The following is a 288,358-nucleotide window of genomic DNA, read 5'->3' on the forward strand; positions in this document are numbered from 1 at the left end:
AGCAGGGACCAGAGTCTGAGGATATAAACTGTTAAATTTACTTTCAGAATAATTCCTTCAATATCTGACAAGTTAATAACTTTGAACAACCTGTCAAACAGCTCAAAACAACATGTGATTACCAACATTCAGAGCTAACACAGTCTCATCCTAGAGCTGCAAGATTGGACTGTGATCTGTTTATTGTTCATCTTTATTTCAACACGGTTTCTAAATGATATAAATTTAAAATGAGGTTTGCAGACATGACGATCTATTGTTTGAGAGATGCGGTGGGGTACATGCTCAGTCTAACATGGGTAACTGACATTAGAGATCAGCTTCAACTGTCAGAATGAACATGTTTCAGTCCTGGATGGGATTAACAGCACCAATACCTGCAAAATATAACTTCTGTAATCACTGTGAACTCGCTGCTGTGTCACCAGATGGGGTAGGTGAGAGAATCCACTTCCACACTGGGAACAGGTGAATGGTCTCTCCCCAGTGTGAATTTATTGGTGGGTCAGCAGGTTGGAGGATCGAGTGAATCTCTTCCCCCACTCGGAGCAGCTGAACGGTCTCTCCCGAGTGTGAACTCGCTGGTGTCCAGTGAGATGAGATGATCGCTTGAATCCAGTCTTACTGTGAGAGCACCTGAATGGTCTCTCCTCAGTGTGAACACGTTGATGTTACTGCAGTTCCCCAGAACTTTTAAAGCACTTCCCACACTCTGGACGTTTAAAAGGTCTCTCGTCAGTGTGAACACGCTGGTGTTTTTTAAAATTCATTTATTAGTCACAAGTAAGGCTTACATTAACACTGCAATGAAGTTACTGTGTAATTCCCCTAGTCGCAACAGTCCAGCGCCTGTTCGGGTCAATGCACCTAAACAGCGCATCTTTCAGAATGTGGGAGGAAACTGGAGCACCCAGAGGAAACTCACGCAGACACGGGGAGAACATGCAAACTCCACACAGACAATGACCCAAGCCGGGAATCGAACCTGGGTCCCTGGCGTTGTGAGGCAGCAGTGTTAACCTACTGTGCCACTGTGCCATCCCCGTGTCTGAAGGTGGGGTTATGTCCTGAAACTCTTCCCACACTGTGAGCAGCTGAACGGTGATCTGCTGCTTCCGGCTTCTTCCCACAATCTCCAACAAAGAAAGCAGCTCCCTCCGCCAGCCACCCACACAACCCGCCCAGATAGATAAAAGCAAAATACTGCGGATGCTGGAATTTCAAACAAAAACAGAAAATGCTGGAAAATCTCAGCAGGTCTGACAGCATCTGTGGCAAGCCAACGTTTTGAGTCTAGATGACCCTTCCTCAGAGCCGATTGACTGCAGGTTCAGAGATGTGGATTCAGGGTTAGGGAAACTGGGAACTTGATCCAGTGGTCTAGCGGAAGGGAGGGAAACAGCAGAGGAATCTGATCAGATTGTCTCAATCTTAGTAACGAAGAAGCTCCATGAGCTCCTCACACTTGTTGGAGGTGAGGATGGAGGAGACAGGGGCGAGGGAGAGCCCTTCAAAAGAAACTAACTTGTTTCAGAGATATTGAAGAGTTGGCATTGTATTTAATACATAGTTGATTTATTTGACATTTATTTTCAATTTCCTAAACCTAGTCTGAGAAGTCTCTCATTGGTCAGAATACGTCGCTTGTAGATCATTTCAAAGGTTTCTCCAGTGGGAACTCAGTGTCCTTTCTGCTGAAATGACACTAAGTGAATCCCATCTGTCATTCGGGGCAGCTGAATGGTCTCTCCCCAGTGAGAAGCTGCTGTTTTGTCGGGGTGGCACGATAGCACAGTGGTTAGCACTGCTGCCTCAAAACGCCAGGGACCTGGGTTCAATTCCTGGTTTGGGTCACTGTCTGTGTGGCGTTTGCACGTTCTCCCCGTGTCTGCGTGGGTTTCCTCCGGGTGCTCTGGTTTCCTCCCACATTCTGAAAGACGTGCTGGTTAGGTGCATTGACCCGAGCAGGCACCGGAGTGTGGCAACTAGGGGATTTTCACAATAACTTCATTGCAGTGTTAATGTAAGCTAACTTGTGACGAATAAACTTTACTTTTTTCTACTTTAGGAGGGTGGCTGTTGAGTGAATCCGTTCCCAAACATGGACAAAGTGAATGGTCTCTCCCCAGTGTGAGCTCGTTGGTGTCTCAACAGGTTGGATGACTGAGTGAATCTCTTCCCACACTTGGAGCAGGTGAACGGCCTTTCCCCAGTGTGACTGCGCTGGTGTGTAATGAGGTCAGATGATCGCCTGAACCCAGTCCCGCAGTGAGAGCATCTGAACGGTCTCTCGTCAGTGTGAGTACGGCGATGGGACCCCAGGTCCCAGGAACTTTTAAAGCACTGCCCACAGTCCGAGCATTTAAAAGGTCTCTCATCAGTGTGAACTTGCTGGTGCCTCTGTAGGTGGGATGACCGAGTGAATCCCTTCCCGCACATGGAGCAGGTAAAAGGCCTCTCCCCAGTGTGAATTCGCTGGTGTGTCAATAGGTCAGATGACAGAGTGAATCCCTTCCGACAATCAGAGCAGATGAACGGCCTCTCCCCAGTGTGAATTCGCTGGTGTGTTAGCAGGTCGGATGACCGAGTGAATCCCTTCCCACACACAGAGCAGGTGAAGATCCACTCCCCAGTGTGAAATCGCCGATGTGTCAACAGATTGGTAGAATTAATGAATGCTTTTCCACACTGAGAGCAGGTGAACGGTCTCTCCCCAGTGTGAACTCGCTGGTGTGTCCGCAGCGTTGATGACTGAGTGAATCCTTTCCCACACACACGGCAGGTGAATGGCCTCTCCCGAGTGTGAATGCGTCGATGAGTCTCCAGCTTAGATTGGTAATTGAATCCCTTCTCACAGTCCCCACATTTCCATGATTTTTCCTTGTTGTGACTGCATTTATGTTCTAACAGGTCAGATGATTGGTTGAAGCCTCGTCCACACACAGAACATATGCACAGATTCTCCCCACTGTGAATGGTGCTTTTTCCTTCCAACTTCAAAATCCAATGATATTCTGGTTAAAATGAGCGACTGTCAGATCTTGATGTAATGCTCACAGTGAGCTTCGTGACTGCAAATCCTCCTGTTCTAATCCCCTGTGAAATTGATTTAAAATAGAAAAAAAAGGGAATGAGAGAGAATCCACAAAAACACAAACACAGGTCATGAAATTGAGGCCAGCACTAGGAAACAGTGACCATTAAAACTGGTGCGTTGTCATAACCCAACTGATTCACTCATGTCCTTCACGGAAGGAAACCCGCCACTTGGTCTAAAGTTTTAAAGTTTATTCATTTGTGTCACAAGTAGGCTTACATTAACACTGCAATGAAGTTACTGTGAAAATCCCCTAGTTGCCACACCCGGCGCCTGTTCAGGTACACTGAAGGAAAATTTAGCATGGCCAATGCACCTAACCAGCATGTCTTTCGGACTGTGGGAGGAAACCAGAGAACCCAGAGGAAACCCACGCAGACATGGGGAGAATGTGCAGACTCCATGCAGAAAGTGACCAAAGCCAGGATTCAAACCCAGGTCCCTAGCGCTGTGAGGCAGCAGTGCTAACCACTGTGCCACCCGATCTAGAATGTAACCTCAATGGGAGGAGGAGAGTTGGGGTGGGGGAGAGGGCCTGGGTAAGACACTCTGTCACAAAGTCGGTGCAGACTTGATGGGCTGAATAGCCTCCTTCTGCACTGTAGGGATTCTATGAATGGACTCAAGGCTGGGTGAAGCATATTTTTAACCCACACGGGAGCCAAGGGTTACCAGTGGTGTGGGTATGCAGGGCAGGGTCAGGAAAGTTGTGTGCACACAAGCCATGATCTTGTTGAATTGAAAGTATTATTGATGGACCAAATGGCCTCTTCCTGATCCTAATTCTGATGTTCCTCTGATGGAGGGATACGTGGCCATGAGCAGATGGTGACCCTGAGCCCAGACCCGTCGCCACGTCCTGAGCCCGGGCCCGTCGCCGTGCCCTGAACCCGGGCCTGTCACCGCACCCTGAACCCAGGCCCCGAACCCAGGCCCATTACTGTGCCCTGAACCCGAGCCTGTCGCCGCGCCCTGAACCCAAGCCTGTCGCCGCGCCCTGAACCCGGGCCTGTCACCGCGCCCTGAACCTGGGCCTGTCACCGCGCCCTGAACCCAGGCCCCGAACCCGGGCCCATCACCGCGCCCTGAACCTGAGCCTGTTGCCGCGCCCTGAACCCAGGCCCATCACTGCGCCCTGAACCCGAGCCTGTCACCGTGCCCCGAACCCGGGCCTGTCGCCGCGCCCTGAACCCGAGCCTGTCACCGCGCCCTGAACCCGAGCCTGTCACCGTGCCCCGAACCCGGGCCTGTCGCCGCGCCCTGAACCCGGGCCTGTCGCCGCGCCCTGAACCCAGGCCTGTCACCGCGCCCTGAACCCGGGCCTGTCGCCGCGCCCTGAACCCAGGCCTGTCACCGTGCCCCGAACCCGGGCCTGTCGCCGCGCCCTGAACCCGGGCCTGTCACCGTGCCCCGAACCCGGGCCTGTCGCCGCGCCCTGAACCCGGGCCTGTCGCCGCGCCCTGAACCCGGGCCTGTCACCGCGCCCTGAACCCGGGCCCATCACCGCGCCCTGAACCCGGGCCCATCACCGCGCCCTGAACCTGAGCCTGTCGCCGCGCCCTGAACCTGGGCCTGTTACCGCGCCCTGAACCTGAGCCTTTCGCCGCGCCCTGAACCCGGGCCTGTTACCGCGCCCTGAACCCGAGCCCCGAACCTGGGCCCATCACCGTGCCCTGAACCCGAGCCTGTCGTCGCGCCCTGAACCCGAGCCTGTCGCCGCGTCCTGAACCCGAGCCTGTCGCCGCGTCCTGAACCCGAGCCTGTCACCGTGCCCTGAACCCGAGCCTGTCGTCGCGCCCTGAACCCGAGCCTGTCGCCGTGCCCTGAACCCGAGCCTGTCGCCACGTCCTGAACCCGAGCCTGTCGCCGCGTCCTGAACCCGAGCCTGTCGCTGCGCCCTGAACCCGAGCCTGTCGCCGTGCCCTGAACCCGGGCCTGTCACCGCACCCTGAACCCGGGCCTGTCACCGCGCCCTGAACCCGAGCCTGTCGCTGCGCCCTGAACCCGAGCCTGTCGCCGTGCCCTGAACCCGGGCCTGTCACCGCACCCTGAACCCGAGCCTGTCACCGCGCCCTGAACCCGAGCCTGTCGCCGCGCCCTGAACCCGAGCCTGTCACCGCGTCCTGAACCCGGGCCTGTCACCGCGTCCTGAACCCGGGCCTGTCACCGCGCCCTGAACCTGAGCCTGTCGCCGCGCCCTGAACCTGAGCCTGTCACCGCGCCCTGAACCCGGGCCCGTCACCGTGCCCTGAACCCGGGCCTGTCACCGCGCCCTGAACCTGAGCCTGTCGCCGCGCCCTGAACCTGAGCCTGTCGCCGCGCCCTGAACCCGAGCCTGTCGCCGTGCCCTGAACCCGAGCCTGTCGCCGCGCCCTGAACCCGAGCCTGTCGCCGCGCCCTGAACCCGAGCCTGTCGCCGTGCCCTGAACCCGAGCCTGTCGCCGCGCCCTGAACCCGAGCCTGTCGCCGCGCCCTGAACCCGAGCCTGTCGCCGCGTCCTGAACCCGAGCCTGTCGCCGTGCCCTGAACCCGAGCCTGTCGCCGCGCCCTGAACCCGAGCCTGTCGCCCTGCCCTGAACCCGAGCCTGTCGCCGCGCCCTGAACCCGAGCCTGTCGCCGCGCCCTGAACCCGAGCCTGTCGCCGCGTCCTGAACCCGAGCCTGTCGCCGCGTCCTGAACCCGAGCCTGTCGCCGCGCCCTGAACCCGAGCCTGTCGCCGCGTCCTGAACCCGGGCCTGTCACCGCGCCCTGAACCTGGGCCCCGAACCCGGGTCCTGAACCCGGGCCCGTCACCGTGCCCTGAACCCGAGCCTGTCACCGTGCCCTGAACCCGAGCCTGTCACCGCGCCCTGAACCCGGGCCCGTCACCGTGCCCTGAACCTGAGCCTGTCACCGCGCCCTGAACCCGGGCCCGTCACCGTGCCCTGAACCCGGGCCTGTCACCGCGCCCTGAACCCGAGCCTGTCACCGTGCCCTGAACCCGAGCCTGTCACCGCGCCCTGAACCCGGGCCCGTCACCGTGCCCTGAACCTGAGCCTGTCACCGCGCCCTGAACCCGAGCCTGTCACCGTGCCCTGAACCCGAGCCTGTCACCGCGCCCTGAACCCGGGCCCGTCACCGTGCCCTGAACCCGAGCCTGTCGCCGCGTCCTGAACCCGAGCCTGTCGCCGCGTCCTGAACCCGAGCCTGTCGCCGTGCCCTGAACCCGGGCCCGTCACCGCGCCCTGAACCTGGGCCCCGAACCCGGGTCCTGAACCCGGGCCCGTCACCGTGCCCTGAACCCGAGCCTGTCGCCGCGTCCCGAACCCGGGCCTTTCACCGCGCCCTGAACCCGGGCCCCGAACCCGGGCCCGTCACCGTGCCCTGAACCTGGGCCCCGAACCCGGGTCCTGAACCCGGGCCTGTCACCGTGCCCTGAACCCGAGCCTGTCACCGCGCCCTGAACCCGGGCCCGTCACCGTGCCCTGAACCCGAGCCTGTCACCGCGCCCTGAACCCGGGCCCGTCACCGTGCCCTGAACCTGAGCCTGTCACCGCGCCCTGAACCCGGGCCCGTCACCGTGCCCTGAACCCGAGCCTGTCACCGCGCCCTGAACCCGGGCCCGTCACCGTGCCCTGAACCTGAGCCTGTCACCGCGCCCTGAACCCGGGCCCGTCACCGTGCCCTGAACCTGAGCCTGTCACCGCGCCCTGAACCCGGGCCCGTCACCGTGCCCTGAACCCGAGCCTGTCACCGCGCCCTGAACCCGGGCCCGTCACCGTGCCCTGAACCCGAGCCTGTCGCCGCGCCCTGAACCCGAGCCTGTCGCCGCGTCCTGAACCCGAGCCTGTCGCCGTGCCCTGAACCCGGGCCTGTCACCGCGCCCTGAACCTGGGCCCCGAACCCGGGTCCTGAACCCGGGCCCGTCACCGTGCCCTGAACCCGAGCCTGTCGCCGCGTCCTGAACCCGGGCCCGTCACCGCGCCCTGAACCTGGGCCCCGAACCCGGGTCCTGAACCCGGGCCCGTCACCGTGCCCTGAACCCGAGCCTGTCGCCGCGTCCCGAACCCGGGCCTTTCACCGCGCCCTGAACCCGGGCCCCGAACCCGGGCCTGTCACCGTGCCCTGAACCTGGGCCCCGAACCCGGGTCCTGAACCCGGGCCCGTCACCGTGCCCTGAACCTGGGCCCCGAACCCGGGTCCTGAACCCGGGCCTGTCACCGTGCCCTGAACCCGAGCCTGTCACCGCGCCCTGAACCCGGGCCCGTCACCGTGCCCTGAACCTGAGCCTGTCACCGCGCCCTGAACCCGGGCCCGTCACCGTGCCCTGAACCCGAGCCTGTCACCGCGCCCTGAACCCGGGCCCGTCACCGTGCCCTGAACCTGAGCCTGTCACCGCGCCCTGAACCCGGGCCCGTCACCGTGCCCTGAACCCGAGCCTGTCACCGCGCCCTGAACCCGGGCCCGTCACCGTGCCCTGAACCTGAGCCTGTCACCGCGCCCTGAACCCGGGCCCGTCACCGTGCCCTGAACCTGAGCCTGTCACCGCGCCCTGAACCCGGGCCCGTCACCGTGCCCTGAACCTGAGCCTGTCACCGCGCCCTGAACCCGGGCCCGTCACCGTGCCCTGAACCTGAGCCTGTCACCGCGCCCTGAACCCGGGCCCGTCACCGTGCCCTGAACCTGAGCCTGTCACCGCGCCCTGAACCCGGGCCCGTCACCGTGCCCTGAACCTGAGCCTGTCACCGCGCCCTGAACCCGGGCCCGTCACCGTGCCCTGAACCTGAGCCTGTCACCGCGCCCTGAACCCGGGCCCGTCACCGTGCCCTGAACCTGAGCCTGTCACCGCGCCCTGAACCCGGGCCCGTCACCGTGCCCTGAACCTGAGCCTGTCACCGCGCCCTGAACCCGGGCCCGTCACCGTGCCCTGAACCTGAGCCTGTCACCGCGCCCTGAACCCGGGCCCGTCACCGTGCCCTGAACCTGAGCCTGTCACCGCGCCCTGAACCCGGGCCCGTCACCGTGCCCTGAACCTGAGCCTGTCACCGCGCCCTGAACCCGGGCCCGTCACCGTGCCCTGAACCTGAGCCTGTCACCGCGCCCTGTGCTCAGACTGAGGAGACAATCAATGATTTTCTCACCTGGTCACTGGGACCCTGAAACCCCGCCCACTATCTATTGCGTCACGGGGATAGCCACGCATGCGCTCTGCTCCCTGCTGAACAAAGATGGCGGCGGCGGCACTGGGCCTGATCCCGGGAAAATCACCTCTGCTAAACACCCGAGACCCGCAGGCTCTTATTCCAGCCTTGCGGCCTACAGTGGGTGTTTGTGAAGCCTCCGCTCCCTCCCCACCCCGAATCCCGGCTCCATTCCTCCCTCCGCCCCACCGACTCTCACCACCTGAAAAAACGCGTCTCATACACTCGGAGCAAAATGATACCGCGCATGCGTCCGAAAAGAGCACCACGCCTGCGCACTGGACTCCTGTGGAATGAATAGGGCACTTTCACATCCGCAACGAATGTTGGGTAATAGCAGCGCCATTGAATAATGAACTTGAGGATCAAAATAACGTCACCCAATTAAGAAAAATTACTTTTTAAAAACTCACACATTTCGGCAATTAAGGACCCCACGCACCCCAGACATTCTCTCTTCCACCTTCTTCCGTCGGGAAAAGATACAAAAGTCTGAGGTCACGTACCATCCGACTCAAGAACAGCTTCTTCCCTGCTGCTGTCAGACTTTTGCATGGACCTACCTCGCATTAAGTTGATCTTTCTCTACACCCGAGCTATGACTGTAATACTAGAGTCTGCACTCTCTCCTTTCCTTCTCTATGAACGGTATGCTTTGTCTGTATAGCCGCACAAGAAGCAATACTTTTCACTGTATCCCAATACATGTGACAATCAAATCAAATCACCCACTGCTTCCTCACGGCAGAAAGGAAACCACTCGCTCACTAATTCAAACTCTAAGTGATTATAGGTATTGCCAGTAAGAGTCCAGGATAAATTGTTATTTGTAAAGTGAAAATACATGAGCAGCAGGAGTTAGTGAGGAGGGTGATGGTAATAACCAGGAAAAAGTGTTTCAGAGGGGATTCCTTGGTATCCACCCAAAACAGTCATTGTCACAGTTAAACCTTATTTAAACACTTGTCAGGCCATGGACCCTGGTGTGACTGTGGTCAAAGAGACTGTATACCATTGGAAAGACTTTCCCTCATCGTTCACAGCAAATAAGGACTTACCCGTCCTGCCCGATGAGAGTTTCTATCACAAAGCTATCTCTAATTTGACTTGGGCCACACCTTAGAAAATAATTAATTTTGTTTATGCATCAAATTGAACAGATTTCTCTTTCCAGTCTTCAATATGTTAGTTGATTATTGTTGTAGATAAAGATACCTCTGTCTATTCGTAGGTCAAAATACATTGGTTTATTTTCACAATTGTGGGAGACCGTCCGATGCCTAACACGGCCGCAGACCTCTCAGCAAATACAGGTTAAGAACATACATTTATACCCTTCCTTGCACGTCCGCAGTTTCCCAGGCCTCACAGGTTCCCAGGCTGTTGCTTGTGAACCTTGCTGCCTTGGGGTTTTCTTCACGGTTATCCCAAGGCCGTGAGTGTTGTTGTTCTCTGTGAGCACAGGTGGGGTATCTTACTAACATACAAGGTTCCAGTCTTCGTACAAACAAGTTAATTGGCATACAACAATTTATATACATTCGTAGGTACTTGTATAATGTATATCGGTACAGGCTATGAATATATATGAAGATATCATTATACGTCACAGAAGGCCGACATGTAGGTTTCCACTGTTACACAGCAATACGTAATTAAAGAATACAAAATGGTGGGTTAGCCACATTCTTGAACAGAAAAACTTACAACAGCTGTGCTCTTATCTGTTCTTGGATACATGTGCATGAAAACACCCGAACGTAAACATGAGTTTGACAGTATTTCTCACAATCCCTAAATATCACAGAATTCACTTTGACACTGTAGGTATTAGAGTTCATTAACCCATTCCCGACTTCACTCCCCCCTTTTGGTCGGGTGCCAGGTGGTCCACACATGGCCCCATGACCAATTCAGAACCACATGTTATCGGCGAATCGGCCTAGCTCCAGCTCCTTTGTCGGGGGGCCTGCCCCCTCTGCCTGTACACTGGTGCCCGCTGTTACTGTTTTGCAACAGGCGTTCAATAATGCCATACAAACACAGCAAGTAATTACAAATACAATTAATACAATCAATCCATGCACCAGGTACGCACCCCATGACCCGAACCATTGCCCCAGCCATCCCAGAAGGTTATAATTGTGATATTGGTTCCCCTCAGCCTGTATTGTTTTCGCCACGTGTTTAATATAAGAACATAAGAAATAGGAGCAGGAGTAGGCCATCTAGCCCCTCGAGCCTGCCCCGCCATTCAATAAGATCATGGCTGATCTGACGTGGATCAGTACCACTTACCCGCCTGATCCCCATAACCCTTAATTCCCTTACCGCTCAGGAATCCATCCGCGCTTTAAACATATTCAGCGAGGTAGCCTCCACCACCTCAGTGGGCAGAGAATTCCAGAGATTCACCACCCTCTGGGAGAAGAAGTTCCTCCTCAACTCTGTCTTAAACCGACCCCCCTTTATTTTGAGGCTGTGTCCTCTAGTTTTAACTTCCTTACTAAGTGGAAAGAATCTCTCCGCCTCCACCCTATCCAGCCCCCGCATTATCTTATAAGTCTCCATAAGATCCCCCCTCATCCTTCTAAACTCCAACGAGTACAAACCCAATCTCCTCAGCCTCTCCTCATAATCCAAACCCCTCATCTCCGGTATCAACCTGGTGAACCTTCTCTGTACTCCCTCCAATGCCAATATATCCTTCCTCATATAAGGGGACCAATACTGCACACAGTATTCCAGCTGCGGCCTCACCAATGCCCTGTACAGGTGCATCAAGACATCCCTGCTTTTATATTATATATTTATTATATATTATATATTTATGATCTGCTAAGTGAGTTATATTCTGCGAAGCATCGGGAATATACGTACACCATTCCGAGCCAACTATATTCCACCTCGGGAGGCGAGCACATAATCGAGTGCCAATCGGTTCTGTAACGCCACAGTCTGAATAGCTACGACCACTGCTGATGTTTCAGAGACGGCCGTGCTCACCTCCTCCAACTCGTCCTTAGTCGCATTAGCAATTCTCTCTAGGGTCGAGGCCATCCGTATAAGTTCTTGTGCTGCCTTTGCTGTCCCACAAAGTGGGTAGGCTATCATGATGAACTGTTCTGTCTCACAAATGGCTCGCTTAGCCCCAAGGGTGTTGGGGCCTCCAGAGGGTGTTTGTGAATCCTCCCCGCCCACCTCCCAGGGTTTCCTTCCTTCCCAGAGATCAGAATCCTCATTGATTTGAGGCCAAAGTGTAACCTCTTATTTATTGTCCCCCTCCCCCATCCTCTGATGTGAACCATCCTCCAGTGGCTGAGCCAGGATGGGGCCGTTAACCTGGGCCTGTTCCCGGGAGGGAGGGAGGGAGGGAGGGAGAAGCCCCGCAGCTGCAAACCAGGGAGCTGACAATGATTCTGAAGGGTTTGCGGATCCACAAAGTGTTTCCAAATCCTCCCAGCCACCGCCTAACGCTGACTCCGCTTCTCCGGGACAAACAAGCGCCAAGGCCAGCAATGACACTGCGCATGCTCCACATCACAATGCCCACGGACTGATTGACGGCAGCTCCAGACCAATAGGAAAAGGGGGCGGGGGTGGAGAACCAAGCGGGAGTGGCTGGTCCTCCAACCAATCAGAGTGAATGAGGGGCGGGACCTGAAGCATGCGCAGTGCGGGTAATGGCGCGGACGGTCGGTTTTAATTTGGAAGCGAGATCAATACGAGGTAGAGGGCGGCGTGCAGGGAATGATAAATGTGGCGGGTGGGTGGAGAGGCTTTGTAAACATGTTGTTCAAACCCAAACCCCGGAAATGAACTTCCCGGTCCCCCCCTTTGTACCAAATGGAGTGGTGGCTTGTCGTGTTAGACCCGGGCTGACTGCCGCCATAGAGGCTGCATGTGGGAGGCCGGCAGGGATTGTGATCGGAGAGTGAAGCCCTGACGTCACAATGGAATGGGTGGGGGTGTGATGTCACAATGGAATGGGTGAGGGTGTGATGTCACAATGGAATGGGTGAGGGTGTGACGTCACAATGGAATGGGCGATAGTGTGACGTCAATGGAATGGGCGATAGTGTGACGTCACAATGGAATGGGCGATAGTGTGACGTCACAATGGAATGGGTGAGGGTGGGACGTCACAATGGAATGGGCGAGGGTGGGACGTCACAATGGAATGGGCGAGGGTGGGACGTCACAATGGAATGGGCGAGAGTGGGACGTCACAATGGAATGGGCGAGGGTGGGACGTCACAATGGAATGGGCGAGGGTGGGACGTCACAATGGAATGGGCGAGGGTGGGACGTCACAATGGAATGGGCGAGGGTGGGACGTCACAATGGAATGGGCGAGGGTGGGACGTCACAATGGAATGGGTGAGGGTGGGACGTCACAATGGAATGGGTGAGGGTGGGACGTCACAATGGAATGGGAGAGGGTGTGACGTCACAATGGAAATGGGAGAGGGTGTGACGTCACAATGGAAATGGGAGAGGGTGTGACGTCACAATGGAATGGGCGATAGTGTGACGTCACAATGGAATGGGTGAGAGTTCCAGATGAGCTGAGACTGGGCTGGAGTCGGGTGATGACACTGACATGTGGCCCGGTGGCACAGTGGTTAGTGCAGCTGCCTAACAGGGCCAGGGACCCGGGTTCAATTCCAGCCTTGGGTCGCTGTCTGTGCAGAGTTTCTACATTCTCCCCTTGTCTGTGTGGGTTTCCTCCGGGTGTTCCGGTTTCCTTCCACAGTCTAAAGATGTGCCGGTTAGACGGATTGGCCATGATAAATTGCCACTTGGTATCAGAGGGATTAACAGGGTAAATACGTGGATAGGGCCTGGATGGGATTGTTGTCGGTGCAGGTTCGATGGGCTGAATGGCCTCCTTCTACCTGTATTTTATTATTCATTATTATTAATTAATTACTATTAATGCTTCTGTGAATGAAGGTGGTCTTGATGATGTGGACATGTGGCTGGAAGCTCATGTTGGGATGAACTATTTCACCCTGGTTGTGAACAGCCTGGTTCAGCCCAGACAGTTGCCAGGTGGAGAGATAAAGTTGTTGGCGAGGGAGTGGAGTTTGTAGTGGGGACTGAACACAATGGGTTCAGTCTTCCCAGTATTTATATGAAATAAATTTCTGTTCTTTCAGTACTGGATGTCAGACAAGTCAGGGTGGTGTGTGAGTTGGAGAGGAACTTGGAGCTGATGATGTTCACAGGGTTTGGAAATTCTGTCAAAGTTCCTGTTGAGTTGTAGATGTATAAAATCTCTCTCCTCACCTCCGGCCTCTCCTACTTCTCTCTGTTTCCACTCAGGGTGGAGATGCCAGCATTGGACTGGGGTAAGCACAGTAAGAAGTCTCACAACACCAGGTTAAAATCCAACAGGTTAATTTGGTAGAATAAGCCACAGGCTTTCGGAGCGCTGCCCCTTCATCAGGTGAGTGAGAGTTCTGTTCACAAACAGGGCATATAAAGACACAAACTCAATTTACAAGATAAGATAATGGTTGCAATGTGAGTCTTTACAGGTAATTAAGTCTTAAACGTACTGACAATGTGAGTGGAGAGAGGGTTAAGCACAGGTTAAAGAGATGTGTATTGTCTCCAGCCAGGACAGTTAGTGAGATTTTGCAAGCCCAGGCAAGTCGTGGGGGTTACAGATAGTGTGACATGAACTCAAGATCCCGGTTGAGGCCGTCCTCATGTGTGATTGACAGATCCATGCTCACTGCTTCCTGCCCTGGACGCAGAGAGCTGAAAATTTCCATGCAGGCTGCCAGACAGATAGATGTCCACATTACTGGAGTAAAAATGTGTGGAATATACAGACCAAATTCACTTCATTCCCTACAGTTGCTGCAAGTCCCCAATTTCCCCCAGAATGAGAAAAGAAATGGAAAGGGGGAAACATTGATTTCCTCCCAGATGTTGTCCAGAGGAGGAAGTTTCACTCTGAAGCTCATTGGACAACATCTGCATTGTGACGGCACAATGGAGTCCTGCCTGAATCAGCCAATAGGAATCACTCTGCTCCGCGGTGATGTCTCCGGGTTCCAGTCCGCAGGCCTGGGCGCGTGGACCCGGGAGCCCCGCCCCCACCCATTGTTCCCCTCCCCCTGCACCTCCTCGAGCCAAGATTTCCAGGCAACCGGCTGACGGCTCCGGACAGAGCGAGAAGCCGCTCGGTGATCTCCCCCTCCCCCCGGCCCGGGACTGTAAATGTGCGGGGGAAGGGAAGCTGCGCATGTGCGGGGGAGAGAGGAAGCTGTGCATGTGCAGGGGAGAGCCCACCCTCTGATCTTCATGCTGAGGTGTTGACCAATGGGAAGAGTTGGAGGACCGGAAGGACTCTGGTCCTCCAGCCAATCAGAGCGTGGGCTTTGTGTGAATGAAGATTGATCTTCAGACAGACTCAAACCTCCTCCTGTCTCAAACATCGGAGTTTGTTTCTGTAGTGAAGTGGCTTCACGTTCGCCTGAAACGCAGAAGTCCCCGGGTCAGAACCGGGCAGAAACTTGGACTTGTTTCTCTGATACATCTGTGAGTAACACACTTTCTTTTTCCACCACAGTTTGTTCACAGGTTTTTGGCTTCCTGCAGGGAGGAAGGGAAGGGGGAAGGAAGGTGGGAGGTGAACGGTTGCCTGCCTGCCTGCCGCCTGGCCTGCCTGCCTCTGGAGGGTGTGCTCTCCCCGGAGGGAGGGAGGAAGAGAGGACGAGGAGTGACTGGAGAGGAGGGGGGGGCAAAGTCATTTCAGACTGTCTAATTTTTCCATCTGCAGTGGGGGGGGGGGGGGGGGGGGGCGGCGGGGGTGAAGATAACACAGACTTGAACTGTTTGCGCCCAACAGCGCCCCAAGACCCAAGTCCCCCACCCACTGCTGCTGACCCCAACACCGGCACCCCCTCCCCTCCTGACTGGGGCACCGGCCCCCCTCCGTGCCTTGTTGCTAGTCTTCCTCCTGCTCCTCTGACCTCCTCTCACTCCAGGGAGAGAGCACCTAGACCCCCATCCACCTACCCCACCCTCCCTTATTTTTCCCTCCTCTTATACACCCTGCCGTACATCTGGGCAGTCTCGGGGTGGGTGTAGCACTCCCTTGAAAGGATGGCGACATCGCCAGCGTCGCCGGTGGCAGAGCCTTCTCGGCCCACCTATGCAGGCGTGGCGGCTGCCAGAGCCCCCGCCGCTCCCAAGGCCCTGCCGCCATTCTCTCTGATAACGAGACAGCTCGGGGTTAAGTGCTACGCCCACCCCGACATGTCTATCGAGGCCTGCGTCAAGGCAATGGCTGGGGTTGTCGGCCCCTCAGCCATTGTCGCGGCCTCAAAGATGTACGGCCGGGCCGTATTCTTTTTGAAGGCCGAGCAGGCGGTTCGCCTCGCCCTGGAGAGGGGGCTCACGGTGGGCGGGACGTTCCTGGCAGTGGACCCTTTGGAGGCCACCGCCCATAATATCATGATATCAAACGTCCCGCCCTTCCTACCGAGTGAGCTCCTCCTCCCCCACCTCCATCTACTGGGGGAGGTCAGGTCCGGGGTGCAGCCGATCCCGCTCGGCCTTAGGGACCCCTCCCTGCGCCACATATACTCCTTCCGGCGCCAGGTCTTTGTCCGCCTGGCCCGGGAGGAGGAACTGGAGGGAGGTTTCAGTATCCCCCATGAGGGGACCACGTATCGGGTCTTTTGGTCCGCGGACGGTGTGCGGTGCCATGCCTGTAAGGAGGCGGGGCACGTGCGGAAAAACTGCCCCGTCTCCAAGGCCGCCGACCGCCAACCCAAGGCAGCCGCAGCTGGCACCACAGCCCCCTCTCCCCCCAAACCAGTACCATCTGCCCCCCGCGAGGGGAGGCCACGCCGGCAGCAGCTGCCACCTCAGCTGCCGGCAGGGGGGGAGCGGAGCCTCCGCGTGGCCAAAAGGCCCAGAAGGGCGCAATAAAAAAGAAGGGGGGTACCGGGACCCCGGCCCCCAAGAAAGACACCCCAACCACCCCGGCAGCCGGCTCGGGGACTGCCTCAGTCTCCACCTGCGCCCCCCCCCCCCCACCACCATCTGCCGGGCCCGTGGGCTCTCCGGGGCCAAGTGCTGGGTCCGGCGCTGCGGATGCCCAGGATCATGGGCCCGAGCATGGGGGGGGTTAGCGACCCCGAGCCGGCAAAACTGGCGACACCGCCACCTCGGGGGGACGTGATGGGGGGTCAGGGGGGGTGCGGCAAGGCGAAGAGGGGCCTCACTTGCCCGAGAGCAGGTTAACAAAAAGAGGCGAGGCCCCTCGGGCACCGTAGAGTTCGAGGTCTGCGTGCCCCTCCCCCCTTGTGAGTCATCTCCTGCCGTGCCCCCACCTGTCTTTGTGCCTTGTCCCCAGAAAAAAGGGGGCAAGGCACCCTGTAAATCCAAGCATGTGCTGCCTCAGTCCCCCGGCGAGGAGTCTCCGGGGCCGGGTGGCAGCGGGGCCCCCACGGTTCCGTTCCACCCGGCCGGTTACAACCCAGAGTTCTTCTTTAGCATGTCAGGGGACTGGGGCAACACCCCAATGTTCGTGTCCCTATCATCAGGTGGTCCACGGGAGGAGGCCAAGTGGGTGACGGCCAGGAAGGGTAAAGCTCGGGTGATTGAGAGCACCCCGGTGGATGTGCCCCTACACAACAAGTACTCCTGCCTGAGTACTGTTGGGAGGGACAGCCCACCTGGGGGAAGCAGCAGTGGCCGTGTCTCCGGGGTGGAGTCCGGCCCTGTAACTCAGAGGGCTAAAGAAAAGAGGGGAAGGCAGTATTAATCGGGGACTCGGCAGTCAGGGGGACGGACAGGCGATTTTGCGGAGGCAGGCGGGAGTCTCGCATGGTGGTCTGCCTCCCTGGGGCTGGGATTCAGGATGTCGCTGGGCGAGTCCCAGAAATCCTGAGGGGGGAGGGAGAGGAGCCGGAGGTAGCGGTACATATTGGTACCGCTGATGTGGGAAGGAAGGGGGAAGGGGTCATGAAAAAAGAGTATAGGGAATTAGGGAGACAGCTGAGGAGGAGGAAAGCAAAGGTAGTAATCTCAGGATTGCTGCCTGTGCCACGGGAAGGCGAGGACAGGAATGGAATGAGGTGGAGGATGAATATGTGGCTGAGGGGCTGGTGCAGGGATTCAGGTTCCTGGACCATTGGGACCTCTTCAGGGGCAGGTGTGGCCTGCACACAAAAAATGGGTGGCACTTGAATCCCAGGGGAACCAATATCCTGGCAGGAAGGTTGGCTAAGGCTACTGGGGAGAGTTTAAACTCAATAGGTTGGGGGGAGGGGATCAGAGTGAGGAAGTTAGCTCACAAACAGAGAAGGGTTATAGGCAGTGCAAGAGGATGGATGGACAGGGAATAGAGAAGGGGAGAGCTCAGACCAAAGGATTGAGATGTGTTTACTTCAATGCCAGGAGTATAGTGAATAAAGGGGATGAGCTCAGAGAGTGGATCGATGCCTGGAAGTATGATGTGGTGGCCATTACGGAGACTTGGATGTCTCAGGGACAGGACTGAATACTCCAGGTGCCGGGATTCAGATGTTTCAGGAAGGACAGGGAGGGAGGCAAGAGAGGGGGTGGAGTGGCACTGCTGATCAGGGATAGTGTCACAGCTTTAGAGAAGGTGTATGCTGTGGAGGGATTGTCCACCGAGTCTCTGTGGGTGGAGGTACAGAGTGCAAAGGGGCCGGTCACTTTGCTGGGAGTTTTCTATAGGCCGCCTAATAGTAACAGGGAGGTGGAGGAGCAGATAGGGTAACAGATCCTGGAGAGATGCAGTAATAGCAGAGTTGTTGTGATGGGAGACTTTAATTTCCCAAACATAGATTGGAATATCCCGAGGGTAAGGGGATTGGATGGGGAAGAGTTCATTAGGTGTTCAGGAGGGTTTCCTGACACAGCATGTGGACAAGCCTACTAGAGGAGAGGCTGTACTTGATCTGATACTGACCAATGAACCTGGACAGGTGTCAGATCTCTGTGGGAGAGCATCTTGGGGATAGCGATCATAACTCTATCTCCTTTAGGCTTGCATTAGAAAAAGAGGGGATCAGGCAAGCCAGGAAAGTGTTTATATGGAGTAAGGGGAAATATGAAGACATTAGACAGCAAATTAGAGGAGTAAATTGGAAGGAGGTATTCTCGGGGAAATGTACTGAAGAGAGGTGGCAGTTTTTCAAGGAATGTCTGTCTAGAGTTCTACAGAACAACGTTCCGAGCAGACAGGGAGGTGTTGGTCGGTTAAAGGAACCATGGTGCACGAAAGCTGTGCGGGACCTAGTCGAGAAGAAAAGGAAAGCGTACAAAAGACTCAGAGCTTGGCGAAGATAGGGATTTAGAAGAGTATACGACTTGTAGGAAGGGACTAAAGAAGGAAATTAGGAGAGCCAGAAGGGGTCACGAGAAGGCCCTGGCAGGTAGGATTAAGGAGAACCCTAAGGCGTTCTATAAATATGTGAAGAGTAAAAGGATGAGACGTGATGGAATAGGGCCTATTAAAGGTGAAGGCGGGAAAATCTGTACAGAACCAGTAGAAATGGCAGAGGTGCTCAATGAGTATTTTGCCTCGGTTTTCAGAGAAGGACCTGGGTGGATGTACTGCGGGCTTGTGGTGGACTGAAAAGATTGAGTATGTGGGCTTTAAGAAAGAGGTTGTGCTGGAATCTTTGAATGGCATCAAGACAGATAAGTCGCTGGGTCCGGATGGGATGTACCCCAGGTTCCTCGGCCTGGGGAGGTTTGTTGCTGGCTTTAAAAAGGGATTGCCTTGGAGGTTTCAGCCTCTGTTCCACAGAGAGAGCTGAGGGTAAGAGAGAGTGTTTTTTAGTGGAGATTTATTTATTTTTCAGTTAATTTTGTGCGTAAAATCGGAGGTTTTTTTTTTCAAAACCGGAAGTAGGCCTGGGGAGGTTTGTTGCTGGCTTTAAAAGGCAGGCAGCACTTACGAGCGGGCAGTGGAGCAAGTGAAGTAGAGTGGCAGCTGTCAGGGCTTTGGCTCACAGGGCTTGTGGGAAGCAGAGTGAGAGCTGTCAGGGCTTTGGCTCAGAGGGCTTAGGCGGTAAGGGCGAGGCAGGGCAAGTTATTTTTATCCAAACCTATATAGGAAAAGGGTAACTATGAATGATAGGCCAGTTCTGTGCTTCCAGTGTGGGATGTGGGAGTTCCTGGAAACACCTAGCCTCCCGGGAGGACCACATTTGCGCCAGGTGCGTGGAACTGCAGCTCCTGAGGGACCGTGTCACAGAACTGGAGCTGCAGATTGCTGACCTTGGTCAAGTCAGGGAGAATGAGAATAATTGACACGAGTTATAGGGAACTAGTTACACCGGGGCATCGGGAGGAAGACACGTGGGTCACAGTTAGGAGGAGTAAAGGTCAGAAGGGTAATGTACCAGAGAGTATTCCAGTGGCTGTCTCTCATAATAGGAAGGGCTCGGCGACAGGTGTGAGAGGGGAGGGGAGTGAGCAATTAGTGGAGGGGTCACCTGTGGTTGTCCCACTCCAAAACAAGTATATTGTTTTGGATAGTGTGGAGGAGGATGACTCTCCAGGGGTAAGCCACAGTGACCAGGTCACTGGCACAGAGTCAGGCTCTGTGGCCCGGAAAGGAAAGAGAGGGGTTAGGAGACAAATAGTGGTGGGGGATGCGTCGGTTAGAGGCACGGACAGGCGATTCTGTGGGTGCAAACGGGACTCCAGGATGGTAGTCTGCCTACCTGGTGCTGGGGTACTGGATGTCTCCAAGCGGATAGGAGGCATCTTAAAAAGCGGAAGATAAAGAAACGGATGTCATTGTACACATTGGTGCAAATGACGTAGAAAGGAAGAGCAGGGGGATCCTACGAGAGCAATTCAGGGAGTTGGGAAATAGACTAAAAAGTAGGGCCTCCAGGGTGGCCATCTCTGGGCTGCTCCCAATGCCTCGTGCCAGTGAGGCTAAGAATAGGGAGTTAGTACAATTGAATGCTTGGCTAAAGGACTGGTCCAGGAGGGAGGGCTTCATTTTCCTAGTTCAATGGGAAGTTTTCAGGAGAGGATGGCACCTGTACAAGGAGGACGGGTCACAACTAAGTTGGAAGGGCACGAATATCCTGGCTGGGAGTTTTGCTAGTGCAGTTCGGGGGGGTTTAAACTAGTATGGCAGGGGGGTGGGGATCAAAATATTAGGTCTACAAGTGTAGAGACTGGGGACGAGATTGGGGCTGGGACAAGGCTGGCAAAGAAGAAGTGCACTCTGGGGGAGGATGACCTCACTGGGCCTGGAGGTCTGGAGTGCTTATACTTCAATGCAAGGAGCGTAGCAGGTAAGACAGACGAACTGAGGGCCTTAATGCTCACGAGGAATTTGGATGTGGTTGCAGTGACAGAGACTTGGTTGAAAGAGGGACAGGACTGGCAGCTGAACATTCCAGGGTACAAGTGTTTTAGGTGAGACAGAGGAGGGGCCAAAAGAGGTGGGGGAGTAGCAGTATTAGTTGGAGAGCATATTACAGCGGTGCAGAGGGAGGACAATTCAGAGGGGTTGTGTAACAAGTCACTCTGGGTGGAGCTTAGAAACAGGAAGGGTGCAGTCACTATGTTGGGAGTATACTACAGGCCCCCCAACAGCCCAAGGGAAGTGGAAGAACGGATATGTCAGGAGATACTGGATAGGTGCAGGAAAAATAGGGTGGTTGTAGTGGGAGACTTCAATTTCCCTGGTATAAACTGGAAATCGCTGAGAGCAGGGATTCTGAATGGGGAGGAATTTGTGAAATGCGTACAGGAGAGTTCTTTGGAACAATATGGCAGGGGGGTGGGGATCGACCTCTTTGTTTGACTGGAGTGAGACTGGGGGAGAGAGTCTTAGCAGGAGTGCTGAGAGTAAGCAAAGAAGTGATTTAATTATTCATTTATGGGTATTCCTAGTATATTTTGCAGGCTTTTTTCAGGGTTTTGAATTGAGGAAGTGAGGTCAGCTGAAAGGGATTCTGGGAGGTTGAGTCTTAGTATAAAAGGCAGTTACCTGGGGGGTTCGCCGGGAGCATAAAAAGCCGGCTGCACTATACAGCGGGCAGCATCGGGAGCGGGCAGTGGAGTGAGTGGGTAGCAGAGTGTGAACTATAAGGGTTTTGGCTCACAGGGCTTAGGCTGAAAGGGCGAGGCAAGGCTAGTTATTTTTTACCCAACCCTATAAAGGATAAGGGCAGGTATGAGTGATCGGCCAGTTCAGTGCTTCCGATGTGGGATGTGGGAGTTCCTGCAAACACCTAGCTTCCCAGAGGTTCACATATGTGCCAGGTGCGTGGAACTGCAGCTCTTGAGGGACCGTGTCATGGAACTGGAGCTGCAGATCGCTGACCTTAGTCTAGTCAGGGAAAATGGGAGAAAAATTGACAGGAGTTATAGGCAACTAGTTACACCGGGGCATCGGGAGAATGACACGTGGGTCACAGTTAGGAGGAGTAAAGGACAGAAGGGTAAAGTACAAGGGAGGACTCCAGTGGTGGTCTCTCAAAATAGGAAGGGCTTGGTGACAGGTGTGAGAGGGGAGGGGAGTGAACAGTTAGAGGAGGGGTCACCTGTGGTTGTCCCACTCCAAAACAGGTACATTGTTTTAGATAGTGTGGAGGAGTGTGCCTCTCCAGGGGTAAGACACAGTGACCAGGTCACTGGCACACAGTCAGGCTCTGTGGCCCGGAAAGGGAAGAGAGGGGTTAGGAGAGCGATAGTGGTGGGGGATGCATCAGTTAGAGGCAGACAGGCGATTCTGTGGGGGCGAACGGGACTCCAGGATGGTAGTCTGCCTACCTGGTGCTGGGGTCACGGATGTCTCCGAGCGGATAGCAGGCATATTAAAAGGGGAAGATAAAGAAACAGATGTCATTATACACATTGGTGGAAATGACGTAGATAGGAAGAGTCGGGGGGTCCTAAGAGAGCAATTCAGGGAGTTGGGAAATAGGTTAAAAAGTAGGGTCACTAGGGTGGCAATCTCTGGGCTGCTCCCAATGCCTCGTGCCAGTGAGGCGAAGAATAGGGAGTTGGTACAAATGAATGCCTGGCTAAAGGACTGGTCCAGGAGGGAGGGCTTCATTTTCCTAGATCAATGGGAGGTTTTCAGGAGAGGATGGCACCTGTACAAGAGGGAGGGGTCACAACTAAGTTGGAAGGGCACAAATATCCTGGCTGGGAGCTTTGCTAGTGCAGTTCGGGGGGGTTTAAACTAGTATGGCAGGGGGGTGGGGATCAAACTATTAGGTCTATAAGTGTGGAGGCTGGGGACGAGCTTGGGGCTGGGACAAGGCTGGCAAAGAAGAAGAGCACTCTGGGGGAGGACGACCTCACTGAGCCTGGAGGTCTGGAGTGCTTATACTTCAATGCAAGGAGCGTAGCAGGTAAGACAGACGAACTTGGGGCCTTAATGCGCACGAGGAATTTGGATGTGGTTGCGGTGACAGAGACTTGGTTGAAAGAGGGACAGGACTGGCAGCTGAATATTCCAGGGTACAAGTGTTTTAGGCGAGACAGAGGAGGGGCCAAAAGAGGTGGGGGAGTAGCGGTATTAGTTGGAGAGCATATTACAGCGGTGCAGAGGGAGGACAATTCAGAGGGGTCGTGTAACGAGTCACTCTGGGTGGAGCTTAGAAACAGGAAAGGCGCAGTCACTATGTTGGGGGTGTACTACAGGCCCCCCAACAGCCCAAGGGAAGTGGAAGAATGGATATGTCAGGAGATACTGGATAGGTGCAGGAAAAATAGGGTTGTTGTAGTGGGAGACTTCAATTTCCCTGGTATAGACTGGAAATCGCTGAGGGCAGGTACTCTGGATGGGGAGGAATTTGTAAAATGTGTACTGGAGGGTTCGTTGGAACAATATGTAGACAGCCCGACTAGAGAGGGGGCTATACTGGACCTGGTACTGGGGAATGAGCCCGGTCAGGTCTTCAAAGTTTTGGTAGGGGAACATGTGACAAATAGGGACCACAATTCTGTTAGCTTTAGGATAGTGATGGAAAAGGATGAGTGGTGTCCCAAGGGTAAGGTGTTGGATTGGAGGAAGGCTAACTTTAGTGGGATTATGCAGAAATTGGCAGCTGTTGATTGGGAGAGGCTGTTTGAGGATAAATCCACATCTGGCATGTGGGAGTCTTTTAAGGAACAGTTGTTAGGGCCACAGGACAGGCATGTGCCTGTAAAAAAGGATTGGATTCGAGAACTGTGGATAACCAGGGAAATTGAGGGACTGGTCAAAAAGAAAAAGAGGCGCATGTTAGATCCAGGCAGCTAAAAACAGAGGGAGCTCTGGAGGAATACAAAGAAAATAGGAAAGAACTCAAACGGGGAATTAGAAGGGCAAAAAGGGGTCACGAAATGTCCTTGGCAGACAGGATTAAGGAGAATCCAAAGGCATTTTATTCATACGTTAGGAACAAAAGGGTTGTCAGGGGGAAAAAAAAAAATCAGACCTCAGGGACAAAAGTGGGGAATTATGCTTGGAGCCCAAAGAAGTAGGGGAGATCCTAAATGAATACTTTGCGTCGGTATTCACAATGGAGAGGGATGTGTTGACTGGGAGTGTCTCAGAGGGGAGTGTTGAACCGTTGGAGAAAATCTCCATTACAAGGGAGGAAGTGTTAGGTTTGTTAGAGAATATAAAGACTGACAAATCCCCAGGGCCTGATGGAATCTATCCAAGGCTGCTCAGGGAGACGAGAGATGAAATCGCTGGGCCTCTGACGCAAATCTTTGTCTCGTCACTGGGCACAGGCGAGGTCCCAGAGGATTGGAGGATAGCTAATGTGGTCCTGTTAGTTAACCCGGGTAATTATAGGCCGGTGAGCTTGACGTCCGTGGTGGGGAAGTTGTTGGAGAAGATTCTTAGAGATAGGATGTATGTGCATTTAGAAAGGAATAAACTCATTAACGATAGTCAGCATGGTTTTGAGAGAAGGAGGTCATGCCTCACTAACCTGGTGGAGTTTTTTGAAGAAGTGACCAGAATGGTTGACGAGGGAAGGGCCGTGGATGCCATCTATATGGACTTTAATAAAGCATTTGACAAAGTCCCTCATGGTAGGTTGGTGAAAAAGGTTGGATCTCATGGGATAAAGGGGGAGGTGGCTAGATGGGTGGAGAACTGGCTTGGTCACAGAAGACAGAGGGTGGTAGTGGAAGGGTCTTTTTCCGGCTGGAGGCCTGTGACTAGTGGTGTTCCGCAGGGCTCTGTATTGGGACCTCTGCTGTTTGTGATTTATATAAACGATCTGGAAGAAGGTGTAACTAGGGTGATCAGTAAGTTTGTGGACGACACAAAATTGGCAGGACTTGCAGATAGTGAGGAGCATTGTCAGAGGCTACAGAAGGATATAGATAGGCTGGAAATTTGGGCAAAGAAATGGCAGATGGAGTTCAATCCTGATGAATGCGAAGTGATCCATTTTGGTAGAAATAATGTAAGGAGGAACCATAATGGGTGTAGATATGCAGAGGGACCTGGGTGTGCAAGTCCACAGATCCTTGAAGGTGACGTCACTGGTGGAGAAGGTGGTGAAGGCGGCATATGGCAAGTTGGGGTCTGATGTTGCAGATGTATAGAACGTTGGTTCGGCTGCATTTGGAATAATGTGTCCAGTTCTGGTTGCCACACTACCAGAAGGACATGGAGGCTTTGGAGAGAGCACAGAGGAGGTTTACCAGGATGTTGCTTGGTATGGAGGGGGGCTTAGTTATGAGGAGAGATTGGGTAAACTGGGGTTGTTCTCCCTGGAAAGATGGAGGATGAGGGGAGACTTAATAGAGGTGTATAACATTATGAAAAGGCATAGATAGGGTAAACGCTGGGAAGCTTTTCCCCAGGTCGGTGGTGACGTTCACGAGGGGTCATAGGTTCAAGGTGAAGGGGGGGGGCGGTTTAACACAGATATCAGAAGGACATATTTTACAGAGGGTGGTGGGGGCCTGGAATGCACTGCTAGGCAAGGTGGTGGAGGCAGACACACTGGTAACGTTTAAGACTTATCTAGATAGCCACATGAACGGAGTGGGAATGGAGGGATACAAAAGAATGGTCTAGTTTGGACCAGGGAGCGGCACGGGCTTGGGGGGCCGAAGGGCCTGTTCTTGTGCTGTATTGTTCTTTGTTCTGTGGGAGACGAGGGAAGAAATTGCAGAGCCTCTGGCGATGATCTTTGCGTCGTCGATGGAGACGGGAGAGGTGCCGGAGGATTGCAGATGTGGTTCCTATTTTCAAGGGGAATAGGGATAGCCCAGCTAATTACCGACCGGTGAGTCTAACCTGGCTGTTCACTGGAAAACTCATTCGGTTGTGTGTGTGTCTGTGCTTTTCCACGGGGCCGGCCATCCGGCACACGGCCAAAGCCATCCCAGACCTTAGGACGGTCGTGCTCGGCCCCGAAACTGCACGCAAACTCGAGGCGGCGCAGGCGTGCGGTGGGATCCCGCCCGAGCGTTGGCCGGCCTTTTTGCCGCCGGGTGGCGGAGGTCCCCGCTGGAGGTCCCTCTACGGAGGGATCTCCCCCAATTACGTCGGGGACCTGGGGTGGAGGGTGATGCATGCAGCAGTTCCGCACAACCGTAGGATTCACTGGTTCACGGGCTCCGAAGACTGCCCTTTCTGTGGCCTTGTGGAGTCCGTGGACCATGTCTATGTTTTGTGTCTTCGGCTGCACTCCCTTTATGTTTTCCTGAAGAACCTTTTATTGATGTTCTGTTTGCACTTCAGTCCCACGCTCCTGATCTACGGACACCCGGTGCGGAGAGGGGAGGGTCAGGATGGCGACCTCCTCGTGAACCTGCTCCTGGGCCTGGCGAAACGTGCCATTTACCGGTCCAGGCAGCGGGCGATCGAGGGGGCCGTCCATCCTGACTGTCTGCCCCTCTACCGCAGCTATGTTCGCAGCCAGGTGTCCCTGGAGAGGGAGCATGCGGTGTCCACGGGCAAGGTTGACACCTTCCGCGTCCGTTGGGCACCGCAGGGGTTGGGGTGCATTATTGACCCTAATAATCACATTTTAATTTGATGTTTAAGTTTCCTTTGTACTTTGATTTCTGTTCGGGCTGTTCCCCCTCCTTCTGGGGAGCTGCCCCTTTTACTTTGTCCTGATTTAACCCGAGTTTGTTTATTTGGTTTGACCTAAAAAGAGCCCAACATCTGTGAGTAACACACTTTAGAGCTTGCTTGCTGGAGACGCCCGTTTTCTATCGTTTCTGCCGATTTGTTGGCTTCCTGCAAGGAGGGAGGAAGGGGGAGGAAGGTGAGCTATCGCCTGCCTGCCTGCCGTCTGCTGGAGGGTGCTCTCTCCCTGGAGGGAGAGAGGGAAAGAGGACACGGAGACACTTTCTTTGTTTACTTTTTTCCACCGACGGGAGGGAAGACTGCACAGCCTCCTCGTATCAACATCAGGGGACTGAGTGGGGCTGATGCCCTCATCAGAAGGTCGGTGCCTGAAAGGGAGGTTTGCGGGGGGGAGAAAATTTAGACTGTTTTCCATCTGCAGTGGGTGGGTGGGGGGGGGGGGGGGGGGGGGGGGGGGGGGTGAAGACACCCTGGACTTAGTTTGCGCCCAAGAGAGCTGGAAGAGTAAAGTCCCCCCACCCACTGCTGCTGCCCCCAACACCGACACCCACCCCCCCTCCCCCCTCCTTCCTCCTGACTGGGGCACCGGCCCTCCTCAGTGCCCTGTCCCTTGGGTGCGATCTACACCTGCGTCCTTGCAGATTGCCACTTTACTGAAACCCGGGAATGGCGGTGATCCGCTTCGCTCCCAAAACAGGTGCAATGGCGATTTAAATTGAATTAATGAACTGCCCGCCCAACTTTCAGCATTTCCCCCTTTACCACCCCGTTTGCCAATCCGGAACCGCGCCGTAATGGACCTGCTCAATAAAAGTCTGAATCGGGGCTCCAGCTTCTGAAGAGTGCGTTCAGTGTTTCCAACGGCTCTCTGACTCAGATCAGTGGTGTGGGGGGGGGGGGGGGCGGGGGAGGAGGGTCAGATCATTCTCTGGTTGTGGGGGGGGGGGGTGGAGGGTCAGATCATTCTCTGGTTGGGGGGGGGTGGAGGAGGAGGACGATCGGTCTGGGTAACGGGGTGGTGGGGGGGAGGGTGTTTGATTCTTTACTCAGGAGAGTGGTTGGGGTGTGGAATGGACTACCTGCTGTGCTAGTGGAGTTGGACACTTTAGGAACTTTCAAGCGGTTATTGGATAGGCTCATGGAGCACAGCAGGATGACAGAGTGAGATAGCTTGATTTTGGTTTTGGACAAAGCTCAGCACAACATCGAGGGCCGAAGGGCCTGTACTGTACTATGTTCTATATAATCCAAGGTTGTCCTCCTCGCTATTTACCACACCACCAATGACAATTTGTTCAATTATATCACACACCCGTCCCTGCTTTCTGTACCTACATTGTCCTTCCACACAGTGAACACAGATGCAAAATACTAATTTAGTACCTCAAATACATCTTCGATTTTTTCTTTAGTTCTAACCTTCTGTGGCAACGCACTGCCTCAATCAGACATTGGGATTCAGAGTTGATGCAGTTTGATGGACAAGTTGTCTTCATTCTGAACAATGGGGAACAAGCTCCTCCCATTCACTGACAATTTGCCCCTTACAAAGATGGTGATCGCCCATCCACACATCACCATCTTTATTGGGGGCAGTCATTAAGATCTCAGGGATCTTTGACCTGCTTGATGCAAATGAGGGAACTGGTGAATTTTCTTTCTGCACTGTGAAGAAGCTGTGATGTGAGTTCCTGACTGATGGGGAATGATCACAGACAGCAGTTCTTAAAGGGAAATGGCAACCCTGAAAACACAATCAGCTCTAGATCCAGAATATTAAACTCCAGCCCAGTTACAGGGGTTGTTAACATCAGCAGAAACAAACCTCAGATGTCAGAATGAATGTGGCTCACTCCTGGATGTGATTAACAGCAGCAGCTACAGCAGAATCCACTCCCTGCACTCACTCGTGAAGTCGCTGGTGTGTCACCAGGTGGGAGGAGGTAGTGAATCCCTTCCCACACTCTGAGCAGGTGAATGGTCTCTCCCCAGTGTGAGGTCGCTGATGTGCTTTGAGGCTGGATCAATGTCTGAAGCTCTTTCCACAGTTAATGCAGCTGAACGGCCTCTCCTCAGTGTGAACTCTCTGGTGTGTCACTCGGTTGGATGAATTAATGAATCGCTTCCCACACACTGAGCAGGTGAATGGCCGCTCCCCGGTATGAACTCTCCGGTGTAGTTGTAGGTTACACATCTGGACGAATCCCTTCCCACACACAGCAGGTGTACGGTCTCTCAGTGTGAACTCGCTGGTGTAATGTTCGGCAGGATGATGGAGTACATTCCTTCCAACACAGGGCAGTTGAAGGGTCTCTCCCCAGTGTGGGTGCGTCGATGAGTTTCCAGTTTGGATGGGCAAGTGAATGCTTTCCCACAGTCCCCATATATCCACAGTTTCTCTATGGTGTCAGTATCATCATGTCTCTCCATATTGAGTGATTAGTTGAAGCCTCGTCCACACACACAACACATGCACAGATTCACATTGCTGTGAATGGTGTGATCTTTTTACAGGCTGTTGACTGGAAAACTAATTTGGTTGTGTGCGCGTCTCGGTGCTTTTCCAGTCACGCTGAGTCCAGTCATCTTTTCCCACACTCCACATTCAAAGGCTGATGGTGTTCAGGTGCTGCTGAATTGAGCGACTGTTAAATCTTGGTGTGAAACTTGATTCCATTTTGCTGACTGTAAATCTTCCCCTTCAAATATCCTGCAAAAGGAGTTTACAAAACTACTGTCAGTCCAGGATTGAAATTCTGATCAGACAAGTCTAATTTCAAAAAGGAACAACTTTTCTGTTCCTGTTGCCCAAAACAGTAAATCTATGTCCCACTCACTCTCCCTCCTCCGAGTTGAGGGCAGCACGGTGGCAGTGGTTAGCACTGCTGCCTCACAGCACCACAGACCCAAGTTTGATTCCCAGCTTGGGTCACTGTCTGTTTGCACAGTCTCCCCGTGTCTGCATGGGTTTTCTCCAAGTGCTCTGGTTTCCTCCCACAGTCCAAACAGGTGCAGGTTAGGTGGATTGGCTATGCTAAATTACCCTTGGTGTCAGGGGGACTAGCTAGGGTAAATGCATGGGGTAATGGGGATAGGGCGTGGACGGGATTGTGGTCAGTGCAGACTCGATGGGCTGAATGGCCCCCTTCTGCACTGTCAGATTCTATGAGATCTAAATGAAATGTTGCATATTTTTCATGCATCCCAACTACTAATTTTTCCAAATCACTCCAAGGCCTGTTCTTCCCCATCTCTGGAATCGCCTCTAGCATTGCTCCAATTCTGGCTTCCTGCACATTCCCTATTTTAATCACTCCACCATTAGTGACTAGACCTTCAGTGCACAGGGATGACTTCTCAAAGAATTCCTACAGTGCAGAAGGAAAGCATTTGGCCCATCAAGTCTGCACCAACTCTGAATATTTTACCCCTGATCTACACTTGTAACCCACATTTTTAACCCCACTAATCCACCTTACCTGTACATCTTTGTACACGAAGGGGCAATATAGCATGGCCAATCCCCCCAAGCATCACATCTTTGGACAGTGGGAGGCAACTGGAGCATCCAGAGGAAACCCACAGTCACAGGGATAACGTGCAAACTCCACACAGACAGTGACCCAGGGCTGGAATCGAACCTGGGTCCCTGGAGCTGTGAGGCAGCAGTGTTAACCACCCTGATATTAATGGTGTTTTATCAATAGAAGTTGTTGGCTGTAACCCTAAATTCCAGTTTTACACACAGTTTGTTATTAAATCAATCTGTTTTTTTTGTCCCCTGTGGGTTATTCATTTGGTTTCACCCCCAAGAAATACAGTGGCTGTGCATGCGTTGTTCCAAATTACCCTCAATAAAGATGGCGGATGCGCATGCGCTTTGCAGTACGTGGATTCCTATAAAGATGGCGGATATTAACTCGGTCCTGAAGCCTTCGGAAGGCCCAAGGAATTTGCTTTGCTAATTGAGGCCAACACCGGGTGTTTATAAAGCCTCACCATCCACCCACCAACTCCATTTATGTTTCCAGTTTTATTTCGGGCTCTGCATCCGCACTCAGTCTTTGTAAACACATTCCTCTTAGAGTGAAGGGCAAGGCTGGCAGAAGTCAGGAACCCTGGATGACTCGGGTTATTGAGGCCCTGGTCAAGAAGAAGAAAGAGGCACATGACATGCATAGGGAGCTGGGATCAAGTGAATCCCTTGGCGTATAGGGGATGTAGGAGTAGAGTTAAGCGATAAATCAGGAGGGCAAAAAGGGGACACAAGATTGTTTTGGCAGATAAGGCAAAGGAGAATCCAAAGAGCTTCTACAAATACATAAAGGGCAAAAGAGTAACAAGGGAGAGAGTAGGGCCTCTTCAGGATCAACAAGGTCACCTATGTGAGGATCCACAAGAGATGGGTGAGATCCTATATGAATATTTCTCATCAGTATTTACTGTTGAGAAAAGCATGGAACTTGGGGAAATAGTGATGTCTTGAGGAGTGTACATATTACAGAGAAGGAGGTGCTCGAAGTCTTAAAGTGCATCAAGGAGATAAATCCCCAGGACCTGATGAAGTGTATCCCAGAACATTGTGCAAGGCTAGGGAGGAAATTGCAGTTCCCCTAGCTGAGATATTTGAATCATCGATAGTCACGGGTGAGGTGCCTGAAGATTGGAGTGTGGCAAATGTTGTGCCTTTGTTTAAAAAGGGCTGCAGGGAAAAGCCTGGGAACTACAGGCCAGTGAGCCTCACATCTGTGGTGGGTAAATTGTTGGAAGGTATTTTGATCCACAGGCATTTAGAGACGCAAGGACTGATTCGGGACAGTTCCGCATAGCTTTGAGTGGAAAATCATGTCTCACAAACTTGACTGAGTTTTTTTGAAGGGGTAACCAAGAAGGTAGATGAGGGGAGTGCAGTTGATGTTATCGACAAAGACTTTAAGCAAGGCCTTTGACAAGGTACCACACGGTAGGTTGTTACACAAGGTTAAATCTCACGGGATCCAGGGTGAGGTGTCTAAATGGATACAAAATTGGCTTCTTGACAGAATAAGAAGTCTCACAACACCAGGTTAAAGTCCAACAGGTTTATTTGGTAGCCAATACCATAAGCTTTCGGAGCACTGCTCCTTCGTGGAGCAGTGCTCCGAAAGCTTATGGTATTTGCTACCAAATAAACCTGTTGGACTTTAACCTGGTGTTGTGAGACTTCTTATTGTGTTCACCCCAGTCCAACGCCAGCATCTCCACATCATGACTTCTTGACAGAAGCCAGAGGATGGGTTGTAGTGAATTGTTTTTCAAACGGGAGGACTGTGACCAGCGGTGTGCCTCAGGGATCAGTGCTGGGTCCACTGTTATTTGTCATTTATATTCATGATTTGGATGAGAATATGGGCGGCGTGGTTAGTAAGTTTGCAGATGACACTAAGATTAGTGGCATAATGGACAGTGAAGAGAGTTATCTTGATCAATTGGACCAGTGGGCTGACGAATGGCAGATGGAGTTTAATTTGGAGAAATGCGAGGTGATGCATCTTGGTAGATCGAACCAGGGCAGGACTTACTCAGTTCAGGAGAGTTATAGAACAAAGATCATGGGGTACAGGTTCATAGCTCCTCGAAAGTGGAGTCACAGATGGACAGAGTGGTGAAGAAGGCATTTGGCATGCTTGGTTTCATCGGTCAGAACATTGAATGCAGAGGTTGGCACAATTTGTTGAAGTTGTACAAGACATTGGTAAGACCACATTTGGAATACTGTGTACAGTTCTGGTCACCCTATTATAGGAAGGATAATATTAAACTAGAAAGTGTGCAGAGAAGTTTTACGAGGATGCTACCAGGACTTGGTGTGAATGACAAGGAGGCGCTGGATAGAGGGAGGGGAGAGGAGGGTAGGGAAGGCAGGCCCCAGCTCCCCCACTCTCAGCGCACTGAGCTGCGCCTGCCTCCCCACAGGCAGCACTAACTCCAGGCCCAAGTGGGCAGGAGGCGGTGAAGCGGATCCTTACCTGGGAGGCACTGACACATTTCCCCCAGGGCTGTGCAGGGCAGGATATCTCAGTGCAGGGGGCCCCACTCTCTGAGCCACAGCCCAAGGCACTGACCAGTCCTTCCACACCAACCTAACCTGCTGGCACCAGAGGACCTGCAATTTTCTCCCGAGCCTCCCACTCCATCAAGTCCTGGGGATTTATCTACCTTGATGTACTTTAAGACTTCCAGCACCTCCTTCTCTGCAGCACTATTTTAACCTCAATGAATATAAAATAACATTGTTAGCTATTGAGATAAATTAATTTTTAAAAAAACACAAATTGCAAATTGATGATCTGCTATGTTAAATTCTCCTGTGGGACTAGAGATTTAGAAACTTTTACTTTATCTCCTCTCTCTCCCCTCGACTCTGGCTGGATTCAATCACAGTCACTGGTTCCTCTCGTTCTGTCTCTTCCTGATTCTGAATATTCATTGTTTTACAGAATGATACAGCACAGATGGAAACCATTCAGCTCAGTATGCCTGGAAGATCTATCCAATAAATTCAATAGCCCTGTTGGCAAAGTCAGAACAATAAGGCCACACTTGGAATACTGTGTGCAGTTCTGGTCACCCTATTATAGAAAGGGTATTATTAAACTAGAAAGAGTGCAGAAGAGATTGACTGGGATGCTACCGGACTTGATGGTTTGCGTTATAAGGAGAGGCTGGGACTTTTTTCCTCTGGAGCGCAGGAGGCTGAGGGGTGACCTTATAGAGGTCTATAAAATAATGAGGGGCACAGATCAGCGAGATAGTCAATATCTTTTCCCAAAAGTAGGGGAGTCTAAAACTAGAGGGCAGAGGTTTAAGGTGAGAGGGGAGAGATACAGAAGTGTCCAGAGGGGCAATTTTTTCACACACAGGGTGGTGAGTGTCTGGAACGAGCTGCCAGAGGTAGTAGTAGAGGCGGGTACAATTTTGTCTTTTAAAAAGCATTTAGACAGTTACATGGGTAAGATGGGTATAGAGGGATATGGGCCAAATGCGGGCAATTGGGACTAGCTTAGGGGTTTTAAAAAGTGCAGCATGGACAAGTTGGGCCGAAGGGCCTGTTTCCAGGCTGTAAACCTCTGACTCTATAAAAATCCCCATTTAAAACCCGCTCGCTCGAGCTCCTTACCGTCTGCCGCAGGCACTGCGCATGCTCCAGCTCCCAAAACAGGATGTGGCCGTTAACCTGGGCCTGTTCCCGGGAGGGAGGGAGAAGCCCCGCAGCTGCAAACCAGGGAGCTGACAATGATTCTGAACGGTTTGCGGATCCTCCCCAATCTCCAACCGCCGGCTCCGCCGCTGCGATATTGACTCCGCCCCCACCAGATTTTATCAGAGTGCTGGTCCTCCAGCCCCGCCCCTCATTCACTCTGATTGGTTGGAGGACCAGCCACTCCCGCTCGGTCCTCCAGCCCCGCCCCTCATTCACTCCGATTGGTTGGAGGACCAGCCGCTCCCGCTCGGTCCTCCAGCCCCGCCCCCTCTTCCTATTGGTCCGGAGTTGCCGTCAATCAGTCCCCGGGCATTGTGATGTGGAGCATGCGCAGTGTCATTGCTGGCCTTGGCGCTTGTTTGTCCCGGAGAAGCGGAGTCAGCGTTAGGCGGTGGCTGCGAGGATTTGGAAACACTTTGTGGATCCGCAAACCCTTCAGAATCATTGTCAGCTCCCTGGTTTGCAGCTGCGGGGCTTCTCCCTCCCTCCCTCCCGGGAACAGGCCCAGGTTAACGGCCCCATCCTGGCTCAGCCACTGGAGGATGGTTCACATCAGAGGATGGGGGAGGGGGACAATAAATAAGAGGTTACACTTTGGCCTCAAATCAATGAGGACTCTGATCTCTGGGAAGGAAGGAAACCCTGGGAGGTGGGCGGGGAGGATTCACAAACACCCGCTGGAGGCCCCAACACCCCCAATAAGACCCATTGGTTTTATTGTCAGTCTGCAGACAGGAGCTGGAGAACTGAACACAGACAGAGGAGAGGGAGGGAGAAAACTGGGAGTGGAGGAAAAGAAATGGTGAGATGGGTTTGGATTTCAGCCCAGGGAGGAGGGAGAGTGTGTGGGACAGGGAATTACAGATTTGGGGGAACAAGGGAGGAAAAAATGATCCAGAGAAACAAGAATTGTCTGTTTTGATTTGTTTTCCTACACTGACAGTGATTTTGTAAACTTCTTTTGCAGAATATTTGAAGTGGAAGTTTTACAGACAGGAAACTCAACTCAAAATTCTTACTAATATTTCACAGTTGCTCGATTTATCAGCACATGAACACCGTCAACCTTTGAATGTGGGAGGACAAATGTTTCTCTGTTCTGTCTGTGGGAAAAGATTTCAAACATCAGTGTGACTGGAAAAGCACCGAGACACATGCACACACCGGAGTGAGAGCGTTCCATTGAACCGACTGTGGAAAGAGCTTTAACCAGTTACACAGCTTGAAAAAATATCACACCATTCAAAGTGAGGTGAAACTGTACCTGTTCTGTGTGCAGGTGAATCTTGAACTGATTGTCCAACCTGGAGAGACACAAGGATACTGGCACCATGGAGAAAAGATGGAAATGTGGGGACTGTGGAAGGGATTCCGTTGCCCGTCTGACCTGGAAACTCATCAACGGGTTCATACTGGGGAGAGACCATTAACCTGTTCCACATGTGGGCAGGGATTTAGCAAGTCATCCACACTGGGGAGAGGCCGTTCACCTGCTCTGTGTGCGGGAAGGGATTCACTCAGCTATCCAGCCCGCAGGCACATCAGCAAGTTCACGAGTGATTACAAGGGTTGAATTCTGCTGTTATTGTTTCTGCTCTCAGTTACATCAGGACTGCATTTTGTTAATTCTTATTGTTCGCCAATGGGCAGGGTCGGATAGTTTCTTTCTACTGGACTGGCCGGTCTCACGACTTTGCTTCCAGTGGGCTGATGCGCTTTGAGCCTGTGAGAGCACATTTCCACTGAAATGATCCACAAAAGCTGGTGAAGCACATTTATTTTATCCTGGGTCGTAAATAGTATTTTTCCACCCATTACAGGGAGATCTAAAATAAATACAGAAAGTGTGGAAAAACATGGCAGGTCTGGCAGCATCTGTGGAGAGAGAAACAGAGATAATGTTTCACGTCCAATGTAACTCTACTTCAGAACTAAAGAGGGGGAGAAATGTGATGGGTTTGATGCTGGTGAGAAAGGGGGGAGGGGCAGGTAGAACAAAAGGGAAAGTCAGGGATTGGTTAGAGGGCGGGTGAGATTAAATGACAAAAATATCCCGGAACCCAAGGCAAAGGGAGAGGTAATGGTTGTGGTAAAGAAACAAAGCATTGGTCCAGAGTAAGTGTTATTGGCAGAATAAAGGACAGCTCTGTCTGGAAGCAAAAAAACATGAAAACAAGATGCAGACTGGCACTCGGCAAAAAACAACAAATCAAAATGGAGGAGAGGGTTCAGGGTGTGAAGTTGTTGAGTCCAGAAGGCTGTAAAGTGCCTCATCGGAAGATATGGGGCTGTTTGTCCAGCTTGTGTTGGGCTTCTCCGGAACATTGCAGCAGGCCGAGGACAGAAATGTGAGCGTGAGAGCAAGGTGGTGAATTCTAATGGCAAGCAAGCGGAAGGTCAGGGTCATGCTTGTGGACTGAGCGGAGATGTTCCACAAAGAGAGCAGGGAACAGGCTACAGATGAATTAAAGAGAAACCATTTGTGTCCAGAACATTGTGAACATCCTTTTACTCTAGTTGTCTATGGTCCTCAAGTCATTTTCTGTTTGTTTTAACCATGTTCTGTTTCATTAATACATTTTATCAGTAAAAATATTTGATTTTTCTGGTCTTTTCCTGATTGATGCACTTTCGGAAAAGTGGGTGAGAGGGGTTGGCAGGCTCTTTAACAGAAAGTGAGTCCCTCTAAGGTAATTGGCAAAGTGGCCAGAGGGGGAGATGAGATTTTATTTTATTATTTGACACAGCGAGTTGTTCTGATCTGCCTGAAAGCAGATTCAATAGAATCTTTCCAAAGGGTAAAGACTTGAAGGGAAGAATTTGCAGGACTGTGGGAACAGGGCAGAGTGGTAGCATGAATCCTTTCAAAGAGATAGCAGGGGCATGATGGGCTAAATGGACTCCTGCATCCTGTCAATCTCAGTCTCCTGCTTTTGTGCAGGTTAGAAGGGTAGATTTCAGTGCAGCCTCTTCCCTGTATCTGTATTTAAAGAGACAGGTTTCTCTTTCGCTCTGAGAGACAGATATAACAATTGGTTGGAGGCCCATTTCCCACTCAGTCCTCCAGCACTTCCCTGTCTCTCTATTAGTGCAATCCCTATGGCAGTTTCTCAACTGCGGCGCAGGCCTCGTTATTCTGAGCTAAATTCAGCCCTCAGCTCCGTCACCTGGCTGTCATTGACATGAGCAATAGAGAGACAGAAAGGTGCCCCAGGCTCAAATGGGAAGTCGAAACACAGGACTTTAAATGAACTGTTAGCATCTCTCTAACGATCGATAATTTTAAAAAATGAATTCTAAACCCAGTGAGTAAATTAAAGAATCACACGACAAAACTTCAGGTTTTATGATGTTTACTCCAACAAACTGGAAGCAACAATGATTAAACACTGTTCTTTGTAGGGAACATTGCCCTTAAACTAAAAAATTGAACTTTGCCCTTTTACTCTTAACACAATGAAATATCCCACTCAACGGTTATATTTTACTCTGCCTTGGAATGTTGACACTCAATTCTCCAAGATTGAGTCCAAAGTGATTCTTTACTCCCAGAGGGTTTATTTCCATTGTTTTCCTTTTCCAGTCTGACAACCTTTAATCCCAGAACTGTCCTTCACAGTGATGGTTCTCCTGGACATTTTCCCACTAACACAAGCAAGGCGAATCTTCCAGCCTTGTTTTGCAATTTTCAGGAATTTGTTACCAAATTCGATATAGGAGCAGCAGTAGGCCATTTGGCCCTTTGAGTCTGCTCCACCATTTATTTAGATCATGGCTGATCTGTTTGTGTGGAGTTCCACATTCTCATTCTACAGCCGATACTTTTGATTCCCTGATACAATAAGAATTGGGATAACGGCAATATTCTGCTGTTGCTGGAATCTGAAACAGAGACAGAAGATGCTGGAGAATCTCAGCAAGTCTGACAGCATCTGTAGAGAGAGAATAGAGACAACATTTTGAGTCAGGATGAATCTTTGTCAGCTGAAGACAAGGAAAATTGGACAAAAGTTATACTGTAAGGGTCAACAATTGGGAAGCAATCTATTAAACCTCCTCTGAACCACTTTCAATGCATTTGTATCATTTCTTAAATGGGAGACAAAAACTACATCCAGTTTTCAAGATGTGGCCTCAGCAATGCCCTGTATAACTGAAGTATAACATCTTTACTTCTATGTTCAATTTTTCTCGGAATAACGGATTGTATTCCATTTGTAAGAACTTTGATTTATTTGAACTAAGATTTATGGGGGTTCTCTTATTTACGATAACCTCCCTCATCGTAAATCACACCAGGTTCCAGTGACTTAACCATATGGCAAGAAAGAACACTTTAAATGGTGAATTCAGAAAGTTTATTCACCATTAAAAATGCACCAAGTCAGAAAGATAAAAAACAAAGTATCGATTAAGAGTTAATAAAGAAAGCTTTACTTTAACAATTGAACAGACTTCTCTCCCTCTCAGACCAGGACATGAAGTGACGGCTCTGAAAATGGGGATAACTTGTAAAACCAACAGCTCTCAACACCTCTATGTAAACATCTCTCCCTCCACCTCTCTCTACCAAAGTGGCTTCTCAAGACCACTTTTCAATCCTTTAAAAATGTCAAACAGCTACCTCAGCAAATTCCCATAAATCTTCAATTATAAACTAAAACATACATGAGTTTTCAGGCAATTTAAAAACAAATGAGGTGTGTGCTGAAAGGGTGAACTTTTCTACAGAATCTAAAGGGGTGGGGGGTGAGCAGCAAAAACTTGGCACACAATTACATCACTTTACACAAGTTTAAAAAACTTCTCTAACAATAAAACAAACTTGATTTTAAACTTCATCTATTAATTTTTTTGTTATATTCCTCACCTTAATTATTTTAATATGATCAGTTTTTGTTAGGGATGGGTAACTTCTGTTCTTTATAAACTGGTTCACTCATTTTTAAAAATTCTATATGGGCTCGGAGAATCAGAACCCAGAATTTATCACCCTTACCCTGTTTATCTTTTTGCCACCACTCCCTCTATTTTGATTAAACATTTTATCGTAAAAGTTAAATACTGCGGATGCTGGAATCTGAAACAAAAACAGAAAATGCCAGAACATCTCAACAAGTCTGACAGCATCCGTGGAGAGAGAACAGAACCAATGTTTCGAGTCTGGATGATCCTTCATAAGCGCTCTTACGAAGTGTCATCCAGACTCGAAACGTTGGTTCTATTCTCGAATCATTTAATCGATAAGTTTCTTGTTCTTAGTTTCCAAATAGCAGGTAAGAGACCTGTCCGGTTCCCACTTGAGCTCTGATTTTTCACTGGCCATGCTTGGGTAGGATTATAACCATTAGAATCTACTCTCAGAGGTCCACTTTTCAGTGCAGTGCTACTTGGAGTATACCGTCACCACCGACTATTGGGTCACAAGTCCCTCACAGTTCTTATCACAAATTTAGGATAAATTGATTTAAACAATGCATGAGAATGCTTCTTAATTTTTTAGTCAACTGTTGATTGTTGATTGGTCAGACCCCCTGTTCACAGATTTGGTATCTCAGCCGCTGAACAAATTTACCTCTAACTCTTCTGAGTAAATATTCTCACCAGGTCCTCTATCGGGGCCCTGCTAAGCAGCTTAATGGTCCGTGATTGCAGAAACTGAGCAGTCATACGAATGTGGTCAAGATAGTCCAGTCCCATAATGCCTCACATTCAATCTGCTGTCCTTCAATTATAACAGAATATGTGGCTGTATGTAGCTGCCTCGGCCGTGGTCAACCCCAACACTGCCTTCCTGAACTGCTGCAATGCCTGAGGTGTCAGTACATCCACAGTGCTGTTAGGGAGGGATTTCCAGCTACACATTCCAGACTTTCACTAGACTGTAGGTGGATACCAGATTGATATATTCCATTCAACCACACCCAAGGTGAGTTATTCCAATTCCTTTATTGTCCAGGACAATATATTTACAATATCTTTAAAACAGAAATTAAACATTCCCATTTGATTTCAGGTATTAACATATTCTGTTAGTTTGTTCTTTATTGTCAATGTCAGGCTGGGGTTGGTCCCCTTGGAGCAAAGGAGGTTGAGGGGAGATTTGATAGAGGTAGACAAGATTCTGACAGGTTTAGATAAGGTGGACAAAGAAAAGCTGTTCCCATTTGCTGATGGGACATGGATGAGGGGGTCACAGATTTAAGGTTTTGGGTCAGAGATGCAGGGGGGGGGTGGGGGGGATGTGAGGAAGAATATTTTGATGCAGCGAATGACCTGGAACTCGCTGCCTACGAGGGTGAAGGAAGTGGAGACAATAAACAATTACAAAGGAAATTGGATGGGCATTTGGGAGGTTTCAAACAGAAATGCTGACTAAATATCTCTGAACTTCCTAACATCCTGTCACTCTGTGATCCTTGTGAAATTTGAAACCAGGTATTCGCAACAAGACTCAAAGAGCATCAGCCCACTGGAGGCAAAATCATGAGACCGACCAGTCCAACAGAAAGAAACCCTCCGACCCTCCCCATTGACCAACTGTGAGAATGAATAAAATGCAGTTCTGGATGTAACTGAGAGCAGGAACAACAACAGCAGAATCCAACCCCTGGAATCACTCGTGAACTTGTTGGTGTCTCAATAGGGCAGATGAAACACTGAATGCCTTCCCACATTGAGAGCAGACGAATGGCCTCTCCCCTGTGTGAACTCGCTGGTGTTTCTGCAGGCTGGATGAGTCAGTGAATCTCTTTCCACAATGAGGGCAGGTGAATGGCCTCTCCCCAGTGTGAATTCGCAGGTGTTTCTGCAAGTTGGATAAGTCAGTGAATTCCTTCCCACACTGAGAGCAGGTGAACGGTTTCTCCCCAGTGTGAACTCGCTGGTGTATCTGCAGGATGGATAATTGAGTGAATCGTTCCCCACATTGAGAGCAGGTGAACGGTTTCTCCCCAGTGTGAACTCGCTGGTGTGTCCGCAGGTGGGATGACTGAGTGAATCCCTCCCCACACTGAGGGCAGGTGAATGGCCTCTCCCCAGTGTGAACTCGGTGGTGTGTCTGCAAGCTGGATAACTGACTGAATCCCTCCCCACACTGAGAGCAGGTGAATGGTCTCTCCCCAGTGTGAACTCGCTGGTGTGTCCGTAGGTTGGATAACTGACTGAATCCCTTCGCACACTGAGAACAGGTGAATGGTCTCTCCCCAGTGTGAACTCGCTGGTGTGTCCGCAGGCTGGATGACAGAGTGAATCCCTTCCCACACTGAGAGCAGCTGAATGGCCTCTCCCCAGTGTGAACTCGCTGGTGTGTCCGCAGGTTGGAAAACTGACTGAATCCCTTCCCACACTGAGGGCAGGCGAACGGTCTCTCCCCAGTGTGAACTTGCTGGTGTCTCTGCAGTCTGGATGATAAAGTGAATCCCTTCCCACACACAGAGCAGGTGAACGGCCTCTCCCCAGTGTGGCTGCGCCGATGAATTTCCAGATCAGATGGAGCTTTGAATCCTTTCCCACAGTCCCCACATTTCCACGGTTTCTCCATGGTGCGGGTGTCCTTGTGACTCTCCAGGTTAAACAATCAGTTAAAACTCACACAGAACACAAGTACAGTCTCTCCCCACTGAATGCTGCGATGTATTTTCGGGCTGTGTATCTGGTTAAAGCTTTTTCCTCAGTGCACTGGAACACTCTCAATTGAGTGTGTCTGTGTCTTGGTGCTTTTCCAGTGATGCTGATGTTTAAAATCTTCTCTCGCAGACAGAACAGAGAAACATTTCTCCTTCTAGATTCAAAGGCTGATGATATTCAGGTCCAGATGAATTGAGTGACTCTGTCAGTTATTTGGTTTGAGATTTCTGTCTGTAAATCTTCACCTTCTGATATCCTGTAAAAGGAGTTTATAAAAGCCATCAGTGTCAGTGCAGGATAGAAATTCAGAACAGACAGTTCTAGTTTCTATGGAACATTCTTTCCTCTCTCATTCCCCAAAAGCTGTGAATCTCCATCCCACACACTCTCCCTTCATTCTCACTCTGCTGTATCTAATATTCACCCTCCCAATTCTCCTGAAGGTACTGATTGAGGCTGATTGACAGATCCATGCTCACTGCTTTCTGTCCAGCACAGAAATCAGAACATAAAGGAGCTGCAATCAGCAATTCGGCCCATCGAGTCCGCTCAACCATTCATAGAATCATGGAATCTACAGTCCGGAAGGAAGGCATTAGGCCCATCGAGCCTGCACCAACAACAATCCCAACCAGATCCAATCCCCGTAACCCCCCATATTTACCCTTCGAATCTCCTAACATTAAGGGTCAATTTATCATGGCCAATCAATCCAATCCACACATCTTTGGATTGTGGGAGGAAACCGGAGCACTGGAGGAAACCCACGCAGAGATCATGCAAACTCCACACAGACAGTGACCCAAGCCAGGAATGGAAGCCAGGTCCCTGACGCTGTGAGACAGCTGTGATAACCACTGAGCCACCGTGCCGCCCAGATGTACCTGAGCACCATTTTCCCCACAGTATCCCCTGGATCCCTTGATATCTTGAATAAACCGATCAAACCCTCACTTGAAAATTCTTGATGACTGAGCTTTACAGTCCTCTGAGGTAAAGAATTCCAAAACTTCACCACATCCTTGAGTGAAGAAATCCCACCTCATCTTCGCTTTCTTTCCAAATAAATGTACTTTATTGCAGGACCATAAATAAAATCTAATCTGTACAATAGAACAAAACTAGACATATCTCTGTCCTATATTAGTTTATTGTTCCCTTAAATGTCAGCCATCTCCGGTGGAAACCAGCCTTTAAATGTGAACATCAGGAAAGAGACCATCCTTTTAGCCAGATAAATAAATGAGTCAAGCTGAGGAAGCAAAGGATGTCAATGTCTTTAAGAGAGAGACCTGGGCCAACCTTTCCTGAGTCTGCAGCCTCCCTGGATTCACTTCCTTTCCCTTCAGTTGCTGCAAGTCCCCAATTTCCCCCAGAATGAGAAAAGAAATGGAAAGGGGTGGGGGGGGGGGGGGGGGGGGGGGGAGAAAGTGTGTTACTCACAGATGTTGGCCTCTTTTAAGGTCAAACCAAATAAACAAACTCAAATTAAATCGGGACAAAGTAAAAGGGGCAGCTCCCCAAAAGGAGGGGGAGCAGCCAGAACAGAAATCAAAGTACAAAGGAAAAAGCGAGATGTTGGTCTCTTTTAAGGAAATAAGTGATAAATAAGTTATCCGCCAGAGTTCGATGTCATCTGACCGCTTGTTTGGAGAATAAAACATACTTAGGTACCTCGCTTCATCTGGGATATGAAGCATAATCCTCAGAAGTGTGATTCATGTCATCTAAAATAACTCACTTCAGACAGGAGGAAGTTTCAGTCTGTGTGCAGCTCAATCTGAGCGTCACAAAGACCTGATTGGCTGGAGGACCAGTGTCCTTCCGGTCCTCCAGGTCTTCCCATTGGTCAACACCTCAGTATGTAGGTCAGGATGCGGGCTACCCCGCTCATGCGCAGTGTCCCATTTCCCCGGACATGCGCAGTCCCGGGCCGGGGGAAATCTCCAAGCGGCTTCTCGCTCCCGCCAGCCGGCTGTCTGCAAACCTTGGCTCGAAGATGTGCAGGGGGAGGGGGAACAATAGGTGGGGGCGGAGCTCCCGGGTCCTCGCGCCTGCGCACTGGAACCCCATGACGTAATTGCGGAAGAGACTGATTCTTATTGGGTCATTCAGGCAGGCTCCATTGTGGACGTCACAATGCGGAAGCTCGATTGATTCAGATTCAGACTCAAAACTTCCTCTGTACAACATCTGGGAGGAAATCAATGTTTCCCCCTTTCCATTTCTTTTCTCATTCTGGGGGGAATTGGGGACTTGCAGCAACTGAAGGGAAAGGAAGTGAATCCAGGGAGGCTGCAGACTCTGGAAAGGTTGGCCCAGGTTTCTCTCTTTCTTAAAGACATTGGCATTCTTTGCAGTGTTCCACATCAATTAGAATTGTCTGATCTGAATTTCTATCTTGTTCTGACAGTGATGACTTTTGTAAATTTGTTTTACAGGATATTAGAAGGAGAGGATTTGCTGATAGAAATGTCAAGATCTAAGTCACTCAATTCATGGGAGCTGAATGTCATCGGTTTTGAATCTGGAAGAAGAAACGTTTATCTGCTTGAATTCGGTGAACCATTGGTGTGAACAGAAAAGCATCGAGGCCCGTGCAACCCGAGTGACAGTGTCCCAGTCCCGAGTGACAGTGTTCCAGTCCTGAGTGACAGTGTCCCAGTGCACGTATTGTGAAAGCTGCAGGAGAGACAAAAAGACACTCAGATCATGGAAAAGTCATGGAAATGTGGGGACTGTGAAAAGTCATTCCGTTCCCCATCGGTGCTGGAAATTCATCGACGCAGTCACACCAGGGAGAGGCCGTTCACCTGCTCCAATTGTGGGAAAGGGTTCTCTCGGTTATCGATCTTGCTAACACACCAGCGAGTTCACACTGGGGAGAAGCCATTCACCTGCTCTGATTGTGGGAAGGGATTCACTCAGTCATCGCACTTGCTGATACACCAGCGAGTTCACAATGAGAGAGGCCATTCACTTGCCCCGTGTGTGAGAAGGGATTCAGCGTTTCATCCACACTGCAGACACACCAGAGAGTTCACACTGGGGAGAGGCCGTTTATCTGCTCCATGTGTGGTAAAGGATTTGCTCAGTCATCCAACCTGTATTCACACCAGCGAGTTCACACCGGAGAGAGGCCGTTTCCCTGCTCTGTGTGTGGGAAGGGATTCACTAACTCCGCCAACCTGCTGAGACACCAGCAACTTCATACTGGGGAGGCTTCCTTCACCTGCTTTGAATGTGGTAAAGGACTCAGTGATTCATCCAACCTGTTTTCACACCAGCGAACTCACACTGGGGAGAGGTCATTCACCTGCTTTCTGTGTGGGAAGGGATTTAGTCAGGCATCCAGCCTGCAGACACACCAGCGAGTCCACACCGGGGAGAGGCCATTCACCTGCTCAGTATGTGGCAAGGGATTCAGTGATTCATCCAAACTGATTTCACACCAGCGAGTTCACACTGGGGAGAGGCCATTTAACTGCTTTGTGTGTCAGAAGGGATTCAGTCGATTGTCTAACCTGCTGACACACCAGCGACTTCACACTGGGGAGTGACCGTTTAGCTGCATTGAATGTGGAAAGGGATTCACACGATCATCCCATCTGCTGAGACACCAGCGAGTTCACAAGCGATTACAAGCATTGGATTCTGCTGTTAATCACGCCCAGGACTGAACCATGTTCATTCTGGCAGTTGGTGAAGTGGGAGGGTCAGAGGGTTTCTTTCTGCTGGACTGGCCAGTCTCACGACTTTGTTTCCAGTGGGTTGATGCTCTTTGAGCCTGGGAGAGCACATTTCACTGAAATGATCCACACAAACTGATGAAGGATGTTTTTTAATCCTGGATCATAAATATTGTTTTTCCTACCACTAAAGCTAGATCTTAAATAAATACATTTGTCTCTGTTCCATTGAGTCTACAGCACAGGGCCAGGTCAGTCGGCACAATTGGTCTGTGTCAGTATTTATGCTCCACATGAGCCTCCACCCACCCCCCTCCATCTCCCCCATCAGCATATCCTTCTATTCCTTTCTCCCTCATTTATGTATCTAGCTTCCCCTTCAATGTATTCATGCTGTTCACCTCAACCACTCGCTGTGGTAGTGAGTTCCACATTCTCACCACTCGCTGGGTAAAGAGGTTTCTCATTAAATCCCATTAAGATTATTGAATCTCTGAAAATGCACGCAGCATTTGTAACAAAAGGAATGAATTGTCAGCGTGGATAGAGGTCATAGAGGTTTATAGCATGGAAACAGGCCCTTTGGCCCAACTTGTCCGTGCTCTTTTTTTAAAACCCCAAAGCTAATCCCAATTGCCCGCATTTGGCCCATATCCCTCTATACCCATCGTACCCATGTAACTGTCTAAATGCTTTTTAAAAGACAAAATTGTACCCGCCTCTACTACTACCTCTGGCAGCTTGTTCCAGACACTCACCACCCTGTGTGAAAAAATTGCCCCTCTGGACACTTTTGTATCTCTCCCCTTAAACCTATGCCCTCTAGTTTTAGACTCCCCTACCTTTGGGAAAATATATTGACTATCGAGCTGATCTGTGCCTCTCATTATTTTATAGACCTCTATAAGATCACCCCTCAGCCTCCTGTGCTCCAGATAAAAAAGTCCCAGTCTATCCAGTCTCTCCTTATATCTCAAACCACCAAGTCCTGGTAGCATCCTAGTAAATCTTTTCTTCACTCTTTCTAGTTTAATAATATCCTTTCTATAATAGGGTGACCAGAACTGTACACAGTATTCCAAATGTGGCCTTACCAATGTTTTGTACAACTTCAACAAGACGTCCCAACTCCTGTATTCAATGTTCTGACCAATGAAACCAAGCATGCTGAATGCCTTCTTCACCACTCTGTCCACCTGTGACTCCACTTTCAAGGAGCTATGAACCTGTACCCCGAGATCTCTTTGTTCTGTAACTCTCCCCAACGCCCTGCCATTAACTGAGTGGGTCCTGCCCTGGTTCAATCTACCAAAATGCATCACCTCGCATTTGTCTAAATTAAACTCCATCTGCCATTCGTCAGCCCACTGGCCCAGTTGATCAAGATCCCATTGCAATCGGAGATAACTTTCTTCACTGTCCACTATGCCACCAATCGTGGTGTCATCTGCAAACTTACAAACCATACCTCCTATATTCTCATCCAAATCATTAATATAAATGACAAATAACAGTGGACCCAGCACTGATCCCTGAGGCACACCACTGGTCACAGGCCTCCAGTTTGAAAAACAACTCTCTACAACCACCCTCTGGCTTTTGTCAAGAAGCCAATTTTGTCAAAGGTACCTTGTCAAAGGTACCTTGTCAAAGGCCTTGCTGAAGTCCATGTAGACAATATCAACTGCACTGCCCTCATCTACCTTCTTGGTTACCCCTTCAAAAAACTTTGAGAGACATGATTTTCCACTCACAAAGCCATGCTGACTGTTCCTAATTGGACCTTGTGTCTCTAAATGCCTGTAGTTCCTGCCTCTCAAAATACCTTTCAACAACGTACCCACCACAGATGTGAGGCTCACTAAAGTTAAATATGTGTGTCCTGATTGACATTACAGAGACTTGAAAGGTGACCAAGTCTGGGATCTAAATATGAAAGGGTATTTGACATTACGGAATGGCAGGAAGCTAGGAAAAGATGACAGGATCTCTCACATTAATTAACGATGACATTAGTCCAGTACAGAGTGACAACCTTAGCCTGAAAGATCAGGATATAGAATCAGCTTGGGTCGAGATAAGAAATAGTAAATGTATGAGATCTTGTGTGGGAGTGGTTAATGGGCCCCTTACCTAAGTTACACTGAACTTATTTATTTATTTTGAACATGACACTGATGATGATTAGAAATGATTGTCGTAAAATCACATCTGGTTTACTGATGTCCTTAAGGTCGGCAGATTTGCTTCCCTAATCTGGTCTGGCCAACACGTAACTCCAGATCCATAGCAATGTGGTTGCCTTTAATTGCCCTCTCAGTTCAAGGACAATTAGGAATGGGCAATAAATGCTGCGCCAGCCAGCGACACCCACATCCCATGAATAAGTAAAAGTAGACATTGTCTGTGGGGAGAGAATAGAGCCAATATTTCATATCTAGATGACCCTTCATCAGAGGGGTCTGACCCCTCTTCTATTTTTGTAAATATTGACATTGTTTATTTTATTAGTCTGAGGATTTACTTTACCAAATAATAGAAACTTCATTCTACTCAGAGTCAGTGACAACTTATTTTTGACAAACCAGCACTAACAATTTCAATAAGCTCTTGAAGGTCCCACCCACAGCAAAAATATTGGCATCATCTGCAAATAAAACAAATTGTAATAATGTTGATATATTTCAAATGTCCTTAATATATAAAATAAACAATTTAGGGCCCAAAACAGATACCTGTGAGACTCCACACACAATATTCACACAATCTGATTCACAATCATCTATTGTTACAAATTGTTGAGATTTTCCAAATAACTTCTGAGACAATTATTCACCACTCCCTGAATCGCATATGTTTCCAGTGTTTTAAGTAATATTCCATGGTCAATTGTATTAAATGCTGTGTAAGATCAATAAAAACCTCTATTGTAAATGTCTTTTTATCCACAGGATTCGTCATTTCCTCCACAAATTCCATCAGTAATAATGAGATCGACTGACTTGATCTGACTATTACACAGTGAGTTACATTGAGCAATGGAATTATCAGATCATTTAGCAAATGACTTCCCTTTTCTCTGAAAAACAAGGAAAGTGAAGACACACTCCTGGAATTAGTAAAATCACATTTGTCATCAGTTTTAAACCAGGGAATAACTTTGTCTATTTTCATTTTACAGGGAAATAGTCCAGTTTGAAAAGACCGGTTGCAAATATAAGTCAATGATTTTACTCCACAATCAATAACCTGCTTAATGATTGACATCTCAGTATTGTTTGAATTTGTAGATTTTTTATTCTTATGATATTTAACAATATCAATGACCTCCTTTCCATCAACACTCCTAAAACGTGAGATGGGATGAAGAGGTGGATCACTTTTTCTTGGAATTTTTAATATCCTTGTCCATGAACTTTGTTTTAAGGAAAGCCACATTTGTAATCCCTGCTGAAATATCTGAAATATCAGAACCATAACAGGGCAAGGTAAGACAGACACTCACTTTGATCTTTACATCAACACATCTGAGAGTTAAGAATGTGTGACATGATTTTGGGACACCGGAGTGAGTGTGCAGATGGGATTTGTTACATGTGAAAAATAACAAGCCTAAATTCATGGTGAGATGGAGTGAAGAGCGGGTCCCAAACACACACAGCTACTTGAGACACAGCAGGAGATGAAATGGTTAATGTGGCCAGGGGATTGAGACAACATTGTGACATCATCAAGGCACTGACACACACTCCAGAGAGAAACTGAGTTCAAAACAATCAGGGTCCAATTAAACACAATACACATGCTCACAAAGTGAGTGAAATTGAAATAAAATGGATAAAATAATGGATTGGGACAATAAAGGTCTTGAGAGAAACAATGCTGAATAAGAACTGTCCACAAGTTGGATAGGGGTAAAGAGAGAGCTGGAGAATCTTTTACATCCATGCTTGATCTGTTGCTTGAAGCATCTGTCCTCATGTACTAGGAACCTAGAACTCACGATGCTCCTTCAGGAGAAGGAAAGATTGAGTAGATGTTACACCATTCAGGCCCAGAACAGAACTGCAAAACAACAGAGTGAAATTGAGTGAGGGGTCAGAGAGAGAGAGATCTCCTTCTCCTCAAGAGAAACTTCTGAAGGAGAGCATCTATCTTCACTTGGAGAGGCAAAGCTTGATCAGGGATAGTCAGCATGGCTTTGTCAGAGGGAGGTCATGCCAAACAAATTTGATTGAATTTTTTAAGGAGGTGACTAGGTGTGTGGATGAGGGTAGTGCAGTCAATGTAGTTTATATGGATTTCACCAAAGCTTTTGACAAGGTCTCACATGGGAGACGTGTAAAGAAGATAAATTCACATGGGATACAGGGTAATTTGATAAAGTGGATTCAAAATTGACTCAGTTGTAGGAGGCAGAGAGTGAAGCTACTTTAATGATTGGAAGCTAGTGTCCAGTGGTGTACCACAGGGAGCTGTGTTGGGCCCCCTATTATTCGTCATTATTATAAATGACATTGATAACCAAGTGGGGGGTAGGATTAGTAAGTTTGCGGATGACACAAAGAACCAACGGGTGGTTAACAGTGAGGCAGAATGTGTTGGTCTACGAGAAGATACGAGACAGAATGGTCAAATGGACAGATAAGTGGCAGATGAAATTTAACTCTGAAAAGTGTGAGGTGATACACTTTGGAAGTAATTTGACAAGAAAGTACTCAATGAATGATGGAACACTCGGAAGTTCTGTGGAAAAAAGGGATCTTGACGTGTTTGTCCATAGATCTCTAGAGACGCAAGGACATGTTAGTAGGGTGGTGAAAAAGGTATATGGAATACTTTTTCTGAATTCTAAACGACACCTGGGTGTCAAGATAACCTTGTTTTCACTGCTTGGCATGGCAATGCTGACTCCCTTTACCGGGGATGGAGTGTGGGATGGCAATTGTTTGAGAGTTTGACGTGGCTTGAATGGATACAGATGGTTCAAAGACATATTTTATAATTGGTCTGTTCAAATGTTAGCTCGGCAATGACTGAGTTAAATCAATCTCCATAGTCTTTGTGATGTGAAAAAGTATAAGAAGGGATTCCCCGAGCACAGAGATTTGTCGAGGTTTTACATATTGCATTGACTGGTGCCATGGCATCTGGGGCAGAGCAGTGTGTCATTGACACAAGAAGCAAGACAGGCAGAAAGGTTCCTGAAGCTCAGATGGAAACTTGAAACTTGTGGCTCCAAACAAACACTTCAACATTTGTCAGTCAGATACATGTTATTTAGACTGGGGTTTTATTATCAAACTTTGTGACTGCAGATAAAGGGAGGGGGCTTTAAATGGGTAAACGCTGAGAAAATTGCAGAGCTATGGGATTAATCGGATAGCTGGCATAAGCACGATGGATCAAATGACCTCCTGCTTTTGGCACAGTGGTTAGCACTGCTGACTCACACTGCCAGTTCAATTCTGGCCTTTGGTGACTGTGTGGAGTTTGTATGTTATGCTCCTGCCTGCATTGGTTTCCTCTGGGACCAGTTAGACCCCAACTTGAGTCGTGAGTCCATTTCTGATCACCACACTTTAGGAAGTGAGGGCCCTTGAGAAGGTGCAGAGGAGATTTACCAGAATAATACCAGGGATGAGGGGTTTTAACAACAATGTTAGGCTGGAGAAACTGGGGTTGTTCTCCTTGGAGCAAAGTAGATTGAGGGGAGATTTGATGAAGGTGTACACATTTATAACAGGTTTTAGAAGATAGATAAAGAAAAGCTGTTCTGATCAGCTGATTTACAAAGGATCTTCGGACACAGTTTTAAGATTTTGAGCAAGATCTACAGAGGAGGTTGGAGGAAAAACATTTACACAGTGAGTGGTAATGACCTGGAACTCAATATCCAGGTCCTGTTGAACAGTGACTCAGTCAGATTTTGATGTGAGATCTAGTTTGAGTTACTGCCTGCAACTTCTTTTCCAATACACTACAAAATAAATTTACAAAATCCATCACAGTCATGTCCAGGTGTGAAATTTGGAAGAGACAAACATTTTTCTTGGTTTGATAGATTCGATAGAGGTGTAGAAATTTATGACAGGTTTAGATCAGACAGAGAAAGAAAAGCTGTTGCCATTGGCTGGTTGTTCAAGGATGAGGTGGCACAGATTTAAGGTTTGGCGAAGAGATGCAGAGGGGATGTAAGGAAGAACATTTTATCACAGACCCTGATAATGAACTGAAACTCGCTGAATATGAGGGGGTGGAAGCAGAGGCTGAACGATATCAAAAGGAAATTGGATGGATGCTTGAGGGGAATAAATCTGCAGATTATGGCACTAGAACGGGGCAATGGGACTGAATGTTTTTTCTACAGAGTTGGCCTGGACTCAATAGGCCAAATGGCCTGTCCCAATTACTGTGTGATCTAAAGAGAATAATTTCAGCTACTCCAGCCTCTCCAACTAACTGAAGTCCCTCATTCCTGGTTTCCTTCCCGTAAATCCCCTCTGCACCCTGAGAACTTCACATCTTTCCTAAAGTGTAGGGCCCATAGATAGGGTTCCATTCCAGAGGGATAGAATTGAAAAGCAGGAAGATTATGTTCAGCTTGTTTAAAACCAGGGTTACACAACACTGGGAGCTCTGCCAAATGAGTGATCTCCATTTAGGACATGGAGGCACTGGAGAGACACTCAATGGAACTGAGACAAAAGTATTATTTTGGATCGAGCTGTAGTGGTAGGAAAAACACTATTTACTATCCAGGATTAAATGAATTTGTCAGCTTTTGTGAATCATTTCAGTGGAAATGTGCTCTCCCAGGCTCAAAGAGCATCAGCCCATTGGAAGCAAAGTCGTGCGACCGGCCAGTCCAGCAGAAAGAAACCCTCCGACCCTCCCACTTCACCAACTGTCAGAATGAACATGGTTCAGTCCTGGATGTGATTAACAGCAGCAATAACAACAGAATCCAACTTGTGAACTCGCTGGTGTGTTAGCAGGGTGGATGAATGTGTGAATCGCTTCCCACAAACAGAGCAGGTGAATGGTCTCTCCCCGGTGTGAACTCGCTGGTGTGTCATTAGCTGGGATAATTGAGTGAATCCCTTCCCACACTCAGTGCATGTGAACGGCCTCTCTCCAGAGTGAACTCGTTGGTGTGTCAGCAAGTTGGATGACTGAGTGAATCCCTTCCCACACACAGAGCAGGGGAATGGCCTCTCCCCAGTGTGAACTCGCTGGTGTATCAGCAAGTTGTAGGAATTAATGAATCCCTTCCCACAAGCAGGGCAGGTTAATGGCCTCTCGCCAGTATGAATCCGCTGGTGTCTCAGCAGGTTATAGGAATTAGTGAATCTCTTCCCACAGTCAGAACAGGTGAACGGCCTCTCCCCCGTGTGAATTCGCTGGTGCGTAAGCAGGTTGGATGAATCACTGAATCCTTTCCCACAGTCAGAGCAGGTGAACGGTCTCTCCCCAGAGTGAATTCGCTGGTGTGTCTGCAGGTTGGACAACCGAGTGAATCCCTTCCCACACTGAGAGCAGGTGAATGGCCTTTCCCCAGTCTGAACTCGCTGGTGTGCCTGAAGGTTGGCTGATTGACTGAATCCCTTCCCACACTCAGAGCAGGTGAACGGCCTCTCCCCAGTATGAACTCTCTGGTGTGCCAATAAGGCCGATGAATCACAGAATTGTTTTCCACACACAAAGCAGATGAACGGCCTTTCCCCAGTGTGAACTCGCTGATGTGTCAGGAGGGCCGATGAGTGAGTGAATCCCTTCCCACATTTGGAGCAGGTGAATGGCCGCTCCCCAGTGTGGCTGCGTCGATGTTTCTCGAGTGCAGACGGGGATTGAAATCTCTTCCCACAGTCCCCACATTGCCATGGTTTTTCCATGGCGCTGGTGTCCTTGTGTCTCTCCAGGTTGGATGGTCAGTTGAAGCCTCGTCCACACACAGAACAACTGTACAGTCTCTGCACGCTGTGAACGGTCTAATGTGTTTGTGGAGCTGTATCGCTAGTTAAAGCTTTCTCCAGTCAGTGCACCGGAACACTCTCACTTGGGTGTGTGTACATCTCGGTGCTTTTCCAATCACATTGAAGTTTGAAGCAGACAGAACTGACCAATATTTCTGCTTTTAGATTCAATGTCCGATGATATTCAGGTCAAGTGAATTGCAGATTCTGCCAGATCTTGAGTTGATGCAAATCCTCGCCTTCTAATATTCTGGAGAAGGAGTTTACAAAGATCATTAGTATCAGTACAGGATACACATTCAGAACAGACAATTCTAGTTTCCATGGAACATTCTTTCCTCTCTCATTCCCCAAAATCTGTAAATCTCTATTCCACACACACACTCCCTCCATTCTCACTTTGCTGTACCTAATATACATGCTCCCAGATCCATGCTCATTGTTTGCTGTCCTGGAGGCAGAGATCATAAGAAATGGGAGTAAAAAGGAGGCCATTTACTCCATCAAGCTTGCTCTGCAATTCAGTGAGACCATGGCTGACCTGATGTGGCCTTAACTGCACTTTCCTGCCAGTTACCCATTCCTCTTGACTTCCCTGTTGGTCAAAAATCTGTCCAAATCAGCCTTGAATACATTCAATGACCCAGCCTTCGCTGCTCTCTGTGGAACAGAACTCCAAAGACTAACAACGCTCTGAGAGAAGAAACTCCTCCTCATCTCCATCTGCTTAAACTGTTGTAGATTTCCTCATGAGAGAAAACATCCACCTAACAGCTCCCTGCAAAACCCCTCAAAACCCTATATGTTTCAATAAGGTCACCTCTTTTTCTTTTAAGCTCCACTGAGTTAAGGTTCAACATGCTCTGCATTTCCTCATGAGACAACCCTTCATCCCAGGAATCAGCCTAGTGAACTTTCTATGAACTGCTTTCAATGCTAGTATATCATTCTGAAGGAAGAAGCCCAAAACTGTACAGAATACTCAAGGTGTGTTCTTAACAAGCCCTTGTACAGCTGTAGCAAGACTTCCTGGAAAGTTGCTTTTGCCTGGAGTGAACCAGACCCCGAGTCGGGATATATGGATCTTCTAGTCAGCATAAGTGAGCCACATTGTGAGTCTAATTAATAATCTTAAATTGGGCCTGGTCCACAACACCTCCTGACTGATCAGTGATGACACTGTTTGATCTCATTCAATAAGATCATGGCTGATCTGATATAATCCCCAACTCCACTTTTCCACCTTGCCCCATAAACCTTGATTCCCTCATTGAGAAACAATACACAAGCTCTTTGTGTCGACAAGGCTTGAACAGATTGTTTAACCGAGAGAGACACAAGGACACCAGCACCATGGAAAAGACTGATTTATGTTAACTCTTTGTTTCCTATGCGCTAACCAGCTTTCTATCCATCTCAAGACATTATCAGCATCCCATGTGCTTTAACTTTACAAAATAGTCTGTTATGTGAGACCTTGTCAAAAGCCTTCTGAAAGTCTGAATAAACGACATCCACTGCTTCTCCTCAGTCAACTCTAGTATTTCCATCCTTAGAAAATTTCAATAGATTCGTGAAGCATGATTTCCCTTTTGTAAATCCATGCTGTCTTTGTCTGATTATACCACTGCCTTCCAAATGCCGAGTTGTGAAATCCTTGATAATAGACACCAGCAACTTCCCCAGTACCAATGTTAGGCTCACTGGTCTATAGTTCCCTGTTTTCTCTCTCCCTCCCTTTTTGAATAGTGGGTTTACATTAGCTACCCTCCAATCTGTCGGAACTATTCCAGTGTCCAAAGAATTTTGGAAAATAACCACCAATGGATCTACTATTTCCAGGGCCACTTCCTTAAGTACTCTGGGATGAAGATTACCTGGACCTCGAGATTTATCCACCATCAATTTTGCCAAAACCATTTCTGTACTAATGCTGATTTCCTTCAGCCCCTGACTAAAACATGTTTCTTTCAGCACATCTGGTACATTATTCACGTCTTCCTTTGTGATGACTGAAGCAAAGTACCAATTTAATCCCTCAGCCATTTCTTTATTCCCTGTTATGAATTCTCCCATTTCTAACATTAAATTACATTGTGCGACTGTGCAGAGGGACCTGGGGGTCCTTGTGCACGAATCGCAAAAACTCAGTCTGCAGGTGCAGCAGGTGATCAAGAAGGCGAATGGAATGTTGGCCTTTATCGCGAGGGGGATAGAATATAAAAGCAGGGAGGTCTTGCTGCAACTGTACAAGGCACTGGTGAGGCCGCAACTGGAGTACTGTGTGCAGTTTTGGTCCCCTTATTTGCGAAAGGGTATATTGGCCTTGGAGGGAGTGCAGAGAAGGTTCACCAGGTTGATACCGGAGATGAGGGGTGTAGCTTATGAGGAGAGATTAAACAGATTGGGTCTGTACTCGTTGGAGTTTAGAAGGATGAGAGGTGATCTTATAGAGACATATAAGATAATGAAGGGGCTGGATAGGGTAGAGGTGGAGAGATTCTTTCCACTTAGAAGGGAAACCAGAACTAGAGGGCACAGCCTCAAAATAAGGGGGGGCCGGTTCAGGACAGAGTTGAGGCGGAACTTCTTCACTCAGAGGGTTGTGAATCTCTGGAATTCTCAGCCCATTGAAGTGCTGGAGGCTTCCTCGTTGAATATGTTTAAATCACGGGTAGATAGTTTTCTGATCGATAAGGGAATTAGGGGATATGGGGAGCAGGCGGGTAAGTGGAACTGATTCGCTTCAGATCAGCCATGATCTTGTTGAATGGCAGGGCAGGCTCGAAGGGCCAGATGGCCTACTCCTGCTCCTATTTCTTATGTTCTTATGTCAATCTTCTTCTCTTTACATATCTATAGAAACTTTTACAGTCAGTTTTTATGTTCCTTGCTTGCTTACTTTCATACTCCATTTTTCCCTTCTTAATGAATCCCTTGGTCCTCCTTTGCTGAATTTTAAACTGCTCCCAATCCTCGGGCCTATTGCTTTTTCTTGCCGATTTGAATGCTTCTTCCTTGAATCTGATACTATCTCTAATTTCCCTTGTAAGCTATGGCTTGGCCACAATTCCATTACCACGCTTGCGCCAAACAGGAATAAACAACTTTATCAAAGTTGGATAGGCACATGGAGCACACCAGGATGATAGGGAGTGGGATAGGTTGATCTTGGTTTCAGATAAAGCTCGGCACAACATCGTGGGCCGAAGGGCCTGTTCTGTGCTGTATTGTTCTATGTTCTAACTTCTGGAGTATGTACATTGCCCATGGACTTCTCTGGGCTGCAAACATTAGCTGCAGCCTGCGAGTGGGTGAAGCTGTTTAAAAACCTGTTGCTCTGCATTCCGGTCACTAGGACCCGGCTGGGAGCAGAAAACGCTGAAGCCCCTCCCACTCACTGTTGCGTCATCAAGACGCCAGCGCATGCGCTCCGCTCCCTGCTGAATCAAGAGGGCGGCTGTTAACCTGAGCCTCGTCCCGGGAAAAAGACCTGAAGCTGCAAACACGGGACCTGCGGATTACTATTAGAGGTTTGAGACCTTCAGCAGATATTTAGAAACCCTTTCCGTCCATCTGCTGGTTCCAATCCTCCCTCCATGTATCCGCATCCTTACCGGTTGCTGATGAGACAGAGGAATGTCGCTCCCCATTGCCATCATCCACGCTACGCATGCGCCACACTGCCTGGCTGCGCATGCGCACCTCTCTCCCGTTCTGTGGATAGGGGACATTCCCCACCGCGAGGAATGGTGGGTAAAGCGCACGCCATCGAAACTCCTCATCTGTGAACAGTGAGCTTTTTCTGCTGCGATGTGAAAATTAGGGATAGAGGTGCAGTCAATAAAATTAGGAATCAAATTATACTGTAATCTAAGTACTCAAGGCATTCATTATCCACCAGAAAGTAGGGGAATGGAAATTCTCAACCGAAGTATCTGAAATTGATACATAATGAGGGGGAAATCGATCCTTATCTTTAATGAACATCAGCACGCAAAAATGGAACTGAATGACTTTTAAACAGCTCGCCCTCTTGACATAGAAGTGTCATAATGGGAAATGTGTGTGATGGATAGAGCTGTTTCTGGGGCACAGGGGATTGTGGGATCCACGGCCCCGTTAAACAGCAGCTATTGGTATGTGTTTTATTAGAGAAGCGTCAGTGACTGCAAACATTAACTCTGTTTCTGTCTCCATAGATGCTGTCTAACCTGATGAGTATTTCCAACATTTTCTCTTTTCATTTCAGATTTCCAGCAGCTGCAGTGTTTTGATTTTGTTTATTTGAAGGCATTGCTCATGGAACTGAATCTAGAACCAAACGGACCATTTAAAGCTGTGTTTCAAGTAAGGAAAAAGTAGTTCTGTTGGGGATTTTCATTAAATTTACATGTCGAAAATTTTCAAATTAGTAACTGGAACATGGACATTACTAGAATTATCAGCAATTGGCTAAACCTCCTTTGACAGCAGCTTCCAAAACTACAAACCTCTTCTCCAACATGGACAAGGGCAGTTTGTGCATGGAAACCCCACTACCTGCATTTACACTTTTGAATCACACACTATTCTGACTTGGTAGTATACTGCTCTGCCTTCACAATCACTCGGCCAAAATCCGAAAACTTATTTCTGAGCAACATAGTACAGTGGCACAGGGTGGCACAGTGGTCAGCACTGCTGTTTCACAGCACCAGGGACCCGGGTTCAATTCCAGCTTTGGGTGACTGTGTGGAGTTTGCATGTTCTCCTTGTGACTGCATGAGTTTCCTTCAGGTGCTCCGGTTTCCTCCCACACCCCAAAGGTGTGCAGGTTAAGTGGATTGGCCAGGCTAAATTGCCCCTTAAATGCAGGAGGTTACAGGTGACCTCAGGATTACAAGTTGTTTTGAGATTGAAAGCGACATTTGGAGGTGATAGTTTTCCTGCGTCCTTTGAGTTGGTGAAGGTTGAGGTTTGGCAGGTTCTGTCAAAATTCTTGTCCAGTTGTAGATGTATAAAGTCCTTACCGTTCATTCCCTCCCTGTTTCATCTCTATCTTTCTCCTCCCATTAAGGTTGAATTCTTGTGTAGATCTGGACTGGGTGGCAGGTTTCCTGAATTGAAGGACATTAACAAACCATTTGAGTTTTTAATCACAATCCAGCAGCTTTCGTGGTCACTCTTTCCTTGTGCCGGCTCCACAAATTACCGGATTCATTCAGCTCAATTTCACAACCTACCTTTGTGTTTATCACTGTTTTTTTCTCCTTTTTGAATTAATTTTACAGCATATTAGAAGAGGATGATTTGTAGGTGGGAAACTCAGATCAAACATCACATCAGGATCTGACAGACACCCAATTCATCAGGGCCTGAACATCATCGGCTTCTGAACATGGAATCAAAAAGCACCATTCACAATGGGGAGAAGGTGTTTACATGTTCTGTGTGTGGACGAGGTTTCAGTCGCTCATCAAACCTGTCAAAACACAAGTGCTGTCCCACTGGGGAGAAACCGTGGAAATGTGGAGACTGTGGGAAGGGATTTGATTACCCATCTGAGTTACATATTCATCACCACAGTCACACTGGGGAGAGGCCATTCACTTGCTCTGTGTGTCAGAAAGGATTCACTAAATCATCCCACCTTCTAAGACACCGGCGTGTTCACACTGGGGAGAGACCATTTACCTGCTCTGTCTGTGGGAAAGAGTTCACAAACTCATCCCACCTCCTGTCACACCATCGAATCCACAGTGAGGAGAGACCTTTCCAATGCTCTGACTGTGAGAAAAACTATAAAAGGAAAAATGATCTGTTGAACCATAAACGCACTCACACTGGGGAAAGACTGTTCCCCTGCTCCGTGTGTGGGAAGGGATTTACCCGTTCATTCGACCTACTGACACACCAACTTGTTCATACTGATAAGAGACTGTTTAAATGTCCTGACTGTGAGAAGTACTTTGAAAGCCAGATGGATCTGCTGATGCACCAACTCACTCACACCAGGGAGAGACCCTTCACCTGCTTTTTCTGTGGCAAAGGCTTCACTTGGATGTCCAACCTACTTAATCACCAAAGGAGTCACACTGGGGAGAGGCCGTTCATCTGCTCAGTGTGTGGGAAGGGATTCACTCAGTCGTCCACCCTGCTGACACACCAGCGAGTTTACACCGGGGAGAGGCCATTTCCTTGCTCAGTGTGTGGAAAGAGATTCAGTCGTTCATCCACACAGCTTAGGCACCAGCGAGTTCACAAGTAACGGAAGGGATTGGATTTAGAATCTGCTGTTAATTGCATCAGGACTGAACCATGTTCATTCTGACAGTTGGAGTTTGTTGCTGCTGATATTAATAAGCATGAAAGCTGGTGTGTGCAGTGATGTTGTTTGTAAATGTTGATTAAATCAGCTTTGATTCAAACACAGTGTTTTGGATTTCTCCAATAATAAGAGGAGAATGATTGATCTCCTGTTTTTGACAGTGCCATTATTTGGGCCTTTTCTTGCTCAAGATTATTTCTGTTCTCTGATTCATCTTCTCCCGGATTAAACTCTGAACTTTCATCAATCCTATCAATCTATTGAAGACATTGGGTGCTTGGTGAAACCCACCTGATGTTGGTATCAATTGCCTTTCGGAGGATTTCCCAGTTTTCTGAAATTCCATCGTGGTTCTGGTGTTGATGTAATGATGGGAGTTTCAGTTCCAATGCTGATGATGTGGGGTCTGTGCTGACAGAAACACAGAATCCTCACAGTGCAGAAGGACACCATTCAGCCCATTGAGTCTGTCCTGGGTCTCTGAAAGGGCATTGTACCCAGTGCTACTTCCCTGCCTTATTCCCGTAACATTGCACATTCTTTCTTTTTGGATAGCAATCTAATTTTCTTTTCAATACCTCGATAGAACCTGCCTCCACGACCTTCTCAGTGAATTTGTTCCAGACTCCAACCCACCTCTGAGTGAAACATTTTTACTCACATCACTCTTACTCCTTTGCTAAATACTTTGAATCTGTGCCCTAGTTCTTGGTGCTCTCTTGAGTGGAACCAGTTTCTGACTATTTACTCTGTCCATACTCATTGCTCAACCCTAATTGCCCTTGAACTGAATGGTTTGCTGGACCATTTAAAGACCCACATTGCTATGGATCTGGAGTCACACGTGGAACATACCGGGTAAGGGTGGCAGATTTCCTTTCCTAAAGGACTTGAGTTTTATATGACGATCGGCAATGGTTTCATTAAAAGTTTATTTCTGGATTTTTTTTGTTATTGAATTCAAATTCCACCGTCTGCCATGGTGGCATTCGAACCCAGATCCCCAGAACATGACTTTGCGTTTCTGGATTACTTGTTCAATATTACTTCGCCACTGGCTGCCCCGAAACTCATAAGAAATCTTACACCAGAAGCTTTGACCTGGATATCTAACTCAGAGATTAGTATTTAACACGGTTTTTGCTTCTTCTCTCAGACAGGAGAAGAAGAAAAGAAACCACAGGCTTCTTCTGTTTGAGTGTTCTGTTTGGGTGTGACAAATTGACCTGTAATGTTTCACTTTACACACATCTGGAGTTCTTGTGAACCACCCATTGTAGAATTATATTGCAGAAGAAATCTGTTATTTTCTGGATCAATCAACTCTCTTGGAATCTTGTTTATTAAAACTCCACCACACGTACTGCATGTGAGAGCCTTTGAAATGTTCTGATCTTTGCAATTGTCATAGTTGATTTTGATGGTTTCCCTGGCATGCAAAAGCTCTACACCACCCGCTCCCCCATGGACACAAATCTCCCAATTGCTAAAGAAATCGACAGAGTTTGGGAAGATTGCAGTGCCAAACTCGTCAGACTCTTTTGAGAAATAGAATTTTTGTTGGGGAAGATTGCACCCTTTATGTTTTCAAGAAAGTGACGCTAATGTGCCTTTAAGAAATGTATTTTTTAAAAACATGTTCTCCGCAGTTTGTAAGCAGCTTTATTTTATTGTGGCATTGGCTGCTTGCTTAGATGTCCTTTTATTATTGCTTAAATTTGCTGTCTCAGTGTAAATGATCTCATGGATTTGGTATCTCGGTGTAAGTGGTCCTTGGATTTGACGTCTCAGTGTAAGTGGTCCCTGGGTTTGGTGTTCCGGTATAGGTGGTCCCTGTATTTGGTGTCTGGGTGTAAGTTGTCCCTGGATTTGGTGTCTTGGTGTCAGTGGTCCCTGGATTTGGTGTCTCAATGTTAGTGGTCTCTGGATTTGGTGTCTGGGTGTAAGTGGTCCCTGGATTTGGTGTCTGGGTTTTAGTGATTGGATTTACTACTATTTACTGTGTATTCATGTCTCAGTGGAAACATTCTGTCCATATCTACCTGTCCATCCCATTTGAAGACCTGTATCCAAAGAATCATAGAATCCCCTACAGTGTAGAAGGAGGCCATTCAGCCCATCGAGTCTGCACTGACTCTGCAAAAGAGTATCTTACACAGGCCCACCGCCAGCAACTGCACACATTTACCCTGCTAATCCTCTAACCTGCACATCTTTTGACTGTGGGAGGAAAGCAGAGCACCTGGAGAAAACCCCTAAAGTCACAGGTGGAATGTGCAAACTCCTCACAGACAGTGAGGCAGCAGTGCTAACCACTGTACCATCCTGTAGAGATGAACCTTTATTTTGAGATTGCCATGTGTAAATCCTCCTCTTCTAACCCCCTGTAAAAGGAGTTCCCGAAATCCATCCAGGATAGAAATTCACAACATTCTCTCCTCCTGCTCCAGCTTTGTCACCAGGATAAATCCACTCGGTAGCTTCTCATTTGGGGTCTGCGATTTACACAACGTGTTTCCGGAGAATCTCGTCCACCCACAGATCCATTGCGCCCGCCATCCCCCCTTTACCCATCGTGGATCCGAGAGAAAAGTGTCTGTTCATAATCATGGCTGACACTGCGGATGTTCCAAAGACAGGGCAGAACCAGGCCTGCCCACTGCTCTCCTGAGCTGTGGATAGGGGTCTCAACCAGGGGAATGATGGGTAAAAACACCACCATTGACAGTCCCAATTAAATGGTGAGAAAACCCAGAAAAAGATGCAGGTTCATAGAAATCATAGAAACCCTACAGTACAGAAAGAGGCCATTCGGCCCATCAAGTCTGCACCGACCACAATCCCACCCAGGCCCTACCCCCATATCCCTACATATTTTACCCGCTAATCCCTCTAATCTACACATCTCAGGACACTAAGGAGCAATTTTAGCATGGCCAATCAACCTAACCCGCACATCTTTGGACTGTGGGAGGAAACCGGAGCACCCGGAGGAAACCCACGCAGACACGAGGAGAATGTGCAAACTCCACACAGGCAGTGACCCAAGCTGGGAATCGAACCCAGGTCCCTGGAGCTGTGAAGCAGCAGTGCGAACCACTGTGCTACCGTGTCAGGGCTCAGTCAATGAGGAACTTTAGAGGCAGGTTTTTTCTGGTGGGCTGTTGGAAATAGTGGAGGTAGTTCATTGCGAGTTCACAATCTTGAAGTTATATGAGCTGCTTACACTTATTATTGGACGTGAGGATGCAGGAAAGAGGGAATGGGCAGAGCACCTCAAAACCTCCTAACATGTTGTAGATATCAAAAAGATTGACACTCAGCTTAACATACAGCTGATTTATTTAACTTTTAACCAGAAGATTAAAAACATAACTGGCCTGGAGTTTATCATCAGTAGTAGAAACAGACCCCAAAAAATATGATTCAGTACTGGCTGTGATTAAAAGTAAAATACAATCAGTGTATTTCTGATTTATTTCTGAAATCACTGGGTCTCAGTGGATGAGACGAATGAGTGACTCCTTTCCCACATTCAGAGGAAGTGAACATTCTCTCCTCAGTGTCAATCCACTGGTGTACAGTGAGATGAGATTACCTGAACTCAGACCAAAAATGACAACACTTGAATCATCTCTAGTCAGTGTGGATTTGTTGATGGGACAGCAGTTCCCTGGAACTTTTGTTGCACTTTCCGCAGTTCAATCTCGTCAGTGTGAACTTGCTGGTGCGTCAGCAGGTGGGATGAATTAGTGAATCCCTTCCCACACTCCGTGCAAGTGAACGGCCTCTCCCCAGTGTGAACGTGTTGGTGCCTCAGCAAGTTGGATGAATTAATGAATCCCTTCCCACACACAGGGCAGGTGAATGGTCTCTTCCCAGTGTGAATCCACTGGTGTGTCAGCAGAGTGGACATCTGAGCAAATCCCTTCCCACACTCTTTGCAGGTGATCGGCCTCTCCCCAGTGTGAATCCACTGGTGTACAGTGAGGTCGGATGATTGTGTGAACCTACTCCCACAGTGAGAGCGGTCTCGTGTCAGTGTGAAACATGTTGATGGCGTATCGGTTCCCCAGAACTTTTGTAGCCTTTCCCACAGTCTGTGTATTTAAAAGGTCTCTCTGCAGTGTGAACTGGTTGGTGTCTCAACAGTTCATCTCACCTGCTGAAACACCAGCGTGCTCACACTGGGGAAAGGCCTTTCACCTGCTCCGTGTGTGGGAAGGGATTCACTAACTCATCTGATCTCCTGATACACCAGCGAGTTCACTCCGGGGAGAGGCCGTTCACCTGCTCCATATGTGGGAACAGATTCACTCAGTCACAAAACCTAATGAGACACCAGCGAGTTCACAAGTCTGGAGGCAGATTCCCCAGTTATTGAACAGGTAATCACATCCTGCACTGATCCATGTTCATTCTGATAGCTATGGTGTGTTTCTGCTGCTGTTAATAACTGCTGTAACCAGCTTGAGTTAATAATTCAGGTATTTGTTCAAGTTCAGATAGACTAATGGATCAACCAGGGTCTAATTGAATAACAGAGCAGACTTGAAGGGCTGAACAACCTATTCCATTTCCTGAGTAGTCTCTCCACAGGACTGTCCTACTCTTTAACTCTGCTCCATCGCTGGTTCCTGGTGAAGTGTCTTCTACCCAGTTCACCCATCACTTTCCATTCATCAGCTGGTGTTTGAGCCCAAGTTTATTGGGAACAGGAGGAAATCATTTATCCCCCTCGAGCCTGTTCTCTTATTGACTGGGGTCACGGCTGATCTGTGACCAAACTCCATTTACCCAGATATTGTTTTAATCCTGACTTCCCCAATCTGTTAGAATGTGATTTAAAACTAACTTTCATTTATATCAGACCTTTAATGTAGGAGAGTGTCCCAAGGTGAATCTCAGAAACATCAACTGACAGAATCAGACAGAACGTAACACTGAGGAACACTATAGGAAGGATGTGATTGTACTAGAAAGAGTGCAGAGGAGAGTCACCAGCATGTTGCCTGGGCTGGAGTGTTGGGAAGGCGATTTATTATCTAAATGGGGAGAGACTTTGGGGTGCTCCAGTGCAGAAGGATCTGGGTGTCCTCATTCACCAGTCACAGGAAACCAGCATGCAGGTATAGCAGATTATAAAGAAAGTGAATGGAATGTTGGCATTTATAGCTAAAGGATTAGAATATAAATGTAAGGAACTATACAAGGCATTGGTGAGGCCGCACCTGGAGTATTGTGCATAGTTTTGGTCCCTTTATTTGAGGAAAGATGTCGTGGCATTGGAGGCAGTTCAGAGGAGGTTCACTAGATTGATTCCAGAGATGTTGGGTTTGTCGTATGAAGAGATATAGGCCTATACTCTCTGGAATTTAGAAGAATGAGGGGAGATCAAATTGAGGTACACAAGATGATAAAAGGTATGGATAAAGTAGACGTGGAGTGGATACTTCCTCTTGTGGGGCATTCTAGGATGAGAGCTCATAGTCTTAGGATAAGGGGCAGCAAATTTAAAACAGAGTTGAGGAGAAACTACTTCTCCCAAAGGGTTGTGAATCTGGAATTCGCTCCCCTGAAGTGCGGTGGATGCTGGGACAGTGAGTAAATTTAAGGAGGAGTTAGACAGATTTTTAACTGGTTATGGGGAGAAGGCAGGAAAATGGGAATGAGGAGCATATCAGCCATGGTCGAATGGCGGAGCAGACTCGATGGGCCAAATGGCCTAATTCTGCTCCAATATCTTATGAACTTAACACAGCCTTAAATTTATTCAATGACCAAGCCTCCTACTTACTGGAGAAGGGATTTCCAAAGACTAATGGTCTTCATAGAGAATATGTTTCTCCTCATGGTGTAAACTGAGAGACCTCTTATTTTTTAACTGTTCCATAATTCGGTATTACCCCATGAGGGGAAACATCCTCTCAGAATCGACCCGGTCAAGCTCCCCCAGGATCTAATATGCTTCACCAAGATCACCTCTCATTCTTCTGAATTCCAATGGGTAAAGACCCAACCTGTTCCACCTTTCCTCAGAAGCCAAACCCCCTCATCACAGGAGTCAGCCTGGTGAACATTTTCTCATCTGCTTCCAATGAAAATGTGTCCCAGCTTAAGTAATCCTGAGCCGGAAAGCAGGCAGACACAATGTTGTGAATTTCTATCCTGGACTGAGAGTGATGGGTTTTGGAAACTTATTTTGCATGGGTTAGAAGGAGAGGATTTACCCACAGCAAACTGCAATCAAGTAAATGTTTAACAGAAACAAAGTGCTGGAAAATCTCAGCATGTCTGACAGCATCTTTGGAGAGAGAACAGAGCCAACGTTTCGAGTCTGATTGACTGTTTGGAGAACGGTCATCCAGACTTGAAACAGTGACAGAGGTGAAAGACCTGATGGACCGAATGGCCGACTCCTAATTCCTGAGGTGAAACATGTCACCATGGTTGTGAACAATCATGTTCAGCCTCGGACAATTATCAGGGAGAGAGATGGAGTCGGTGGCTGGGGAGTGAAGTTTGTAGCAAAGACTGAAACCAGTGGCTTCAGTCTTCCCAAAATATAAAATATCTGTTCATCCAGCACTGGATGGCAGGCAAGTCAGGACAGTGTGTTTAACGTTTTGTAAAAAAGTTTATTTATTCATGTCACGAGTAGGTTTATATTAACACTGCGATTAAGTTACTGTGAAAATCCCCAAGTGTGTGAGACTTGAAGGTGAATTTCGAGGTGTTGATTCACACTTCTGATCCTGGTCCTTCCAGGTGGTGGAAGTTGAGGGTTTGGGAGATTCTGTCAAAGCTCCAGCTGAGTTATAGATGTGTAAAATCCCTCTCCTCCTGCCATCACCAGCACCTCCCCCATTCCCCCACAACCTCACCTCCTGCCATCACCAGCACCTCCCCCACCCCCCCACAACCTCTCCTCCTGCCATCACCAGCACCTCCGCCATCCCCCCACAACCTCACCTCTTGCATTACTCCCTGTTCTCTCCCACTGTCTTGTACTCTCCTTAAGTAGAGGCCTGAGTCTGTACAGACCCAGACTGGGTGGTAGGTTCCTTTCCCTGATGGACATTAGTGAATCAGTTGGGTTTTTATGATAATCCAGCACTGTTCATTAGTATCAGACAAATTACCAGATTCATTCAGCTCAATTTCACAAGCTGCCTTTGTGTTTTTGTGGGTTCTCTCTCACTCCTGTTTTTTTGTTTTAAATCAATTTCACAGGGTTTTAGAAGAGGAGGATTTACAGTCAGGAAACTGAAACCAAACATCACACCAGGAGCTGACAGAGGTGTATCATTTATCGTAACCTGAATATCATTGAATATTAAACATGGAAGGAAAAAGCACTGTTCACAGTGAGGAGAAACCATACACGTGTTGTGTGTGTGGACAAGGCTTCAGTCGATCATCTGGCCTGTCGAGACACAAGCACAGTCACACTGGGGAGAAGCTGTGGAAATGTGGGGATTGTGGGAAAGCGTTTAGTTATCCATCTGACCTGGAAACTCATCGACGCAGTCACACTGGGGAGAGACCATTCACCTGCCCTCAGTGTGGGAAGGGATTCACTCAGTCAGCCAACCTGATGACACATCAGCGAATTCACACTGGAGAGAGACCATTTACCTGCTCCGATTGTGGGAATGGATTCATTCAGTTATCTGATCTGCTGAAACACCAGCGAATCCACACTGGGGAGAAACCATTTACCTGCCCTGTGTGTGGGAAGGGATTCACTCAGTCATCTCACCTACTGAAACATCAGCGAGTTCACACTGATGAGAGACCCTTTAAATGCCTGAACTGTGAGAAGTGCTTTAAAAGTTCTACGGAACTAACATCCCATCAACGGGTTCATTCTGACGAGAGACCATTTAAATGCCTGGATTGTGGGAAGTGCTTTAAAAGTTCTGGGGAACTAGAAGAAATCATAGAAACCCTACAGTGCAGAAGGAGGCCATTCGGCCCATCGAGTCTGCACCGACCACAATCCCACCCAGGCCCTAGCCCCACATATTTACCCGCTAATCCCTCTAACCTACACATCTCAGGACTCTAAGGGGCAATTTTTTTTTTAACCTGGCCAATCAACCTAACCCGCACATCTTTGGACTGTGGGAGGAAACCGGAGCACCCGGAGGAAACCCACGCAGACACGAGGAGAATGTGCAAACTCCACACAGACAGTGACCCGAGCCGGGAATTGAACCCAGGACCCTGGAGCTGTGAAGCAGCAGTGCTAACCACTGTGCTACCGTGCCGCCCACGGTAGCTGGTGACCCATCAACGTATTCACACTGACGAGAGACCGTTCAGATGCTCTCGTTGTGGGACTGGGTTCAGGAAATCATCTCAGCTCACTGTACACCAGAGTATTCACACTGGGGAGAGGCCGCTCAGCTGCTCGGAGTGTGGGAAGGGATTCAGTGATTCATCCAGTCTGCTGAAACACTGGCGTGTTCACACCGGGGAGAAACCGTTCTCCTGCTCTGTGTGTGGGAGGGGATTCACTCAGTCATCCCATCTGCTGAGACACCAGCGAGTTCACAAGTAATGACAATGATTGGGTTTGCTGTTAATCACCTGCAGGATTGAATATCATTCACTGGAGTCTAGTCCTGCTGATGTTAATAAACACCAGGCCGGTTATAGGTGTAAATATTCTGGATAAGAGTCAAATAAATCAGCTTTGTGTTAAACACAGTGTCTTGCGTCTTTTAAATACTGCTAACAGAAGTTAATTCCTTTTGAAGGGTTCTCTCCCTCTCCCCATCTCCTCCATCCTCTCCCCCACTGTGAGGAGCTCCATCGCAGTTTATTTTTTACAGGGCTGTAGCTGTAAGACAGGCTCCGCAGCAGCTGTCCCCCTGAGGGAGCGTATTGGAAATGCCAACAGCACCCTCGCTTTCCTCAGTGCCCGTCCCCTTCCCTCCCTCCCCGTCCCCTTCCCTCCCTCCCCGTCCCCTTCCCTCCCTCCCCGGCAGCACTGAGCCTTTCCCAGTGCACGTTTCACACTGACTGTCCGTTAATCAGCCAGCCAGCATGAGATCACTTTCCGGGGCCGATTTCCAGGGCTGATTACACCCACTTCCAGGCACTCCCGTGTGAGTGTGGCCAACGGATGAAAAATTCAGGCCTTGGTGTCAGATTTAACAACAGGATGAGTTTCTGACCACATATCCACACCATCACTGATACCAAATATTTCAATCTCCAAAATGTCCACAGTCTCCACACCACTCCATCTGTTACCTTTAGTCTTGATGATTCCAATATATTTCCGAGCAGCCTCTCACATTCACCCCACTCCCCACATAGAAATGTGAGATCATCCAAATCTCTGCCGCCCGTCTGCTTTCTCACACCAAATCCTATTCATCCAATCCAATTCATCCTATTCATCCAAATCCTATTCATCCATAAAGCCTACATCGGCTTTAAGTCAAGTCATGTTTCAATTTTAAAATTCACATCCTTATTTTCAAATTCCTCCATGACCTTATCCCTCCCTATCTCAGTAATCTCCAATTTCACAATTCCCTGAAATCATAGAATCCTTTCAGTGCAGAAGGGGGCCATTTGGCCCATCAGGTCTGCACTGATAACAATCCCACACAGGCCTTATCCTTGTAACCTCATATATTCCCCCTGACACACAGGGCAATCCCATCCAGACCTGTCCCATAACCCCAAGTATTTACCCTGCTCATCCCCCTAACCTACAACTAGGAGACACAGCCTCAAAATAAGGGAAGCAAATTTAGGACTAAGTTGAGGAGGAACTTCTTCACAGAAAGGGTTGTGAATCTGTGGAATTCCCTGCCCAGTGAAGCAGTTGAGGCTGCCTCATTGAATGTTTTTAAGGCAAGGATAGATAGACTTTTGAACAGTAAAGTGCAGGTTTCCTCCGAGTGCTCCAGTTTCCTCCCACAGTCGAAAAGACGTGCTGGTTGGGTACATTGGCCATGCGAAATTCTCCCTCAGTTTACTCAAACAGGCGCCAGATTGTGGCGACTGGGGTATTTTCATTGCAATGTTAATGTAAGCCTATGTGTGACACTAATAAACAAACTATAAACAAAGTTAACTTTTAAAAACTTCTACCAAATTGGTTTCTCGAATCCCCCTTTTTATACTTTCAAAATGTAGAAAGCCATCCTCAGCTAATTGTTGGGAATTAGCCAATTGGTCTATAACTTGTCAATAATGACATTGGTTTGGTTTTTAGCTAATTGCGCACATTGTCTTAATTTTAAGACAATTCTTTCTCTCAAACGATATCTCTTAGCTTGGGGTAGCCTGAGTGTCAACCAATAATTGGTTCACATCAGTCATTCAATGTTGAGACATCTTGAACAGGAGCCGATTCATTCCCTCTAGTCAAGATTAACAAGTCCTTTCATCTTTTTTTATTCTGTCAGCATGAGAAGGGAACATCTGATAATTCCCACAGCATTTTAACCATTCTTAATGTGTTTATAATTCTAAAAGTTATAAACTTGTGTTCAAATTTACATTTCCAGCCTTTATAACATATATATTAATGAATCATTTATTATTTAACTGTCTCACAATTAATGCTGTCTATTTAACTAATCTGGCTGCTTTCCAATTGTGGGAACTTCAGGCCACAAAAAAGGTAGTTAGAGTCATAGAGGTTTACAGCATGGAAACAGGCCCTTCGGCCCAACTTGTCCATGCCGCCCAGTTTTTACCACTAAACTAGTCCTAATTGCCCTGTAATATTACTCATGATCTGTGCTTCCAAGCATTTTGAATGCGCATCTACAACAAGCAAACACATGTGATTCATGAAAGGCCCCCCAAGGGCCACATGTAGTCTGGACTCCCGAGGATGAAGGAGTAATGTACCCAGTGTGTTGGGGTGAATGAACTCAGAAGAATCATTCAACACTTAAACCTGATTCAACAAACAGTTTATTGAGTTACGCCAGCGGGGAGAAGCCACAGGGGCTGACCATGTGCAACTCCACCCAACAAAGAAAATCATCAATTCTTGTACAGTTACTCAACCCATCCCAGCTGGACACAATCCAATCAGAATGGTGATAGATTACATACATTACAGAAAGGTCCAATGAAATTAGTATTTGGACATCATGGGGCTTTGTGATCATCTCATGAACAGATAGGTGCCCCCATCATGATGTTTTCCAGAACCCCTTATCTACCATCCTTGGGGTTTTCTTTGTACGTAGACTGAGTTTGAAAAGGGGTGGATTAAAAGTTTTCAAATGGATGTCAGCACTCTTCCTTTGTTCCAACCTAACGACCACACGGTCTGGGAATCATTTCTATTTAATAATCTCTCCTTTTAAACTCTTTTCTTCAGTATCCAATTCCAGAATTTTCCTTTTCATTGTGTTAATTGTGTCTTTGGACCTGACAGGAAGTTTAATCCAAGATCAATCCAACACAGGATTGGTCAGAATCATTTCACATGTCCCAAATTTTAAATAACCATTACAAATTAAAACTCTCATTCTCACGAGTGAATTGTATCCGGATTAAAATTCCCGCATGTTTAGTGAAATATCCTGGAATCCTGTCTCTGTCCAGTAAATATGGCTCCAAGTTCATAACTTTTGAAAAAAAAGCTTTATTAATTACACTTCCTTTTTAAAAATCTGTTTGATTTAAATCACAGACAGAAAACCTCAAAGCTTAAAGCGTTCAACCCACAAATATCGTCCATACACAAACAGAGAAACTTAGCATGTGCTTTACAACAACAATAACCAAAATTAATTACTTAAGCGTTCTTGTGATCCTGTTTTAAACTCCCAAAAATGCCTTTAATTAAAGACTCAAGGTAAGGTTAATTCCCCAGAAAGATAAACCTTAACAAATGTAGCCCAAAACAATAATAAAACACATCTACAAACATCCACATAAAACAAACAAAACACACAGATTCTCACAGCTCGTAAATTTCAAACAATGAATCCTCAGCATTCTCTCTCGCAGCTGTAGCTTCTTAAAGCGACAGAGCACTACAAGCTCACAACTCCTTGATTAAAATAAGATACAAGATCCTTCATTGTAACTTAACCCTTTTTCAGCCAACTTCCAAGGCCTGATTTTATCGGCAACATCTTTGTTGATTTAAAATCCCAAACACGTTACCAGCTGCAAACTCTTTGTTCTTTATCTGGGGTTGAGGTGACAACACGATAAAATTCTCAGTTATTCCAAATTCCTCCAGGCTATGCTTAAAATTTCCACATTTAACTGGCTCCAATAAATCCACAATTATAAACTAAAATAGACACGAGTTTCTGGGTGATTTAAAAACAAGTTAAAAACAAGATGCCATAGGAAAGATAGAACAGGAGGAAAGAAAGGAGGGGGAGTTGCACTTTTGATTCAGGAAAACATCACGGCAGTACTGAGAGGGGATTTATCCGAGGGTTCGCCCACTGAGTCAAAAGGGGTGAACTGAGAAATAAGAAGGGGGAAATCACTTTGATAGAGTTGTACTATAGGCCCCCAAATAGTCGGTGGAAAATTGAGGAGCAAATATGTAAGGAGATTACAGATAGTTCCAAGAAAAATAGGGTGGTAATAGTCGGGGATTTTAACTTTCCAACATTGACTGGGACAGCCATAGTATTAGAGGCTTGGATGGGGAGAAATTTGTTGAGTGTATTCAGGAGGAATTTCTCATTCAGTATGTGGATGGCCCGACTAGAGAGGGGCAAAACTTCACCTCCTCTTGGGAAATAAGGAAGGGCAGGTGATAGAAGTGTGAGTGAGGGATCACTTTGGGACCAGTGACCATAATTCCATTAGTTTTAAGATACCTATGGAAATGATTGGTCAGGTCCAAAAGTTAAAATTCTAAATTAGGGCAAGGCCAATGTTGATGGTATCAGGCAGGAACTTTCGACAGTTAACTGGGGGAGTCTGTGGGAAGGCAAACGGACGTCTGGTAAGTGGGAGGCTTTCAAAAGTGTTTTAACCAGGGTTCAGTGTAAGCACATTGCTCTTAGAGTGATGGGCAAGGGTGGTAGAAGTCGGGAACCCTGGATGACTCGAGATATTGAGGCCCTCGTCAAGAAGAAGGAGGCACATGACATGCATAGGCAGCTGGGATCAAGTGGATCCCTTGAAGAGTATAGAGGGTGTAGGAGTAGAATTAAGAGAGAAATCAGGAGGGCAAAAAGGGGACACGAGATTGTTTTGGCAGATAAGGCAAAGGAGAATCCAAAGAGGTTCTATAAATACATAAAGTGCCAAAGAGTAACTAGGTAGAGAGTAGGACCTCTTAAGGATCAACAAGGTCATCTATGTGCGGATCCACAAGAGATGGGTGAGATCATAAATGAATATTTTTCATCATTATTTATTGTTGAGAAAAGCATGGATGTTAGGGAACTTGGGGAAATAAAGTGATGTCTTGAGGAGTGTCCTTATAACAGAGAAGGAGGTGCTGGAAGTCAAAGCGCATCAAGGTAGATAAATCCCCGGGACCTGATGAAGTGTATCCCAGAACACTGTGGGAGGCTAGGGAGGAAATTGCGGGTCTCCTAGCAGAGATATTTGAATCATCGATAGTCACGGGTGAGGTGCCTAAAGATTGGAGGGTGGCAAATGTGGAGCCTTTGTTTAAAAAGGGCTGCAGGGAAAAGCCTGGGAACTAAAGGGCGGTGTGATTCACATCTGTAAGTTGTCAGAAGGTATTTGAGAGACAGGATCTACAGGCATTTGGAGACACAAGGACTGATTAGGGACGGTCAGCATGGCTTTGTGAGTGGAAAATCATGTCTCACAAATTTGATTGAGTTTTTTGAAGGGGTAACCAAGAAGGTAGATCAGGGCAGTACAGGTGATGCTGACTACGTGGACTTTAGCAAGGCCTTTGACAAGGTACCGCACGGTAGATTGTTGCTCAAGGTTAAATCTAATGGAATCCAGGGTGAGTTAGCCAAATGGATACAAAATTGGTTTGATGACAGAAGACAGAGGGTGGTTGTAGAAGGTTGTTTTTCAAACTGGAGCCTGTGATCAGCGGTGTGCCTCAAGGATCGGTGCTGGGTTCACTGTTATTTGTCATTTATATTAATGATTTGGATGAGAATGTAGGGGGCATGGTTAGTAAGTTTTCAGATGACACCAAGGTTGGTGGTATCATGGACAGTGAAGAAGGCTATCCAGGATTGTAGTGCGATCTTGATCAATTGGGCCAGTGGACTGACGAGTGGCAGATGGAGTTTAATTCAGATAAATGCGAGGTAATACATTTTGGGCGATCGAACCAGGGCAGGACTTACTCAGTTAATGGTAGGGTGTTGGGGAGAGTTACAGAACAGAGATCTAGGGGTACAGGTTCATAGCTCCTTGAAAATGGAGTTGCAGGTGGACAGAGTGGTGAAGAAGGCATTCTGCATGTTGGTCAGAACATTGAATGCAGGAGTTGGGACGTCTTGTTGAAGTTGTACAAGACATTGGTAAGGCCACACTTGGAATACTGCGTACAGTTCTGGTCACCCTATTATAGAAAGGATATTATTAAACTAGAAAGAGTGCAGAAAAGATTTATTAGGATGCGACCGGGACTTGATGGTTTGAATTATAAAGAGAGGTTGGATAGACTGGGACTTTTTTCCCTGGAATGTAGGAGGCTGAGGGGTGATCTTATAGAGGTCTATAAAATAATGAGGGGCATAGATCAGCTAGATAGTCGACATCTTTTCCCAAAGGTAGGGGAGTCTAAAACTAGAGGGCATAGGTTTAAGGTGAGAGGGGAGAGATACAGAAGGGTCCAGAGGGGCATTTGTTTCACACAGAGGGTGGTGAGTGTCTGGAACAAGCTGCCAGAGGTAGTAGTAGAGGCAGGGACAATTTTGTCTTTTAAAAAGCGTTTAGACAGTTACATGGGTAAGATGGGTGTCGAGAGATATGGGCCAAACGCGGGCAATTGGGACTAGCACAGGGGTTAAAAAAGGGGCGGCATGGACAAGTTGGGCTGAAGGGCCCGTTTCCATGCTGCAAACCTCGATGACTAAATCAACTGTCTGCTGAAAGGGTTAACTTTTCTACAGAATCTAAAAGGGTGGGGAGTGAGAGAAGAAATTTGGCACACACTTGTGTCATTTTACATAATTTTTAAAAACTTCTCTAACAACAAAACAAAGTTGATTTTAAACTTCATCTATTAATTCTTTTGTTATCTTCCTGAACCTAATTGTTTTTATTTGATCAGTTTTTGTTAGGGATGGGTAACTTCTGTTCTTTATAAACTGGTTCACTGGTTTTGTTTATTCTACATGGGCTCGGAGAATCAGAACCCAGTCTTTATCATCCTTATCTTTTTTCTCCTTTTGCCACCACTCCCTCTGTTTTGCGGGAGGGTCGTGGGGATTCCAATCAGACCGAATCAAATTATCAGATAAGTAAAATACTGCGGATACTGGAATCTGAAACAAAAACAGAAAATGCTGGAAAGTCTCAGCAGGTCTGACAGCATCTGTGAAGAGAGAATAGAGCCAATGTTTTGATACTGGATGACCCTTCGTAACAGCTCATATGAAGTGTCATTCAGACTCAAAACGTTGGCTCTGTTCTCTAATCATTTTATCAATACGTTTCTTGTTCTTAGTTTTAGGTTTAAAGTGAGAGGGGAGAGATACAAAAGGGTCCAGAGGGGCAGTCTTTCACTCAGATGGTGGTGAATGTCTGGAACGAGGTGCCAGAGGCAGTGGTAGAGGTGGGTACAATTCTGTCTTTTCAAAAGCACTTAGACAGTTACATGGTAAGACGGGTATAGAGGGATATGGGCCAAATATGGGCAATTGGGACGAGCTTACTGGTAAAAACTGAGCGGCATGGACAAGTTGGGCCGAAGGGCCTGTTTCCATGTTGTAAACCTCTATAACTTCCTAACACCCTGTCATTCTGTGATCAGTGTGAAATCTGAAACTAGGTATTCGCAACAAGACTCAAAGAGCATCAGCCCACTGGAGGCAAAGTCATGAGACCGGCCAGTCCAGCAGAAAGAAACCCTCCGACCCTCCCCATTGACCAACTGTGAGAATGAACAAAATGCAGTCCTGGATGTAATTGAGAGCAGAAACAACAACAGAATCCAACCCCTGGAATCACTCGTGAACTTGTTGGTGTCTCAGCAGCTGGGATGAAACTCTGAATCCCTTCCCACACTGAGAGCAGGTGAACGGCCTCTCCCCAGTGTGAACTCGCTGGTGTATCCGCAGGTGGGTTGACTGAGTGAATCCCTTCCCACACTGAGAGCAGGTGAACGGCCTCTTCCCAGTGTGAACTCGCTGGTGTGTCCGCAGGTTGGTTGACTGAGTGAATCCCTTCCCACACTGAGAGCAGGTGAACGGCCTCTCCCCAGTGTGAACTCGCTGGTGTCTCCGCAGGTGAGATGACCGAGTGAATCCCTTCCCACACTGAGAGCAGGTGAATGGTTTTTCCCCAGTGTGAACTCGCTTGTGTCTCAGCAGGTTGGATGAATCACAGAATCCCTTCCCACACTGAGAGCAGCTGAATGGCCTCTCCCCAGTGTGAACGCGCTCGTGTGCCCACAGGTCGGATGACCGAGTGAATCCCTTCCCACACTGAGAACACGTGAACAGTCTCTCCTCAGTGTGGACTCTCTGGTGTAACTGCAGGCTGGATAACCGAGTGAATCCCTCCCCACACTGAGAGCACATGAATGGTCTCTCGCCAGTGTGGTTGCGCCGATGAACTTCCAGCTCAGACGGGTATCTGTACCTCTTCCCACAGTCCTCACATTTCCATGGTTTCTCCATGGTGCAGGTGTCCTTGCCTCTCTCTTGGGTGGACAATCAGTTGAAGCCTCGTCCACACACAGAACACGAGTACAGTCTCACCCTGCTGTGAATGGTGTGATATTTATTCAGGCTGTGTAACTGGTTAAAGCTCTTTAGTCAGTGCGCTGGAACACTCTCACTCGATCGAGTGTGGCAGTGTGTTGGTGCTTTTCCAGTCACACTGATGTTTGAAATCTTTTCAAATCAACAGACCGGACAATCATTTCTCCTTCCAGATTCAAAATCCGATGATATTCAGCTCCCAAGGAATATGACTCTGTCAGATCTGACGTGACATTTGAGATTTCGGCCTGTGATTCCTCTTTCAATATCCTGTAAAACGAGTTTACAAAAGTCATCAGTGTCAGTGCAGGATAGAAATTCAGAACAGACAATTCTAGTTTCTATGGAACATTCTTTCCTCTCTCATTCCTCAAAAGCTGTGAATCTCCATTCCACACACTCTCCCTCCATTCTCACTCTGCTGTATCTAATATTCATCCTCCCAATTCTCCTGAAGGTGCTGATTGAGGCTGATTGACAGATCCATGCTCACTGCTTCCTGTCCTGGACACAGAGACCATAACAAATAGGAGCTGCAGTCGGCCATTTGGCCCATCGAGTCTTTTAAACTATTCAATGAGATAATTTGTTCATCTCCCTCAGCATCATTCTCCCCACACTAAACCCATATCCCTTGATATCTTCAATATCTAGAAACCAATCAATCTCTCTCTTGAAAATAGTTGATGACTGAGGCTTTCACTGTCCTCAGGGGTTGAGAATTCCAAAGCTTTCCCACATCCTTGAGTGAAGAAATCCCCCCACATCTTAGCTTTTGCTCCATCTTCTTGTCTGTTCCCCATAACCCTTGACACCCTTGTCAGTCAAAGATCTGTCTAACTGGAATATATTCAATGATCCTCAGCCTCCACTGGTCCCTGTGGAAGAGAAATCCAAAAGACTAACAACCCTCTGAGGGAAGAGATGTCTGGAAATATATAGCGTAGCTACAGTTCCATATTACAAGATATTCAGATCCCAAGGAATATGACTCTGTCCAGACGTGACGGTTGAGATTTTTGCCTGTGATTTGCAAAAGTCATCACAGTCAGTATAGGATAGAAATTCAGAACAGACAATTCTAGTTTCTATGGAACATTCTTTCCTATTTCATTCCCAAAAAGTTGTAAATCTGCATATGGATTCTATTTAAAAATGAAAGTGGATGGGCACTTGAAGGAAATAAACTTTCAGGAGAATGGGGTTATCCAGTGGGAATGGGACTGGAATGTTATACAGAGAGTCAGCATGGACTCGAGTTACCGAATGGATTCCTTCTGTGCTGTAATGACTTTATGACTGGAAATGTATAACATCGCTACAGTATTATATGACAATGCAAGAAATAATAATAAATATATTTTATACAGAAACATAAATAATTTATCTAATCTGGGTACCATATAATAACACGAGACATATCTCTGTCCTGTATTAATTTACTGTCCCCTTAAATGTCAGCCATCTCCTGCCCTTTAACTGTGAACATTTGGAAAGAGACCATCCTTTTAGACAGAAAGAAGATTAACGTTTCAGGGTGGGCAGAATGAATTACAGGGAATAAAAATGTATCAGATTTTATTGGTCAATATAAGCTCAGAAGTGGAAGGGAAATGATCTCCAGTGGAAGAGAAACAATTCCTGAACATTGTAAGACTAAGCTGGTAAATCAGCAGTGAACAGAGTTGTGAAGTGGTAAAAACCTCATCAAGACATAGCTTGTGGAAATAATAGTTAAAACACACCCATTATTAGAGGCAGAGGAAGGTAGACAATGGCAGAGAGCTGATCAGGGAGGGCAGAGGTCAAAGAGAGAAATGGATGGCCGTTTAAAAATTCATAAAAAGGATGGTTAGCAAGTTTGCAGACGATACTAAATTAGGAGGTATCACTGATAACAAAGAGGGTTATGAAAAATTACAGGGGTATCTTGATCAGTTAGAGAAGTGGGTCGATGATTGGCAAATGGATTTCAGTACAGATAATACAGAGCACAGAGGCACAACCTCAGGCTAAAGGACGATCCTTTAAAACAGAGATAAAGAGGAATTTCTTCAGCCAGAGAGTGGTGAATTTGTGGAACTCTTTTCCGCAGAAGGCTGTGGAGGCCAGGTCATTGACTGTCTTTAAGACAGAGATATATAGGTTCTTGATTAATAAGGGGATCAGGGGTTATGGGAAAAAGGCAGGAGAATGGGGATGAGAAAAATATCAGCCATGATTGAATGGCGGAGCAGACTCGATGGGCCGAGTGGCCTAATTCTGCTCCTATGTCTTATGGTCTTAAGTGTGAGTGTTGCATTTTGGAAAGTCAAACCAGGGTAGGACTTACACAGTGAATGGTAAGGCCCTGGGGAATGTTGAGGAACAGAGGGACCCAGGAGTACCAGTACATAGTTTGTTGAAAGTGGCAGCACAGGTAGACAGAGTGGTGAAGAAGGCATTTAGCACACTGGCCTTCATCAGTCAGGGCACTGAGTATAGGAGTTGGGACATTATGTTATAATTGTTTAAGTCGTTGGTGAGGCTGCACTTGAAGTATTGTGTAGAGTTTTTGTAACCCTGTTATAGGAAAGACATAGATAAACTGGAAAGAGTGCAAAGAAGATTTATGAGGATGTTGCCGGGACTAATGGGCCTGAGTGATCGCGAGCGGTTGGACAGGCGAGGGTTGTATTCCTTCAAACATAGGAGAATATGGGGGTGACCATATTGAGGTGTATTAAATAATGGGGGGCATAGATAGGATGAACCCACATTGTCTGTTTGCCAGGGTTGGGGAATTGAAAACTAGAGGGCATAGGTTTAAGATGAGAGGGGAAAGATTAAAAGGGACCTGAGAGGCAACTTCTTCATGCAGAGGGTGGTGTGTACATGGAATGAGCTGCCAGAGAAAGTGGTTGAGGCAGGTTCAAACAGCAGGTTTAAACATTTAAAAAGCATTTGGATAAGTACATGAATTGGAAAGGATTAGAGGGATATGAGCCAAACACGGGCAATTGGGACTGGCTGGGAGGGCACCATGGTTGGCATGGATCAGTTGGGCCCAAGGGCCTGTTTCCGTGCTGTATTGCTCTATGACTCTATGTGCTGGCTGCATCAGCATCTATTGCCCATAACTCATTGCCCTTGAACTGAGTGGCTTGCATTGCTGGGGGATGTGGTAATTTCCTTCTTTAAAGGACATTATTAAATCGGATGGATTTTTACAACAATTGTCATCAATGGACTTCTAATTCTAGATTTTTACTGAATTCAAATTTCAACATTTCCCATTGTGGGATTCGAACCCAGGGTTCACAGTGCATTGCCCTGGATCCCTGTATTACTAATCCAATAACACTATCACTGCACCATTGCCTGCCCATCCATGGTAAAGAAGTCATAATAGCCCGAGATCCATGGAATCAGAGCATGCTCTGAATTTAAATTAATGCTCACTAACACTCAACCCAAAACCATTTCACTGTTTTCACATTTTAAAATCTGCTGCAGCTGAAAAGATCTCAGAGAGATTGGTGTCCGGGAAAAATGTTGCAATCTTCAGATCTTGTCCTTGTAAATGAGGAAAGTTATAGGTGTAATTCAAGGTTAGAAATTCAAGACAGATAAACATTTCTTTTGGTCGGAGTTTGCTGTGAGTAAATCTTTCCCTTCTAACCCCCTGTAAAAGGAGTTTCCAAAATCCAACAGCGTCTGTACAGAACAGAAATTCAAAACAATCACTCCTCCTTTAACCTGGCACAGAATTACTTTAGTGGGACAAAATTGCAGTGGAGGCAGTTCAGAGAAGATGCAGTTGGTTGATTCCTGAAATGAGGAGCTTTATCTTTCAGGTTGAGCAGTTTGGGCCTGTACTCTTTGGAGTTTAGAAGACTGAGAAGTAATCTGAATGAAACATCTGGGAATTGAAGGGCGGCATGGTGGCTAGCACTGCTGCCTCACAGCGCCAGGGTCCCAGGTTCAATTCCGGCCTTGGGTCACTGTCTGTATGGAGTTTGCACATTCTCCCCATGTCTGCGTGGGTTTCCTCCGGGTGCTCTGGTTTCCTCCCACAGTCCAAAGATGTGTGGGTTAGGTGGATTGGCCATGCTAAATTGACCCTAGTGTCAGGGGGATTAGCAGGGTAAATGCATGGGGTTGTGGGGATGGGGCCTGGGTGGGATTGTGATCGGTACAGACTCGATGGCCTCCTTCTGCACTGTAGGGATTCTATGATTCATATGATATAAGGTGCTTGACAAGGTAGATGCTGAGAGGATGTTTCCTCTGGTGTGGAAATCAAGTAAAAATAAAGGATCCCAAATTTAAGATGAAGAGAGATCTTTTCTCTCAGCGGGTTGTTGATCTTTGGAACTCTGTCTTCACCAGTGAGGATTGGAGGCAGGTCATTGAATATATTCAAAGCTGAGGTTTTGAACCACAAGAAAGTCAAGGGTATGGACGGGGTGGGGGAGCAAAGTAGACATGATCTTATTGAATGATGCAGCAGGCTCGATGGGCCGAATGACGGGCTCCTGTTCCGAATTCTTATTCCGATGTACTTGGATAGCTGCGCATGCGCCCTGCTCCCTATTGTCCCTCTGAAGACAGAGGTTCTGAACCAGCCCCTGAAACCACGCCCATTGTGACTCGCCAGACAGCAGCGCATGCGCTCCGTCTCCGCTGAAACAAGATGGTGGCCGTTCACCGGGGCCTATTCCCGAGATAAAAGCCTGGGAGCTGTAAACCAGGGGGCTGCAGTGTCTTATTCGGGCCGTGCGGCCTACAGCGGATGTTTTTGAAGCCATAGCTCCCTCCCCATCCCGACTCCCGGCTCCATTTCTCCCGCAGCCCCACAGACTCACCCACTGAAAAGAGCGTCTCCCGCACTCACAGGGCTCCGAGCAAAGTGACACTGCGCACGCTCCAGATATAGCACTGCGCCTGCGCAGTGGACTCCTGTGGAATGAATAGGACACTTTCCTACCCGCAGGGGCACCTGGGAATTAACGGCGTCATTGTCAAATACAATAATAGAAAATTATCTTGTGCAATTAAGATCAATTAATTTTTAAAAATGCATTCCTCGGAAGTTGTGCGCTGCCATTCTCTATTTCTAAAATTGATTTAAACCAGTGTTCTCCTGTGGGAATACCCCGAGTTTTAAAAAACTTTTCCCACTGGTTTCCTCCCCTCTCTTTGCTCTCCTGACGGTGCTCACACTGGTTGGGTAAATCCCACAGAGACTGGTTTCTTTCACTTTCTTTCTCCTGATGCTGAATATTCTGTTTTATGGAATGATACATCACAGATGGAAACCATTTGGCTCGTCCTGCCCAGTCGGGCTGTCTTAAGATCGATCCAATTAATCCCACAGCCCTGCTGGCAGAGTGAGAACAATCTGTATATACTGCAGCAATATAGGAGATGAATAGAAAATGTTTTCCAATTGCATACCTCTCAGACACACTCACCCCTGGAAAGATAAACTGGCCTGTGTACTAAGCAGATATTAAGGTTCCACTTAAAATTAAAACAGAAGGTGCTGGGAAAATGCAGCAGTCACCGGGGCTGAGTTTCTGGTCAAAATGATGATGCTGAGCTGCCGTTGGAAAATAACCAGCAATCCAACAAGCCACTCAAAATATTGAATCAAACAAAATTGATCAAAGATTGAGCCGAAGTATTCTGTTTTCCAACATGATGCTATGATGTTTTGTGATGGTTTTAATGTTCTCACAATTACCTGGTGTAGTCCGGGTTTATTTTATACTCATTCCAACCCATCGCTGTCCATGAAGCACATTACCCCCACTCTGATTCTCCATCCCATCAGAGACAACTCAGTCACTGACTGGAAATTAGGGCTTTTAATGAGAACTCTGATAACCGAGAATGCACCGTCGGCAGAATCAACCCGAGCTAACAAACCCCAGACAGTGAACATTATCCCCCAGACCCGAATATAAAACAGTGAACATTATCCCCCAGACCCAAATATAAAGCAGTGAACATTATCCCCCCCAGACCCGAATATAAAACAGTGAACATTATCCCCCCCAGACCCGAATATAAAACAGTGAACATTATCACCCAGACCCGAATATAAAACAGTGAACATTATCCCCCCCAGACCCGAATATAAAACAGTGAACATTATCACCCAGACCCGAATATAAAACAGTGAACATTATCCCCCAGACCCGAATATAAAGCAGTGACCATTATCCCCCCCAGACCCGAATATAAAACAGTGAACATTATCCCCCAGACCCGAATATAAAACAGTGAACATTATCCCCCCCAGACCCAAATATAAAACAGTGAACATTATCCCCCCCAGACCCGAATATAAAACAGTGAACATTATCTCCCCCGCCCCCAGACCCGAATATAAAACAATGAACATTATCCCCTCGACCCGAATATAAAACAGTGAACATTATCCCCCAGACCCAAATATAAAACAATGAACATTATCCCCCCAGACCCGAATATAAAACAGTGAACATTATCCCCCCCAGACCCGAACATAAAACAGTGAACATTATCCCCCCCAGACCCAAATATAAAACAGTGAACATTATCCCCCAGACCCAAATATAAAACAATGAACATTATCCCCCCAGACCCGAATATAAAACAGTGAACATTATCCCCCCCAGACCCAAATATAAAACAATGAACATTATCCCCCCAGACCCGAATATAAAACAGTGAACATTATCCCCCCCAGACCCGAATATAAAACAGTGAACATTATCCCCCCCAGACCCGAATATAAAACAGTGAACATTATCCCCCAGACCCAAATATAAAACAATGAACATTCTCCCCCCAGACCCAAATATAAAACAATGAACATTCTCCCCCCAGACCCGAATATAAAACAGTGAACATTATCCCCCCCCAGACCCCAATATATAAGTGAACATTCTCCCCCCAGACACGAATATAAAACAGTGAACATTATACCCCAGACCTGAATGTAAAACAGTGAACATTATCCCCAGACCTGAATGTAAAACAGAGAACATTATCCCCCCCAGACCCGAATATAAAACAATGACCATTATTCCCCCCAGACCCGAATATGAAACAGTGAATATTATCGCCCAGATCCAAATATAAAACAGTGAACATTATCCCCCAGACCCGAATATAAAACAGTGAACATTATCCCCCAGACCCGAATATAAAACAGTGAACATTACCCCCCGCAGACCCGAATATAAAACAGTGAACATTCTCCCCCCCACACTTGAATACAAAATTGTCCTGATGGATTCAGACAGCATCGTCACAATATTCCAAATGTGTTTTTTCCAGGAATAGATTCAGCGGCTGCATCACTGGAGGCCAGAGATACTCTCCTCAAACTCGGCTCATGTGAGGAATCCCTCCAATGAGGCTCAGGAATGCTGCAACCAGAGTCACGTGACCACCAAGTATGTAACTGAACAAACTACCGCAACGTTGAAGATGTGTTTCAGTGTGAAATGATTTGTTTAACCTGTTGCTTCAGATTTGAGAGAAATCTTCCCTTTCTGGGGTAATTTGACCTTGACCCAGGCACTTTTCAGATCTGAAAGTGATGGCCTTTAGCACAATCACAAGGCTGCACAATACAGAGGGAACACTAATCTGTTTCATTCTGCAACTATGTCGTGGTTACACGAGTGATACTTTCCACTAATTAGCTGCCAGCACCATGCAGACGCGACGACAACGGATGAATGAACACCGCTCGACAATCACCAGGCAAGACTGTTCTCTTCCTGTGGGGGAGCACTTCAGCGGTCACGGGCATTCAGCCTCTGATCTTCGGGTAAACGTTCTCCAAGGCGGCCTTCACGACACACGACAGTGCAGAGTCGCTGAGCAGAAACTGATAGCCAAGTTCCGCACATGAGGACGGCCTAAACCGGGAACTTGGGTTTATGTCTCACTATCAGTAACCCCCACAGCTTGCCTGGACTTGCAAAATCTCACTGGCTGTCCTGTCTGGAGACAATACACATCTCTTTAACCTGTGCTTTATGCTCCCTCCACTCACACTGTCTGTATCTTTAAGCCTGGTTGGTTGTAGAGATTCGCATTCTAATCAGTATTCTGTAACTTGATTTTGTGTCTCTGTGCCCTGTTTGAGAGCAGATTTCCACTCCATTTGACGAAGGAGTAGCGCTCCAAAAGCTAATTGTATTTGCTACCAAATAAACCTGTTGGACTTTAACCTGGTGTTGTTAAATCTCTTACTATGAATATCTTTGCCAGTGCAGTGCCGGGTCCTGTTGAGAGTTCCTGAATTTTAAAAAATCACAGATGGTGCTTTTAAAAAGGGACACAGCAGCCCTGAAAATCAGTGACATCTCAGAATATTAAACTTCAGCCAGTTGTAGCGATTGTTAATGTCAGCAGAAACAAACCAAATATTGTCAGACTATCAATCCTGGATGTGACTAACAGCTGCAGTAACTGCAAAATCCAACTCCTGCAGGCAATTGTGAACTTACAGATGTGTCAGCAAGTGGGATGACCGAGTGTATCCCTTCCCACACACAGAGCAGGTGAATGGCCTCTCCCCAGTGTGGGTGAGCTCATGTAAATGCAGGCTGCCAGACTGAGTGAATCCCTTCCCACACATGAAGCAAGTGAATGGTCTCTCCCCAGTGTGAGTGTGTTGATGTGCAGTGAGGATTGATAACTGCCTGTAACTCTTTCCACAGTATGTGCAAATAAATGGCTTCTCCTCAGTGTGAATTCGCTGATGTGACAGGAGGCCGGATGAATTGGTGAATTCCCTCCCACATGTGGAACAGGTGAACGGCCTTTCCCCAGTGTGAACTCGCTTGTGTGCACTGAGGTTGGATGAAGACCTGAACCTCTTTCCACAGGAAGTGCAGCTGAACGGTCTCTCCTCTGTGTGAACTCGCTGGTGCGACAGCAGGTTAGATGACAGAGTGAATCTCTTACCACACACAGAACAGGTGAATGGCTTCTCTCCAGTGTGAATTCGCTGGTGTGACCAAAGACCGGATGGCCCAGCAAAATCCTTCCCACACAAGGAGCCGGTGAACGATCTCTCCCCAGTGTGAACTCGCTGATGTGCACTGAGGTTGGATGAACATGAGAACCGCTTTCCACAGGTGGAGCAGCTGAACGGCCTCTCCTCAGTGTGGCTTTGCTGGTGTAATAGCAGGTGGGATGAGGTAGTGAATCCTTTCCCACACACAGCACAGATGAATGGCCTCTCTCCAGTGTGACTGTGTCTATGGTTTTCCAGCAAGAACGGATAATTGAATCCTTTACCACAATCATCACATTTCCATGATTTCTCCATTTTCCCAGCCCCAATGTGACCGTGTCGATGGGTTTCCAACCGGGATGGATAATTGAATCCTTGACCACAATCCTCACATTTCCACGGTTTGTCCACGGTGCTGGTGTCCTTCTGTCTCTCCAGGTTGGATGATTAGTTGAAGCCTCATCCACATACAGACCATCTGTATGGTTTCTCCCCACTGTGAATGGTGTGATGTTTTTCAGGCTGTGTAACTGGTTAAAGCTCTATCCACAGTCAGTTCACTGGAGCGCTCTCACTTGGGTGTGTGTGTCTCAGTTCTTTTTCTGTCACATTCAATTTTGAAATTTTCTCCCACTGACAAAACAGGGAATGATTTTTCCCTCCACTGTCAAAAGCAATCATATTTAGGTCATGATGAATCGAATGGCTCTGTCAGACTTTGATCTGAAGTTTAGTTTGAGTTTCCTGTCTGTGAATCCTCCTCATCAAGTTCCCTGCAAAAAGTTTTAAAAAACTAATTCAGAATAGACAATTTCAGTTTCCACGAAACATTTCTCCATCTCATTTTATCTTGAGCTGTAATCCCCATCCCACACACTCTCTCTTGTCCCTGAGCTGAAATCAAACTCATTGCCCCATCTCCACTCTGAGCCCAGCTCCCTCTCCCTCCAGCTGGATTCAGTCCTCCAGACCATGTGCAGATTGAGAGTACAATCAAGGAGTCAATTATTTTCCTTCCAAGTCAGGGACGTGCAGCCCCACTGACTCTGTTGTTACCACAATAGTCACATGTGCTCTGCTCACCAATGAAACACCACAGTGACCATTAACATGGGCCTGTTCCGAGGAAAGGCTCCATTTTATTTGTGCCACAACAGCAGGGGAATTACCTCCTGCACAGACACAAAGGTATCATCAGTCACAGAAAATAATTGCAGCTGGTGTCTCAAACCTCATTTTACCATTTGCTCCCAGACATTCTCAATTCAATTTTGAAATGCAAACTGAATTCTGGCATTATGGGGTAAATTAAAACACATTTTAATGGTCATTTTCAGAATGACTATTCCCGAGAATTAATTCCCAAGTCAGTAAATTAAAATTCTCATCAGCAATGTAGGCAGCACAGTGGTTAGCACTGCTGCCTCACAGCTCCAGGGACCTGGGTTCGATTCCCAACTGGGGTTACTGTCCTTGTGTAGTCTGCCCGTTCTCCCCATGTCTGTGTGGGTTTTCTCCAGATGCTCCGGTTTCCTCCCATCGTCCAAAGATATGCCAGTTAGGTGCATTGGCTATGCTAAATTGCCACTTAGTGTCCTGGGATGAGTAAATTAGAGGGATTAGCAGGTTACATATGTGGGGTTACCGGAACAGGGCCGAGGTGGGATTGTTGTCAGTGCAGACTCGCTGGGCCTAATAACTTCCTTCAGCACTGTAGGGATTCTATGAAATACATTGGGAGAATTGCTGTTTTAATGGGTATTTTCACAAATGCTATAAAATGATTTTTCAAAACAAATTAATATTTTCTTCAACAGATGATTAATAAATAAAAAGTATTTAATAAAACAACCACCCAGTGTGGGGTTCAGGATTCTAACTCAGGGTTTCTGAGCTCCAGGAACCACAAACTGAACCAGCCGGGAATTGTCTCCACAAAACTTCCCCAACTCCCTCCCGGGAAAAAGCTGCAAACCCGGGAGCTGCAGCTTTTTACTGGGGGTGTTGGGGCCTCCAGCGGGTGTTTGTGAATCCTCCCCGCCCACCTCCCAGGGTTTCCTTCCTTCCCAGAGATCAGAGTCCTCATTGATTTGAGGCCAAAGTGTAACCTCTTATTTATTGTCCCCCTCCCCCATCCTCTGATGTGAACCATCCTCCAGTGGCTGAGCCAGGATGGGGCCGTTAACCTGGGCCTGTTCCCGGGAGGGATGGAGGGAGAAGCTCCGCAGCTGCAAACCAGGGAGCTGACAATGATTCTGAAGGGTTTGCGGATCCACAAAGTGTTTCCAAATCCTCCCAGCCACCGCCTAACGCTGACTCCGCTTCTCCGGGACAAACAAGCGCCAAGGACAGCAATGACACTGCGCATGCTCCACATCACAATGCCCGGGGACTGATTGACGGCAGCTCCGGGCCAATAGGAAGAGGGGGGCGGGACTGGAGGACCGAGCAGGAGTGGCTGGTCCTCCAACCAATCGGAGTGAATGAGGGGCGGGGCCTGAAGCATGCACAGTGCGGGTAATGGCGACGGGCAGATGGACGGTTTTAGTTTGGAAGCGAGATCAATACGAGGTAGAGGGCGGCGTGCGGGGAATGATAAATGTGGCGGGTGGGTGGAGAGACTTTGTAAACATGTTGTTCAAACCCAAACCCCCGAAATGAACTTCCCGGTCCCCCCCTTTGATCGGAGAGGGAAGCCCTGATGTCACAATGGAATGGGTGAGGGTGTGACGTCACAATGGAATGGGTGAGAGTGTGACATCACAATGGAATGGGTGAGTGTGTGACGTCACAATGGAATGGGTGAGGGTTCCAGATGAGCTGAGACTGGGCTGGAGTCGGGCGATGGCACTGACATGTGGCCCGGTGGCACAGTGGTTAGTGCAGCTGCCTAACAGCGCCAGGGACCCGGGTTCAATTTCAGCCTCGGGCCGCTGTCTGTGCAGAGTTTCCACATTCTCCCCGTGTCTGTGTGGGTTTCCTCCGGGTGTTCCGGTTTCCTTCCACAGTCCAAAGATGTGCCAGTTAGACGGATTGGCCATGATAAATTGCCACTTGGTATCAGGGGGATTAACGGGTAAATATGTGGATAGGGCCTGGATGGGATTGTTGTCGGTGCAGGCTCGATGGGCTGAATGGCCTCCTTCTACACTGTATTTTATTATTCATTATTATTAATTAATTGCTATTCTGATTTACAGCTGTTTCTGAGTTTTAACTGTATCCTCTATTGTGAACACCAAGGCAAAATACTTGTTCAATTCATCTCCCAGCTCCTTATTTTTCATTAGCAATTTCTGGACTTACTTTCTATTAGACAGTTAAGAAATGAGGTCGAGCAAGTGACTGAAGTGTCAGTCAGGGAGCACTATTGGGAGCACCAATAGTTTCAAAATAGTTCTGGAAAAAAATAGGACAGGTCCACAGGTCAAGGCCCTAAACTGGAGCAGGGCCACTTTTGTGGGCATTAGGCAGGATCTAGCAGATGTCGATTAGGTGAGTTTGTTTGAAGGGAAAGGAATGACTGGCAATTGGGAGGTTTTGAAAGTGTGATATCAAGAGTCCAGGGGCAGTATATTCCTGTTAAGATGAAGGGAAAGAATGGTAAATTTAGGGATCTCTGTCAGAAAAGGGACATTGAGGCTCTGGTCAGGTAAAAGAAGGAAGCAGACTTTGGGTTTCGGCAATCGGGGACAAGTGAATCACTCTGACTGGAAAAAGTGTAAGAAAATACTGAAGAGGGAAATCAGGAGGACAAAAAGAGGGTATGATATGGATCTGGCAGGTAAGATTAAAGAAAATTCCAAGAGGTTCTATAGCTATATTAAGAGTAAAAGGGTGGCTAGAGAGAGAATAGGTCCCCTTAAAAATCAGTATGGCCATCTGTGTGTGGAGCCACAGGAGATGGGTGAGATTTTTAATGAATACTTCTCCTCTGTGTTTACTGCGGAGAGCACCATGGGTGCTAAAGAAATAAGGGAAACAAGTGGTGATGTCTTGGGCACACGCACGTTACTTGGGAGGTGGTATCTGCAGCCTTATAAAAGCAAATTACTGCGGATGCTGGAATCTGAAACCAAGAGAGAAAATGCTGGAAAATCTCAGCAGGTCCAGCAGCATCTGTAAGGAGAGAAAAGAGCTGATGTTTCTTGTCTCGATGACCCTTTGTCAAAGCTCTGAAACATCAGTTCTTTTCTCTCCATACAGATGCTGCCAGACCTGCTGAGAATGGGGAGAGAGTGTGTGGGATGGAGATTTACAGCTTTTGGGAAATGAGAGAGGAAAGAATGTTCCATAGAAATTGTCTGTTCTGAATTTCTATTCTGTACTGACACTGATGACTTTTGTAAACTCATTTTACAGGATATTGAAAGAGGAATCACAGGCTGAAATCTCAAACTTCACGTCTCGATCAGACAGAGTCATATTCCTTGGGACCTCAATATCATCGGACTTTAAATCCAGAAGGAGAAATGATTGTCCAGTCTGTCAATTTGAAAAGATTTGAAATGTCAGTGAGTGAAAAAGCATCAACACACTGTCACACTTGAGTGAGTGTGTTCCAATGCACTGACTAAAGAGCTTTAACCAGTTACACAGTCTGAATAAACATCACACCATTCACAGCGGGTCGAGACTGTAATCTTGTTCTGTGTGTGGACGAAGTTTCAACTAATTGTCCACCCAAGAGAGAGGCAAGGATACCTGCACCATGGAGAAACCATGGAAATGTGTGGACTGTGGGAAGGGATACAGATACCCATCCCTGCTGGAAGATCATCGGCGCAGCCACACTGGGGAGAAGCCGTTCACCTGCCCTCAGTGTGGGAAGGGATTTACTCGGGTATCCAACCTGCAATCACACCAGCTACGTCACACTGGGGAGAGGCCATTCATCTGCTCTCAGTGTGGGGAGGGATTCACTCGGTCATCCAACCTGCAGTCACACCAGCGAGTTCACACTGGGAAGAGGCCATTCACCTGTTCTCAATGTGGGCAGGGATTCATTCAGTCATCCAGCCTCCTGACACATCAGCGAGTTCACACTGGGGAGAGGCCATTCACCTGCTCTCAGTGTGGGAAGGGATTCACTCGATCATCCCACCTGCAGAGACACCAGCGAGTTCACACTGGGGAGAGGCCGTTCACTTGCTCTCAGTGTGGGGAGGGATTCACTCGGTTATTCAGCCTGCAGAGACACCAACGAGTTCACACTGGGGAGAGGCCATTCAACTGTTCTCAGTGTGGGAAGGGATTCACAAACTCATCCAACCTGCGGACGCACGAACGAGTTCACACTGGGGAGAGACCGTTCATCTGCTCTCAGTGTGGGCAAGAATTCACTCAGTCAGCCGACCTGCAGAGACACCAGCTACGTCACACAGGGGAGAGGCCGTTCACCTGCTCTCAGTGTGGGAAGGGATTCATTCGTTCATCCCACCTGCGGATACACCAGCGAGTTCACACTGGGGAGAGACCATTCATCTGCTCTCAGTGTGGGAAGGGATTTACGAACTCATCTGACCTGCAGACACACCAGCGAGTTCACACAGGGGAGAGGCCATTCACCTGCTCTCAGTGTGGAAAGCGTTTCAGAGTTTCATCGGAGCTACTGAGACACCAGCAAGTTCACGAGTGATGACAGTGGTTGGATTCTGCTGTTATTGTTTCTGCTCTCAGTTGCATCCAGGCTTGCATTTTGTTCATTCTCACAGTTGATCAATGGGAAGGGTCAGAGGGTTTCTTTGTGCTGGACAGGCTGGTCTCAGCCTCCAGTGGGCTGATGCTCTTTGAGTCTTTTTGTGAATACCTGGTTTCAAATGTCACAAGGATCACAGAGTGACAGGGTGTTAGGAAGTTTAGAGATATTTAGTCAGAAGAAAACAGAGGTTGGCAGTGCAAAGGTACCTTTCTGAATGGAGGGCTGTGACAAGTGACGTTCCTCAGGGATCAGTGCTGGGTCTTTTGCTGTTTGTAATATATGTAAATGATTTGGAGGAAAATGTAACTGGTTTTATTGGTAAGTTTGTGGACGACACAAAGGTTAGTGGAATTGCGGATAGCGATGGGGACCGGCAGAGGATACAGCAGGACATAGATCAGTTGGAGACTTGGGCGAAGAGATGGCAGATTAAGTTTAATCTGGACAAATGTGAGGTAATGCATTTTGGAAGGTCTAATACAGATGGGATATGTACAGTAAATGGCAGAACCCTTAAGAGTATTGATAGGCAGAAGGATCCAGGTGTACAGGTACACAGGTCATTGAAAGTGGCAATGCAGGTGGGGAAGATAGTCAAGAAGGCATACGGCATGCTTGCCTTCATCGGCCGGGGCATTGAGTTTAAAAATTGGCAAGTCATGTTGCAGCTTTATAGAACCTTAGTTAGACCGCACTTGGAATCTAGTGTTCAATTCTGGTCACGACACTACCAGAAGGATGTGGAGGCTTTGGAGAGGGTACGGAAAATATTTATCAGGATGTTGCCTGGTGTGGAGGGCATTAGCTATGAGGAGAAGTTGGAGAAACTTGGTTTGTTCTCACTGGAACAACGGAGGTTGAGGGGCGCAACCTGATAGAAGTCTACAAGATTATGAGGGGCATGGACAGAGTGGATAATCAGAAGCTTTTTCCCAGGGTGGAAGAGTCAATTACTAGGGAGACAGGTTTAAGGTGCGAGGGGCAAGGTTTAAAGGAGATGTACGAGGCAGGTTCTTTACACAGAGGGTGGTGGGTGCCTGGAACTCGTTGCCGGGGAAGGTAGTGGAAGCAGATACGATAGTGACTTTAAGATGTGTCTTGACAAATATATGAATAGCATAGGAATAGAGGGATATGGTCCCCGGAAAGGTAGGGGTTTTTAGTTCAGACGGGCAGCATGGTTGCTACAGGCTTGGAGGGCCAAAGGGCTTGTTTCTGTGCTGTAATTTTATCGAGAATAGAATAGAATCCCTCCAGTACAGAAGGAGGCCATTCGGCCCATCGAGCCTGTTCCGACCACAATCCCACCCAGGCCCTACTCCCGTAAACTCACATTTACCCTGCTAATCCCCCTGACACTCGGATCAATTTAGTATGGCCAATCAACCTAACCTGCACATCTTTGAACATTTATTGGTGAAACTAACAATGCAATAACACGAAGGGCCGATAGTTAACAGTGCTATAAAACAGGTGGATGTAATCGTCAACAGAGCCCAATTCCCTAAACCTTTCTCATATAGACTTTCACCCGTGCCCTCCTGGCGACCCCACAACATCTCCATCTCCCGTGGTCCAGCGCCACATCAACGCGTCCCCCCAGGATGCACATCAGAACTGGAGGCAGCCAGCTGCACTCCGCACCCATTTGCCTGTGATGCCCCTGGCAGGCGTCTGCTGGAGAGCTGGGACCTAGAGGGGTCCAGCCGTCTTCCTGGTGATATGGATGTATCCTTGCCTTGCCGTTCACCCTGCTGCTCTTGAGATGCACCGGTGTCAGGAAAGGGGGAGTCGGAAAGCCCTGCATCCCATCGGCTGGAATCCCCCGGGTGGAAGGACCCAGCACCGTCCCCAGGCCCCCCTCCTCCCTCGAGGCGCCAATGGACCCTGGGTCACTCCATGGGACGGTGAAGCTGACTCGGGGGAGGGAGTGGTGATTGGGAAATTCTGCAGCGGTGCTGATTGAGGAGGGGGTTAGCGGGGGGGGGAGCTGGTGATCGGGGAAACTTTGCAGGGGTGGCGATCGGGGAGGGGGCGAGAGGGGGAACTCTGCAGGGATGCTGACTGGGGGGAGGGGTTGGTGATTTGAGGGAAACGCTACAGATGAGGAGATTGGTGGGGTGATTTCTGTGGGGAGGGGGGGATGTCCACTGAAGATGGAAACTGGGAGGATGGAGCGCCTGCACAATGACACCCTCCAGATCAGCAGCTGGCTTCCCCAGCAAGTTTAGGTTCCTCCCCTTCCTCCTGCAGTGAGGATTATATTGTGACTGTTTTTGACTAAGTGCCACAAGATTGTGTTTTTTAATCTGCCCAAGAAACGAGTTTGAAACTTTTCTCACTCATTCAGCACTTCGAATTTTTTTCATGAAATTCCACCCGATGTCTTTTGGTTCTAAACCAATGGAAACAGACATGCATTTTATCAAAACCTCTCAAAAGTTTGAATATCACTATTAAATCTTTCCTTAACCTTTCCTGCTCTGTAGAGTGCAATTCCAGCTTCTCTAATCTCTCCATATGGATTATCCATCCTGAGGTCCCTCGTATCACAGATGCCCATCTTCAGCCAATTCGATTCACTTCAAGGGATATCAATAAGCAGCTGAAGGCAATGGATAAGGAAAAATCCAAACTGTCCAACTGCCCTCCAATGTCTCGAGTCTCGATCATCAGCAAAATGATGGAAGATGTTGTTGCCAACGGTGCGATCAAGCAGCATTTATACAGCAATAACCTGCTCACTGATGCTCATTTTGGGTTCCACCGAGGACCACTCACCTCCTGCCTCATTTACAGCCTTTGTCCAAACATGGACAAAAGAGTTGAACTGGGTGATGTTGGAGTGATTGCCATTGACATCAAGGCAGCATTTGACTGTGCGTGGCATCAAGCAACCCTATTAACATTGAAGTCAATGGGAATCAGGGGGAAACTCTCCACCGGCGAGAGCCACATCCCGCACAGAGGAGGATGATCGCGGTTGTTGGAGGCCAATCATCTCAGCCCCAGGGTAGTGTCCGAGGCCCATCCATCCTCAGTTGCTCCACCAATGACCCTCCCCCCCCATCATAAAGTCGAAAGCGGAGCTGTTCATTGATAATTGCAGTCCTCATGACTGAGAATGATACCAGGGATGAGGATTTTGTTTTATTCTTTCAGGGGATGTGAATGTGACTGGCAAGGCCAACATTCATTGCGCATCACTAATTGCCCTTGTGAAGAAAGTGAGCCACTTTCTTGAATCGCTGCAATCCATCTGGTGTAGGTATACCCACAACGCTGTTAGGGAGTTCCAGGAATTTGATGCAGTGACAGAGAAGGAATGGTGATTGATTTTCAAGTCAGAATGGTGTGTGATGAGGAGTACAATTTGCAGATGGTGGCATTCCCATACGCTGGCTGCACTTGTTTTTCAAGTGGTAGAAGTTAGGGTTTGGAACGTGCTGTGAAAACAGCCTTGGTGATTTCTTGCAGTGCATCTAATATGTGGGATACACTGCCACCACTGTGGGCTAATGGTGGAGAGTGAATGTTTAAGGTGGTATTTGAGATGCTGATCAGGTGAGCTACTTTGTCCTGGATAGGATCTACAAAATTGTTGCAGATACACTCATCCAGGTAGGGAATATTCCCCCTTACTCCTGATTTATACCTTGTGAATCATGGCAAGCCTTTGGGGAGTCATTAAGTGAGGAACCTGCCACAAAACTCCCAACCTCTGATCTGCTCTTGTAACCTCAGTATTTAAATGACTGGTCAATGGTAACCCCAAAGTTATTGCTGGTGGGGCATTCACTGATGGTAATGCCATTGAATATCAAGGGAAGATGGTTAGATTTTCTTGTTGGAAATAGATATTTCCTGATAATTATGTGGTGTCAATATGAATTGACAACCTGAATATTGTCCTGGTCCTGCGCTGCATGCGGGCAGCTTCAGTATTCAGAGTTGTGAATGGTAATATACACTGCAATCATCAGTGAACATTCCCGTTTCCCACCCTATGGTGGGGAGATGGTAATTAATGAAGCCGCTGAAAATGATTAGGCCCAGGAGACATGAGGAACAACAAAATATATTTATATAGCACCTTAAAGTAATAAAACATCCAGGGAGCATTGTAAAATAAAGTTTGTGGTGGGAGATACAGGAAGGATATCAGAGGTAGGTTCTTTACGCAGAGAGTGGTTGGGGTGTGGAATGGACTGCCTGCAGTGATCGTGGAGTCAGACACTTTAGGAACATTTAAGCGGTTATTGGAAAGGCACATGGAGCACACCAGGATGATAGGGAGTGGGATAGCTTGATCTTGGTTTCAGATAAAGCTCGGCACAACATTGTGGGCCGAAGGGCCTGTTCTGTGCTGTACTGTTCTATGTTCTATGTTCTAAAGTATGATATTGAGCCACAAAGAAGATATTAGGTTAGATGACCAAAAGTTTGGTCAAAGTGGTCGATTTTAAGGGGTGTGTTAAAGGAGTAAAGCGAGGTGGAGAGTTGGAGACGTGTAGGGATGGTATTCCAGAGGTTGGAGCCTAAGCAACTGAAGGTAGAGCTTGCAATGGTGAAGCAAGGTCAGGGACAAACTAAAGACCAGAATTAGAGCAGTGTAGTATATTGAGGGTTGTGGGGCTTATAGGAGATTATAGATATTGGGACAGGCAAGGTCATGGAGTGATTTGAAACCAAGGATGAGAATTTTAATATTAAGTTGTTGCTTTACTGGGTGGATCATCGTGCACAAGGGTGATAGTGGAATAACACAATGTGAGTTTAAACATGGCCAGCAGAGTTTTAGATGAACCTTGCAGTGACCCTTGCAGTGATGACTGACCTCCAACAACCACAGCCATCCTCGTCTGTGCCTGGTATATCCCCAACCGGTGGAGAGCCACAGTCAGAGCATCCAAAAGATCACTAATGGGTGTGACTGCTATGGTGTGTCAGCAGCTTGGGTGAACAAGTGAATCCTTTCCCACACACTGAGCAGGTGAATGGTCTCAGTTTGGAAACGAAGGGAAAATAACATTTCAGGCAGAAGCTTCCAATCTGGTAGTTTTTATGAGAAATCGCTGAAAGTGAGTGGGAATTATCAGGGTCTCTTCCCCAGTGTGAATTCCCTAATGTTCCAGTAGGTTGTTTGGTCATCAGGTGAGAAGGAGCAGCGCGCTGAAAGCTCGTGATTCGAAATAAACCTGTTGGACTTTAACCAGGTGTTGTGAGACGTCTTACTGGGCCCATCCCAGTCCAACACCGGCATCTCCACATCATATGCACCAACACCAAACATATCAATGTTGTTACGATCCTCATGGTCACCTTATAATAAACAAATTCCCACAAATCCCAATGGAATAAACAAAGACAATGTTTCATTTTAAAAAATTTTTACTTTAAAAATTAATCTAAAATTAACATCACTGAATCATGCATTAAGAAACAGTATTTGAATAGACAGGATAAATTAAACTTTAAAACGCTCAGACAATAAAAACAGGTTCCACAAAATCACAAACATTCCCCCCTCAGTATATTTGGCTCTAATTCCAGTTCCAGAGTCCACAACTCTCTGTATTTCCCAGGGGGGGAAAGAAAGTGTTTTGCTCACAGATGTTGTCCAGAGGAGGAGGTTTGAGTCTGTGTGTGAAGTTTGAGTCTGTGGTGAAGTTTGAGTCTGTGTGTGAAGTTTGAGTCTGTGGTGAAGTTTGAGTCTGTGTGTGAAGTTTGAGTCTGTGTGTGAAGTTTGAGTCTGTGGTGAAGTTTGAGTCTGTGTGTGAAGTTTGAGTCTGTGGTGAAGTTTGAGTCTGTGTGTGAAGTTTGAGTCTGTGGTGAAGTTTGAGTCTGTGTGTGAAGTTTGAGTCTGCGTGTGAAGTTTGAGTCTGTGGTGAAGTTTGAGTCTGTGTGTGAAGTTTGAGTCTGTGGTGAAGTTTGAGTCTGTGTGTGAAGTTTGAGTCTGTGGTGAAGTTTGAGTCTGTGTGAAGTTTGAGTCTGTGGTGAAGTTTGAGTCTGTGGTGAAGTTTGAGTCTGTGTGTGAAGTTTGAGTCTGTGGTGAAGTTTGAATCTGTGTGTGAAGTTTGAGTCTGTGTGTGAAGTTTGAGTCTGTGGTGAAGTTGGAGTCTGTGGTGAAGTTTGAGTCTGTGGTGAAGCTACAAACAGAAGCTGTTCTGTTTCAAATCAAACTGCGGGACTTGGAAGAAAATGATGGGAAGAGATTTTGCAAAGTCCCCTCCCCCACTCCCTCAGCTGGCAGACCAGCGCGCAGGCGCAGAGAGCGCTGCTGAGTTGAGCTGTCCGGAGCAGGCGCAGAGAGCGCTGCTGAGCCGAGCTGTCCGGAGCAGGCGCAGTGCGGCTGCCGCCAGTGGTCGCTCTCGATCTCTTTTTGGAGCCGCAGCCGCCGTAGAGAGAGGGGGGAGGGGGAGATCACCGAGCGGCTTCTCGCTCTGGCCGGAGCCGCCAGCCGGTTGCCTGGAAACCTTGGCTGGAGGAGGTGCAGGAGGAGGGGAATGGGTGGGGGCGGGGCTCCCGTGTCCGCGCGCCCGGGCCTGCGCACTGAAACCACAGGACGTCACCGCGGAGCAGACTTATTCTTATTGGCTAATTCACGCGAGGTTCCATTGTGACGTCACAATGCGGAAGTTGGCCAATGAGGTTCAGAGTGAAACTTACTGTTCCCCCTCCTTTTGGGGAGCTGCCTCCTTTACTTTGGCCTGACTTAATCTGAGTTTGTTTATTTGGTTTGACCTAAAAAGAGGGCAACATCTGGGAGGAAATCAATGTTTCTCCCTTTCCATTTCCTTTCTCATTCTGGGGGAAATTGGGGACTTGCAGCAACTGATGGGAAAGGAAGTGAATCCAGGGAGACTGCAGACTCTGAAAACGTTATAGACGAACATCGGAATTAGGAGCAAGATTAGGCCCAGGTATCTTTTTCTTTCTCTCACAAGACATTGACATCCTTTAGCTCCCTCACTTTGACATGTTTATATATCTGGCTAATAGGATGGCCTCTTACCCAATGTTCATAATTCAAGGGGGAGTTTTCTCAGGAGAGGGCTAACATTTTAATGAACAGTAAATTTGTATGGGAGAGAGATGTGTTTAATGTAGTTACATGGTATATACTATGTTATTTACGATTCCCTATTTCTTGTCTTAAAATATATAGCAGTATATCAACATTATCTATTTTCAGTGATGGAAACGTTACAACATAGAATAGGCAACTCAGATCCATGCCAACTCTCTGTGGAGCAATTCAGTCAGTCCCATTCCCTCTCTGTATCCCCATTCCCCTGTGTTTCACATCACAATGGAATGGATGAGAGTTCCAAAGGAGCTGAGACTGGAGTAGAGTTGACCAATGGCACTGAGGTGGAAATAGGCGGTCTTGATGATGATGTGGCAATGTGGCTGGAAGCTCAACTTGGGGTGAAATATTTTACCATGGTTGTGAACAGTTTGCTTCAGCCTCAGACAGTTGCCAGGAAGAGGGAGAGAGTTGCTGGCGAGGGAGTGGAGTTTGTAGTGGGGACTGAAGACAATGGGTTCAGTCTTCCCAATGTTTATATGAAAGAAATTTCTGTTCTTTTAGTACTGGACGTCAGACAAGTCAGGGTGGTGTGTGAGTTGGAGGGGAACTTGAAGGTGATGGTGTTCCCATCTAGTTGCTACCCTGGTCCTTCTAGGTGGGTGGAGGTTGAGGGTTTGGGAAACTTTCTGTCAAAGTTCTAATTGAGTTGTCAATGTACAAAATCCCTCTCCTTCACCCTGACCTCTCCTACTTCTCTCTGTCTTCTCTCTCTGTGTCCAGAGTCTTGTGTCCAGACCGTGTGGCAGATTTCCTGCCCTGAAGGATATCAGTGAACCCGCTGGGTTTTTATGACAATCCAGCAGTTTTCATGATCACTTTTTCCGAGTGCCAGCCCCACAAATGACCAGATTCATTCAGCTCAATTTCACAAACTGCCTTTGTGTTTTTGTGGGTTCTCTCTCACTTCCTTTTTTCTGTTTTAAATCAATTTCACAGGGTTTAGAAGAGGAGGATTTGCAGTTGGGAAACTGAAACCAAATATATCAAAACCTGATGGAGTTAGCCAATTTATTGTAACCTGAATATCATTGTGTTTTGAACATGGAAGGAAATAGCACCGTTCACAGTGAAGAGAAACTGTACACGTGTTCTGTGTGTGGACAAGACTTTAACCAATCATCCAGCCTTTCGGAACATAATTGCAGTCGCAACAGGGAGAAGCTGTGGAAATGTGGGGACTGTGGGAAGGGATTCGATTACCCTTCCCAGCTGGAGATTCATTGGCGCAGTCACAGTGGGGAGAGACCATTCACCTGCTCCCAGTGTGGGAGGGGATTCACTCAGTCAAACAGCTTACATATACACCAGAGAACTCACACTGAAGAGAGACCATTCAACTGCTCCCAGTGTGGGAAAGGATTTAGTGCCTCATCCCATCTGCTGAAACATCAGCGAATCCACACTGGGGAAAGGCCGTTCACCTGGTCCCAGTGTGGGAAGGGATTCACTCAGTCTTCCAACCTCGCATTACACCAGCGAATTCACACTGGGGAGAGGCCATTCACTTGCTCCCAGTGTGGGAAGAGATTTGCTCAGTCAGCCACCCTCTTCACACACCAGTGGATTCACACTGATGAGACCTTTTAAATGTCCAGACTGTGGGAAATGCTTTAAAAATTCTGTAAATCTGCATTACCATCAACGTGTTCACACTGATGAGAAACCATTCAGGTGCTCTCACTGTGGGACTGGGTTCAAGCAATCATCTCAACTCACTGTACACCAGCGCACTCACACTGGGGAGAGACCGTTCACCTGCTCCCAATGTGGGAATGGATTTGCTCACTCATCCACTCTGCTGACACACCAGCGAATTCACACCGGGGAGAAGCCATTCACTTGTTCCAAGTGTGGAAAGGGATTCAGTCAGTCATCCAATCTGCTGAGACACCAGCGAGTTCACAAGTAACTGTTGTGATTGGATTTTGTTGTTTTCGTGTTCAGACTGAACCATGTACCTTTGGGTCTGTTTCTGCTGAATTGTAAAGTGACTCCAGCTCTGTTATAGGTGTTGATATAATTGGTCTTAGAAGGGGTGGATTTGGGGTCAGGAAACTTGCACAAAACATCAGATCAGGATTGGATGGAATTGCACAATGTATCGTAACCTGAACAGCAGAGAATTTTGAACATGGAAGGAAATAGCACCGTTTTAATTATCTAAAAGTCGCGAGATTTGAGGAAGATTCCAGTAGATTGCAAAGTAGCAAATGTAACTCCTTTATTCAAAAAAGGAGGGAGGCAAAAAGGAAACTAAAGGCCACTTAATCTAAAACCTGATGTAGGGAAAATATTAAAGCTTTATTAAAGATATCATGAGAATGAGAAAAATTCAGACATAAGGAGTCAGCACGGTTTGAGAAAGGGAAATCATATTCAACCTATTTATTGGAGTTCTTTGAAGGAGTCACATATACTTTGGATAAAGGGGGTCGGTTCGCTCAGTTGGCCGGGTGGCTGGTTTGTGATGCACAGCGACACCAACAGCACAGTTTCAATTCTCGTGCCAACCAAGGGGCATTCTAGGATGAGAGGTCATAGCCTTAGGATAAGGGGCAGCAAAGTTAAAACAGAGTTGAGGAGAAACTGCTTCTCCCAAAGGGTTGTGAATCTGTGGAATTCGCTGTCCCAAAGGGTGGTGGATGCTGGGACAGTGAGTAAATTTAAGGAGGAGTTAGACAGATTTTTAATTGGTAATGGGGTTGAAGGGTTGTGGGGAGAAGGCAGGAAAATGGGGATGAGGAGCTTATCAGCCATGATCGAATGGCGGAATAGACTCGATTGGCCAAATGGTCTAATTCTGCTCCTATATCTAATGAATTTATGATCCTCAGGTTAAGTGACCACCAGTGAGCTCTCCCTCTCAAGGGGACATCTGGGAGATGGTGACTTTATATATTGGATAATGGGGCAGCAAAGGTGAATGTACTGTACTTTGATTTGCAAAATGCATTTCATAATCTGCCACATCAAAGCTTAATGTGGAAAATAGAATCTCACAGTGTGGGGGTAATATGGCATGGAAAGAAGATTGGCGAGCTAACGGGAAACAGAGTTGGCAACACATGGATCTTTATCTGGTTGGCAGGATGTGACGAGTGGTGTGCCAAAGCGATCAGAACTGGAACCTCTACTTTTAACAATTTATATAAATGACTTGGATGCAAGCATGGTCGCTAAATTTGCTGAGGACACAAAGGTAGAAAAGTAAGTTGTGAAGAGGATGTAAGGAGGCTACAAAGGGATGTAGATAAGTTCAGCTAGTGGGCAAAGATTTGGCAAATGGAGTATAACGTGGGCAAATGTGGAATTATCAATTTTGGCAGGAATTCCTGCCAAATTTAAAAAAAAACATTAAATGGTGAGAGATTGCAGAGCTCTGAGATTCAGAGGTGTCCAAATACATGAATCACAAAAGGCTGGAATGCAGGTACAGCAAGTAATGAGGAAAGTTAATAGAATGTCATTGTTTATTGTGAGGAAATTGGTTACAAAAGGAGTGAGTTTATGTTTCAGTCATACAGGACACTGGTGAGACCACATCTGGAGTGTTGTTAAAGTATTGAACTCCTTATTTAAGGAAAATGTAAATGCATTGGAAGCAGTTCAGAGAATGTCTACCAGACTAATACCAGAAATTGGCAGGTTGTCTTATGAGGAAAGATTGGAGAATCTGGGCTTGTAGCCACTGGAGTTTAGAAGAGTAAGAGGGGCCTTGATTGAAACCTTTTACGTTTCTGAGGGCTATTGACTGGGTTGATGTGGAAAGGATTTTTTTTTCTTGTGGGAGAATCTTGAACAAGGAGACACTGTTTAAAAATGTGTTTCAGACAGAGATAGGGAGAAGTGTTTTCTCTCAGAGGATCATGGATCTTTGGAACTCTCTTCCTCAAAAGGCCGAGGAAGAAGAATCTTGGAATATTTTGAAGAAGAGCAAGGTGGTCTCCTGATTAACAAGGAGATGGAAGATTATTGGTGAGGGTAGTGGGCAGGAATGTTGGGTTGAGGTTACAATCAGATCAGCCACGATCCTATTGAATGGCGGAACAGGCTTGAGGGGCCGAGTGGCCTCCTTCTGTTCTTAATTATTATGTTCGAATGGGTCTGTTTCCATTGCTGTTAATAAACAACAGTCCATTTATAGGTGTTAATATTGTGGATAATAGTCAAATAAATTGACTTTGTGTTAAACACATGGCCTTTTTAATATCTTCAACACAGGTTCATCCAATGATTGGCCGTGGTAAAATTGACCTTAGTGTCAGTGGTAATAGCAGGGCCAGTAAATGGGGTTACAGGAATAGGGCCTGGGTGGGATTGTGGTTGGTGCAGACTGGATGGGCTGAATGGCCTCCTTCTGCACTGTAGGGATTCTATGATTCTAGTCTTGTAATAGAATATTGTAACTATGTTAATATACTTCCAGGCATTGTTATTCCGATAGAGAAGGAGACAATATCAACTTCTCATAGAGCAATCCAGTCAGACCCATTGCCCCTCCATCTACCCATTCTCCTGCAAGAATATTTCCTTCAAGTGCGCATCCAATTTCAGTTTGAAATCTTTAATTGTTTTCACTGCCACAAGATCCGTGGGCACCCAGTTCCAGATCATGATCACTCGCTGCACCCACCATATCTCCAACCAAGTAATGAGTGCTGCATATTACACACATTTGAACAGGAAGTGATGAGCATGGATTCATTAACCAACATGAATTGGCACCTTTAGGAGAATTGGGAGGGTGTATAGTGGGATATAGCAGGGTAAGAATAGTGGGGAAAAGTAAAGAATTTTCTATAAAAACTGGAATTGTCTTTTCTGAATTTCTAAGTTGCACTGACAGTGATGAATTTTGGAAATTCGTGTTACAGGATATCAGAAGAGGATTTCCAGACAGAAATCTCAAAACAAACACTCATGGTGATCTGACAGATTAACTCCATTCATCGGGACCTGGACAACATCCGCCTTTGGCATCTACAAAGAGAAATATTTGTCTGTTCTTCTGCTTCAAGAGATTTCAACCATAAATGTGATTGGAAAAGCAAGAACACATCTTGAAAAGACAGCACCAGTCACATTGGGGTGAGACCGTTCGGGTGTTTTGTTGTGGATGAGGCTTTAGCTGACTGTCAAACTGGGAGAGACACATGGACACCAGCACCATGGAGAAGCCGTGGAAATGTGGAGACTGTGGTAAAGGATTCAATTTCTCACACCAACTGGAAACTCATCGATGTAATCACACTGGGGAGAGGCCGTTCATTTGTTTGGAGTGTGGGAAGGGATTTGCTCATTCATCCTCCCTGCAGACACACAAACGAGTTCACACAGGGGAGTGGCCATTCACCTGCCCCGAGTGCGGGAAAGGATTCACAAGTTCATCCCACCTGGAGACACACAAGCGAGTTCACAGCGGGGAGAAGCCATTCACCTGCTCCGATTGTGGGAAGAGATTCAGTGAATCATCCAACTTGCTGATGCACCAGCGAGGTCACACCGGGGAGAAATGGTTCACGTGTTCAGAGTGTGGGAAGGGATTCACTCAGTTATCCCACCTGCAGACACACGAGCGAGTTCACACCGGGGAGAGGCCATTCATCTGCCCTGAGTGTGGGAAAGGATTCAGTAATTCATCCAACCTGCAGAGACACCAGCGAATTCACAGCAGGGAGAGACTGTTCAGCTGCTCCGAGTGTGGGAAGGGATTCACTGATTCATCCTATCTGCTGATACATCAGCGAGTTCACACTGGGGAGAGGCCGTTCATCTGCCCTGAGTGTGGGAAGCGTTTCCCTTATGCATCAAATCTGCAGAGACACCGACGATTGCACACTGGGGAGAGACCATTCACCTGCTCCTATTGTGGGAAAACATTCACTCAGTCATCCCACCTGCAGATACATCAGCGGGTTCACACCGGAGAGAGACCATTCACCTGCTCTCAGTGTGGGAAAGGATTCAGTAATTCATCCAACCTGCGGACACACCAGCGAGTTCACACTGGGGAGAGACCAGACTCCCGTTCCACATGTGAGAAGGATACAATCGATCATCTAATTGGCTGACACACCGGCGAGTTCAGCAGTGATTATTGGGATTGGATTCTGCTGCTGTTGCTGCTGTTAATGACATCCAAGCCTGAACTCTGTTCATTCTGATAGTTTGGGTTTGTTTCTGTTGATGTTTATAATCTCTATAACTGGACTGGATGTTTAATATTCTGGAACTTGGCTTGTTTTACCTTGTGACCCTTACTCTTCTAATAAAGTATCTTTCTTTGGTCTATAGCAAATAGTGATTTACTTGTAATTTTTTTCAACTGAGTCAGAGCAGAGGAATAACCTCTCCCCAGTGTGAATCTGCTGGTGTACTGCGAGGTGAGATAATCGCCTGAACTCAGTCCTAAAGTGAGAGCACCTGAACGGTCTCTCGTCAGTGTGGACAAGTTGATAGGATATCACTTCCCTGGAACTTTTACAGCTCTTCTCGTAATCTGGGCAATTAACAAAATCACTCAAGTGTGAACACGTTTGTGTGTCATATGGTGGGATGACTGAATGAATCCCTTTCCATCTCTGCAGCGTTTGAACAATCTCCCCCCAGTGTGAATATGTCAGTGAGACAACAGATTGGCTGATGGAGTGAAATCAGTCCAATACACAGAGCCGGTGAACGGCCTCTCCCCGGTGCATGATGAGCTTCCAGCTCAGACAGGTAACTGAATCCCTCATCACTGTCCTCACTCTTCCATGGTTCCTCCCCGGGATGTTTATATTTGTAGCTCCTGAGGCCAGATGATCAACTGAAGCTGCGTCCACACAGAGAACAGTTTCATCTACTGTGAACAATGCTTTTTCCTTCAATGTTTAAAATCCGAATGATAATCAAGTTACCGTTAACTGGGCAGCTCCGTCAGATCCTGATGTGATGTTTGTTCGAAGAGTCCTGACTGCAAATCCTCCGCTTCTAAAACTCTGTGACACTGAATTTAAAAGAAAAAAAATGTGAGAGAGAACCCACAAAAACACAAAGGCAGGTTGTGAAATTGAGCGGAATGAATCTGGTAATTTCTGGGGCCGGCACTAGGAAAAAGTGACCATGAAAATTCTGGAGTGTCATTAAAAACCCAAGTGATTCACTGATGTCCTGCAGGGAAGGGATTGAATGTCACCCATTCAATAGGATCATGGCTGATCTGACATTCCTCATGTCCACTTTCTTGCCCTTTTCCCGTAACCCTTGATTTCCTTATTGATCAAAAATATACACAAGGGCTTTGCCCCCACAGCTCTCTGTGGCACGGACTTGCAAAGACTCTCAACCCTCTGGGAGAAGAAATTGCTCCTGATCTCAGTCTTAAATTGGCACCTTTTATTCTGAGACTGTGCCCTCTGGTCCCAGACTCTCCCATGAGAGGAAACATCCGCTCAGCATTTACCTTGTCAAGTCCCTTAAGAATCCAATATGCTTCAATGAGATCACCTCTCATTCTTCTAAATTCCAATGAGGAGAGGCCCAACCTGTTTAAACTTTCCTCATAAAACAATCCCTCCATAACGGGGATAATCCAAGTGAATCTACTGTAAACTGCCTCCAATGAAATAATATTTTTCCTGAAATAAGGAGACCAAAACTGCTCACAGTCCTCCAGATATGGTCTCGCCAGTACCTTGTACAGTTGCAGCAAGACTTCCCTACTCATATACTCCAACCACAGTGGCACTGCAGTTAGCACTGCTGCTTCACAGCGCCAGAGACTCGGGTTCAATTCCTGGCTTGGGTCACTGTCTGTGTGGAGTTTGCACATTCTCCCCGGTTCTGCGTGGGTTTCCTCCGGGTGCTCCGGTTTCCTCCCACAGTCCAAAGATGTGCAGGTTAGGTGAACTGGTCATGCTAAATTCTCCCTCAGTGTACCTGAACAGGCGCCGGAGTGTGGCGACTAGTGGATTTTCACAGTAACATCATTGCATTGTTAATGTAAGCCTACTTGTGACAAATAAATAAACTTTACTTTACTTGAAATAAGGGCCAACATTCTATTAGGCTTCCTGATTACCAACTGCACCTGTGTGCTGGGTTTCTGTGTTTTGTGCAGAAGTCCCCCAAGTCCTGTTGTGTTGCAGCTTTACAGTCTTTTCCCCATTTAAATAATACTCCCCTGCTCTCCCTTCCAAAATGAACTGTTTCACATTTTCCAACATTATCATAGAGTCTCTACAGTGCAGAAGGAGGACATTCAACCCATGGGTCGCACCAATTCTCTCACATAGTATCTTACCCAGAGCCTCTCCCCCACCCTATCCCCATACCCTCACACATTTACCATGGCTAATCCATCTAACCTACATGTCTTGGGACACGAAGGGAAATGGCTAACCCACTTAATCTGCACATCTCTGGACTGTGGGAGAAAACCAGAGCATCTGGAGGAAACCCACACAGAGGAAAGCTGCTGGATTATCAAAGAACAAAGAACAAAGAACAATACAGCACAGGAATAGGCCCTTCGGCCCTCCAAGCCCGCGCCGCTCCCCGGTCCAGGATTGAATCCTGAATCCAGGATCCCCGCCCAATTTTCCAGCCTATCTACATACCAATATCCTATCCACCGAGCTGTCCCTCACAGCTACGATGCTTTGTTCATCACAACCTATTAACTCACCCCCACCCCCCCATTCCAGACCATGTGATCTCCAGGGAGAGGCGAAAACCCAGAGTGAAAACCCCAGGGCCAATATGGGGAAAACAAATCTGGGAAATTCCTCTCCGACCCCCTGAGGCGATCGAAACGAGTCCAGGAGATCACACTGGCGAGTCGATGACCCAGTGATATTGTCGCTAGACTATTAATCCAGAGACTCAGCTCATGTTCTGGGGACCCGGCTTCGAATCCCGCCATGGCAGATGCTGGAATATGAATTCAACACAAAATATCTTGAATAAAAATTTTTTTACTGATGACCGCGATTGTTAGAAAACCCCTAAAGTTCACTTTAGGGAAGGAAATCTGCCGTCCTTATCATAAAAACCCAAGTGTTATGCTGATGTCTGTCAAGAAAGGAAATCTGGCACCTGGTCTCGAGTGGAGACAGAGAGAAGTAGAAGGGGCCGGGGTGAAGGAGAGGGATTTTATACATCTAGAACTCAATGAGAACTTTGACAGAATCTCCCAAATCCTCAACCTCCACCACCTAGAAGGACCAAGGTAGCAGGTAGATGTGAACGCCATCACCTCCGAGTTTCTCCCCCCACAACTCGCACACAATCCTGACTTGTCTGAAATCCAGTACTAAAAGAACTGAAACTTCTTTCATACAAACACTGGGAAGACTGAACCCATTGTCTTCAGTCCCCACTACAAACTCCACTCCCTCACCAGCAACTCTATCTTCCTGGTAACTGTCTGAGGCTGAACCAAACTGTTCACAACCATGGTGAAATATTTCACCCCAAGATGAGCTTCCAACCACATATCCACATCATCATCAAAACCGCCTATTCCCATCTCAGTGACATCGCCCGACTCCACCCCAGTCTCACTTCATCTGGAACTCTCATCCATTCCAATGTGACGTGGAGCTCAAGGGAATGGAACTGACCAAATTGCTCCACAGAGAGTACAGTAAGTCTCACAACACTAGGTTAAAGTCCAACAGGTTTATTTGGAATCACGAGCTTTTGGAGCACTGCTCCTTCCTCAGGTCACTCACCTGATGGACTTTAACCTGGTGTTGTGAGACTTCTTACTATGCCCAACCCAGTCCAATGCCGGCATCTCCACATCATGGCTACCACGGAGAGTCAGCATGGATTTAAGTTGCCAAATGCATTTCCTTCTATGTTGTAATCTCTGCATCACTGGAAATTGATAAAGCAGCCACACTGCTGTATATTTCAAGTCAAAAAATATGGGATCATAAATAACATATCTCTCTCCCATACAAATTTACAGTTCATTTAAATGTTAGCCCTCTTCTGGGAAAACTGAATTGTGAACATTGGGTAAGAGGCTCCCCTATTCGCCAGATAAACTGAGGGAACTAAAAGATGTCAATGTCTTTGAGAGAGAAACAAAAATATACCTGGGCCTCGTCCTGTTCCTGAATCCGGTCTTCATCTGTCACCTTTCCAGAGTCTGCAGCCTCCCTGGATTCACTTCCTTTCCCTTCAGTTGCTGCAAGTCCCCAATTTCCCCCAGAATGAGAAAAGAAATGGAAAGGGGGAAACATTGATTTCCTCCCAGATGTTGCCCAGAAGAGGGAGTTTGGACAACTTCCGCATTGTGACGTCCATAAGAGAGCTCTGCCTAAATCAGCCAATAGGAATCATTCTGCTCCGCGATGACGTCTCCGGGTTCCAGTGCTCAGGCCCGGGCGCGCGGACCCGGGAGCCCCGCCCCCACCCATTGTTCCCCCTCCCCCTCCACCTCTTCCAGCCACGGTTTCCAATCAACCGGCTGACGGCTCCGGCCAGAGCGAGAAGCCGCGTCATGATCGCCCCCTCCCTCGGCCCGGGACTGCGCATGTCCAAGGGAGAGGGGAAGATGCGCATGTGCGGGGGGAGCCAACCATTTGACCTGTATGCTGAGGTGTTGGCCAATGGAAAGTTGGAGGACCGGAAGTTCTCTGGTCCTCCAGCCAATCAGAGCTCCCCCATTGTCTGAATGCGGAAGTGGACAATGAGCTTGTTCGGCTGTTCATTCCTGCCCAGCAAAGCTGCTGCTGCTCTCACTCTGAATGAAGATTGAGCTTCAGACAGACTCAAACTTCCTTCTGTCTTCAACATCTGTGAGTAAAACACTTTCTTTTCTCTCCCTTTCCAGTTCTTTTCTCATTCTGGGGGAAATTGGGGACTTGCAGCAACTGAAGGGAAACGGAGTGAATCCAGGGAGGCTGCAGACTCTGGAAAGGTTGGCCCAGGTTTCTCTTTCTCTTAAAGACATTGACATCCTTTGCTCCCTCAGCTTGACTCATTGATTTGTCTGGCTAAAAGGTCCCTTTCCTAATGTTCACAATTAAAGGGCTGATTTCCCCAGGTGATGGCTGGCATTTAAAAGGACAATAAATTAATATAGGACAGAGATATGCCTTGTGTTGTTATATTGTAGATTTGGTATAATATTTATGGTTCTGTAACAAAGTACGTTTATTATTAATTCTCGTTTTATAATGTAGCACTGAAGCTATGTTATATATTTTCACTCATTGAGTCATTACGGCGCAGAAGGAGTCCATTCAGTAACTCGAATCCATGCATCACACAACTTTTCCATTCGCACTGATGATTGAAATCTTTTTGAACAGGGCATCAGTGTTCCTCTGACATTTGATCGCTGATGATAGTCGTGTCCAAATGAACCAAGATATTTCTGACTGAAAATCTTTCCATTCTAATCCCTTGTAAATAAAAACATCTATCAAAGCAATGAATGTAAGCACAGGATAGAAATTTGAAACTGATATTCTGGTTGTCACATAACATTCTCCCCCCTTTCTGGAAAGCATTCCTTCTGGTTGTATCACAACTTGATATTGCTCCTGCTCTGTCCAAGACCACAAGAAACTACAAAGGTTCATGAATGACCCAATCCATCATGCAAACCAGCCTCCTATCCATTGACTCTGTCTACATTTCCCACTGTCTTAGAAAAGCAGCCAGCGTAATCAAGGACCCCACGCACCCTGGACATTCTTTCTGCCACCTTCTTCCATTGGGAAAAAGATATAAAGATCTGAGGACATGTACAACCAAATCAAGAACAGCTTCTTCCCTGCGGTCATCAAACTTTTGAGTGGAACTACCCCACATTAATTTGATCTTTCTCTATATCCGATCTATGACTGTAATACTCCATTCTGCACCCTCCTCTTTCCTTCTCTTTGTCAGTAAAACGTACAAGAAACAATACTTCTCACTGTCTACTAATACATGCGGCAATAATGAATCTAATCTAATCAAATTACAAACTTTAAACATCTGCCTATCAATTGTAAGCCTAATTATTTTGACCATCCTCCTTATTTTTCCCCAGTTTTCCCCCAAGGACGCTGCTGACTCTGGGGTTCAGTTTCACATTGAGCTATTCCACTCCCCAATATGTCACCCAGGTGTCTAAATTTTTACACCTGAATTTTGCTAAGGCGGCGTCGCTATCAATTCCAGTGACTACCCAGATGTACATTATGTCCGGATGGGGTCACTTCGCCTCCTCCCCATCCTATCCATCGCAGTCCCAGGTGGTTGGAGACTGGGCTCCGGCTGAGTAATGGCGGCCGCAGCTCCCACAATCCCCCGCGCTGAGGAAATCGCTCTATTCGCCGTGTGGGACTGCGCATGATTAACCGAGAGAAGTGCTGCGCATGTGCGGGGGATAGCGTTTCCCATTGGCCAACAACTGATAGCGACCCGGGGTCAAAGTGTCTCCCACTCACTTCCGCTGCACCACTGTCTTCATGAGGGGTATTGACCAATGGGAGGAATTGGAGGACCGGAAGGACACTGGTCCTCCAGCCAATCAGAGTGCGGGCTTTGTGACAATGCAGATTGGGTTTCAGACAGACTGAAACCTCCTCCTGTCGTCAACATCTGTCAGTAAAACTCTTTGTTTTCTTCTCTCCTTTTTCTTCTCATTCTGGGGTTAAATTGGGGACTTGCAGCAACTGAAGGGAAAGGAAGTGAATTCAGGGAGGCTGCAGACTCTGGAAAGGTTGGCCCAGGTATCTCTCTCCCTCTTAAAGACATTGACATCCTTTGCTTCCTCAACTTGGCACATTTATTTGTCTGGTTAAGAGGATGGTCTCTTTCCTAATGTTCACAATTTAAAGGGATGATTTCCCGAGGAAATAGCTGAAATTTAAGGGGCAGTAAATTAATATAGGACAGAGATGTGTGCAGTCTTGTAATATGGTACAAATTAGATATATTATGCATGGTCCAGTAATAAAGTTCATTTTTTATTATTTTTAGTTTTGTTAATACTGTAACTAAGTAGTTTATTTTCAGTAATCGGGTTATTGTATCACACAAGGAGTCGATTCAGCAACTCAAGTCCATGCTAACTCTCTGTAGAGCAATCCAGTCAGTCCCATTCCCCCTTAAGTTCATAAGATAGAGGAGTATAATTAGGCTATTTGGCCCATCGAGTCCACTCCGCCATTCAATCATGGCTGATATGCTCCTCATCCCGTCTGTATCCCTGTTCCCCTGCCAGTCTATTTTGACTGCCCATCTAATTTCATTTTGAAATATTGAATGTATCAAAATGCACCACCCTCATAGCCAAAAAATTGATATTCAAGAACGTTCACTGTTGAAATGTTCTATCTCATAGCCTTGCTGTACTTCTAATTATTAAACTGGTCCCCTATGTTACATACATTTTACTTCGCTAAGTATATTTAGGTATTTAGACGAGCAACCTGCATGAAGATATCTCAGTGCTGGAGAAGAAGGACTGAGCATGGATTTGTTGATCAGCATGAATCAACACCTTCAGGAGAATTGGAAGGGTGTATTATACATACAGCAGAGTGAGGATACAGGGATAGGGTGTGGGATGGAGATGTACAGATCCAGAGGAATGAGAAAGGAAGAAATGTTCCACAGAAACTAGAATTGTCTATTCTGAATTTCTGTTTGATACTGACAGTGATGACTTTTGTAAACTCATTTTACAGGAAGTTATAAGGGGAAGATTTGCTGCCAGCAATCTCAAAACATGTTAAGGCTTAATAGAGTCACTCAAATTATCAGAACCTGAATATCATCAGACTTTGAATCGAGAAGAAGAAATATTTATCTGTTTTTTCTGTCACATCAGTGTGACTGGAAAGGCACCAAGGAACACAGAGCTGAGTGAGAGTGTCCAGTACACTGACTGTCAAAAGACCAGTTACACAGACTGCAAAAATATCACATCATTTACAGCGGGGACAGACAGTGCACATGCTCTATGTGTGGATGAGGATTTAACTGATTGTTAAACCTGGAAAGACACAAGGACATCCACACCATGGAGAAACCGGGGAAAGATAAGGATTGTGGTAAGGAATTCCGTATCCCGTCTGCACTGCAAACTCATCAACATATTCACACTGGGGAGAGACTGTTCCCCTGCTCCAAGTGTGGGGAAGGAGACTGCTCCCCATCTGCCCTGAAGATTCATCAATGCAGCCACACTGGGGAGAGGCCCTTCATCTGCTCCGAGTGTGGGAAGGGTTTTCTCCAGGCAGCCGACCTGTGGAATCACCAAGCAGTTCACAGTAGGGAGAGGCTGTACACCTGCTCTGATTGTGGGAAGGGATTCACTCAGTTATCCCACCTGCTGACACACCAGCAAGTTCACACTGGGGAAAAACCGTTCAACTGCTCTGAGTGTGGGAAGCAATTCAATCATTCATCTGAACTTTTGAATCACCAACAAATCCACACCGGAAAGCGACCATTCACCTGCTCCGACTGTGGAAAGGGTTTCACTCAGTCATCTCACCTGCAGATACACCAGCGAGCCCACACTAAGGAGAGGCCTTTCAACTGCTCTGAGTGCAGGAAGTGTTTTATTCAGTTATCACACCTAGTGACTCACCAGGGAGTCCACAGGAGGGAGAGGCCGTTCCCCTGCTCCGAGTGTGGGAAGCGTTTTATTCAGTTATCACACCTAGTGACACACCAAGGAACCCACACAAGGGAGAGGCCATTCAGCTGCCCCGAATGTGGGAAACGTTTTATCCAATCGTCACACCTAATGTCACACCAGGGAGTTCACAGCAGGGAGAGGCCATTCGTCTGCTCCGAGTGTGGGAGGCGTTTTATTCAATCATCCCACCTAGTGTCACACCAGGAGGTTCACACCAGGGAGAGGCCATTCACCTGTTCCGAGTGTGGCAGGGGATTCATTCAGTTATCCGACCTGCAGAATCACCAGCAAGTTCACACCGGGGAGAGGCCGTTCACCTGCTCTGAGTGTGGGAAGGGATTCACTCGTTCAGCTAACCTGCAGGCACACCGACGTGTTCACACCAGGGAGAGACCATTCACCTGCTCTGAGTGTGGGAAAGGATTCGCTCTTTCATCTTATCTGCAGAGTCACCAACAAGTTCACACCGGAGAGAGGCCGTTTATCTGCTCTGAGTGTGGAAAGGGATTCATGCAGTCATCCCACCTGCTGACACACCAGCGAGTTCACAAGGATTCACAAAGGGATTCACTCAGTCATCCCACCTGCTGAGACACCAGTAAGTTCACAAGTGATGACAGTGGTTGGATTCTGCTGTTATTGCTGCTGTTAATCACATCCGGGACTGAACTATGTTCATTTTGACAATTGGTGAAGTGGGAGGGTTGGAGGGTTTCTTTCTGCTGGACTGGCCGGTCTCACAACTTTGTTTTCAGTGGACTGATGCTCTTTGAGTTTGGGAGAGCACATTTCCACTGAAATGATCCACAAAAAAAAAGCTGATGAATGTGCCAACTCGACACAGCCACCCAAGGCCGGAATCAAACCTGGGTCCCTGGGGCTGTGAGCCAACTGGTCTAACCACTGTGCCACCATATCATGGACCCCTGGCAAAACTGGAATCAATGAATATCAAGGGGCAAACTCTCTGCTGGTTGGACTTATACCTGGCAATTAGGAAGATGGTTGTGGTTGTGGAGGGTCAGTCATCTCAGCTCCAGGACATCAATGCAAGGATCTCTCAGGGTAGTGTCCGAGGCCCAACCATCTTCAGCTGCTTCATCAATAACCTTCCCTCCGTCATAAGGTCAGAAGTGGGGATGTCCGCCAATGAATACACAATGTTCAGCACCATTTGTGATTCCTCAGATACTGAAGCAGTCCATGTCCAAATACAACAATATCCAGGCTTGGGCTGACAAGTGGCAAGTAACATTCATGCCACATAAGTCCGAGGCAATGACCATCTCTAACAGGAGAAGATCTAACCATCACCCCTTGAGATTCAAGGGCATTACCATCACTGAATCCCCCTTCCACTATCAACATCCTGGGGGGTTACATTGACCAGAAACCCACAGATACTGTGGCTACCAGAGCAGGTCAGAGACTGGCAGCCCTGAGGAGAGTAACTCACCTTCTGACTCCCCCACCCAAAGCCCGTCCACCATCTACATGACACAAGTCAGGAATGTGATGGAATACTCTCCACTTGCCTGAATGAGTGCAGCTCCCAACAACACTCAAGAAGCTCAAAACCATCCAGGACAAAGCAGCCCCACTTGATCAACACACTAACCACAAACATTCACTCCCTCTACCACCGACGGACAGTAGCAACAGTGTGTACCATCTACAAAATGCACTGCAGGAACTCACCAAGACTCCTTAGGCAGCATCTTACAGACCCAGAAACATTACCATCTAGAAGGACAAGAGCAGCAGATACATGAGAATATCACCACCTGGAAGTTCCTCTCTAAGTCACTCATGTCAGGAAAACAGAGATAGTTTTAAGTGATCTATGTTTCTATTGTTAAATATTAGAAATAAAGTATAGATTTAAGTAAGTTTGATTTAGTGTTTCTGTGTAGGAAGAGGAGAACTTTGGTTGGATTAATGTTGAACAAAGGTGTTTGCATGTGTGGGGGATAGGTTTCAATTGAAATTGTATTCCTGTTGTGCTGAGAGAGTTTATGGCGTGAAAAATAAACGTGAAGTTGGAGAAGTAATGCATTGTTGCATAGCAACCAGGGGCACCTTTAGGGTGAGAAGGTTTTTGAGTGTAGTATTAGTTGAATTTATAGTCTTTGGTCGTGACTTTTAAGGGGCGTCTTGACAAATACATGAATAGGATGGGAATAGAGGGATATGGTCCCTGGAAGGGTAGGGGGTTTTAGTTCAGTCGGGCAGCATGGCCGGTGCAGGCTTGGAGGGCTGAAGGGCCTGTTCCTGTGCTGTAATTTTCTTTGTTCTTTGTTCTATAGCAGTTGGGGTGAGGAAACGAGAGAGTGAGCAGCTCTCAGCTCTACTAGAAGCAGGAAAGCCATACAATGGAGTAATGTGTGCGAAAGCAAGCTCCAGAGGAACTAAAGGACAGTTAGTTTGAGAAACCCGGGAATGGAAAAGAAGCTCCAGGAATATTGAAGAAAAAAAGGAACAGCATTGTCTTTTGAACAGGATACTATTCATGGAAGTTAAACTCAGACCTGGGAAGAAAAGAACTGATGAGGTTGGTGACAGACAAGCCGCATATCTGAATAGTGGGAAGGTTTGATGTCCTTAAATCCAGATTTTGAAGCAATTGTATTCTGTTACGGACTGATGATCTGAGTTTATGCAGAATTTTGGAAGCATGTTGCAATTCAAGGCAAAGGAATTCTGAGAGTTAAAAACCTAGAGGCAGCTTCTTGCTAAAAGAGTGGAGAGAAAGCCTTGTTTGAAAGGATAATTGGAAGACCTGGAAGTGGATCTTTGTTGAAAGCAACGGAGAGAAACTTGGTTTGGAAGGAGATATTAACACGTGTCTTTTTGAGAGTGGAGTTTGGAAACACTCGTGACAATCATCTGGGGGGAAACTTGAGGAGAAATCCACAGAGGATCGATTGAGTTGCATCTGCCACTTGGTTTCAGAGAGGGGGTTGTCTGATCACAGCCAACCTGTGCGTTTAAAGGAACCATGTGTTTACTGAGAACATTATAGCATAAGGAATTTAAAATCTATGTTATCCTTGAAATCTGTATACATTTGTGAAGGTAAGTGTGAGTCAAGGAGTATTTTATTATCGTCAAACTCTTCGTGTTTAATAAATATTTTGTTAAAAGCTAATTGGCAGTCCTGTGATTCTGTTCCTTTATGTTTTCTACAAAAAGTAAAAGTTGCAGTCTTTTGAGCCAGTGTTCCATCCTGGAATCATCCTGTCCAATTATAACATCAACTGGGATCGTAACACTCACCATCTTGACTTCAAAATATATCGCTGTTCCTTCGCTGTCACTGGGTCAAAATCCTGGAGCTTCCTCCCAAACAAGTGTGGGTGTACCTACACCACTGGGAATGCTGTGGTTCGAGAAGGCAGCTCAACACCACCTTCTCAAGGCCAATTAGGGATGGGCAATAAATGCTGGCCGAGCCGGAGACGCCCACATTATTCAGGACAGCCTGTGGGCTTTGACCTCCCTAAATAAATAAAAAATAAGGTAATACCTGTTTTTAGCCCATTGAATTGGTTTTCAATGACAGCATTGTCTTCTCCCTTGTTCTTATGTCCTGGGCCTATTACACGGTTACACTTGAAGGAATAGAGCCAGCCTGACTCCACTGTGTTACCTCTGACACCGTTATCATTCCCCAAGCTGCTACAGACAAGTTCATTAGCTCAAACAAACACATCTTTCTCACAGTATGAGGCCAGTTTCCTGCACAATTTAATTCATTTTGCAGACATTGCTAATTCCAGCAAGGCTGCGACTTGACTACATTGACCAGCATGCTTTGCACATTGAACCCACAATGCAGTTCAGTGCAGTTCTTCAGATATGCTCAGTCTGGGTTCTTCTATCACCCTCGATATTCCATGTTACCACCATGAGAGACTCCACACACAGCGTTACACCACAACCCGTGAACGCTGATTAATATAAAATAAATAAAGTTACAAACTGACTGCACATTAAAAAGGTCCATAATACATTGGTTTTCAATAGAGCCATTGTAATAAAAGCCAATGAAGTTACGCTGAAGCTTTATAAAGCACTGTTTAAACCACAATGGGAATATTGTGTTCATATCCAGACAGCACGCTTTAGGAAGGATGGGATGGTCCTTGAAAAGGTGCAGAGGTTCACCAGAATGGTTCCAGCAATGAAGGATTTTAACTCCAAGGTCAGGTTCGAGAAGTTGGAGTTGTTCTCCCTGGAATGAAGGAGGCTAAGGGAAGATCTGATAGAGGTGAGCACTATTATGGCAGGTTTAGATCAAGTGGATACAGAAATTGGCCAGGATTAACAGAGACTGCTGGAGGCAAGGCTATTGGTTAATATAACTTTTTATTGCACCTTCTTCTAAATATGTACAGCACAAGGCTCAGCAAACAACCATCTCTCAGCAAACTCTTATCATCTGATCTTACATCACTGGGTAGAATATTTACAAATTTAACATTGACCCTTTCCACTGCACCAAGTCTTCAGTCAGCCTCCTAACATCCCCTCAGTGCCAGTTGTCTGATTTATCAATTGATGTTTCTGAGATTCACCTTGGGACACTCTCCTACATTGAAGGTCTGATGTAAACAAAAGTTATTTTTAAAATCTCATTGTAACAGACTGGGGAAGTCAGGATTAAAACAAAATCTAGGTAAATGGAGTTAGGTCACAGATCAGCCATGACCTCACTGAATGAGAGAACAGGCTTGAGGGGATAAATGGCCTCCTCCTGTTCCTGGTAAACTTGGACTCAGACACCAGCTGATGAATGGAAAGTGATGGGAGACCTGGGGAGAAGAGACTTCATCAGAAACCAGCACTGGAGCAGAGTTAGAGAGTGGGAGAATCCTGGGGAGAAACTACACAGGAACTGGAGTAGGTTGTTCAGCCCTAACATCAGCAGAAACAAACTCCAACTATCACAATGGGAACATGTGAATTAGGAGCAGGAGAAGGCCACTCGGCCCCTCGAGCCTGCTCCACTATTCAATAGGATCCTGGCTGATGTGATTGTAGCTTCAACTCCACTTTCCTTATTACCCCTCTCACCCTTTGACTCTCTTGTCAATCAAGAATCTATTAAATTCAGACTTCAGAATATTCAGTGAGCCAGCCTCCACCACTCTCTGTGGAAGAGAATTCCACACTGTAACAACCCTCTGAGAGAAAAGGTTTCTCCTCTCAGTCTTAAATGGGAGACCTCTTATTTTTAAACTGTGCCTCTCGTTCTTCTCTCTCTACAATCAACATCCACTCTGTCAAGTCCCCTCTGAATTTTATATGTTTCAATCAGATCCTCTCTGATTCTTCTAAACCCCAATAGATACAGGCCGAACATGTCCAACTTTTCATCATATGATAACCCCCTCATCCCAGGAATCAGTCAAGTAAACCTTCTCCGAACTACTTCTCACACAAGTCCTCTCTCAAGTAAAGAGACCAAAACTATACACCGTACTCTAGATGTGGTCTCACCAATACCCTGAACAAATGTAGCAAAACATCCCCGCAATAAACAACAATTCATTTACCTTTCTAATCATTTGCTGTGTCCACACACTAACATTTCCTAATTACAGTACCACGACACCCAGATCCCTCTGTACCTCAAAGTTCTGCAATCTCTCTCTCTCTGTATAAATAATCAGCTGCTTTTCCATCCTTCCTGCCAAAGTGGACAAGTTTACATTATCCAGAAATCTTGTTCCAGCTGCCAACTTTTTGCCCACTCACTGACCCTATCTATATCGCTTTGCAGGCTTGTTATGGTCATTCACATCTCACTTTCCCACCTAACTTTGTGTCATCAATAAATTTTGACCCTGTCAGTCATCCACATCATGAAAATAGTTTGTCAATAGTTGAGGGCCCAGCACTGATCCCTGTGGCACTCCACAGGCTACACTTTGCCATCCCAAAAATGACTCCTTTCTCCCTCCTCTCTGTTTCCTATTAGCTAATCAATCCTCTATCCATGCTAATATAAAGAATCAACGTGGATGGGACGCTAATATGCCTTATGCTACGAATTCTTATTTAGTGTGGTAAACATTGATGTGGCACCTTGTCAAATGCCTTCTGGAAATCTAAATACACCACATCCACAGGTTACACTTTATCCACATTGCTTGTCACTTCCTCAAAGAACGCCAATACATCAATTAACATGATTTCCCTTGCACAAAACCATGTTGTTTTGCACGGAGATTATCTGTGTCCCACCCCAGCTCCTTAATAACAGAATGAACATGATTCAATCCTGCATGGGATTATTTATTTATTACTTAAATAATAGAGAGATAGATAAATAAATAAATGAACATGATTCAGTCCTGCATGGGGTGAGCAGCAACAGCAGAATCCAACCCCTGCAGTGACTTGTGAACTTGCTGGTGTCTCAGCAGATTGGCTGACCGAGCAAATCTCTTCCCACATACGGAGCAGGTGAACGATCTCTCTCCTGTGTGAATCTGCTGGTGTCTCAGCAGGTGGGATGACTGAGTGAACCTTTTCCCACACATGGAGCAGGTGAATGATCTCTCTCCAGTGTGAATTTGCTGGTGTCTCAGCAGGTCCTTAGAGCTTTTAAAGCTTTTCTCACACTCAGAACATTTAAAAAGTCTCTGATCGGTGTGGACCAGTTGATGTGCAATGAGCTGGGGTGGCTGAGTGAATCGTTTCCCACATGTGGAGCAAGCGAAGGGTTTCTCCCCAGTGTGAATTCGCTCGTGTATCAGGAGCTGGGCTGAATCAGTGAATCCCTTCCCACACACACAGCAAATGAATGGCTTCTCCCCGGTGTGAACTCGCTGGTGTCTCAGACGGTGGGATAAATGGGTGAATCCCATCCCACACACCGAGCAGGTGAACGGTTTCTCCCCAGTGTGAACTCGCTGGTGTGTCACCAAATCCTGTTTCCTTTTAAAGCTCTTCTCACAGTCAGAACACTGAAATGGTCTCTTATCAGAGTGAACTCGCTGGTGTGTTTGCAGCTGGGATAAACGTCCGAATCTCCTCTCACACACGGAGCAGGTGAATGGCTTCTCCCCAGTGTGGGTGCGCTGATGGACTTGTAAATCATTTTTACTTTTAAATCTCTTCTCACAGTCAGAACATTGAAATGGTCTCCGATCAGTGTGAACAAGTTGGTGTGTCAGAAGGTGGGATGACTGAGTGAATCCCTTCCCACACACTGAGCAGGTGAACGGTCTCACCGCCATGTGAGTGCGCTGGTGTCTCAGGAGGTCCTTTGTGCTTTTAAAGCTTTTCTCACAATCAGAACACTGAAACAGTCTCTGATCGGAGTGAACCTGCCGGTGAATCAGGAGGCTTGATAAAGCATGACATCCCTTCCCACATTCGAGGCAGGCGAATGGCCTCTCACCAGTGTGAACACGCCGGTGTGTATAGAGGCTGGATGAGTAAGCAAATCCTTTCCCACACTCAGAGCAGGTGAACGGCCTCTCTCCAGTGTGAATGCGACGATGAATATCCAATTCGGATGGGTAATTGAATCCCCTCCCACAGTCCCCACATTTCAATGGTTTCTCTGTGGTGCGGGTATCCTCGTGTGACTCCAGGTTGGATGATGAGTTGAAGCCTCGTTTACACAGAATATGTGTCGGGTCACTACTCACTGAGAATGATGTGATTATTTTTCAGACTTGTTAAACCACTTTCCACATTCAGCACATTGGAAACTCTCAGGTGTGTGTGTGTGTGTAGGTGCTTTTTCAGTCACACTGATGTTTGAAATCTTTGCCCGCAGACAGAATGAACATTTCTCCTTCTGGAGACAAAGGCTGACGATATTCAGTTTCTGATGAATCAAATCACTGAAACAGATCTTGATGTGAAGTTTGGTTTGAGTTTCACATCTGTAAATCTTGCTTCATAATATCCTGCAAAAACAGTTTACCAATACCATCACTGTCAGTGCAGGATAGAAATTCTGAACAGACAATTCTAGTTTCTCTGGAACATATTTTCCTCTCTTGTTCCCCCAAATCTATAAATCCCCGTCCCACACACTCTCCCTCCTCCCCTGGACTGAAATCCAAACCCATCTCACCATCTCCACCATTTCTTCCCTCCACTCCAGTTTTCTCCCTCCCTCTCCTCTGTCTGGGTTCAGTTCTTGATCTGGAAATCTCACTAACTGTCCTGGCCGGAGACAATACACATCTCTTTAACCTGTGCTTATCCCTCTCTCCACTCACATTGTCTGTACCTTTAAGACTTGATCACCTGTAAAGACTCGCATTCCAACCATTATCTTGTAAATTGAGTTTGTGTCAATATATATGCCCCGTTTATGAACACAAGTCCCACTCACCTGACGAAGGAGCAGCGCTCCGAAAGCGAGTGGCTTTTGCGACCAAATAAACCTGTTGGACTTTAACCTGGTGTTGTGAGACTTCTTATTGGGTTCAGTTCTCCAGCTCCTGTCTGCAGACTGACAATAAAACCAATGGGTCTTACTGGGGGTGTTGGGGCCTCCAGCGGGTGTTTGTGAATCCTCCCCGCCCACCTCCCAGGGTTTCCTTCCTTCCCAGAGATCAGAGTCCTCATTGATTTGAGGCCAAAGTGTAACCTCTTATTTATTGTCCCCCTCCCCCATCCTCTGATGTGAACCATCCTCCAGTGGCTGAGCCAGGATGGGGCCGTTAACCTGGGCCTGTTCCCGGGAGGGAGGGAGAAGCCCCGCAGCTGCAAACCAGGGAGCTGACAATGATTCTGAAGGGTTTGCGGATCCACAAAGTGTTTCCAAATCCTCCCAGCCACCGCCTAACGCTGACTCCGCTTCTCCGGGACAAACAAGCGCCAAGGACAGCAATGACACTGCGCATGCTCCACATCACAATGCCCGGGCACTGATTGACGGCAGCGCCGGACCAATAGGAAGAGGGGGCGGTGCTGGACGACCGAGCGGGAGCGGCTGGTCCTCCAACCAATCGGTGTGAATGAGGGGCGGGGCTGGAGGACTAAGCCGGAGCGGCTGGTCCTCCAACCAATCAGAGTGAATGAGAGGCGGGACCTGAAGCATGCGCAGTGCGGGTGAACCAGATAAACCTGTTGGACTTTAACCTGGTGTTGTTTGACTTGTTGCTGTGTTTACCCCAGTCCAAAGCCGGCATCTCCACATCAGTGCGGGTAATGGCAGACGGCCGGTTTTAGTTTGGAAGCGAGAGCAATACGAGGTAGAGGGCGGCGTGCGGGGAATGATAAATGTGGCGGGTGGGTGGAGAGGCTTTGTAAACATGTTGTTCAAACCCAAACCCCGGAAATGAACTTCCCGGTCCCCCCCTTTGTACCAAATGGAGCGGCAGCTTGTAGTGTTAGACCCGGGCTGACTGCCGCCATTGAGGCTGCATGTGGGAGGCCGGCAGGGATTGTGATCGGAGAGTGAAGCCCTGACGTCACAATGGAATGGGTGAGGGTGTGACGTCACAATGGAATGGGTGAGGGTGTGACGTCACAATGGAATGGGTGAGGGTGTGAGGTCACAATGGAATGGGTGAGGGTTCCAGATGAGCTGAGACTGGGCTGGAGTCGGGCGATGGCACTGACATGTGGCCCGGTGGCACAGTGGTTAGTGCAGCTGCCTAACAGCGCCAGGGACCCGGGTTCAATTCCAGCCTCGGGTCACTGTCTGTGCAGAGTTTCTACATTCTCCCCGTGTCTGTGTGGGTTTCTTCCGGATGTTCCGGTTTTCCTTCCACAGTCCAAAGATGTGCCGGCGTTGGACTGGGGTAAGCACAGTAAGTAATCTCACAACACCAGGTTAAAATCCAACAGGTTTATTTGGTAGCACAAGCCACAAGCTTTCAGAGCGCTGCCCCTTCATCAGGTGAGTGGGAGTTCTGTTCACAAACAGGGCATATAAAGACACAAACTCAATTTACAAGATAATGGTTGGAATACGAGTCTTTAAACGTAATCAAGTCTTAAAGGCACAGACAATGAGAGTGGAGAGAGGGTTCAGCACAGGTTAAAGAGATGTGTATTGTGTCCAGCCAGGACAGTTAGTGAGATTTTGCAAGCCCAGGCAAGTCGTGGGGGTTACAGATAGTGTGACATGAACCCAAGATCCCGGTTGAGGCCATCCTCATGTGTGATTGACAGATCCATGCTCACTGCTTCTTGCCCTGGATGCAGAGAGCTGAAAATTTCCATGCAGGCTGCCAGACAGATAAATGTCTACATTACTGGAGTAAAAATGTGTGGAATATACAGACCGAATTCACTTCATTTCCTTCAGTTGCTGCAAGTCCCCAACTTCCCCCAGAATGAGGAAAGAAATGGAAAGGGGGAAACATTGATTTCCTCCCAGATGTTGAACAGAGGAGGGAGTTTCACTCGGAAGCTCATTGGACAACTTCCGCATTGTGACGTCACAATAGAGCCCTGCCTGAATCAGCCAATAGGAATCACTCTGCTCCGCGGTGACGTCTCTGGGTTCCAGTGCGCAGGCCCGGGTGCGCGGACCCAGGAGCCCCGCCCCCACCCATTGTTCCCCTCCCCCTACACCTCCTTGAACCAAGGTTTCCAGGCAACCGGCTGACGGCTCCGGCAAGAGCGAGAAGCCGCTCAGTGAGCTCTCCCGCCCCCCGGCCCAGGACGACACATGTGCGAGGGAGAGGGGAAGCTGCGCATGTGCGGGGGAGAACCCACCCTCTGATCTTCATGCTGAGGTGTTGACCAATGGGAAGAGTTGGAGGACCGGAAGGACTCTGGTCTTCCAGCCAATCAGAGCGTGGGCTTTGTGTGAATGAAGATTGATCTTCAGACAGACTCAAACTTCCTCCTGTCTCAAACATCTGTGAGTAAAACATTTTCTCTTCAACCCCCTTTCCATTTCTTTTCTCATTCTGGGGGAAATTGGGGACTTGCAGCAACTGAAGAGAAAGGAAGTGAATCCAGGGAGGGTGCAGACTCTGGAAAGGTTGGCCCAGGTCTCTCTCTCTCTCAAACCAGAAAATGATCCATTTCTGCCCACTGTTTGCTGTTAGCCAATCTTCTATCCACGCCAATATGTTATCCCCACAGCATGAACTTTTATTTGCTGCAATAACCTTTCATGTGGCACCTCATCAAATGTCTTCTGGAAATCTGAGTACAGCACATCCACCGGTTTCCCTTTATCCAATTCCCGATGGGGAATTTTAGAAAATTGAACAACACATCAACTATCTCACTCTGTTAAGACCCGAGAATGAAGCCCAGCAGGACCCGAGGACTCATCAGCCCACAGCTCCAACAGTTTGCTGAGCACCACTTCCCTGGGAATTGTGCTTTTTCAGAGTTCATCCCACACTTCTGTTTTCTGATTTCCAGCTGTCTCTGAGTTTTAACTGTATCCTCTATTGTAAACACCGAAGCAAAATACTTGTTCAATTCATCTCCCAGCTCCTTATTTTTCATTATCAATTCCTGGACTCACTTTCTATTAGACAGTTAAGAAATGAGGTGGAGCAAGTGACTGAAGTGTCAGTCAGGGAGCACTATTGGGAGCACCAATAGTTTCAAAATAGTTCAGGAAAAAGATAGGACAGGTCCACAGGTCAAGGCCCTAAACTGGAGCAGGGCCACTTTTGTGGGCATTAGGCAGGATCGAGCAGATATCGATTAGGTGAGTTTGTTTGAAGGGAAAGGAATGACTGGCAAATGGGAGGTTTTAAAAGTGTGATATCAAGAGTCCAGGGGCAGTATATTCCTGTTAAGATGCAGGGAAAGAATGGTAAATTTAAGGATCTCTGGCAGACAAGGGACATTGAGGCTCTGGTCAGGTAAAAGAAGGAAGCATACATTGGGTTTAGGCAATCGGGGACAAGTGAATCACTCTGACTATAAAAAGTGTAAGAAAATACTGAAGAGGGAAATCAGGAGGACAAAAAGAGGGTCTGATATGGATCTGGCAGGTAAGATTAAAGAAAATTCCAAGAGGTTCTATAGCTATATTAAGAGTAAGACGGTGGCTAGAGAGAGAATAGATCCCCTTAAAAATCAGTATGGCCATCTGTGTGTGGAGCTACAGGAGATGGGTGAGATTTTTAATGAATACTTCTCCTCTGTGTTTACTGCAGAGAGCACCATGGGGGCTAAAGAAATAAGGGAAACAAGTGGTGATGTCTTGGGCACACGCTCGTTACTTGGGAGGAGGTATCTGTAGCCTTATAAAAGCAAATTACTGCGGATGCTGGCGTCTGAAGCCAAGGGAGAAAATGCTGGAAAATCTCAGCAGGTCTGGCAGCATCTGTAAGGAGAGAAAAGAGCTGATGTTTCTTGTCTAAATGACCCTTTGTCAAAGCTCTGAAACATCAGTTCTTTTCTCTCCATCCAGGTGCTGCCAGACCTGCTGAGAATGGGGAGAGAGTGTGTGGGATGGAGATTTACAGCTTTTGGGGAATGAGAGAGGAAAGAATGTTCCATAGAAATTGTTCTGAATTTCTATCCTGTACTGACACTGATGACTTTTGGAAACTCATTTTCAGGATATTGAAAGAGGAATCACAGACTGAAATCTCAAACGTCACGTCTAGGCGTGACAGAATCGTGTTCCTTGGGACCTCAATATCATCGGACTTTGAATCCAGAAGGAGAAATGATTGTCCAGTCTGTCGATTTGAAAAGATTTGAAATGTCAGTGTGAGTGAAAAAGCATCAACACACTGCCACACTTGAGTGAGAGTGTTCCAATGCACTGACTAAAGAGCTTTAACCAGTTACACAGTCTGAATAAATATCACACCATTCACAGCGGGTAGAGACTGTAATCTTGTCCTGTGTGTGGACGAAGTTTCAACTGATTGTCCACCCAAGAGTGAGGCAAGGAAACCTGCACCATGGAGAAACCATGGAAATGTGGGGACTGTGGGAAGGGATACAGAGCCCCATGTCTGCTGGAAGCTCATCGGCGCAGCCACACTGGGGAGAGGCTGTTCATCTGCTCTCAGTGTGAGAAGGGATTTAATCAGTTCTCCAGCTTACGGACACACCAACGAGTTCACACTGGGGAGAGACCATTCACCTGCTCTCAATGTGGGAAGGGATTCATTCAGTCATCCCACCTGCAGACACACCAGCGAGTTCACACTGGGGAGAGGCCATTCACCTGCTCTCAGTGTGGGAAGGGATTCACTCAGTTATCCAGCCTGCAGACACACCAGCAAGTTCACACTGGGGAGAGTCCGTTCACCTGCTCTCAGTGTGGGAAGGGATTCACTCGGTTACCCGACCTGCGGACACACCAGCGAATTCACACTGGGGAGAAACCATTCACCTGCTCTCAGTGTGGGAAGGGCTTCACTCGGTCATCCACCCTGCGGACACATCAGCCAGTTCACACTGGGGAGAGACCATTCACCTGCTCTCAGTGTGAGAAGGGTTTCAGCGTTTCATCCCGGCTGCTGAGACACCAGCGAGTTCACGAGTGATGACAGGGGTTGGATTCTGCTGTTATTGTTCCTGCTCTCAGTTGCATCCAGGACTGCATTTTGTTCATTCTCACAGTTGGTCGGTGGGGAGGGTCAGAGGGTTTCTTTCTGCTGGACTGGCTGATCTCAGCCTCCAGTGGGCTGATGCTCTTTGAACCTTTTTGTGAATACCTGGTTTCAAATGTCACAAGGATCACAGAGTGACAGGGTGTTAGGAAGTTTAGAGATATTTAGTCAGAAGAAAACAGAGGTTGGCAGTGCAAAGGTACATTTCTGAATGGAGGGCTGTGACAAGTGACATTCCTTAGAGATCAGTGCTGGGACTTTTGCTGTTTGTAATATATATAAATGATTTGGAGGAAAATGTAACTGGTTTGATTGGTAAGTTTGTGGACGACACAAAGGTTGGTGGAATTGCGGATAGCGATGGGGACTGGCAGAGGATACAGCAGGATATAGATCAGTTGGAGACTTGGGCAGAGAGATGGCAGATGAAGTTTAATCCGGACAAATGTGAGGTAATGCATTTTGGAAGGTCTAATACAGATGGGAAATATACAGTAAATGGAGAACCCTTCAGAGCATTCATAGGCAGAGGGATCTGGGTGTACAGGTGCACAGGTTATTGAAAGTGGCAATGAGGTGGAGAAGATAATCAAGAAGGCATACGGCATGCTTGCCTTCTTCGGCCGGGGCATTGAGTTTAAAAATTGGTAAGTCATGTTGCAGCTTTATAGAACCTGAGTTAGACCGCACTTGGAATCCAGTGTTCATTTCTGGTCACCACACTACCAGAAGGAAGTGGGGGCTTTGGAGAGGGTACGGAAAATATTTACCAGGATGTTGCCTGGTATCGAGGGCATTAGCTATGAGGAGAGGTTGGAGAAACTTGGTTTGTTCTCACTGGAACGACGGAGGTTGAGGGGGGCGACCTGATAGAAGTCTACAAGATTATGAGGGGCATGGACAGAGTGGATAATCAGACGCTTTTTCCCAGGGTGGAAGAGTCAATTACTAGAGGCATAGGTTTAAGGTGCGAGGGGCAAGGTTTAAAGGAGATGTACAAGGCAGGTTTTTTACACAGAGCGTGGTGGGTGCCTGGAACCCGTTGCCGGGGAAGGTAGTGGAAGCAGATACGGCAGTGACTTTTAAGATGTGTCTTGACAAATATATGAATAGCATAGGAACAGAGGGATATGGTCCCCGGAAAGGTAGGAGGTTTTAGTTCAGACGGGCAGCATGGTTGCTACAGGCTTGGAGGGCCAAAGGGCTTGTTCCTGTGCTGTAATTTTCTTTGTTCTTCATTCTGTTTGGAACATCCCAAATGTCCATCCAATTTCCTTTTTAATTGTTTATTGTCGCTACTTCCTCCACCCTCGTAGGCAGCGAGTTCCAGGTCATCACCATTCACTGCATCAGAATATTCTTCCTCACATCTCCACCGCCCCCCCCCCCCCCCCCCCCCGTCCCCCACTCCCCCTCCCTCCCACTCCCCCTCCCTTGCATCTCTGACCCAAAACAAGAAATCTGTGTCCCCCCTCGTCCTTGTCCCATCAGCTAATGGGAACAGCTTTTCTTTGTCCACCTTATCTAAACCTGTCAGAACCTTGTCCACCTCTATCAAATCTCCCCTCAACCTCCTTTGCTCCAAGGAAAACAACGCCAGCCTGACATTGACAATAAAGAACAATCTAACAGAATATGTTAATACCTGAAATCAAATGGGAATGTTTAATTTCTGTTTTAAAGATATTGTGAATATATTGTCCTGGACAATAAAGGAATTTGAATAACTCACCTTGGGTGTGGTTGAATGGAATATATCAATCTGGTATCCATCTACAGTCTAGGGAAAGTCTGGAATGTGTAGCTGGAAGTCCCTTCCTAACAGCACTGTGGGTGTACGTACACCTCAGGCATTGCAGCAGTTCAAGAAGGCACCCTTGGGGTTGGGGTTGACCATGGCCAAGGCAGTTACATACAGCCACATATTCTGTTATAATTGAAGGACTGCAGATTGAATGTGAGGCATTGTGGGACTGGACTATCTTGACCATATTCCTGTGACTGCCCGGAAACTCATGTGTCTATTTTAAAGAACAAAGAACAGTACAGCACAGGAACAGGCCCTTCGGCCCTCCAAGCCTGCACCGATCATGTGTTCCTAACGAGACCATCCGTTTGTATCCCTCTATTCCCAGTCTGTTCATATGGTTATCATTAAAATACGTCCCCTGCATATCTGTATTGAACCTTGCCCCCCCTTACCTTGAACTTGTGACCCCTTGTGTTTGTCGTTTCTGACCTGGGAAAAAGCTTCCAACTGTTCACCCTATCTATGCCCTTCATAATTTTATAAACTTCTATTAGGCCGCCCCTCCACCTCTGTTTTTCCAGGGAGAACAACCCTAGTTTACTCAATCTCTCCTCATAGCTAATACCCTCCATACCAGGCAACATCCTGGTAAACCTTTTCTGCACTCTCTCCAAAGCCTCCATGTCCTTCTGGTAGTGTGGCGACCAGAACTGGACGCAGTATTCCAAATGTGGCCGAACCAACGTTCTATACATCTGCACCATCAGACCCCAACTTTTATACTCTATGCCCCGTCCAATAAAAGCAAGCATGCCATATGCCTTCTTCACCACCCTTTCCACCTGTGTTGCCACCTTTAAGGTTCTGTGGACTTGCACATCCAGATCCTTCTGCGTGTCTATACTCCTGATGGTTCTGCCATTTATTGTATAGCTCCCCCCTGCATTAGATCTACCAAAATGCATCACTTCGCATTTATCTGGATTAAGTCCCATCTGCCATTTCTCCGCCCAATTTTCCAGCCTATCTATGTCCTGCTGTATTCTCTGACAATGTTCATCACAATCCACAACTCCAGCAATCATTGTGTCGTCCGCAAACTTACTAATCAGACTTGCTACATCTTCTTCCAAATCATTTATATATATCACAAACAGCAGAGGTCCCAATACAGAGCCCTGCGGAACACCACTAGTCACAGACCTCCAATCAGAAAAAGACCCCTCCGCTGCTACCCTCTGTCTTCTATGGCCAAACCAGTTCTGTACCCATCTAGCGAGCTCACCTTTGATCCCGTGAGATTTAACCTTTTGCACCAGCCTGCCATGAGGGACCTTGTCAAATGCTTTACTAAAATCCATGTAGACAACATCCACGGCCCTTCCCTCGTCAGTCATTTTTGTCACCGCCTCAAAAAACTCAACCAAATTTGTGAGGCATGACCTCCCTCGCACAAAACCATGTTGTCTATTGCTAATGAGATTATTCAGTTCTAAATGTGTACAGATCCTATCTCTAAGAATCTTCTCCAACAATTTCCCTACCACGGACGTCAAGCTCACTGGCCTATGATTACCCGGGTTATCCTTGCTACCCTTCTTAAATAACGGGACCACATTTGCTATTCTCCAATCCTCTGGGACCTCACCTGTGTCCAATGAAGAAACAAAGATTTCTGTTAGAGGCCCAGCAATTTCATCTCTTGTCTCTCTCAGGAACTGGAAGTCCCTTCCAACAGCACTGTGGGTGTACGTACACCTCAGGCATTGCAGCAGTTCAAGAAGGCACCCTTGGGGTTGACCATGGCCAAGGCAGCTACATACAGCCACATATTGTGTTATAATTGAAGGACTGCAGATTGAATGTGAGGCATTGTGGGACTGGACTATCTTGACCATATTCCTGTGACTGCCCGGAAACTCATGTGTCTATTTTAGTTTATAATTGAGGATTTCTGGGAATAAGTTAAATGCGGAAATATTAAGCATAGCCTGGAGGAATTTGGAATAACTGAGAATTTTATCCCCAGATAAAGAACAAAGATTTTGCCGGTGTTTGGGTGTAACGTGTTTGGGATTTTAAATCAACAAAGATGTTGCCTCTCCCTTGGACATGCGCAGTCCCGGGCCGCCCTCGGCGCAACGGGTAGAGCGTTTTCTGCAGCGCGATGGAGTGTGGGAGGTGCAGCCGCCATTACGCATCCGGACCGCAGTCTCCAAAACCCTGGGACTGGAATGGAAAATGGGGCGCAGTGACCCCGCCCTTTTACAAAGTACACATGGGGTATCACTGGATTGGATTGGAACGTCACCTTATCGCAAAACAGGTTGTTAACTTTAGGTGAAATGATTTAGAGAACTGGGTGACATATTGGGGAGGGCAATCGGTGAGTATGAGACTGAAGTCGAGAGTCAGCACCTTCAGGGGAGGAAAATTGGAGAAAAGGCAAGAGTAGCAAGGGTTAGGTTGATTGGCCAGGTTAAAAATTGTCCCTTAGAGTCCTGGGATGCGTAGGTTAGAGGGATTAGCGGGTAAAATATGTGGGGTGAGGGCCTGGGTGGGATTGTGGTCGGTGCAGACTCGATGGGCCGAATGGCCTCCTTCTGCACTGTAGGGTTTCTATGTTTCTATGTTTCTAGCATAGTAGGATGACTTAATGTTACAATCAATAGGTCTGTGTGGATTTCCCCCGGGGCTCCGCTTTCCTCCCACAGTCTGAAAGACATGCTGGTTAGGGTGCATTGACCCCAACAGGCGCTGGAATGTGGCGACTCGGGGAATTTCACAGTAACTTCATTGCAGTTCAATGTAAACCTTGCTTTTGACTAATAAATAAATGTTACTTTAGGAAGGAGGGAGTGTGTGGGGACAGAGATTTATAATTTGAGATGAAGAAGGATTTTCTGTGAGAACTAGATTTATCAGTTCCGGATTTCTATCCTGTAATCACAGTGATGACTTGATGATATCAACCCTATCACACCCATTAAAGTCCCTATCAGGTCAGTCTTCAGCCTTCTCTTTCCTGGAGAAATTATCCCCAGCCTGTTCAATCAATCCTGTGACTTAAACACACACAGCTCTGCTAACATCCTTGTGAATCTTTTTTGAACTTTAATAGAGCTCTTCTGTCAGTTTTAAAGGGATATACTATTAATATTTAAACTTAATTTGATTTGGTTACAACAGCATGGTAACTCAGTTCCATATTGACGCTCTAAATGCTTTAATTTGAAAGGGACTTAACCATCAAGAAAAGCCTCTGAAATAGCAAATGAGTTGAAATGTATTTTTTAAAAAGGTACAATGATGAAGGAGTACAAAATAAAGGGAAAGACTCTTCGCACGGTAGAGGATCAGAAGGACCTTGGGGTCCGGGTCCAGAGGATTCTAAAATCGGCCCCGCAGGTGGAGGAGGTGGTTAAGAAGATGTATGGTGTGCTCGCCTTTATCAATCAAGGGATTGAGTTTAGGAGTCCGGGGATAATGATGCAGCTATATAAGACCCTCGTCAGACCCCAATTGGAGTACTGTGCTCAGTTCTGGTCGCCTCACTATAGGAAGGATGTGGAAAAGATTGAAAGGGTGCAGAGGAGATTTACAAGGATGTTGCCTGGATTGAGTGGCATGCCTTATGAGGATAGGCTGAGGGAGCTCGGTCTTTTCTCCTTGGAGAGACGAAGGATGAGAGGAGACCTAATAGAGGTGTATAAGATGTTGAGAGGCATAGATCGGGTGGACTCTCAGAGGTTTTTTCCCAGGGTGGAAATGTCTGCTACGAGAGGACACAGGTTTAAGGTGCTGGGGGGTAGGTACAGGGGAGATGTTAGGGGTAAGTTTTTCACACAGAGGGTGGTGGGCGAGTGGAATCGGCTGCCGTCAGTGGTGGTGGAGGCGAACTCAATAGAGTCTTTTAAGAGACTCCTGGATGAGTACATGGAGCTTAATAGATGGAGGGTTATAGGTAGGTCCAGAAGGTAGGGATGTGTTCGGCACAACTTGTGGGCCGAAGGGCCTGTTTGTGCTGTAGTTTTTCTATGTTTCTATGAAGTACACAAGCGACTTTTATCACTTCAAATGGGTGGCCACCCCTGTAGAAATATGAATTTTCCTCAGGTTCCTGATCCAAAGGCGATTTCCCAAAATCCTGCCCCAGGGGCATTCAGTACCTCCACAACCAGAGTCCAACCTGCAAAGCCCAAGTTCACTCATTCTAACACAGCTCTCAGCTGCAATACAGATATCAATGTTGTACTGTTAGTCAGAATACAAAACATTGGTCTAAAATTCCTATCTTGCCTATATAGGTTTATTATTAAAACTTCACCCAAGGTTTGTCTGTAATCTAGAAACTGTTTGTTCCTCAAACAAGTAAACAACCTTGCTGATATTAGAACCTTGATGTAGAACATTTGACAAACATGTGATTTTACTCTAATGCAGGGGTGTTACATCTATCACCCCTTTTACTAAATCATAAGAACATAAGAAATAGGAGGAGGAGTAGGCCATCTAGCCCCTCGAGCCTGCCCCGCCATTCAATAAGATCATGGCTGATCTGAAGTGGATCAGTTCCACTTACCCGCCTGATCCCCATAACCCCTAATTCCCTTACCGATCAGGAATCCATCTATCCGTGATTTAAACATATTCAACAAGGTAGCCTCCACCACTTCAATGGGCAGAGAATTCCAGAGATTCACCACCCTCTGAGAGAAGAAGTTCCTCCTCAACTCTGTCCTAAACCGACCCCCCTTTATTTTGAGGCTGTGCCCTCTAGTTCCAGTTTCCTTTCTAAGTGGAAAGAATCTCTCCACCTCTACCCTATCCAGCCCCTTCATTATCTTATAGGTCTCTATAAGATCCCCCCTCAGCCTTCTAAATTCCAACGAGTACAAACCCAATCTGCTCGGTCTCTCCTGATAATCAACACCCCTCATCTCCGGTATCAACCTGGTGAACCTTCTCTGCACTCCCTCCAAGGCCAAAATATCCTTCCGCAAATAAGGGGACCAATACTGCACACAGTATTCCAGCTGCGGCCTCACCAATGCCCTGTACAGATGCAGCAAGACATCTCTGTTTTTATATTCTATCCCCCTTGCGATATAGGCCAACATCCCATTTGCCTTCTTGATCACCTGTTGCACCTGCAGATTGGGTTTTTGCGTCTCATTCACAAGGACCCCCAGGTCCCTCTGCACAGCAGCATGTTGTAATTTCTTTCCATTTAGATAATAATCCAATTTGCTATTATTTCTTCCAAAGTGAATAAGCTCGCATTTGTTAACGTTATACTCCATCTGCCAGATCCTCGCCCACTCACTCAGCCTGTCCAAATCTCTCTGCAGACCTTCTACGCCCTCCACACGATTCACTTTTCCACTTATCTTTGTGTCGTCTGCAAACTTTGTTACCCTCCACTCACTCTGTTACCCTAATTCACTCTGACATTTCCCCCCTTTTGTTCATTGGCCTTGTCCAAGGTAGCCAACTTCCTTTCCCTTTACAATCTTCTTCTCATAACTAATTTTTAGATATAATTGAAGCGGTATAATTGGATATAAAAGCAGTCATAACACATAATTCCTATACAAATTGCATAGACTTTAAAAAATTCTCAAGCTGTCCCTTCACCTGTATCCATCTTGTAATTAATTCTGATTATGTATTATTTCTCCCTCCCCTTCATTTGACCTAATCAAAAATTCCATTTAATTTGTTCTTACAGTCAGTTTCAGTATGGAGTATGTGTCAGTGCCTTTATCATTTCAAAGTGATTTCTTACTCTTCAGACCATATTAACCATTTCATGTCATTTAGTCAAGTAGCTGAGAAAGTCCCATTTAATCATAGAATCATGACAACGCAGAAGGTGGCCCATCGAGTCTGCACAGACCACAATCCCATCCAGGCCATATCCCCATAACCCCACTTATTTACTCTGCTAGTCCAGCTGGCAATAAGGCACAATTTACTATGGCCAATCAACCTAACCCGCACATCTTTGGATGAAGGCAAGAAACCGGAGCACCTAACGGAAACCCACACAGACACAAGGAGAATGTGCAAACTCTATCCAGGCAGTCATCCGAGGCTGGAATTGAATCCGGGTCCTTGGCGCTGTAAGGGAGTAGTGCTAACCACTGTGACACTGGACTGCCCTTCATTTTTCAGTGCAGCTGCACCGTGTACTCTCGGATGTTAGTTAATTCCCAATTTACAAACCACTTCTGCAATCTCACATCGGTGTTCCAATTCCTTCTTTAATTCTCTGTTGGAATCTCACCTTCATAAGCCATCTTCACTCATTTCCCTCCCTGTTAAATGTTGTCACTCATTTTCTTTTAAACCAGAGTGTGTTCTTTTGTCCTGCTTGTTGGCATCTCTCTGCCCTCTCCCACAAATCATTGTTTTGCATTTGTGGAAGGTCCATCAGGTCTTTTGGGATTGTGCTGTGCATTTTACCAAATAGTTTCATCATCCTGGATGCCACTGTCTTACAAAGGATGCACCATTCAATAATTCTGTCAGAATCTTCAGAAGAAAATCCAAAGTCAGGTGTATGTCTTTGCTTGTTTCCTCCTGTACAGTCCCAATGTCTCAGATGGAGGCCAGATTATCAAATTCAGTTCTCTCAAATAATTCATAGACAAAGAAACAAGTATCTCCAAGAGAAAACTGTCACCTCATTCATCTCATCGAGACTTCCCTTTCACTCAAATCTTCATAAACACCCAAATGTATGGATTCCTTTAAACTACACTTTCAGGAGTTCTCGAGAATCTTTAGAGTTAAATAAATCATTAAATATTCTCATAATATCTTTTAACAGAAACCAAACATTTCTGTTTGATTCCAGGCATTATCAACTTTGTTCTTTCCCTTAAACACCAGGTAATTTCCATTTTAAATGCTTGAAATAGCAACTCATGTCAGATATTTATCAATTCCAATCTCAAAAGCAGGCTTGTTGGCTTTCTGAAAAGTAAAGTCTTTTATTCTCTGCTTTAATTCTCAAAACTGTTGACTTCACTCAGAGCTGGAAACCATCATCACCTGTTTAAAAAACACAAACAATCCATCTGGCTCTGGCCAAGATCCCAGTGAGTAAATATGTCCAATCACAGGTTACATTAAAAAACAAAGGCTGTGTGGAGATTTATAAAAATCAGCTGTCTGCTGAAAGGGTTAACTTCTCTGTGGAACCGAGAGAGGCGGGGAGTGGGCAGAGGAAACTTGGCAATTGTGTCAATTTATATAATTTAAAAAACTTCTCTCATGTTATTTTCTTCAATTTTGTTCAAATTTCATCTCTTTTATCTATCCTTTTTTGAACACCAATTTCAATTTTCAATATTTTCCACTTAATCAAAGTTGAAAGAAATACTTTGTGAAATATGTTGTTAACCGAATCTCAACAATTTTAACTCAAATGTTTTGGAAAGTTGGAACTGGTTTGCTGCCAAACTGCAGCCTTATCTTTGTGTTTTGGGAGCAAATTGGCCTTCACAATTCTAACCTTGAACAACTTAATTTCAAACCCAAATACATTCCTTTCACATTTTAGTACAGTCTGAATTTATTTCAAACAGAAACTCACGGCTGTTCAAATTAAATTAATTTTTATTCCCTTTCCAAACTAATTCTTCGAATCTGTGATGCTTTCAAACAACACCCTGCTTCAACAATTATGACTCAAATGTATGGTATTCCTTCAAGTGAGCAAACCAACTTTGAGTAAGCGTTGTGGATCATGACGGTGCAGAGGTCATGGCTAACCTCACACACCTGCATTCCCTTATCACACAGGAGAGGCAGAGGAGAGGGAGGAGTGCTTTCAGTGATTCTTTGTTTGGAGAAAACAACTACATCTGCTCACTGGTGACTGATTTGTGTCTCAGGTTGTTTGATGTTAGCTAAACATTGGGAGTGGTCTGCTTCAGGGGAGGTGTCACTTTGTGGCTGAATTACCTTTCTCAAAGTCCCCACGGCATTTTCTAACTCTTCACTTGATCTGATATTTTCTGACTGTAAATCAATATCTTGTTCCAGAGTTTGGCCGAACAGCAGTAGATTTTTCTGAGCTCCACTCACCCTATCATCTGCCCCCTGTTTCCAATGTAACTGATTGTCCAGGTCAGACGTGCTCTCCTGCCAGCAATCAGCTCCATTCTGCAGCTTATCCACCAGTTCCCTCAACTCTTTATATTTTGTACTCAGCTGTGAGGCAACAGGTTTCCAATGTAACTGGAAATTAATTTATTCTGGACTTTTTCCAACTCGCTATTTCCTTTCTGAATCTCTTTAGAAAACCTATCAAGGACCCGCTCGTAATCTCCGTCACATTCTTCTCCACCTCCCAGGGTATCTTTTGCTCCTGATGCCCTTGACTCCGTTGTCAATCTGTCAGTCACATTGTCACAGGTGACAAAGCCATTGTTGTATTTGCTTTTTTGAGGCAGCAGTGCTAACCACTGTGCCACTGGATGGAATGCTGGCCCAGTGGGGAGAAACATAGAAACTAGAAGCAGGAGTAGGCCATTCGGCCCTTTGAGCCTGCTCCACCATTCATCTTCATCATGGCTGATCATCGAATTCAATTTCCTAATTTCCCTCCCCCCTCCCCGCCACCCCCGCCTCCCATATCCCTTTAGCCCCAAGAGCTATATCTCATATCTCCTTGAAATCAGACAATGTTTTGGCCTCAACTATAGGGTGACATGGTGGCACAGTGGTTAGCATTGCTACCTCACAGCGCCAGGCATTTAATTCCAGCCTTGGGTGAGTGTCTGTGTGGAGTTTGCATGTTCTCCCTGTGTCTGCGTGGGCTTCCTCCGGGTGCTCCAGTTTCCACCCACAGACCAAAAATGCCCAGGTTCGGTGGATTTGCAATGTTGAATTCCTTCTTAGTATCCCAAGTTGTGTGGGTTAGATAGGTTAGCCATGGTAAATGTGTGAGATTACAGGGACAGGGCAGGGGAGAGGGCCTGGGTAAGGTGCTCTGTTAGAGAGATGGTGCAGACTCGATGGTCCAAATGGTCCCTTCTGTACTGGAGGGATTCTATGATTCAATGAACACAGGAATGGTCAGAATTATTTCACACGTCCCAAATTTTAAATAACCATTACAATTAAAATTCTCTCATACTCACATGTGTGAGTTTGAATCCGGATTAAAATTCCCACAAGTTTAGATCACAGACAGAAAACCTGAAAGCTTGAAGCGTTCAACCCACAAATATCATCCATACACAAACAGAGAAACTTAGCATGTGCTTTACAACAATAACTGAAATTAATTCCTTAAGCGTTCTTGTGGTTCTGTTTCTAAACTTCCAAAAATGCCTTTAATTAAAGACTCAAGATAAAGTTAATTCACCAGAAAGATAAACCTTAACAAATGTAGCCCAAAACAATGATAAAACACATCTACAAATATCCACATAAAACAAACAAAACACACAGGTTCTCACAGCTCGTAAATTTCAAACAATGAATCCTCAGCATTCTCTCTCGCAGCTATAGCTTCGTAAAGCGACAGAGCACCACAAACGTTTCACAATATACGTTAATGATTTGGAAGATGGAACTGAAGGCACTGTTGCTAAGTTTGCAGATGATACAAAGATATGTAGAGGGACAGGTAGTATTGAGGGAGCAGGGGGGCTGCAGAAGGACTTTGATGGGCTAGGAGAGTGGGCAAAGTGGCAGCTGGAATACAATGTGGAAAAGTGTGAGATTATGCACTTGGGTAGGAGGAATGGAGGTATAGACTATTTTCTAAATAGGGAAATGCTTCGGAAATCAGAAGCACAAAGGGACTTGGGAGTCATTGTTCAAGATTCTCTTAAAGTTAACGTGCAGGTTTAGTTGGCAGTTTGGAAGGCAGATGCAATGTTAGCATTCATGTCAAGAGGGTTAGAATACAAGAGCAGCAATGTACTTCTGAGGCTGTATAAGGCTCTGGTCAGACCCCATTTGGAGTATTGTGAGCAGTTTTGAGCCTCACATCTAAGGAAGGGTATGCTGGTCTTGGAAAGGATCTGGAGGAGCTTCACAAGAATGATCTCTGGAATGAAGAGCTTGTTGTCATATGAAGAATGGTTGAGGACTCCGGGCCTGCACTCATTGGAGTTTAGAAGGATGAGGGGAGATCTTATTGAAACTTAGTAGGAAAAAACTAGAACTAGAGGGCACAACCTCAGGCTAAAGGGATGATCCTTTAAAACAGAGATGAGGAGGAGTTTCTTCAGCCAGAGAGTGGTGAATCTTTGGAACTCTTTGCCGCAGAAGGCTGTGAAGGTCAGTTCATTGAGTGTCTGTAAGACAGAGATAGATAGGTTCTTGATTAATAAGGGGATCAGGGGTTATGGGGAAAAGGCAGGAGAATGGGGATGAGAAAAATATCAGCCATGATTGAATAGTGGAGAAGACTCGATGGGTCTGGTGGCCTATTTCTGCTCCTGTGTCTTATGGTCTAAGCTCACAACTCCTTGATTAAAATAAGACACAAGATCCTTCATTCCCCTTCATTATAACTTAAACTTTTTTTTAGCCAACTTCCAAGGCCTGATTTTATCGGAAACATCAAGTCTTTGCTGATTTAAAATCCCAAACATGTTGCCAGCTGCAAAATCTTTGTTCCAGTGAAATGGAGGCAGTTTTCACTCAGAAACCAGTAACGGTGAGATTAACAGCGCGGGATGGAGAAGGACTCAGTTTCAATGGTGAGACTGCTGGTGGAATGGCGAGCTGGAGTTCAGCCAGAAATGCAGCAAAGTTTAAAAACAATTGCGCTCAACATGGGGCTGGAACCCACGGTCCATTAACGGTGATAAATTCATGTTGTTCAGCAGAATTACCACAACATGATTTAATCACAGGTTGATACTAACACTGCCCTTTGAACGCAGCGAGCTGCAGTAAAATTGAATGCAGTAGAAAGGACGACACGGTGGGACAGTTGTTAGAACTGATGCCTCACAGCCCCAGTGACTAAGGTTCAATTTATCGGGTTACTGTATATGCGGAGTTTTCACGTTCTCCCCCTGTCTGCGTGGGTTTCCTCCTGGTGATCCGCTTTCCTTTTCAAAGATGTGTGGGTTAGGTTGATTGTCGTGATGTGGAGATGCCGGCGTTGGACTGGGGTAAACACAGTAAGAAGTTTAACGACACCAGGTTAAAGTCCAACAGGTTTATTTGGTAGCAAAAGCCACAAGATTTCCGAGCCTTAAGCTCCTTCTTCTCTCTCCCTGCCTCTCTGTCTCCATCTGTTTCTGCTCGAGAAGAGACAGGGAGAGAGAGAACAGGGAGAGAGAGAGACGGGGAGAGACAGAGATAAAGCGAGAGAGACAGATATTTGATAATTAATTGTGTATGGTCGCATTATTGAGTGTGGTTTAATTTGGTGATTTTTTTAATACAGAGAGGCAGAGAGAGAGAGGTGAAGACAGTGACATTCTCTCCCTGGCACCCTCGCAAGTTCAAAGACACAAAAGCTGCAGACACTCACACACACAAACTGGGTTTGGTAAGTTTCCCAATCTCTGCAGCTTCCCACGTGGCCCAGGGTTTGAATTGAAATTTAAAAGCAGCTTGGAGACACTGCAGGATTTTTGAGTTGAGTTTCTCCCCCCCTCACCCTGTAAATATAAAATAGAAATTCCTGGATTAAAATATTCCCTTGGACAGAGCAGAGGTGTGTGAGTGGTGTGTGTGTGTGTGTCTGAGACCTAGGCTGGATTTGGGAATATCTGCCTGCTGAAGAGGGTCAGTGAAACCATCCTGGCTGAATATCTCATCGCTAAAGAGTCACAGAGAGAGATATCTGATAAATAAATGTGTTACTGAACCCACTCTGGATGCTCCCTCTATCTCTGTCTTTCTCACTAACTTCATTGCAGTGTTAATGTAAGCCTTACTTGTGACACTAATATATAAACTTCAAAACTTTCAACTTTAAAAACTCTGTCTGTGTGTCTCTGTCTCAATTCAGACACTAGTTCAGTGCCAGGTTGAGAGGGGGTCAGTATTGAGCAGAATGGGAGGCAGTTTGATACAAAGTTTGCAGAAACTGCAGCGAGTGTTTGTAAACATGTTGGGGTTGTGGAAAGGTCAGTGTGTAACAAGCTGAGGGAAGGTGTTTCCACTTCACATGTGGCTACTTTTTGGCAATGGGAGTTACCTTTGCATCTACAGGGAGCTCTGAAGCCTCATGGCTTTCTGCCTGCCTCTGTTTGAACAGTTTAATATGTTTCAGCACTGAGACCTCTGGCCCTTGTTGGGAATATCAGTCTCCCAGAATACCAGTATACCTGACTGCCCACCTCCCCGCCCGCCACCCCCAGCCCCCAACCCTGTGTGTGTGTTGTCCCAAGTCTGGAGACTTCCCCACAGTCCCCTGAAAGGTTTAAACTGCCTCTGAGAAAACACCCTTTTAAAAACAAAATCCCCAGCAAGATCCCACAAGGTGCAGTCAGCTGTGTTGAGTGTTTTGTAATTTGGAAAAAGTTTATACAGAGAGAAAGAGAGAGTGAGGCAGAGAGGGGCTGAGGCAGTGAAATCAAACCCCCCGGGACACCCAGAATGAAAATTACACAGCACAAAATCCCAGGATTGCCCCTTTCCAGGTTTTACTGAGAGATTGTCCAACTAAATATTAATTCCTGGGAAAAAGAGGGAGAGAGAGAATAAAGAGAGGTAGATAGAGGAAGGAAATGGAGAGAAAAGCAGAGAGAAATAGACAGAATGGGGGAAAAGCTGTGGAGAGGATGAAATGAAAATCTGAACATCTGTAAACTGAATTGTAAAGGGCTCTGTGAATTTTATTCAACAATTAGGTTCATTGCTCTGTCTCCGACCCCTGTTATTTTAGATTTAAAGCAAACTTATAGACAGTTTCATACATAATTTACTCTGCCACCCACCAAAGGGTTAACCTGTTTGTGACTAATTGCAAAGCCGGGATATTTTAACCCCAGGGTTTCAAACTCCAGCCCCCCACACATCCCACAATCGAACCAGAACTGGTTCATTCGAGGAAGCGAGATTAAAATTAAACCTGGATCAGGGTAATAAAGAGACGACAACTCACATGCGGCCTATAGAACAGGCTTCAGTCCATCCATCCTCCTCTGGAGAAAAGCCCCTTGTCCAAGGATTCTGAGTCCCGTTGCAGTCTTCAAAATTCAAATTCCTGGGGAGAAGAGAGAGAGAAAATAATTAATTAAAATACAAGAAAATGTGTAAATTAAATAGCACAAGAGGCCAGGATTCCCCCTTCTCAGTTACACAATCTCTCAGTAAAATCTAAATATTAATTCTTGGGGAAAAGGGAGAGAAAATAATTAAAGTACCAGAAAATATTTAAATTAAATAGCGCAAGAGCCCAGGATTCCCCTTCTCAGATTTTACTGAGAGATTGTCTAACTAGATATGAATTCTTGGGGAAAAGAGAGAGAAAATTAATTAAATACAAGAAACCATTTAAATTAAATCTCACCGAAACGCAGGATTCCCCCTTCTCAGTTACACAATCTCTCAGAAACATCAGAATGGCATGAACAGAGAGAGAGAAATCTACGAACAGAATCTCCTAAAACTGAATTCAAATATCCACAACCCCCCAGTCCATCCCTGTCTCCCTCTCAGACTCCAGGAGCTGCTCATCTCCCTCTTTCAGTTTGGGAAGGGGCTGCTGATTCCTTCGGGACACTTTTTAAAATCGCCCTCCCAGGATTGATTTCTACAACTCCCTCCATCTCCCTTTCACTATCTCCCTCTCTTTTCTCCCTCTGCTCCTGTCTCTCTTACTCAGTGTAAAGATGGATGTTCCTGTCTAGATCCTTGTCCCTGTCCCCTCTCTTTCTCACGCGTTGTCTCTGTCCATAGCTGTTTCTTTCCCTCTCTCTCATGTACTCTGCATTGAAATGAGCGATGCCATATTCCTGTCTCCCTGTTTACAATAACACAGTTTTTGTTGATTAAAGGTTTAAAGAGACACAAAGGAAGATGGAGCCAGAGAGAGAGAGAGACATTCTGGAGAGTGATGGACAGATATGGAAGAATGCTCGAGAGAGAGAGAGACATTCTGGAGAGTGATGGACAGATATGGAAGAACGCTCGAGAGAGAGAGACATTCTGGTGAGTGATGGACAGATATGGAAGAATGCTCGAGAGGGAGAGATGATTGGAAAGAAACAGGAAGGGAGAGAAAGCTGAAGATAGGGGAAAAATACTGGAGAGAGAGAGAGACAGAGAGAAAAGCAGAGAGAAATAGAATGGGGAAGAAAGCTGTAGAGGGGAAGATAAATGTAAAGGCTGAACTTCAGAAAATTGAATTGTAATGTCCTCTGTGAATCTTATTTAACATTCGGGTAAATCACTCTCTCCCACCCCTGTTATTTTGGATTTGCATCAAACTTTTAGACAGCTTCATATTACAGATATTTAATTTACTCTTTGCCACCCAGCAAAGGGTTAACCTGTTTGTGACTCATTGCAAAGCCGGGATATTTTAACCCCAGGGTTTTAAACTCCACCCCACCCCATCCCACAATCGAACCAGAACTGGTTCGTCCAAGAAAGCGAGATTAAAATTAAACCTGGATCAGGATAATAAAGAGACAACAACTCACTTGCAGCCTATAGAACAGGCCTCAGTCCATCCATCCTCCTCTGGAGAAAAGCCCCTTGTCCAAGGATTTCGAGTCACATTGCAGTCTTCAAAATTCAAATCCCTGGGGAACAGAGAAAATAATTAATTAAAATACAAGAAAATGTTTAAATTAAGTAGCACAAGAGCCCAGGATTCCTCCTTCTAAGATTTCACTGAGAGATTGTCCAACTAAATATTAATTCCTTGGGAAGAGATTGAATATAATTAATTTAAATACAAGAAAATGTTTAAATTTAATACACAAGAGCCCAGGATTCCCCTTTCTCAGTTACACAATCTCTCAGTAAAATCTATATATTAGTTCTTGGCTAAAAGAGAGAGAAATATATTAAAATACCAGAAAATATTTAAATTAAATAGCACAAGAGCCCCAGGATTCCCCCTTCTCAGATTTTACTGAGAGATTGTCCAACAAAATATTATTTCCTGGGAAAAAGAGGGAGAGAGAGAGGGAATAAAAAAAAGAGACAGATAGAGGAAGGAAAGGGATGGAGAGAGAGAAAGCAGAGAGGAAATAGACAGAATGGGGGAAAAGCTGCAGAGAGGACGAAATGAAATTCTGAACTTCTGAAAACTGAATTGTAAAGGCCTCTGTGAATTTTATTCAACAATTAGGAGCAGCGGTCTGTCACCCATCCCTGTTACCTTGGATTTAAAACAAATTGAGACAGTTTCATATTACAGACATTAAATTTACTCTTTGCCACCCACCTAAGGGTTAATGTGTTTGTAACTAATTGCAAAGCCGGGATATTTTAACCCCAGGGTTTCAAACTCCAGCCCCCCCATCCCACAATCGAACCAGGACTGGTTCATCCGAGGAAGCAAGATTAAAATTAAACCTGGATCAGGGTAATAAAGAGACGACAACTCACATGCGGCCTATAGAACAGGCCTCAGTCCATCCTAAAGTGTGGTGACCAGAACTGGGCTCAGTATTCTGTTGTGGCCTCACCAGAGCTTTAGAAACTATCAGAATAACTTCCCTGCTTTTGTTCTCAATTCCCCGATTTCTGAAACCCAAGATCCAAAATGCTCCAAACAAGAATATCAGACCTTTTTGCTTAACATAAAAAGCATTTTAACAACATTCTTAAAGTGGCTAAAGAAGATTTTGTCCAATGAAGGAACAGAAAGAAGCCATTTTGAACTTGCTCTCTCCAAAAGAGAATCCAGAATGTTTGATTCTGGGAAATGAAATTAAAAATAAAGCTGCAGCTACAACAGAGCAAGAAGAAGACATTTCAATGTGGAATTGACTGGAATATTCTCTCTGGATTTAAACAATGGAGGAACTACAAACATGGAAGAAAATAAATTTCAAAACGTGAACTCTGAACAGACTGTTTTCAGAATTGAAAATCCACAACTGAACAGCAATGAGGACTGTCCTCTTGCAGAAGAAACTATAATTATTAAAAATTACTATAATTATTGAAAGAAGAAAACTTTCAGAAAACACTGAAACCAATAATATTTTCCATCTTCAGTGGACTGAATTCCTGGACATGGAACCCAGCAGTGTGCTGTTACCAAGCTGGACTTGTGAATGTGAAGTGGACAATGGAGGGATTATTATGTCTATTGCAGGTTATAAGATAGATCAACAGAGGAAAACAGTGGACTTAGGAACAGGAGTTGGCCATTTGGCCCTTCGAGCCTGCTCCGCCATTCAATAAGATCATGGCTGTTGTTAAGATATACAGTATGTTTTACATTGTAATATTCTAATTGGGATATTATAGAGTGATACATTTCCATTTCTTCCAGGGAATATGTTGTGAAGATCTAGTTTAATAATTCATGTGTTTCAGAAATATTAATTTCGGATTTTTTTAAAAATGTAACAACTGGAAAACCTGGGTTGAGAATCTGATAAAAACACCCTGAGGGAATTTGCAGTCACAAGGTGTGGCCCATGTTGGTTTGAGAAGTCAAAGCGAGAAGGGTAAGAACAAGTGTAACACGGCAGCTGGGCTCTTTTAGCTGGAGACATTGGGTCTGACAATTTTTTTCCTGTCTTTGTTCGAGAGGGGAATTCACGCAGACCTCAAGAAAAAAGGTTTGGTTCTGAAACTAAAAGCTAATTAATTTAAACATCTTTTGGACAGCTGTGGGAGTGGGAGCTGTGAACCAGCTGTGGGACCAGGAGCTGTGAACCAGCTGTGGGACCGGGAGCTGTGAACCAGCTGTGGGAGTGGGAGCTGTGAACCAGCTGTGGGAGTGGGAGCTGTGAACCAGCTGTGGGAGTGGGAGCTGTGAACCAGCTGTGGGACCAGGAGCTGTGAACCAGCTGTGGAACCGAGAGCTGTGAACCAGCTGTGGGAGTGGGAGCTGTGAACCAGCTGTGGGACCGGGAGCTGTGAACCAGCTGTGGGACCAGGAGCTGTGAACCAGCTGTGGGAGCGGGAGCTGTGAACCAGCTGTGGGAGCGGGAGCTGTGAACCAGCTGTGGGAGTGGGAGCTGTGAACCAGCTGTGGGAGTGGGAGCTGTGAACCAGCTGTGGGAGTGGGAGCTGTGAACCAGCTGTGGGACCGGGAGCTGTGAACCAGCTGTGGAACCGAGAGCTGTGAACCAGCTGTGGGAGTGGGAGCTGTGAACCAGCTGTGGGACCGGGAGCTGTGAACCAGCTGTGGGACCAGGAGCTGTGAACCAGCTGTGGGAGCGGGAGCTGTGAACCAGCTGTGGGAGCGGGAGCTGTGAACCAGCTGTGGGAGCGGGAACTGTGAACCAGCTGTGGGAGCGGGAGCTGTGAACCAGCTGTGGGAGCGGGAGCTGTGAACCAGCTGTGGGAGCGGGAGCTGTGAACCAGCTGTGGGAGCGGGAGCTGTGAACCAGCTGTGGGAGCGGGAGCTGTGAACCAGCTGTGGGAGCGGGAGCTGTGAACCAGCTGTGGGAGCGGGAGCTGTGAACCAGCTGTGGGAGCGGGAGCTGTGAACCAGCTGTGGGAGCGGGAGCTGTGAACCAGCTGTGGGAGCGGGAGCTGTGAACCAGCTGTGGGAGCGGGAGCTGTGAACCAGCTGTGGGAGCGGGAGCTGTGAACCAGCTGTGAGACCAGAAGCCGAGGAGGTCATTAGGAACCATGGGTGTTCCCAATGTTTAAATCCCCCAGCAAGAAGGCAGTGAAGCCCATGCTTGGATTGAGGAGTCCATGTTTTGAGTCAATTTTGAAATCTCAAAGGAAAGTTGGAGAGTTGTTTAGCCGAAAGCTAATAGAAGGATCCTCATGAAATCTTGGAGCCTGGAGAATAGCTGGAATACTGAGGAGAATTAAAGTGAATTCTGGGAGCTTTGACATACCTTTGGGATTTGTCCCAGGAACAGAAGTGAATGTACATTCAAGATATTAAGTATAAGGGCATTCTTGTCGAGGAGTAAGGGTTTAAAAAGTACAAAAAAGGAAAAATGCTGCAAAACCTCAGCAGGTCTGGCAGCATCTGTAGAGAGTGAAAACAGAGTTCATGTTTTGAGTCAGAACTGAGTTTACAGAATAAATCTTTACAAAATATAATTCATCGAGCTGGTTTTTAATATTCTGTTTATATTCAGTAAAGTTTGATTTTGTTTAAAAACCTGGAATCTTGTGATGGGTGTTTGGATTTCTCACTGAACGTTAATGTTCTTGACCCGAATTATAACACACACAATATTTCAAAACAATTTGAAAAATAAAAACATGGTCTTTATTTTGTACAAAGTATTACATTATAAAACACCCCTCATCGAGGATCTACAATAATTTCTCAGCTCGATCACCAGTGAAACAATCAGATAAATGAATAAAAATTGTACTAATTGTCGTCCCTTCTAAATCAGGAGGGTTATCCCCAGCACAGAGGGTCATTTGGAATTTTTCCCGCAGACCAATTAACAGGGATTATACTCTCCAACCATCTCTGAAGTGAATTCTTTACATGAATCGTCCAGGCCAGTGCAGTTATCAACTTGCAGTTTGGCTGATCAGCTGAGATTTTCTGCAGCATTTCATCGATCACCGAGTGATTCCTTTCACAGAGTCCATCACTGAAAGGACTTTCAGCTGCCGTGTTCCTGACCAGAATGTTGATGTTTTCACACACGTCTCAAAACTCATCATTCAGAAACTGAGCTGGTGCCACAGCTCCAGCCCCAAGGGCCAAGGGAAGGTTCACTGTTGGGATGTGATGGCATCCTCCAATAATTTTTATACATTGTACACTTTGTCTCTTGTATGAGTCTCAGATACTCTTCATCAACTGCTCCTGCATCTTGAAGCAGGATTTTTAATCTTTGGCAAGTAGTGTGAACAAATTGTGTAGTTTTAAGATAATTTGCATCTTCCCCTTCTGATTTTTATCAAAGCTTTCATTATTCCTTCTCAAACATTCAGATTGGAAACGTCAGGTATTTTTAAACATTCTCTGTCACCACGTTATAATCCTGACCGCTTTCTGGTGAAGGAGGAAACTGGTTCCAATCTTTACTTGGTATAGATTTATTCACAGAGTGAAACATTGCAGGTATATAACTCCTAATACCATTCCATGCTCTGTCAGTAAGTGTCTATATGTGCTCATGTAAACATCTAATCAATGTCCACTGCTTGTATATATTTAACCCCAAATTATACAATTAACACCCACAGTCAGAGTATTTAAAAGGTCTCTAATCGGTGTGACTGCCATAATGTCTCAGCAGGTTGGATGACTCAGTGAATCCTTTCCTACACTCCGAGCAGGTGAACAGCCTCTCTCCTCCGTGTGAACTTGCTTGTGTTTCCGCAGGCTGGAAGGATCAGCAAATCCCTTCCCACATTCAGAGCAGGTGAAAGGCTTCTCCCCAGTGTGAACTCGACGGTGTGCGCGCAGACTGGATGACTCAGTGAATCCTTTCCCACACACACAGCAGGTGAATGGCCTCTCCCCGGTGTGAACTCGCCGGTGTTTCCAGAGGCTGGAGGAATCAGTGAATCCCTTCCCACACTCAGTGCAACTGAATGGTCTCTCTCCAGAGTGAATTCGCTGGTGTGTCAGCAGACTAGTGGACCTAGTAAATCCCTTCCCACACACAGAGCAGGGAAACGGCCTCTCTCCAGTGTGAACTGCCCGGTGTCGCAGCAAGGTTGATAACTGAGTGAATCCCTTCCCACACACGGAGCAGGTGAATGACCTCTCCCCAGTGTGAACTGCCTGGTGGTTCTGTAGGGTAAATGATGCACTGAATCCTTTCCCACACACGGTGCAGGTGAACGGCCTCTCCCCGGTGTGGACTCGCTGATGTATCAGCAGGTGAGATGACCGAGTGAATCCCTTCCCACAGTCAGAGCAGGTGTACGGCCTCTGCCCGGTGTGTATTCGCTGGTGTCTCCGCAGGTTGGATGAAAGAGTGAATCCCTTCCCACACACTGAGCAAGCAAATGACCTCTCCCCAGTGTGAACTCGCTTGTGTCTCCGGAGGCTGGATGAATCCCCGAACCTCTTCCCACACTCAATGCAGGTGAAAGGCCTCTCCCCCGTGTGAATGCGTCCGTGTGTCAGAAGACGGGATGAATCAGTGAAACCCTTCCCACATTCAGAGCAGGTGAATGGCCTCTCCCCAGTGTGAATTTTCTGATGTGTCACCAGGTTGGATAACTGAGAGAACCCTTTCCCACAATCAGGGCAGGTGAATGGCTTCTCCCCAGTGTGACTGCGTCGATGAATCTCCAGCTCACACGGTGCTTTGAATCTTTTTCCACAGTCCCCACATTTCCACTGTTTCTCCCTGATGCGGGAGGCCTTCTGTCCCTCCAGGTTTGACAATCAGTTGAAGCCTCGTCCTCACCGAGAACAGATGTACACTCCCTCTCAATGTAAATGGGGCAATGCTTTTCAGGCTGTGTAACCTGAACACACACTCAGGTTTGTACTTCTCAGTGCTTTTCCAGTCACACTAATGTTCAATCTTTTTCCACAGAAAAAAAACCAAACAATAAACAATTCTTCTCGAGTCAAAGGCCAATGATATTCACGTTGTGATTAATCGAGTGACTCTGTCAGATCTGAACGTAATGTTTTGTTTTGATATTTCTGTCCTGCAAATCCTCCCCTTCTAATATCCTGTGAAAGAAGTTTTCAAAAGTCAACACCATGCACATAGAAAATAAATTCAGAATGGACAATTCTCGATTCATTTAAACTATTTTCTATTCTTTTATTCCTGAAAAGTTGTAAATTTCTGTCCCACACATTCTGCACCGAATCTTCACCCTCCCGATTCTGCTGAAGCTGCTGGTTCACACTCCAGGGCACAAAGACCTGAAAATCTTCAGGCAAGCTGTTCACCTATATATCCCTTATATTCATATAGAACTGGACTATAATTTGTGTAAAAGTGCTATATTACGTTATTAGAGAGAGGTCGGGAATATGTGTAGAAAGTTTGTTTGGACTTCAAGTGGTCATAAACTGGAATTCACCCCACATGCGGATGGTGGAAGCAGAGAGAACCCATGATTTCAAATGATGTTGGTCATTCAAAAGAAATAAACCTGTAGGACAGTGATACAGAGGGGGAATGGGACCCACTGGTTGTTCTATGGAGAGTTGACATGGACTCGAGTTGCCAAATGGACTCTTTTTGTGCTGCAATGTCTCACTGACTGGAAATATATAACACAACTATATTACTATATTCCAAGAATAGAAATAAAAAATAAATGTACTTTACTGCAGCACCAAAAATAATACATCTAACATGTACAATAACAAAACTAGAAATACCTCTGTTATGATCTCCATAGAGACTGATAATCTTCAAATAAACAATTTCCCAGACAATCCCAATGGAATAAACCAAAGAATAAGGTTTCATTCATTTCATACTTTTACTGCAATAATCAAACTAAAATCAACATAAATGAAGCATGCATTCACAGACAATGGTACTTGAGCAGACAGGATAAATTTGACTTTAAATAGTTCAGACAATAACAACAGGTTCCACAAAATCACAAAGATTTACAAATGTTTACAAATATTTACAAGCATCACGAACCAGCCTCCCATCCATTGACTCTGATTACACTGCTCGCTGCCTTGGCAAAGCAGCCAGCATAATTAAGAACCCCACGCACCCCGGACATTCTCTCTTCCACCTTCTTCCATAGGGAAAAAGATACAAAAGTCTGAGGTCACGTACCAACCGACACAAGAACAGCTTTGTCCCTGCTGCTGTCAGACTTCTGAATGGACCTACCTTGCATGAAGTTGATCTTTCTCTGCACCCTAGCTATAACTGTAACACTACATTCTGCACTCTCTTGTTTCCTTCTCTATGAACGGTATGCTTTGTCTGGATAATGTGCAAGAAACAATACTTTTCACTATGTTAATACATGTGACAATAATAAATAAAATAAAATAAAACATTTCCCCCCTCCACATATTTGGCTCTAATTCCAGTTACAGAGTCCCAAAACTCTCTAAATTTCCCAGGTATAGGTTCAGCTCCTTTCCCTTTACAGGAGGTTGGACTGGACTCTTTCCCGACAGCCCATTTCCACAGGCAGCTCCAGGAGTCACAGCCTCTGGATCTCTCACTGGTCGATTCTCCCAATCAGCCTTTTTGTTCTGCTTTTTCCAGCTGCTCAGACTCCCTCCCCATCTCCCACTCACAGCTTCACTGTTCACTGAACTCTTCCCTTCCCTCCTGAACACCTCTCACACCCTGCCTGTTCTTTATCTGCAACACAAACTGTTTTACTCACAGATGTGGGTCACAGGAAGAAGGTTCAGTCTGTGTGAAGCTCAACCTCCTATGTCACAAAGCCCACCCACTGATTGGCTGGAGTACAAGAGTCCTTCCGGTCTGCCAGGGCTCCCGATTGGCCAGAACTCGGGAGAGGGGCATCAATGGATCTCTTTCCGGGGGGGGGGGGGAGGGGGTGGAGAGGAGACAGCGTCCGAGCCTGCGCACTGGAACCTCAGGACGTCACCGTGGAGCAGATTGATTCCTATTGGCTGCTTCAGGCTGGGCTCCATTGTGACGTCACAACGCGGAAGTTGGCCAATGAGCTTCAGAGTGAAACTCCCTCCTCTGGACAACATCTGGGAGGAAATCAATGTTTCCCCCTTTCCATTTCTTTTCTCATTCTGGGGGAAATTGGGAACTTGCAGCAACTGAAGGGAAAGGAAGTGAATCCTGGGAGACTGCAGACTCTGAAAACGTTACAGACGGACACCAGAATTAGGAGCAGGACTAGGCCCAGGTATCTTTTTCTTTCTCTCTCAAAGACATAGACAACCTTTAACTCCCTAAGTTTGACAGATTTATTTATCTGGATAATAGGATAGCCTCTTACCCAATGTTCACAATTAAAGGGGGAGTTTCCCAGGAGAGGGCTAATATTTAAATGAACAGTAAATTAGTATGGGACAGAGATATGTTTAACATAGTTATATGTTATATACTATGTTATTTATGATTCCCTATTTCTTGTCTTGGAATATATAGCACTTTGTCAATGTTACCTATTTGATTCGATTTATTATTGTCCCTTGTCCAAAAATGTGCGGATAAAAGCAAATTACTGCAGATGCTGGAATCTGAAACCAAAAGAGAAAATGCTGGAAAATCTCAGCAGGTCTGGCAGCATCTGTAAGGAGAGAAAAGAGCTGACGGTTCGAGTCCAGATGACCCTTTGTCAAAGCTAAAAGGCATAGAAAGTGGGAGATATTTAAGCTGCAGGGTGAGGGACTGAAAGATGAGTCATAGCCACAAAAACCAGGGGAAAAGGCTGCTAATGGCTCTGAGAGAATAAAGGGTGTGAATGGCCTGATGGCAGAGAAGCTGAAATCAGCGGGTAAGCTGTGACAGATGAAGATGTGGGGGGCGGGGGGGGGGGGGGGGGGTTGGAGGAAGAATGGGTGGGAGAGAGGTAATATTTAAGGAAAGGGGAAGCAAAGGAGTTTCTGTGGCTATGACTCATCTTTCATTCCCTCACCCTGCGTATAAATATCTCCCACTTTCTATGCTTTTTAGCTTTGACAAAGTGTCATCTGGGCTCGAAATGTCAGCTCTTTTCTCTCCTTACAGATGCTGCCAGACCTGCCGAGATTTTCCAGCATTTTCTCTTTTGGTTCCAAAGATGTGTGGGTTAGGTTGATTGACCATAATAAATTGACCATAGTGTCGGGCGATTAGCAGGGTAAATGTGTGGGGTTGTGGGAATAGGGCCTGGGTGGGATTGTGGTTGGTACAGACTCGGTGGCCGAATGGCCTCCTTCTGCACTGTAGGGATTCTATTCTTGGATTAGTGTATAATGAAAAGTATTGTTTTTTGCGTGCTATACAGGCGAAGCATACTGTACATAGAAAAGGAAAGGAGAGGTAGAGTATGTAGTGTTACAGTCATGCAAAATTACAGCATAGAAGGAATCCATTTGGCAACTCAAATCCATGGCAACTCTCTGCAGAGCAATTCAGTCAGTTCCATTCTCCCTCTATATCCTCATTCTCCTGAGTTTCATGTCACAAATAGGCAGTCTTGATGATGATGATATGTGGCTGGAAGCTCATCTTGGGGTGAAATATTTCACCCCAAGACAGTTGCTAGGAAGAGGGGTAGATTTGGTGGTGAGAGAGTGGAATTTGTAGTGGGAACTGAACTCAATGGGTTCAGTCTTCCCAGTATTTATATGGAAGAATTTTCTGTTCTTTTAGTACTGGATGTCAGACAAGTCAGGATGGTGTGTGAGTTAAAAGCGAACTTGGAGGTGATGGTGTTCACATCTACCTGCTACCTTGGTCCTTATAGGTGATGGAGATTGAGAGTTTGGGAGATTCTGTCAAAGTTCCCGTCGAGTTATAGATGTTTGAAATCCCTCTTCTTCGCCACTGCCTCTCCCACTTCTCTCTGTCACCTCACACAGTGCCCAGATTCTTGTGTAGACCCAGACCAGGTGGCACATACCCTTCCCTGAAGGACCTTAGTGACTCAGTTGGGTTTTTATGACAATTCAGCAGCTTTTATGTTTACCCTTTCCTCACTCCGGTCCCACAAAATACCAGATTCATTCAGCTCAATTTCACAACTTGCCTTTGTGTTTTTGTGGGTTCTCTCTCACTCCCTTTTTGCTGTTTTAAATCAGTTTGATTTAGAAGAGGAGGATTTGCAGTGGGGAAACGCAAACCAAACGTGGTATCAGAACCTGATGGAGTTGGCCAAGTTATTGTAACCTGAATATCATTGTGTTTTGAATATAGAAGAAAACAGCGCCATCCACAGTGGAGAGAAACTGTACACGTGTTGTGTGTGTGGACAAGACTTCAACCAATCATCCAGCCTTTCGGAACATAATTACAGTCACAACAAGGAGATGGCATGGCAATGTGAGGACTGTGGGAAGGGATTCAAATACCCATCGCAGCTGGAAACTCATCGACGCCGTCACACTGGGGAGAGGCCATTCACCTGCTCCCGATGCGGGAGGGGATTCATTCAGTCATCCAGCTTGCGTATACACCAAAGGATTCACACTAAGGAGAGACCATTCAGCTGCTGTGTGTGCGGGAAGGGATTCAATCAGTCATTCAACCTAGCATTACACAAGCGAGTTCACACTGGGGAGAGGCCGTTCACTTGCTCCCAGTGTGGGAAGAGATTCAGTCAGTCAGCCAACCTAGCAAAACACCGGCGAATTCACACTGAGGCCAGACCATTCACCTGCTCTGTGTGTGGGAAGAAATTCAAGGAGTCATCCAACCTAGCAAAACACCAGCGAGTTCACACTGGGGAGAGGCCATTCGTCTGTTCCCAGTGTGGGAAGGGATTTACTCACTCAGCCAATCTGCTGAGACACCAACGAATTCACACTGGAGAGAAGCCATTCATCTGCTGTGTGTGTGGGAAGGGATTCAGTCAGTCGTCCACTCTGCTGACACATCAGCGAATTCATAAGTAATTATTGTGATTGGATTTTGCTGTTTTTCATATTCAGACTGAACCACATTCATTTGAGTCTATTTCTGCTGAATTGAAAAATAACCCCAGCTCTGTTACATAGAAACATGCATAGAAAATAGAATCAGGAATAGGCCATTCGGCCCTTCAAGCCTGCTCCACCATTCATTATTATCATGGCTGATCATCAAAATCAATATCCTGATCCTGCCTCTTCTCCCCCACCCCTCCTCATCCATATCCCTTGATACCTTTAGCCCCAAGAGCCAAATCTACTTCCTTCCTGAAATCCTTCGAGGAGCAGTGCTCCGAAAGCTTATGGCTTTTGCTACCAATAAACCTGTTGGACTTTAACCTGGTGTTGTGAGACTTCTTACTAGATGGAATTTAACACAGACAAACGTGAGGTGATGTAATTTGGAAGGTCTACTGCAGAAGGAAAGTATACAGTAAATGCTAGAGTCCTTAGAAATGTTGGCGCACAGAGGGATTTAAGTGTGCAGATCCACAGTACCCTGAACGTGGCAACTCAGGTGGACAAAGTGGTCAAGAGGGCGAATCGCATGCTGGTCTTAAATCGGTCGAGACGCTGAGTATAAGAATTGGGAAAACATGTTGCAGCTGTATAAGACTTTGGTTATGCTGACCCTAGCAACTTCCCTACTACCTACATTAGGCTCAGTAGTCTATAGTTCCCCATTTTCTCGCTTCCTCCCTTTTTGAATCATGGGATATTCTTTTGTGAATTCAGAAGCAAAGTACGAATTTAGTTCCTCAGCCACTTCTTTATTCCCCGTTATGAATTCTCCTGTTTCTGACTGTAAAGGGCCTACATTCGTTTTGTCAACCTTTTTCTCTTTACATACCTATAGAACCTTTTACACTCAGTTTTTATGTTCCCCACTAGCTTACTTTCATATTCTAATTTCTCCTTCTGAACCAATTCCTTGGTCCTCCTTTGCTGTATTGTAAACTGCTCCCAATCCTCAGGTCTTTTGCTTTTTCTTGCCAATTTTTATGCTTCTTCTTGGAATCTAATGCTCTCTCTAATTTCCCTTGGAAGCAATGGTTTGGCTACAGTTCCTTTTCCACTCTTGTGCCAAATAGGAGTAAACAACTTTAAGTTCACCTACTTGTTCCTTAAATGCCTACCGTGGGTGGCACAGTGGCATAGTGGTTCGCAATGCTGCCGGGTTCAATTCCTGGCTTGGGTCACTGTCTCTGTGGAGTTTGCATGTTCTCCCCGTGTCCGCGTGGGTTTCCTCCGGGTGCTCCGGTTTCCTCCCAAATTCTGAAAGACGTGTTGTTAGATGCATTGACCCGAACAGGCGCCGGACTGTGGCGACGAGGGGAATTTCACAGTAACTTCATTGCAGTGTTAATGTCAGCCTTACTTGTGACTAATAAACTTTAACATTGTCTGTCCACTGTCCTTCCTTTCAGTCATGTTTCCCAGTCCATCATAGCCAATTCATGCCTCAATCCATTATAGTTACCTTTACTGAAATTCAGGACTCTGGTGTCAGAATCAACTACATCATTATCCACTTTGACAAAGAATTCTATCATATTACGGTTGCTCATCCCCAAGGGTTCTCTCACAACTAGATTGTCAATCCTTTCTCATTGCACAATACCCAGTTCAAGATGGCATGCTCCCTTAGCTCCTCAAAAGTATTGGGCCAGAAGACCACTCCAAAAATTCCTCCTCTATTGTAATGTGATTAATTTGATCACCCAATCTGTATGCAGATTAAAGTCACCTATAATCACAGATATTTATTTAACACATGCATCTCTGATTTCCTGTCTAATGCTTTTCCCAACATTACCATTAATTTGGTAGTCTGTATACCACACCCACAAATGTTTTTTGCCCCTTGGTGTGGCTTAACTTGACCCATACATATTCCACATATCATCCTTAATTAACAATGCAACTCCACCATGTTTTTGTTTATGTCTGTCCTTCCTAAACACTGAATAGCCCTCAATGTTTAGTTCCCATCCTTGGTCACCTTGGAGCTATGTCTCTGTAGTCCCAACTGTATTATACCCCTTTACATCTAACTGTGCAACAAATTCATCCATTTTATTTTGAATGCTCCAAGCGTTCATGTACAAAACCTTCAGGCTAGTCCTTTTAACATTTGTTGTCCAGTTCCTACCATTTTTTACTGTGTCCGTATCTGATTCTGGCTCTCAATTCTCTGCCTATCACTTTTCTTATTCTTCTTGCTGTCTTTTTCTCTTGTTCTTGATACCCTCTGCTCTGAATCCTTACATAGGTTTCCATCTCCCTGCCATTTTAGTTTAAACCTTCCCAATGACTCAACAAGTACACCCCCAACCCCCCAAGCACATCAGTCCTGGCCCTGTCCAGTTTGTACTGGTCCCACCTTCCCCAGAACCAGTCGCAATGTCCCAGGAATCTGAAACCCTGCCTCTCACATCATCTTTTCAGCCAGGTATTCACCCAATATATCCTGCTGTTTCGAGTCTGAGTAGCACATGGCACTGGTAGCAATCCTGAGATAATGTTAATATAGTCAGTCTTAGAGGATTTGTGGCCAGGAAACTCTCACAAAACATCAGATCAGGATTGGATGTAGCCACAGAATTTATCATAACCTGAAAAGTAGCAAGTTTTGAACATGGAAGAAATCAGCATCATTGATAACCAGTCACATTTGGCAGAAACCATGGAAATGTGGAGACTATAAAGAGATATTCAATTAACCATCAGAGCTGGAAACCACACTGGGGAAATGCCCTTTACCTGCTCTGAGTAAGGCAAGGGATCATTCAGTCTTCTCAGCTTGTTAGACACCAGTGGGTTTAAACTGGGGAGATGTCATTTATCTGCTTCAAGTGTGGGAAGTGTGATGGTCGTGTTGCAGTGGGTGTATGTTTTTCTGCTGAGGGGGAATGTTTAAAAATCCAGCTTTATTCTGCAGGTATCTGGTGTGTCTATGTCTCTCAAGGGTTGTGAAAGCTGGGAATCAGTTACTTTGATAGAGCTGATGGGCTTTTGTTTAAACAAGACATTCCTCTGGGATTTCTAGATTTGATTGACAGGTCATGTGATAGTGGGTGTTTGCAGGGAGAAAGAAGCTTTTGCAGTTCTGATCGTTTGAAGATAGAGGGTTTCTACAAGCTGCTCTGAGACTTGTTGTCTTTCTGAAAGCGTTAAGACTATCTACACTCAACTATATTTATGGTTACTAACTATATTTAAGGTGGCACTTACAACTATAAGAGTAATGTTGCTCATTTGGAACTGAAATAGTGATAAGTTAGAAATTAAGATTGTTTCTTTGCATTTTTAAATGTTGTTCAACTGTTAATGATTAAGCTGATTCATTTGTTAGAGTTATATTTAAACTGTGATATTAAATAAAGTTAGCTTTACTATGAAATATCCCTAATTTGTCAGTGGAATTTCTCCTCGTCAGAAGCATCCTATCCTCACATTTATGCCGAAATAAAAAAATTGCTGGGGTCTCGCCTGGCTTCCGAATGTAATTTAGGGGCTCCGGGTCCAGGACCCTAACAGAAGGGATTCACTCACGCACCTGGCAAACAGGAGAGATCTTAAAAATGCCCAGACTGTGGGAGCTGCTATAAAAGTTTTATAGAATCCCTACATTGCAGAAGGAGGCCATTCGGCCCATTGAGTCTGCACCAATCACAATCCCTCCCAGGCCCTATTCCCGTAACCCCACATATTTACCCCTGACACTCGGGTCAATTTAGCATGGCCAATCAAACAAACCTGCAAATCTTTGGACTGTGGGAGGAAACTGGAGCACCCAGAGGAAACCCATGCAGATGGGGAGAATGTGCAAACTCCACACAGACAGTGACACGAGGGCAGAATTGAACCCAGATCCCTGGCGCTATGTGGCAGCAGTGCTAACCATTGTGTCACCGTGTCACCCAAAATTGTGGATTACTAATGTCTCATCAATGTTTTCACACTGATGAGAGACTGGGTTCAGGGGATCATTTCAACTCACTGTATACCAAGTTCACATTGGGGAGGGGCTGTTCACCTGCTTTGAGTTTGGGAAGATATTCACTGTTTTGAGGTCAGATTTGCAGTGTCTAGTTTTGGGGTCACTGTGGATAGTTTTCTCTGACTTACCGTTACCTGTTTAAAGATGAAGAAGGAGTTTTAAGAAGGAGACAACAGTAACTCTCATCCTGTTCAACATGAAACTAAACTCACTGTTAATTCCTCCTCAGTAACAATTTTAAACACAAAGTTTGCAGGCAGGATTGAAGTGGGGACTTTCTCCTGTAAAATTGCAGTGATAATGAGTGCCCTGGGGAAATGAGTGTGAATTCCCCAGCCCCGGACACAGGGGAACTGACCATCCATCTCCAGCTCTAATTCCAGTTTGAAAAGCAACCCTCGACCACCACCCTCTGTCTCCGACCAGCAAGCCAATTTTGTATTCAATTTTTGATTTGATTTATTATTGTAACCCCCTGCTGATCACGATATGGGGCTACTATTTAACTGTTCGATTGACAGGATCCTGAATTCCTAGCAGTTGATGGTGAGCTGGCTAAATTTCCTGTTTACCCATAAAGGCCAGTACAGGCTTGCATGAAAAGGATTTGAGTATGTTTAGCGCGGTGCCTCCAAAAATGTTATTGAGATAAACCTTATAATGAGAAAAGGTTCGGAACAACAAGGTAAACGGAATAACAAAAAAATTTAATAACAAATATAATTAGCAGATATAAACAAGTAAAGAATCCCAACTGAAGATTTTCCAAATAACAGTTTCAAGCTGAGAAATGATTAGATTATCACCAAGCACTTTGAATTTTAAACGTTGGGGCCCATCCGTTGGTGCACATCGGAAGGAAACCACATTCTGTTACCGTTCCTGTCTGATAGTACTCACTTAACCCCGAGACACACACAGTCCAGACGGGTCTATGAGAGGGAAGATGATGGAGCAAGCACACGAGGCAGAGGTGCCGCGAGCCATCTGTGTAGTAACACAGATCCCGTGCGCTGAAGGCTGTCCTCCTCGGCAGTCATGAAAAACCAAGCAGTTCTACCTGAGAAAGGTTCACTTCGAACTGAGTTTTTACTGCCTCCGAAAAGCTTCTCTCCAAAAACGTGGCTGTCCCTCTTCTGCACACTCCCTCCTCAGCTCTGCAGCTGCTTCACTTCCTGGCGCCTTTTTTTCCTCCCGCCCCCAGAGCAATCCCATTGGCCCAGCCCACATCACTCAACCAACAGCATCCTGTTCACAGCACCCGCCCGGCAAACAGGACACTGAAACCCACAAGGGACAAAGAACACTGGTAAATGTCTTCCCCACAAATTGTCCTCAGTCCCTTACATTATTGTCATATGTATTAGTATACAGTGAAAAGTATTGTTTCTTGCACACTGTACAGACAAAGCATACTGTTCATAGAGAAGGAAATGAGAGAGTGCAGGATGTAGTGTTACAGTCATAGCTTGGGTGTAGAGAAAGATCAATTTAGTGCAAGGTAGGCCCATTCACAAGTCTGGCTAGTTCTCCATGGATCCCATGTGGTCTAACCTTAACTGGCCAGTCTACCATAGGTACCTTGTCGAAGGCCTTGCTGAAGTCCATGTAGACAACATCTACTGCACCGTCCTCATCTATTTTTTTTTGGTCACCCTTTCAAAAAGCTCTGTTAAATTTTTAAGACACAATTTCCCACGCACAAAGCGATGCTGACAATCCGTAATCAGCCTTTGCCTTTCCAAATACATGTAGATCCTGTCTCTCAGACTACCGTCCAACAACTTACCCACCCTGACATTAGGATCACCAGTCTGTAGTTCCCTGGCTTTTCCCTGCTGCCTTTCTCAAATAACAGTGTAACATTTGCCTCTCTCCAGTCTTCTGGCACCTCACCCGTGGTTGTTGATGATACAAATATATACGCTAGGGGGCACCACAATTGTTTCCCTCGCTTCCCACAATGTCCTGGGATGCACTTGATCAGGTCCTTGAGATTTATCTCCCTTTCTGTGTTTTAAAACATCCAGCACCTTGTCTTCTGTAATGTGGGCGCCATTGAAGACATCACTATTTACATCCTGAATTCCCCAGCTTTCATGTCTTTCTCCAGGTAAATACTGATGAGAAATATTCCATTAGGATCTCACCCATCTCCTGTGGCTTCACACATAAATGACCTTGTTGATCTTTAAGGGGCCTATTCTCTCCCTAATTACTCTTTTGCCCTTAATATACTTGTAGAATCTCTTTGGATTTTCTTTGACCTTATCTGCCAAAGCTATCTCCTGTTCCCTTTTTGCCCTCCTGATTTCCATTTTAAGTGTACTTCTGCACTCCCTATACTCCTCAAGGGATTCACTTGACCCCAGCTGCCTGAACCTGACATATGCTTCCTTCTTTTTATTGACCAGAATCTCGGTATCTCTCGTCATCGAGTGTTTCCTTCTCCTGGCGGCTTTGTCCTTTTCAGTAACAGGAAGGTGCTGGCCCTGAGCTCTCGCTATCTCGCTTCTGAAAGCATCCCACATTCCAGACGTTCCTTGACCTGTGGACAGCCTTCCCCAATCAGCTTGTGAAAGTTCCTGTACAATACCATCAAAATTGGCCAAGCCCCAATTTAGAACTTTAACTTGTGGACCAGACCTATCCTTTTCCATAACTATGTTAAAACTAATCGAATTATGGTCATTGATCCCAAAGTGCTCCCCAGTAACACTTCAGTCACATGCTGCTTTACATCCTGGTTACTTGTTTGTATGTATATTTCCTCAACTTCATATCACAACAAGGACATCAATTTGTCTCTTATCTTGGGGAAATCAACAATAAATAAACTTTGAAACTTTAAACTTTTATCCAACACACATTGTCAAAATGCTGTTAGACTTAACACTATAAGAAAATATTAAACTCCAGTGCAGTCACAGGAATTATTAACATCATGAAAAGAATGAGCCCTGTCAGAATGAACATAGTCCAATCCCGGATGTGATTAACAGGAGCAATAATAGCAGATTCCAACCCTGCAATCACTCGTGAACTCGCTGGTGTCTCAGTAGGTGATAGGACTGAGTAAATCCCTTCCCACACTGGGAGCAGATGAATGGCCTCTCTCCAGTGTGAATTCGCTGGTGTCTCAGCAGTTGGAATGACTGAATGAATCCTATCCCACACTCAGAGCAGATGAAAGGCCTCTCTGTAGAGTGAACACGCTGGTGTCTCAGGAGGAGAGCTGACTGAGTGAATCCCTTACCACAGATGAAACAGATGAATGGGTTCTCCGCAGAGTGAATTTGTTGATGTCTCTGCAAGCTCCACGACCGACTGAATCGCTTTCCACATTTAGTGCAAGAGAACGGCCTCGCCCCAGTGTGAACTCGCTGGTGTCGCAGGAGACTGAATGACCGAGTGAATCCCTTACCGCACACAGAACAGGAGAATGGGCTCTGACTACAGTGAATGTATTGGTGTCTCTGTAGATTCCTTGTACTTTTGAAGCTCTTACCACAGTCCGAACATTTAAAAAGTCTCTCATCAGTGTGAACAAGCTGATGAGAAGTGAGATTAGTTAAACTGCTGAATCCCTTCCCACACACAGAGCAGCTAAATGGTCTCTCCCCAGTGTGAACTTGCTGATGTACAGTGAGGTGAGATGACTGAGTGAATCCCATGCCACATTGGGAGCAGATGAACGGCCTCACCCCAGTGTGAACTCGCTGGTGTCTCAGCAGGGTGGATGTCTGAGCAAATCCTTTCCCACACTTGAAGCAGGTGAATGGTCTCTCCCCAGTGTGACTGCGTCGATGAGTTTCCAGATCTGATGGGGATCTGGTCACTTTACCACAGTCCCCATATTTCAGTGGCCTGTGTGTGATGTTGGCTCCCGTGTGAGTGCATCGATGATATTCCAGCCGGGATGGATAATTAAATCCCTTCCCACAGTCCCCACATTTCCACGGTTTCTCCATGGTGCTGGTGTCCTTGTGTCTCTCCAGGTTGCACGATCAGCTGAAGCTTCATCCACACACAGAACACATGTACAGTTTCTCCTCGCTGTGGATGGTGTGATGTTTTATCAGGCTGTGTAACTGGTTGAAGCTCTTTCCACAGTCAGTTCACTGGAACACTCTCATTCGGGTGTGTGTGTCTCGGTGCTTTTCCAGTCACAGTGATGTTTGAAATCTTTTCCCACAGACAGAACAGACATTCTCCTCCTTCCACAGTGAAAGGTTGATGATATTCAAATCCTGACGAATCGGGTGATTCTGTTAAATATTGATGTGATGTTTGCTTTTGTACTTTTTATCTGCAAATTCTCCCCTTCTAACACCCTGCAAAAGAAATTTAGGAAAATTATAACTAAGTCTGGATTAGAAGTTCTGAAAAGATAATTCTAGTTTTTCTGGAACATTTTTTCCTCTTTTGTTCCCCCAAATCTGTAAATCCCCGTCCCACACACTCTCCCTCCTCCCTGGGCTGAAATCCAAACCCATCTCACCATCTCCACCATTTCTTTCCTCCACTCCCAGTTTTCTCCCTCCCTCTCCTCTGTCTGGGTGCAGATATCCACTCCATCTGACAAAGGAGCAGCGCTCCAAAAGCTAATCGCATTTGCTGCCAAATAAACCTGTTGGACTTTAACCTGGTGTTGTTAAAACTCTTACTGTGTTTACCCCAGTCCAACGCTGGCATCTCCACATCATGGGTTCAGTTCTCCAGCTCCTGTCTGCAGCCTGACAATAAAACCAATGGGTCTTATTGGGGGTGTTGGGTCTCCAGCGGGTGTTTGTGAACCCTCCCCGCCCACCTCCCAGGGTTTCCTTCCTTCCCAGAGATCAGAGTCCTCATTGATTTGAGGCCAAAGTGTAACCTTATTTATTGTCCCCCTCCCCCATCCTCTGATGTGAACCATCCTCCAGTGGCTGAGCCAGGATGGGGCCGTTAACCTGGGCCTGTTCCCGGGAGGGAGGGAGGGAGAAGCCCCGCAGCTGCAAACCAGGGAGCTGACAATGATTCTGAAGGGTTTGCGGATCCACAAAGTGTTTCCAAATCCTCCCAGCCACCGCCTAACGCTGACTCCGCTTCTCCGGGACAAACAAGCGCCAAGGACAGCAATGACACTGCGCATGCTCCACATCACAATGCTCGGGGATTGATTGACGGCAACTCCGGACCAATAGGAAGAGGGGGCGGGGCTGGATGACCGAGCGGGAGCGGCTGGTCCTCCAACCAATCAGAATGAATGAGGGGCGGGACCTGAAGAATGCGCAGTGCGGGTAATGGCGATGCATGGACGGTTTTAAGTCGGAACCAAGATCAATACCAGGTAGAGGGCGGCGCGCGGGGAGCGATGAACATGGCGGGTGGGTGAAGAGCTTCCTAAACATGTTCAAAGGCAAACCCCGGAAATGAACTTCCCGGTTCCCCCCGTTTGTGGCAAATGGAGCCGCAACTTGTCGTGTTGGGCCTGGGCTGACTGCCGCCATTGAGGCTGAGTGTGGAAGACCGGCAGGGAGTGAAGTCCTGACGTCACAATAGAATTCATGACAGTAACGCGTCACAATGGAGAGTGAGTGTGACGTCACAATGGAGAGTGAGTGTGACGTCACAATAGAATGGATGAGGGTTCCAGATGAGCTGAGACTGGGGCGGAGTCGGGCGATGTCACTGAGGTGGAAGTAGACGGTCTTGACGATGATGTGGATATTGTGGCTGGAACCTCATCTTGGGGTGAAATATTTCACCAGGATTGTGAACAGCCTGGTTCAGCCTCAGACAGTTCCCAGGAAGAGGGATAGAGTTGCTGGTGAGGGAGTGGAGTTTGTAGTGGGGACTGAAGACAATGGGTTCAGAATTCCCAGTATTGATTTGGAAAAAAATTCTCTTAGTCCTTGACGTCAGACAAGTCAGGATGGTGTGTGAGCTGGAGGGGAACTTGGAGGTGATGGTGTTCACGTCTACCTGCTATCTTAGTCCTTCTGAATGATGGAGGTTGAGGGTTTGGGAGATTCTGTCAAAGTTCTCATTGAGTTGTTGATGTATAAAATCCCTCTCCTTCACCCCTGGCCTCTCCTACTTCTCTCTGTCTCCTCCCACAGTGCCCAGAGTCTTGTGTAGACCCAGCCTGGATGACAAGTTTCTTTTCGTGAAGGACATTAGTGAATCAGTTGGAACAAAAACAGAAAATGCTGGAGAAACTCAGCAGGTCTGACAGTGTCTGTGGAGAGAGAATAGAGCCAATGTTTTGGGTCTGGATGACACTTGTCGACAATGGGTCTTCCAGACTCAGAACGTTGGCCCCATTCTCTCTCTACAGATGCTGTCAGACCTGCTGAGTTTCTCCAGCATTTTCTGTTTTTGTTTCAGATTCCAGCATCCACAGTATTTTGCTTTGATCTTAGTGAATCAGTTGGCAATCCAAAAGCTTTCATAGTCACTTTTTCCCAGTGCTGGCCCCAGATTCATTCAGCTCAATTTCACAACCATTGTATTTTTGTGGGTTCCCTTACTCTCTTCTTTCTGTTTTAATCAATTTCACAGGGTTTTAGAAGATGAGGATTCAAACAATGTATCAGAACCTGATGGAATCGTCCGATTTATTGTAACCTGAATATCATTGTATTTTGAACATGGAAGAAAATAGCACCGTTCACAGTGAAGAGAAACTGTACATATGTTCTCTGTGTGGACAAGACTTCAACCAATCATCTGGCCTTTCGGAGCACAATTGCCGTCACAACAGGGAGATGGCATGGAAATGTAGAGACTGTGGGAAGGAATTCGATTACCCATCCCTGCTGGAAACTCATCGGCGCAGTCACACTGGGGAGAGGCCATTCACCTGCTCCCAGTGTGGAAAGGGTTTTGCTCACCCATCCACCCTAGTAAAACACCAGCGAATTCACACTGGGGAGAGACCATTCACCTGCTCCCAGTGTGGGAAGCGATTTGCTCACTCATCCAATCTGCTGAAACATCAGCGAATGCACACTGGAGAGAGACCGTTCACCTGCTCTGTTTGTGGGAAGGGATTCACTCAGTCATCCAACCTTGCATTACACAAGCAAATTCACACTGAGGAGAAGCCGTTCACCTGCTCCCAATGTGGGAAGGGATTCAGTCGGTCATCAAATTTGCTGACACACCAGACTGTTCACACTGGGGAGAGGCCATTCACCTGTTCCCAGTGTGGGAAGGGATTTGCTCACTCTCACACATTGCGGACGCACCAGCGAATTCACACTGGGGAAAGACCATACACCTGCTCTGTATGTGGGAAGGGATTCAATCAGTCATCCAACCTAGCAATACACAAGGAAGGGCACACCGGGGAGAGACCGTTCACCTGCTCCCAGTGTGGGAAGGGATTTGCTCATTCAGCCAACCTGCTGAAACACCAGAGAGTTCACACTGGGGAGAGGCCATTCATTTGCTCTGTTTGTGGGAAAGGTTTTGCTCGCTCATCCAACCTGCGGTTACACCAGCGAGTTCACACTGGGGAGAGACCTTTCGTCTGCTCCACATGTGGGAAGGGATTCACTCAGTCATCCACTCTGCAGACACACCAGCGAGTTCACAAGTAACTATTGTGATGGGATTTTTCTGTTAATCATATTCATTGAATGATTCAACCTCTGCTGAGACATCGCAGCAGTCACTCCGATTAGACTTATTATCTGCTCCCACTCTTGGGGATAACAAATCATTTGAGATTAAGTAAATACAAATTGAGGGCATTGATTGGATGATTATGAATGCAAATGAAGAGACATGTACTGACATAGTGTGAAGTTAGGAGGGAAATACCTGTGAAGTTTCACTCCAAATAAATCTGTACCAAATAAAGGTTGGCTCCAACTTCTTCCTTCACCATAACACTGTCAGGATTGTAACATGGTCAGAGGGAATATTTTCTATTGGTGGAGATTGGAAGCTAAAGGGAAATATTTTTCAGACAGAAGTTTTGCAATCCCAGCAGCTTTTGTGAGAAATGGCTGAAAGTGAGTGGGAATTGTCAGGGTCAGATTACCCGCTGCTGCTCTCAGAGTCTGAACCATATGAAAGTGGAGATGTGGATACTGGTTACATCCCTACCAAGGGGGAAACAAGGTCTGGCCTTGGCATTGTGCCTGAGAAATAGTTGATGCATTGGTGGTCATCTTCCAAGATTCTATAAACGCTGGAACAGTTTCGACAGGTTGGAGTGTAGCTAATGTAACCCCACTATTTAAAAAGGGAGGTAGAGAGAAAACAAGGAATTATAGACCAGTAAGCCTGACACTGTTAGTGGGGAATATTCAAGAATCCATTTTCAAAGATTCTGTTGCAAAAGACTTGAAAAACAGTGGCAGGATCGGACAGAGTCAGCATGGATTTAAGAAAGGGAAATCGTGCTTGACAAAACGATTCGAATTCTTTGAGGATATAACTAGTAGAGTTGATGAGGGGGAGCCAGTTGATGTGGTTTATTTCAACTTTCAGAAGGATTTCGACAATGTCCCACATAAAAGATTAATGTGTCAAATTAAAGCACATGGGATTGAGGTAGTGTGTTCAGATGGATAGAAACTAGTTGGCAGACAGGACACAAAGAGTAGGAATAAACGGGTCTTTTTCCAAATGGCGGCACGGTAGCACAGTGCTTAGCACTGCTGCTTCACAGCGCCAGGGACGCAGGTTCGATTCCTGGCTTGGGTCACTGTCTGTGTGGAGTTTGCATGTTCTCCCCGTGGGTTTCCTCCCACATTCTGAAAGACGTGCTGGTTAGGTACATTGACCCGAACAGGCGCTGGACTGTGGCAACTTGGGGAATTTCACAGTAACTTCATTGCAGTGTTAATGTAAGCCTTACTTGTGACTAATAAATAAACTTTTTAAAAACTTTTTTAAAATGGCAGGAAGTGACTAATGGGGTAATGCAGGGGTCAGAGCTGGGACCTCAGCTCGTTACTACATATAAATGACTTAGATGAGGGAACTAAATGCAATATCTCCAAATTTGTTAATGACACAAAGCAAGGTGGGAGGGTGAGCTGTGAGGAGGATGCAGCAATCCTTCAGTGTAATTTGACAAGTTGAGTGAGTGGGCAAATGATTGGCAGTTGCAGTATAATTTGGATAAATGTGAGGTCATCCACTTTGGGAGCAAAAATGGGAAGACAGATTACTATCTGAATAGTCATACAGTAGGAGGAGGAAATATGCAACACAACCTGGGTGTTCTTGCACAATAGTCACTGAAGGTAAGCATGCAGGTGTAAAAGACAGTAAAAAAGACGAATGGTATGTTGGAACAAAATTCAGCAGTTTAGGCAGCATCTGCGCAGAGAGAGAAACACAGTTAACATTTCAGCTCTGTGACCTTTCATCAGAACTGGGAAAAGTTAGAAATGTAACAGGTTTGGAGAAAGGGGCGGGTGAGACAGGGACTAAAGGAAGGTCTGATAGGGTGGAAGCCAGGAGAAATTGAATGAGAGCAAAGTGAATTCCTCAGAGCCAAAGGGAATGGAGCGAGAAAAGGAACAAAAGCTGTGCCTGGAGCGGGGGGGGGGGGGGGGCTGCCGACTGAAAGAAAAATGAAACAATCAAAGAAAAATAAACAAAATAGGCTCAGAGTTGTAGAGTCATAGAGGTTTACAGCATGGAAACAGGCCCTTCAGCCCCACTTGTCCATGCCACCTTTTTTTTAAACCCCTAAACTAATCCCAATTGTCCGCATTTGGCCCATATCCCTCTATACCCATCGTATCCATGTAACTGTTAAATGCTTTTTAAAAGACAAAATTGTACCTGCCTCTACTACTACCTCTGGCAGCTTGTTCCAGACACTCACCACCCTCTGTGTGAAAAAATTGCCCCTCTGGACACTTTTGTATCTCTCCCCTCTCAACTTAAATCTATGCCCTCTAGTTTTAGCCTCCCCTACCTTTGGGAAAAGATATTGACTATCTAGCTGATCTGTGCCCCTCATTATTTTATAGACCTCTGTAAGATCACCCCTCAGCCTTCTATGCTTCAGAGAAAAAAGTCCCAGTCTGTCCAGCCTCTCCTTATAACTCAATCCATCAAGTCCCGGTAGCATCCTAGTAAATCTCTTCTGCGCTCTTTCTAGTTTAATAATATCCTTTCTACAATAGGATGACCAGAACTGTACATACTATCCCAAATGTGGTCTTACCAATGTCTTGTACAACTTCAGTAAGACATCCCAACTCGTGTATTCAATGTTCTGACCAATGAAACTAAGCATGCTGAATGCCTTCTTCACCACTCTGTCCACCTGTGACTTCACTTTCAAGGAGCTATGAACCTGTACCCCTAGATCTCTTTGTTCTGTAACTCTCCCCAACGCCCGTCCATTAACTGAGTAAGTCCTGCCCTGGTTCAATCTACCAAAATGCATCACCTCGCATTTGTCTAAATTAAACTCCATCTGCCATTCATCAGCCCACTGGCCCAATTGAGAGTTTACTCTCAGAGTAAAGAGAGTTTACTCTCTGAAACTGTTGAACTAAATGAGGAGTCTGAAAGGCTGTAAAATGTGGGTGTGGGTGGGTGAATGGGAGGATCTTCTGGATCTGCTCGAGACCTTGGTTAAGCAGTAATCTGTAGATCCAGGATGGGTGGGGCTGAATGGGGAGGCGGGGGTCACTCTGGCTGCCGACTTATCTTCTGTCTTGTCTGTGCCCAGGTGGCCCCGGAGAGGGAGATTCTATTGGGACTTTGTTGCTGATTTTGGTCTTTTAGTTTGATTGAACCACATGTTTGGGTGAAGGATTGGAATTGTCTGTTCTGAATTTGTATCCTGCACTGATAGTGACACTGACATAACTATCTTACTCACCATTTCTACCCCTCTTCAACTAAAGAACAGACATTCGGACTCGAATGTTAACTCTGTTTCTCTCTCCACCAATGCTGCCAGACCTGCTGAGTTTTTCCAACATTTTCTGAGGTTTTTTTCAGATTATTGGCACCCATGGAATTTTGCTTTCATCTCAATAGCCTGATTTAAGATTCTAGGAATAAGTCCATCAGGACCCCGGTCTCTCCCCAGTGTGAACTCACTGGTGTACAGTGAGTTGAGATGATCCCCTGAACCCAGGCTCACAGTAAAAGCACCTGAATGTCTCTCATCAGTGTGAATACGCTGATGAGACATCAGCTCTCCACAACTTTTATAGCAGTTCCTGCAGTCTGGGCATTTGTAAGGTCTCTCCCCAGTGTGAAACCAGAGTGTTTGCACTGTGGATGATTGAGTGAATCCTTTCTGTTCGGGTCCTGGACCAGAACCTCTAAATTACATTAGGAAATCAGAGTAGACCCCAACAATTTTTCTATTTTGGCATAAGTGTGAGGATAGGATGCTTCACTCCAGGGGTAATTCCACTGACAAATTAGGGATCTTTTATGGTAAAACAAACTTTATTGAATGAAAGTTTAAATATAATTCCAACAAATGAAGCAGCTTGACTATTAACATAGAATCATAGAATCCTACAGTGCAGAAGGAGGCCATTCAGCCCATCGAGTCTGCACCGACCACAATCCCACCCAGGCCCTATTCTCTCAACCCCTCATATTTACCCTGCTAATCCCCCGACACGAGGGTTAATTTAGCATAGCCAATCAACCTAATCTGCACATCTTTGGACTGTGGGAGAAAACCGGAGCAACCCCCGGAGGAAACCCATGCAGACACGGGGAGAATGTGCAAACTCCACACAGATAGTGACCTGAGACCGGAATTGAACCCAGGTCCCTGGCGCTGTTAGGCATCAGTGCTAACATTTGAACAATATTTAAAAGTGAATGGAAATAACTTTAATTTAATTTCTAACTCGGTAGCACAGTGGTTAGCACTGTTGCTTCACAGCTCCAGGGACCTGGGTTCGATTCCCGGCTTGGGTCACTGTCTGTGTGGAGTTTGCCATTCTCTTCGTGTCTGCGTGGGTTTCCTCCGGGTGCTCCGGTTTCCTCCCACAGTCCAAAGATGTACGGGTTAGGTTGATTGGCCATGCTGAAATTGCCCCTTAGTGTTCTGAGATGCGTAGGTTAGAGGGATTAGTGGGTAAATACGTAGGGATATGGGGATAGGGCCTGGGTGGGATTGTGGTCGGTGCAGACTCGATGGGCCAAATGGCCTCTTTCTGCACTGTAGGGTTTCTATGATTCTATGATTTCAGTTCCAAATAAGCAACATTCCTCTTACCAATGCAAATGCCACTTTAAATAGTTAGCAACCATAAATATACTTGCTATAATGAGTATAGAGTGCCTTGAAACTTCCAGAGAGAAGACAAGTCTCAGAGCAGCTTGTGGAAACCCTCGATCAACAAAAAGTCCTGATGAGCTTCCAGCTCTGACAGGTAACTGAAACTCTCCTCAGTCTCCACAGTTTCACAGTTTCTCCCTAATTTGAAATCCAATCACAATAGTTACTTGTGAATTCCCTGGTGTGTCACAAGATTCGATGAGGTAACATATCCCTTCCCACACTGCAAGCAGGTGAACGGCCTCTCCCCAGTGTGAACTCAATGATGTATTGCTAGTTTAGATGACTAATTGAATCCCTTCCCACACACAGAGCAGGTGAATGGCCTCTCCCTAATGTGAATTCGCTGGTGTGTGAACAAGGTGGCTGACTGAGCAAATCCCTTTCCACACTGGGAACAGATGAATGGCCTCTCCCCAGTGTGAACTCGCTGGTGTTTCAACAAAGTAGATGAGTCAGCAAATCCCTTCCCACACTGGGAGCAGGTGAATGGCCTCTCCCCAGTGTGAACTCGCTGGTGTTTCAACAAAGTAGATGAGTCAGCAAATCCCTTCCCACACTGGGAGCAAGTGAATGGCCTCTCCTGAGGCGCAGCACAGTAGCACAGTGGTTAGCACTGCTGCCTCACAGTTCCAGGGGCCTGGGTTTGATTCCCGGCTCGGGTCACTGTCTGTGTGGAGTTTGCACATTCTCCCCGTGTCTGTGTGGTTTCCTCCAGGTGCTCCGGTTTCCGCCCACAGTCCAAAGATGTGCAGGTTAGGGCATTGGCCATGCTAAATTGCCCCTTAGTGCCCCGGGATGTGTAGGTTAGAGGTATTAGTGGGGTAAATGTGTGGGGTTGTGGGGATACGGCCTGGGTGGGATTATTGTTGGTGCAGACTCAATGGGCCGAGTGGCCGCCTTCTGTACTGTAGGGTTTCTATGATTCTATGAGTATGAGTTCGCTGGTGTATCAGCAGAGTGGATGAGTGAGCAAATCCCTTCCCACATTCAGAGCAGGTGAACGGTTTCTCCCCAGTGTGAACTCGCTGGTGTATTGCTAGGTTGGATGACTGATTGAATCCCTTCCCACATTGGGAGCAGGTGAACGGCCTCTCCTCAGCATGAGTCCTCTGATGTATATGTAAGCTGGATAACTGAGTGAATCCCTTCCCACACTGAGAGCAGATGAATGGGCTCTCACCAGTGTGACTGCGTCGATGAATTTCCAGCAGGGATGGGTAATTGAATTCCTTCCCACAATCCTCACACTTCCATGCCATCTTCCTGTTGTGACTGCAATTATGTTCCGAAAGGCCAGATGATTGGTTGAAGTCTTGTCCACAAACAGAACATGTGTACAGTTTCTCTCCACTGTGAATGGTGCTTTTTTCTTCCATGTTCAAAACACAATGATATTCAGGTTACAATAAATTGGCCGATTCCATCAGATTCTGATATCATGTTTTGTTTCAGTTTCTCAACTGCAAATCTTCCTCTTGTAAAACCTGTGAAATTGAAAAAAGTGAGTGAAAAAGAACCCACAAAAACACAAAGACGGGTTGTGAAATTGAGCTGAATGAATCTGGTCATTTGTGGGGCCGGCACGAGCGATTGGATTGTCATAAAAACCCAACTTGTTTGCTGATGTCCTTGAGGGAAAGAAACCTGCCACCTGGACTGGGTCTACACAAGACTCTGGGCATTGTGGGAGGAGTTAGGAGAGAAATAGGAGAGGCCGGGGGTGAAGGCGAGGGATTTTATACATCTACAACTTGACGATAACTTTGACAGAATCTCCCAAACCCTCAACCTCCATCACCTAGAAGGATCAGATAGCAGATAGATGTGATCACCATCACCTCCAAGTTCCTCCAACTCACACATCATCCTGACTTATCTCACTTTCAGTATTGAAAGAACAGAAATTGCTTTCATATAAACACTGATAAGACTGAACCCATTGTCTTCAATCCTCACTGCAAATTCCACTCCCTCGCCAGCAACTCTATCCCTCTTCTTGCCAAGTGTCTGAGGCTGAACCAGGCTGTTCACAACCAGGGTGAAATATTTCACCCCGAGTTGAGCTTCCAGCCACATATCCAGATCATCGGCAAGACCCGTCCATTTCCACCCCAGTAACATCACCTGACTCCACTCCAGTCTGAGCTCATCTGGAACCCTCATCCATTCGATTAACAACCTGAAATTCAGGGTGGAAGAAGAATTTTCTCAGGTGTCCCCCTGGGGTGCTCTGCATTTTGCTGAACCTCTCTCAACCAATACAGAGACTGCGAAAGACAGCATATAGTTAAAGAACGAAAAGGAATTTATTTGCAAATGCATGCATCAGGAGAGACACACAGTCAATGTCCTCGCTGAGCTAATATTGCAAGGTAATATTATTCTGAACATTTCAAAATCCCACCCAGTCTTGTCAATCAGACTGGAGGCCCAATCACAACATTACCCATTATTATCTGAGCCAATTACGTTCCACCTGTCAACAGGAATAGGCGATTATTCGCTTATTGCCCATGTAGGTTCCTTCCCCTTTACCGAGGAAACCGAACCCATGTCATTCCAGTAACCAAGGCCATAACTAACACCTGCGAATTTTAATTGGTGAAAGGAGTCACTCTTTCGCTGGAACCAGGGCCTCCTTTATCAGCTTGAGAGACTGCTCCAGCCTCGCTACCCATGAACGGATTTACTCCCTTAAATACCAGGCCATTAAACTTGCCTTTCGCATATCCAGAAGCTGCCTTTCTGTGCTCCATTGTATTCAAAGAATTCAGCCTGTCCACCACTATTTCCCATCATGCTGTATTCGGAACGAAGTTGGCCAAGGCACAATACATATTGAAAATACAGTTTAAGCTTATAATACTTGGTTAATTTGTGGTTATTCAGTTTATAATAGAACATAGAACAGTACAGCACATAACAGGCCCTTCGGCCCACGATGTTGTGCCGAGCTATATCTGAAACCAAGATCAAGCTATCCCACTCCCTATCATCCTGGTGTGCTCCATGTGCCTATCCAATAACCGCTTAAATGTTCCTAAAGTGTCTCACTCCACTATCACTGCAGGCAGTCCATTCCACACCCCAACCACTCTCTGCATAAAGAACCTACCTCTGATATCCTTCCTATATCTCCCACCATGAACCCTATAGTTATGCCCCCTTGTAATAGCTCCATCCACCCGAGGAAATAGTCTTTGAACGTTCACTCTATCTATCCCCTTCATCATTTTATAAACCTCTATTAAGTCTCCCCTCAGCCTCCTCCACTCCAGAGAGAACAGCCCTAGCTCCCTCAACCTTTCCTCATAAGACCTATCCTCCAAACCAGGCAGCATCCTGGTAAATCTCCTCTGCACTCTTTCCAGCGATTCCACATCCTTCTTAGAGTGAGGTGACCAGAACTGCACACAATATTCCAAATGTGGTCTCACCAAGGTCCCGTACAGTTGCAGCATAACCCCACGGCTCTTAAACTCCAACCCCTTGTTAATAAAAGCGAACACACTATAGGCCTTCTTCACAGCTCTATCCACTTGAGTGGCAACCTTTAGAGATCTGTGGATATGGACCCCAAGATCTCTCTGTTCCTCCACAGTCTTCAGAACCCTACCTTTGACTCTGTAATCCACATGTAAATTAGTCCTCCCAAAATGAATCACCTCACATTTATCAGGGTTAAACTCCATTTGCCATTTTTCAGCCCAGCTTTGCATCCTATCTATGTCTCTTTGCAGTCTACAACAGCCCTCCACCTCATCCACTACTCCACCAATCTTATAAGAACATAATAAGAACATAAGAAATAGGAGCAGGAGCAGGCCATCCAGCCCCTCGAGCCCGCCCCGCCATTCAATAAGATCATGGCTGATCTGACGTGGATCAGTACCACTTACCCGCCTGATCCCCATAACCCTTAATTCCCTTACCGATCAGGAATCCATCCATCCGCGCTTTAAACATATTCAGCGAGGTAGCCTCCACCACCTCAGTGGGCAGAGAATTCCAGAGATTCACCACCCTCTGGGAGAGGAAGTTCCTCCTCAACTCTGTCTTAAACCGACCCCCCTTTATTTTGAGGCTGTGTCCTCTAGTTTTAACTTCCTTACTAAGTGGAAAGAATCTCTCCGCCTCCACCCTATCCAGCCCCCGCATTATCTTATAAGTCTCCATAAGATCCCCCCTCATCCTTCTAAACTCCAACGAGTACAAACCCAATCTCTTCAGCCTCTCCTCATAATCCAAACCCCTCATCTCCGGTATCAACCTGGTGAACCTTCTCTGCACTCCCTCCAATGCCAATATATCCTTCCTCATATAAGGGGACCAATACTGCACACAGTATTCCAGCTGCGGCCTCACCAATGCCCTGTACAGGTGCATCAAGACATCCCTGCTTTTATATTCTATCCCCTTCGCAATATAGGCCAACATCCCATTTGCCTTCTTGATCACCTGTTGTACCTGCAGACTGGGCTTTTGCGTCTCATGCACAAGGACCCCCAGGTCCCTTTGCACGGTGTCATCAGCAAATGTACTGATCCACCCTTCAGCCCCCTCCTCTAAGTCATTAATAAAAATCACAAAGAGCAGAGGACCAAGCACTGGTCCCTGTGGCACTCCGCTAGCAACCTGCCTCCAATCCAAAAATTTTCCATCCACCACATCGATCAGACAGCCAGTTACTTATCCAATCGGCCAACTTTCCCTCTATCCCACACCTCCTCACTTTCATCATAAGCCGACCATGGGGGACCTTATCAAACGCCTTAGTAAAATCCATGTATATGACATCAACTGCCCTACCTTCATCAACACACTTAGTTACCTCTTCAAAAGATTCTATCAAATTTGTGAGGCACGACTTGCCCTTCACGAATCCGTGCTGACTATCCCGGATTAATCCGCATCTTTCTAAATGGTCGTAAATCCCATCCCTAAGGACCTCTTTCATCAATTTACCAACCACCGAAGTAAGATTAACCGGTCTATAATTACCAGGGTCATTTCTATTCCCTTTCTTAAACAGAGGAACAACATTCCCAACTCTCCAATTCTCTGGCACCATCCCCGTGGACAGTGAGGACCCAAAGATCAAAGCCAAAGTCTCTGCAATCTCATCCCTTGCCTCCCAAAGAATCCTAGGATATATTTCATCAGGCCCAGGGGACTTATCGACCTTCAGTTTACTCAAAACTGCCAGGACATCCTCCCTCCGAACATCTATTTCCTCCAGCCTATTAGCCTGTAACACCTTCTCTTCCTCAAAAACATGGCCCCTCTCCTTGGTGAACACTGAAGAAAAGTATTCATTCATCACCTCGCCTATCTCTACTGACTCCATACACAAGTTCCCACGACTGTCCTTGACTGGCCCTAACCTCACCCTGGTCATTCTTTTATTCCTCACAAAAGAGTAAAAAGCCTTGGGGTTTTCCTTGATCCGACCCGCCAAGGACTTCTCATGTCCCCTCCTAGCTCTCCTAAGCCCCTTTTCAGCTTGTTCCTTGCTAACTTGTAACCCTCAATCGAGCCATCTGAACCTTGTTTCCTCATCCCTACATAAGCTTCCCTCTTCCTTTTCATATTTTCATATTTCTTTTCACATTTCATACCTTTGCATATTTTGTTCCAGGCACATTGTGAATTCTCAGTACATATACAGTAAGGCACTTTATAATTACCTTAACTTAGTCAATTTATTTTAGTAAAAATGAAATGAAGGGTCTCATACTAGGAATTCTATATCACCCCCCATCAGTCCGTGATTGCAGAAACTGAGCAGTCACAGGAATGTGGTTAAGATAGTCCAGTCCCACAATGCCTCACATTCAATCTGCAGTCCTTCAATTATAACAGAATATGTGGCTGTATGTAGCTGCCTCGGCCGTGGTCAACCCCAACACTGCCTTCCTGAACTGCTACAATGCCTGAGGTGTAAGTACACCCACAGTGCTGTTAGGGAGGGATTTCCAGCTACAAATCCAGACTTTAACTGAACTGTAGGTGGATACCAGATTGATATATTCCATTCAACCACACCCAAGATGAATTGTTCAAATTCCTTTATTGTCCAGGACAATATATTCACAATCATAGAAATCATAGAAATCATGGAAATCCTACAGTACAGAAAGAGGCCATTCAGCCCATCGAGTTTGCATCGACCACAATCCCACCCAGGCCCTACCCCCATATCCCTACATATTGTACCCACTAATCCCTCTAATCTACGCATCCCAGGACACTAAGGGGCAATTTTAGCATGGCCAATCAACCTAACCCGCACATCTTTGGACTGTGGGAAGAAACCGGAGCACCCGGAGGAAACCCACGCAGACACGGGGAGAATGTGCAAACTCCGCACAGACAGTGACCCAAGCCGGGAATTGAACCCAGGTCCCTGGAGCTGTGAAGCAGCAGTGCTAACCACTGTGCTACCGTGCCGCCAATCTCTTTCAAACAGAAATTAAACATTCCATTTGATTTCAGGTATTAACATATTCTGTTAGTTTGTTCTTTATTGTCGATGTCAGGCTGGGGTTGTTCCCCTTGGAGCAAAGGAGGTTGAGGGGAGATTTGATAGAGGTGGACAAGATTCTGACAGGTTGAGATAAGGTGGACAAAGAAAAGCTGTTCTCATTAGCTGATGAGACAAGGACGAGGGGGCGCAGATTTAAGGTTTTGGGTCAGAGATGGGGGTGGGGGGGGGGGGATGTGAGGAAGAATATTTTGATGCAGCGAATGGTAATGACCTGGAACTCGCTGCCTACGAGGGTGGAGGAAGTGGAGACAATAAACAATTACAAAGGAAATTGGACGGGCACTGGGAGGTTTCAAACAAAAATGCTGACTAAATATCTCTGAACTTCCTCACACCCGGTCACTCTGTGATCCTTGTGAAATTTAAAACCAGGTATTCGCAACAAGACTCAAAGAGCATCAGCCCACTGGAGGCCAAGTTGTGAGACCGGCCAGTCCAGCAGAAAGAAACCCTCCGACCCTCCCCATTGACCAACTGTGAGAATGAACAAAATACAGTCCTGGATGTAATTGAGAGCAGAAACAATAACAGCAGAATCCAATCCCTGGAATCACTCGTGAACTTGTTGGTGTCTCAGCAGGGCAGATGAAGCTCTGAAACCCTTCCCACACTGAGAGCAGGTGAATGGCTTCTCCCCAGTGTGAACTCGCAGGTGGGATGACCGAGTAAATCCCTCCCCACATTGAGAGCAGGTGAACGGTTTCTCCCCAGTGTGAACTCACTGGTGTGTCTGCAGGTTGGAAAACTGACTGAATCCCTTCCCACACTGAGAGCAGGTGAACGGTCTCTCCCCAGTGTGAACTCGCTGGTGTCTCTGCAGGTGGGATAACTGAGTGAATCCCTCCCCACACTGAGAGCAGGTGAACGGCCTCTCCCCAGTGTGAACTCGCTGGTGTATCTGCAGGCTGGATAACTGAGTAAACCCTTTCCCACAATCAGAGCAGGTGAATGGTCTCTGCCCAGTGTGGCTGCGGCGATGAGTTTCTAGCAGAGATGGGTAATTGAATCCCTTCCCACATTCCCCACATTTCCACGGTTTCTCCATGGTGCGGGTGTCCTTGTGACTCTCCAGGTTAAACAATCAGTTCAATCTCACACAGAACACGGGTACAGTCTCTCCCCACTGTGAATGCTGCGATGTATTTTCAGGCTGTGTAACTGTTTAAAGCTCTTTCCACAGTCAGTGCACTGGAACACTCTCACTCGGGTATATGTGTGTCACGGCATCTTTCCAGTCACATTTCTGCAAAGAAAAAGTCTGAAGCAGACAGAACAGAAAAATATTTCACCTTTTCGATTGAAAGGCCGATGGTATTCAGGTCCAGATGAACTGAATGACTGTCAGAATTTGACATGACATTTGTTCGAGATTTCTGTCTGTCAATCCTCACCTTCTCATATTCTGTGAAAGGAGTTTACAAAAGTCATCACTGTCAGCACAGATTAGAAATTCAGAACAGACAATTCTAGTTTCTATGGAACATTCTTTCCTCTCTCATTCCCCAAAAGCTGTGAATCTCCATCCCACACACTCTCCCTCCATTCTCACTCTGCTGTATCTAATATTCACCCTCCCAATTCTCCTGAAGGTGCTGATTGAGGCTGATTGACAGATCCATGCTCACTGCTTCCTGCCCTGGACACAGAGAGCTGAAAATCTCCATGCAGGCGGCCAGACAGATCTATGTCTCTATTACAGGACTAAAAATATGTTTAATGGATAGAATTGTTTCAGTTGGCTAAGATACAGGGGGCTACAATTGATCATGATCTTGAACTGCTTGTGAGGGTAGTCAAGCAGAGATGATCAATAACTTGGAAATGAAATTGGAGTTGCTGCAGAATGGGATCCACTCGACACTGACAGTGAGTCGGCATTAACCCGAGTGGTCCAATGGATTCCTTCTGTGCTGTAATGACTCTATTACTGGAAATATATCACGTAGCTACATGTTAGGGCTCAGGTTAGAAACTCCAAAATGTTTTATGGAACCCGCCTGAATCATACGTTTTACATCTTGAATTTGGCATGAAATGTTTCACTTCAGGTATGATTCAAATGACCCACCTTTTCACAAAGTTTACTTAAGAATATAGTTAACATGTTTAGTAAGAAAATTAGCAAGAACTTTTAGCAATTACAAACAAAACAAAACAACAAAGATAATGCCTAACCCATCAACAGCAGAATATTTTCTTCAGGAAGGCAAGACCTGGCTTTCAGATAACCAACAGAATTTCCAAATAAAACGGGAGAGAAAGCGAGAGAGACGTCTCTTTTCAGCGTGATGCCCCTTCTAAAACTAAACTGCATCTCAGAACTGAAAATGAAAGAACTTCTGTCACCTGACCTGCAACCAGTTTTTTATCCACAAATCCCAAAGTAAAAACAAACAACCTCTATGTAAGCCACTTAAGGAGCAAATACAGGACTCTTTGTAGACAAGCCGGTGCCATAATGTAAAAAAAAACTGAAAGGTTTATTTACAACAGCAGGATCATGATTTTGAGATTAAAAAATTTGTAAAGAAACACTAATGTCAGACGACCGTACGATATTACAGATTAGAAATAATAATAAATGGACATTACTGCAGAACCATACATGTCTAATCTTGCCATATGACAATACTGAACATATCTCTAACCTATATTAATTTACAGTCCCCTTAAATGTCAGATATTTCCTGGGGAAACCAGCCCTTTAATTGTGAACATTAGGAAAGGGACCTTTGAGCCAGACAAATCAATGTGTCAAGCTGAGGGAGCAAGGGATGTCAATGTCTTTAACACAGAGAGACCTGGGCCAACCTTTCCACAATCTGCACCCTCCCTGGATTCACTTCCTTTCCCTTCAGTTGCTGCAAGTCCCCAATTTCCCCCAGAATGAGAAAAGCAATGGAAAGGTGGAGAAAACAAAGTGTTTTACTCACAGATGTTGGAACAGGAGGAAGTTTCAGTCTGTCTGATGCCCTATCGTCATTCACGCGAAAAACCCACGCTCTGATTGGCTGGAAAACCTGAGGCCTTCCGGTCCTCCAACTCTTCTCATTGGCCAGAGCTGGAGATCATGATGTGGAGATGCCGGCGTTGGACTGGGGTAAACACAGTAAGAAGTTTAACAACACCAGGTTAAAGTCCAACAGGTTTATTTGGTAGCAAAAGCCACACAAGCTTTCGAGGCTCTGAGCCCCTTCTTCAGGTGAGTGGGAATTCTGGAGAGACAGTGAATCAAAATTGCGCATGTGCGAGTTTTTAGGGTGAATGCGCATGTGCGGGTGTGGGGCGGGGCCCGGACAAAGCCGGCGCAGTGACCATTGTCTGTCCGGGTCTTCCAGCCTTTCCCATTGGACAACAGCTCAGCGCGGCTGGAGGGCAAAGTCCCGCCCACCCCCACGTGGGGCTCCGCCCCTCATTGTCTGTCTGCGGGGGATTGACCAATGGGAACTCCGGAGGACCGGAAGGACTCTGCTCCGGTCGCTGCCTCTCACAGGCTCTGGCCAATGGGCATTCTGGAGGACCGGAAGGATTCTGGTCCCCCAGCCAATCAAAGCTCCTCCATTGCCTGAATGCGGAAGTTGCACAATGAGCTTGTTCAGCTGCTCATTCCGGCCCAGCAAAGCTGCTGCTTCTCTTTCTGAATGAAGATTGAGCTTCAGACAGACTCAAACTTCCTCCTGTCTCTCCAACATCTGTGAGTAAAACACTTTCTTTACTCCCCCCTTCCATTCCTTTTTTCATTCTGGGGGGAAACTGTTGATTTGCAGCAACTGATCACGAGAAATAGACGCAGGAGTGGCCAGCAGGCCCTTCATGGCTGATCTATGCCGGCTTCAACTCCTTTTGTGAGCCTTTTCCCATAGCCCTCTATCCCTCGATCTATCAAACTATTTATCCACCTCCACTTTAAATACTTATAGTGATCCAGCCTCCACCTGTGGGGCAGAGAATTCCAGACATTCACCACCCTCTGGGGGAAGAAATTTCTGTGCACCTCAGTTTTAAATGACCGACCATTTAGCTTGTTCGAGACTTCCGCACTTGTAAAAATATCTCACCGTCTATCCTGTCAAGCCCCCCTCAGGATCTAATATTTCAATAAAGTCACCTCTTTGTCTTCAAAGCTTCAAGGAATACAGACCTAGACAATTTATTCTCTCTTGATAGGACAACCCTCTCACCCAGGAATTTGTCTGGTGAATCTCCTTTGGACAACATCCAATGTTACTGTATCCTTGTTTAAGTAAAATCAAAACTACGCAGTATTCCAGGTGAGGCCTCACCAACACAACCCCCCTGTTTTTAAACTCCAACCCCTTTGCAATAAAGGTCAAAATTCCATTTTTCTTCTTACCTATTGTGGGACCTGCCTGCTAGCATTTTGTGATTCATGTGCAAGAACATCCAGATCCCTCTGTACTTCACTCACCTGCAGTGCCGTTCCATGTAGATAATCTCCCTTTTGATTTCTACATGACCTCCCACTTCCCCACATTAAACTTCATTTGCCAGGTTTTCATCACAATCTATCTATATCCCACTGCAGAATCAAAATATCCTCATCACAACATGTCCTTCCACCTATCTTTGAATCATTTGGAAACCTTACATTCTGTTCCTTCCTCCAGGTCATTAATTGAATCATGAATTGCAGGCCAAGAACTGATCCAAGTGGTACTCCACTGGTTACATCTTTCCACTCTGAAAATGACCCATTTATTCCAACTCTCTGTTTTCTATGTGACGGCCAGTTTTCAATCCATGCTAACACACTTCCACCAATTCCATGGACCTTTACTTTATGCACCAGCCTCTTATGTGGCACCTTGACAAATGCCTTTTGGAAATCATAGAATCCCTAGATTGCAGAAGGGGGTCATTTGGCCCATCGAGCCTGCACCAACTTTCCAACAGAGTATCTTTCCGAGGCCCTATCTCAACCCCACATTTTTACCCCACTAATCCCCCTAATCTACACATTTTAGAACATGAAGGGTCAATTTAGCATAGCCAATCCACCTAACTTGCATATCTTTGGAATGTAGAAGAAACCAGAGCACCCGAAGGAAACCTACTCAGACACGGGGAGAATGTGCAAATTCCACACAGACTGTCACCCGAGGCCGAAATTGAAGCTGCATCCCTCGCGCTGTGAAGCAACAGTGCTAACCACTGTGCCGCCGTACCACCCTCTCTAAATACACTACATCTACAGAATGAACTCGATCTACTCTTCCTCTTGCATTCTCAAAGAAATTGAGCAAATTTGTCGAACATGATTTATCTTTCTGAGAACCATGTTGCCTTAGTTTGATTATATTCAGCTTTCCTAAATGATTAGCTATTTCCTCTTTGATTATTGACTCCAGCTTCTTGCCAATAATAGATGTTAAATTAACTGGCCAATAGTTCCCTGCCTTCTGCCTTTTTGACCAAGGGAATCACATTGGCTGATTTCCAATCTTCTGATACTCTCCCGGAATCTAGCAAGTTAAGAAAAATTTCAACAAAATTCTCCATTATCTCTTCAGCAACCACCATTAAAAGGCTAGCGTGCAGTTCATTGGATCCTGGCAACTGAAGGGAAAGGAAGTGAATCCAGTCTGTTCATTCCACACATTGTTAGTCCAGTCATAGAGACATATATCTGTCTGGCAGCCTGCATGGAGATTCTGAGCTCTCTATGTCCAAGACACGAACCAGTGAGCATGGATCTGTCAATCAGCCTCAATCAGCACCTTCAGGAGAATTGGGAGGGTGAATATTAGATAAAGCAGAGTGAGAATGGAGGGAGAGTGTGTGGGATGGAGATTCACAGCTTTTGGGGATGAGAGAGAAAAGAATGTTCATTAGAATCATAGAATTCCTACATCTTATCAGCCATCCCTGAGCCATCATAATGAATCCCTCTTCTGAGAACACCCTTATCTCTGACTTGTCTGTACTGCTGGCAGTCTCACAAAGCAGCTGCCTGTGTGCTGATACGAGAAGCCCTGCTGGGCAAGTTTAATGCTCCATGACTGTGTCTTTAAAGAATGTTCCATAGAAACTAGAATTGACTTATTTGAATTTTGATCATGTACTGAATTGTGATGTTTTTCTTAAATTGAATTACAGGATATTAGATGAGGAGAAATCACAGACAGAAATCTAAAATGTCAGATCTGGATCTGACAGAGTGACTCGATTCCTTGGGACCTGAATATCATCAGGCTCTAAATCTAGAAGGAGAAATGTTTGCCCGGTCTATCAGCTTCCGAAGATTTTAAACATCGCTGTGACGAGAAATGCACTGAGACACACACAGCCAAGTGAGAGTGTTCCAGTGAACTGAGTGTGGAAAGAACTTTAACCAGTTACACAGCCTGAAAATACATCGCAGCATTCACAGTGGGGAGAGACTGTACCCGTGTTCTGTGTGAGATTTAACTGATTGTTTAACCTGGAGAGTCACAAGGACACCCGCACCATGGAGAAACCATGGAAATGTGGGGACTGTGGGAAGAGATACAGATTCCCATCATATCTCGAAGCTCATCGGCGCATTCACACTGGAGAGAGGCCATTCACTTGCCCTTGGTGTGGGATGGGATTCAGTATTGTAGCCACCCTGCAGAGACACCAACGAATTCACACTGGGGAGAGGCCGTTCACTTGCTCTCAGTGTGGGAAGGCATTCGCTCACGCATCCACCCTACAGGCACACCAGCGAGTTCACACTGGGGAGAGGCCATTCACCTGCACTGTATGTGGGAAGGGATACACTCAATTATCCAGCCTGCAGTCACACCAGCGAGTTCACACTGGGGAGAGACCGTTCACCTGCTCTCAGTGTGGGAAGGGATTCGGTCATGCAACCACCCTGCAGGCACACCAGCGAGTTCACACTGGGGAGAGACCGTTCACCTGCTCTGTATGTGAGAAGGAGTTCACTCGGCTATCTAGCCTGCAGGTACATCAGCGAGTTCACACCGGGGTGAGACCATTCACCTGCTCTCAATGTGGGAAGGGATTCAATGATTTATATGCCCTGCAAACACACCAGCGAGTTCACACTGGAGAGAAACCATTCACCTGCTCTCAGTGTGGGAAGGGATTCACTCAGTTATGCAACCTGCATACACACCAGCGAGTTCATACTGGGGAGAGACCATTCTGCTGCACTCAATGTGGGAAGGTATACAGAGATTCATCCACCCTGCGGACACACCAGCGAGTTCACACCGGGGAGAGGCCATTCACCTGCTCTGTGTGTGAGAAGGGATTCAGAGTTTCATCCAGCCTGCTGAGACACCAGCGAGTTCACAAGTGATTCCAGGGGTTGGATTCTGCTGTTACAATTCAGCTCTCAAATACGTCCAGGACTGCGTTTTGTTCATTCTCACAGATGGTCAACCGGTCGCACGATTTTGCCTCCAGTGGGCTGATGCTCTTTGATTCTTGCTGCTAAAAACCTGTTTTCAAATTTCACAAGGATCAGAGCGACAGGGTGTTGAGAAGTTCAGAGATATTTAGTCAGCATTTCTGTTTGAAACCCTCCAAATGCCCATCCAATTTCCTTTGTAATTGTTTATTGTCTCCACTTCCTCCACCCTCGTAGGCAGCGAGTTCCAGGTCATTACCATTCACTGCATCAAAATATTCTTCCTCACATCCCCCCCCCCCCCCTCACCCCCCACATCTCTGATCCAAAACCATAAATCTGTGACCCCCTCATCCTTGTCCCTTCAGCGAATGGGAACTGCTTTTCTTTGTCCACCTTATCTAAACCTGTCAGAATCTTGTCCACCTCGATCAAATCTCCCCTCAACCTCCTTTGCTCCAAGAGGAACAACCCCAGCCTGACATTGACAATAAAGAACAAACTAACAGAATATGTTAATACCTGAAATCAAATGGGAATGTTTAATTTCTGTTTTAAAGATTTGGACTGTAAGAGTGAATTAATGGATTTGGTGGGGGGTGGGGGGTGGGTAGATTTAACTCTCTCACCCCTCACTCATTAGAGTAAAATCACAGGCTGATCAATTGCTAATACCTCAAGGTGCTGACATCAGCAGACTTGCCAGCAAGGTTGTTTACTTTCTAGAAAAACAGACCACTTTCTCACAAACGTTTGAGTGAAGGTTTAAGAACTGCCTACGTCGGCAAGATTGGAATTTTAAATGTTCTGTGTATTGAATAACTGTGTAAGCTGTCTGTATCTGTGACTTGGAGCTGAGAGTTGTATTAGAATGATGTCTCTGTGATTACTCTGTTCGAGAGCTGTGTCAGAGCTGTGACTTTGAGCTGTGAGAGCTGTATCACAGGAGGGTGATCTTCCAGAGCTTTCTCTGGGGTAGTTCCCTCCAGGCTTGAAGCATGAATAAACTATTGTAACATGTTCCTGGGTCTCCTGTGGTTAGTTGGAAGAAGTACATCACAACAGGACAATAAGGGAATTGGAATAACTCACCTTGGATGTGGTTGAATGGAATATATCAATCTGGTATCCACCCACACTCTAGTAAAAGTCTGGAATGTGTAGATGGGATGAATAAGTTGATCACTTTCTCTTGGTGATATTTACATCTTTGTTCATGAACTTTGTTTTAAGGAAATCCACATTTGAAAGCCCGGCCACTCCATGAAATATCAGCACCATAACAGGGGGAGATAAGAAAGACAGACACTCACTTTGGTCATTTCATGAGCACATCTTAGAAATCATAGAAATCATAGAAACTCTACAGTGCAGAAGGAGGCCATTCGGCCCATCGAGTCTGCACCGACCACAACCCCACCCAGGCCCTACCCCCACATATTTTACCCACTAATCCCTCTAACCTACGCATCCCAGGACTCTAAGGGGCAATTTTTTTTCACCTGGCCAATCAACCTAACCCGCACATCTTTGGACTGTGGGAGGAAACCGGAGCACCCGGAGGAAACCCACGCAGACACGAGGAGAATGTGCAAACTCCACACAGACAATGACCCGAGCCGGGAATCAGAGCCGGGAATCAAACCCGGGACCCTGGAGCTGTGAAGCAGCAGTGCTAACCACTGTGCTACCGTGCCACATCTGAGAGTTAAGAATGTGTGACATGATTTTGGGATACTGGAGTGAGTGTACAGATGTGATTTGTTACATGTGAAAAATAGCAAGCCTAAATTCATGGTGAGATGGAGTGAAGAGCGGGTCCCAAACACACACAGCTACTTGAGACACAGCAGGAGATGAAATGGTTCATGTGGCCAGGGGATTGAGACAACATTGTGACATCATCAACGCATTGACACACACTCCAGAGAGAAACTGAGTTCAAAACAATCAGGATCCAATTAAACACACTGCACAGGGACACAAAGTGAGGAAAATTAAAATAAAATGCGTAATATTATAGATTGAGACAATTAAGGGATTGGGAGAAATAATACAGAGTAAGAACTGTCCACAACTTGGATAGGGGTAAAGAGAGAGCTGGAGAATCTTTTACATCCATGCTTGATCTGTTGCTTGAAGCATCTGTCCTTATGTACGAGTAACCTAGAACTCACGATGCTCCTTCAGGAGTAGGAAAGATCGAGTAGATGTTACCCCAGGCGGGGCCAAAACAGAACTGGAAAATAACGGAGTGAAGTTGAGTGAGGGGTCAGAGAGAGAGTTCTCCTCCCCCTCAAGGTGTGGACTGTAAGAATCCTGGGGGACCCCCTACTTTGGGTTTTCTTGCTAATTAGTGAACATTAAATTCTCTGACTGGCTGTGTATTGATTTTGAATTTGATTGTTACACTTCTCCTGTTTTTATTCCTGTTGTGATTACACTCTAGGTAAGGATGGTTGACAGGTGACAGGATGGGAAATTGTGGTTTGGATCTTCATTGACCAAATGTTTTATTGATCTGAAAGGTGTAAAAGGGGCCAAACTTCAGCAGAAATCCAGCAGAGCTGAGAACAGACAACTTGCTGTGTGGGAGCAGGGAGATAAACAGCTCCCGGAGGACAGAGAAAACAAGAGTGCCTTGAATCCTGGATGACACCAGGGTGTCAAGGCCATCATGTTTTCACTGTTTGGCATGGGAATGCTGACTCCCTGTACCAGGGACGGAGCGTGGGAAGACAATTGTTTGAGAGTTTGACGTGGCTTGGGCAGGTACAGATGGTTCAATGACAGGTTTTGTAATTGGTCCGTTCAAATGTTAGCTGGGCAATGATTGGGTTAAATCAGTCTCCATAGACATTGTGATGTAAAAAAGTATGAGAAGGGATTCCCCGAGCACAGAGATTAGTCGAGGTTTTACATTTTGCATTGACTGGTGCCATGGCATCTGGGGCAGAGCAGGGAGCGTTTCCGTGGAGATGCTGCTTCTACCCAGAGTGTAATGGTAATGCTGCTGCACTTTGATACGACTGCTCAGACATTAGCCTGTGTCAGCTCTTATTGATACTGAATAAAATCTAACCACTGTCACCAATAAGGGTTATCACTGGCAATCATTTCAGAGTTTGGGAAAAGGGGAGAAAGGATTAATTGACTCCCTGAACCCCATTTTCTAACATCGCTGTTTCAAATAATAAAGTCTCATCTCCCTCTCTGGCTCCTTTGCCAATTACCTTAGAGGGACTCACTTTCTGTTAAAGAGCCTGCCAACCCCTCTCACCCACTTTCCCTAAAGTGCATCAATCTCATCAGGAAAAGTCCAGTACAATCAAATATTTTTACTGATAAAAGTTTATTAATGAAACAGAACATGGTTAAAACAAACAGAAAATGACTTGAGGATCAAAGACAACCAGAGTAAAAGGATGTTCACAATGTTCTGGACACAAATGGTTTCTCTTCAGCTGCTCTGTCCCCTGTTCCTGTGACTCCCCGCTTTGGACACAGGGACACTGAACCCTGGGGGGTCACCATCAGCCCTGGTCACCTCCTCTGGTGCCTTGATTGGTTGGAGGCCCATTTCCCAGTCAGTTCTCCAGTACCTTCCTGTCTCTGTATTAGTGCGACCCCCAGGGCAGTTTCCCAACTGGGGTGCAGGCCCCGCTATTCTCAGCTAAATGCTGCCCTCAGCTCCATCGCCTGGCTGTCATTGACACGAGCAACAGAGACAGAAAGGTACCCCAGGCTCAAATGGGAAGTTGAAACTTGTGGGTCTAAATCAACACTTCAACATTTGTCAGTCAAATCCATGTTATTTACATTGGGAGTTTTTATGATGAGATTAATTGAAGTGTTCGGCCAGTCAGCAAACTCGAGAAGCACTGATTCCAGATTGTTCAATACTTCTACCTTGAATCACAAAAGCTTCTCACTTTATCCCCTTCCTGAACTGAATTCCATTATCCTGAGCAGCTGTGGGTGTCACCTCTCTGTGTAAACTCCTGCCCCTTTTTATAAGGCTCTCTCATTCCTTCTTGTGGGTCAATTCTTTAATGGTTGAGGATCGCTCTGTGATGCAGTGAGTGTTTATCCGGTCAATCAATGTTTCTGATGTCAGTCGGAATGTCCATCGTTACTTTTCACCTGTTTCTCACTCTGTTTTATAAAAATAAAGTTTATAAACTTTTACAGAATGGTCAGCTTTAAGGTTTCTGTAGTTGGTGATGAGGTCAGCCAAAGGTCAAAGCCTTTCTCTTTTCTCCTTCCTGTTTAACTAAGGGGTTGTGGAATATTCCATTCAGGGGGAGGTGGTGGGAATGTCACTGGTCGAGTAATGCAGAGATCCAGGAAAGGATCTGGGGACAGGCAGCTGGTGGGATTTGAATTCAGTGAATCAATCTGGAATTATATAAAGTTAGTCTCAGTAACGGTGACCATGAAACTATCGACTGTTGTAAAAACCCATCCAGTTCACCCTATTAATGCTCCTATTAGGGAGGGAAATCTACCATCCTTACCCGGTCTGGCCTACATGTGAATCCAGACCCACACAGCGATGTGGGTGATTCTTAACTGTCCCTCTGAAATGGCCGAGCAAGTCACTCCGTTCAGGGGCAATTAGGAGCTGAGCAACGTGTGCTGGGGCTTTGCCAGCAGTGTCCACATCCCAGGAAAGAATAAAGAATATTCCACGGAAAGTGATGGGTGATTTGAAATGAATTGAAAGTCGGTCAGGAGGTGCTCGTATCGTCCAGAGCTGCTTTTCAATGGATCCTGTTTAAAATAAAAACACATCAGTGTGCCCCTTTCCCAGACACACTGACCTTGGAATATCACAATGCTGTTTTTAAACATTCCTTTGTTAAAGAATCAGTCATTTAGAATTGTGAAACAGACAGAAATTAAATGTTCCGTTTTTCCTGGGATCCTCCTGTGCCTGGCACTGGTGTCCTGAACAAGGTTATTAACATTCTCTGGGTTAAAGGTTCCTCCTGGTTCTTGCTGTCTGTTGTGTCCTTTGTCACAGTCGGTACCAGGACATTTCTATTGAAAGGTTGTTAAGAAATTCCAGTGAATTCCAGCCCCTTGTGTAACGTTCCATTTGGTGTGTGTCAGATTCAGAGATGTCCACGTGTGTGTGAAGAGGGTTCTGGGTAAGGGTTTTAACCCTTCTTTCCCCGTTAGTAACAATGAGCCCTGTATTCAATTCTAAAGTATAAAGTCCTCATTAGATATCAATTCTACCTGTTATCTACATTTCACCAACCAGTCTATATTTTCATCACAGGACTGCAGTGGGAGCACCGTCAACATCTTACTGACTTGATTGATTTTATCGAGGAGGTGACGAAGGTGATCGATGAGGGTAGAGCAGTGGATGTTGTGTACATGGATTTTAGTGAGGCTTTCGACAAGGTCCCTCATGGTCGGCTCATCCAGAAGATTAAGATGCATGGGATTCACGGTGACTTGGCCACTTGGATTCAGAATTGACTTGCCCATAGAAGTCAGGGAGTAGTGGTGAGGGTGTTTTTCTGACTGGAGGTCTGTGACTAGTGGTGTTCTGCAGGGATCCGTACTGGGACCTGCGCTATTTGTGATATATATAAATGACTTGGATGAAAACGTGGATGGGTGGGTTGGGAAGCTTGCAAACGTCACAAAACTAGATGGAGTTGTAGATAGTGTAGAAGGTTGTCAAAGGATACAGTGGGATGTAGATCAGCTGCAGATATGAGCGGAGAAATGGCAGATGGATTTTAATCCGGGCAAGTGTGAGGTGCTGCACTTTGGGAGATCAAATATTAAGGATAAGTATACAGTTAATGTACAGAGGGATCTTGGGGTTCAAGTCCAGAGCTCCCTGAAATTAGCCACACAAATATTTAGTCACTAAAGAAGGCATATGGCATGCTTGCCTTTATTGAGTACAAGAGTCAGCATGCCATGTTGCAGCTTTATAAAACTTTGTTTGGGCTGCACTTAGAATATTGCGTTCAGTTCTGGTCGCCACATTACAGAAAGGATGCAGAGGCTTTGATGAGGGTGCAGAAGAGGTTTCCCAGGATGCTGCCTGGATTGGAGGTTGTGAGCGACTGACAAACGGGGGTTGTTTTCTCGATAGCGGTGGAGGGTGAGGGGAGACCTGATAGCAGTCTATAAAATAAGAGACATAGAATCTTTTCCCCAGAGTTGATATGTCGAATACCAGGGAGCATGCACTTAAGGTGAGACGGGGAAAGTTCAAAGGAGATGCGAGAGGTAAGTGTTTTTACACAGAGAGTGGTAGGTGTCTGGAATGCGCTGCTAGGAGTGGTGGTGGAGGCAGATACGATAGGGGCATTTAAGGGGGTTTTAAATAAGCACATGAATATGCAAGGAATAGAGGAATATGGACCAAGGGCAGGCAGAAAGGAATAGTTTAATTTGGCATCATGTTCGACACAACATGGTGGGCTGAAGGGTCTGTTCCTGTGCTGTGCTGTTCTACATTCTATTTGTGATCTCCATTTAGAAAAAGGAAATAGAGGCACTGGAGAAGGGGCAAGAAAGATTCACAAGAATAATCCCAGAACTGTAATCACTTGTGAACTCACTGGTGTTTCACCAAGTTTGCTGACTGAGTGAATCCCTTCCCAGTCAGAGCAGGTGACCAGCCTCTGCCTGGTGTGAACTCACTGGTGGGACATTAGTTCCCGAGAGCTTTTGAAGCCACGCCCACATTTAAAGGGTCTCTCCTGGGTGTGATGATGTTGTGTTTGGGCAGGCTGGATAACCGAGTAAATCCTTTCGCACACACCGAGCAGGTGAATGGTTTCTCCCCGGTGTGAACTCACTGGTGTTTCAGCAGTGTTGATGATATTCTAAACCTCCCTGAACAGTGAGAGCAGCTGAACGGCCTCTCCCCGGTGTGAATGTGCTCGGGGATCATCAGTTCCTGAGAGCTTTTGAAGCCGGCCTCTCAGGCAGAGCATTTAAAGGGGCTCTCCTTGGGGTGAGTGGCTTTGTGTTTCTGGAGGCTGGATGACTGAGTGAATCCCTTCCCACACACAGAGCAGGGGAATGGTCTCTCCCCAGTGTGAACTCGCTGATGTTCCCACAGGCTGGATGACCTTTTAAACCTCTTTGTGCAGTGAGAGCAGCTGAACGGTCTCTCCTCAGTGTGAATGCGCTGGTGGGACACCAGGTCCTGAGAGCTTTTGAATCCGCTCCCACAGTCAGAGCATTTAAACGGTCTCTCATTAGTGTGAGTGACTTTGTGTCTGCGCAGGTGGGATGAAGTAGTGAATCCCTTCCCACACACCGAGCAGGTGAATGGTCTCTCCCCGGTGTGAACTCGATGGTGTTTCAGCAGGTTGTATGATGTTCTAAATCTCTTTGTGCAGAGAGAGCAGCTGAACGGTCTCTCCTCAGTGTGAATGCGCTGGTGGGACATCAGATCCTGAGAGCTTTTGAAGCCATTCCCACAGTCAGAGCATTTAAATGGTCGCTCACTGGTGTGAGTGGCTTTGTGTTTCTGCAAGCTGCATGACTGAGTGAATCCCTTCTCACACACAGAGCAGGTGAATGGCCTCTCCCCGGTGTGAACTCGCTGGTGAATCTGCAGATTGGATGAAGTTCTAAATCTCATTGAGCAGTGAGAGCAGCTGAACGGTCTCTCCTCAGTGTGAATGCGCTGGTGGGACACCAGATCCTGAGAGCTTTTGAATCCGCTCCCACAGTCAGAGCATTTAAACGGTCTCTCATTGGTGTGAGTGAGATTGTGTCTGCACAGGTTTGATGAATGAGTGAATCCCTTCCCACACACCGAGCAGGTGAATGGTCTCTCCCCGGTGTGAACTCGTTGGTGTCTCCGCAGGTCGGATGAAGTTCTAAACTTCTTTGTGCAGTGAGAGCAGCTGAACGGTCTCTCCTCAGTGTGAATGCGCTGGTGAATCATCAGTTCCCGAGAACTTTTGAAACCACTCCCACAGTCAGAGCATTTAAATGGTCTCTCATTGGTGTGAGAGAGATTGTGTTTCTGCAGGCTGGATAACTGAGCGAATCCCTTCCCACACACAGAGCAGGTGAACGGCCTCTCCCCAGTGTGAACTCCCTGGTGTGTTTGTAAATGGGATGACTGAGTGAATCCCTTCCCGCACACAGAGCAGGTGAATGGTCTCTCCCCAGTGTGAACTCGCTGGTGTATCTTCAGGTTGGATGAAGTTCTAAATCTCTTTGTGCAGTGAGAGCAGCTGAACGGTCTCTCCTCAATGTGAGCGCGCTGGTGGGACAGCAGTTCCCCAGAGCTTTTGAAACCGCTCCCACAGTCAGAGCATTTAAATGGTCTCTCATTGGTGTGAGTGAGATTGTGTTTCTGCAGGCTGGATAACTGACTGAATCCCTTCCCACACACACAGCAGGTGAATGGCCTCTCCCCAGTGTGAACTCGTTGGTGTCTCTGCAGATTAGGTAAGTCAGTGAATCCCTTCCCACACACAGAGCAGGTGAACGGCCTCTCCCCAGTGTGACTGCGTTGATGAATTTCCAGTAGAGATGGGAACCTGAATCCCTTCCCACATTTCCCACATTTCCACGGTTTCTCCATGGTTCGGGTGTCCTTGTGACTCTCCAGGTTAAACAATCAGTTAAATCTCACACAGAACACAGGTACAGTCTCTCCCGCTGTGAATGCTGCGATGTATTTTCAGGCTGTGTAACTGGTTAAAGCTCTTTCCACACTCAGTGCACTGGAACACTCTCACTCGGGTGTGTGTATCTCAGTGCATTCCTAGTCACAGCGATGTTTACAATCTTTTGAAGCCAAGAGGCCAAACAAACATTTCTCTTGCTAGCTTCAAAAGCCGATGATATTCAGGTCCCAAGAAATCAAGTCACTCTGTCAGATCTCGATGTGATGTTGGAGATTTCTGTCTGATTTCTCCTTGTCTAATATCCTGTAAGTCAATTTAGAAAAAAAGAAATCGCAATTCAGAATATGATCGAAATTCAAATCTACATTTCTAGTTTATGGAGCATTCATTAAAGACACAGTCATGGAGCATTAAACTTGCCGAGCAGGGCCTCCCGTATCAGCACACAGGCAGCTGCTTTGTGAGACTGCCGGCAGTACGGACAAGTCAGAGATAAGGGTGTCCTCAGAAGTGGGATTCATTGTGAAAGCTCAGGGACGGTTGATAAGATGCAGCAATTCTATGATTCTAATGAACGTTCTTTCCTCTCCCATTCCCCAAAAGCTGTAAATCTCCATCCCACACACTCTCCCTCCATTCTCACTCTGCTGTATCTAATATTCACCCTCCCAATTCTCCTGAAGGTGCTGATTGAGGCTGATTGACAGATCCATGCTCACTGCTTCCTGTCCAGCACAGAAATCAGAACAAATAGGAGCTGCAGTCAGCATTCGGCCCATCGAGTCTGCTCAACCATTCATTCAGATTATTGGTTGATCTACCTCTGCATTATTTTCCCCACACTGTCCCCCATATCCATCGATATCTTCAATATCTAGAAACCTATCAATCCCTCTCTTGAAAATTCTTGATGACTGAGGCTCTATAGTCCTCTGGGGTAGAGAATCCAAAACATCACCACATCCTTGAGTGAAGAAATCCTTCCTCATCTGAGCTTTCTCTCCATTTTCCAGCCTGTTCCCAATAATTATTGACTCCCTTATCATTCAAAAACTGTCTAACTCATCCTTGAATACATTCAATCCCTCCACTGGTCCCTATGGAAGAGAAATCTTGATACTAACAATTCTCTGAGGGAAGAGATTGTTGGAAATATATAATATAGCTGCAGTCCAAAATTACACAGCCAGATATAATAAGTGTATTTTATTACAGAGCTATAAATAATATATCTAATCTGTACCATATAACAGGGAAGCGGAAAGCCTCGTGGTATTATCGCTAGACTATTAATCCAGAAATTTAGCTGATGTTCTGGGGACCCAGGTTTGAATCCTGCCACGGCAGATGGTGGAATTTGAATTTAAAAACAAAATCTAGAACTAAGAATCTACTGATGACCATGAAATCATTGTTGATTGACCAGAAAAACCCATTTGGTTCATTAATGTGCTTTAGGGAAGGAAATCTGCCGTCCTTACCCAGTCTGGCCTACATGTGACTCCAGAGCCACAGTAATGTGGTTGACTCTCAACCATCCTCCGAAATGGCCCAGCGAGCCATTCAGTTCAAGGGGCAATTAGGGATGGGCAATAAATGCTGGCCCAGCCGGCAATGCCCGTGTCCCAAGGATGAATTAAAAACAACATCAGACACGTCTCTGTCCGATATTAGTTTACTGTCCCCTTTAATATATTTCAGAAATTAGATGGGCACATGAAGGAAATAAACTCGCAGGGGAAAGGGAATATAGAAAGGGAATGGGACTGACTGGATTGTTCTACAGAGAGTCGGCATGGATTCGAGTTACTGAATGGACTCCTTCTGCGCTGTAATGACTCGATGAGTGGAAATATATAACATAGCTTCAGTGTTACATTACAAGATGAGAAATAATAATAAATGTACTTTGTTACAGAACCATAAATAATATACCAAATCTACAATATAACAACACTAGGCATATCTCTGTCCTATATTAATTTATTGTTCTTTTAAATGTCAGCCATCTCCTCAGGAAACCAGACCTTTAATTGTGAACATTAGGAAAGGGACTTTTTAGCCAGACAAATCAATGTGTCAAGCTGAGGGAGCAAAGGATCTCAATGTCTTTAAGAGAAATTGCAGTGTTAATATAAGCCTTACTTGAGACTAATAAATAAACTTTAAACTTTAGGGGCGGCACGGTAGCACAGTGGTTAGCACTGCTGCTTCACAGCTCCAGGGTCCCGGGTTCGATTCCCGGCTCGGGTCACTGTCTGTGTGGAGTTTGCACATTCTCCTCGTGTCTGCGTGGGTTTCCTCCGGGTGCTCCGGTTTCCTCCCACAGTCCAAAGATGTGCGGGTTAGGTTGATTGGCCAGGTTAAAAATTGCCCCTTAGAGTTCTGAGATGCGTGGATTAGCGGGTAAATATGTGGGGGTAGGGCCTGGGTGGGATTGTGGTCGGTGCAGACTCGATGGGCCGAATGGCCTCCTTCTGCACTGTAGGGTTTCTATGAGTTCTATAATATAAACTACCCAATTCTCCTGAAGGTGCTAATTAATGCTGATCGACACTCACCATTTCATGTTCCTGACAGATCATAAGAAATAGTTAGAAATTCAGCCCACCAAGCTGTTCAATTGAATTTTTTTTATTCATTCATGGGACATGGATGTTGCTGGCTGGCCAGCATTTATTACCCATCCCCAGTAGCCCTTGGAGGGCAGTTGAGAGTCAACCACATTGTTGTGGCTTTGGAGTCACATGAAGGCCAGACCAGTTAAGGATGGCAGATTTCATTCCCTGAAGGACATTCGTGAACCAGATAGGTTTTTCCGACAATCGAAAGGGTTTCATGGTCATCAGGAATTTCTTAATTCCAGATATTTTTAATTGAATTCAAATTCCACCAGCTGCTGTGGGGTGGGATTGTTGTCGGTGCAGACTCGATGGGCTGAATGGCCTCCTTCTGTACTGTAGGATTTCTATGATTCTATGGCAGGATTCAAACCCGGGTCCCCAGAACATTAGCTGAGTTTCTGAATTAATAGTCCAGCAATAATACCACAAGGCCATCGTCTCCCCATCAAGATCATGGCTGATCTGATTGTGATCTTAACTCCACTTTTCTTCCTGTCACCCTTGACTCCCTTTTCGATCAGAATTCTCTGTATTTTGAGTATATTTAATGATGCAGCCTCCACTGCTCTCTGGGGAAGAGAATTGCAAAGACTAACGGCCCTCTGAGGGAAGACATTTCTCCTCCTCGCCATCAGAAATGGGGGACCCTTTATTTTGACAATCTGCCGACTAATTCTGGAATCCCCAACATTGGAAACATCCTCTCTTCATCTATACTAATCACTACCTCACAATCTGATGTCAATACTATGATCACCTCTAAACTCCAGTCAATACAGGCCCAAACTTTCCTCACAAAACAATCCCTTCATCCCAGCTATCAGCCTGCAGATCCTTCTCTGAACTGACAATGACAGAGAGGTGATCAGGGAGGGCAGAGGTGAAACAAAGCAATGGATGGACATGGATTCAGATCCACAGTAACGGAGTCACACCAGCCCCAGAGACGTGGAACGAGAGTACAGATAACAGAGCACAGGACGAAAATTCAAAATTATAGGTAAATGTTCAATAATACTCACCTCTGAAACAATTTCACTATTTTCTCATTTAAAACCTGCGGCTGGAAAGATGTCAGAAGCACTGGAATCAGAGAAAAATTGCAATCTTCAAATGTTCCAACTCCCTGCAAAAGGAGATTACAAGAGTCATGTGTCAATTGTGGCTTGAAATTAAGAAACACACATTTTTTGGGGGGTTTGAGATTGCTGTAAAAATCCTCTTCTTCTAACCATCTGTAAAAGGAGATTCCAAAATCACAGAATCTCTGCAGTGCAGAAGGAGACCTTTTAGCCCATCGAGTCTGCACCAAGTTTCTAACAGAGCTCCTTTACTCAGGCCCTATCCCTGTAACCTGATGTACATACATCACTAATCTTTTCCTTCCCGCTCATCTTGGGACACAAAGGGACAATTTAGCATGGTCGACCAACCCACTCTTTGGAGTGTGGGAGGAAACGAGAGCACCCAGAGGAAACCCACACAGACAGAGGGAGAATGTGCAAACTCCATACAGACAATTACCCGAGGCTGGAATTGAACCGGGTCTCTGGCGCTATGAGACAGAAGTGCTAACCACTGTGTCACCTCCAACAATCCTTTGTCAATCCTGAATCCACATAACATTCTCCCCTCCTGTTTTCTGGCATAAGATTACTTAAGATGGAAAATACTTGCATTGGAAGCAATTCAGACGAGGTTCACTCGCTGATTTCGGGCATGAAGGGGTCTGTTTTATGAGGAAAGTTTAGGAGGGGTGCATCTGTGCTCATTGGATTTTAGATAAATGAGATGTGATTTTTGGAGTGAAATTAAGACTGTGACCTTTGAAAGTTAATGCGTACATGACTACAGGGCTGTGCCCAGCAGTTATCCTGTGGTTAACAAAGATCATTCTGTTGCTGACTAAATAACGAACTAACCTTTGAGCTACATCCTGTTATTGTATAAAAAATACGGAACAGACAAAAAAAACCAGACCGCGAGGTCCTGATGGTCAGCTTAGCTTAAGATAAAGGGGAACCGAAACAAAAAGTTGTGGGTTTTTGTTAACAGTTGTTTTTGAAGGAATGTGATTGGAGGTCAATTATTGCGAGGGGAGCCCAATTGGCTAAGTACAGGTAACCACCCAAAGCTAATGACGAAGTAACCGCTAATGTCTGTATGATCAAAGTGTATAAAAGACGGCGAGCCGCCGCTGCAAATTGAGAAGGTGAAAGGCAGCATCCATTAACCCGGCCTGTCAGTCAATGACTCAAACATTGTCTCTCCTGGTCACCCAAATCCTGAAGCTCTGCCCACTGACCGCGCATGCGCTCTGGTCCCCGCTAAACAAAGATGGCGGCCGCGGCACTGGGCCTGGTCCCGGATAAAATCCACGGAGCTGCAAACCCGGGACCGGAAGGCTCTTATTCAGACCTTGCGGCCTACAGCAGATGTTTGTGAAGCCTCTGTTTCCTCCCCACCCCGACTCCCGGCTCCATTCCTCCCTCCGCCCCACCGATTCCCACCCCTTGAAATAAGCGTCTCCAGCACTCGCAGGGCTCCGAGCAAAGTGACACTGCGCATGCGCCAGATACAGCACTGCGCTTGCGCACCGGGCTCCTGTGCAGTGAAGAGGGTACTGTCACAGCCGCAACGAATGCTGGGTAATAACCGCCATTGAAACCTCATGCAATTAATTCATAATAACGTTGTAAGCATTTGAGGTAAATTAATGAAATATTGAGAATTGGTACATTGCTGTGCTCCATTTCTCAAAGTTCTGCTGCAGGACCATGCAATGGTTTCAAAGCTTTTATACCGTTTCCCCTCTCACTCCTCCTTTTATGGTGCTGATTCTGGCTGGGTTCAATCGCACAGTCACTGGTTCTTCTCTCTCTCCCTGATACTGAATATTCACTGTTTTAGAGAATGATACAGCATAAATAGAAACCATTTGGCCCATTATGTCTCTGCTGGCTCTCTGGAAGATCTATCCAATTAATTCCACAGCCCAGCTCGTCGAGTCAGAACAATGCATATCTGCTGTAGTAATCTGAGACCTTAATGGAAAAGGGTTTCCACAGTTAAGCATACCAGGTGGCTGGTAGAATGTAATTAAATGTTTCTGCAGATCCCATATACTGCAGTGACATTATCCTAAAGGGCCAAGGGAGTATTCCAGTGTGTTAACCGGAATACTACAGGGCACAACCTCAGGCTAAAGGGACGATCCTTTAAAACAGAGATTAGGAGGAATTTCTTCAGCCAGAGAGTGGTGAATCTGTTGGAACTCTTTGCCACAGAAGACTGATGTGACTGTGCAATATTTCACTTCTTTGTTTCGCTTCCTTTCATCATTTAATTTCATAATGGACACGGCACTGCGAAGAAGTCAGTAAGAATTGTCAGCAAGGATTAATCAGCACTTTTTAATTGGAGATGTTAATCAGTGGAACATTTCAGACACTGAATTGTACATTTTGTATCAAAGATCAATTTAGGACTGAATTTGGGCGGCACGGTAGCACAGTGGTTAGCACTGCTGCTTCACAGCTCCAGGGACCTGGGTTCGATTCCCGGCTCGGGTCACTGTCTGTGTGGAGTTTGCACATTCTCCTTGTGTCTGCGTGGGTTTCCTCCGGGTGCTCCGGTTTCCTCCCACAGTCCAAAGATGTGCGGGTTAGGTTGATTGGCTATGCTAAAAATTGCCCTTAGTGTCCTGGGATGCGTAGGTTAGAGAGATTAGTGGGTAAATATGTAGGGATATGGGGGTAGGGCCTGGGTGGGATTGTGGTCGGTGCAGACTCGATGGGCCGAATGGCCTCTTTCTGTGCTGTAGGATTTCTAAGATTCTTCTAAGATTCTGAAAACTTCATAACTTTTCTTGCAACTAAACTTCTGCTGAGGGTTCTTGAATTGAGGAGAAAGATCACAGATGGCGATTTTAAAAAGGGACAAAACAGCCCAAAAATCGTGACATCTCCAGATTCTAGCGAGTTATCGGATTGTTAACATCAGCAGAATCAAACCAGATATTGTCAGACTATCGATCCTGAATGTTTTTAACAGCAGCAAACAGTCACTTGTGAATTTGCTGGTGTCTCAACAGACGTTGTGACTGAGTGAACCCCTCCCCACACACGGAGCAGGTGAACGGTCTCCCCCCGGTGTGAACTCGCCGATGTGACAGCAGTTGGGATGACCAAGGGAATCCCTTCCCACACACGGAGCAGGTGAACGGCTTCTCCCCAGTGTGAGTGTGTTGGTGTTTATTGAGGTCGGTTGACTGCCTGAAACTTTCTCCACAGGTGGTGCACCTGAATGGATCCTCCTTCGTGTGCATTCGGTGGTGTGACTGGATAGCGAATATCTGAGTGAATCCCATCCCACACACAAAGCAAATGAATGGTTTGGCACCCGTGTGAATCCGCTGGTGTTCAGTGAGAAGGGATGAAGTCTGGAATTTCTCTCCACAGGTTGTGCAGCTGAATGGCTTCTTCACAGCGTGAAGCCGCTGGTGTAACCGAAGGGCAGATGACTGAGTGAATCTCCTCTCACACACGGAACAGCTGAATGGCTTCTCCCCAGTGTGAACGCGTCGATGGATTTCCAGCCGGGATGAAGAATTGTATCCTTTACCACAGTCCTCACATTTCCATGATTTCTCCATGGTGCCAGTTTCCTTGTCCCTCTCCAGGTTGCAGAATCAGTTGAACACACACAGAGTACGTGTAGTTACTCCCCGCTGCGAGCGGTCTGATGTTTTTACAGGCTGTTTAACGATTTAAAGATCTTTCACGGTTAGTGCTCTGCAGCACTCTCATTCCAGGATGTGTTTTGATGCTTTTCCTGTCACACTGATGTTTGAAATGGTCTCACAGACAAACATTGCTCCTTCCAAATTCAAACACTGATGATGATGGCTGTGGTGAACTGAGTGATTCTGTCAGATCATTCTGTGATGTTCAGTTTGAGCTTACTGTCCATAAATCCACACACTCTAATTTCCTGGAAAAAGGAGTTTACAAAATTTATAAATAGAGAAATTCTGAACAGAATTACATTTTTCATGATACATCTGTCTTTATTTGTGCCTTGAAAACAGTGACTCCTCATCCCACACACTCTTCCCAGGCTAACTGTCTGTCCCATATTTAACAGGATTAATCTGTATTTGAGTCCACTGTCCCAGGCTTTCTCATTGCATACAACCCCATCCCTCACTGTTTCCATGTTCCCACAACTCTGGCAGACGCCACTTCCACACAGCCTGACCTCAGTTCTGGCAAGACCCATCCACCATTCATTTGGACTCCAGGGCAGGCTGTACCATAATTTTCACCATGAGAGTTGATCAGCCTGCTAAATCCATCACACCATCTTCACAATTCCTTTCCTTACTTGCAGATTCCACCCCCTCCCTCTGGGGTGGCACAGTGTTTAGCACTGCTGCCTCACAGCGCCAGGGACCCAGGTTTGATTCCTGGCTTGGGTCACTCTCTGTATGGAGTCTGCATGTTCTCCCCATGTCTGTGTGGGTTTCCTCCGGGTGCTCCAGTTTCCTCCCACAGTCCAAAGATGTGCCTCCAATCCATTGACTCTGCTACACTTCCTGCTGCCTCGGCAAAGCAGCCAGCATAATTAAGGACCTCATGCATCCCGGACATTCTCTCTTCCATCTTTATCGGTCGGGAAAAAGATACAGAAGTCTGAGGTCACGTACCAACCGACTCAAGAACAACTTCTTCCCTGCTGTTGTCGGACTTTTGAATGGACTTACCTTGCATTAAGTTGATTTTTCTCTACACCCTAGCTGTAACTGTAACACTACATTCTGCACCCTCTCATTTCCTTCTCTATGAACGGTATGTTTTGTCTGTATAGTGCGCAAGAAACAATACTTTTCACTGTATGATAATACACGTGACAATAATAAATCAAATCAAAGAATGGTGAATGGGTCTTGCCAGAACTGAGGTCAGGCTGTGTGAGGCTGTCTTCTCCCAGAGTTGTGGGAACATACAAACAGTGAGGGATGGGGTTGTGGTCGGTGCAGACTCACTGGGCCGAATGGTCTCCTTCTACACTGTAGGGATTCGATGATTTATTGTCCCCCTCCCCCATCCTCTGATGTGAACCATCCTCCAGTGGCTGAGCCAGGATGGGGCCGTTAACCTGGGCCTGTTCCCGGGAGGGAGGGAGGGAGAAGCCCCGCAGCTGCAAACCAGGGAGCTGACAATGATTCTGAAGGGTTTGTTTCAGCTCACAATGCCCAGGGGTTGATTGACGGCAGCTTGAACCAATAGGAAGAGGAGGCGGGGCCGCATGACCGAGCGGGAGACGCTGGTCCTCCAACCAATCAGATTCAATCGGGAGCGGGACTGAGCCTGGAACTCCCTCTGTCTGCGCATGCGCTCCGCCGCAAGCTGTGCCCGTCTCAAGATGGCGGCCGTTCACCCGGGCCTGTCTGAGGGTAAAGCCCGAGCAGCTGTCATCCGTTTAAATACCGAATCCGAGCTTCGTATGAGGACTTGGGGCCTATACAGCATGTCTTATGAAGCCTCCAAACCAACCCACCCACCGGCTCCGTCTCTCGTTCCTGATTTATCCGGCGGTACCTCCCGGGCTGATAATTCCCACAACCGCCTCAATCTAGCTGTGAGCGGCACTACGCATGCTCCAGATCACAATGGCGGGGGGGGGGGGGGGGGGGGGGGGCGCCCGTCATTCACTCGCCTCATTCACTCCCCTCATTCACTCCGATTGGCTGGAGGACCAGGCTGTCCCGCTCAGTCCTCCAGCCCCGCCCCTCATTCACTCCCATTGTCTGGTCACTGGAGATAAATCAGCAGGGGAAACAAAACAGGATTTTAACCTCCTGAAGCCAATTCAAGTCTGAGATGAAGAGGAATTTCTTCTCTCAGGGCGTTGTGAGTCTTTGGAATTCCTTGCCAGAGAGAGCTATGGGAGCAAAATCCTTGTGGTATATTTAAGACTGAGTTAGATTTTTGATCGGTAATCAGGGGTTATGGGGAAAGGGCAGAAAAGTGGATGTGAGGAATGTTGGGTCAGCCATGATCCTATTGAATGCTGGAGCAGGCCTGAGGGGCCGATCTGCCTTCTCCTGTTCCTATTTCTTTTTATCTTAATCATGGAATCCTACAGCGCAAAAGGAAGCCTATCAAGTCTGCACCGACCACAATCCCACCTAGGCCCTATCCCCATAACCCCATGCATTTACCCTAGTAGTCCCCCTGATACTAAGGGGCAATTTAGCATGGCCAATCCACCTGACCCGCACATCTTTGGAGTGTGGGAGGAAACTGGAGCACCCGGAGGAAACCCACACAGAGAGAATGTGCAAATGACACATAGACAGTGACCCAAGCTGGGAATTGAATCCGGGTCCCTGGCACTGAGGCAGCCGTGCTAACCACTGGGCCACCTGAGGATTCTGAGGTTAATTATAGCAAGCGTGTTGATGTCTACCTGTCGTGTCAAATTCAGTCTTTGCTGGGATTCCTACCACCATGTTGGCACATTTACTGTTGAAGCCTTTGGGAACATCGTTTTTTTTTCCACAACAAGTCACAGGATTAATACTTGTATCTTAATAATGCTCCATAATTCTGAACTAGGGGAGCTGGACTAATGTACGGTCAGTATAACACAAAAGGTTTGGGTTCAATTCTCATTCCAGCTGAGGTAGACACAGGAGCTGCCCGAGAGTGGGAGGTAATGCAGAGTGGCACAATGGTTATCACTGCTGTCTCACAGTGTCAGGGACCCGGGTTCAATTCGAGACTTGGGTGACTGTGTGGAGAATGCACATTCCGCCCATTTCTGCGTGGACTTCCTTTCGCTGCTCGGATTTCCTCTGGATGCTCCGATTTCCTCCCACACTCCAAAGATGTGCACATTAGTTGGATTGGTCATAGTAAACTTCCCCTTAGTGTCCCAAGATGTGTAAGTTAGGGGGATTAGCAAGGTAAATATGTGGAGATGTGGGTATAGGGCCTGGGTAAGATGTTCTGTCAGAGATTTGATTACTGACAAAACCTGCCAAGAAAACAGCTCCAGATGCCACAGAAGCAGCCAATGAGCCAGTGACGGGATAAATTCTGAGCTACTTGCCATGTGGTGGGTCATTGCTTATTTCGCCTCTTCTATAAACAGCTGAATTTTCACTTTTTCAACTTGAAAGAATAAGGTGGAGAAATTGGGATGTTAACTTTTATCATTGTCCATCTGACACCAATGGTCTCCCTTTTCACTGCCCTGATGTGGCACTGAAACATCTTGGGTTTGAATAAGAAACTTAACTTTAGGGCACTACTTTTGGCCTCAGTACCTGTGACCTGATAGAATGGCAAGAATGGCCTGGGGTTCCAGTGAATTGAGCTGGAATATGTATAACAGGTGGGGGGTATGGATGAGGCTCATCTTAGTGACAAAGAAGTTTCCTGAGCTCCTCACACTTGTCATTGGAGGGGAGGATGGAGAATTGGCAAACAAAAGGATGATCTTGTGTATTAAAAAGACACAGTACACTGTGTGTTTAACACAAAGCTTGTTTATTTGACTTTTATACAAAATATTAAAACCTATAACTGGGCTGGGGTTTATTTACATCAATGAACATCATTCAGTCCTGGATGTGATTAACAACAAATCCAACTCCTGCAATCACTGATGAACTCGCTGGTGTTTCAGTCGGCTGGATGATTGAGAGAATCCCTTCCCACACTGGGAGCAGGTGGAAGGTTTCTCCCCAGTGTGAGTGCGTTGATGTACAATGAGATAAGATGGTTGCCTGAACCCAGTCCCACAATAAGAGCATTGGAACGGTTTCTCATCAGTGTGAACACGTCGATGGCGCATCAGTTCCCTTGTACTTCTATAGCACTTCCCGCAGTCTGGGCATTTGTAAGGTTTCTCATCAGTGTGAACTAACTGGTGCGAAAGCAGGTTGGATGACCAAGCGAATCCTTTTCCACACTGGAAACAGGTGAATGGCCTCTCCCCAGTGTGAACTACCTTGTGTGCCTTGAATGCTGATGACCGAGTGAATCTCTTCCCACACACAGAGCAGATGAAAGGCCTCTCCCCAGCGTGAACTCGCTGATGTACAGTGAGACGAGATAATTGTTTGAACCTAGTCTCACAGTGAGAGCACCTGAATGGTCTCTTATCAGTGTGAACACGTTGATGGCGCCTCAGTTCCCAGGAACTTCTATAACATTTTGTGCAGTCGGGACATTTAAAAGGTCTCTCCCCAGTGTGAACTCGGTGGTGTGTCAGCAATTTAGATAACTGAGTGAATCTTTTCCCACACTCGGAGCAGGCGAATGTCCTCTGCCCAATGTGAACTCGCTTGTGTTCCATGAGGTGGGATGTCTGAGTGAATCTCTTCCCCACTCAGAGCAGAGGAACAACTTCTCCCTGGTGTGAACTCGCTGGTGTGCAGTGTGGTCAGATGATTGCCTGATCCTAGTCTCACAGTGAGAGCACCTGAACAGTCTCTCCTCAGTGTGAACTCATTGCTGAATATCACTTCCTGGGAATTTTTATAGTTCTTCTCATAGTCTGGGCATTTAAAAAATCACTCCCGAGTGTGAACTCATTTGTGTGTCTTAAGGTGGGATGACTGAGTGAATCCCTTTGCACCATCTGGAGAATTTGCACCATCTGCCCCCAGTATGAATATGTCAGTGAGCCAACAGGTTGGATAATGGAGTGAAACCAGTCCAACACACAGAGCAGGTGAATGGCCGCTCCTTGGTGTGACTGTGTTATGAGTTTCCAGTTCACATGGAGAACCAAATCCCTCCTCAGAGTCCTCACTATTCCATGGTTTCTCCCCAGTATATTTACATTTGGAGCTCCTGAGGCCAAATGATCAACTGAAGCCTCGTCCACACAGAGAATGGTTTCATCCACTGTGAACAATGCTTTTTCCTTCAATGTTTAAAATCCGAATGATAACCAGGTTACCATTAACTGGGCAGCTCCATCAGATCCTGCTGTGATGTTTGCCTTGTATTTCTCAACTGCAAATCCTCCTCTTCGAACACCCTGTGAAATTGATGTAAAACAGAAAAAGGGAGTGAGAGAGAACCCAGAAAAAAAGGCAGGTTGTGAAATTGAGCAGAATGAATCTGGTATTTGTTGGGCTGGCACGAGGAAAAAGTGACCATGAAAACTACTAGATTGTCATAAAAACTCAACTGGTTCACTCATGTCCTTCAGGGAAGGGAACCTGTGACCCGGTCTGGGTCTAAACAAAATTATGGCCTCTATGGGAGGAGAGAGAGAAGTAGCTGCAAAGGGGAGTGACTTTACACATCTATATCACAACCAGAACTTTAACAGAGTATCCCAAGCCCTCAACCTCCACCATCTGGAAGGACCAGAGTAGCAAGTGTATGTGAACATCATCAACACCAGGTTCCCCTCCAAGTCACACACCATCCTGACTTGTCTGATACCCAATACTGGATGAACAGAAGATGAGTCTAAAAAACTTCACTCTCCAGCCACTGACTCCAATCCTCTCCCAAACAACTCTCTAAAACTGAACCAGGCTGTTCACACCCTCAGTGTCACGTTTCACCCCAAGCTGAGCTTCCAACCACACAACCATGTCATCACCCAGACCACCTATTCATTTCCACCCAATTCCATCCCAATCCCAGCTCATCTGCTCCTGAAACTCTCTCCATTCCATTGTTGCCTCCAGACTTTATTATCCGAATGCACTCCAAGCCGACCCTCCGCATTCCTGTTCCCCATATTCTCCAGGTGATTGTACACTCTGCTGCCCATGTCCCGACTCACATCAAATCTTGTTCACCTACCACCCGCTGTGCTCACTTACTGACAAAGTTTGGTTTCTGTTTAAGAAATACCAAAGTTTTCAAATTTTCGTCATTGTTTCCAAATCTATTCACAGTTGCGATCACTGCTATCTCTGTAATCTCCTTCAGCCACATAACGCTCCAAGATCTCTGTGTTCATCTAATTCCGGCATCTTCAGCACCCCTGATTTTAATCACTCCACCAAAGCTGACCATTCTTTCTTGCCTCCACTCCAAGCTCTGGAATTTTCACCTTTTAAGCTCTCCATCTCTCGACCCCACTTTCCTCCTTTAAAACACTTCTTAAAACCTCCCTCTTTGATCAAGCTTCAGGTCACCTGCTCAAATATCTCCTTTTGTCGCTTGATATTTCTGTAACACTTTCTGCACTGCTGGAACAAGATGGCGGCTGATATTCTGGGCCTGTTCCCGGGAAAAAGCCGCAGTGCTGACATTACGGGCCCCCGGAGTCATTATGGGGCCTTGCGACCTCCAGTGCGTGTTTGTAAATCTTCCGCTCCCTCCCCACCCTGACTCCCAGCTCCATTCCTCCCTCCCCACCCCGACCCCCGGCTCCATTCCTCCCTCCCCACCCTGACTCCCAGCTCCATTCCTCCCTCCCCACCCCGACCCCCGGCTCCATTCCTCCCTCCGCCCCACTGACTCTCACCCGCTGAAAGAAGCGTCTCCCGCACTCGCAATGCTCCGAGCAAAGTGACAGTGCGCATGCTCCAGATACAGCACCACGACTGCGCACTGGCCTCCTGTGGACTGAATTGGGCACTTTCACACCCGCAGCGAATGCTGGGTACCTACAGCGCCATTGCACAGTGAAACAGGGAATATGAAATAATTTTGCTCCCCAATTGAGATACATTAATTCTTTTGAATAGATGCTCTATGTTTCATTTCTCAAAGGGATTTAAACCCCTACTCTCCTCTGCAACTAAGTAGAGGTTTCTAAACTTTTCCAACTGCACATTAACGTCCCTCCACTCACCACTCCGCCCCTGACCATACCCTGACTGGCTTCGATTCCAGAATCAACAGTTTCTTTCTCGTGCCAGAGTACATGAGTTTTCCAGTTGATAGTTCTCAAACACACTTGCTCCTATAGTTAAGAAAGCCGATCAACGCCTCTACTTTCTCAGAAGACTAAGGGAATTTGGCATGTCAGCTATGACTCTTACCAACTTTTACAGATGCACCATAGAAAGCATTCTTCCCGGTTGTATCACAGCTTGGTATGGCTCCTGCTCTGCCCAAGACTGCACGGAACAACAAAAGGTCGTGACTGTAGCCCAATACATCACGCAAACCAGCTTCCCATCCATTGACTCCATCTATATACTTCCCGCTGCCTCGGCAAAGCAGCCAGCATAATTAAGGACCCCATGCACCCTGGACATTCTCTCTTCCACCTTCTTCCATCAGGAAAAAGATACAAAAGTCTGAGGTCACGTACCAACTGACTCAAGAATAGCTTCTTCCCTGCTGCTGTCTGACTTTTGAATGGACTTACTTGCATTCAGTTGATCTTTATCTACACCCTAGCTATGACTGTAACACTACGTTTTGCACTCTCTAATTTCCTTCTCTATGAACGGTATGGTTTGTCTGTACAGTGCGCAAGAAACAATACTTTTCACTGTATGTTGATACATGTGACAATAATAAATCAAATCAAAATCAATTGTCCAAATATTAAGGGTTCATTTGGTTACTTAAGCACACAGAGTATCATTTAGTGCTTAATGCAATAATTCTGCACATCCTAGATGACTCTGGAGAAACAACACTGAAAAAAGCTGTCATGAAGGGAGCTGATGATCTGTTCAGTGTCAATGACTGGATCACTGCCTCGCCTGGTGTCGAAATGACCATTCATATCCCTCCTTTTCAAAACCCTGTTCACAGCCCATTTCAGTTCATGATTGGTCGGCCAATCCAGATTGTGCTTTCCACCAGGGTCCCACTCCCCATTGCTGCACAACGGACCCATGACCAGTTTCTACAAAAACTCCAACAAACCATAGCACCCTCCCTGCTACAGGCAGTAGAGAAGATCGGTACTGCCCCTGAACCACCAAGAACATTACATTACTTCATCACCTATTGAACATTTAAAGTTGAAAGCATTGATGAAAGAAGTGGGACTGAGAAGTTAATTGTAAAGGTCCATATGATGTTCTGGGTTGAAATGAAGGAGGAACATAATATCTATGTTACCACGGGGATCAGTGTGAAATGTACAAAATGAAAAGGTCAGATAACTAGATGGAAGATAAACGCTATGTTTGATTTTATTCAACAGGGACAAGATGTTGATGGTCATTATACTCCTGGACTGTGTCCAGGCTGAAGTTCTGTTCCTGCTGTATGATCTTCCCCTGGATTGTCCTTGAGGTCCAGACAGGTGATGTTAAACACTTAGGTGGGAAAAACAAAATCTACAACAATGTGTTTAAACCAAAGTTAATTAATGTGAGATATATCCAGAATATTAAACTTCAGTTCAATTATTATCAGCAGAAAAAACAACAGCCAGAATGGACATGGTTCAGTCCCGAATGTGATTAACAGCAGCAATAACGACAGAATCCAACTCCTTGAGTCACTTGTGAACACGCTGGTGTCTAACCAGGTTGTTTGACTGAGCAAATCCCTTCCCACAGACACAGCAGGTAAACACCCTCTCCCCAGTGTGAACTCGCTGGTGTCTCAGAAAGTTGGATGAATTGGTGAATCTCTTCCCACATTCGGAGCAGGTGAATGGCCTCTCCCCAGTGTGTGTACGTTGGTGTGACAGCACTTCACGCCTGCTTTTAAAGCTCTTCTCACAGTCAGAACATTTAAAAGGTCTATTGTTAGTGTGAACAAGTTGGTGTGCAGTGAGGAGCGTTGACCGAGTGAATCTCTTACGACAGATGGAGCAGGTGAATGGTCTCGCCCCAGTGTGAGCTTGCTGGTGTGTCAGAAGATCAGATGAATTTGTAAAACATTTCCCACAAACAGAGCAGGTGAACGGTCTCTCCCGTGTGAACTCGCTTGTGTATCAGCAGGTGGGATGACCGAGTGTATCCCTTTCCACACTCAGAGCAGATAAATGGTCTCTCCCCTGTGTGAATTCGCTGGTGTGCCAGAAAGTCAGATGAATTTGTGAATCCCTTCCCACACCGAGAACAAGTGAATGGTCTCTCCCCAGTGTGACTGCGTTGATGAATTTGCAGTGTGGATGGGTAACAGAATCCCTCCCCACAGTCCCTACATTCCCACGGTTTATCCATGGTTAAGATGTCTTTGTTTCTCTCCAAGATGGATGATCACTTTGATTCTTGTTTACCTACAGAACACGTGTACAATCTCTCCCCACTGTGAATGGTGCGATGGTTTTTCAGGCTGTGTAACTGGTTAAAACTCTTTCCACAGTCAGTTCACTGGAACACTCTCACTCGGGTGTGTGTATTTTTCTAGTCACACTGATGTTTGAAATCTTTTCCCACAGACAGAACAAACGTTTCTCCTTCCACATTCAAAGGTCAAAGATATTCAGATCCTGATGAATCGAGTGAATTTGTCAGATATTGACGTGTTTTCCGACTGCAACTTCCTGTCGAAAAAGGTGTGTAAAAAAGCTGTCAATGTAAGGACAGGAGAACATTCCGAACAAATATTTCTCTTGCTTTGCGTTTGCTATATGTAAATCCTCCCCTTCTCGCCCTCTGTAAAAGGAGTTTCCAAAATCCATCACTGTCAGTCCAGAATACAAACTCTGAATTTCGTTATCTGAAGGGGACAAATGAACTGAGTTGCAGGGAGGAGACAGGGGAATAGCTCTCCATGAATTGCTCATTCCAAGAGTCAGCACAGACACATGGGCCAAATGGCCTCTTTCTGTGCTGTAACAATTCTGGGAAATTCACAACATTCCCTCCTCCCGGTTCCTAGCCCAGGATGATGACACATTGATTTGATTTTTTGTCACATGTGAAAAGTATTGTTTCTTGCGCGCTGTGCAGACAAAACATACCGTTCATAGAGTACATAAGGGAGAAGGAAAGGAAAGGGTGCAGATTATAGTGTTTCAGTCAGAGCGAAGGTGCAGTGAAAAGTCAGATTAATATGTGCACACGTGACCAGCTGCTCATGGCCCCCTATGAGGATGGCAGCTGTTAACCTGGGCCCATCACCTGGGCAATGCCCAGAGCTGCCAACCCAAATGGGGAAAATGTGGATTTGGGATTTGCAGCCTGAGGGGAGTGTTTGTGAATCTTCCTCGCCCACACACTGACTCTCCTCCATCCCACAACTGATTGTGCAAGAAATCATTTGGTTTTTAAACTGGGATGTTAACAGGAGGGAAAGCTGAGGAAGTCCCTTCAGAGACAGGAAGTGTCTGAACCCTTTCTCAGTGTGACTGTCCGACTGTGTCACTGAATGGGACGAGCCAGTTCATCCTTTTCCTCATGCAGCTGGTGAACTCTCCGAGTCGCTGAGCAGAAACTGATAGCCAAGTTCCGCACACATGAGGACGGCCTAAACCAGGATGTTGGATTTATGTCACATTATCAGTAACCCCCACAGTTTGCCTCCTGGACTTGCGGGCTGTCCTGTCTGGAGACAATGCACATCTCTTTAACCTGTGCTTAATGCTCCCTCCACCCACATTGTCTGTATCTTTAAGATCTGGTTGGCTGTAGGGATTCGCATTCTAATCAGTATTCTGTAACTTGATTTTGTGTCTCTGTGCCCTGTTTGAGAGCACATTTCCACTCCATCTGACGAAGGAGCAGCGCTCCGAAAGCTAATGGTATTTGCTACCAAATAAACCTTTTGGACTTTAACCTGGTGTTGTTAAAACTCTTACTGTGTTCACCCCAGTCCAACGCCGGCATCTCCACATCATGATATAAACCCCACAGTCACTGACACCAATCTCCTCCTGTCTGATATAAACCCCACACTGACACCAATCTCCTCCTGTCTGATATAAACCCCACACTGACACCAATCTCCTCCTGTCTGATATAAACCCCACACTGACACCAATCTCCTGCTGACTGATGTAAACTCCACAGTCACTGACACCAATCCCCTCCCCTCAGTTAATTTGATTTAGTTTACTTGTTTACTCAATAAGATTGACAGCAATCTCTCCTATTTGATGATTTTGTAGCCCCTTTTTCATAAAAGATATACACAAGTTTGTTATTTCAATTAGACCTGTCTTCATTCCCGAGCCGAGGGGATTTCTGTACCAGACGGGAGGGGTAACATTTGGGAACGCTTGATTCTCCACCAATTCCCATTCCCCTTCTTTCTGGGGGATAATGGAGGTGTCACTGTGTGTAATGTGCAGGTCAGCAAGAATTGTCAGAAGGATTAATCAGCACTTTCTAATTGGAGATGTTCATCAGTGGAACCTCTCAGACACTGAATTGTCGAGTTTGAACCAAAGATCAATTTAGGATTGAAGTAAAAGTTCAATATTTGTGGCAAACTGATTGCTGGTGGAATTCTCTGAATTCAGGGGAATGATCACAGACACATATTCTTAAAGGGAGGCTGCAGGCCCAGGAACACAATCAGCTAACGAACGAGAATCTTAAACTCCAGCCAGAACTATTGTTGGTAACATCAGAGAGACAAACCTGAATTGTCAGAATGAACATGGTTCAGTCCTGAGTATAGTGAACCCCAGCAACATCAGTGGAATCCAAACCCTTTAGTCACTTGTGAACTTGCTGGTGTGTCAGCAGGTGGGCTAGCTGACTGAATCCCCTCTCACACACTGAACAGGTGAATGACCTCTCCCGGGTGTGAATTCGCTGGTGTGTCAAAAGGTTGGATGAAGTTGTGAATCCTTTCTCACACATGGAACAAACGAATGGTCTCTCGCCAGTGTGAACTCACTGGTGTGTAAGCAGGTTTGATGAATTAGTGAATCGCTTCTCACACACAGAGCAGGTGAATGGCCTCTCCCCAGTGTGAACGCGCTGGTGTGTCAGCAGCTGGGATAACTGAGTGAATCCCCTCCCACAAACAGAGCAGGTGAATGGCTTCTCTCCAGTATGAACTCTCCAGTGTATCAGAAGCTCAGATGATTGAGTGAATCCCTTCCCACATACACAACAGGGGAACGGTCTCTCCCCCGTGTGAAATCGCTGGTGTCTCAGCAGAATGGTTGACTGAGTGAATCCCTTCCCACATACAGAGCAGGTGAATGGTTTCTCTCCAGTGTGACTGCGTCGATGAATTTCCAGCAGGGATGGATACTTGAATTCCTTTCCACAATCCCCACATTTACACGGTTTCTCTGTGGTGCTGGTATCCTTGTTTCTCTCCAGGTTGGTTGATCAGTTCAAGCCTCGTACACAGTACACGTGGATTCTATCTGCTTCAAATGTTGAAATGTCTTAAAGGCTATGCAACTTGTTAAAACAATCTTCCCTCCACATTCAAAGGCCAATGATACTCACACTCTGATTCACTGAGTATCAGATGTTGATGCGATGTTTGGTTTGCATTTCCTATCTCCAAATCCTCTGCTTCTAATAACCTGATAAAGGAGTTTAAAATGTCAGTACAAGATAGAAATTCAGAACAGACAGTTCTCATTTGGTGGAATATTTTTCACTTTCATTCCCCAAATGACTTTGACCCGGAATTGATCCTTAATTAAATATTTTCTCCACAAATCCTCAGCTTCTAATATGCTGTCAATGGGGTTTACAAATGTAACCAAATGTCAGTCCAGGACAGAAACTCTGAACAAACAATTCTAGTTTCTCTGGAACATTTTATCCTCTCTTGTTCCCCCAAATCTGTAAATTCCCGTCCCACACACTCTCTGGATATCCAAATTAAGTTTTAGATAATTTTTTCCAGATCCTTTTAAAGTAAAGTCCATTTATTAGTCACAAGTAGGCTTACATTAACACCGCAATGAAGTTACCATGAAAATCCCCTACTCGCCACACTCCAGCGCCTGTTCGGGTCCACTGAGAGAGAATTTAGCATGGCCAATGCACCTAACCAGCACATTTTTCAGATTGTGGAAGGAAACCGGAGCACCCGGAGGAAACCCACGCAGACATAGGGAGGACATGCAAACTCCACACAGACCCAATCCGGGAAACGAACCCAGGTCCCTGGCGCTGAAAAGCAGCAGTGCTAACCACTGTACCATTTGTCAAATTTTTGACAAATTTAACAAAAAAAACCAATTTTAACAAAAATAACAAACTGAACATAATTTCATTCATACCTTGTGACAAAACAGGAATCTGAATCTTGTGCCAGAATGGAATGTGTGGAGATTTTCTCAGAGAAACCTCAGTCACCCTCACTGAGACTAACTTTAAATTGTAGATTGTATTAATTGAATGGATTTGAAGCCCTGTCCCCAGAACATTGTGCTGTCTCTCTGGATTACTAATGCAGTGACATTGCCACTCGGTCAGTGTGTCCCCTTCTCTCTTTGTTGGAGATGGTTTGTGGGGAGAAGCCGGAAGCAGTGGACAGGGAGAGTGGAGAATGTTCATTGTAAACCCCACCCCCCAGCACTGACCTCTCACCCGACACCTCACAATGCCCGGGGACTGATTGACGGCAGCTCCGGGCCAATAGAGGGAGAGGAAGCTGGACGGTCGCGAGGGAGCAGCTGGTCCTCCGACCAATCGGAGTGAATGAGGGGCGGGGCTGAGTGAAGCATGCGCAGTGCGGGTAATGGCGATGGAGACATTCTTTCTCGGATCCACAATCAGTAAAGGTGGGAATGGCGGGGCGGAGGACGCGATAGACCAGGCGGGGGTTTGGAGAGGCGTCGTAAACATGTTACGTAAGCTGCGAACTCTTAAAAAGAACTGAGCGATATCAGAGGATGGTCCCGGCCCTCAGCGCAGAGCAGGGCCTCGGCATTCTCCCAGTTACAGACCCGGGTTCATCAGGGCCATCGTCATCGGGGCACGAGCAACACGGCGCGTGCGCAGTCGCCGTCTTCAGTCGGCGCACAAGCAACACGGCGCATGCGCAGTAGCCGTCTTCAGTCGGCGCACGAGCAACACGGCGCATGCGCAGTCGCCATCTTTGTTTGGGGCAATGTTTTGGAATTACCACTGACAGAATGTGAATAACTTGACCATCGACCTGCTTCACCCTTTCACTTCCAATTTCTTACTGACGAGAACAACGATATCAGGGCAGTTGCAATCATTTATATTCATATTGTGTCTTTAACATAATAAAACAGCCCCAGACATTTTCTCACAAATATTAGACAGTGACATTTGATACTGAGCTATATTAGGACAGGTGACCAAATGTTTGGTCAAAGAGGTGGGTTTTAAAGAAAGCAGAGGTGATGGACAGGCAGAGAGATTTGAAGAAGAGATTGCAGAGCTTGTGGCCTGTGCAACTGAAAGGATGATTTGTAATGGTATAATGATTAAAACTGAGAATGCTCAAGAGGAATTAGATTATCGTTGAGATCTCAGAGGAGTGTGTGGCTGGAGAAGATTACAGACACAGGAATGATTGTAACCATGGAGGAAAACAAAGATGAGAATTTTAAAATTCTGATGCTTCTTAAAAGGAAGCATTTGTAGATCAGCAAGCATAGGGGCGATGGGTGAACATGATTTGGTGTGAGTAAGCATATGGGCAGTTTAGGATGGTTTGGAGGGGGTTGCTTAATGTTGGAGGCCGGTTGGAACTGTATTGGAATTGTTTAGTCTGGAGGTAAGAAAGGAATGGATGATGGATTCTGCAGCGACATGATGGCACAGTGGTTAGCACTGCTGCCTCACAGTGCCAGGGACCCGGGTTTGATTCCCAGCTTGGGTCACTGTCTGTGTGGAGTTTTCACATTCTTCCTGTGTCTGCGTGGGTTTCCTCCGGGTGCTCCAGTTTCCTCCCATACTCCAGAGATGTGTGGATTAGGTTGATTGGCCATGCTAAGTTGCCCCTTAGTGTCAGGGTTTAGCAGGGTAAATACATGGGGCGATGGGGATAGGGCTGAGGTGGGATTGTTGTCGGTGTGGGCTTTATGGGCCGAATGGGCACTGTAGAGATTCTATGATTAACTGAGGCTAAGGCAGAGTTGGGGGATGTTACTGAGGTGGAAATAGATGATTTTGGTGATGATGTGGATATGTGGTCTAAAACTCTTCTCAAGTAAGACACCATGGTTGTGAACAACTTAGTTCAGCTTCAGATATTTAACATGGAGAGGGCGGAGTCAGTTGTGAGGGTGGTGAAGTTTATCATGGGGACTGAAGACAATGACTCCAGTCTTCCCGATATTTAAATGCTGGAAACTTCTGCTCATGCAGTAATTGATGTCAGACAAGTCAGGATGTTGTATGAGTTGGAGGGGAACTAGGAGGTAATGATCTTCACATGCACCTACTACCCTGGTCCAGCTAAATGGTGGAGGTTGAGAGATTAGGACATTCTGTCAGAGTTCTGGTCAGGATGTAGATGTAGAGAAACCCTCTCCTTCACCCTCTGCTTCTTCCACCTCTCTCTCACCCCTTCGATAGATATTGGTTCATGTGTCAGTCCAGACCAGGTGGCAGGTTTCCTTCCCTGAAGCACATGAGTGAATCAGTTGGGTTTTTATGACGATCCAGCAGCTTTCATGGCCACTTTTTCTTAATGCCGGCCCCACAAATTACCCCATTCATTCAGCTCAATTTCACAACCTGTTTTTGTGTGTTCTCTCTCACTCCCTTTTTTTCTGTTTTAAATCAATTTCATCGTGTCTTAGAAGATTAGGATTTGCAGTTGGGAAACTGAACCAAATTCCACATCAGGATCTCACAGAGTCGCCTAAATTTTTGTGACCGGAATACCATCGGATTTTGAACATGGAAGGAAAAAGCACCGTTCACAGTGGGGAGAAACCATACTCGTGTTCCGTTTGTGGACAAGACTTCAACCAGTCATCTGGCCTGTTCAAACATAAATGCAGTCATGATGGGGAGAAGCCGTGGAAATGTGGGGTCTGTGGGAAGGGATTCAATTACCCATCCCAGCTGGAAACCCATCGGCGTGGTCACACCAGGGAGAGGCCGTTCACCTGCTCGGACTGCGGGAAGGGATTCACTAAGTTATCCACCCTGCAGAATCACCAGCGCACACACACTGGGCAGAGGCCATTCACCTGCTCTTTGTGTGGGAAGGGATTCACTCAGTCATCCACCCTGATTAAACACAAACTAATTCACACTGGGGAGAGACCATTCACCTGCTCTGTGTGTGGAATGGGATTCACTCAGTCATCCACGCTGCTGACACACCAGCGAGTTCACACCGGGGAGAAGCGATTCACCTGCTCTGAGTGTGGAAAGGGATTCACTCACAAATCCACCCTGCTGACACACCAGCAAGTTCACACGAGGCAGAGACCATTCACCTGCTCCCAGTGTGGGAAGGGATTTGTTAATTCATCCATCCTAATTACACACCAAAGAGGCCACACTGATGAGAGACCGTTTAAGTGTCTGAAGTGTGGGAAATGTTTTAAAACCTCGCAGGAACTGGTGTCCCATCAACAAGTTCACACTGACGAGAAACCATTCAGATGCTCTCACTGTGGGACTGGGTTCAGGCGATCATCTCATCTCACTGTCCATCAGCGGGTTCACACCGGGGAGAGACCATTCACCTGCACCAAGTGTGGGAAGAGATTCACTCAGTCATCCGCATTGCTGAGACACCAGCAAGTTCACACCGGGGAGAGACCGTTCACCTGCGCCAAGTGTGGGAAGAGATTCACTCAGTCATCCGCATTGCTGAGACATCAGCAAGTTCATAAATAACTGGAGATTGGATGTTGTTGTCAATCACACTGTGGTCTGCACCTGCTGATGTTAATAAACTTCAGGCCAGTTATAGAGGTGAATATTCTGGACAACATTCAAATACACCGTCTTTGTGTTAATGTATTCGCTGTTGTCTTTTTAAAAAATCTGTGAATGGTTCTCCTTTTGAAGGGCCTCTCTCCCGTCTCCTCCGTCCTCATCTTCAACAACAAGTGTGAGGAGCTCGTGGAGCTTCTTTGTCTCTAAGATTGAGACAATCTGATCAGCTGCCTCCCTCCCTTCCACTGGACCACCAGACAAAACTCTCTCTGAAATTTCCCTTTTTCCAAGTACTGAACTCACATCTTTCTCCAATTCTTCTGCTATCTCCCATCAAACCCTCTCACTGCTCATCTTGTCCATGAGACCTCCCTTCATCTCCCTTTACCCTCTAAACCACTGATAACCCAACTTCCCCACATTATCTAATATTGTCAATGGTTCTCTCTTTTGACACTGTCCCTCTCATCTGTAACTCACCTTCACTGGTAAATCTCCTCTGCACCCCCTCCAATGCAATCACATCCTTCTTATAATGTGGCGACCAGAACTGCACACAGTATTCCAGCAGTGACCTCACCACAGTTCTATGCAACTCCAACATGACTTCCTTGCTTTTGTAATCTATACCTCAATTGATAAAGGCAAGTGTCCTACATGCCTTTTTCACCAGCCTACTAACATACACTTCTGTCCTCAGAGATCTATAGACAATCACACCCAGGTCCCTTTGTTCCACAGAGCTTACTAGTGTCATGCCGTTCATTGAATTTTTCCTTGTCAAATTACTCCTTCCAAAAAGTGGAGCACTCTGAGCAAACCTATGCAGACACAGGGAGAACGTGCAAACTCCACACAGAGAGCTGTGGCACGGTGGTTAGCACTGCTACCTCAGAGTGCCAGGGATCCGGTTCAATTCCGGTCTTGGGTGACTGTGTGGAGTTTGCACGTTCTCTCCGTATCTGCATGGGTTTCCTCCGGGTGCTCAGGTTTCCTCCCACAGTCTGAAAGACATGCTGGTTCGGTGCATTGGCCGTGCTAAATTCTCCTTCAGTACACCCAAACAGGTGTCGAGTGTGGCGACTAGGGGATTTTCATAGTAACTTCATTGCAGTGTTAATGTAAGCTTACTCGTACTACCTGAGCCCAGGATTGAACTCAGGTCCCTGGCGCTGCTGATCACTGTGCCACCCTGCTGCCTGTGTTTTGAAAAATCATGTTAAAATCTGGAACTCAGATGGAACTATAGATTGGTGTTGAGTGGGAAGGTCTGGATCACTGCATTACTCCAGAGTGCCTTGGAATCAGATTTACAGAATGGATTCCTGTAATAGCAACAATCCCATTGCTATATGTTGGTCAGACTGAGGAAAGTATTTAAACTGGACACCACAGGTGTGTTAAAGGATAACGTACTCATGGAATTTATGAACTATCTGAAAGAATATTGAGAGCAAAGAAATGAATCTGGAAAATTGTAGTCACTTCACGTTGTTCCAGGAGAAGTGGGATTAGGTTGTGTAGATGTCAGGTTTTACACAGCACACAGTCAGCCTGTGGTTTCACCCTGGATGAAGAATCTCTGAATTGTACCATTCAAATCACTCAATGGTTTTATCAGGGGCCAGAATGTCTGCTCAGAAAGAGGAAGGTTGGTGTGAAACCAATGAGAAGTAACACACACACTCACAGACACCCTTACACACACACTCACAGACACCCTTACACAGACACCCTCACACACACACAGACTCTCAGATGCCTCAAAATATCTCCTGTTACTTTATTCTTAGTTTTTTTGAAATAAATCCTGAATGAATTATAAAATCACACACAAATACTTGTTGAGCTTCTCCTGAAAGACATCGATACTGTTCATTTCACTCCCTGTGGTCATGATTTCCATATTCTCACCACTCTTTGGGTGGAGAAATTTATCTTGGATTTCCTATTGGGTTTCTTGGCGACTGTCTTGTATTGATGGTCTCCAGTTTTGCCTTTCTCCAAAAGAAGAAACATTATTTCAAAACCTTTTATAATTTTGAATCCCTCTATTAGGTTCCCCCTCAGCCTTAATTTTTCAAGAAAGCGTGAGCGTGTCAATCCTTTCCTGATAGATAACCAAACACACAGTTTAAAAATCATTTATGGGATGTGGACATCGCTGGCTTGGCCACCATTTATTGCTAACCTCAGATTGACGTTGAGAAGGTGGTGGTGAGCTGCTTTCTACATTTCTGGTATCATCATTAAAAATCATCTCTGTACCTTTCTCCAGTGCAGAGATATCTTTTTTATAATACGGTGACCAAAATGGCATGCAGTGGTCGGTAAGATTCTTGATCAGGGAGTCACAGGTTATCCAAAAGTGGTTTGAGCTTATCCATGGTTTTAAATCAGAATATTAAGAAGCAACAATTTAAAAATGATGCATTGTAAAAGGGGGGAAAAAAACAGAAGACCCATGGCAGGTGACTAGCTGGGGTCTCAGCACTGATCCTGCATTACCCCAATAATCACTGCCTGCCAGTTGGAAAAAGACCTGTTTACTCTTACTCTATTTACTGTCTGCCAACAAGTTTTCAATCTCAATACATTCACCCCAATCCCATGTGCTTCAATTTTTATGAAGAAGTTGCTGTGTTGGTGGACGAGGGGAATCGGGTTCACATTTTCTATCTCCGGGCATAATCATCAACAACTTGTATTTACACAGAGTGTTGTGGGGCTGGAGGAGGTTACTGAGATACTGAGGAACTTTTTTAAATTAATTTTTACTGGATATAGGCGTCACTGACTGGGCCAGCATTTCTTGCCCATCTCTAACTGCCCTCCATTTCAGAGGGCATTTGAGAGTCAACCACATTGCTGTGGGTCTGGAGTCACATGTAGGCCAGACCAAGTAAGGATGGCAGGTTTCCTTCCCGAAAGGACATGACTGAACCAGAGTGGTTTTGACAACGATCAACAATGGTTAAGGTTTGTCATTAGACTTTTAATTCGAGATTTTAATTGAATACAAATTTCACCATTGACTGTGGTGGAATTCGAACCTGGGTCCCCAGAGCCTTACCCTGAGTCCAGTGATAATTCCACTGTGCCACTGCCTCAACTATTGATCCAATTGCGTCTTGGAAGTGCAGCCTCATTGCGTCTTGGAAGTGCAGCAGAGAGGGAGAGATTCGCGAGAGGAGTGCTGCGGGTAAGCGCTGTTATTTTTAACTTACTTTTTCACGGGTTTTTTCTTTAAAAATATCTAAACCCGGAAGTGGTCGCGCAGGGAGGTCTGGGAGAGAGAGATTTTTTTTCCCCAATAAATTGGAACAGAGAGGAATCCCGATACTCTACACTTGTAGAGTATCCCACCCTCCCTCCTCCTCTAACCTAAAAAAAAGACCCAGTGAGAGCAGGGCTTTGGAGAAAACAGGAGGAGGAAAGGTAAGTTTAAAATTTTCATTCACTTTTTTTTCCCTGTGTGTTTAAAGGGGCAATTATGAGTGTGAGGCCAGTATGTTGTTTCCAATGTAGGATGTGGGAGGTCCTGGAGGCTCCTAGCCTCCCGGACGACCATATCTGTGCTGGGTGTGTTGAGCTGCGGTTCCTAAGGGAACATGTTAGGGAACTGGAATTGCAGCTCGAGGACCTTCGCCGGGTTAGGGATAGTGAGGAGGTCATTGACAGGAGCTATCGGCAGGTGGTCACACCGGGACCACGGGAGGAGGGTAACTGGGTAACAGTGAGGAAGGAGAAAGCTCAGTTGATGGTGAGCACCCCGGTGGATGTGCCCCTTAATAATAAGTACTCCTGTCTGAGTACTAATGGGGTGGACAGCCCACCTGGGGGAAGCAGCGGTGGCAGTGTCTCTGGAGCTGAGCCTGGCCCAGTAGTGCAAAAGGGTAAGGAAAGGAGGGTAGTGCTAATTGGGGACTCTACGGTGAGGGGGTCAGATAGGCGTTTTTGCGGACACAGACGGGACTCTCGGATGGTGGTTTGCCTCCCTGGTGCAGGGGTCCGGGATGTCTCTGGTCGAGTCCCAGAAATCCTGAAGGGGGAGGGAGAGGAGCCGAAGGTCGTGATGCATATAGGTACTGCTGACATAGGTAGGAAGAGGGAAGGGGTCATGAAAAGAGAATATAGGGAGTTAGGTAGACAGCTGAGAAAGAGGAATGCAAAGGTAGTAATCTCGGGATTGCTGCCTGTGCCGCGGGAGAGTGAGAACAGGAATCGGTGGAGAATGAATGCGTGGCTGAGGGACTGGAGCAAGGGACAAGGATTTGGGTACTTGGATCATTGGGACCTCTTTAGGGGCAGGTGTGACCTGTTTAAAAAAGACGGGTGGCACTTGAATCCCAGGGGGACCAATATCCTGGCGGGAAGGTTGGCTAAGGCTACTGGAGAGACTTTAAACTAGAAAGGTTGGGGGGAGGGAATCGAAATGAGGGGACTGAGAGCGAGGAGGTTAGCTCGCAAATAGATAAGGAATGTAAACAGGGTAAGAGGGAGGTTAGACGAGTGATGGAGAAGGGAAGTGCTCAGGCTGAAGGTCTGAGATGTGTCTATTTTAATGCCAGGAGTGTAGTGAATAAAGTGGATGAGCTTAGAGCGTGGATTGCTGCTTTGAATTGTGATGTGGTGGCCATTACGGAGACTTGGATGTCTCAGGGACAGGACTGGGTGCTTCAGGTGCCGGGTTTTAGATGTTTCAGGAAGGACAGGGAGGGAGGCAAGAGAGGGGGGGGAGTGGCACTGTTGATCAGGGATAGTGTCACGGCTGTAGAGAAGGTGGACGCCGTGGAGGGATTGACTACGGAGTCTCTGTGGGTGGAGGTGAGGAACAGGAAGGGGTCGGTAACGTTGCTGGGTGTTTTCTATAGGCCGCCCAATAGTAACAGAGATGTTGAGGAGCAGATGGGGAAACAGATCCTGGAGAGATGTAGGAATAACAGAGTTGTCGTGATGGGAGATTTTAATTTCCCAAACATAGATTGGAATATCCCTAGGGCTAGGGGTTTGGATGGAGAGGAGTTTGTTAGGTGTGTCCAGGAGAGTTTCCTGACACAGTATGTGGATAAGCCTACTAGAGGAGAGGCTGTACTTGATCTGGTGCTGGCTAATGAACCTGGACAGGTGGAGGATCTCTCAGTGGGTGAGCATCTTGGGGATAGCGATCATAATTCTATCTCCTTCACGATAGCATTGGAAAGAGATAGGATCAGGCAGGCTAGGAAAGTGTTTCTCTGGAGTAAAGGGAAATACAGTGTCATCAGGGAGGAAATTAGACGGGTAAATTGGAAGGAGGCATTCTTGGGGAAAAGTACCGAAGGAAAGTGGAGGATTTTCAAGGAATGTTTGTCTGGAGCTCTGCATGACAACGTTCCGATGAGACAGGGGGGTGTTGGTAGGGTACGGGAACCGTGGTGCACGAAGGTTGTGATGAACCTGGTGAATAAGAAAAGAGAGGCGTACAGAAGGTTCAGAGAGCTAGGAGGTATTAAGGATTTAGAGGAGTATACGGGATGTAGGAAGGAGCTTAAGAAGGAAATTAGGAGAGCGAGAAGGGGTCATGAGAAGGCCTTGGCGGGTAAGATTAAGGAGAATCCCAAGGCTTTCTACAAATATGTCAAGAGTAAAAGGATGAGATGTGAAGGCATAGGACCCTTAAAAGGTGAAGGGGGAAAAGTTTGTGCGGAACCGTTAGAAATGGCGGAGCTGCTTAATGAATACTTTACCTCGGTATTCACGGTGGAAAGGGATCTGGGTGGTTGTACTGCTGGTTTGCGGTGGACAGAAAGGATCGAGCATGTGGACATAAAGAAAGAGGATGTGTTGGAACTATTGAATGGCATCAAGGTTGGTAAGTCGCTGGGACCGGATGGGATGTACCCCAGGTTACTGTGGGAGGCGAGGGAGGAGATTGCGGAGCCTTTGGCGATGATCTTTGCATCGTCGATGGAGACGGGAGAGGTTCCGGAGGATTGGAGGATTGCAGATGTGGTCCCTATATTCAAGAAAGGGAACAGGGACAGCCCGGGAAATTACCGACCGGTGAGTCTAACCTCAGTGGTTGGTAAGTTGATGGAGAGGATCCTGAGAGACAGGATTTATGATCATCTAGAGAAGTTTAGTATGATCAAAAGTAGTCAGCACGGCTTTGTCAAGGGCAGGTCGTGCCTTACAAGCCTGGTTGAGTTCTTTGAAAATGTGACCAAACACATTGACGAAGGAAGAGCGGTGGATGTGGTCTATATGGACTTCAGCAAGGCGTTCGATAAGGTCCCCCATGCAAGACTTCTTGAGAAAGTGAGAGGGCATGGGATCCAAGGGGCTGTTGCCTTGTGGATCCAGAACTGGCTTGCCTGCAGAAGGCAGAGAGTGGCTGTGGAGGGGTCTTTCTCTGCATGGAGGTCAGTGACCAGTGGAGTGCCCCAGGGATCTGTTCTGGGACCCTTGCTGTTTGTCATTTTCATAAATGACCTGGATGAGGAAGTGGAGGGATGGGTTGGTAAGTTTGCTGACGACACCAAGGTAGGTGGTGTTGTGGATAGTTTGGAGGGATGTCAGAAGTTGCAGCGAGACATAGATAGAATGCAAGACTGGGCGGAGAAGTGGCAGATGGACTTCAACCCGGATAAGTGTGTGGTGATCCATTTTGGCAGATCCAATGGGATGAAGCAGCAGTATAATATGAAGGGTACCATTCTTAGCAGTGTAGAGGATCAGAAGGACCTTGGGGTCCGGGTCCATAGGACTCTTAAATCGGCCTCGCAAGTGGAGGATGCGGTCAAGAAGGCGTACGGCGTACTGGCCTTCATTAATCGAGGGATTGAGTTTAGGAGTCGGGAGATAATGCTGCAGCTTTATAGGACCCTGGTTAGACCCCACTTGGAGTACTGCGCGCAGTTCTGGTCACCTCATTACAGGAAAGATGTTGAAGCCATTGAAAGGGTGCAGAGGAGATTTACAAGGATGTTGCCTGGATTGGGGGGCATGCCTTATGAGGATAGGTTGAGGGAGCTTGGTCTCTTCTCCCTGGAGAGACGAAGGATGAGAGGTGACCTGATAGAGGTTTACAAGATGTTGAGAGGTCTGGATAGGGTCGACTCCCAGAGGCTATTTCCAAGGGCTGAAATGGTTGCTACGAGAGGACACAGGTTTAAGGTGCTGGGGGGTAGGTACAGAGGAGATGTCAGGGGTAAGTTTTTCACTCAGAGGGTGGTGGGTGAGTGGAATCGGCTGACGTCGGTGGTGGTGGAGGCAAACTCGTTGGGGTCTTTTAAGAGACTTCTGGATGAGTACATGGGATTTAATGGGATTGAGGGCTATAGATAGGCCTAGAGGTGGGGATGTGATCGGCGCAACTTGTGGGCCGAAGGGCCTGTTTGTGCTGTGGCTTTCTATGTTCTATGTTCTAATTGTTATTGTTTATCTCAGGGCGCAGAAACAACAGAATCCAACTTTGCCGGTCACACATGAAGTCGTCTATGTTTCAGCAGGCTGTAATACTGATTAAATCCCTTCCCACACATGGAGCAGTTGAAAGGTTTTGCCCCAGTGTGAACTCGCTGGTGTCTCTGCAGGCGGGATGGATCAGTGAATCCCTTCCCACACAGGGAGCAGGCGAACGGTTCTGTCCCAGTGTGAACTCGCTGGTGTCTCTGCAGGCTGGATACCTGAGTGTATCCCTTCCCACACACAGAGCAGGTGAATGGTCTCTCCCCGGTGTGAACTCGCTGGTGTCTCTGCAGGCAGGATGAATCAATGAATCCCTTCCCACACACAGAGCAGGTGAACGGCCTGTCCCCTGTGTGAATGTATTGGTGTCTCAGCAGGTCAGACGACTGAGTGAATCTCTTGCCACAAATGGAGCAGGAGAACGGCTTCTCCCCTGTGTGAGTGCGGCGGTGTGTCCGGAGGCTGGATGACTCGGTGAAAGCCTTCCCACACTCGGAGCAGATGAACGCCCTCTCCCCGGTGTGAACAGGCCGATGTCTCAGCAGGTGTTGTGAAGAAGCAAATGCTTTCCCGCACACAGGGCAAGCGTAAGGCCTCTCCCCTGTGTGAACACGCTCGTGCATCACAAGCTGGGATGAACAAGGAAACATCTTCCCACACACGGAGCAGAGGAATGGCCTCTCCCCAGTGTGAACTCGCCGGTGCCTCAGAAGATAGTAAGACCGAGTGAATTCCTTCCCACACACCGAGCAGGTGAACAGCTTCTCCCCAGTGTGAACTTGTTGGTGTGTCAGCTGGTCAGTTGATTGAACTTCTTCCTTTCTACACATTGAGGAGGTGAATGGTTTCCCTCCAGTGTGAATACTCTTGTGTGTCAAAAGGCGTGAAAATCGAGTGAATCTCTTCCCACACAGGGAGCAGAGGAAAGGCCTCTCCCCAGTGTGAACTCGCTTGTGTGTCAGAAGATGAGATGAATGAGCAAATCTCTTCCCACAAACAGAACAGGGGTACGGCTTCTCCCCGGTGTGAGTGCCCTGGTGTCTCAGCAGACTAATCCTTCTTTTGAAGGTCTTCTCACATTTAAAGCATTTAAAATGTCTCTTCTGAGAATGAACCAGTTGGTGAACGGTGCAGTGGGAGGACTGAGTGAATCTCTTCCCACACTGGGAGCAGCTGAATGGCCTGTCCTTGGTGTGAACTTGTTGGTGCTCAGTGAGATGCACTGAGTCACTGAATGACTCTCCACAATGAGTGCAGCTGAACGGTCTCTCGTGTGTGTGAAGGAGCTGGTGCTCTGCAAGGCGGGAGGACTGGCTGAACCTCTTCCCGCAGTGGGAGCAGCTGAACGGTCTCTCGTCAATGTGAAGGAGCTGGTGTTGGGCCTGTTCCTCAGACGTCTCAACGCTGTCCCCAGAGTCAGAGCTTTGAAGAGGCTTCTCATCAATGTGATCGAGTTGGTGAGCCAGCAGGTTGGACGAACACATGAATTTCTTCCCACACACGGAGCAGGTGAATGAACTCTCACTGTTGCGAGCTCGCTGTCGTGTCAGCATGTTTACCAGCTGATCAATCCCTTCCCACACGAGGAGCAGATGAACGGATTCTCACCAGTTTCCAACTGAGATGGTCAATTAAATCCCTTCAGATGCACAAATTTTCAGATCCCGATGTTTTTTTTTAACTGGTCGGTGCAACATCGTGGGCCGAAGGGCCTGTTCTGCGCTGTAATGTTCTATGTTCTATAACCGATTGACTCTGTCTGACGTGAGATTCGATCATCCAGACTGCAGATCCTTCTCTTCAATTTCCTGCAAAATAAGTTTACAAAGAATTACATGGATGGCAGAGTGGTTAGTACTCCTGCCTCACAGCACCAGGGACCTGGGTTCGATTGTAGCCTTGGTTACCTGTCTGTATGGAGTTTGCACATTCTCCTCGTGTCTGTGTGGGTTTCCTCCGGGTGCTCCGGTTCCCTCCCACTCTCCAAAGATGTTCAGGTTAGGTGGTTGCCCCTTTCTGTCCCAAGATGTGTAGGTTAGGGAGATTAGCGGGGTAAATATGTGGGGTTACGGGAATATGCCTGGGTGGGGTGGTCTGAAAGGCCTCCTTCTGCACTGTAGGGATTCTATGAATACATGAGATACACAAAACACAAACAGGCCAGTCTATTTTTTAAATTCATTTTTAACGGGGTGTGGGTGTCGCCGACTGGGACAGCATTTATTGCCCATCCCCAACTGCCCTCCATTTCACAGGGCATTTGAGAGTCAACCACATTGCTGTGGGTCACATGTAGGCCAGACCAGTTAAGGCCAGCAGATTTCCATCCTTAAAGGACATCAGTGAACCAGATGGGCTTTTACGACAATCAACAATGGTTTCATGGTCAATATCAGACTTTTAATTGAATTTAAATTTCACCATCTGCTGTGGTGGGATTCGAACCTAGGTCCCCAGAACATTATCCTGGGTCTCTGGGTTGCTAGTCCAGTGATAGTTCCACTGTGCCACTGCCTCCGCCGCCACCCTCCCACCCCTGCCCTGATCTGTACTGGAATTTCTAATCCACACAAATCTCCTCTCATTCTGCTCACCTCAACTCAGCTTTTCAGCTCAACTTTTTAATCCTTTTTCTCTCATGTTCTCATCTGGTTTCCTTTTTAAAGCATCTAAGGTATTTGTCTCAACCACTTCCAGTCGCAGTGAGTTCCATATTCTAACAACTGTCCGAAGAAATAAATATCTCCTCCTGTTGATTTATTCGTCTGTGTTGTCTGTTCATGGTTCCCAGTATTGGAAACACCAACAAGTGGAAACATTCCATTCACAGCTACCTACTTATCCCATTCAGAAAGCCTATATCAGAAGAGACAACTCTTGGTTTGAGCTTGTTGTGTGTAAATCCTCCCTTTCTAACCCCCTGTTTAAGAAAAAGTGTCCAAAATCCATCACGATAGAAAATCGCAATATTATCTCAGGTACAAGTAATTCAGAAAGCTATTATTTATTATGAGGGGAATTGAGTAAAAGCAGGGAAGTTATGTTTCAGTTGCACAGGGCATTGGTTAGACATATCTGGAGCAGTGTGTACATTATCGGTTTCCTTATTTAAGGAAAAATATGAGTGCATATTATTCTTTAACTGCTTTATGAGAAGCAGTTCATAGTAGGTTTAGTAGATTAATACCTGGAAATGGGTGGATTGTCCGATGAGGAGCAGTGAGACAGTCTCTGCTCGAGTTTAGCTTCTGCTCGACTTCAAAAGAGTAAGAGGCAACTTAATTTAAACCTTCAAGATTCTGAAAACTCTTGACAGGGTGAATATGGAGAGAAAGGTTAAAGCAAATTACTGCGGATGCTGGAATCTGAAACCAAAAGAGAAAATGCTGGAAAATCTCAGGAGGTCTGGCAGCATCTGTGAGGAGAGAAAAGAGCTGAAGCTTCGAGTCCAGGTGACCTTTTGTCAAAGCATAAAAAAGGCATAGAAAGTGGGAGATATTTACACTGTGAGGGAATGAAAGATGGGTCCAAGCCACAGGAACCAGGGGAAAGGATGCTAATGGCAGTCCATAGAGAGTATAGAAGTGTGAATGGCCAAACAGCAGAGAAGCTGAAGAAGTTGTGATGGATGAAGATGTTGGGGGGGGGTGGATTGGAGGGAGGAAAAATTGAGAAAAAGGGGGAAAGGCGAAGCAAAGGGGGAGAAAAGGTGCTGCCTGACCTGCTGAGACTTTCCAGCATTTTCTGTTTTGGATCTGGAGAGGATGTTTACTCTCAGGGGAGAATCTAGGGAGTCGCTGTTTTAAAAAACAGCATTGCCCATTGAAAACAGAGATGAGATGTTTTTCTCTCAGAGGGTCATGAATCTTTGGATTCACGTTCTTCAAAAGTGGAAGTAGAGTCTGATTTCAATTAGATAAATCTCTTGGGGCGACAGGGATCAGGGTATTGAATTTGATAATCAGCCATGACAATAATGAATGGCGGCGCACGCTCGAAGGGCCGAACGGCCGACTCCCAGCTTCTATTTTCTATGTATGTTTCTATGTAAACATGAGGAGCCTGGGGCTGAAGTGTAACCAAAAGCTGTGTAACAGCTTTAGGTAACTATACAGAGTTTGCAACCTCTCAGACTGAATATGTACATGGCCCATGGACTCATCGAGGCTGCAAACAGCAGCTGCAGCCTGGGTGGGTGAAGCTGTTTAGAAACCTATTGCTCATTGTGCTATAGGACCGGGAGCTAGGACCTGGAGGGGAAGCAGAAACATGAAGCCCCGCCCACTCGATGTTGCGTCACCGAGAACATGCGCTCTCCTCCCTGCTGAATCAAGATGGCGGCCGTTAACCTGAGTCTCGTCTCGGGAAAAAGACCGGAAGCTGCAAACACAGACCGACGGGCTCATTTTCGAGATTTGAGGCTTTGACCAGGTATTTAGAAACCCTCGACGTCCATCCGCCGGTTCCATTGCTCCCTCTACGTTTCCGCATCCTTACCGGCTGCTGATGAGACAGAGGAACTTCTCTCCGATTGCGATCACCCACACTGCGTGCTGCAAACGCCGTTGCTTACTGCGCATGCTCCAGACTGTAACATTACTGCGCAGGCGAACCCCTTCCCGTGCGTTCCATGGGGACACCTCAGCCCCGCCCTTCGTTCAGTCCGATTGGATGGAGGACCAACCGCTCCCGCTCGGTCCTCCAGCCCCGCCCCCTATTCCTATTGGTCCGGAGCGGCCGTCAATCAGTGCCCGGGCATTGTGATGTGGAGCATGCGCAGTGTCATTGCTGGCCTTGGCGCTTGTTTGTCCCGGAGAAGCGGAGTCAGCGTTAGGCGGTGGCTGGGAGGATTTGGAAACACTTTGTGGATCCGCAAACCCTTCAGAATCATTGTCAGCTCCCTGGTTTGCATCTGCGGGGCTTCTCCCTCCCTCCCTCCCGGGAACAGGCCCAGGTTAACGGCCCCATCCTGGCTCAGCCACTGGAGGATCGTTCACATCAGAGGATGGGGGAGGGGGACAATAAATAAGAGGTTACACTTTGGCCTCAAATCAATGAGGACTCTGATTTCTGGGAAGGAAGGAAACCCTGGGAGGTGGGCGGGGAGGATTCACAAACACCCGCTGGAGGCCCCAACACCCCCAATAAGACCCATTGGTTTTATTGTCAGTCTGCAGACAGGAGCTGGAGAACTGAACCCAGACAGAGGAGAGGGAGGGAGAAAACTGGGAGTGGAGGAAAGAAATGGTGAGATGGGTTTGGATTTCAGCCCAGGGAGGAGGGAGAGTGTGTGGTACAGGGATTTACTGATTTGGGGGAACAAGAGAGGCAATTTTCTTTTTAGCATGGCCAATCAACCTAACTCGCACATCTTTGGACTGAATTTCTATCTCGATTGACCGTGACGATTTTTGTTAACTCCTTTTACAGGTGAGGTGAGGAAACATCACATAAAAATCAGATTGAGTATCGACTTATTTGGACCTGAATATCCTGAGACTTTGAACGTGGAAGGAGAAATATTTGTCTGTTCTGCCTGGAGGAGAAGATTTCAAACATCAGTGTGACTGGAAAAGCACTGAGACACACACACCCAAGTGAGAGTGTTCCAGTGAACTGACTGGAAAAAGCTTAAACCAGTTACAGAGCCTGAAGAAACATCACACCATTCACAGCTGGGAGAAACTGTACATATGTTGTGTGTGTGGACAAGACTTCAACTGATCATCCAACCTGGAGAGACACAAGGACACTGGCACTATGGAGAAACCATGGAAATGTGAGGACTGTGGGAAGGGATTCAATTATCCTTCCCATCTCGAAACTCATCGTCGCAGTCACACAGGAGAGAGACCGTTCATCTGCTGTGTGTGTGGAAAAGGTTTTGTTCAGTCACAACACCTGCAGTCACACCAACGCTCTCATTCCAATAAGAGACATTTAAAATGTTCCAACTGTGAGAAGGGCTTTAAGAGCAAAAAGCACTTGAAACAACACCAACACATTCACACTGGAAAGAGGCCGTTCATCTGTTCTGTGTGTGGGAAGGGATTCACTCAGTCAGCCACCCTGATGAGACACCAGCAGACTCACACAGGAAAAAGGCCGTTCACCTGCTCAGTGTGTGGGAAAGGATTCATTCAGTCATCCACCCTGCGGAGGCATCTGCGAGTTCACACTGGGGAGAGGCCGTTCCCTTGCTCCAAGTGTGGGAAGGAATTCACTCGGTTAGACACTCTCAGTTTGCATCAACATGTTCACACTGAAAAATTACTTTTTAAACATTACGAATGAGAGAAGAGTGAGTTGCAGACACACCAATGCATTTGTGTTGAAGAGTGGATGCTCACCTGCTCTGTCTGTGGGAAGGGACTTATTCAGTCACAACACCTATTGAGACATCAGTAAGTTTTTGTGCAAGGGTGGGATTCTGTCAATCACTTCCATTGTGTGTTTCTGCTCATGTTAAACTCCAACCCTGTTATAGGAGTTATTGATATTCTAGATAAATGTCACTAAGTCAGTTTTTATGGAAATGCGCAGTGCTGTGTTAATATTTCTCCAATGGAAGAGGAGACTAATTGATGTCCTGCTACCAGCTTCATTTTGGGGCCTTTTATCATTTCGAACTCTAGATTATTTCAGTTCTGACGCCTTCGGTTATTCTCATGGACAATTCTCAGCTCCCCATATTTTCCAGAGTGTCTCTCCTGGCGCTGGGATCCAGGGAAGTTATCGGTCACAGTCCTGTGATCAATAAAGCTAAAACCAAATCTGCTTGTTGTTTCTGACTCTTGGACTTCACCCCTGTCCCAAAACATCTCTCTCTTCTTTGATGTGTGAATGGAACATGATGCCTGCAAACCTGGTTTAAATTGAAATCGTCTCAGCAAATTTAACAGGAGCCTGCAGGCTGATGAGACAGTGTAACACTGTCAGTGTGTTCCTCTGCTGCTCTGTATTTAACAGGAGCCTGCAGGCTGATGAGACAGTGTTACACTGTCAGTGTGTTCCTGTACAGCTCTGTATTTAACAGGAACCTGCAGGCTGATGAGACTGTGTTACACTGTCAGTGTGTTCCTGCACTGCTCTGTATTTAACAGGAGCCTGCAGACTGATGAGACTGTGTTACACTGTCAGTGTGTTCCTCTGCTGCTCTGTATTTAACAGGAACCTGCAGGCTGATGAGATTGTGTTACACTGTCAGTGTGTTCCTGTACAGCTCTGTATTTAACAGGAGCCTGCAGGCTGATGAGACAGTGTTACACTGTCAGTGTGTTCCTGTACTGCTCTGTATTTAACAGGAGCCTGCAGGCTGATGAGACAGTGTTACACTGTCAGCATGTTCCTCTGCTGCTCTGTATTTAACAGGAGCCTGCAGGCTGATGAGACAGTGTTACACTGTCAGCGTGTTCCTCTGCTGCTCTGTATTTAACAGGAGCCTGCAGGCTGATTAGACTCTTCTCCAGTCAGTGTGCTCCTGTACAGTGGAGCCTTTGCTGTTATGAAATGTGGGTGAAAAGTAATGAGCCTCATATCCTTGCTCATGTTGCTGTGATTGTGCAGAAAGGGGATGTGTAAAGAGCTGGTCTTTGTGTGGAGATATGAACCAAGGAAATGGTATCTGTTTGTGACAGTGACACAACCTGTGCTCACACTCAGAACAATGCACAGATATCATTCTGGTTACAGTTTGAACAGGGTCAGATCACAACTGTCGTGAACAATTTAAACAGGAATATCTCTCGTGTAGCTGCAGCTTGTTAGATCAGAGCTGAGGAGGAGAGAGTTCTGAATCCACTGTATTATCTCTGTTCTGCAGACTGGGTAACTTTTTAAATCGAATGATATTTCATTCAAGAAACAGGCTCACAGCCACAAGGCTGAATTGCTGTGTAACTTATATCAAAAAATCATAAAATTCAGGTACAGACCAAATAATCATGTTAAACACATGGAAACCTGTGACAATCCAGTAATAATAACAATTAACAAATTCACCAGGTAATAGGGAAGTGGTAGACAGGATATTAAAGAAGGAATATTGAATTAGATTATGTTAAAATTACAGACCAATACACCATTACAGGCTCGGGGATGCAGATAAATTTCATATAAAAGGCAGGCAGTGGCAGAGTGATATTGTCGCTGGACTAGTAATCAAGAGTCCCAGGTAATACTTCAGGGACCAGGGTTCGAATCCCACCACGGCAGGTGGTGAAATCTGAATTCAATAAAAATCTGGAGTTAAAAGTCTCATGACCATGAAACTGTTGTCGATTGTTGTAAAAAAAACCCCATCTGGTTCACGAATGTGTTTAGGGAAGGAAATCTGCCATCCTTACCTGGTCTGGCACATCTTTGACTCCAGATTCACAGCAATGTGGTTGACTCTTAAATGCCCTCTGCAATGGCCTAGCAAACTCCTCAGTCCAAGGGTAATTAGGGTGGGTACTAAATGCTGGCCAAGCCAGTGACATCCACATCACATGAATGAATAAAAAATAAGTATTTCACTGAGTACTGGAACCATGTGAGGAATTACTCTGTCTGTATTATTGCAGTGCTGTTAATAAAGTCAGTAAAAGACAATCTGTTGTTGGGGATTTGATTATCTGGTGTCTGAAACTACAAGGTTCAATATTTAGAGTCAATAAGATGAACAAAGAAACACATCAGAGCCCAATACTCCAGCTGGATATTCACAGGAGAAAGTCTGGTATCTAATACCTTGAGTGGAGCGAACAGAGAAAGATCCCAACGGTAAAGAACCTGCAAATTATTTAGAAATAGGTTTCTAATGTTGACAGATTTCAACAGTCAGTTTCTATCACAGTGAAGTCAATGGAAGGTGAGAGATGGTTGAAGGTTCCAGATAGAAATGTAACTTGATGTTATCATTACCTTACATTGTAGATCCAGGAATGTCACACAAACATTTTCAATCTTCGTACTATTTTCAGACTGTAAAGTTAAACCTGCCGTTTTACTTTCAGTCAGGAACAGATCCCAGTTTTACACCAATCTCTGATTTGACAGCATGTTTCCAGCATTCTTCCTGACTCTAAACATAGTTGTAAAGGAGCTTCTGTTCCATATCTAGGAGCTCTAAACCATGGAAGAGAGTGGCTTCCTCACACACATCAGGATTAACCCACACATTCAGTCTTCAATATGATTAAAAGCAGAATCTAATTCTTGCAGTCATTTGTGAACTCGCTGGTGTGTCACAAGCTGTGATGACTGAGTGAATCCCTTCCCACACTCAGAGCAGGTGAATGGCCTCTCCCCAGTGTGAACTCGCTGGTGTTTCAGGAGTTGGGAAGACTGAGAGAATCTTTTCCCACAAACAGAGCAGGTGAATAGCCTCTCCTTAGTATGAACTTGTTGGTGCACCAGACTGTCTGATGACTGAATGAATCCCTTAGCACACATGGAGCAGGTGAATGGCCTCTCTCCAATGTGAACTCGCTGGTGCAACAGAAGCTGGTATGACTGAGTGAATCCCTTCACACTCTCAGAGCAGATGAATGGTCTGTTCCCAGTGTGAACCTGCTGGTGTGTCACAAGGTGGGATGTCTGAGTGAATCCCTTCCCACACACACAGCAAATAAATGGCCTCTCCTCAGTGTGAACTCGCTGGTGTGGTTGAGTGAATCCCTTTTCACACACACAGCAAGTGAATGGCCTCACCCCAATGTGATGTCGCTGGTGAATTAGCAAGTCAAATGACTGAACAAATCTCTTCCCACTCACACACAAGATGAACAGTTTCTCCCCAGTGTGAAGTCGCTGGTGTATTTGCAGATACTTCTTGCTTTTAAAGCTCTTCTCACAGTCAGAACATTTAAAAAGTCTCTGATCACTGTGTACATGTTGATGTTCAGTGACCTGGGATGACTGAGTGAATTTGTTGCCACACACAGGCCTGGTGAATGCGCTCTCCTCAGTGTGAACTTGCTCATGAGCCAGGAGGTCACATGAGTCAGCAAATTCCTTCCCAAACATGGAGCATCTGAACAGCCTCTCCTGGGTATGAACTGGCTGGTGTGTCGACAGACTGGATAACTGAGTAAATCCATCTCCACACATGGAGAAGGTGAAAGGTCCCTCCCCAGTGTGACTGCATTGATCATGTCCCAGTTCAAAAGGGAAAATTAATCCCATCCCACAGTCACCATATGTCCACGCTTTCTCCGCGATTCAATTATTCATTTGTCTCTCCAGGTTGGATGATCAGTTGGAGCCTCACACAGAACACCTGTACATTTCTCCACACTGAATGGTATGATGTTTTTTCAGGCTGTTTAATGGTTAAAGTTCTTTCCACAGTCAGTTCACTGGAACACTCTCACTCGGGTGTATGTGTGTCTCGGTGCTTTTCCAGTTACACTGATGTTTAAAATCTTTCCCCACAGACAGAACAGACAAACATTTCTCCTTCCACATTCAGAGGTTGATGATATTCAGGTCCTGATGAATCAAGTGACTGTCAGATTTTGATATGATGTTTGTTCTGACTTTCCCATCTGGAAATTCTCTCCCTCGAACTCCCTGCAAAAGGAGTTTACAGAAGTTATCAGTGTAAGTACAGGACATAAATTCAGAGCAAACAATTCTGTGCCCCACACACACTTCTCCCTCTCTGCTCATTGCTCGATTCAGTTTCTAGTCTTCTCTCTTGGTTCTCTCCCCTCCTGTCCTCAAACTGGTGACACTGGCTGTGGATCAATCCCACTCCGTCACTCTCATTCTCACAAATAATGCAGCTCACAACAACAATTTAACGAAGGGTCATCTGGACTCGAAACGTTCTAAATGTTAGCGACGCCAAGATCACAGACACCGCCACCTATTTCTGTGCAGTGAAGATCAATATCGGTCGTACAAAAACCGGCAGAAGAACAGTCCTGGCATGTTTGTAGCCTGTGCTTCATCAGAGAACTGGGCATTTATATAAAGCTGTCCCTGGAAAACTTTCTCCAGTCTCCCAGTAAGTGAAATATATTCCTGATCTGCGTTCCTTATTTAACTTCAGACGAGAAGGAACAACATACTGTTAGATGTGAGTTATTGCCTGTCCGAATCTACACCAGGCACAGTTGCTGTCCAAGGACCTTTCTGATGTCCTGGTTGTGCTGTTCGGTGATTTGCTTTCTAAAGGACCATTTTTCACTTCATTGGTTAAATTCAATCCCAGACTTTTATACATTTTGTTTTTGATATAGAACCCAGTGACACAGACTCACTGCCTTGGGATCCTTTTCAGTTAACTGGCAGGATGAACAGCCCATAATGAGCGGCATTACTGCACGCCTGTCGGTATTCTCCACCTCGGCCGGCACACTATGTTCCAAGTTATTTACTGAGCTGATATCACTTGGGGTACAGTTATGAATTCTGATTTCCCAGACAGGCTCCCCATTGATTTCAACAAGGGCAGGGACAGCAATCCAAACGTTTGATATAAAAACCTGACTCTGTAAAGCTAGAAAGAAACTAATGTCTCAGGTAAAGGCCCCAAAAACATTTGACCGAATGCGCTGAGGTTTATGTGCTTTTCCTGACGCTGTGCCTCACAGCATAGTAATCGGCCGTTCCATCCTCCGCGCTCATGCCGCCTATACTGAGGAACCAGACTCGTCAACAGCCATCACAAATGTTGCTGAGATTTTCCCTTTCCCAGTGCTAATTTTTTTTAGTGCTAATTACCCATCCTGGGTGCTCTGCCTATTTCTGCTGATGCAATTGCATAGTTGATCTGATTATTCACAATCTAACTGCGCTAAACCTTCTTCTTGCACAGTTAACGGCACCAGAGACTGAGTTACTGCACATATTCCGCCTGTAAAAGTAGATAAATAAGAGTCCAAGGTTAAAGAGGAACGATATATCTGTATGTGTGCGTAAGTTTCCATTTTACAACCTGTCCATATATAAATACATGGGCGGCACGGTAGCACAGTGGTTAGCACTGCTGCTTCACAGCTCCAGGGACCTGGGTTCGATTCCCGGCTCGGGTCATTGTCTGTGTGGAGTTTGCACATTCTCCTCGTGTCTGCGTGGGTTTCCTCCGGGTGCTCCGGTTTCCTCCCACTGTCCAAAGATGTGCGGGTTAGGTTGATTGGCCATGCTAAAATTGCCCCTTAGTGTTCTGAGATGTGTAGATTAGCGGGTAAATATGTAGGGATATGGGGGTAGGGCCTGGGTGGGATTGTGATCGGTGCAGACTCGATGGGCCGAATGGCCTCTTTCTGTTCTGTATGATTTCTATGATATATATATTATATACATATATACCGTGAACTATATTAAATCAGATTACAATCTATTGTCGTCAATCTGCTAAACTGTGTTAATGAACATAATTCTTCACTTACTGTCACATAGCGCCGCCAGTCTGTCTGACTGAGTATCTCAGTGAATGGGAATGGGATGATTGAGACACAATGCAGGGACCAGCCCCATTGTGACCTCACTCAGGAACACATCCCTTTTGGCTTCGGCGTTGGACCCACGTGACCTTCTAATGAGCATGCAGGGATTCGGTGCCCTCTGCTGGCAGATTCTGTTCACAGTAAGAAATCTCACAACACCAGGTTAAAGTCCAATGGGTTTATTTGGTAGCAAACACCATAAGCTTTCGGAGCGCTGCTCCTTCGTCAGATGGAGTGGAAATGTGCTCTCAAACAGTGCACAGAGACACAAAATCAAGTTACAGAATACTGATTAGAATGCGAATCCCTACAGCCAACCAGATCTTAAAGATGGAGACAATGTGGGTGGAGGGACTTGTCTGCTAATTTTTTTTTACTGCTAATTACCCAACCTGGGGGCTCTGCCTATTTCTGCATCTGCATTGTCTGCATCTTTAAGACCTGGCTGGCTGTAGGGATTCGCATTCTAATCAGTATTCTGTAACTTGATTTTGTGTCTCTGTGCACTGTTTGAGAGCACATTTCCACTCCATCCGACGAAGGAGCAGCGCTCCGAAAGCTTATGGTGTTTGCTACCAAATAAACCTGTTGAACTTTAACCTGGTGTTGTGAGACTTCTTACTGTGTTCACCCCAGTCCAACGCCGGCATCTCCACATCAGATTCTGTTCAATCAGGTTTGGAATGGGGTCATTGAGAACATTTTGGGGCTTGTTGATTTACATACCTCACCAAATATCTTCTTCCGAGAATTCTGAATTGGAATTGGTGAGACTGAATTTTATTATTTGAAGCCAATTGCATGTCATATGATGAGGTTGGCAGCAATTAACCAATCAATAGGGGCCCGGATATGACTCAACTTCTTCCCAACTCTTGACGAAAACAACTTCAGCTTTCAACCCTTTCTGGTCACATCCACTGCGAGCGCTCTGCAAACATGTTTCCTGTTACCCTATATTTATTCATCACAGCAGCAGCTCTTTTAACTGGTAAGTTCACAAGTTGCTCAACACTGTGTTTCGCATGTTTACCACACACTATATTCTGTCGGGCAGTTCGTTCAGTGGAAGGGGGTGAGGGGAGGTGATCAGAGGAATGGATTGACCCCAACTTCGAATAGTCATTCGGATCTCGCTGATTTCAACACTGAACACTGTTTGATGGCAGTCGACACATTTCCCCTCAGGGAATGAGAGAGGACGAGTTAGGCCGAAATTCAAACTTCTCTGATAACAAAAAATGATTTGACAATCACTAGACTTTCAAACACACAGACACTGAGCAATTTCCCGTTCCAGTCACAGGGAATGAAGGCGAGGAACTGATCTCGTTAGAAAGTATAGAATGTTTATGTTGGAAGTTTTATTTAATCACCGCCAGCACCTTCCCGTTCCAGCCACTGAACTGTGAAAAATATGCTTCTGTTCAGCTGTCTGATTTCTCTCTGAGGTTATGTTCAGGTTGATGAGCAAGTCCTGGGGGAAACAGAGTGCAGGCGCATTGTGTAACTTAATATTCCTTTGTGTTTTTACAGGGCATTGTCGAGGAGATTCTGTTTCACAGACACCTGCAGTCGCCGTCACTGAAGGAGTCAATGTAGGGTTGTTCTGTAATTATTCAACTACAAGTGCGAACACTCTATACTTGTTCTGGTACCGTCAGTATCCCAGCGGATCCATGGAGTTCCCGCTGCAGGCAAATAAATACAGCGGAAACACAGGGAGATCCTCAGGGGACCGTTTTTTTAGCGGAGCTCAATGATACAACCCGCACCGTCCCGCTGAAAGTGTCTAAAACAGAGCTGGCAGACTCCGGGGTTTATTACTGCGCACTGAGTCCCACAGAGACAGAGCTGGGCTGAACCTGTACAAAAACTGTCAGAGGCTCGCTCAACATAACAGAGCGTTAGCCAAACATTATGATCAGAGTGAGTCTGAAGTGTAAAATTGAAGCCGGATTTAAAGAAAACAACAACAAACCTATGTTTCCGGTTATAAAATCTCTTCCCACGTGTCTAACTAGGAAACCATTCGCCCTATCAGAACACTGAGTGAACCCAGCTCGGGGTGAATCCATTCACTTGCAGCCAGTTCACCAGCTGCCAACCCCACAGCACCACCGCGGACACAGGGAAATGCAGTGACAGCATCCCGAGACACGGCAGCAAAATATACAGGGTGAGGTTTCAAACGGGTGTCTGCAAATATCCAACTCCGTTTTATAGAGTGACAACGATAATGCGGCTAATCAGCCTTTGGGTTGTTTGGGGAATATTCCTAACAGGTAATTATGCACCAAATACATTTCATATTTCCTTTCATTTTGCAAACATGGTTTAAAACTGCATTTTAAGTATTCAGTCGGTCTGATCTGTTTCCGTTTGAACATATTTTTCAGATCTGAGTGATGGAGATTCTGTCACTCAGTCGCTGTCCTCAGATGTCAAGACGGAAGGAGAAACGTTAACTTTAAATTGTACCTATGATACTACAGTGAACAATTACGTTTATATTGGTACCGGCAACAACCAGACACACAGCCCGTGTTTATATTGAGGAAAAAATTCGATATTTGGTGAAGATATCGCAGATTTTGCTAAAAGCCGTTTCTCTGGAGAGCTTCAGACATCGAGTAAATTCACCAGTTTGACTATCTCTGGTCTGCAGCTGACTGACGCTGCCGTGTATTACTGCGCTTTCAGCCTCACAGTAATGGAAAGCAGTCTAACTGCTGTACAGAAACTGACTTTAACTATAGGTTGACACCGTGTCTGCTGCGGGTTGCACAGAATCGTGGGCAGATGCAGCCACAATGTGACTGTCAGCAACGCAAGAATCCTCATTAACCTGGGATCAGCCCAAGTGTTTCCAGTATCCTGTCACTTCAGTCGTTGTGCCTCTTTGAGTCTGTGAGATCTCTCAGTGGTGAGCTGGCTGATACTCAAAGGAAACACCTCGAGCGGAGCTGCTTTCAGCACCTCGATAGTGGAACGGCTGCGCTTTTCCAGACAGGGTTGCGGGAATGAAACCCTGCCCTGTTAATTAGCAGCTGCAAATTCTGGGTTGCTCAAAGTAACAAAAACATTCCAGCATTAAGGAAACATTCTGAAGTTCACTGGGGGAATTCTATTCGCAATGTTAATTTTAAAGATCACAGTCACTTCCTTGTGTAATCTCTTCATTGTTGATAGACTTTCTCTGAAGCAGCAAAACTCTCGTCGGATCAAATAAACCCAGAGAACAGGCCGCGGGAAAAAGGCTTCAAAACCTGATGGGGATTGAGCTGCTGAATATTAGACAGACACGGAAACTGGGTCAAATGACAATTACTAAACTAAAGAGATCAAATAGATTGAAGAAGATCAGCGACAGTACAACTGCGAGTTGAAAGTAACTAATACAATTCCTCAAAGCTCCTTCCCTCTTGTTGAGGTTGTGTTTTGCTCTGATATTTTAGGAAGGCGCCTGTGATTCTCTCAGTGCAGAGTGAATTATTGTTTCTGTTTATCGGTGCGAGAGCACCCTCTGCTGGTACCTTACTGGAACCCCAGTGTGGGGTTTTGTCCGGGACCCGCTCTATCTCTGCAGCAGTGTGGGCTCAATGGCACAGAAATACACAGCACTGTCGGAGTGTCCGCAGCGTCACCGCGCAAACTGAGTCTTTTTCCATCCCACGCTGTTAATCTCGCAGTTACTGCTTTCTGAGTGAAAACTGCCTCCACTTCACTGGAGGTCGGAGAGTTACAATTAAAGGTCTTCTTGTCACTGAGTCCGAGATTTGGACCCAGACCTGCGAGGTATTTGTGTCAGTGGAAACAATAAAATTTACTCCATCAACAGCCAGATTTCAGCCCGCATCACCATCTATATCGTCAGCGCGTTGTATCCTATTTCTCTCTTTTCTTTGTTCTTGACATGTGACATTTCCAATTCAGACACAAAGGAGGAAATCTGCCTTATACTGATTCCCACAAAACTGGTACAAACCTGGAAGTAACGCAGGATTTTTACGCAGCAATAAATCTACTTTCCCTGACCGGGAATCGAACCCGGGCCGCGGCGGTGAGAGCGCCGAATCCTAACCACTAGACCACCAGGGAAGCTGGCCCAAACTCTTTAAAAGATTAATTTATCCATGAGCCTTCTGCCTTTTATTTTTATTTCAGACTTTTTATTCACCAAAAACAAGTTTCTCCTTTAAATTGTCATGTTTAGATCGAACCCAAGGGACTGTTCAGCCAATTAAAACAGCGAATCCTGTTAGCTGCAACATGAAATCGACCGTGAGGTGAAATAGTCCCGCAGCTGCTCATGTGGCACTTTCAATTTCCAAATCTCACCAAACTCATCACTGTGGCTTCTGTGAAACTTGCAAGGTAACACACGGCAGACATTCACCACGGAATGCAACTGGCAGAACTCATTTATGAAACTTTATCCTGTCGCTCCTCTTCCTGTTTCTGTCGCTGCCTCTCATCCAGCTCCCTCTGGTTGTCCATTTCCCAGGGTCAGTTAGCTGCTTGATACAGACACAGAGAGTTGGTGAACCCGATCTTTACCTGGAAAGCAAGGAAAGCGAATGTATGACACACGGCATTGAGAGGAGATGGAGTTTAGAGATAACAGTATAAAGGGACACAGATATCTCATCTTCCTGATCCAGTTCCTGATTGCAGGAACGTACACAGTGCCAATTATCGACTGTCACACTCTCCTTCCAGCCTTGAGCACGGAGTTAAGTTTTGAAGTGTTTAATCTAAAGCCCATCTAACCGACACTATTCCAATATCATCCATATGTTTATCCAACGACCATTCAAATGCCCTTATGTTGGCGAGTCGACTACTGTTGCAGGCAGGGCATTCCACGCCCTTACTACTCTCTGAGTGAAGAACCTACCTCTGATATCTATCCTATATCTATCACCCCTCAATTTAAAGTTATGTCCCCTCATGCTAGCCATCACCATCCGAGGAAAAAGGCTCTCACTGTCCACCCTATCTAATCCTCTGATCATCTTGTATGCCTCTATTAAGTCACCTCTTAACCTTCATCTCTCTAACGAAAACAGCCTCAAGTCCCTCAGCCTTTGCTCATAAGACCTTCCCACCATTCCATGTTCCAGTTGGATTGTATAGTCCCCACCAGTTACACACGACACACACACAGTCCAGAAGAGACACACGTGTGGAAGGTGATGCTGTCGGAGGCAGAGGTGCCTCGAGCTATCCGTGCAGCAACGCAGGTCCAGTGCGCTGAAGGCTGTCCTCCTCGGCAGTAATGACCTGCCACCGGCCTGCGCCTTCACGAGACTCTGGACACAATGGGTAAAGAGAGATAGAGAGTGATAGATGGATTCATATATATACATGATGAGAGAGAGAGAGATTGCCCCAATACAAACATCACTCCCCAACCTCTCTATCCCCCTCCCCAGCAACTATCTGAAGCTAAATTAATGTCACAACATTACTGCCATCTTTTACCCAAAACTTAGCTTCAGACCGTACCTCTATATTTAACCACCCCATCTCTGACATCTCCTCCAGTCACACAACCCTGTGAGATGTCTGTACTGCTCTAATTGTGGCATCATGAGCGCTCCACATGCAACATGACTTGCATCTATAAATTCTCATCTCCAACATTTACATAAGAACATAAGAGCATAAGAAATAGGAGCAGGAGTAGGCCATCTGGCCTTTCGAGCCTGCCCCGCCATTCAACAAGATCATGGCTGATCTGAAGCGAATCAGTTCCACTTACCCGCCTGCTCCCCATATCCCCTAATTCCCTTATCGATCAGAAAACTATCTACTCGTGATTTAAACATATTCAACGAGGAAGCCTCCACCACTTCAATGGGCAGAGAATTCCAGAGATTCACTACCCTCTGAGAGGAGAAGTTCCCCCTCAACTCTAGTTCTGAACCGGCCCCTCATTATTTTGAGGCTGTGCCCTCTAGTTCTGGTTTCCCTTCTAAGTGGAAAGAATCTCTCCACCTCTACCCTATCCAGCCCCTTCATTATTATTTCAATTGAAATTTCAAAGCTCAATGGCTTTGAAGCCGAATGGTCCAGATTCCCATCGCCTTCAATGTGAACAAGTTGTTTGTGATGTCACTACAGAGGTTGTCTAGGAAACAATGACTGAACACAGGGGGTGAATGTGAGAAGCTGAATCATAGAAATCATAGAAACCCTACAGTGCAGAAGGAGGCCATTCGGCCCATCGAGTCTGCACCGACCACAATCCCACCCAGCCCTACCCCCACATATTTTACCCGCTAATCCCTCTAACCTACACATCCCAGGACTCTAAGGGGCAATTTTTTAACCTGGCCAATCAACCTAACCCGCACATCTTTGGAGTTTCCACTTGAAGAGATTCCCAGTGTCTCTGAGCAGCTGAATTGGGGAAGCCTTTGGGCAGAGACTGTGCTGCTGCTATTGCCCTTCCTGGCCACGAGGCGTCGCTGTAACGCTCCCGGGGGCTGCTCATTCCCAGTGTCACCTCTTGCCCACTCCGGCCCGGCCCATGCTCGTTGGCGGGACAACAGGGGGTCTGTCGAGGGGGCGGGGCTGCCACTGTGCGCATGTGCGGGACGGGAATGCTCCCAGAGATCAGCGCGCGGGACGCCGCCGCATTGATGCCGTCTCCCCTGGCAACGCAAGATGTCGCCGCCGTCTCCCTTGGCAACGGGAATATGGCCGCTGGCCGTCTCCCTTGGTAACGCAAAATGGCCGCCGGCGGTGGGTGTCATTGCGGCGTGTGTCTCATAACGTTGGCTTGGGGGGACCAGGATGTTGATGATCTGAACACCTCGAAACCTGACTCTCTCGACCAAATGTGGCTGTCGGGCTTCACATAGACAGCAGGCGGGCGTCCGCCGTGTTTATCTGACGTCCTTTTGTCCTGAAGGCCCCGTTTGTCTCTTGCTGCCTTCTCAGTCTACCTTCTTCCACGGGCGAGGTTGACGCTTTCCGCGCCCGCTGGGCACCGCAGGGGTTGGGGTGCATTATTGACCCTAATAATCACATTTTAATTTGATGTTTTTAAGTTTCCTTTGCATTTTGATTTCTGTTCGGGCTGTTCCCCCTCCTTTTTGGGGAGCTGCCCCTTTTACTTTGTCCTGATTTAATTTGAGTTTGTTTACTTGGTTTGACCTAAAAAGAGGTCTCAGTCTACCTTCTTCCACGGGCGAGGTTGACGCTTTCCGCGCCCGCTGGGCACCGCAGGGGTTGGGGTGCATTATTGACCCTAATAATCACATTTTAATTTGATGTTTTTAAGTTTCCTTTGTATTTTGATTTCTGTTCGGGCTGTTCCCCCTCCTTTTTGGGGAGCTGCCCCTTTTACTTTGTCCTGATTTAATCTGAGTTTGTTTACTTGGTTTGGTTTGACCTAAAAAGAGGTCTCAGTCTACCTTCTCAGTTTCTCAGAACATTTGGGGGTAGGCTGTTCATAGGGTTCATTTTATCTGTGTTGCTGCATTCGAGACAGTTTGCACATCCGGAACAGAGTTCACAAGGTGGTGATTGTGATTTCTCAAACAAAGCAGAGCAACCCTTCCCCATCTCCCTGACCGTTTTCATCTTGTATCAGAATAACATTAAACCTCTCATCATATCCGTCTTCTTCACGTGTTTCTCGTTGCTGTGTTGGTTCCTTGTTGTTTCTTGTTTCTGCAAAGCCGATGAATATTTCAAACCTGTTACGGAAACATTCAGAAATTGAATGGTGACTGGTGTAAATCTGTACCCGGGGCTTGTCTGAATGATCACAGTCACTATGTTGTGAAATTTGTTAATTTTGCATAAACTGTCTCTGACCCAACAACTCACCCTGAAGAAATAAACTCAGTGAATTGGCCTCGGGTCAAAAGCTCCCCAAATCTGACAGGGGAGATGGAGAAGAGTTGTTCAGTGTTACAGACAGGCACGGAAACAGCTTCAAAACAGAAAGTAAAATAAACAGATCAAAAATATTTCTAAAACTCAGTGTTACTATAAACCTGAATTAAAATACAATGATGAATCCTCACCACTCATTCCTATAGCACAAATACAGAATTGTTCAAAATGTAAATATGTCCACTGGATGACACACTGGCGATTAAAAAATAGACTCGCTGGGCAGCAAGACCATTATCATCACTAAGGAACATAAGGAACACATGGCGAGCGGTTTAGACTTCGACAGAATGTAACAGAATGCTCTAATTCTGTTGATGGTTCCAGTCTGGTATAAAGTGTAGCCCAGATCATAACTTGATTTGAATTGAGTTTTTATTGTCAAATGTATTAGTGTATAGTGAAAAGTATTTTTCTTGTGCGCTATATAGACAAAGCATATTGTACATAGAGAAGGAAAGGGAAAAGTGCAGAATGTAGAGTTGCAGTCATGGCTAGGGTGTAGAGAAAGACCAAATTAATACAAGGGAGGTCCAATCAAAAGTCTGATGGCAGCACGAAAGAAGCTATTCTTAAGTCGGTTGGTCCATGTACACAAACTTTTGTATATTTTTCCCGCCTGAAGAAGGTTAAGAGATTTGATCCCGGGTGCGTGGGGTCCTTGGCTATGCTGGCTGCTTTTCCGAGGCAGCGGGAATTGTAGACAGTGTCAGTGGATGGGAGACTGGTTTCAGTGATGGACTGGACTTTGATCTCGACCCTTTGTAGTTTCTTGCGGTCGTGAGCCATACCAAGTTGTGATATAACCAGGAGGAATGCTTTCTATGGTGCATCTGTAAACGTTGGTGAGAGTAGTGACAGACATACCAGTTTCCTTAGCCTCCTGTGAAAGTACTGGCGTTGACGATCTTTCTTAACTGTCGCGTTGGGATGGAGGGACCAGGAAAGGTTATTTGTGACATGGACACCTGAATCTCTCGACAATTCCCACTTCGTCCCCGTTGATGGAGACACGGACATGTCCTCCACTACGCTTCCTGAAGTCAATGACCATCTCCTTCGCTTTGTTGACATTGAGGGAGAGATTATTGTCGTCACACCAACTCACCAGATTCTCTATCTCTTTCCTGTATTCCGTCTCATGATTGTTTGAGATCTAAGCCACCACGGTGGTGCCATTAACAAACTTGAAAATCGAGTCGGAGGGGAATTTGGCCACATAGTCATAGGTGTATAAGGGGCTGAGGCCACACCTTCTGGGGCGCCGGTGTTGAGGATGATCGTGGAATAGGTGTTGTTGCCTATCCTTACTGATTTTGGTCTGTGGGCGAGGAAGATGAGGATTATTCGCAGAGGGAGGAGCCGAGCCCCAGGCCATGGAGTTTAGAGATGAGTTTCGTGGAAATAAAGGCACAAAGGGGGAGTCATTGTTCAAGATGCTCTCAAGGTTAACGTGCGGGTTCAGTTAGCAGCTAGGAAGTAAATGCAAAGTTAGCATTCATGTCCGGAGAGGTAGAATACAAGAGCAGGGATGTACTTCTGAGGCTCTGCAAGGCTCTGGTCAGACCCCATTTGAAATACTGTAAACAGTTTTGGGCCCCATATTTGAGGAAGGATGATTCGTGCCATTGCCAAACTTTCGAAACACTTCATAATGATGGATGTCAGAGACACCGGAGATAGTCATTAAAGCCGCTGCCTGGCTTTTCATTGGTACCGGGATGATGGTCGTCTTCTTGAAACAGATAGGGACCTCAGATTGGTGTAGAGAGAGGTTGAAGATGTTTGCGAATACCCCCGCCAGCTGGTCCGCACAGGATCTGAGTGTTCGTCCGGGTACCCATTGAACCCTCTGCTGCGAATGGCGAGGGGGGCAACATTAACTTTGTTTCGGTGCAGACATGCTCGGAAAGTTGTTCAGGACTTTTTACGTCGGAATTTCATAAGAAGTGAGGAGCCGAGGAAATCCATGGCAGAATATCGACACTTCAGGTAAATATGAATTTTTCAGCAGAATCCTGTTAATATTCCCAATCACACAGTCACATGAAGAAACACAAATGTATTTGAATGTCCTAATTTTCACAGCTAATTATAATCACACAATTCAGCAATGTTGATGATTTCCCCAAAACAAGCACCGCAGTCCCTGACTGATTGTCTATTCAATTGGATACTTTATGCTTTGACCTTCGGAAGGGATTGACAAATCCCCGCTCACAGCTTTCGTTCACTGCATTCAGTCTCTCCCCTCCTTCCCTGCCCTGTGTAATTGAGAGAGATTTCTGCAGCTGTTCTGGAACCGTAAGCAGGAGGGAGGCTTTTGTACAGTGACTGCCGTCTTTCCTCTCAGTCTCCTTTAAGTTTCAGCTTTGCAACCATACTCCCCCCCCCCCCCCCCCCCCCCCACCCCGCGCCCCGGAACCGAAAGACTTTGGTTTCCTGGAAGCTATCGCACAGTAATGCACAGGTTTCCTTGAAGTGGCAGTTCTACATCACTAGGGTTTTTGTACAGCGGCAGATGTGTTTTAAATCACTGTGTCTCTCAGCGCACAGAAATAGACGGCGGTGTCCTGGATTTCTGTTCGAGTGATCGTTAACGGAAACATATTTTCTGCATTAAGCTGGTCGGCCTGGAATCTTCCCTTGGCAAAATCTGCATCTACTTTATTGCTTAAATCTCGATACAAAATAAAATGCGGAGCCTGGTCCGTGTATTGTCTGTACCAATAACGATCCGGATCGCTGTAACTTGTTGTGTAGCTGCAGTCCACTTTCACTCTATCTCCTTCAGTGATAGACAGTGCAGGCTGAGGTTGTGACACAGAATCTGCTTGAATCAGCCCTGAAATAAAACATAAGGGAAGGTTTAATACAACAACTGAGTGGAAAAGGCATTTAACATCACAGTACGACAAATAAATAACAAGATATAACTACATACCGAACACCAGCCACAATATAACCAGATGACGATACGGCATGAGTCTCATTATAAAATCAGCAATAATCTCTTCGGAAAGAGATATATTGAACGTTGCAATCTGTTTGAACTCTGTTCTACGGAAAGCTATAACGAAGGGGGAGGAATTACCTTGTGTAATTATTTTGCAATAACTAGTAACGGACACGGTAACAGGGTAGCAGAATTTTAACAAGCGTGCCCAATGGTCTGATGTAGATTCTCTGGTTCCTCCCACACCATTTCACGCGTCACTGCTCTGGGCGGGGCTTGAGCTTTGCAATTTGCACATGGTGCCAAACACGTCAGGAGCAAGGTGACGTGCAGATGTAGAGACTCACTTGAACAAGGCCTGAGGCTGCCTCCGCTGTTCACCAGATTCCCTGTCTCTTTCCTGCCCTCCGTCTCGTCTCTGTCTGAGATTCGACCCACTATGGTGGTGTCATCAGCAAACTTGAAAATCGAGTTGCAGGGGGATTTGGCCACACAATCTTTGGTGTATGAGGAGTAGAGTAAGGGGCTTGGAACACAGTCTTTTGGGTACTGGTGTTGAGGATGATCGTAGGGGAGGTGTTGTTACCTATCGTCACTGATTTTGGTCTGTGTGTTAGAAAATTCAGGTTCCAGTCGCAGAAGGAGGAGCCGAGCCCCAGGCCAGTAGTTTGGAGGTGCGCTTCATAGGAATAATGGTGTTGAAGGCTGAGCTGTAGTCAATAAATAGGAGTCTGACATAGGTGTCCTTGTTATCAAGGTGTTCCAGGGTTGAGTGCAGGGCCAGAGAGATGGCGTCTGCTGTGGACCTGTTGCAGCGGTAGGCAAACTGTAATGGATCCAGGCAGTCAGGGAAGCTGGAATTAATTTGTGGCGTGACTGTCCTTTCAAATCACTTCATGATAATGAATGTCAGAGCTACCAGACTATAGTCATTAGGGCCACGCTGTCTGGCTTTTCTTTGGTACCGGGATGAGGGCTGTCTTCTTAAAGCAGATAGGGACCTCAGATTGGTATCAAGAGAGGTTGCAGATGTTTGCGAACACCCCCGCCAGCTGATCCGCGCAGGATCTGAGTGCACGTCCGGGTACCCTATCTGGGCCTGTCACTTTCCGTGGGTTGACCATCGTGAAGGCTGATCTGACGTCTGCAATGGTGACCTCCGATACATGTTCATCCAAGGCTTCCAGGCTGGAGGGCATGTTCTCGCTTTTCATCTCTTGGTCAAAACTGGGATTGAATGCACTGAACTCATTCGGGAGGGGTGTGTTGGAGCCGACGATTTTACATGCCTTCATCTTGTAGTCTGTTATGTTTTGCACAACATGCCATAGTCGGTGCGGGTCTGTGTGGCTAGCCTGGGACTCTTGTTTGGTCCAGTAATGTCTTTTGGCATCTTTGATGAATCTCCTTAGATGATATCTGACTTCCTTGCATAAGTCAGGGTCGCCTGACTTGAACGCCTCAGACCGAGACTTCAGCAAACAGTGGATAGCCCTGTTCATACATAGTTTCCTGTTGGGGAATTGTTTCTTGGGCACATAATCTTCCACACACTTACTAATGAAGTCAGTTACTGTAGCAGCGTACTGGTTCAGGATGGTCGCAGAGTTTTCAAATGCTGATCAGACCACTGACTCGAAACAGCCCCGAATGAGATAATCCGATTCCTCAGACCAACAGTTCACGGCTTTTTTTGACTGATTTCGTCAAACAATATACGTTTGCTATCAATGCTCATATATATTTTTGCTTCGAAATAGCTCTTTTATTTATATTTTCTCAATATTGTTACTGGCCACGGTTGTGAGTCTCGAATGCACTCCGACATTGAACCGAACTCGGTATCCCACTGCCATCTGGTGGCGGCGGCCTGGACTGCAAAATGCAGCTTTCTGTCACCTGTGAGTCAAGTTTACGTTTAACAGTTTCCGATCATAAATTCCAGTTTTTATTTATGCATTATTAGAATTTTAGATGTCACCCGGGGTGAAGAAGCTTATTTGATAAGTCCACCTCCTCCAGACAAAGACAACTATTGCACACATCCGAAGCATGGACATTCTGTCACTCAGCCGCTGTCCTCAGCTGCAAAGACAGAAAGATAAGCGGTGAATTTAGAATGTATCTATAATGCTAGATTTTACTCTCTGAAAAGTGCAGCATTCTGAAAATATCAATTGAACCGGTTTTGTGCCTTCTTTCTCATAGGCAAAATAAACCAAATTAGTCTGTTCGTTCCTGACTACATGCTGATTCAAAACCTCCAAACTTTCTCCAAAATCTTGGCGTTCTCTCGACTTCTTCGTGCCCAGGATTTGAACAGAGAACTCCAGCAATGATTTCAGCAGATTTAGCATCATTTTCCGGTATAAATACCGGCGGTATGAAGACAAAAGCAAAATTCTGTGGATATTGGAATCAGAAACCGAAACAGAAAATGCTGGAAAATCTCAGCAGGCCTGACAGCATCTGTGGGGGAGAGAAAAGAGCCAAAGTTTCGAGTCTCGAAGACTCTTCGTCAGACCTTCGTCTCAACAGTATAAAGGTCGCGTTGAAAAAACTCCAATTTATATTTCTGGCTGTGTCTTGGTATGTACTGCAGTCAACCATGAATTCACTCAACAGCCAAATTCCAGCGTGCATTAAACTGGATCCGCCAGCTGAGGACGCCAAAGAGACTCACCCAGCAACACATAGTCGGTTTTCTGGCTGAATTCGGGTTTTGTGTGCTGGTGAACTGCCATCTTGAACCGCTGCAGTCCCTGAGGTGTAGGTAAACCCACAGGGCTCCATTCACTGCTGTCCACCTCTGAAATCATGAATTGGGAAACTAATGTACGCTCAGCTGTTTGGAATTAGTAAGAGACCAAATGATCTGACTGGATACCACCTTTTAATTCTCAGAAATGAACCAAACCGCAGAGGCATAGGACGTAACTCAACATTAACTTAAATCTTTACTAAAACCATTTCAGGCTCAGCCCGCTCTGTTCAACTCAACCAATAACTTCATGCAAACATGTTGGTATTTGCTTTGTATTTGCTCCTCACAATTGCAGCTTTCTTAACTGACACTTTTACAAATAACAAAATACTCCTCGTGCAGTCATGTGTTCTGTATTAACAGTATGTTTTCTCGATTTCTAAAGTGGTCTATCACATGATGATGTGAAGCATAATTATCGGATGGTAAAAGCACCGGGTTTCATCTGGACAAAACGGGCAATGGCAGTAACAGCGCACTCTGGCTTCATTCAGCACCGTCCCGTCAACCCAGACAATGCACTGCATACGAGAAAGGAGGCAAAAGCATCAAATATTTGCCGGTGACCGAATATGTTGCCGAGAATCATAGCAAAGCATTCCTACAGTTCAGAAGGAGGCTATTCGGCCAAATAACCTGCACCAACAACGATCCCACACAGGCACTATCCCCGTAACCCCGTGTAACCCCTGGTAATCTTCCTGATACTAAGGGTCAATTTAGCATGGCCAATCAACCTAACCAGCACATCTTTGAAGTGCGGAAGGAACCCGGCTCACCTGGAGGAAACCCACGGAGACAGAGGGAGAATGTGCAGACTCCACTCAGGCACCCAAGGCCAGAATTGAACCCGGGTTCCTGGTGCTGTGAGACAGCAGTGGCCCAAGACCATAATTGAACCCGGGTTCCCGGTGCTGTGAGACAGCAGCGACCCAAGAATGGAAATGGACCCGGGTTCCTGGTGCTGTGAGGCAGTAGTGCCAACCATTCTGCATCAGAAAGAACAAAGTTATTTTTCTCCTCCCGAATGTCGATAAGTTTTTTTTTTCATTTCTCAGTGAGTTCTGAATAATGTGAATGTTGATTCTGTTTAGGAACTGAGGTGTGAACCATTTCAGAGAATATCCCTCTGAACGGACTCGGTAATTCATGGACTGGGATAATGTAATAGACCGTAGTTGCACTTAAGTTTTTTTTTCAAAATAAAATTATTAAATGGACTGAATTCGTGTTTAGAATAATGGCTCATAATTGGCCCCTATCCTGGTGAGCTGCTGACTGGAAAACTTGTGTGCCCGCCATACGTTGTATCGAGTTCACTTCCATTACACCGAAGGAGAGCACCAGCATGTCCCAATCCCAATGATTGCAGCACAAATCTCACGATGTCACAACTAAAATGAGAATTCGTGTTTGTTGTCACGTTTCTGTGTGTTGGATCGTGTGGTAGGTATTATTTTCTGGCCTGTTTCCCTGTCTAGTAACAGTACTACTTCTGAAACATTACATTGAATATACAACAAGCATTGAGGCATTTTGTGTTTGTGAAAGGTTAAACCGCCAGAGGGCGCTGTGTTAACGCGTTTCCAACAGTTGTAAACTACAAACTACAGATACAGCCGCCACAGCCCCGCCCCGACCTGCCTTTGCTCTTCCGGTTATGAGCCATGTAGCCTGGCCTATTTTATTGACATATTGTTGAAGCAGCTCCCTCTTCGTCATTGGTGGGATTGGCAGTGCAGTGGGGAAGCAAAATGTATTTTTCATCCGACAGGGTGACGGAATCAGGGAGCAGCATGCAGAAGTACCCGGCACTGCTCCTCATCATTACATCATTCCTCAGTAAGTATCTCCTTTCTTGCAAAAGATATATTCTCCCCATGTGCTCCAACCAAGAGTCAAAAGAGTCTCGTTCATTGAGATGATGCGATGCTGACAATACTTATGGTTTTCTGTCAGAATGGAGTCACGAAGCAGCAGTGGAACAATGGTACTCGGGAATGGCGGTGGAGGAGGGAAGCAATGTCACTCTAACCTGCAACATGAAGAAAAGCGATCGTCGAAGTTATGTGTTCTGGTACCGTCGTCGCTCTGGACAGCACCCACAATATGTCATTCGTATCATAGGAGCTAATGTAAAAAGAAACCTCGGTATCACTGCTCGATTCTCTTCAATGTTTGATGCTAGCAGCAAGATTACAGAGCTAACCATTAGCAACGCAATGTTCTCTGACTCTGCAGCATATTCCTGTGCTGTGAATCACACAGTGCTTCAAAGATAGAGCATGTCCCGTACCAAAACACACGGTGGCTTTCTCCAGTTCGTGGTCAAGGGAAGGTTGACAACAATCAACAGAATAGAAAGCTGGACCTTCCGCCAATCTGATCAACCTGAAATGTTAAAACATTGAACAATTTGCCCTCTTCACTTTTTGCCTTCACTCCTGAAGGCAGCAAATAAATCTGACAACCTGCAACAATCTGATCTAGAAACATTTTGCGAACATCATGAGTGACATCATGGTCAACAATAATAATCAAATGGGGCTTGTGGGGGGTGGTGGATGGCAGGCGGTTGTCTAGGAATCCAGACTCCGCGTGCGAATCTCATCACGGCAGATTGTGGAATTTGATTGCAAAACGTCTGGAATTAAAAGGATAATTATTGTCTTTAGAAACCCTTTTGGTGCACTGAAGCCCTCAAACGGCAGAGAAGAATGAAACTTACCGCCCTTAATTAGTGGGTAAGAGAGTGGGGAATCGGTTTTCTGCATCTGTAGACAATTTGAAAAGTGACAGGAATTTCGCCACCCATGGGCTGCGGCAGTCTGACAGCGCGGTGTATTACTGCGGAATGAGAGACAATGACAAAAGCCAGAGGAAACCTCGGACACTGCTGCAGTCTGGCAAATGGAATGGGTGGCAGACGGGGAGAAAGCTGCACCTTCTGAACCTATCAGCAGATTGATGTGGCTTAAAATTAACCCGAATTATGAACAAGCTCAGTGCAACAGGTGCAGCACTGGGGAAGGTTTCCTCTCTCCCAGACTCTGCCCAATAGACGCTGAACATAATGCTCAGATTTGTTTGGGGAATTTAAACCATTTCGGAAATTGTGGAAAAAAGCTGTGAAAGATATTGGTTTACAGCATGGAAAAATACGAAATGAAGATAAACAAATGAAAAGACGGTGAGTGGGTCAGAGTCAGAGACCGTGGTAGATATAGAGGCATAGATTGGAAGAGACAGGTAGAGATGCACTCAGATAAACATGAGGAAAGAGAATGATAGAAACGAGGGAGAGACATGGAGATAAATATTGGGACAAACAGGGGAAGAAATGAAGAAGAGAAAGAGGTGGGAAGGGAAACAGATGAGGATACGGCGAAGAGGCCGTGAGGGAAACAGATGCAGATATATGGAGACAATACAGAAGGAGGAACATAGAGAGACAAATGTGCAGAGATCACTAGAAACAGAGAGATAGACAGTGAGACAACCAAAGGGGCGCAGTGAGAAAAACAATGTCCGAAATGGAATCAGGAATTCAACAGGGAGAAATAAAAATAACATAACATAATGCAGCCCATGGATAGGCCGAATGGCCTCATTCGATGCTCACCGATTCAATGATTGTCGATGCTTCATGTCCCAGCCATAACATTTAATTTTAGACACTTGAACAGTGAGCAGGTGCAGGATGATCAGAGAAATCTGTAGATTCAAGCGTCGCTATTTCCGCTCCAACAGCATCCAGTGCAGCTGAGAGTCACCGCACAGTCCACTCAACATTGAGCCTGTGGTAACCCCGCCCACAGCTTCCGTTTACTGCGCTCACTCTGACCCGATTATGTGATTGGACAGATTGCTGCCACTGCTCCATTCCTCTCATTGGATCAGCAGTGCAGTGGGACGGGGATCTTTACTTCTGTTTCTGACAGAGGATTTCTAACTGGGGCGTGCTCCGACCGCCCTGCAGGAGTTGCCCGTCTTTTACCAGGACCTCCTCACTGTCTGGAACAAGGTCGCCTCGCGACGCAGCTCTCCCCCGTCAGGAGTAGCAGCTCTCGTGCGAGAGCCGCTGCTCAGGAATCCGCTCCTCCAGCCGTATAATTTCAGGTGGCTGGCGGAGAGGAGGGCTGTGGACGCCGGGGTGACCAGAATCGGGGACGTGCTCGATGGCGGAGGAGCGGGCTGGATGAGTCCCCGCGTGCTGGCTGAGCGCGCGGGGACGTCCGTCCGGCGCGCGGCCAAAGCCATCCTAGACCTTAGGACGGTCGTGCTCGGCCCCGAAACTGCACGGAAACTGGAGACGGCGCAGGCGTGCGGTGGGATCCCGCCCGAGCGTTCCCCTGTTCGGGCGGATTTCCGCATTGGCCCAAAGTCTCAGCCCCCCCCCCCCCGGTGAGGTGCCCCACAGCCTGAGCCGCCTCGCGGAAATGTCCTCCGTGCCTTTTTCTACCGCGCGGAGGCGTTTCCTGTGCGGGCTGCTGCTGCACACCCTCCACTACCGCCTCCTCGCCTGTCGCCCGGATACACCTTGGCGGGCCTTGTTGCCGCCGGGCGGCGGAGGTCCCCGCTGGAGGTCCCTCTATGGAGGGATCTCCCCCAATTACGTCGGGGACCTGGGGTGGAGGGTGATCATGCAGCAGTTCCGCACAACCGTAGGATTCACTGGTTCACGGGCTCCGAAGACTGCCCTTTCTGTGGCCTTGTGGAGTCCGTGGACCATGTCGATGTTGAGTGTCTTAGGCTGCACTCCCTTTTTGTTTTCCTAAAGAACCTTTTGTTGATGTTTTGTCTGCACTTCAGTCCCACGTTCCTGAGCTACAGACACCCGGTGCGGAGAGGGGAGGGTCGGGATGGCGATCTCCTCGTGAACCTGCTCCTGGGCCTGGCGAAACGCGCCATTTACCGGTCCAGGCTGCGGGCGATCGAGGGGGCCGTCCATCCTGACTGTCTTCCCCTCTACCGCGGCTACGTTCGCGGCCAGGTGTCCCTGGAGAGGGAGCATGCGGTGTCCACGGGCGAGGTTGACGCTTTCCGCGCCCGCTGGGCACCTCAGGGGTTGGGGTGCATTATTGACCCTAATAATCACATTTTAATTTGATGTTTTTAAGTTTCCTTTGTACTTTGATTTCTGTTCGGGCTGTTCCCCCTCCTTTTTGGGGAGCTGCCCCTTTTACTTTGTCCTGATTTAATCTGAGTTTGTTTACTTGGTTTGGTTTGACCTAAAAAGAGGACAGAGGATTTCTCTCACTACAGAGTTACAGACTCAGGAAGGATCATGGGGATCCGGCTCTTTCTGATCCTCATCATTATCTCACTTCTCAGTAAGTATTTCCTTCCCAATAAAACTCCATTCTGCTCCTGACTGCTGTAACCCAGATGTTATTGTTATTAAAACAACAGTGACGACGTTGATAATAATTGCATCGTTTAATCTGAGGCTGACTCTGATTGTCATTATTGCTGTTACTTCCGTTAGAATGGAGCCAGCAAGACAAAGTGGAACAACAGGATTCTGAAATATCGGTTAAAGAGGAAAGTAATGTCTCACTGACCTGCGCCTTGGAAACAAGCAATTCCAGCCCTGATGTATATTGGTACAGTCAGCAGCCTGGGAAAGCTCCAGTGTACATGTTTCAGCTTATTGGGGAGAATGTGCAAAGGAGCACGGATCTCAATGATCGGTTTTCTTCTACATTTGATAGAAAGAACAAGACTACCGAGCTAACGATCAGCAGCACACTGATCTCTGACAGCGCCGTTTATTTCTGTGCTATGAAGCCCACACTGCTGCAGAGATATAGCGAATCTCGGACAAAAACCCCACACAGGCAGTTCCAGTCAGTGCCCAGTAGGGTGCGCTCACACACGCGGGCAATTCAGTTTCCACAGAGAGAGTGACAGGAAGATTGTTCACATTGCAGCAAAGCACAACACTCAAAAATAGCAACTGGCGTGGTTCCGTTGCACATTTACATTTGTTAATGATCGTAACTTACATTTGCAATTGAAATAAGATTGACATAGAACATAGAACAGTACAGCACAGAACAGGCCCTTCGGCCCACGATGTTGTGCCGAGCTTTATCTGAAACCAAGGTCAAGCTATCCCACTCCCTATCATCCTGGTGTGCTCCATGTGCCTATCCAATAACCGCTTAAATGTTCCTAAAGTGTCTGACTCCACTATCACTGCAGGCAGTCCATTCCACACCCCAACCACTCTCTGCGTAAAGAACCTACCTCTGATATCCTTCCTATATCTCCCACCATGAACCCTATAGTTATGCCCCCTTGTAATAGCTCCATCCACCCGAGGAAATAGTGTTTGAACGTTCACTCTATCTATTCCCTTCATCATTTTATAAACCTCTATTAAGTCTCCCCTCAGCCTCCTCCGCTCCAGAGAGAACAGCCCTAGCTCCCTCAACCTTTCCTCATAAGACCCACCCTCCAAACCAGGGAGCATCCTGGTAAATCTCCTCTGCACTCTTTCCAGCGCTTCCACATCCTTCTTATAGTGAGGTGACCAAAACTGCACACAATATTCCAAAAGTGGTCTCATTTGACAGATCGTTTGACAGATCGATTTGACAGATCGATCTGAGATACAGTGACACCTTTTTTTTGGTTTTCGATACCTTTCCCAGCCTATCAGGATGACTGCCTGTGCCACGGGAAGGTGAGGGCAGGAATGGAGTGAGGTGGAGGATGAATGTGTGGCTGAGGGACTGGTGCAGGGGGCAGGGATTCAGGTTCCTGGACCATTGGGACCTCTTTAGGGGCAGGGGTGATCTGTATACAAAAAACGGGTGGAACTTGAATCACACGGGGACCAATATCCTGGCCGGTAGGTTGGCTAAGGCTACTGGGGAGAATTTAAACTAGATAGGTTGGGGGGAGGGGAGCTAGAAGAGTTGACTAGGATCAAGGAACTAATTGATGGGTGGGAGGATGCAGGGGTAAGGGGAATTACAAAATTAATGGGAGAGGAGAGGGTGCAAGTGAATGAAGGCGGTAATTTAGATAAGGGAGTAGAGGGAGAGGGTGTTCGCGACTCATCAAAGCGGGTCCAGATAAAAGCTGGAATAAGGACATTTTGCCTGAATGCACGAAGCATTCGGAACAAGGTGAATGAGTTGATGGTGCAAATCAGCACAAGTGGGTACGATCTAGTGGCCATTACAGAAACGTGGCTGAAAGGTGACCAGGACTGGGAGATGAATATCCAGGGGTATCAGGCGTTTAGGAAGAATAGACAGGAAGGAAAAGGTGGTGGGGTCGCGCTATTAATAAGAGATAATATCAGGGTAGTACTGAGGGATGACATAGGCTCTGAGGAACAAAACGTGGAATCATTATGGGTAGAGATGAGGAATAGTAGAGGGAGAAAGACACTAGTAGGTGTGGTATATAGGCCCCCAAATAATAATGTTGTGGTAGGGAGGGCTATAAACAAGCAGATAAGGGATGCGTGTAAAAACGGAACGGCAATAATCATGGGGGACTTCAACATGCACATTGACTGGCAGACTCAAGTCGGTAAGGGTGGAATGGAGGAAGAGTTCTTAGAATGCTGTCGGGATAGTTTCCTTGAACAGCATGTTACGGAACCGACGAGGGAACGAGCTATTTTGGATCTGGTATTGTGTAACGAGGTAGGTAGAATTAAGGATCTTATTGTGAAGGACCCTCTTGGGTCTATTGACCACAATATGGTCGAATTTCTGATTCAGATGGAAGAGGAGAAAGTTTGGTCTCAAACCAGTGTCCTCTGTTTGAACAGAGGGGAATATGATAGGATGAGGGATGAATTGGCTAAGGTAGACTGGGAGAGCAGGCTGGCAGGTAGGATAGCTGAGGAACAGTGGAGGATTTTTAAGGAGATCCTTTTCAGTTCTCAGCAAAAATATATTCCAGCAAAAAACAAGGATTGTAAGAAAAGGGAGAACCAGCCGTGGATAACGAAGGAAATAAAGGAGAGTATTAAAATAAAAACAGCTGCGTACAGAGTGGCCAAAAATAGTGGAGAAACAAGTGATTGGGAAAAATTTAAGAAACAACAAAGAGAGACTAAGAAAGCGATAAAGAAAGGAAGGATAGACTATGAAGCTAGGCTAGCAATTAATATAAAAAATGATAGTAAAAGTTTTTATAAATATATAAAAAGGAATAGAGTGGCTCGAGTGAATGTTGGACCCTTGGAGGACGAGAGGGGGGAGTTAATAGTGGGAAATGAGGATATGGCTGAGTCTTTAAATAAGTTTTTTGTGTCGGTCTTCACGGTGGAGGACACAAATAGTTTGCCAAATATTAACGATAGAGGGTTGGCAGCAGGAGAAATACTTAATACAATTAATGTTACCAGAGAGGCAGTGCTGGGTAGACTAATGGGACTGAAGGTGGACAAGTCCCCGGGTCCGGATGGAATGCATCCCAGGGTATTGAAAGAAATGTCAGAGGTAATAGTGGATGCGTTAGTGATCATTTATCAAAACTCGTTGCATTCTGGGGTAGTGCCGGTTGATTGGAAAACGGCTAATGTTACGCCGCTGTTTAAAAAAGGAAGGAGACAAAAGGCGGGTAACTATAGGCCGGTCAGCTTAACGTCTGTAGTAGGGAAAATGCTGGAATCCATTATTAAAGAGGAGATAGCAGGGCATCTGGATAGAAATGGTTCGATCAATCAGACGCAGCATGGATTCATGAGGGGAAAGTCGTGCTTGACGAACATGTTGGATTTTTATGAAGATGTGACTAGGGCGGTTGATGGAGGAGAACCGGTGGATGCGGTGTTTTTGGATTTCCAAAAGGCGTTTGATAAGGTGCCCCATAAAAGGCTGCTGAAGAAAATTAGGGCACACGGAGTTGGGGGTAGTGTGTTAAAGTGGATTGGGGACTGGCTATCCGACAGGAAGCAAAGAGTCGGAATAATTGGGTGTTTTTCCGGTTGGAGGAAGGTAACTAGTGGCGTGCCGCAGGGATCGGTACTCGGGCCGCAACTGTTTACCATTTATATAGATGATCTGGAGGAGGGGACGGAGTGTAGGGTAACGAAGTTTGCAGACGACACAAAGATAAGTGGAAAAGTGAATCGTGTGGAGGACGGAGAAGATCTGCAGAGAGATTTGGACAGGCTGAGTGAGTGGGCGAGGATATGGCAAATGGAGTATAACGTTGATAAATGCGAGGTTATACACTTTGGAGGAAATAATAACAAATGGGATTACTATCTCAATGGAAACAAATTAAAACATGCTACCGTGCAAAGGGACCTGGGGGTCCTTGTGCATGAGACGCAAAAGCCCAGTCTGCAGGTACAACAGGTGATCAAGAAGGCAAATGGGATCTTGGCCTATATTGCGAGGGGGATAGAATATAAAAGCAGGGATGTCTTGATGCACCTGTACAGGGCATTGGTGAGGCCGCAGCTGGAATACTGTGTGCAGTATTGGTCCCCTTATATGAGGAAGGATATATTGGCATTGGAGGGAGTGCAGAGAAGGTTCACCAGGTTGATACCGGAGATGAGGGGTTTGGATTATGAGGAGAGGCTGAGGAGATTGGGTTTGTACTCGTTGGAGTTTAGAAGGATGAGGGGGGATCTTATGGAGACTTATAAGATAATGCGGGGGCTGGATAGGGTGGAGGCGGAGAGATTCTTTCCACTTAGTAAGGAAGTTAAAACTAGAGGACACAGCCTCAAAATAAAGGGGGGTCGGTTTAAGACAGAGTTGAGGAGGAACTTCTTCTCCCAGAGGGTGGTGAATCTCTGGAATTCTCTGCCCACTGAGGTGGTGGAGGCTCCCTCGCTGAATATGTTTAAAGCGCGGATGGATGGATTCCTGATCGGTAAGGGAATTAAGGGTTATGGGGATCAGGCGGGTAAGTGGTACTGATCCACGTCAGATCAGCCATGATCTTATTGAATGGCGGGGCAGGCTCGAGGGGCTAGATGGCCTACTCCTGCTCCTATTTCTTATGTTCTTATGTTCTTATTTATTCCAAACACATTCTTGTATTTACTGATTTATGGGAGTTGTGCACATTTCACTTTTCTAGTCTTTAACGTAAGAATTTAAAGCTTTTTCTGACACCTTGTACATCCATTCAGAACCTCCCCAAGTCGTCTGCTCAGCTATTCAGTCCCACTTTCCATCCTCCTCACTGATGAAGATTTCGCTTTGTATTGAATCATTTACTAACCCTGGCACTCCTGGTGCGAGGCTGCTCGTACGCAGTATGGAATGGACATTCAGCTGCCCCTCTTACAGAGAAGCAAATTTATAGAATTTCTAATGTGACATTGTTATTGAGATGAAATCCTTGCAGATAAATCCTAGCTGTCACCTCACTGCGTGTGGTCGCCCCACGCACAGCTTTCCTGTGCTGTTCTCACTCTGACCCGTCTCACCTCTGCTGTTTTATTAGAGATTTTATTGGGGATATTGATCTTTGCTGCTTTTCCCTGTTTGGCACTGATTGGATCAGTCGTTGAATGGAGAGGCAAGATATATCTCCATGTCTGAAAGAGGATTTCACAGACTACAAAGTTATGAAGTGAGGGAACATCAAATGGAAATATATCAGACCATTCATTATTCCATCACCTCTTATGAAGTAGATGTTTCAAATCAACATTCATCCTCCTCCGCATCATAGCTGCTTCCCCAAACATGATTGATAACAAACTGTTTGTTATGTTGCTGTAAGAATGAATATTGTCATTCTCCATGTCAAAACAGAGCCACCAAGACTCAGGGGACCGGTCGTTGCCTGAAATGACGGCTGAAGAGGAAAGTAATCCCCTGTAGTGGGATGACCAAATTCACTTTGTTGCTTTCGTCCCTCCGCCAAGAGGATGAATTGGAGATGAAGGAACTGTGAGTTCATTGCTTGAATTGGAAATCAAAGGAGCTTGAAGCCAATTGGATGTTATCTGATGATGTTTTCAGCAGTGTACCAATCAACAGGGGCCCGGATATGACTCAACCTCTTCCCCCTCTTGAGTAAAACAACTTCAGCTTCAACCCGTTCTGGTCAAATCCACTTCCAGCTCTCTGCAAACATGTCTCCTGTTACTCTGTATTTATTCCTCAAAGCGACAGCTCTTTTAACCGGTAGGTTCACAAGTTTCTCAATTCTGTGTTGTACATCATTCCCACATAATATATTCTGTCAGGTGGTTCTCTCAATGCAAGGGGGAGGGGGTGGGTGATCAGGGAATGGATTGATCACAACATCGAAAAATTGTCATGATCCCGCTGGTCTCAACACTGAGCACTGTTGGGATTGGACACATTTCTCCCATGGAATGAGAGAGAATGAGTTGGGCTCAGATTGAAGCTCCTCTGATACCAGCGAATGATTTTGGCAAACACCACACTTCAAACAGACAGACCGTGAGCGGTTTCCAGTTACAGGGACTGAAGGCGAGGAACTGATCTCTTTAGAAAGAACAGAATGTTTATGGTGGAAGTTTTATTTAATCGCCACAAGCACCTTCCCTTTCTAGCCGCTGAACTGTGAAATATATGTTTTGTTGTGCTGTGTGATTTCTTTGTGAGATTATTGTTCAAGATTACGGCAGATTCGACGGGTGGGGGGGAAGGGGGGGGGGATTCGGGGGGGGGGGGCGCAGAGTGAAGTCGCATTGTTTAGATTAATATTTCTTTGCTTTCTTACAGGAGACTGTGGAGGAGATTCTGTTTCACAGACACCGGCTGCAGTCACCGTTACTGAAGGAAATATTGTTCAGTTGCTCTGTAATTATACAGCTACAAGTACTAGCACTCCTTATTTATTCTGGTACCGTCAGTATTCCAATGGGTCCATGGAGTTTCTGCTGAGCAGCTCTAGATACAGTGGCAACACAGAGATGTCCTCAGGGGACCGTTTTTCAGCGGAGTTCAATGATACAATCCGCACCGTCCCGTTGAAAGTGTCGAAAACAGAGCTGGAAGACTCCGGGGGTTATTACTGCGCACTGAGACCCACAGAAACACAGAGATGGGCTGAACCTGTACAAAAACTCTCAGGGCCTCACGCAACATAACAGAGCGTGAGGCAACCATTGGATCAGAGTGAGTCTGAAATGGAACCTGAAATCGTGGTGATTTCTCAATCTTTTACTGAGAATATTTTTATGAATAACAAATATATTGCAAAATTAAAACACCGGGACACTTAAAAGAATGCGCATGATAATATTTGTAAATTGTAATGTCCCGAACTGTTTTATGTCGTAAACACAGCAGCTAATTTGGACTCAGCATATTATTTCATTCAGTAATATTGTAGTGCTCTGGCTGTGTCAGTCCCTGTGATTGGTGAACAGATATCGAACAGGATGTTTCTCTTGCTCTTTTTGGAAACAGTGACCATGTATCACCTCCACTTGAGAGGGAAGACGTACCCCAGATTTAACAGGTCACCGAGAGGCTGGCAGCTCTGACAGTGCAGCATTTCTAAGCACTGCACTGTTTCCTCGGTAAGTTCCCGGAGTATTGTTCTGGATAGATTGCCGTTGTCCCCTGGAGTGGAAATAATCTCTGAAGGGACTGGAGAGAGTATTCGGGAAGTCTCAGGACGTGGTGACCACTCATTAACCCAATCTGGGAAAAACAAACTGAAATAACGAAAATGAAATTAAAAATAAACATTATCGGTCCCCGTGGAAACAGAAAGACAATGAATGCAACCTCTACAAACAAGTATCCCTCGAAAAAAGAGAACTTACGTTTACTGATGTAACGCCTTTCACAGGCTCCAGAAGTCAAATGGGACTTGCGAACCTCAGGAATGTCATTTCCAGTGTAGTCGGTGTGGTGATGTTACAAACGGTATCAGCGCAGCAGGCAGTGGGAATATTTAATTCTCAGTCAGAAATTCTCGTCACTCTGACCCTGGAGTAAAGGGATTGGGGAATCCAAATATGTGCCGGTTACATTGAACTTGTCGCAAATTTGAACCAAATAATGGACACCTCTCTCTCTCTCTCTCTCTTCCTCTCTTTCCATCCATCCTCTCTCTTTCTCTTTCTGCTACATTGAGGAGCCATGTTGACGATCCATATTGTCCTAAACGCCTTCCTCAGACTACCCAATGACATTAGAATACAATGCTTTATAGAGTTCACTCGCAAACAATGGGTATATTCCCATTACCATGACATTAATTGTATCGCAGCTTGATGTATTTCCATTCACTGGCTTCCAGCTCACCACCGATTGGTGGAACAAGACCACAAAATGGCATGATTGTCTTTTGGAAGAATGAGTCAATATGGTTCCGTGCTGGATCTGCCTGACAGATTGGATTCTGCAGTTTGTTTTCTCCACTGCTGCTAGAAACAGTTAGATGGTGGTTTCATCTGAGGTTAACTTGATTTCCTCTGTGTGGTGTGTTTGAGAGGCTGACAGCTCAGTTAACATCTGGCCATAAAGCAATCTTCAATCGTCACGGGCTCATTCCTCCAGTGTAAGCCGGTTTTTGCACGAAGCTGGGTCTTCTTTCTATCACTGTGCGTCTGAACGCGCAGTAATAAGTGGCAGCATCAGTCTGGCTCAGGTCGAATATATTTAAACTGAGGAATTTGTTCGAGGCCTGGAGATCTACATAGAACCGACTTTTAAAAACATCTGCTTTATCTTCATAACCATCAGGATCTTTCCGCAGAATAAACACGGGCTGCGTGTCTGGAAGTTGTCGGTACCAGTACAGCCTATAGTCGCTCTCTGTGGTTTGATAGTCACAGGTTAAAGTCACGATCTCGCCTTCTCTCTTAACATCTGATGAGAGCGACTGGGTGACAGAATCTCCATGACTCAGATCTGAAATTAACAAAACAGAAAATGTCCAGACGGGCAGATCATGAAAGAATGGTCTGGAACCAAGCTTGGGAAATGTGAGAAACGGTGCAATGTATTTTGCACATAATTACCTGTCAGGAATGGTCCCCACATTACCCACATACGGAGCAGCCACATTGTCGCTGTCCGCTCTGTAGACGAGGAGCTGGGTGTTTGATTTCATCAAGTCTAATCCTTACCCTCAATAATCAGCTTCCTATCTCCAGATGTTCTCACTTCCGTCCCTTCTGTCCCCAGTGGAGCTCCGTGACACCCAGGTGGTGAGATAACAGACAGTAAACAGACACACAGTGAGCTGGATGGCAATCACTATCCTTACAGAGAAAATTTCGAGATTTAACGATTGACGTCGGGAAGAAAATGGACAAATGGGGTGTAGGAACGTGGGAACAGCTGTAGGCCATTCTGCCCTTCGATTCTGTTTTGTCATTCAGTTAGATCAGGGCTGATAAGCCTGAACGCCACTTTCCCGCGCTATCAGCATAGCTCTTGATGAGATTATGCTCCATAAAGCTATTGATTCAACATGCTCAATAATTGACATTCCACAAAATCCGCTTATTTTCTTACTGTGACCCGGAAGCTAAGGAAGGCTAAATAGTTCTGTCATTGTTTTTTTTTAATACGTCCATTAGCCTTACTTTCAGGACAGTTTCAATCGTGATTCCAGTGAAAGTTTGTTCTGTGTGTGGGACATGGGTGCCACTGGTTGGCCAGCATTTATTGTCCATCGCTAGTTTAGGATCAACCACATTACAATGGCTCTGGTGTCACATGTAGGCCAGAGGTTTGCAGTTTTCCTTCCCTAAAGTACTTTAGTGAACTAGATTTTTAATTGTAGATTTTTTTTTATTGAAATAGGTCTGCAGAACTTTAGCTGAGCTTCTGCATTAATCGTCTAGGGATAATACCACCAGGCCATCGTCTCCCCTGTTGTGAATATCAGAAAACACTGAAAATGTATGGAGGCACTGCAGAGTGAATCATGCTGTATTTAAAGAAGTTCAATGTTATTACCATTCTCTGCTCCGTTCACCCTGTGACTTTGCGGCAGTGATTTGGTGCGGGGCTCCCTCTGGTTTCTGTCTCTGAGTCTCTTCCGTCCGCAGTAATACACCGCGTGGCCAGACAGCCGCAGCTCACGGATGGTGAAATTCCCATTGTTTTTCGACCGGTCAATAGATGCAGAAAATCAGGTCCCCATGTCCTCTGCAAGGGAAATGTCTCCCTAATTCGAGACATAGTTCAAGAAGATGGGAGCTTTCTCTCGGTCCTGGCGGTACAATTGAATGTAATATGCACCAACTGCTCAGCAGTTGAACATAATGGTCACCGAGTCTCCTTCAAACGTCAAGCTGAATTGTGGATTGTGGTCGGTGTATACTCCATGGGCCGAATGGCCTCCTTTTACACTGTATAGTTTCTATGATTCGGTGAAGTTTTGGGAACCGGAGTTCGAATTCTAACACGATAGACTAACTCAATTCAAGGGCAATTAGGGATGCCTGTAAAGGAGTAAAGAAAATACTATCTATGCAACTTTTCCTCACTTAAACGAATAGGTTTTGAGAAAGTTTGCACCCGATTTTGAAAGGTCGGGCCAATATGTAAACATTGCTATATCTTGCACGTGTGTGGGCCAGTGGCGCAATGAATAACGCATCTAGCTACGGATTAGAAGAGTCCAGATTCGACTCCTGGCTGACACATGGGCACTTTTCAACAATAGTTCATTAACTCCACGTTAGTTTCGATGAACAAAACGTGTTTTCAGTAACTTTAAACAAATGTTGACCAAATACAGTCAGCTTCTATGAAGAAATTTTTCCTGGGTGATTGTTTTTTTTAAAGTTGACTATTTTAAGAAAAGTTCCACTCAAAAACTTTCATCGATTACTTTTAAACTAGTTTCTTTAAATGACGAATTCCCCTTAAATTGTGGTTGGTGCTGACTTGGTAGGCCGAATGGCCTCCTTCTACACTGCAGGGGTTCTCTGGATTCTCTGGATTCATCGCAGTAACCGGCTCGTGAGACCGCGTCTGCAGCAGTGAAATCTGCAGAAATATAGAAATATCGAACGTTAAGGTGATATTGTAACTAATAGCGTCAGGGAACGGATCACATTGTAAACCTCGATCAGGTCACCCTGCAACCTCCTTATCTTGTCAAAGGCTTCACTGAAGTCCATGTATATAACATCCACTGCCTTTCCCTCTTCTACCATCTTAGTCAGTTCCTCGAAAATCGCAATGAAGTTAGTGAGGCATGACCGCCCCTTCACAAAACCACGCTGTCTATCACTAATAAGTCCATTTGTTTCCAAATGTGATAAACCCTGTCCCTCAGAATATTTTCTAATAATTTCCTGGATTATCCCTGCTGCCCTTCTTACAAGGGCTGCTGCCATTCTGGAACTATCCTTCAGTCCTCTGGAACTTCACCTGTAGCCAGTGAGGATACAAAGATTACTGTCAAGGCCCCAGCAAATTCCGCCCTTGCCTCCCTCAGTTTTCTGCGATAGATCCCATCAAGCCCTGGGGGCTTACCTACTTTAATGTTTTTTTAAGACGCCCAACACCTCCTCCTTTTCGATATCGATATGACCCAGAATATCTACTCATCCAACCCTTGGCTCCTCATCTATCAAGTCCCTCTCTTTTGATGAATACTGAGGCAAAGTATTCATTTAGTATTTGGGAGAAAGAGTCGAGAGCTTCAAGTTTTTAGGTGTCCAGATCACCAACAATCTGTCCTGGTCCCCCCCACGCCGACACTATAGTTAAGAAAGCCCATTAACGCCTCTACTTTCTCAGAAGACGAAGGAAATTTGGCATGTCAGCTACTACTCTCACCAACCTTTACAGGTGCGCCATAGAAAGCATTCTTTCGCGTTGGATCACAGCCTGGTATGGCTCCTCCTCTGCCCAAAGCCGCAAGGAACTACAAAAGCTTGTGAATGTAGCCCAATCCATCACGCAAACCAGCCTCTCATCCATTGACTCTGTCTACGCTTTCCGCTGCCTCGGCAAAGCAATCAGCATAATTAAGGATCCCACACACCGCGGACATTCTCTCTTCCACCTTCTTCTTTCGGAAGAAAGATACAAAAGTCTGAGTTCACGTACCAACTGACTAAAAAACAGCTTCTTCCCTGCTGCTGTCAGACTTTTGAATGGACTTACTTTGCATTAAGTTGATCTTTCTCTACACTCGAGCTATGACTATAATAGTACATTCTGCACTTTCGTTTCCTTCTCTATGAATGGTGTGTCTTGTCTGTATTGCGCGCAAGAAACAATACTTTCACTGTATGTGTATACATGTGACAATAATAAATCAAATTACAACATCTGACTTGGAGACAACGAAAGGGCTTCGCCCACGATTTGAACCCGGGACTCCTTGCATACTCATCAGCTAAAATGCCCTAAGCGAGAGTCAGATCCCTGCACCAACGAACCTGCACATAAGCAAGCATTAAAATATAACTCATTTATCTTTCTCCAAAGCAGTTCTGACACCTCCAGTGAAAGACGAAATTGTTGAAAAAACTCACCGCATCAGCATTTGTGGACTTAAAGCTCCAGCGAAGTATCCGCCCAATGTTGCTACTTCGACTGTCTACAGCTGGGGGCTTTTGTTTATAAAGTGCACATGTTGCAGTCAATATTTTTAACCCAGCAACTTCAACATGTGACAACTCTGAGGCAGCCTTTGGTATTTGATCACTTTTGAAAGGTGTGGTCTGTCACAGTTAACTGAACTGGAACGTTTAAAATACAGATTGATGGCCTTGTTCTCCTGGGAGATCTGCGGGTTTGTGTCAATGGGATCGGGGAACGATTGGACTGATCTGATAGTAATATGAGTAAACATATGTCAGATTTCCCAACAGTGACAATCAGTAACCTCAATGAGGGAAAACACTCAGACGGGGCTGTATTGTCACGTTCACTATGGGTAAATTTTATCTGATTTTTAACCCCATGTGTTGTCCTGACAATGAATCATTGATTTTCGATCTGTGACAGATTTTGTATGAGGCCCGCGGGAGCCTCATGTACTGTGGCTCTCAGTGCACAGTAATACACGGCGCTGTTTGTCACCTTCTAATCTTTCATGGGCAAGTGAAAAGTGCTTTGTTTACGGTTGAGATTCCCGCTAAAGTGTTCAAAACCTGGAGCCGTATCGGTAAATTAGCGGCTCTGAGCAGTTAATGAGGAGCTCGGTGTGGATACTGGCGATACCAGAACAGGGAATGTTGTACAGGTGAACTCGGTACCGAGTAACTGCAGGGTATTGCTGAATCTTCACCCTCTGCTGCTTCAACTCCTGGTCCTGACTGGGACACTGAGTCACCGTTACTCATGTCTGAAAATAGACAACAGACGCGCAGCGGGTTAGAAGGAGTAACAACAACGGAATAATCACCTCGAGATGGAAATGGGGAATGAATATGGTGACTGGCGGATTTCACGCAGAAGTTCAAAATTACAGACCTGTTATCAGGACAATAACCAAAGTGAGACAGAGTTTCACCCCCATGGTTCGAGTCTGAACACCAGAAACAGAGAGTCATCACTGCCTGCATCAGATCTGCAATTAGAGAAGTTGAAACAGTCAGTGGGATGTTATGAGGTCGAAGGTGACTCCCTCTCTCCGCCCATTTTTACATCTTCAAACAGGCGCTTCCATTAGAAGGGGATCGTGATCTTTCATAAGTGATCAGAGAGCGCCCTCCCGTGGACAGCACGGCCGCATATTGGAAACAGGTACACACACGGCCACCTGCAAAGACTGACACATATCTAGGTAATAGAATCATAGAACCCCTACAGTACAGAAGGAGGTCATTCGGCCCACAGAGTCTGTACCGATCACAAGCCTCCCAGGCCCTATTCCCGTAACCTCATACATTTACTCCGCTAATCCCCCTGACACGAGGGTCAATTTAGCATGGCCAATCAAACTAACCTGCACATCTTTGGACCGTGGGAGGAAACCGGAGCACCCGAGGAAACCCACGCAGACACGGGGAAAGCAGATACACACACGGCCACGTGCAAAGACCAGCATGTATCAGGATATATAACCATATAGATATATGCCCAGACACTGACATCAATTCCAATGTCCCTCGTTATAAATCCAGAATTATTCTGTAGATTTCTGACACATTAGTCTGAGTTGCTAACTATGAAAATACATGAATAACTCCAACTCCGTGTTCACTAGAAGCCTCGTATACCGCACAGAATCAACAAAAGCATCGACACAGAGACAAGTAAACACAGTGATCGATTCTCAAACTGATCGACTCAAACATAGACACACAGACAATCACTGAGGAAGATAAACAAACAGATTAACACAGCCACTGACACACTCAAGAGAAGTGCACTCACTGACAATCTCAACAGCGTACTAGCTCCAGAGTAAGTTTCTGAACTGGAATTCCCTGGGGTCATGTCAGTGCGGCAATATCGTGTTAGATATTCATTGCGATGCAACTGTCCATTTTAACAACAGGAACAGCCAGAAATCTATTTCTCATCAATGGTGATCATTAATTGATGTCTCAACAGTGGACACTTTTGGAGAATAAGCAATAATAGATGTATTTATTTTAACAGCCAAACACATATCATGTTTAAAGTTTATTTATTAATGTCACAAGTAGGATTACATTAATACAGCAATGAAGTTACTGTGAAAATCCCCTAGTCGCCATACTCCGCCACCTGTTCGGGTACACTAAGGGAGAAATTTAGCATGGCAATACAGCTAACCAGCACGTCTTTCAGACTGTGGGAGGAAACTGGAGCAAATCCACACAGACACAGGAAGGACGTGCAAACTCCACTCAGACCCAAGCCAGGAATCGAACCCGAGTCCCTGGCGCTGTGAGGCAGCAGTGTGCCACTGTGCTACCGTGCCACCCCGTGTGAGGTCAGTGTAGGTCAGACAGATTCCCCACCCATTCTCGAGGTTGCCAGATCGGATGTTTGGGACACAGGAGGACAACACAAGGAGACTGCTTCAGGTATAGGTGATTCATTCTCCTCTGTTATATTCCACACTCTGGAAAGTTGTGGAGTGAATTAGTTATATTATATATAATTCAGAAATAATGGGGAGATGCTTCATCCGATTAAACTCGTTTTGTAAATTTTGTAAATTTGTAAATATATGTTTACATTGAAAACTATATTGGGAAGCTATATCCAATACTTCATGCCATTGGGTCAGTGAAACGTTGTTACCTAACGCAAACTGTACATGGATTCCACAGAAACTCCTTCTTCAAATGGGGATTGGACAATGACTTGAAAGGGAGAAAAATCAGCTTCATGGAATGAGAGGAGGAAACTGAAATGAGAACAAAGAACAGTGCAGCACAGGAACAGGCCCTTCGGCCCACCAAGCCCGCACCGACACGTCAGTTTGGTAGCTCATCATAAAATAACTGGCATAGGCATGGTGGGTCGAAGGGCCTCTTATTGTTCTCTGCCATTGTCAACCATTTTCAATCATTACAACAATCTGAGGTCCCGATCTGCTTCAAGAAGATGACCATCATCCCGGTACCTAAGAAAAACCAAGCAGCGTGAGGCCCTGAGAGTTTTTGTACAGGTTCAGCCCAGCTCTGTGTTTCTGTGGGTCTCAGTGCGCAGTAATAACCCCCGGAGTCTTCCAGCTCTGTTTTCGACACTTTCAACGGGACGGTGCGGATTGTATCATTGAACTCCGCTGAAAAACGGTCCCCTGAGGACATCTCTGTGTTGCCACTGTATCTAGAGCTGGTCAGCAGAAACTGCATGGACCCACTGGAATACTGACGGTACCAGAATAAATAAGGAGTGCTAGTACTTGTAGCTGTATAATTACAGAGCAACTGAACAATATTTCCTTCAGTAACGGTGACTGCAGCCGGTGTCTGTGAAACAGAATCTCCTCCACAGTCTCCTGTAAGAAAGCAAAGAAATATTAATCTAAACAATGCGACTTCACTCTGCGCCCCCCCCCCCGAACCCCCCCCCCCCCCCTTCCCCCCCACCCCTCGAATCTGCCGTAATCTTGAACAATAATCTCACAAAGAAATCACACAGCACAACAAAACATATATTTCACAGTTCAGCGGCTAGAAAGGGAAGGTGCTTGTGGCGATTAAATAAAACTTCCACCATAAACATTCTGTTCTTTCTAAAGAGATCAGTTCCTCGCCTTCAGTCCCTGTAACTGGAAACCGCTCACGGTCTGTCTGTTTGAAGTGTGGTGTTTGCCAAAATCATTCGCTGGTATCAGAGGAGCTTCAATCTGAGCCCAACTCATTCTCTCTCATTCCATGGGAGAAATGTGTCCAATCCCAACAGTGCTCAGTGTTGAGACCAGCGGGATCATGACAATTTTTCGATGTTGTGATCAATCCATTCCCTGATCACCCACCCCCTCCCCCTTGCATTGAGAGAACCACCTGACAGAATATATTATGTGGGAATGATGTACAACACAGAATTGAGAAACTTGTGAACCTACCGGTTAAAAGAGCTGTCGCTATGAGGAATAAATACAGAGTAACAGGAGACATGTTTGCAGAGAGCTGGAAGTGGATTTGACCAGAACGGGTTGAAGCTGAAGTTGTTTTACTCAAGAGGGGGAAGAGGTTGAGTCATATCCGGGCCCCTGTTGATTGGTTCACTGCTGAAAACATCATCAGATAACATCCAATTGGCTTCAAGCTCCTTTGATTTCCAATTCAAGCAATGAACTCACAGTTCCTTCATCTCCAATTCATCCTCTTGGCGGAGGGACGAAAGCAACAAAGTGAATTTGGTCATCCCACTACAGGGGATTACTTTCCTCTTCAGCCATCATTTCAGGCAACGACCGGTCCCCTGAGTCTTGGTGGCTCTGTTTTGACATGGAGAATGACAATATTCATTCTTACAGCAACATAACAAACAGTTTGTTATCAATCATGTTTGGGGAAGCAGCTATGATGCGGAGGAGGATGAATGTTGATTTGAAACATCTACTTCATAAGAGGTGATGGAATAATGAATGGTCTGATATATTTCCATTTGATGTTCCCTCACTTCATAACTTTGTAGTCTGTGAAATCCTCTTTCAGACATGGAGACATATCTTGCCTCTCCATTCAACGACTGATCCAATCAGTGCCAAACAGGGAAAAGCAGCAAAGATCAATATCCCCAATAAAATCTCTAATAAAACAGCAGAGGTGAGACGGGTCAGAGTGAGAACAGCACAGGAAAGCTGTGCGTGGGGCGACCACACGCAGTGAGGTGACAGCTAGGATTTATCTGCAAGGATTTCATCTCAATAACAATGTCACATTAGAAATTCTATAAATTTGCTTCTCTGTAAGAGGGGCAGCTGAATGTCCATTCCATACTGCGTATGAGCAGCCTCGCACCAGGAGTGCCAGGGTTAGTAAATGATTCAATACAAAGCGAAATCTTCATCAGTGAGGAGGATGGAAAGTGGGACTGAATAGCTGAGCAGACGACTTGGGGAGGTTCTGAATGGATGTACAAGGTGTCAGAAAAAGCTTTAAATTCTTACGTTAAAGACTAGAAAAGTGAAATGTGCACAACTCCCATAAATCAGTAAATACAAGAATGTGTTTGGAATAAATAAGAACATAAGAACATAAGAAATAGGAGCAGGAGTAGGCCATCTAGCCCCTCGAGCCTGCCCCGCCATTCAATAAGATCATGGCTGATCTGACGTGGATCAGTACCACTTACCCACCTGATCCCCATAACCCTTAATTCCCTTACCGATCAGGAATCCATCCATCCGCGCTTTAAACATATTCAGCGAGGGAGCCTCCACCACCTCAGTGGGCAGAGAATTCCAGAGATTCACCACCCTCTGGGAGAAGAAGTTCCTCCTCAACTCTGTCTTAAACCGACCCCCCTTTATTTTGAGGCTGTGTCCTCTAGTTTTAACTTCCTTACTAAGTGGAAAGAATCTCTCCGCCTCCACCCTATCCAGCCCCCGCATTATCTTATAAGTCTCCATAAGATCCCCCCTCATCCTTCTAAACTCCAACGAGTACAAACCCAATCTCCTCAGCCTCTCCTCATAATCCAAACCCCTCATCTCCGGTATCAACCTGGTGAACCTTCTCTGCACTCCCTCCAATGCCAATATATCCTTCCTCATATAAGGGGACCAATACTGCACACAGTATTCCAGCTGCGGCCTCACCAATGCCCTGTACAGGTGCATCAAGACATCCCTGCTTTTATATTCTATCCCCCTCGCAATATAGGCCAAGATCCCATTTGCCTTCTTGATCACCTGTTGTACCTGCAGACTGGGCTTTTGCGTCTCATGCACAAGGACCCCCAGGTCCCTTTGCACGGTAGCATGTTTTAATTTGTTTCCATTGAGATAGTAATCCCATTTGTTATTATTTCCTCCAAAGTGTATAACCTCGCATTTATCAACGTTATACTCCATTTGCCATATCCTCGCCCACTCACTCAGCCTGTCCAAATCTCTCTGCAGATCTTCTCCGTCCTCCACACGATTCACTTTTCCACTTATCTTTGTGTCGTCTGCAAACTTCGTTACCCTACACTCCGTCCCCTCCTCCAGATCATCTATATAAATGGTAAACAGTTGCGGCCCGAGTACCGATCCCTGCGGCACGCCACTAGTTACCTTCCTCCAACCGGAAAAACACCCAATTATTCCGGCTCTTTGCTTCCTGTCGGATAGCCAGTCCCCAATCCACTTTAACACACTACCCCCAACTCCGTGTGCCCTAATCTTCTTCAGCAGCCTTTTATGGGGCACCTTATCAAACGCCTTTTGGAAATCCAAAAACACCGCATCCACCGGTTCTCCTCCATCAACCGCCCTAGTCACATCTTCATAAAAATCCAACATGTTCGTCAAGCACGACTTTCCCCTCATGAATCCATGCTGCGTCTGATTGATTGAACCATTTCTATCCAGATGCCCTGCTATCTCCTCTTTAATAATGGATTCCAGCATTTTCCCTACTACAGACGTTAAGCTGACCGGCCTATAGTTACCCGCCTTTTGTCTCCTTCCTTTTTTAAACAGCGGCGTAACATTAGCCGTTTTCCAATCAACCGGCACTACCCCAGAATGCAACGAGTTTTGATAAATAATCACTAACGCATCCACTATTACCTCTGACATTTCTTTCAATACCCTGGGATGCATTCCATCCGGACCCGGGGACTTGTCCACCTTCAGTCCCATTAGTCTACCCAGCACTGCCTCTCTGGTAACATTAATTGTATTAAGTATTTCTCCTGCTGCCAACCCTCTATCGTTAATATTTGGCAAACTATTTGTGTTCTCCACCGTGAAGACCGACACAAAAAACTTATTTAAAGACTCAGCCATATCCTCATTTCCCACTATTAACTCCCCCCTCTCGTCCTCCAAGGGTCCAACATTCACTCGAGCCACTCTATTCCTTTTTATATATTTATAAAAACTTTTACTATCATTTTTTATATTAATTGCTAGCCTAGCTTCATAGTCTATCCTTCCTTTCTTTATCGCTTTCTTAGTCTCTCTTTGTTGTTTCTTCAATTTTTCCCAGTCACTTGTTTCTCCACTATTTTTGGCCACTCTGTACGCAGCTGTTTTTAATTTAATACTCTCCTTTATTTCCTTCGTTATCCACGGCTGGTTCTCCCTTTTCTTACAATCCTTGTTTTTTGCTGGAATATATTTTTGCTGAGAACTGAAAAGGATCTCCTTAAAAATCCTCCACTGTTCCTCAGCTATCCTACCTGCCAGCCTGCTCTCCCAGTCTACCTTAGCCAATTCATCCCTCATCCTATCATATTTCCCTCTGTTCAAACAGAGGACACTGGTTTGAGACCAAACTTTCTCCTCTTCCATCTGAATCAGAAATTCGACCATATTGTGGTCACTAGACCCAAGAGGGTCCTTCACAATAAGATCCTTAATTCTACCTACCTCGTTACACAATACCAGATCCAAAATAGCTCGTTCCCTCGTCGGTTCCGTAACATGCTGTTCAAGGAAACTATCCCGACAGCATTCTAAGAACTCTTCCTCCATTCCACCCTTACCGACTTGAGTCTGCCAGTCAATGTGCATGTTGAAGTCCCCCATGATTATTGCCGTTCCGTTTTTACACGCATCCCTTATCTGCTTGTTTATAGCCCTCCCTACCTCAACATTATTATTTGGGGGCCTATATACCACACCTACTAGTGTCTTTCTCCCTCTACTATTCCTCATCTCTACCCATAATGATTCCACGTTTTGTTCCTCAGAGCCTATGTCATCCCTCAGTACTACCCTGATATTATCTCTTATTAATAGCGCGACCCCACCACCTTTTCCTTCCTGTCTATTCTTCCTAAACGCCTGATACCCCTGGATATTCATCTCCCAGTCCTGGTCACCTTTCAGCCACGTTTCTGTAATGGCCACGAGATCGTACCCACTTGTGCTGATTTGCACCATCAACTCATTCACCTTGTTCCGAATGCTTCGTGCATTCAGGCAAAATGTCCTTATTCCAGCTTTTATCTGGACCCGCTTTGATGAGTCGCGAACACCCTCTCCCTCTACTCCCTTATCTAAATTACCGCCTTCATTCACTTGCACCCTCTCCTCTCCCATTAATTTTGTAATTCCCCTGACCCCTGCATCCTCCCACCCATCAATTAGTTCCTTGATCCTAGTCAACTCTTCTAGCTCCCCTCCCCCCAACCTATCTAGTTTAAATTCTCCCCAGTAGCCTTAGCCAACCTACCGGCCAGGATATTGGTCCCCGTGTGATTCAAGTTCCACCCGTTTTTTGTATACAGATCACCCCTGCCCCTAAAGAGGTCCCAATGGTCCAGGAACCTGAATCCCTGCCCCCTGCACCAGTCCCTCAGCCACACATTCATCCTCCACCTCACTCCATTCCTGCCCTCACCTTCCCGTGGCACAGGCAGTAATCCTGATAGGCTGGGAAAGGTATCGAAAACCAAAAAAAAGGTGTCATTGTATCTCAGATCGATCTGTCAAATCGATCTGTCAAACGATCTGTCAAATGAGACCACTTTTGGAATATTGTGTGCAGTTTTGGTCACCTCACTATAAGAAGGATGTGGAAGCGCTGGAAAGAGTGCAGAGGAGATTTACCAGGATGCTCCCTGGTTTGGAGGGTGGGTCTTATGAGGAAAGGTTGAGGGAGCTAGGGCTGTTCTCTCTGGAGCGGAGGAGGCTGAGGGGGACTTAATAGAGGTTTATAAAATGATGAAGGGAATAGATAGAGTGAACGTTCAAACACTATTTCCTCGGGTGGATGGAGCTATTACAAGGGGGCATAACTATAGGGTTCATGGTGGGAGATATAGGAAGGATATCAGAGGTAGGTTCTTTACGCAGAGAGTGGTTGGGGTGTGGAATGGACTGCCTGCAGTGATAGTGGAGTCAGACACTTTAGGAACATTTAAGCGGTTATTGGATAGGCACATGGAGCACACCAGGATGATAGGGAGTGGGATAGCTTGACCTTGGTTTCAGATAAAGCTCGGCACGACATCGTGGGCCGAAGGGCCTGTTCTGTGCTGTACTGTTCTATGTTCTATGTTCTATGTCAATCTTATTTCAATTGCAAATGTAAGTTACGATCATTAACAAATGTAAATGTGCAACGGAACCACGCCAGTTGCTATTTTTGAGTGTTGTGTTTTGCTGCAATGTGAACAATCTTCCTGTCACTCTCTCTGTGGAAACTTAATTGCCCGCGTGTGTGAGCGCACCCTACTGGGCACTGACTGGAACTGCCTGTGTGGGGTTTTTGTCCGAGATTCGCTGTATCTCTGCAGCAGTGTGGGCTTCATAGCACAGAAATAAACGGCGCTGTCAGAGATCAGTGTGCTGCTGATCGTTAGCTCGGTAGTCTTGTTCTTTCTATCAAATGTAGAAGAAAACCGATCATTGAGATCCGTGCTCCTTTGCACATTCTCCCCAATAAGCTGAAACATGTACACTGGAGCTTTCCCAGGCTGCTGACTGTACCAATATACATCAGGGCTGGAATTGCTTGTTTCCAAGGCGCAGGTCAGTGAGACATTACTTTCCTCTTTAACCGATATTTCAGAATCCTGTTGTTCCACTTTGTCTTGCTGGCTCCATTCTAACGGAAGTAACAGCAATAATGACAATCAGAGTCAGCCTCAGATTAAACGATGCAATTATCATCAACATCGTCACTGTTGTTTTAATAACAATAACATCTGGGTTACAGCAGTCAGGAGCAGAATGGAGTTTTATTGGGAAGGAAATACTTACTGAGAAGTGAGATAATGATGAGGATCAGAAAGAGCCGGATCCCCATGATCCTTCCTGAGTCTGTAACTCTGTAGTGAGAGAAATCCTCTGTCCTCTTTTTAGGTCAAACCAAACCAAGTAAACAAACTCAGATTAAATCAGGACAAAGTAAAAGGGGCAGCTCCCCAAAAAGGAGGGGGAACAGCCCGAACAGAAATCAAAGTACAAAGGAAACTTAAAAACATCAAATTAAAATGTGATTATTGGGGTCAATAATGCACCCCAACCCCTGAGGTGCCCAGCGGGCGCGGAAAGCGTCAACCTCGCCCGTGGACACCGCATGCTCCCTCTCCAGGGACACCTGGCCGCGAACGTAGCCGCGGTAGAGGGGAAGACAGTCAGGATGGACGGCCCCCTCGATCGCCCGCAGCCTGGACCGGTAAATGGCGCGTTTCGCCAGGCCCAGGAGCAGGTTCACGAGGAGGTCGCCATCCCGACCCTCCCCTCTCCGCACCGGGTGTCCGTAGCTCAGGAACGTGGGACTGAAGTGCAGACAAAACATCAACAAAAGGTTCTTTAGGAAAACGTAAAGGGAGTGCAGCCTAAGACACACAACATCGACATGGTCCACGGACTCCACAAGGCCGCAGAAAGGGCAGTCTTCGGAGCCCGTGAACCAGTGAATCCTACGGTTGTGCGGAACTGCTGCATGCATCACCCTCCACCCCAGGTCCCCGACGTAATTGGGGGAGATCCCTCCGTAGAGGGACCTCCAGCGGGGACCTCCGCCGCCCGGCGGCAACAAGGCCCGCCAAGGTGTGTCCGGGCGACAGGCGAGGAGGCAGTAGTGGAGGGTGTGCAGCAGCAGCCCGCACAGGAAACGCCTCCGCGCGGTAGAAAAAGGCACGGAGGGCATTTCCGCGAGGCGGCTCAGGCTGTGGGGCACCTCACCCAGGGGAGGGGGCTGAGGCTTTGGGCCAATGTGGAATTCCGTCCGAACAGGGGAAAGCTCGGGCGGGATCCCACCGCACGCCTGCGCCGTCTCGAGTTTGCGTGCAGTTTCGGGGCCAAGCACGACCGTCCTAAGGTCTAGGATGGCTTTGGCCGCGCGCCGGACGGACGTCCCCGCGCGCTCAGCCAGCACGCGGGGACTCATCCAGCCCGCTCCTCCGCCATCGAGCACGTCCCCGATTCTGGTCACCCCGGCGTCCACAGCCCCCCTCTCCGCCAGCCACCTGAAGTTATACGGCTGGAGGAGCGGATTCCTGAGCAGCGGCTCTCGCACGAGAGCCGCTACTCCTGACGGGGGAGAGCTGCGTCGCGAGGCGACCTTGTTCCAGACAGTGAGGAGGTCCTGGTAAAAGACGGGCAACTCCTGCAGGGCGGTCGGAGCACGCCCCAGTTAGAAATCCTCTGTCAGAAACAGAAGTAAAGATCCCCGTCCCACTGCACTGCTGATCCAATGAGAGGAATGGAGCAGTGGCAGCAATCTGTCCAATCACATAATCGGGTCAGAGTGAGCGCAGTAAACGGAAGCTGTGGGCGGGGTTACCACAGGCTCAATGTTGAGTGGAATGTGCGGTGACTCTCAGCTGCACTGGATGCTGTTGGAGCGGAAATAGCGACGCTTGAATCTACAGATTTCTCTGATCATCCTGCACCTGCTCACTGTTCAAGTGTCTAAAATTAAATGTTATGGCTGGGACATGAAGCATCGACAATCATTGAATCGGTGAGCATCGAATGAGGCCATTCGGCCTATCCATGGGCTGCATTATGTTATGTTATTTTTATTTCTCCCTGTTGAATTCCTGATTCCATTTCGGACATTGTTTTTCTCACTGCGCCCCTTTGGTTGTCTCACTGTCTATCTCTCTGTTTCTAGTGATCTCTGCACATTTGTCTCTCTATGTTCCTCCTTCTGTATTGTCTCCATATATCTGCATCTGTTTCCCTCACGGCCTCTTCGCCGTATCCTCATCTGTTTCCCTTCCCACCTCTTTCTCTTCTTCATTTCTTCCCCTGTTTGTCCCAATATTTATCTCCATGTCTCTCCCTCGTTTCTATCATTCTCTTTCCTCATGTTTATCTGAGTGCATCTCTACCTGTCTCTTCCAATCTATGCCTCTATATCTACCACGGTCTCTGACTCTGACCCACTCACCGTCTTTTCATTTGTTTATCTTCATTTCGTATTTTTCCATGCTGTAAACCAATATCTTTCACAGCTTTTTTCCACAATTTCCGAAATGGTTTAAATTCCCCAAACAAATCTGAGCATTATGTTCAGCGTCTATTGGGCAGAGTCTGGGAGAGAGGAAACCTTCCCCAGTGCTGCACCTGTTGCACTGAGCTTGTTCATAATTCGGGTTAATTTTAAGCCACATCAATCTGCTGATAGGTTCAGAAGGTGCAGCTTTCTCCCCGTCTGCCACCCATTCCATTTGCCAGACTGCAGCAGTGTCCGAGGTTTCCTCTGGCTTTTGTCATTGTCTCTCATTCCGCAGTAATACACCGCGCTGTCAGACTGCCGCAGCCCATGGGTGGCGAAATTCCTGTCACTTTTCAAATTGTCTACAGATGCAGAAAACCGATTCCCCACTCTCTTACCCACTAATTAAGGGCGGTAAGTTTCATTCTTCTCTGCCGTTTGAGGGCTTCAGTGCACCAAAAGGGTTTCTAAAGACAATAATTATCCTTTTAATTCCAGACGTTTTGCAATCAAATTCCACAATCTGCCGTGATGAGATTCGCACGCGGAGTCTGGATTCCTAGACAACCGCCTGCCATCCACCACCCCCCACAAGCCCCATTTGATTATTATTGTTGACCATGATGTCACTCATGATGTTCGCAAAATGTTTCTAGATCAGATTGTTGCAGGTTGTCAGATTTATTTGCTGCCTTCAGGAGTGAAGGCAAAAAGTGAAGAGGGCAAATTGTTCAATGTTTTAACATTTCAGGTTGATCAGATTGGCGGAAGGTCCAGCTTTCTATTCTGTTGATTGTTGTCAACCTTCCCTTGACCACGAACTGGAGAAAGCCACCGTGTGTTTTGGTACGGGACATGCTCTATCTTTGAAGCACTGTGTGATTCACAGCACAGGAATATGCTGCAGAGTCAGAGAACATTGCGTTGCTAATGGTTAGCTCTGTAATCTTGCTGCTAGCATCAAACATTGAAGAGAATCGAGCAGTGATACCGAGGTTTCTTTTTACATTAGCTCCTATGATACGAATGACATATTGTGGGTGCTGTCCAGAGCGACGACGGTACCAGAACACATAACTTCGACGATCGCTTTTCTTCATGTTGCAGGTTAGAGTGACATTGCTTCCCTCCTCCACCGCCATTCCCGAGTACCATTGTTCCACTGCTGCTTCGTGACTCCATTCTGACAGAAAACCATAAGTATTGTCAGCATCGCATCATCTCAATGAACGAGACTCTTTTGACTCTTGGTTGGAGCACATGGGGAGAATATATCTTTTGCAAGAAAGGAGATACTTACTGAGGAATGATGTAATGATGAGGAGCAGTGCCGGGTACTTCTGCATGCTGCTCCCTGATTCCGTCACCCTGTCGGATGAAAAATACATTTTGCTTCCCCACTGCACTGCCAATCCCACCAATGACGAAGAGGGAGCTGCTTCAACAATATGTCAATAAAATAGGCCAGGCTACATGGCTCATAACCGGAAGAGCAAAGGCAGGTCGGGGCGGGGCTGTGGCGGCTGTATCTGTAGTTTGTAGTTTACAACTGTTGGAAACGCGTTAACACAGCGCCCTCTGGCGGTTTAACCTTTCACAAACACAAAATGCCTCAATGCTTGTTGTATACTCAATGTAATGTTTCAGAAGTAGTACTGTTACTAGACAGGGAAACAGGCCAGAAAATAATACCTACCACACGATCCAACACACAGAAACGTGACAACAAACACGAATTCTCATTTTAGTTGTGACATCGTGAGATTTGTGCTGCAATCATTGGGATTGGGACATGCTGGTGCTCTCCTTCGGTGTAATGGAAGTGAACTCGATACAACGTATGGCGGGCACACAAGTTTTCCAGTCAGCAGCTCACCAGGATAGGGGCCAATTATGAGCCATTATTCTAAACACGAATTCAGTCCATTTAATAATTTTATTTTGAAAAAAAAACTTAAGTGCAACTACGGTCTATTACATTATCCCAGTCCATGAATTACCGAGTCCGTTCAGAGGGATATTCTCTGAAATGGTTCACACCTCAGTTCCTAAACAGAATCAACATTCACATTATTCAGAACTCACTGAGAAATGAAAAAAAAAACTTATCGACATTCGGGAGGAGAAAAATAACTTTGTTCTTTCTGATGCAGAATGGTTGGCACTACTGCCTCACAGCACCAGGAACCCGGGTCCATTTCCATTCTTGGGTCGCTGCTGTCTCACAGCACCGGGAACCCGGGTTCAATTATGGTCTTGGGCCACTGCTGTCTCACAGCACCAGGAACCCGGGTTCAATTCTGGCCTTGGGTGCCTGAGTGGAGTCTGCACATTCTCCCTCTGTCTCCGTGGGTTTCCTCCAGGTGAGCCGGGTTCCTTCCGCACTTCAAAGATGTGCTGGTTAGGTTGATTGGCCATGCTAAATTGACCCTTAGTATCAGGAAGATTACCAGGGGTTACACGGGGTTACGGGGATAGTGCCTGTGTGGGATCGTTGTTGGTGCAGGTTATTTGGCCGAATAGCCTCCTTCTGAACTGTAGGAATGCTTTGCTATGATTCTCGGCAACATATTCGGTCACCGGCAAATATTTGATGCTTTTGCCTCCTTTCTCGTATGCAGTGCATTGTCTGGGTTGACGGGACGGTGCTGAATGAAGCCAGAGTGCGCTGTTACTGCCATTGCCCGTTTTGTCCAGATGAAACCCGGTGCTTTTACCATCCGATAATTATGCTTCACATCATCATGTGATAGACCACTTTAGAAATCGAGAAAACATACTGTTAATACAGAACACATGACTGCACGAGGAGTATTTTGTTATTTGTAAAAGTGTCAGTTAAGAAAGCTGCAATTGTGAGGAGCAAATACAAAGCAAATACCAACATGTTTGCATGAAGTTATTGGTTGAGTTGAACAGAGCGGGCTGAGCCTGAAATGGTTTTAGTAAAGATTTAAGTTAATGTTGAGTTACGTCCTATGCCTCTGCGGTTTGGTTCATTTCTGAGAATTAAAAGGTGGTATCCAGTCAGATCATTTGGTCTCTTACTAATTCCAAACAGCTGAGCGTACATTAGTTTCCCAATTCATGATTTCAGAGGTGGACAGCAGTGAATGGAGCCCTGTGGGTTTACCTACACCTCAGGGACTGCAGCGGTTCAAGATGGCAGTTCACCAGCACACAAAACCCGAATTCAGCCAGAAAACCGACTATGTGTTGCTGGGTGAGTCTCTTTGGCGTCCTCAGCTGGCGGATCCAGTTTAATGCACGCTGGAATTTGGCTGTTGAGTGAATTCATGGTTGACTGCAGTACATACCAAGACACAGCCAGAAATATAAATTGGAGTTTTTTCAACGCGACCTTTATACTGTTGAGACGAAGGTCTGACGAAGAGTCTTCGAGACTCGAAACTTTGGCTCTTTTCTCTCCCCCACAGATGCTGTCAGGCCTGCTGAGATTTTCCAGCATTTTCTGTTTCGGTTTCTGATTCCAATATCCACAGAATTTTGCTTTTGTCTTCATACCGCCGGTATTTATACCGGAAAATGATGCTAAATCTGCTGAAATCATTGCTGGAGTTCTCTGTTCAAATCCTGGGCACGAAGAAGTCGAGAGAACGCCAAGATTTTGGAGAAAGTTTGGAGGTTTTGAATCAGCATGTAGTCAGGAACGAACAGACTAATTTGGTTTATTTTGCCTATGAGAAAGAAGGCACAAAACCGGTTCAATTGATATTTTCAGAATGCTGCACTTTTCAGAGAGTAAAATCTAGCATTATAGATACATTCTAAATTCACCGCTTATCTTTCTGTCTTTGCAGCTGAGGACAGCGGCTGAGTGACAGAATGTCCATGCTTCGGATGTGTGCAATAGTTGTCTTTGTCTGGAGGAGGTGGACTTATCAAATAAGCTTCTTCACCCCGGGTGACATCTAAAATTCTAATAATGCATAAATAAAAACTGGAATTTATGATCGGAAACTGTTAAACGTAAACTTGACTCACAGGTGACAGAAAGCTGCATTTTGCAGTCCAGGCCGCCGCCACCAGATGGCAGTGGGATACCGAGTTCGGTTCAATGTCGGAGTGCATTCGAGACTCACAACCGTGGCCAGTAACAATATTGAGAAAATATAAATAAAAGAGCTATTTCGAAGCAAAAATATATATGAGCATTGATAGCAAACGTATATTGTTTGACGAAATCAGTCAAAAAAAGCCGTGAACTGTTGGTCTGAGGAATCGGATTATCTCCTTCGGGGCTGTTTCGAGTCAGTGGTCTGATCAGCATTTGAAAACTCTGCGACCATCCTGAACCAGTACGCTGCTACAGTAACTGACTTCATTAGTAAGTGTGTGGAAGATTATGTGCCCAAGAAACAATTCCCCAACAGGAAACTATGTATGAACAGGGCTATCCACTGTTTGCTGAAGTCTCGGTCTGAGGCGTTCAAGTCAGGCGACCCTGACTTATGCAAGGAAGTCAGATATCATCTAAGGAGATTCATCAAAGATGCCAAAAGACATTACTGGACCAAACAAGAGTCCCAGGCTAGCCACACAGACCCGCACCGACTATGGCATGTTGTGCAAAACATAACAGACTACAAGATGAAGGCATGTAAAATCGTCGGCTCCAACACACCCCTCCCGAATGAGTTCAGTGCATTCAATCCCAGTTTTGACCAAGAGATGAAAAGCGAGAACATGCCCTCCAGCCTGGAAGCCTTGGATGAACATGTATCGGAGGTCACCATTGCAGACGTCAGATCAGCCTTCACGATGGTCAACCCACGGAAAGTGACAGGCCCAGATAGGGTACCCGGACGTGCACTCAGATCCTGCGCGGATCAGCTGGCGGGGGTGTTCGCAAACATCTGCAACCTCTCTTGATACCAATCTGAGGTCCCTATCTGCTTTAAGAAGACAGCCCTCATCCCGGTACCAAAGAAAAGCCAGACAGCGTGGCCCTAATGACTATAGTCTGGTAGCTCTGACATTCATTATCATGAAGTGATTTGAAAGGACAGTCACGCCACAAATTAATTCCAGCTTCCCTGACTGCCTGGATCCATTACAGTTTGCCTACCGCTGCAACAGGTCCACAGCAGACGCCATCTCTCTGGCCCTGCACTCAACCCTGGAACACCTTGATAACAAGGACACCTATGTCAGACTCCTATTTATTGACTACAGCTCAGCCTTCAACACCATTATTCCTATGAAGCGCACCTCCAAACTACTGGCCTGGGGCTCGGCTCCTCCTTCTGCGACTGGAACCTGAATTTTCTAACACAGAGACCAAAATCAGTGACGATAGGTAACAACACCTCCCCTACGATCATCCTCAACACCAGTACCCAAAAGACTGTGTTCCAAGCCCCTTACTCTACTCCTCATACACCAAAGATTGTGTGGCCAAATCCCCCTGCAACTCGATTTTCAAGTTTGCTGATGACACCACCATAGTGGGTCGAATCTCAGACAGAGACGAGACGGAGGGCAGGAAAGAGACAGGGAATCTGGTGAACAGCGGAGGCAGCCTCAGGCCTTGTTCAAGTGAGTCTCTACATCTGCACGTCACCTTGCTCCTGACGTGTTTGGCACCATGTGCAAATTGCAAAGCTCAAGCCCCGCCCAGAGCAGTGACACGTGAAATGGAGTGGAGGAACCAGAGAATCTACATCAGACCATTGGGCACGCTTGTTAAAATTCTGCTACCCTGTTACCGTGTCCGTTACTAGTTATTGCAAAATAATTACACAAGGTAATTCCTCCCCCTTCGTTATAGCTTTCCGTAGAACAGAGTTCAAACAGATTGCAACGTTCAATATATCTCTTTCCGAAGAGATTATTGCTGATTTTATAATGAGACTCATGCCGTATCGTCATCTGGTTATATTGTGGCTGGTGTTCGGTATGTAGTTATATCTTGTTATTTATTTGTCGTACTGTGATGTTAAATGCCTTTTCCACTCAGTTGTTGTATTAAACCTTCCCTTATGTTTTATTTCAGGGCTGATTCAAGCAGATTCTCTGTCACAACCTCAGCCTGCACTGTCTATCACTGAAGGAGATAGAGTGAAAGTGGACTGCAGCTACACAACAAGTTACAGCGATCCGGATCGTTATTGGTACAGACAATACACGGACCAGGCTCCGCATTTTATTTTGTATCGAGATTTAAGCAATAAAGTAGATGCAGATTTTGCCAAGGGAAGATTCGAGGCCGACCAGCTTAATGCAGAAAATATGTTTCCGTTAACGATCACTCGAACAGAAATCCAGGACACCGCCGTCTATTTCTGTGCGCTGAGAGACACAGTGATTTAAAACACATCTGCCGCTGTACAAAAACCCTAGTGATGTAGAACTGCCACTTCAAGGAAACCTGTGCATTACTGTGCGATAGCTTCCAGGAAACCAAAGTCTTTCGGTTCCGGGGCGCGGGGTGGGGTGGGGGGGGGGGGGGGAGTATGGTTGCAAAGCTGAAACTTAAAGGAGACTGAGAGGAAAGACGGCAGTCACTGTACAAAAGCCTCCCTCCTGCTTACGGTTCCAGAACAGCTGCAGAAATCTCTCTCAATTACACAGGGCAGGGAAGGAGGGGAGAGACTGAATGCAGTGAACGAAAGCTGTGAGCGGGGATTTGTCAATCCCTTCCGAAGGTCAAAGCATAAAGTATCCAATTGAATAGACAATCAGTCAGGGACTGCGGTGCTTGTTTTGGGGAAATCATCAACATTGCTGAATTGTGTGATTATAATTAGCTGTGAAAATTAGGACATTCAAATACATTTGTGTTTCTTCATGTGACTGTGTGATTGGGAATATTAACAGGATTCTGCTGAAAAATTCATATTTACCTGAAGTGTCGATATTCTGCCATGGATTTCCTCGGCTCCTCACTTCTTATGAAATTCCGACGTAAAAAGTCCTGAACAACTTTCCGAGCATGTCTGCACCGAAACAAAGTTAATGTTGCCCCCCTCGCCATTCGCAGCAGAGGGTTCAATGGGTACCCGGACGAACACTCAGATCCTGTGCGGACCAGCTGGCGGGGGTATTCGCAAACATCTTCAACCTCTCTCTACACCAATCTGAGGTCCCTATCTGTTTCAAGAAGACGACCATCATCCCGGTACCAATGAAAAGCCAGGCAGCGGCTTTAATGACTATCTCCGGTGTCTCTGACATCCATCATTATGAAGTGTTTCGAAAGTTTGGCAATGGCACGAATCATCCTTCCTCAAATATGGGGCCCAAAACTGTTTACAGTATTTCAAATGGGGTCTGACCAGAGCCTTGCAGAGCCTCAGAAGTACATCCCTGCTCTTGTATTCTACCTCTCCGGACATGAATGCTAACTTTGCATTTACTTCCTAGCTGCTAACTGAACCCGCACGTTAACCTTGAGAGCATCTTGAACAATGACTCCCCCTTTGTGCCTTTATTTCCACGAAACTCATCTCTAAACTCCATGGCCTGGGGCTCGGCTCCTCCCTCTGCGAATAATCCTCATCTTCCTCGCCCACAGACCAAAATCAGTAAGGATAGGCAACAACACCTATTCCACGATCATCCTCAACACCGGCGCCCCAGAAGGTGTGGCCTCAGCCCCTTATACACCTATGACTATGTGGCCAAATTCCCCTCCGACTCGATTTTCAAGTTTGTTAATGGCACCACCGTGGTGGCTTAGATCTCAAACAATCATGAGACGGAATACAGGAAAGAGATAGAGAATCTGGTGAGTTGGTGTGACGACAATAATCTCTCCCTCAATGTCAACAAAGCGAAGGAGATGGTCATTGACTTCAGGAAGCGTAGTGGAGGACATGTCCGTGTCTCCATCAACGGGGACGAAGTGGGAATTGTCGAGAGATTCAGGTGTCCATGTCACAAATAACCTTTCCTGGTCCCTCCATCCCAACGCGACAGTTAAGAAAGATCGTCAACGCCAGTACTTTCACAGGAGGCTAAGGAAACTGGTATGTCTGTCACTACTCTCACCAACGTTTACAGATGCACCATAGAAAGCATTCCTCCTGGTTATATCACAACTTGGTATGGCTCACGACCGCAAGAAACTACAAAGGGTCGAGATCAAAGTCCAGTCCATCACTGAAACCAGTCTCCCATCCACTGACACTGTCTACAATTCCCGCTGCCTCGGAAAAGCAGCCAGCATAGCCAAGGACCCCACGCACCCGGGATCAAATCTCTTAACCTTCTTCAGGCGGGAAAAATATACAAAAGTTTGTGTACATGGACCAACCGACTTAAGAATAGCTTCTTTCGTGCTGCCATCAGACTTTTGATTGGACCTCCCTTGTATTAATTTGGTCTTTCTCTGCACCCTAGCCATGACTGCAACTCTATATTCTGCACCTTTCCCTTTCCTTCTCTATGTACAATATGCTTTGTCTATATAGCGCACAAGAAAAATACTTTTCACTATACACTAATACATTTGACAATAAAAACTCAATTCAAATCAAGTTATGATCTGGGCTACACTTTATACCAGACTGGAACCATCAACAGAATTAGAGCATTCTGTTACATTCTGTCGAAGTCTAAACCGCTCGCCATGTGTTCCTTATGTTCCTTAGTGATGATAATGGTCTTGCTGCCCAGCGAGTCTATTTTTTAATCGCCAGTGTGTCATCCAGTGGACATATTTACATTTTGAACAATTCTGTATTTGTGCTATAGGAATGAGTGGTGAGGATTCATCATTGTATTTTAATTCAGGTTTATAGTAACACTGAGTTTTAGAAATATTTTTGATCTGTTTATTTTACTTTCTGTTTTGAAGCT

The 288,358-nt window shown here is 46.4% G+C and overlaps 9 protein-coding genes and 1 non-coding gene across 16 annotated transcripts in view; 4 read left to right on the plus strand and 6 right to left on the minus strand.

Moving 5' to 3' along the window:
• LOC144480719 (uncharacterized) overlaps positions 1 to 11,337 on the minus strand; it is a 38,144-nt gene extending 26,807 nt beyond the window's left edge. Inside the window, exons 1-3 of the mRNA XM_078200310.1 lie at positions 11,184 to 11,337; positions 2,680 to 3,014; positions 2,071 to 2,427 (exon numbers count right to left, since the gene is read on the minus strand). Coding sequence (XP_078056436.1) covers positions 2,071 to 2,427; positions 2,680 to 3,014; positions 11,184 to 11,337 — 846 coding nt within the window. The remainder of the gene's footprint in view (positions 1 to 2,070; positions 2,428 to 2,679; positions 3,015 to 11,183) is intronic.
• Positions 11,338 to 40,227: 28,890 nt separating this feature from the next.
• On the minus strand, positions 40,228 to 41,211 carry LOC144480720 (uncharacterized). The gene has a single exon (XM_078200311.1). The coding sequence runs from the start codon at positions 41,152 to 41,154 to the stop codon at positions 40,228 to 40,230; it is 927 nt and encodes a 308-aa protein (XP_078056437.1). The 5' UTR covers positions 41,155 to 41,211.
• Positions 41,212 to 42,207: 996 nt separating this feature from the next.
• LOC144480721 (uncharacterized) lies at positions 42,208 to 104,189 on the plus strand. Its single transcript, XM_078200312.1, is given in 13 exon segments — positions 42,208 to 42,233; positions 43,682 to 43,811; positions 44,210 to 44,461; positions 58,907 to 59,151; positions 66,548 to 67,079; positions 67,599 to 67,777; positions 67,817 to 67,881; positions 73,044 to 73,117; positions 89,916 to 89,957; positions 90,126 to 90,740; positions 99,118 to 99,482; positions 99,484 to 99,805; positions 103,476 to 104,189. Coding segments are annotated over 13 exon segments (3,351 nt in total). The 3' UTR covers positions 103,980 to 104,189.
• A 14,713-nt stretch (positions 104,190 to 118,902) lies between these two features.
• On the minus strand, positions 118,903 to 123,087 carry LOC144480722 (uncharacterized). Its single transcript, XM_078200313.1, has 4 exons — positions 123,084 to 123,087; positions 119,602 to 120,212; positions 119,243 to 119,553; positions 118,903 to 119,158 (listed from the first exon to the last, which is right to left on the minus strand). Exons 1-4 carry the CDS (start codon positions 123,085 to 123,087, stop codon positions 118,903 to 118,905), a joined length of 1,182 nt encoding a protein of 393 aa, XP_078056439.1.
• On the plus strand, positions 122,000 to 184,582 carry LOC144480723 (uncharacterized). Its single transcript, XM_078200314.1, has 7 exons — positions 122,000 to 122,426; positions 125,071 to 126,006; positions 150,691 to 150,736; positions 152,734 to 153,427; positions 164,270 to 165,031; positions 178,070 to 178,142; positions 182,725 to 184,582. The coding sequence occupies exons 2-7, from the start codon at positions 125,422 to 125,424 to the stop codon at positions 183,586 to 183,588; spliced, it is 3,024 nt and encodes a 1,007-aa protein (XP_078056440.1). The 5' UTR covers positions 122,000 to 122,426; positions 125,071 to 125,421; the 3' UTR covers positions 183,589 to 184,582.
• A 13,841-nt stretch (positions 184,583 to 198,423) lies between these two features.
• Positions 198,424 to 228,610, minus strand: LOC144480725 (uncharacterized). The gene is made up of 7 exons (XM_078200315.1): positions 228,552 to 228,610; positions 224,072 to 225,862; positions 218,019 to 218,038; positions 213,674 to 213,823; positions 211,770 to 212,091; positions 208,356 to 208,777; positions 198,424 to 199,584 (listed from the first exon to the last, which is right to left on the minus strand). Exons 2-7 carry the CDS (start codon positions 225,605 to 225,607, stop codon positions 198,960 to 198,962), a joined length of 3,075 nt encoding a protein of 1,024 aa, XP_078056441.1. The 5' UTR covers positions 225,608 to 225,862; positions 228,552 to 228,610; the 3' UTR covers positions 198,424 to 198,959.
• On the minus strand, positions 203,458 to 204,637 carry LOC144480643 (uncharacterized). Its single transcript, XM_078200240.1, has one exon. It carries the CDS (start codon positions 204,263 to 204,265, stop codon positions 203,567 to 203,569), a length of 699 nt encoding a protein of 232 aa, XP_078056366.1. The 5' UTR covers positions 204,266 to 204,637; the 3' UTR covers positions 203,458 to 203,566.
• On the plus strand, positions 213,430 to 217,433 carry LOC144480639 (uncharacterized). 4 transcript variants are annotated; one of them, XM_078200236.1, is made up of 2 exons: positions 213,430 to 213,462; positions 215,507 to 217,433. In XM_078200236.1, exon 2 carries the CDS (start codon positions 215,607 to 215,609, stop codon positions 216,558 to 216,560), a length of 954 nt encoding a protein of 317 aa, XP_078056362.1. In that variant the 5' UTR covers positions 213,430 to 213,462; positions 215,507 to 215,606; the 3' UTR covers positions 216,561 to 217,433. The 4 variants fall into 4 exon arrangements, with proteins under 4 accessions (XP_078056362.1, XP_078056359.1, XP_078056361.1 ...); XM_078200233.1 differs by having other exon boundaries at positions 213,441 to 213,508; XM_078200235.1 differs by having other exon boundaries at positions 213,456 to 213,577.
• LOC144480645 (uncharacterized) lies at positions 228,378 to 232,638 on the plus strand. 4 transcript variants are annotated; one of them, XM_078200244.1, is made up of 2 exons: positions 228,378 to 228,485; positions 229,485 to 232,638. In XM_078200244.1, exon 2 carries the CDS (start codon positions 229,815 to 229,817, stop codon positions 230,346 to 230,348), a length of 534 nt encoding a protein of 177 aa, XP_078056370.1. In that variant the 5' UTR covers positions 228,378 to 228,485; positions 229,485 to 229,814; the 3' UTR covers positions 230,349 to 232,638. The 4 variants fall into 4 exon arrangements, with proteins under 4 accessions (XP_078056370.1, XP_078056368.1, XP_078056371.1 ...); XM_078200242.1 differs by lacking the exon at positions 228,378 to 228,485 and adding an exon at positions 228,845 to 229,086; XM_078200245.1 differs by lacking the exon at positions 228,378 to 228,485 and adding an exon at positions 228,845 to 228,958.
• A 7,882-nt stretch (positions 232,639 to 240,520) lies between these two features.
• Positions 240,521 to 240,592, minus strand: trnae-cuc (transfer RNA glutamic acid (anticodon CUC)). Its single transcript has one exon. It is a non-coding gene; the product is annotated as a tRNA-Glu (tRNA).
• Between the last annotated feature and the right edge of the window lie 47,766 nt (positions 240,593 to 288,358).

Source organism: Mustelus asterias, chromosome 30 (genome assembly GCF_964213995.1).
Source record: "Mustelus asterias chromosome 30, sMusAst1.hap1.1, whole genome shotgun sequence".
In the NCBI taxonomy this organism is placed as follows: Eukaryota; Metazoa; Chordata; class Chondrichthyes; order Carcharhiniformes; family Triakidae; genus Mustelus; species Mustelus asterias.

Bases quoted from the DNA above. Each gene is read 5' to 3' on its own strand.
- LOC144480720 (XM_078200311.1), bottom strand. From the start codon at position 41,154: ATGGAGAAACCGTGGAAATGTGGGGACTGTGGGAAAGGATTCAAAGCT.
- LOC144480639 (XM_078200236.1), top strand. From the start codon at position 215,607: ATGGAAGGAAAAAGCACCGTTCACAGTGGGGAGAAACCATACTCGTGT.
- LOC144480723 (XM_078200314.1), top strand. From the start codon at position 125,422: ATGGAGAAACCATGGAAATGTGGGGACTGTGGGAAGGGATACAGAGCC. The intron at 150,737-152,733 runs GTATCTTTTTCT...TTTTGAATATAG, and splicing joins AGGAGCAGGACTAGGCCCAG to AAGAAAACAGCGCCATCCAC. The intron at 165,032-178,069 runs GTAACTATTGTG...TTGTGAGGGTAG, and splicing joins ACACACCAGCGAGTTCACAA to TCAAGCAGAGATGATCAATA.
- LOC144480722 (XM_078200313.1), bottom strand. The intron at 119,554-119,601 runs GTGTGTGAGAGG...CAAACACACCAG, and splicing joins AGAAGCCATTCACCTGCTCC to CGAGTTCACTCTGATAAGAG. The intron at 119,159-119,242 runs GCCACCCCAGCT...AAGCTTTAAAAG, and splicing joins TGTGGGAAACGATTCACTCA to CTCTAAGGACCTGCTGAGAC.
- LOC144480643 (XM_078200240.1), bottom strand. From the start codon at position 204,265: ATGGAACACAAGCGAGTTCACATTGGGCAGAGGACATTCGCCTGCTCC.
- LOC144480725 (XM_078200315.1), bottom strand. From the start codon at position 225,607: ATGCTGACACGACAGCGAGCTCGCAACAGTGAGAGTTCATTCACCTGC. The intron at 213,824-218,018 runs GTACGTTATCCT...CCCCAAACAAAG, and splicing joins ATAGTTCATAAATTCCATGA to ATGGCGACTGCGCATGCGCC. The intron at 199,585-208,355 runs GTGACTCAAGGA...GTTCAACTGATT, and splicing joins AGACACCAGCGTGTTCACAA to CTGCAACCTGGAGAGGGACA.
- LOC144480645 (XM_078200244.1), top strand. From the start codon at position 229,815: ATGGAGAAACCATGGAAATGTGAGGACTGTGGGAAGGGATTCAATTAT.